The sequence below is a fragment of the Brachyistius frenatus genome, unplaced genomic scaffold (genome assembly GCF_029030835.1).
Source record: "Brachyistius frenatus isolate BFR_SWC_R1_liver_20210118 unplaced genomic scaffold, ASM2903083v1 Contig_70, whole genome shotgun sequence".
NCBI classification, from domain to species: Eukaryota; Metazoa; Chordata; class Actinopteri; family Embiotocidae; genus Brachyistius; species Brachyistius frenatus.
In genome coordinates, this window is record NW_027210669.1 from 652,501 (window position 1) to 857,500 (window position 205,000).

General features: G+C 42.3%; 10 protein-coding genes across 19 annotated transcripts in view; 5 read left to right on the top strand and 5 right to left on the bottom strand.

The window, feature by feature from the left end:
- sox1a (SRY-box transcription factor 1a) overlaps positions 1-25,556 on the top strand; it is a 74,967-nt gene extending 49,411 nt beyond the window's left edge. For 2 of the 4 annotated variants that reach the window (XR_011311273.1, XR_011311272.1), the window contains exons 2-4: positions 6,348-6,465; positions 18,850-18,899; positions 24,274-25,556. Coding sequence is in view for 1 of the 4 variants with exons in the window: in XM_069707611.1 (XP_069563712.1) it covers positions 14,106-14,948; positions 18,850-18,870 (864 nt within the window). In the remaining 3 variants the exon portion in view is untranslated. Of the gene's footprint in view, positions 1-6,347; positions 6,466-12,789; positions 14,949-18,849; positions 18,900-24,273 lie in introns of those variants that run through there. The other 2 variants (XM_069707611.1, XR_011311275.1) reach the window with 2 other exon arrangements.
- Positions 25,557-41,914: 16,358 nt separating this feature from the next.
- Positions 41,915-76,411, top strand: LOC138626153 (phospholipid-transporting ATPase IH-like). 3 transcript variants are annotated; one of them, XM_069707618.1, is made up of 31 exons: positions 41,915-42,376; positions 51,002-51,124; positions 51,381-51,470; positions 52,860-52,940; positions 53,562-53,669; positions 55,746-55,874; positions 57,995-58,098; positions 58,199-58,246; positions 58,334-58,398; positions 58,515-58,596; positions 58,677-58,827; positions 58,935-59,132; positions 59,234-59,407; positions 59,941-60,107; positions 61,363-61,434; positions 62,451-62,524; positions 62,647-62,750; positions 63,728-63,909; positions 64,357-64,590; positions 64,730-64,907; positions 65,008-65,110; positions 65,458-65,603; positions 66,015-66,074; positions 67,058-67,185; positions 68,047-68,182; positions 68,678-68,701; positions 69,621-69,686; positions 69,961-70,064; positions 70,163-70,328; positions 71,040-71,154; positions 73,642-73,730. In XM_069707618.1, the coding sequence occupies exons 1-30, from the start codon at positions 42,338-42,340 to the stop codon at positions 71,115-71,117; spliced, it is 3,414 nt and encodes a 1,137-aa protein (XP_069563719.1). In that variant the 5' UTR covers positions 41,915-42,337; the 3' UTR covers positions 71,118-71,154; positions 73,642-73,730. The 3 variants fall into 3 exon arrangements, with proteins under 3 accessions (XP_069563719.1, XP_069563720.1, XP_069563718.1); XM_069707619.1 differs by lacking the exon at positions 71,040-71,154 and adding an exon at positions 72,445-72,510; XM_069707617.1 differs by lacking the exon at positions 71,040-71,154 and having other exon boundaries at positions 73,642-76,411.
- Positions 76,412-85,545: 9,134 nt separating this feature from the next.
- LOC138626152 (guanine nucleotide exchange factor DBS-like) lies at positions 85,546-115,792 on the top strand. 4 transcript variants are annotated; one of them, XM_069707616.1, is made up of 33 exons: positions 85,553-86,105; positions 95,855-95,938; positions 97,489-97,603; positions 100,837-100,927; positions 104,321-104,440; positions 104,606-104,722; positions 105,110-105,259; positions 105,380-105,504; positions 106,467-106,581; positions 106,662-106,781; positions 107,236-107,427; positions 107,533-107,724; positions 107,971-108,130; positions 108,444-108,505; positions 108,589-108,674; positions 108,858-108,924; positions 109,013-109,128; positions 109,270-109,339; positions 109,434-109,526; positions 109,617-109,709; positions 109,817-109,942; positions 110,326-110,547; positions 110,654-110,746; positions 110,875-110,953; positions 111,045-111,117; positions 111,291-111,397; positions 111,671-111,763; positions 112,824-112,889; positions 113,040-113,117; positions 113,505-113,614; positions 114,350-114,462; positions 114,543-114,646; positions 114,742-115,792. In XM_069707616.1, exons 1-33 carry the CDS (start codon positions 85,949-85,951, stop codon positions 114,819-114,821), a joined length of 3,669 nt encoding a protein of 1,222 aa, XP_069563717.1. In that variant the 5' UTR covers positions 85,553-85,948; the 3' UTR covers positions 114,822-115,792. The 4 variants fall into 4 exon arrangements, with proteins under 4 accessions (XP_069563715.1, XP_069563717.1, XP_069563713.1 ...); XM_069707615.1 differs by lacking the exons at positions 85,553-86,105; positions 113,040-113,117 and adding exons at positions 88,942-89,408; positions 112,285-112,344; XM_069707612.1 differs by lacking the exon at positions 113,040-113,117 and having other exon boundaries at positions 85,556-86,105.
- An 867-nt stretch (positions 115,793-116,659) lies between these two features.
- Positions 116,660-126,193, top strand: phf11 (PHD finger protein 11). The gene is given in 18 exon segments (XM_069707621.1): positions 116,660-116,901; positions 118,182-118,286; positions 118,374-118,501; positions 118,624-118,655; positions 118,738-118,823; positions 119,523-119,593; positions 119,691-119,740; positions 119,814-119,893; positions 119,983-120,005; positions 120,807-120,874; positions 121,428-121,525; positions 121,528-121,643; positions 121,867-121,898; positions 121,995-122,059; positions 122,325-122,451; positions 124,656-125,030; positions 125,115-125,186; positions 125,640-126,193. Coding segments are annotated over 18 exon segments (1,716 nt in total). The 5' UTR covers positions 116,660-116,790; the 3' UTR covers positions 125,717-126,193.
- Positions 126,194-127,778: 1,585 nt separating this feature from the next.
- LOC138626154 (RCC1 and BTB domain-containing protein 1-like) lies at positions 127,779-135,129 on the bottom strand. Its single transcript, XM_069707620.1, has 12 exons — positions 135,018-135,129; positions 133,245-133,510; positions 132,189-132,339; positions 131,936-132,102; positions 130,860-131,018; positions 130,664-130,771; positions 129,915-130,057; positions 129,554-129,744; positions 129,199-129,325; positions 128,949-129,100; positions 128,662-128,792; positions 127,779-128,213 (listed from the first exon to the last, which is right to left on the bottom strand). The coding sequence occupies exons 2-12, from the start codon at positions 133,368-133,370 to the stop codon at positions 128,073-128,075; spliced, it is 1,596 nt and encodes a 531-aa protein (XP_069563721.1). The 5' UTR covers positions 133,371-133,510; positions 135,018-135,129; the 3' UTR covers positions 127,779-128,072.
- Positions 135,130-136,886: 1,757 nt separating this feature from the next.
- kpna3 (karyopherin alpha 3 (importin alpha 4)) lies at positions 136,887-154,046 on the bottom strand. The gene is made up of 17 exons (XM_069707622.1): positions 153,808-154,046; positions 151,158-151,202; positions 148,201-148,290; positions 146,524-146,553; positions 146,380-146,432; positions 146,188-146,283; positions 144,809-144,894; positions 143,629-143,715; positions 143,377-143,546; positions 142,810-142,854; positions 142,533-142,664; positions 142,301-142,429; positions 141,600-141,704; positions 141,250-141,321; positions 140,764-140,926; positions 140,000-140,094; positions 136,887-139,914 (listed from the first exon to the last, which is right to left on the bottom strand). Exons 1-17 carry the CDS (start codon positions 153,874-153,876, stop codon positions 139,816-139,818), a joined length of 1,566 nt encoding a protein of 521 aa, XP_069563723.1. The 5' UTR covers positions 153,877-154,046; the 3' UTR covers positions 136,887-139,815.
- A 273-nt stretch (positions 154,047-154,319) lies between these two features.
- On the bottom strand, positions 154,320-162,918 carry spryd7b (SPRY domain containing 7b). The gene is given in 6 exon segments (XM_069707623.1): positions 154,320-155,469; positions 158,115-158,217; positions 160,770-160,936; positions 161,362-161,478; positions 162,797-162,866; positions 162,868-162,918. Coding segments are annotated over 6 exon segments (591 nt in total). The 5' UTR covers positions 162,904-162,918; the 3' UTR covers positions 154,320-155,371.
- Positions 162,919-165,047: 2,129 nt separating this feature from the next.
- hdlbpb (high density lipoprotein binding protein b) lies at positions 165,048-185,170 on the bottom strand. Of its 2 annotated transcripts, XR_011311276.1 has the most exons (29): positions 185,084-185,170; positions 183,239-183,318; positions 182,166-182,267; positions 181,816-181,967; positions 181,353-181,568; positions 179,771-179,977; positions 178,717-178,932; positions 177,583-177,789; positions 176,129-176,236; positions 175,680-175,784; positions 174,846-174,924; positions 174,099-174,238; positions 173,869-173,973; positions 173,652-173,765; positions 173,495-173,581; positions 173,119-173,250; positions 172,298-172,516; positions 171,978-172,199; positions 170,817-171,035; positions 170,419-170,560; positions 170,061-170,188; positions 169,866-169,970; positions 169,579-169,713; positions 168,935-169,078; positions 168,643-168,822; positions 168,434-168,550; positions 167,538-167,696; positions 166,556-167,394; positions 165,048-166,514 (listed from the first exon to the last, which is right to left on the bottom strand). XR_011311276.1 is itself a non-coding variant. In XM_069707624.1 (28 exons), exons 3-28 carry the CDS (start codon positions 182,239-182,241, stop codon positions 167,302-167,304), a joined length of 3,807 nt encoding a protein of 1,268 aa, XP_069563725.1. In that variant the 5' UTR covers positions 182,242-182,267; positions 183,239-183,318; positions 185,084-185,170; the 3' UTR covers positions 165,048-167,301. The 2 variants fall into 2 exon arrangements, 1 of the variants encoding a protein (XP_069563725.1); XM_069707624.1 differs by having other exon boundaries at positions 165,048-167,394.
- A 2,240-nt stretch (positions 185,171-187,410) lies between these two features.
- arhgef15b (Rho guanine nucleotide exchange factor 15b) lies at positions 187,411-203,645 on the top strand. Its single transcript, XM_069707639.1, has 16 exons — positions 187,411-187,772; positions 191,872-192,345; positions 194,374-195,381; positions 195,486-195,537; positions 195,974-196,029; positions 196,434-196,714; positions 197,670-197,830; positions 198,051-198,203; positions 198,315-198,444; positions 199,801-199,875; positions 200,109-200,201; positions 200,297-200,451; positions 201,252-201,419; positions 201,965-202,050; positions 202,557-202,661; positions 203,078-203,645. The coding sequence occupies exons 2-16, from the start codon at positions 191,967-191,969 to the stop codon at positions 203,245-203,247; spliced, it is 3,072 nt and encodes a 1,023-aa protein (XP_069563740.1). The 5' UTR covers positions 187,411-187,772; positions 191,872-191,966; the 3' UTR covers positions 203,248-203,645.
- Positions 203,646-204,255: 610 nt separating this feature from the next.
- zpax4 (zona pellucida protein AX 4) overlaps positions 204,256-205,000 on the bottom strand; it is a 13,181-nt gene continuing 12,436 nt past the window's right edge. The window contains 2 exon segments of the mRNA XM_069707535.1: positions 204,256-204,555; positions 204,728-205,000. The exon segment at positions 204,728-205,000 is cut by the window's right edge and continues 27 nt beyond it. Of these exon segments, the coding sequence (XP_069563636.1) occupies positions 204,256-204,555; positions 204,728-205,000 (573 nt within the window).

The window sequence follows — 205,000 nt, forward strand, 5'->3', positions numbered from 1 at the left end:
AGTAATGCAGCCTTAAACCTGCAAAGATCCTCCACTGTGGTTCACTCCTTGTAGCACTCTCCAGTCCTTTGGCAGACAAACTGCCTTCTATGAGAGACCACATGCTGCCATTTCTTTAAACCACAGCTCTTGTGCTTTTGTGCATAAACGATCCACGTGGTTTTGTTTCCACATCAGAGGATTTTCTTTTTGGCAGCAAGTCTTCTATTAAAAACTGCCTCGGACCAGACGAGTCGGGTGTACCAGGGTCCTACTGGTTTCTGACAGTTTCAAGCTGATGGCACTGCTGGACATCTTCCCATTTCAAAGGGGAGTCAGCTTCATGTGTCTTTTGGTCTGCTGCTCCCATTTTTCTTTGCCGACCGCTCGTTTACAGTCCTCTGCCTTGCACATTTGTTTGTGTCTCTGCAGTAGAGTTTTGCTGCTCTCCCTCCGATGTAAGATTTTCAGATGAAACTCACTTCCTGCTCACTTGTTTGTGTTTGCACTTGTAAAGTTTTTATTTTTTTTATACCTGATGTAAAAGTTGATTATTAATTTCTTTTTTTATTAGGGTAACATCTGGGAATGTGGCAGCAGCACTAGAAAGAGTTCAGACAGTGAAAGAAACAAGATTGTGATTTTTTTTTTTTTTAAGAAGTAATTGTAACAGGAAAAGTAGGAAGTAAGTTGGGAGCAACAAAGTCTGAAATGGAGACGGAGACTTAAGAGAACATGGACTAACAACATTTTTAGTCATACAATTTCAAGGACTTGTTGAAAGAAACACGATCAGGCAGATCATCATACAGGATTTTAAAAGATCCCCAGGTTAGCTGAACTGATTTGTAAGAGAAAACAAATTTCCAGCTTTCTGGCTCCGCTTTGACCCTCTGTACCTGAGGTAGTTGTTCACGCAGTTTTCTGAAGCCCAGAAAATAATTACAGATATTTTTGTGCACTCACTTGTCGTAGTTATACCTCCAAAAAAGAGCTTATATTCTTTGGCTGACCTTGTCTGATTGCTCTTGTTGATTGAACATTGTTGTAGTAACGTCATTGTGTTTTCAGATTGTGGCGTGAACCTGCTCAGAGTTATCACAAAGTTATCACAACTAAAACAAAACCCAACCAACAGATACAAACCCAAGTGCTAAAAGACTTGAATTTATTTTTAAAAAGTGCATGTAAACTCAAAACTGATAGATAAAAAATAAACAACAGCGTAATTCCACACACACTACTGTAAACTTTTTTCGCTGCATAATCCTGTGTTGTTACCTCCTGGTATGAAAGCAAGAACGTGAAAAACATTATCTTCAACCACACTTCGGCACAGAGCATTGATATTTGCCGTGTTTTTCTCACGGAGGTAGCTATTGGTGTAGTATGTCCCATTCCCAGGGTGTCTCTCAGAGTACTGTCTCTGGGAACAAAACCAGGCAAATAACCCTGAAATCTATCATATAATGATCCGGCCCTAATGACTATGGCTTCAGGAATAGGACAGTCCTCGAGTTAATCACTGCTGTCTACCTTAAACTCTGTATCTTGTAATTACCGTGTCCTCCTGGATCCCCCCCTCCCCACTGTTTCTTCTCTGTTCCACCACCACTTCATCTTTCTATCTGCTGTAGAGCAAGAAAGTTGCTTTTCAAAAAATCTATTTCCCTGAAACTGACTTTGTGTGTTGGCAACTTTGCCAATTATTTTGCTAGAAGATGAGAAGATTCAGTGTGACCAATTTTCACTTTTCGATCAGAAACCTGCCTCGTCCTGCCTTGTCCTGCCTCTGCTCCGCCATCCACCTCCTCCTCTGTCCCCGCTGCCTTACCTGTACTCACCTATGTCTGTCTGTGCAGGTGAGGGAGAGCCAAGCCACCTTTGGGACCTGCTGATTAGAGTATTAAAAATAAATGGGCTCAGTTTAGGTGGTGGCGGGGGAGTTGGTGGTGCGGTGGTATAAATTTCTGTTAATTTTTCTTCTCCCCTCCAACCCCGCCCTCCCCCTCTCTCCTATGTAGTGACTGATCTGGCAGAATATGATAGCATGGGCTGTCACGGTCATAATTAGGCCTATTTTCCGTGAGGTCATCTTACAGGGACGCCGGGCGGCTGTGGTTCACACACAGGGTGCTCTATGCTGCTCCTGCCCCAGAGCCCCCAGGATATGATCGTCCACACAGGGCAACAAAGAATCACTCCGCAGCAAATGAGCGAAACATAAAACACCCACAATCTGATATGGACTGTGGTTCCCAACGCTTTATACGCTGGGAGAGTTTACCTCACCGGGTTTTTTACATCTGAAAATCAAATAGCCTTTTTTTTTTTTTATTAAATCGTCTCCAGTCTAAAATATTAAACGAGATCTGTGGGAGGATTAAGCTGTCAAGGGAATTATTTGTGATGGATTTCAAAGGTCGAGCCGCAGTATGCTTGTTTGTACACCGAAATCGAGTAATTAAACGTGAAAACTTTGTGTCTGAGTTTTTAAATACAACCTGAAAAGTGTGAGGTAGACGTGAGAGAATTTGGTAATGGTTTTCTTACCAGAAAGCCAACAGTGCCAAGTCAGAGCGCAACATATTTCAGTTCCATTCAAAACCCTCCTTGGTTGGGTCAACAGCTGCAGGCTAGAATTAGAAATCAATTATTCAGCTTCGACAAGCTCATTAAGTCTCTGAATAGGATTTTCTGTTCTGACTCTGCCTGCTCATTTCTCCTAGCTTGCAGTTTCTAATTAGTATTTCTTTTCTCTTTAAAGTTTGATGGGAGTTTAGTTAAAAAACGCAGGCATTGACTTAACACTCACAGCCCTGCTGGCTCCTCTGAACAGTATCATTATCTGTAGAAGAGGCTGTATCGGTACATTGGAAGACCACTAAGGTTGTTTGCTTTCGGTTTGGGCACTGTCTAATGATTGGTGTCACCAGGCTAAATTAGGCATTAATAATCAAAGGAGTGTAATCTGGGTAAATTAAGCATTAATAATCAAAGGATGAGTGGAAATGATCACACTCGGTAAATGAAGCATCACTAATCAGCAGTAAGAAAGAGGGCACAAGGCCAACAAAGTATTTTGAGACAGAAAATGGAAGGATGTGCACGGGCAAATGCATTTATAATCAGCTCCCGGCTGAAAAGACGACTCTGTGCTAAAATGATTGATGTTGTCATAGAAACATCCATCCACTCCATTCGATGGCATCAGTCGAGTGAAGCCAGACATAAGCTTGCATTTCATAATGTTGCCTACATCACCTGCAGTGCAAGGAGGCATATTTGCAAACCCATTCCCCGTCCATCCCTCGTTCTCTGTCGCCGCGCTGCCTCCTCCCATCCCTCCCTCCCTCTCTCCCTCTCTTCCTCTCTTCCTCTCCTCCCTTCCTCTCCTCTCCACATTGTGTGTGTCTATCTGATCCCGTGGCCTTTTGTTGAGCTATGAAAGGCCTGATGCCACACTCATTATTTTCTCCTTTATCTCTCTCCCCACTGCTCTGATTAGAACAGTCGCCCCTGACAGACGCCCTCAGCCAGCTCCTATCCATTACAGTGTGTGTGTGTGTGTGTGTGTGTGTGTGTGTGTGTGTGTGTGTGTGTGTGTGTGTGTGTGTGTGTGTGTGTGTGTGTGTGTGTGTGTGTGTGTGTGTGTGTGTGTGTGAGAGAGAGAGAGACGTGGAGCTACTTACCTATATAAACCATAAGTGTTTTCTGCAAAGTAAATGCATGTGTTACAAAGAAACATATGAAAACACAGATATTGGATAAAGGGTAAAATACGAGAGGGAAAATGAGGTGTATGCTGATCATTTTCAATTACACTCGCTTCCACACATACACACACTGCACACTCTTTCTCTTGCACTCGTACACACACACACACACACACACACACACACACACACACACACACACACACACACACACACACACACACACACACACACACACACTCACATTCAGTGACTTGTGTAAGCGAATTTTTGTCTTCAGGTTTTTGGTGCTACAAAGTTGTGCTGCTGAAATATTATTCAGGAAAAAATGTCTTGACATCTATTGCTCAGCGTTACGTGTGCATGCATGTGACTGTGCCTGCATTTGTGTGAATCAATAGACCTTTATATCCAAATTCCCTCCCTCTTTTAGTGAAAAATAAACAAAACAGAGACATGGGAAAATAAACTGATGTTCACAGAGGTTCTCTGCAGACGTAAGTGCCCTCAAATGTAAAATCCACACAGTGTCACACCTCACAGCATCAGGTTAACAGTGTAATATGAGGTGTCATATGTACAAAGTGTACAGAAAATCAGCAGGGCACGTTTAATACATCAGTCACTAATCTCCAATAAGCTGTTTACAGTTAAAGATTTAATTTATGCATAAATCAGAAGCACTGACTTATAGGACGCACTTTTAAATATTTTCAGATGGATGTAAAGTAGAACAAAAAGCCTGTTATACATATATTATTTTCTTATAGGTGCTCCTCTTCCCAGAGTAGTCTGAATATGTCATTATCTTTTAAATTGTATTATTATGCAAAATGAAGCAGAAATTTGATGAAACTCGGATGGATTCACCTGAGTTAATGGAATATGGGTTTAAGAGGGAACTAATTATCCCCAGTTTAGCAGGGAGTGAATGTATTGCTTTGCTAGGCCTGATTTTGAATGTAAACATTAATGGCCTCCTTGATTAGCATAAGAATGGCGTGTTATTGTCCTGCTCACTCTGCCTCCTATTGGATATGCATCTGTGCTGCTGCAGACACATACACACAGACCACAAGCATTAATACACATATTATTACCTGTCGTATCTACCAAAGATGCCATTTCTGTTTTTATTGTTTTGCTAATCCATAAAATTCATTTTCTCCAATCAAATTAGTTTTAAGGCCCAATGACATTATTGGAAGCTTTTTTTTTTTTTTTTTTGCAAAAGCCAAGACAAAAACAAACAAAGCTCTAACTTTTGAGGTGAAGGACAATATTTAATACAAACACTACTCAAGAGCCTGAGTCATTGTGACGTTCTTTCGTGTGGAGTTTTTTAAATTTTCTTTGGGAATTTTATCTGCGAGTCATAGCGGAGGAACGGGTCATTACTGTTCTAACAAAGGAGAAGAAGGAGGAAGGACGGGGGAAGAAGGAAACGTGGGACTCAGATGAAGAGTTAAATCAAGAGAAGAAGGCGATGAGGAGAGTTAAAGGGCAGGTGAAGAAGGGAGGCTTTGACTTGGGGCCTCCCGGGGACGGTGACCTTATTTCAAATTCTGGGTGAGGTACTATAGTTAGGCAAGTGAGGAGCCCCCTCCCGCCCCTAAGTCATAGACACACACGCACACACAATCAAACACACTTTAAAGACTGAGTTCAGGAATAGAGAGCCCCCCCCCCCTGAAGTCCTGCAGTTCCCTCAAAGGCCAAGCCGCTGCCCTGTCGTCAGTAAACCTACACAATAGGTTACACATACAATTTTCCTCCAAGGTCCAACTTCATATTCTCAGTGTAAGAGTGGCAACTTAGATACTCGGTTCTTCTTAACTATCACAGGATATTCTGAATATGAGATGTTTGTCTTAGTGTGTTTAAGTTCACTCAATTCCAGTGAGACTGGGCAAACTCCTTCCTTCTATTCTAATCATACAATCAAATTCCTATTTGTTGTTTTCTCAAACAAGTTATTAACGGTGAATGAAATGCAACTGTCATGGCTGTCATGAAAAGGATTGGAATGGTGCCAAAACGAATACACTAATTAAAATGTATTGATTTTGTTGGTCCCTTCTCAAACAGGAAAAAAAAGTCTTTAATGACAATTTTACCTTACACGACATCTACATCAAAAACCCACCTGAAAACAGCGTGTTCAAACGTTAAGTGTCAGCTACCCCTGCAAGGGTCACACTGACCTTTTCTTTGGCAATAAATTGTCTCAGACGTAGCTCTTCTGTATTCCTACACATAAGTGCACGTGCCGTGCACCAGTAAGAATACTAAATATAATGTGCCAACCCAGTATCATGCCAAAGCATGAAATACACTCACCGGTTCACTACCACATGGTCAGGTTTTGGAAAACCAAACTTGTGTTTAAGATTTAGAAAAAGATTTCTACAAAAAAATGGACTTTGCTTTCTCACCGACTCAAACTGTGATCTGCTGAGTGAAAGTCCAAGCTTCATCACCTCCGTCATACGACCCCCTTCTTCAACCCTAGTCATACCAACGTGTTCTTTTCACGCCGAGGCAAAACGCCACCCTGGTAGTATCCTGATGTACTGATGTGTTACATGCTTTGTTGTGATTGTTCTGAGTAAACAGTTAAACTGACAGTTTTTTTTATTTTTATTTTTTAAGGTGGCTGAAATACGTTTTCTTGCTGACCCGTCCACAGCAGTACATTGCTCAGCCTCTGTGCTAAGAAGAGCTGCCTGCTTCTCCAAACCTGGACTGTGTCGACCCTCATCTACCGCAGGTAAACACACAATAACTATGAATAAGCATCTCACACAACCCTGCTTCAAAAAAAACTTCCCCTTTAATGATCTCCAAGAAAGTTGGAAAACATAACTCTTACAATAAACTCATGACATTACTTCAACAACACCAAAGGCAAAGTCATTATGTCATGTAGTTCCTGATCTACAAAAATATGACATGTTAAGAAAAAAAGATTATAATTAATAAAATTATGTAATTCAACACACTAGTTGCTAAAATAATGGTTACCCACTGATCTCACTTCTAAAATTGCCAGCCAGACTCTATTTCCTCCCCTCACACGTGGGCAGAGAGGAGAACTCGCAGCTCTCTTCACAGGACTTGCACTTTTTTTTTCTCTCTTTTTTTTTACTTCTCCCAACGTTGGCTTCCTGTCATCCATCTTCCTTATCTTTACCGCTGTCATTCTGTTTGGCTTCAGCCACTGCAATTCAGTGCTGAAAAGTGTAAAAACATGCATCAATAGCTGAATGGGGCTGCAGAGTGCATCAGTGCTAACAAGGTCTAAGTGACAAAGTGGTTAACTGCAGTATGTGTCTGTCTTACTGGCTTCCTCCCTCACACTCATTCAGGCTCGCTTTCTGCTCGCCCTCTGCCTCCAATCCACCAGCCGGCCGCTCATACATCTCACAATTTTTACCCATTTTTTTTGGTCTTGTCAATCTCTATATCTGGCCACTGTCTAATATGACAGATTTCACTATCACCTAAGAAAGATTTTCCATTAATGGGCCCTGACCTTGTCTGACTGCTGTACTTAAAAAGCCTCTCTGCTGCACTTTCCCTGAATTGCTCCCCTCACTCCTTGACCACGACCCCACACCCCCCACACACACACACACACACACACACACACACACACACACACACACACACACACACACACACACACACACACACACACACACACACACACACACACACACACACACACACACACACACACACACACACACTAACTTTCCATTTCACCTCGTCTCCTCGCTATAATATCCCCCCCCCCCTCTCCCATAAATGTTCTGCTCCTCTCACCTTACAAGAGCCCCCCTCGGTTGTTTGTGGGGGCTTGACTGATAGCCATTAGTGTTACACCCTATTACATCAGTAATGACTGACTGTGAGCTCTAATTAGAGATGTGTTAGGGAGAGCTGACTTACTCCTCCACCCCCTCCTCCTCTTCCTCCTCCTTCTGCTTTTCCGCAAAGCTGTTACTGTGACTCCATCGCCGTGGCGACACCATTAGCACAGCACCTCTAAGAGTTGCAACTCCTGACTGTTAAAACCATTATGTTCATTACAGTCCAATCAGAGGGGAAGGTGTTATGGCTAATTGATAAGCTGAACAATGCATAAAATCTTGTCTCTAATTGCCCTGCGGGAAAAGGAGAAAGCACCCTGGGAGAAAGAGACAGTGAGAGAATGAAAGGGAGAGAGTGGGGAAGCGACCGCCGTGCTAATTTCAAAATCTGATATTTTTCCACTCGAATAATTTAGGTTTACAATATGTCTTCATCCAAACATGCTGTAGAGTTTTTTTCCCCCCCCTTCTTGAATAATGGGATGTTTCTTCTGGGTTTGTCATCTGTGATAAGATGATTATCTGAAAGGTCTGTGGCACATTGTGAAGAGAGTCTCGCCTTCTCTGCTGGAGTAGGTAATCCTGGGTAATAGCATTATGGACACAGTGTTTTCCTAAAGCCCATGATTATCCGCTGCTGTTTGCCGTGGGATTGACATTGGCCTCCCTGGTCTCTCTCTCTCTCTCTCTCTCGCTCTCTCTCTCTGTCTCTCCCCCTCCCTCCCTTTTCCTCACTCTGTTTTTTTTTCCTCGTCACTCTTTTTCTCACTTTTCTCACTTCATGTCATCCTGTGTCTGACTCACCACTCCATCAAGCCCTTATATGCTCTTGCGGTTCTAACAAGAGAAGAAGATGAAAATAGAGCACATGGAGCAACAAAAGAACAAATTGCTCGTAGACAAGAGTGCCCCAGATTTGAATGACATGTTATGCTCTCTTTGTCAAAAAAAAATTGCACTTTCAGTTTTGGCAGTTTGGGGTTACCATCCTGCTCTAAACTCAATAGGACACGATGCGTTATGCTCTCTCCTAAAATATGCTTTGAAGTTCTACATATAAACCAGTTGTACTACTTTGGGTCTGGATCTGCAGCCGTGTAACAGACGACTCCTGTCTTTTCTCTGATGCTTGTGTTGTTGCCTCTTACAGTTTGAGAGGTCTTTGTGGTTCTGAGTGTTGTGTTTTGGAGATCTGTGTGTGTCGTAGAGAGCCCAAGTGGACTGAACTAAGACCTCTGCTTTTTAGCCAATTGGCTCACTCTCCCCTCTATGCTTTTAGGCCTGAACTTGATCTGATCTCCCTCTCTCGCCGTCTTTCTTGCCCTCTCTCACCCAATTTTACTTAGCTCACCACTTTGTGTCAATCTCCTGCTCGTGCGGTTTATGTGCAGTCCGTATTTGATGCTGTACGTCTTGAAAGGTGAATCAGTACAAATGAAAGCATGGAGAAGCTGCTTTAATGTGCAGCGAGGCTGAAAGAAGGTAAATGAAAAGCTTGGTTATACATTAGCTTACAGAGTCTAAGCCCATGAGTTCATCTTCAGATTGTACACCAACTAATATTTGTGGCCATATCTGAAACGTATTCTCTGAATTTCTTGTGAAATAAAGAGGGAAAAATAGGTGCTCGCATGTTGTTTAGCTCGTAAATGTATCATTCAAAAAGGAATGGATCACTTTTAGCATAAATCATCTTCAAGAGTCTGTTTTGTTGCCACCCGTTGTTGCTTAACAATAGAAAGCCATGAAATGACTTTTATAGGAGCCACAAATTTCTCACCTTGGCTCTCCCTGTAAGCAGATGCATGTGTGAAGCAGGTGAAGATACCTGCCAGCCGCAGCAGCTACAAGTCAGGGAGTGTGTCAGCTCTGGCAGACCTGAAGCCGCGGATGCAGCAACAGGCAGAGGAGGGAGTCGGCAGCAGCGTGCCGGATTCATTAACAATGAAGGAGCTGCTCAACCAGGCTCTGCTCCTGTGTTTGCACAACAAACGGGGGACGTGTGAGGGTTGGACTGAGCAGAAATTAATCTGTGAGGTAATCAACACTGTTGAGAGGAGTGAGGAGAGACTGAACAGTGTGTGTGTGTGTGTGTGTGTGTGTGTGTGTGTGTGTGTGTGTGTGTGTGTGTGTGTGTGTGTGTGTGTGTGTGTGTGTGTGTGTGTGTGTGTGTGTGTGTGTGTGTGAGAGAGAGAGAAACGGACGCTCATGCAAAACTATAAACCTGTCTGTCTGTAAGAAACCTTTAATCAGCCCAGCTGTCTCGTGTGTTGTATGAAGTGTGTACGTGTCCCCGCCTAGAAGCTGTCAGAGCCACATGCTTACAAGCTGTGCAGGTTCATATAAACTGAATCTAATTGGTTACTGCGGACTTCACAGTGTGAGGCAATATTTGATGACTCCGGGATCATATTGTTGGAAACTGCATATGTCCTGGGTAAAAAAAAAAAACAGCCTCCCAAAGTCAATACTACTCCCCCCCCCCCCACCACCACCACCACCACCACCAGCCCCCACCCACCTCCCCACCACTCTTCCTCCTCCCCTTCCCCTCCCTTTGCATCCTTTTCTGTTCCAGGATCAGTAATGGGAGTCAGTATCCAGGAGGAGGCGAAAGGGGGTGCGGGGCTCCTCGCCAAGTCCTCGCCCCTCCTCCCCGAATGCGGCACAGCTGCCTTTCAGAACCCCGCCGCTCTAGCCCATTCATCCTGGAGAGCCCAAAAAAAAAAAAAAAGTGGCTATTTATTAGAATACTTGTTTTGTATTGTTCTGTGGCGCACAAAAGACGCTCCATTATGTTAGAAGCAAGCCCCTTTCGCAGAGAGAAACAATAACTTGGAATTGTCTTTTTTAGAGTGTATAATAAATGTCATTTCTTCTTGTCTCTGCCCCTCAGTGTGTGTTGAGTGGTGGGTTTGGGCACCGGGCATGGATGGCCTTGGCACTCGAGCGGCCAGATTGTAGTGGGAGTAGCGGTCTTACATGAAGCTTTGGAGGGGTTTAGGACGGCTTTAGGAGTATGGAGGGAGAAATCTGCCCACTTTGTCTGGAGTAGAGGGAACGAGGGGAACATGCGTAAGTTTGCATATGACAATTCCGTTCGTAAAAAAAAAAAAAGCTATTTATATAAATATTGAACCTGTCTGCTGTGATTGAAATCGTTATTTATTTATTTTTTATTTTTTTGTCTAAACGCGAGGTGGAAGTAATGTTAAAAAAAAAAAAAAAAAAAATAGCAGGATAAAGCGGATTTGAACGCTTTCTGATCTCGGTGTATTGAAGTAAATGTCTTTGTTGACAACCTTTATTTCGGAGCGTCTGCGCTCTGCTGTGCTCAGTTCAGTCCAGATAATGTGTCTCCAGCTGCAGGCTGTCGTTTTTTATTTTGGGACAAGTGAGCTCCACAAGAGCTTTTTGGCTGCACAGAGCGCGCAGCTCTGTGGCTCATGATGCTACCAGTTGCTTTCCAAGCGGCTCTGTAGATTTTCCGGAGTGACATTATCGGCTGCTGATCTGCTCCGGACTGAGGGGGTTATCAGCGGTGCCACCTTTATTTAAGGAATAAAATGTTGCATGCTGTAAAAAAAAAAAAAATATGCAAGCATTTATTATGAAATAATAACCTGTCAGATTTTACATTGCGTGATTGTTTTAGTGTTTTCTACTTTTCAAGAGGCGGGCCGAAAGCAGGTGGGGGCTGAACATTTAAGATGTTCGGGTGTGTAAAATGAAGCTTCAGAAGCACGCGCTTTGTTTCTCCCGCTCAGTTAAATAATTAACCCCGGTTCATGGGCAGGTGATCAGAACTCGGGTTTTTTTTTTCTACTTCAAAATTAACACCACCCAAAAAATATCCCCGCTCAAGTTTACAGGTTTAGGGGTAGATTAAAAAAAAAAAAAAAAGATTAAAGGGGGTAACACTGATACAGTGTGGAGGTTTTGAGGGTTGCTCTGCGAGTTGACAAACCTAATTGGCACAATGACACCCACTGGCCGCTGCGCGTGAGTCTTGTACTTGTATGTATTTAGAGCCTTTCACTTATTTATACTACATGTATATGCTGCAAAGGTGTGGCGTGTAAGGAGGGGGACGGGGGGCGGCGTTGGATAACTGCTTTGACCCTTGGCCCCAGTCGTGCACCATCATCACAGTGAACGCACATCCTGTTAGTGAGGCCGCGCGCACAAAGCAGCGACGGGGTTTGAAAAGAGGTTGGTTAAAAGAGGAGTGACTGATGGGGGATGACAGAGAAAAGTAAACAGGGGGCACCGGGGTCCCAGGGTCACTGTAAGGGCTAATCCGCAACGTACAACCCTAAATCCACTCAACAGAGAGAAGAACGAGCAATAATAATGATGATTACAGTAATACTAATATAGTTTTATGATTATTCCCGGTCGATTCTTAGAAATTCACAATGAACAGGTCGTTTTCACATTTTGAATTATACAATTGTTTGATACTATTACGAATGAATTCATGCTTTAAGAAAACTGAAAATGTCGTTAAAATATGAAATAACAAATCTGACAAAATCCTGTTTATTTATAGTCTGTTATTGGAGTTATGTCTGCGTATTTTGATGAAAAAAATAATTGTCTTTATATTTGGGAAATATAGGCAAATAAATGTGACTGCCCTGAGTATATTGTTAATTCCAAGTCTTGATCACTAGAAAACTGTGCATCAGCGGTATTGTTTTTCTTAATTTCTCTGTTTGTTTGTTGTGTGATCGCTGTCCTGGCACTCACCTCCTTGGAGCGCTGCGCCATGTCATCATTATATTGTCAACTTCCCCGGCCCTTGTCAGCCACATGGCCCTGGACCACTGGAAACGTTTATTGACCACTGTGACATCCCGTTAACCCCATTACCAAAGACGCGTGGATCCGTCCGAGTGATCCCGCTCCCTCAGGCCCTAAACAGAGAGCCATATCAAGCTAAGCTCTAATTAAAATAAAAACCAGCAAAAGAACGATAGAATGATTAAATCGTTAGTCTCGCCGCAGGAAGGGGTATTTCGTTTTCCCTTTCAATTAGAGGTTGATTGGGCTTTTCATGGGGGGTCAACTGTGAAATCTGGATTATATATGCGCGGACTTGAAGACACATACACCGCTTCCCTCTCCTGGTTTCTAAACGGGCTACTTGACTGGATATTAAATAATAGACATAAAACGTAACAACCACATACAAAAAAAAAAAAAAAAAAAAAAAAAAAAAGTCCACAAAAAAAAAACGACAGCAGTGGAACAGTTCACATGTTTCTTTTCATGTGGAGCTGCACACATGAGGGATGGCCAGGACTCTTCCACCATCACCAGCAGACGGCGGTAACGGCGCTTTGCCCCGACAGTTTCACGTCATTATATGCCTCCTATCCATCCTTACGGGCTTCTCCTCAGACCAACAGTTTTTTTTTTAGTTTTTTTTTTACCAAATCTCTTTTACATCATTTTCAACGTTGAGTGTGCGTAATTTCTCTCTCCGACACCTACTATTACTACATACCTTAATTACATACCTGGAAGGAGAGAGGGGGACAGAGACAGAGGAAGAGAGAGAGAGAGAGAGAGAGAGAGAGAGAGAGAGAGAGAGAGAGAGAGAGAGAGAGAGAGAGAGAGAGAGATGGTCTGAGAATTGATTTTAAGGCGCGGGCTCAGCATCAAGTCGTTTGAGATTGGTTTGGTTTGGGTGGACTGAAGTGTAATTGTAGTGCATAAAAATTGGGCCAGAGCTTCTCGGACGCGCAGTGATTGTGAGAGTAACTTGTTTGCAGGAACTGTCTTTAAAGCTCAAATATTAAGAGAAAGAAAGTAGCTGTTAAAAATAATTTCACCCACAGTTTTATTAAAACCTCTGAATTTATAAGATGCCCGATATGGAAGCTGTGTGTTAAGGTGATTAATAACATTCAGCAGCCATTTCAATTTTTTTGTAATTATGCTGAGATGTTTGACTCATCGTAATCACAGACTGCACCCACCGTTTGGCCGCTACATCACTGCGAACAAATCTTAGTTATTTTTGTGGTTGAAGTCTCTGAGAGCGTGTTTGGAAATTTCAATCGTGCTATTTGTGGGATTGACCCTCCTTTCTGCCTCCTCCTCCTCCTCCTTCTCCTCCTCCTCCGGTGTGTTCTTCCTCTATGGTCCTCTAGTCACCTGACCAAACGCCATGCAAATCACTCTGCTGCTAGAGCCTCATTGGCCGCTTGTGGCTCATTTAACCGCTGTCAGTGCGCATCATATGGCCGCCGCTTTAACCAACTTCTCAACTCCGACAGCGAAAGTGGCTCAAAGGCGCATTCTGTCACAGTGGATGTGAACCAGTCCAGGCGAAGTGGTGAAAAACTGGTTGGAGAACATTTCATATGCCTTTTCGGATTAATTTTGATCTCGTATTTGTTTCATTTGGGGTTAGAATATAAATTTTGTAAGCCAGTCGTCCCGAGCGCACCCGTACTCGTGCGCACCTGACCTATCTTGAAATAGACTTTTTTCTCTGTTGGTGGCGAAGTTTAAAACCAGGTGAATGTATAGCATGATGATGGAAACTGACCTTCATTCCCCCGGCCCCCAAACGAACACGACCACGGGGCAAACGGGGCCGAATAGCGGGTCCAAAGCGAATCAGGAACGGGTGAAGAGACCGATGAACGCATTCATGGTGTGGTCCCGAGGGCAGCGGAGAAAGATGGCACAGGAGAACCCCAAAATGCACAACTCTGAGATCAGCAAGCGGCTGGGCGCCGAGTGGAAGGTGATGTCCGAGGCTGAAAAGCGCCCTTTCATCGACGAGGCGAAACGGTTGCGAGCCATGCACATGAAGGAGCATCCGGATTACAAGTATCGGCCAAGACGGAAGACCAAGACGTTGCTGAAAAAGGACAAATACTCTCTTGCCGGTGGACTGCTTTCTGGGCCCAGTGGTGGCGGTGGAGTTGGTTTAGGGGTCGGCATGAGTTCATCCGGGGTCGGGCAGAGGTTAGAGAGCCCCGGGGGTCACGGAGGCTCCGCCGGCTCCGGCTACGCGCACATGAACGGCTGGGCGAACGGTGCGTACTCGGGGCAGGTGGCTGCAGCCGCGGCTGCCGCAGCGATGATGCAGGAGGCTCAGCTAGCCTACAGCCAGCACCCGGGGAGCGGAGCGCACCACCACCACCACTCACACCACCATCACTCACACAACCCCCAGCCCATGCACCGCTATGACATGACAGCCCTGCAGTACAGCCCCATCTCGAACTCTCAGAGCTACATGAACGCTTCTCCATCCGGCTACGGCGGGATCACCTACACACAGCACCAGGGCTCCGGCGTCTCCTCCTCAGCTGCCATGGGGACGTTAGGGTCGCTGGTGAAGTCGGAGCCGAGTGTAAGCCCTCCCGTCAGCAGCACACACTCACGGGGTCCTTGCCCCGGAGACTTGAGAGAGATGATAAGCATGTATTTACCGACCGGAGAGCCGGGGGACCCGTCAATGCAAAGTAGACTCCATGCCTTGCCGCAGCATTACCAGAGCGCCACGGCTGGAGTGAACGGGACGGTCCCTCTAACACACATTTAGAACTCACAGAATAATTGAAAACTGCAAACGAACACATAACCAAATATTTACCTCTTTTCTAAATAACCCCGGTCCCGAGAACTACCTGCATTTTGTACAGAATGTTTATGATATTGTAAATGAAGGGTAAATAGCATATTCATCTCGGCTTTTTTTGAATAGCCACCAGTGGAATTATATAACGAATATGATGCTGAAATATTGGTTATTGTGCTATCATCTTTTTGTCCATTACTTCACAGTCTTAGTTGAGGGTTGCGCCAGGTTCACATATTTGCTTCAATTGTCTCATAATTTTGGGGGTTCTTGTAAGTTATTTGAAAATGAGATAACGTGTCATAATCATAAGTAAGTGCTTTAAAAAGATATGGGAAAATCACATTCTTTAAACATTTGTGTTCATTTGCAGAAGCCTATGTCTTAATTCTTGGAAATCATCTCTTTTTATTGTAACACTCTAATTATTGTAAATTGTGAATAATTTTAATATTTCAAAGGATGACGGGCAACTGCTGTTGTAATTTAAGTGCTTTTCTGCCAGTGAAAAGCCCTGATATTGCAATGAAGAATAATTGAATAAATTTCCCAAGATGTTGCTTTGATTCTTAAGAGAACGGTCTTAGATTGATTATTTCTCACAATGTTCTTGCAGAAGTTTTTTTTTTTTTTTTTTTTTTACGTTTTAGGACACAAGTCTATCATCAAGACATCTTCTCGAGAAAATATAGCCTCCTCTTAAGCAATTTTTGACGTCGCTGCTGGACACAAATCCCACGAGCATTTAAATAGCCTAATTGTTTGCGCGCAATTATGCGTAAAAGCTACAGTGTGCAAGGCTATGAGGGAACCATTTTAGTGGGTGGACGTTGTTTCATGAGCTGAAGTTTTACGTGGGTAACACGTGTATTCAGAAATTGTAAAAATATTTTCTTCTGTATCTCAGTAGCATAAAGGCCAAAATGTAATAATTTTCTAATATTCGATGCAGGCCCAGATGATGGCCCACGTTCTCCTTTCGTATTTAATATAATCCCCTGATACGTTTGTTTTTGAACATGTTCTAAAAATGATATAATCTACAAGAAGGCCTCACATGACAACCACCTGTTAGTGGTATTAATGACACATTCCCATTTTTATTGAATTATGTTTAAAACAATTTTCATTTATCCCTTTAAAAGGTGATGAGATGTGACTGTTATCATTGTCAATTTCGACTTAAAAATTCTTTTTTTTTTTAGATTTCCTTCTTATTTAAATCAAATCATAGTATATTTTTAGCTTTATGTTAATAATCAATTATATTCTATTTTACTGATGAATTGCAAAGTTGTGCCAGACTTTCCTTTCTTGATCAGATCACATACGATTTTTAACTCATGGCATTTTTAAAAATAATTTTATACGAGACTATTTTGTAAATTAAAATGGGTATCAGTTAAATTATACATCATTAAATTAGATTGATACCTTATTGGGAACTGTGTAGATTTCGTGAACTGCAGTGTGAAGTTTTGATGTGATTTCATTGCTTCTGTTTTAAACATTTTACACAAAACTCAGACGGAAATATTTTAGAACAGTAATACATAAATAACAGTTCAGAGATAAAATGGTTCATTTTTGCAAAATAAGTGAAAGATTATTTTTCTCTACCTGAACTGGAGGACTAGTTTGTTACACATCCAATGGAGACATGGATTAAAATTTTAAAAAAAAATCATCCTCTTGATCTCCGTATTACTGTTTAATTGTTTGTAATTGAGAGAAATATATTTTAACATTCGATAATTGGCTGTAGCATAATTTATATATCGATTGCTGCTTGGTGAGCCACATACAGACCTCAGAAGAACAGCCTTCTCCAAATCACACAAACTTTAATTTCTCTACGTTTTGCTAATTAAATAAAATGTGTACAAAGATGACAATTCAAGGCCTAACAAATCATTATAATAACTTTCATTCTGCTTTTAACCTTACTGCATGGTCTCATACTGTGACAATCAGTTCTTGTGTCTTGCTCTTGACACTTGATAGAGTCGTAAAGAAAGGTAACAAAACTGCCTGAGGCACAAACTGGGATTTAAACAATAAATACACGAGCTCTGCAAGAAACCTGTCTGAGTGAATAATCAGTCCGAATCAACCAGAAAATCTGAAGGCCCCTTTGTTCAGATAGAAAACAAAAGTTAAATTCACTGAACAAAACCACCACCACCACATACAGACTAAGTGTTGCACACACTGGACTTCCCAGTGACCATCACACTGTGACAAGTAGCGTGTGGCGTTAGTGATGACTCATCCCAATTTTCATATATTGATTTTAGAGAAGTGGGAGTTTTAGTACTTTTTGGGCAGAAACAAAAAAACTGCATTGTGGATCAGTTTAGGAAAAATAAAAAGATACCGGCGTCATTTTGAAATTATTAATCCTTTCAAAACAATTGAAATCAATCTGAAGATGACTTCATTTTTTGACAGGCCGCAGCTGGTTTCGACGTGAACAGTTTCTATAGCCTGTAGGCCTCATATGAAGATACAGACTAATAGCCATACACATGCAAATGAGGGGAATTTATGTCTACTTAGGCATTTTGAAAAATCAATTAATCTCAAATACGTAGTTAAAGGGCCTATTTCACACTGATGAAGACTTGCATGGCATGTCAATTAAACCTTTTAGGCCTTATAGTAAAGCGTGTAACGTCTGGCTGCGCGTTAATCTGTTGAAATAAATAAGAGGAACAATGTCTGGAAAGTAGTGGAAATTTCAAAACCCCAAAGAAACCGCATCTATGGAGACATCTCCGCACTCCGGCGCGCACCGTATGGCATGGGATGGCCTCCTCGTGTGTTTTGCATCTGCTTCTATCTTATCTGTTGATGTGAAGAGATGCGGATTAACACTGAAAGCCCGGGGAGGCGGAGCGCGTCACGGCGCATCGCCAGGCTAAAAGAGGAGCGTTCTGGCAAATTTAACCCGAATAAATTACACCTTAAGGTGGAAGAGGGGTAAGTGCGGGGTGCAACGTATACAGTGGCAGCGACGGTCGCTGCGGCGCGTGTGTGTGTGTGTGTGTGTGTGAGAGGAAGAGAGTCCGTGTGTGTGTGCGCGCACGTGTGTTTAGCTGACCGGCCAATAAATCTCTCCACCGTGCGATACTCTTATCTTGTAGCCACCGATATATTCCGTGCTAGGAGGCCATCAGCTCTAGCGCACACTCGGTTGTTCGTAAAGCCCCGATCCCTTGCACTCCCTGTCCTAAATGGGGATAATTAGCGTCACTTTATCACGCCTCTGCATATTTTCTCCGCGTCTCCCCCCCTTTCCTAAAAAAATTACCAAGCAGCCTGCTCTCGTCGCCCGCTCTGTCACAGAAGATTATGGAGACAGATTGCACAGAGCGAATGTGCCGGGCGAGATTAGCGCGGAATAGAGAAAGCAACTGGGCCAATGAATTCCTCGGAAGGGCCTTATCGTGCAATTACACGTTGACATGTTTAACAATCTTGCTGCCTCTTAATCCTGCAGTGCTGCTCTATCTACCCACAGCTACCACGCTATATGCCGGCACACAGACCTAATGCACCGAAACGCAGCACAAATGTACTGAAAGTTATGAGAAATTGCTTTATTTCCAAACTTTGTCCAGCATCCTCCAAACTACTTTTTTATTTCCTATTTTTTTTTTTTTTTTTTCAGATTTCTCCGTTGCTGGAATAGCATCTGCACTGGAACTTTTTTGAAAAGAGGTGAGATTTTAAAATACATCTTAAAATGGTTTATTGTTGACCTAAATCACTGTTTGACTTTAACAGCTAATTAAAAAGTGACAAAAAGAAATAAATATATGTTTTCGCTATTGTCCATCCAGAGTGTCGATGTGACATTGTTTGGAGTTAAATGTAGACTTTTCCATCTCTGCCCAACATTCACGCTCACCACCACCGCCACATTCCCCCTCCCCCTCCTCCCTGTCCCTCCTGCCTGGCGGTATATCGGGGCCTGTGTGGGAGTGATTGTGGAGCGCCACTGTAGGAATTTGGCAGCGTCCGTGGTTTGGAGAGCCGCCCCACGCTGAGCCCCATTCAGCGGCCAGCGCGCTGTGAGGTTGGGAAGTTTCAGTCAGCCGTACAACTCAATGGCCCCCACAAAGGCGATTACAAGCCCCAGCGCATTCCTGTAGGGACCTGGGAGCGGCGCAGGTGCGAGGGGGACCGGGGTAACCCGTCAGAGGAGTGATAAAAACGGGACAGTGCTGGGACCACACAAAACCAGACACTCCACAGGAACCGGGGATTTTTTTTGGAGGAAGGAGGAGAAAGGGAAGAATAAGCCTGTAGAAGATGCAAGTTTGTGGGGGTGGGGTGGGATGGGATGGGGTGCAGCATACTGAGTGGCCTCACTGTCCATCACTGAATGAAAGTGCCAGAGGACTGCAGTCCGGGCTGTAGTCAGGATTTCACTAAGGTCATGTGTCCAAAATCCTCCAGAACGAACCTGTCCACCTCAGAAATTGGACTTGCTCATTCAAAAATTAATTTTATTTTAATTTAACTGTTCACTGACAGTCACAGTAACTTTCATAGTCTAAACATCTCTTCTTTCTTTTTTTTTTTACATTCGGTCCAGAAGGAGTTAGAGTCCCCTAAACTAAACATGTTAAATATATGTCTGATTGTGAACTGTAAACCCTCCATATTCCTATAAACTGTTCCACAAGAAATGATCTCAGTCCAAAGTCCAGTTTGGTGCAGGAAGATGCACTGGTGGACAAATCTGCTTGAAATATTGTATGGCTTTGCTTTGAAACTTATATGATAATATGTTTATATATATTTATATACAACTAAATACGATTTTTATCAGTCTAAAATCCCAGCACCTGGCAGCAGACAAAATTAGAAATCAGGGAATTTATTATTGAGAGTAGCAGCTAAAGAGCTAAATGTTCTCCTCAGGCGATAGGGAACAGTATTTGTATGGTCTACCAATAATATATGTTGAAATTATGTTCATGTTTTCAGCTTGTTCCATCACTTCCAAGTGGCCGGAAACATATTCATGCTGATTTACATATAGGAAACCGAAACATTTTGGCTAAGATAAAGGTTGTGTTCTTCGGTAAAAGAAACCCGTGCTGACAGTTGGAGACGCGTTCTGAGGAGCCGTCTCTCATATCAGTCACACGCTTTGTATGGGATTTAGTGTCAAAGTTGTTTGTACTGTATGCCAAAGCATCCACCCCAGTGTACCTGTGACTTCTCTGCAAGATGAAACTTAGATTTAAATTTTTTTTTTTTTTTTTAAAAACCCGAAAACGCAAGTCAGTGACATTCAGCAGCTAAATATATTTAGCAAAGTAAATTATAGCGGCCTATACAGAGTTACTGTGTCGGAGACAGGGTTGGAGCCAAGGACACAGGTGGCAGTTATGTTTTACTGACGTTGCACAGGTATTGAAGTGGGCTTCATTTTAATAGCAGTGCTACAGCTAGTGCTAGCTGTCTCTCCCACCTGTTTGGTATGTTGGTGTTCAGTGCAGAGATGGCACAGAGCACACAGGTGGGAGGTGGTGCGAACAAGTGGGCGATTTATTCAAATCAAGCAAAGCAAGTTGCTGGTGTTTTGGAGGAAACTGAGTCTCTGCTGGAAATTTGGGGATCCTGTCAAAAAGGGCGAGCAAAACACTGAGAGGGAAAGCACCACAAGGTACCGAAAAGAGCCCAAAAATACATCTAAACAAGGAACAAATATTTAAAAAGGCAATTTTGAATAAACACTCTGAATCCAGTAGATACATTTAGCATCACATTTAAATGTGTATCATACAGGATGTCAGCTGTGATCTGTGAAAACCTTCTTTAGTTCCTTAAATTACGTGAGAAATGATCTGTCCTACTGCCCTGAGATGGCAGCAGGGATTCATCATATACGATAAACACAGCCTCCAGTTTGAGAAGTGTCATCACTCACGATGATCGACTGTGTTTACCTTGATGGAAATGACATCGGGCTGCACCTCTTCACAAACTGTTGGGTTTATGACTCAGTATTCTGCCAGTTTGTGTAGGAGATGCCAAACTCATTAATCCTGTGTGTTCACGGCCTTATTTTCAACCTTTCTGGCAAAAGTAGGTTTCTTGTTTTTTTCTTAAAATTCATTTGAATTTATGTGATTTATATATATGACATTATTAAATTTTTCTCCACAAACTCCATCTTTGGCTGCAGATATGTTCCAGCGTGCACTCAGGCCTTGAAGCTCTGCACCGTCCACACAACAATGCTTTCTCGAAAAGAGGCCTTCCTATTGGGTCAGCCACTGTGACTGGCAAAACTGTTCTAGTGGTATACGTTTAAGTTTATTTATCGTAGCTGCCATGTACAAAAAACATTCATCTCAAAAAGAGAGGAGATGCGCTGTACCAAAGTTAGCTACTAGCTAATTTCCATCTGCAGTCCCTAGTCAGTCCCCAGTATGAGACCAGTAATGTGACTGGCTAAGAGGTGAATGGCTAATCACCATGTCCTTCAATTCATATTGCAATTTACCACCCCTGGTGCATTCGTAGCTGCTTTGCATCCTCCAAAGTGTTGTGCTGAGATCTCAGAATGTGGCAACATCGCTAACAATACGTCCAACAAGGCCAAAAAAACACAAGCAGCCAGATAAAAAAAACGTTATAGAACGGTTATAGTTAAGACATGTTGACTCTCAGTTTAAAACAGAAAAACTAACAGCTGTAGCCAAGTCCAATGTTTTGTCGACCTCTTCCCTGTGTGGACTTATGCTACCTCCTTTGCTCCTGTTATATTTACTATGGCCACTAGAGGCTGCTGTCACAATAAAATGCAAATATATAAAATGTAAAGCGGATGTAGCTTCCTGGTCTGAAAAGAGAAGCCAGTACAGAAGCGCCTTAATGTGCAGTACCACTGAGGGCCAGTGGGGGCTGAGTCCAAAAAGCCTCCGGCTTCAATAAACTCCCATTACACCTTTTTCTTGAAATACAAAGCTAATAACGTTTGTTATCATACCGTCGCTGGCTTCTCAGTTAGATCCGCCCCTCACTCCTCCCCCATTCGTCCAAATATGGCAACGTCTGGCTCCGAGACACCACATCAGAAATGCAAAACTCCAGGCTTCAAAACGGCAGTTCACAAACCAATGGATTACATCACAGGGGGACCCCCCCCCAAAAAACCAAATTTTTCTTTAAAATTGGGCCTCAAAATGCAAGTAATCAGTGTGCCCGCATTAAACATACATCTTATTTCCCACCAGAGAATTACAAAGAAAGTGTAATTGATAACCTGAAAATGAGGCGGACTTGTGAAACGCAGATGTATTGAAGAGAAAACAAACACTCACATGGAGACTGCCTTGCTGGGCCGAGATAAATCCATGTTCCCTCAGTTGATGTGTGGACGTGCAATCCAGCATCGAGTTTGTAAGACTCTGAAATGAAGAAATGGAACTTAAAAATGATCAATCCTGAGTAAAATGATTTATTTATTGTTCAAAATAAACAAGCTCAATATTTTGATCAAAAGAAGAATCACTGGAGCTTCATCAACCCCATTTTTTTCAGCGTCTCCATGTGCCTCGTTCAGAACGGACAAACACTTCAGTACTTGTGTCCCAAACAGCAACGAGGAGTTTTAAGCTCTACAATCTTCCTGTTTGTGCTCTTGAGGGAAGAATCTTTAGCCCAGAATTTACCCCGAGTGTTTTTCTTTTTTCTCCTGAAGTTTCTTTCATGGAGTCTTGGAGACAAACTTTTGGTTGTTTGGCTGCTTGAGTCGGACTATTACAGGTGCTCAAGAGCAAAAAAGGGGGACTTTAGAATAAAAATGGTAATTTCAGTGTGGTAAGTGGCATCCTGTTCTTCACTTAATATATGCAATTACCCTGAGTCATAACTGTATTGCTTATTAGAGTTTTTCATTTCCATTAGCAAGAGCATTAAAAAAAAAAAAGATAACGTATGTCATTGGAAAAAGGACTTTTTAAAACAACAACTTATGACATTTCCATCAGCCACACTAAAGATGGTGAACACGGTAAATATTATACCTGCTTAACATTATGCTACACTCACGGCATATCACAAATTACATGTTTCAAACTTGAATGTAAATATCCAAGTTTTAGTTATGACTGGGAAACAGATTTTTGTGAAAACTCAATTATACCCGAGTTCCCACTTACTAATATGAAAGTGCCTGAAAATGTTTCACATCAGTCAAAGACTGTTTTCATAAACAAGGTTTAGTATTGTCATTGCATTGTATTTTAATCCTCCCTCAACCCAGAACCATTTTCAAGTTGAAGACTCTTGTTCCTGTAAACGTTCCGACTACGTCCCTGTTTGTCTCGCTGTCAAACTCTCACTGACCGTCAGTTACTCGACAGTTCACTCCATAAAGTGTGCTCTACACCTCACCTGCCGTGTTTCTCTATCACCTGCCCGCACACACACACCAACCCACCAGATGCTGTAGAGGATTTCTGCTCCTCTGTGGCAGATGATAATTCTCCAAGCAGCAGAGAGGGGTTAATGAGGGGTCAAAGAGTTCAGATAAGAAACAGCAGTTTTACGGTGCCCACCGCAACCTGCAGCGCACTGATAGCTGTTTGAAGTGGCTGACCTTTGAACCCTGCTGGGTCAAGTGATCAACAAACCGAGTCGTTTAGATAGGTCAGATTGGAACATGTGAGGGATGTGTATGTCACGGCAAGATGTCGCGGAGGCCCAAATAAATTGTTCTTAATGATTATAACCCTCCTCAATTTGTTTTCAGAGCCATTAGATGGTTGTCAGTTATCAGACTGTTTAATGTGTGGGATACATTTAATTCACTTGTCAATGCATTGCGATTAAACATTTAGCTGATTGGATTCTTTACATGTGCATGCATATGTTTGTATTTATTAATTTGTGCATGTTTTCCCCGAAGACTGTATTTGTTTCATGACAACCATATCTTTAAAACCACAGAGTTCCATACATTCTGCTTCACTATTCTTTATTTATTGACTTTTGACATTTGATATCCCCACAAATCAATATCCTCTTGTTTGTCCATCTCCCTCTCTCTCTCTCTGTCTTTCTCTTCCAGCAAAGTGATCATCGTGGCTATCACCAGTGGACGTGGATCGCTGTGGAGGGACTGTGATTAACGGATAGCACCTCGTCTGTTCTACTGGCAGGGCATCATTATGTGGAGCACTGGGAGATGGGTGCTGTGGGCAAAAAGACCTTTTAGAAAATGTCAGTGACAGTCAGAGCCCTAAATTTCCTCCATTAACTCTTTCCCCTGTGATGCTACCTTCTCTAAACCCCTTAATTACACAAACCCTTTCTCCTCTAGCCCAGTGTTTTGTATCTAGTGATTTCAGCGCATGTGGATTTTGTTTTTTATTTTTATGTGGCTTACCTGAAGATTGGACATAACAAAAAATAACAACCACAGCCCCATATTTCACCCACAAAAAAAGAAAAAAAACTGCAGTGCCTGCATCAGCTCTCCTTCCCCGGTCTCTTTCATTGGAGCCAGCTTAACTGTCTTAATACTCTTAGTCCCTCAGTTGGCATGTTTTCCAAGAACCCGCTGCATTTTCAGATTTGTAAAATCCGTTGAAATGCCTGTAATGAATATTTCTACAGCCTTGAGTGTGTTTAATGTGCTGTTTGACCGGCCCAACAGAAAACGTGTAAAGATCTGGCGCTAGGTCCAGAGAAATCAGTCGGAGCTTTATTGTCTGTCCCTGTTCGGCCACAGCTCTCCATCAGTGTGGTAACAGTGTGAAATTTCCATTTGAACACAAACCTCTGGCAGACTGTCTCTTATCAAGAGAAGCAGAGAGGATATAAACATTTCTTGTTTGGATATGCTTCTAGGTTCTAATTAACATCTTTCCTGTGCATGAGTGTACATGTCATGTAAATTTCTATTTAATTTCTTTTCAAAAAAAAAAAAAAAAAAAAAAAAAAAACAAGAAACAACTGTCTTTAGAGTTTTTTGATGGATTAAATGTCATTTTGTGAGACAGGTCTTTGTTATGCACTCACATCTTAAAGTTTGTTGTTTTGTTTTACAGCTTTCGCTGAAAAAAAAAAAAGGCACATTAAATAAACTCTTGCATCTTACTGCCTAAGAATAAAATATTGTCATTTATTTTCACATTCAATTATAAAGGTAAATTATTATTTTAAAGTGAGAAGTTACAGAAAAGTTTTAACATTTAAACAATGTATTAATTTCAAGGCCTAAACGCGCCCTCAATTATTTTACCATTGCCCCTAAGTAATTGATTTTGTGTAGAGAAAAAGCGAGAGGTGCAGGGGTGATGTGTGTTGATGTGTGAAAATCACAAAGCCAATAAATGAAAAATAACTGACGTTGTAATTGCGTAATTGAGTTTTGTAACCTTGCTTTATTGATTTTTTTTTTTTTTTTTCATCAAGGCATTTGGTTAACATCAAAGTTGAGCCCGTAATAACATAAATTGTTTCACTGCTTTCTGGAATAATTTATATATTTCTTTCTCTCACTTTAGCCTCTCGTTCAGGTGTGTGCCACCTGCCACACAATGACAAACACTTGAGACTCGTCCAGCGGTGTGTGCCGAGGTGCGGACTCTGTGAGCAGACAAAGACAGAACATGTACAGAGACTAGATAATGAGCATCTCAGGTGACTACATGCAGTGATTACCAGGTTGCTGGTGTTATATAGGACCTATATCACATAAACATACACTCCCACTCGCTGCACACGCGTTCAGACGCACACGTACTGTATACACACACACACACACACACACACACACACACACACACACACACACACACACACACACACACACACACACACACACACACACACACACACACACACACACACACACACACTCCTGAGAGATCCTTGGTTATCACACCCTTCCAGATTGTTCTGAACTACTTATGGAAAACACACACACGTCTCAAGATGTGGCCACTCTTGCCAATATGAGCCCAGTGTTAAGAACAGTTGTTGTCGTTGTCGTTGTGTGTTTTTTTTTAGCATCTCTAAATTCCTAGCGTTGCTAAGGTGCTTTGGGAGGGGATTAACAGAGGCTGGCGCCGATGAGCAAGCCTTGCAGATTTCCAACCAGCAGGAAAAAGACAAAGAAAGAGGGGAAAGACGGAGGGAAAAAAACAGCAGAGGGTTAGACAACAGGGAAATGGCAGTAACAGCTTGTGTAAACATGATGACTTGAGAGAGGTAAAGAGGTAGAAACGATTCAGGGTAGACTAACAGAAAGTGAGACTAAATAATAAGTATCCTAAAGAGGAGGCCTAAACTTTCAAGTGGGAAGACGCTCTCCCTTTTCTTTTATTTTCTCCTCTGTCCTCTTTACCTCTGCACATCTACTGAATTTTTCTTTACCCCTGCTTGCATCTCTACACGCCGTGTTCACTCCTCTCTATTTCTTCCCGTCTCTTTATTCCCCCAAGGGCAACAGTCTCAGATCCAGACGCTTTTGTCTCTCTCTCTCTCTCCCTCTGTCACAACTTCAAACAGTGCCGGCGTTCAGGTCATACTGATGTGCCCGGAGCATCAGTGACTGTGCTGTCTCAGGTGAACGTCTCCCAGTGTGTCCTTGATGACACTCTCTCCCTTTCTCCCATCTCGCCGCTTTTAATTAGTGTAGTGAGCAGTGGCGGCAGCAAAGACAGCTGAGCCACATTTACCAATTATCGACCTGCTCGTTGGTACTTCTGCTTTTAATGATTCTACAGCTGAAAAAGAAGGACACTTGTGCATGAACAGACCTTCATTTTCACTAAATCTCTGGATGCATGCTCAGAGAAGAAATCCAAATGTGTTTTCTAAGAGTGAAATCTCCATTAGCCAAAGAAGGTGCACCAAAGGGAGGGAGGTCCACAAGCTTTTCTTTGAATCCTCTCCTCAGGCTCAGCTTCTCGGGTAAAGTGTAACTGGATGCGGCCTGTTTGTGGAATACAAGGCACTTGACCAAGGGCCAGCACTGCTCCTCCCTCGCCTCCCATCCCCTCCCTCCGCTATCCTTCCCCTACCTGGGTCAGGTTACCCCTCAGCCCCAACCCCACCCCCTTCCTCCTCTCCTTTCCTTTCCTTGAGTGGTGGCAGGTAGTGTGTTTTGCAGCAGTGTCTGTGGATGTTGAAAAGCATGTGTCTGTCCGTTTGTACTCTGCCCAGACAGGTGTTTGTGACCGTGTTTGGGCTCGGCAGCTGGGCTCCTGTAACTGTGCCCGTCTCGGCCGCACTGGCTAATGTGACTGGGTTGGCTGAGGTGCGCAGGCGGCTGTCTTTCAACCACTGATCCCTCAGAACTACTCATCTGATCAGGCTGGATCTGCGCTTCACGGCTGCCGGGGTCACACAACCCAACCCCGGGGCCAACCAGCTAATTACAGACCCCTGTGTCCCCCCGTCTCTGTCACCACCGGGGATATGGGGAAGGTGGGGCGAGAAGAAGGCTGAGTGGGGAAGAAAAGAAGAGAGAATATTGACATTTTTTGATCAAAAGGTCAACAGTGAGGATAACCAGGCTGTATGTTTCTCCCTCCTCTGAGAAAAGATGAGTGTGAGGCTCTGGTTTGCAGCATCTTGGTCACACCCTTCCCAGCCCTCAGGCAGAGACGGAAGCTTAGACCCATGAGACCAGAGCTGCGTCATTGTATTTATGTAACAGGCTCATAACTTTACATTCTCAGCTTGTGCCAGATTCTCTCTGTCTGTTTTCCTGTCTTTGTTTTCCAGATTTACCGTCGTGGCCCAGTATATTGCCCCTATCACAACTCCATGCCAAGAAAGACTCTATTGCTAAGGGGAGTCCATGTGTTGTGCGTGATTTCCTCTCACCTGACCTTTAGCTGTGACCATTGACTGAGCTGGGATTTAAAGGATGCTTTACACTGGTACCAAATGCGAACACACATGCACACACATGCACGTGCACATTAAAAAAAAGAAAAGAAAGTATCAAACCACTATTATTTTATATTATATTAGGCTGCGGGTTCATTAATCACAAAAGCGAGGACTTCTCAGCCAACGTAGGAAATTAATCAAAAAAGAGGACATTAATCACATGCATGAACAGCAGTACTTACACCTGTGACAATGCCATCTGATTTAAACGTGTTACTCCAGCCTGTGTTAATGATGCCACCCAGGGCCAGGCAAGGCAACCTCTCTGCCATCACTGAAACAATAATGCACTAACTGTGAGGCAATTTTCCCACATGTAGTGAAGAGGTATGCTGATGCACATTGCACAGGGGTCAGTGGGTGTTGCAGCAATTACCAGGTGCAGTGTTTTCCTCACAGCTTGACCACTGGGTTTTTCACTCTGACTGTTGAAATGTCTGTTGAAATGATATTAGTCATACTTATTTCTTTCTTTTTTTGGCCTTTTTTGGGGGGGGGGGGGCCTGACAAACAGATTGTTTATTTGAAATTTTAAAAAAAGTTTCTAAAAGGTTTGATGAGCAAAGATTCAAAGTTGACTCAAAATATGTGTACATGATGTAGACATTGTAATATTGTTTATTTGAGAAAAAAAAGGCTGAAGAAATAATGGAAAGCATCCAGCAAACCCTGCATGTGTGGTTAGACTGCCCTCTTTTGAATGCACTGCAGTGTATCCCAGTAATCTGCTGCAGGGGTGGAAAATATAGAAAGTAGAAGTAGCGATGTAAAATTTATATTTTCTAAATCTCCCACAACTAAAGGTGATTTTAAAGACACAGAGCAAATGAACCCTTAAATGATCAAGTAAAAGCAAATATAGCTTGAATATTGCACCAAAACTATTACATGTTCACATACAAACATTTTTTTCAGGACAAAAAGGTTCCAAGGAAAATAAATCATCATCAATCACTAGTTTCTTCTCTCTTTCTGGAAGGAACAAATGTAACTTCATGGATAACTTACTCTAGTTCTGAGTTCATTGCAGTAATATTCAGACTCTTCAGTCAATACTCCATACATTTAAAATAGGAAATTGAAGATGCAGTAGCTACTCCTAAACAAACACATAGATTCTACAAACACTGACATTATGTTAAGTGTGAATTTTGTAATTTTCTTTTAACTGTCGGAAATTTTCATTGTATGTAAAACAGTGGAGATAAGAAAACCTCAGGACTTTCCTTCATTCAACCTTTATTTACATTTTCGGGAATAGATTTCAGGGTATAGCCCTCATTTACAATGATGACAAGATTAAATCAAACAAAAATAAAATATTACATCAATAAAATATGTAGTAAGCACAATAGAACTTGACACTAAAACAAATTAGGCAGAATTAAAACTGTAATGAAAAAGTTTGGATTAGGGAAGTTTGTGATCATGGATTTTAATTGTCCATAAGGTGTGTAGAAGATTGTTCCAGGAAGAGGTGCATTAAAACAAAAGGTTTGTTTTGCCTATAGTTCAGACCGCTCGGGGGACTTGAAGCATGAGCGAGTCAACTGAGCAAGTTTGATGAGTTCCAAAGTTAAAATTTTGCAAGGATGTGATACAAGGTGGCGTTTTACCAAAAATGGCCTTATTATTTAACAGAGACCAACACTTGCTGTGCCTCTCTTCCAGGGATTTAATAATAAATATTTAATTCATTTTAATAACGTGTATTTAATACACACATCCCTCATTTGATTTACCTAATTCATTTAGCAATCTGCTAAAATAAAGAGACTTTAGACTGCACATTTCTTAGAGTGTGTAATGGTATCAATGATTAGAATGACATCAACTCCAGCCATTAATAATGTATTAGGCTATAGATGTTTAAGTACATTACATTAATAAATGAAACGTGTAAAAGATGCACCAAGAAAAAAGAAAATAGTTAAGAAGACCTGTACTTTGACTTTCGTAAGAGAGGCCAACCTTTCAAGTATCTCTTTATTTATCATGTATCATTCAGAGGCTGCAGAATTAAAACGACCAATTAAACGAGAAGGAAAGTGTGGCTGAAGTGTTGATCAGATTATCATCTTTGCTTTATCTTACTGATCACACTGGAGGAGGTCATATGAAGACAGACATTATACTGTGTTGAGTGTCATGTGTCACGTTCAAATAGCACATGCTTCGAAAAGAAATGATGCAGATCAGTTGAGAGGTACAAGATAATAAAGTTCACAGGGAGCCTCCTTCTTCTAAAGACATGTCGTCAACAGAAAATGCTCAGCACAAGGCTTTGCTTTGAAAATCTGTGGAAGCGTTTTTATTTTGTGTCACATTAAGCAAAGCATGAGATGACCTTTAACTTCCTTTAGTCAATTTCTGAGTTAAGTAAAAGGTCTAGTGGTGTTAATTTGCTGTTGTAATGGTGATAATAATTAAACTGCTGTAATATAATTTAGTTGTCCCATAAAGAATGTCTGTCTCCTGCTGAGGCCTTTGGAAAATATCTCTGAACTAGAAAACAAAGTGCCTCAGATAGGATCTCTTTTAGTTCTGATCGGTTAGCTAAAGACATGCTTCTCTCTTATGGCTGCGTCTGCACCGAGGCTCAGGCTGCAAGTCTGGTCCACCGACACCGTTCTCTGACCCCTGCAGCCTGACAGGCAGCTCTGATAAACTCATATCACACATGGCAGGGAAACCGAAGACCTGGCCTAATTAGCAGGCGGGACAAGAAAAATGGAGCGAGAAGGGGGAGAGTGGGGAGGGAGGAGAAGATTGAAAATCAAAACGAGGAAGACTTTATTAACAGAGCTGGTGACCCCTGGTTATTTATTCATGGGATTACTAAAGAGGACTTTGGAACAGAGCGCCCTGCCAAGTCCCCAACAACCATGTTGTGCCTGCGTACTGTTGTGCTCCTGATCGGTTGCTAAGCATTACAAACTGCCCTCTCTATATTTCTATCTTTCTCTCCTTCTCTGCCTCTCATACAAACACATACATGCACTTGACACCTTGCTCAGTAGACTTACCTGTCCAGGTATTCCAGTAATCCAGGCCAAGCCTTGTCAGGTGGAAGAAAGTCTATCCCAGGGCGGAGACGGGAGGGAGGAGGAGGAGGAGGAGGAGGAGGGGGAGGTGGAGGAGGAGGAGGAGGGGGAGTTGCAGTAAGTCTAGCCGGTGATGGGGTGGAGGAGGGAGGGTGAGGACCAGAGACAGGGGGCAGGTAAAGCGGATCATATTCAGGCTCCTGGGGACAGGAGGCTTGGCGTGGCACCGCACTGCCCACCCAACATCAACACTCTCAGGTTCCCTGGCTCAGATGGGCCAGATAATCACCCTCTCTCCACAGGGACCATCTGGAGGCAGGGAGGGAGGTGAGGGCCATATTTTATTTCCATAAAACATAAATTCACTCATCTGCTGGTGAGATTAATAATAAAAAAAAAAAAAAAAATTAAAAACACGAACTCCTTTTTTTTTTTATATATATACGCTCCCTGTACCTGACATCTGATTCACACAAAACATCCACACACGAGCGCAACGTGTAACACCCGGTCCGGAGAAAAACATCCCGCACGTGTTCACGCTCAAAGCAGTGCTCCCTCTCATCCCCGAGCGTCCCCAGTTTGATTGACGCTCCTATCCCTGTAGAGATCAGAGGACGGCCACTGTGATTATCATCTCACCGTGGTAACCGAGACACCCCTAATCCCATAATAATCCTTCACAGTCAGTCAACACAGGAGTATCCTGACCTCCTGCAAGGAACGCACATGCACACACACACACACACACACACACACACACACACACACACACACACACACACACACACACACACACACACACACACACACACACACACACACACACACACACACACACACACACACTTACACGTTTCTAAAGAAAGCAAATACTAGACAACGCACACTGTTTCCAGTTCCACTTTAACTGGAGCTGCTGAAAAGTACAGACACAAACCAACACCTCCCGAGTACTTTATCATTTACTGCATCATTTTGTCCCATACTTTTCTGATATCTGCAGACACATTAGTAAGAGGAACAAACTTTACTGAGACACACCTCCAAACAAGAAGTACAGCCTACCTCTGAAACAGACACTTGCCTGCTGCCTCTCATTTTCAGCGGCAGCGGCTGGTGTAGGTGTATTAGCTGGAAGGTTTGAAAACGTGTCAGAGATAATGTTGCACAGTTTGCAGAGAATTTAGCCACAGCCTGGAAATAACTTTACATTCTTGCAGACAAACATGAAGTTGTTAGTTTTAGCATAGTGCTGCTTTACCATTATTGGACTCAGTATTGACAGAATGTTTTAAGAATTATCAAAGTCAGTGTTACAAAACCAGAATATAATCTGTCTATATTCCGTACATTCCTCTTCCTGATCAAAATCTGGCATCTACAGTACATTACCCACAATACAACTGAACCGCTGCGAGTTCAGTAAGAGATTCTCACGTTGTGCTCACAACGGCTAAAGTAACCTGAAGCTGCTGGCCAAGTCGAGGTAAACTCACTTAACTGCACCCTCCCAGACCTCTTCCATGTATAAATGTCCTCAGCCCTGACTCAAGTGACATCACTTGAGGCATTTCATTGGATTTTGAAAAGCTCCCTCTGGATTTCCCCTTTAAAACTTCTCCAATGTACAAATGGTATTTTGAAATTTCCTCTTGAATTGGGCTCGACACTGTAAGAAAATTGGAGAAAACTCATTTCTAAGATATTTATTTCTGGACAAAAAATTTTTTTTAAATAAATTAAAAAAAAAAAAATTGGCAGAGTAATTAATCAATATATAAACACCCACCGGACATATTGGTAGCTGTTGATAACAGTCAATAAACTGAAAGCTTGAAATTGCAGCAGTATCTCTCATCCTGTGAAAAGAGAGCTGACGTTGACGGGCATTTTTAAACGGCATGATAAACACCGATTACCCGATAAACTGATGCATATGAATTCTTGGTGATTCAGTTATTTGTGCAGGCATTTTAGGCTGCCACGGACATAGTAGGTTGCCATCTATCCAACTCCAACATCCTCCCTCACAGACTTTATCACACTTTACTTTTCAGGACCAGATGAGGCAAAGCACGACTGAAGTTTGTATTTTCTCCCTGTGCCTGCATATGTTTCCTCCAGGTGCTCTGGCCTCCTCCCGCAGTTCGACAACATGCATGTTAGGTGAATCAGTGACTTGTTTAGGATGAAGTAGATGGATGGATATTCACAGGGTACACGCATACTCTGTGAGGCAGTTCAAGTCAGTCACTGTGCAGGAACTGCAGCCTTCCTGAGGACGTGGGGTGATAGCTGGTTTGTGCTCATGAAGCCCTGACTGCCGTTAGATGTGCTCAGCAGGGGGTCTGTGAGTCAGAAGATGTCACTGCTGCTGCTACAGCACTGTCATATAGACGAGAAAAACTGCAGATAGGACAAAGAAAGATTCAGACATGTGTTCCCCTTGAAGTTGCCAATATGGTTAGCAAGCTGAACAGGCACACACCCAATGCACACAGTAGAGAGTCCCGATTGTTCATTCTTACTCCTCACGGGAGGAAATTGGTTGCCCTCTTTAAATTTGTCTTTTTTTGTCAGCAAAGTGACAAAACAATGACATCTTCTGACTCACAGACCCCCTGCTGAGCACATTTGACTCAATGGACATCCAGATATACAAAATATCCTCCAATTACATCTGACCATTTGAATTTTACAATAGTTGAGAATCCTTTTTTTTTTTTCTTCTTCTTCTTTTTTTTATCCCTCATAAACATGGGGAACAATTAACATAAGATTTTGTAATATTTTATAATTTCCTGTACGAGGTTTATCTTATAGGTTAGAAAATGTTACTAAGATTAAAATGACTGAAGTGATCAACAATTTGTGAAATTTTCATCTATTCTTTTTCTTTTTCTAATTTTCAAGTTGCAATTCAAGTGCTACAGTGACTGAAATGGGCCAACAGTGCTAAATAATACCCTGGAGTAGTGACTTGAGGCGTAAATGTAGAAACACGACCAACTCGCCAAGCATTAAAGATGTCTCTAATAACAAACATTGAATTAATGTTCAGACCCAGTTGGCAGTCAGCTGGTTTTGATCACCCACCCAACCCAGTCGATAAAAACCAGTCCTATCCAAAACCCCGGGCGAGCCAAGCAGAAACACACGCGGATCACAGATTACATAGCGCATGTTGTCACATGACAGATTGTTTTGCAAAGCAAAACTTTTTTTGAGGCTTTGGAGAGATTTGTACCGACAATAACTGTTTGTGTGAGTTGCCTTTTAAAGGAGCAGTGTGTAGGATTTAGTGGCATCTCGCGGTGAGGCTGCAGGTTGCAACGAACTAACCCTCCCCTCACCCTCCTCTTCCAGTAGCGTAGGAGAACCAATGGTGGCCGCCAATCTCGCAAAACAAAATTGGAGTGCCAATGTTTGGTTTGTCTGTTCTGAGCTTCTGCAGAAACACGGCGGTGTAATGTGGCGTGCTCTGTAGAAGACGACCCGGTTTATGTAGATATGAAGAGCTCATTCTAAGGTGACGAAAAGACATCGCCTTTTAGTTTCAGGTGATTATACACTAATTAAAACATAATTCTGAATATTATATTCAATTTCTGCCAACAACTCCCTCTAAATCCTGAACCTTTAAGTTTTAAACCAAACTTAGCTACAAATTAGATCAAACATTTTTTTTTTTTTTTTGCTCCAAATGTTTTGAACTAAATGATAAATAAATAATTAATTCAGATTTATGAATGCATAAAGCATGAGGATCTATCAAAATCACTATATCCTTTTATTAATGGCAGAAATCCTATTTGATTTAATGGACAGTTAGAAACCGTATCTTACCTTCACACTGTGAAACACCCACTTAAGATGAGGTTGTTGTCGTTTTTCATGTTTGGTTGAAATTCATGCCAGAATCGGCAATTCTTTAACGCTTTGAGTTGCTATTGACATTTTGAGACAGGTTTTTAAATGTTTTTGTTGGAACTGTATTGACGACTTTTCATCATTTTCCCTTCGTTGAATGGATGTTAAAGCACGTCCGTAATGTGTTCAGCGCTCCCTTTATTCTTCTTATTTTCTCTAAAATACTGAAGAAATGTCTGCAGCTCTATTGGTCTGGCCCAAGTGGCTTTTATCGGGCAATTTTCATCACATGCCGGCGTGTTCAGTTTTTTGGTCAGATAATTTCACACTGTGGTGAGGCAATGCGAAACCTGTAGCTGTTCTGAAAACAGTAGCCCAAAATACGAACGTATGTGACAGACAAGTGAAATGATGTACTGTCTGTCTGCTAGTTTAAAGGTGCTCAGTTAGCACACATTTATTTAGGCATTCTTCACATTTACTACACAAAGGAACATGTTTCAGAGTGACCCGGGACTCTACCAAAGACTAGACGTGTCATATTTGACAAATGCAACTGTCCACTGATAAATACTCTTCCAACCATTGTCTCTATATGAACAGACTGCTGACTCCCCTTTCTTCTTTCTGCGTCTCGGGTCCACACCGACACGCACATTTTGGGAAAAGAGTGCAAGAGGCTCACTGACACCACGGGATATCACATTTTTCTGACTGGTCTCAGTGGTGTAACTACAGCACACATCCATCTCTTCGGCATTAGCGTGATAGATGTATTTTTCATGCTGCCATTAAGGCTGAAGCAGTATGCTGTGCAAGGCTTGTGTATGCTAATGTGCCCTCTCACACCTGCAGTTTGCAATTACCCCTGAGGAATGGAGCCAAGACTCGGTTTGCAGCCACCAGCAATAATATGAGTAATGGCAAAATTGCAGAAGTCCTTTTGTAGAAAATTGAGGTGAAAAAAAAGGAGAGAGGGAAATCATTCAAGAAGGGGTTGGAGAGGGCATGGAACAAGAGGTGGGAAGAGGAAAGACGGGTGAAGGCAGGGAGAGAAACTTTGTTTTTTATCCTGCCTTGAAATTTTAGTCACTATTGATTCCCCCACTTTAAACAACAGCTCAAGAGTGCTTTCAACTTCCAATGCTTCCCTCAGATCAGAATTGATCACTGTGTGAGATATAAACAAATGTGTGAGATGAGGTGGGAAAGGCCTTGAAGCGCTCTCTTAGATTTCATCTATCTTGCTCTCCTCAGTCATCTCAGCTCCTCAATCTTCATGTGCTCGGGTTCAAAACTGATTTTTGTTTCCTCCTTCTTGTTGGAGACAAACCCAGCCGACTCTGTTCTCCCCTGCTCTCCTGCTCTCTCTGCTCCATGCGCACAGCCAATTATGCTGATTAGATATTTGTTATGACCACGTGAGAGAAGGAGAGACAGAGAGAGACAGACAGATGATACTTGATAGGCCTATTTTCAGCGCATTTGAGCTGCTGATAGCGTGTGTGTGCGCGTGTGTTAGATAGGGTCCTTGTGGCTGCTGGCCTCGATAACAGGGGGCGGAAAATCAATCACCTTCTTTGACAGCCATGTGAGAAGCCCCGCCCCTTTACCCCCACCCCCATCCCTCCCTCCTGTTTTTCCCTGCTTGTTGTCAGCCTCTGTCCTGTAACTTGTTGGAGTGAGCGCCACAGTGTGCATGCAGGAGAACCAAAGCGCAGACAGCCGTGTCATACTCCATGTAGGCTTGAACACACACACACACACACACACACACACACACACACACGGACTGACAGGCAGGAGGCACCTGGTAAAGCCCTGGCAGGATTAGAGAGTTGTATGAGTTGGTTATGGTGAGGAACACATGTTCAGGTCACTGTCTCTCTGACTGTACTCTGTTATTGCTCCAAACACTGTTCGTCTTATTATACTCCCCTCTCCGCTTCCCTTTTTTCTCCTCTTTGTATCCCCCCCTTCCCCTCTTACTCTCCCTCGCGTGTGTGTGTGTGTGTGCGTGCGCGCGCGCGCACAAACTGAATATGTTTAAAGGGTGAGGAGGGGGCCACCAAATCCGTAGAGAGGACTTGGCAGTTGCTTTTCTCCCTCTCGCTTCATTGCTTCGGTCCTTCCCAAATCCTATTTCACGGTGCCAAGCATCCGCTCCCTGGGATCTCACAGCTCCCATCTCCAGACGCAGGTTTAAGCCCCTCTCTTGGCACCCGGACTGGGCATGGAGAGAAGGCATGTGACGCACATCGGCACCGCCAGAGACACAAACACACCTATTATCTTTACTCGGAGAGGGACCGGCGTCCTGCAGTGTGTGCAGTGCTCACTCGCATCCTTAAGTCTCCCTAACACGTATTAGCCACGTTTACTAACCTCTGACACGAGTCAACAGGTCACACATGCACCCTGTAAACTGACGCTCTCAAACGCATTCACTCCTTCATCCACTAAATCACTCAAGCAATCACTCGCACACGAAACATACTCAAAAACTCATTCAGTCAAGTAACAACAAATCAGCCTAATGTAGCTGACACTGTTGAAGCGTTATGAATTAATAAACAGCAGACAAAGGACTATAATTGTCACCTTCTGTTAATTTCTTCTCCCATGATACAGGGTAAACTCGGGCTTTAACGGCTTAAAATTACAGCTAATCAAAGCAATTAATTAGCCACCAAATTACCTGAATCTGCACCAACAGCCATGGGGCAGATATGAGCATGTTGCATTTCGGGGACAGACAATGTGTTTTTGTACAACGACCACTAGATGGCACCACATACCTGTGTTTGCTGCACGATGAGTCTGTCTCTTTTCCCTTCCACATGATCAGTCATCAAAGCCTCTAGATTCTCCCAAATAACATATCATTTACCTTTCAGTGGATTTGTGACAAACTTATTGATTGACTGTCAAATTTCAGTTTGCTGAAATCAACTGACTGTACTGCAGCCATCAGTCTCTTTTCATAACTAGATTTAAACCCTCCTAGATGTCTTCACAGTGACATCAGCCATGTTAAGTAGATCCCGAGACACTGTTGAGATACAAAGCACCAAAAAGTATCAGCAGGGTCATAAAAGAAAATCTAATTTATCATTTGCAAAAAAAGGAATCTATGGAAAACGAGTACTGATATTTACCGAACAAATTTCCACTGAAGTCCATTTATATTTTTGAGTCAGGCCTGACAAAAAGTATCAGCTCTCCTTAAATTTCATAACACCAATGATAACTGTTGTCATCTCTGTACTTAAAGGCTTACATATTTCAATAATTATATCTGTATTTATTGATTGACAGCCTCTTCACTCCTCTGTGCAACATCTACAGATCTAGTAGCTCTTCAGGATCACTGCATGTCCAAAATAGAGGCAGCTGTTTCTCACATATGTCAGCCCATTCCCCACCATATTCTTCATTTTCCACTGGTAGTGAGTTGATACATGGATAATTCATATCTACAGCATAATAGGAACCGGTGGTTCTACTGACAGCAGTGCAGTGTCAGCAGCTCGCAGCGCAAAACGAGCTGAAACAATACATGGACAAATGAGACTAAAAATCTTTGACATAAATGTTTGAGTAGTTTAGCTAATAAAGAACATATCAGCATATGGACATTGGTTGATTTACCCTATATTGTCTTCTAGTGTTTTTTTTCACAATATCACAACGGCCCCAACAGCTAGAATCCAACCAGTACTGTGATGCTGGATTTATATAAAGCGGCCTGTGTGTCACATAGTTTGGGATAACTATTTAATTGAAGCATATATACTATGTGAGTGCTGTGTAAGCTAAGTTAATAAAGGTTTGAAAACCTACATGGAAATACAGGAACTGTTTATAAGATAGTCGCAAGATTAGCAAATAATGCCGGTCCCACAATTGTTGATATTTTACTTCAGTGGTGCAAATTTCCTAGCAGACTTGTTGTTAATCAAATTACTAATTACAAAAAAAAAACCAAAAAACAGAAGAAAACCCAGAAAAAAAAGGGAAAAAAAAGACAGACAGTAAAGCTGGGACTTGTGAAGCCCTTGGGACTAAATCCATGTGCTGCAGTTCATGCCTGACTGCACCATTAATGAGCAGTAAATTATGACTAAACATGCAGACATGACAACTATTAGAGTATTATTGTATAAATATTAGAGAAGAATGCTGGCATGCCTCATATTTTCCATACTCCACCATAATCTGCAGTCACGAGTTTGCTCTTGAGCCTGTAGTGAATGTGATTTTCAAGAGGAATTTGACACATCTTAATTAATTATCTTATTGATGTGAAAAAAGGTAGCGTCCACATAAGTTTAAAGATTCTGCCCACAGTGACATGATGGCAACATGAGGAAATTAAACCCATTACCCCGCATGTAGCTCTGTCTCTATCCCCCGTACACAAGACAGAAAGAAAGAAATGAACAATGACCCTGTTCCTCCGCTCAGATGGAACCGTAAACGTCAGTCAGCTATGTGATCATCTCAGCAACAGCAGTGGAAACATCAACCAATGCTGCAATTGAGCAGCAATTTTGTCCCAGTTTATCCGGAAATTAAGGCCAGCTACCCACAGAGGGGAAAATAATCACATGCAGTCAGATTTGTTGACCGGTACAAGGTCAGATTTATTAGAAATTGAAATAGTCACAAGCTGGATGGTTAATTTCCAGGTTGCACTGTAGTCTGTGTACATGAACAAAGTCTTTTTATCAGACAGGATTTTAAAGAGTCCTCTGTTGGTCTTATTGTAGTATACTTTACAGTATATAATGTCCTAAACGTTTCATTACTACTGTAATTTTGTTGTAGGAAAAATTGATAAAAGAGACCTTATCTCCACAATATGACAATGACATGAAAATGTCTATATAATTGTCGCAGCCCATAAACAAAGAACATGTTGTAATCTGCTCACTGAGGCAGACTCATCATTAGACTTAAGTGCCCTGGGATCTTGAGGGAGGTAAACAGCCGCATCAAGCATTAGCAGGTCAGAGCTGAAAGCATTGGATCCCTATGCATTATTAATAGCGTATGTGCTAATTGAAAGTCATAACTCTGCAAATGAAACGTCTGGGGCAGACATCACGCCTTGCTGCCCTGCTGCCAGAGGATCTCCCTAGATGGAGATAAGGCTAAGTTTAGATTTTCTCTTGATCACAAATGCAGTGGTTTTTTTTTTTTTTTAAGTTACACTGTGGGTCCAACAATGGCAGGACTGCTGTTGTGTAGCTGCAGTAAGAGGTTGTTATATAACAAAGACACTGAGCTGGGACTTCAGATTTTCTTTACTAATTTATTATTGTCTGTAAACCTGTAATTTTGTGTCGTTTAGCATTTTTAGGTTTCAAGATTTGAGTATTTTTTTTAATTTTTTATTGTTTTCTAGGTGCCATCAAGTCACCTGAACTCCTGCATCTCGGCTCTCTTTACATCTCAGTATCCTGCCTCAATAGAAATAACTGTTAGAAAAATAACAGTTAGACTGTATAGACCTTTTTCGCAGCCGACATTTTGAACTGTAATTAAATCACAGGTGTATTAATGGTGGCGGCATTCCAGGGAGGTTCTGCTTCTGTGCATGTTGGTTCCCTGCCTTTGATTCCTGGGACGCCTAATGGACCTGAGCCACCATTAATACGCCTGTGAAACTATCAAATTTTATAAGTCAAAATATCTGCTATGAAAAAGATTTGATGTGTCATTCTTAACGTTTTGTATTTGTGTGTGATGAAATTTAGCTAAACCAAACTTCTGATCAGTGCATTAACAGCCTGTATGTAAAAGTTTTTCTTATGATTTTAATGGACGAAATAATTAATATATGATTATTTCTTTACAGATCAAAATGAACAAGAACAACATTCATGAATACTCCTTTTGACTGGTTGAGCACTTATTTAAAAAAAAAAATTCAAACTCTAACCTCTAATTAATACTTAGCTGAAGACTTGATTATCAAAAGCTTAAATTAATGACTCCAACATGTAAAACAATACATGTGATCATTAGAAACATTACGGTCACTTCTTAAAAGCGTGAGTGTCCATGAAAATGTGTGTCTACATGTTCTGTCAGTGGTATGTTGTGGAAACAGGCGGCTGGCATTTAGAGGCCATGTGAAATGCCTCTGCCTAAAAATACTTAGAGGTTAAATATACACTGAATTCAGTTAAAGAGGAACTTTTGCAATACAATTGGGCACAAAGTTATTGAGAACATGTCTTAAACAAACTCAGTCACAAATCTGAGATAGCCTACTTGGTCTCTATTTGAGTATTTTATTTGTTACCACTATATTTATCTGGTCGCTAGTTGCACTACAAATTCAGATTTTAAAAACCTATTAATATATGAAATTTGACATTTCTATACAGTAAATGCAACTACTGCTTGTATGTCAACACATTAGCAATAACAATCTAGAAATGGTACCCGCATGTGCCTGCATATGGCTTTGATGACTTTGCTTAATGCATACACTTTGCTGATGATTTTGCTGTAATGTAATGTAATTTTCCACACATTGCTATTGCTTTTTCACTTAAGTAAAGAATCCGAGCAGTTCTTCCACTACTAGTTAGGCAGATATTTCAAACTGCCTGGCCTACAGTTGCCCAAACGTCCCATAACCTCCTCATAACAGAGGCACATCACCTCACGGTGACCTTTATTTGGTATCCTTGTGTTTTCAGTGTAATTTCTGGACATGAGCATGATTGTGGACTACTGTCGGTGTTCCTCTGCTCTGGATACGATCACTTCTTCTCGTGCAGTGTTCAGATGTACTCCAGGAGATGAGATAAATATCAGTGCGCATGCGCAGCGTAGTCATCTGACGAGTGAGCGCTACATCGAGGGCCACCGCTGTTCACACAGAGCGGGACACAGACAGCCTCCATGAGGGACCAGCTCCTGCAAGACTAAAAAAAAATAAAAAAAAAAAAAAAAATTAAAAAAAAAGGATTCATCAAACGGAGAGTACCCAGCAAGACGACCCGCAGGTTTGGCGGTGCTTTGCAGGGCGGTGAAATTTCTCCTGAAATGTAGCGAGCAGCGTGAGAGTGTGGCTCGTTGTGATCGCTCGGTGGCTGCATGGCTCTTCCCAGGGATGCCATGAAAATCAGAGCAGCCGAGTGACTGAGAGACCGCCGATCCTCGCTATCACAGACACGGCGGCGGTGGTGAGCGATGGATACTGGTGGAAAGCTGCACATTAGGTAGCGTTTACGAAGATCCAGGGAGAGCCGAACGTCTTCTTTGGTCGCTGCCGGAGCTGTCTAAAGGATGGATTTCAGCCGGCTCCGGAATATCATCAGCAGATACGTAAGCCCCCCCCCCCCCCCCACGTCTGTCAACACTGTCACAACTGTAGCTCTGTGTCTGCAAGTGCAACAATATATAATGCATGTTTCTCTTTCTGCACCTAAACCTTTAGTGCACGTTGACTTTCCTGCCTTGCTCAGAGAAGGTCTGAGCGTGACCGTGCAGAATGATGATAAACACTTTGCTCGTCTGCAATGATAAACACTTCAGTCAGGCTGCTTTGGCAGGCCGTTGGCTGTGGGCTTTACAATTTTTGTGTGGAGCTGAATGGAGAAAGTGCCAGTGGCTACAGATGCAGCAATGGCCGGTGAATGTGTAGAATAGAAATGAACTTGGCTGGCCTATTTAAGCGAGCCACAACAAGCGTGCATACTAAACTACCTCATGGCTTCCAGTTGCCCTGTTCTGCAGAGGAAATAAATCCCAATTATGTCTGAACTGAGAGGCCTCGTAGGCACTCATCACACTTTGCAGCAGTTGTGAATTTGTACCAGATACACAGACTTCTACTCACTTCCAGCTTGATAGTTGTCCATGTTGAATTTGAGAGGTTGACACTAGCAGAACAACAGGAGAGAGGCCAGCGAGTCCGCATCATGATCTGTAATCAGTGATCAGATTTGCCTGTGTGCAGGAAACGTCCACATAATAATAATGACGATGGTGGGCTGTAACCATATTACTGCTCGGTCTGGTGTGAATGGGCCGGTGCCACCAGCAGCCTCTGATTATCTGGCAGGACAGGAAGCAGCTGCTTGGTGGGCGGCTGATTAAGAGAAAGTGTCTTCGAGGAGCCAACTCTGACAGGCTCTGTGATGTTCATCAGACTGAGCACCTGACACATCTGCTACAGTCTGCGACCCTTACACCTGACCTTAAAGCTGGCTCAGGTGTTGCGAAGATAACCAGCCATGCGTGCGGTTTGATTGGGTGTTTTTGTACGCTTCTCCTTCTCAGGCTTGTTTTTATCCACACCGGTGTGTATGTGTGCGTGCAGCAGGCGAGTGACAGTGTGTACGGAGCATGACTGATGCTCCAGCAGGGCTAATATCAGGGGAAATCAGATCCACCAGTGAGGCGGGGGGGGGACGGGGGACGGGGGGGACGGGTCACTGGACACGCCCATCACCTCTCACCCTTTTCTCTTTGCATCCTCATTCTGCAGCATCAGGAAGTAGGAAAGGAATGAATCACTAATTCAATTATCCACATATTGATTTAGAATTGGAGGGATGGATGAAGGGTATATCTGAGCCTCTATTACTTGTGCATCACCTTCTGCTAACCCTGCCGTATTCTGAGCAGCTGCTCCAGTAATTAGGCTATACAATGGAGCAAACGTTACATCATGCAAGGTGATGAACATGTGACACGTCCAGAGCCTTTTCTTTGAACTGAGAGAACAGCACTCTCCCATCAAGGTCACTAGCCCCCAATCCTTTCATAATTTAGTTTAAAAAAGAAACATAACACTAACACCGAATTAGTACATTTTCTGCAGCCATTAAAAGATGCGGCTTCGTTTTACTCCACTGGGCAAGTTTATGAGCCTTTCACTTTTTATCTTGTTTCCTTATTATCACCCTGTCATTGACATATGACTTGTCCTTGATGCTTTTTTGGGTGAAGGAAAGAGAGAGTATTTTTGCAGGCCAGACCCGCTCTGCCTTGCTTGCTTTTGCTCGTGTTTTAGGCAATATTGTAAAAATAATAAGAAGAAATGATCAAGTCTTGGGACTTATTGCCACTGTTGTTCCTGGTGCTTATGCTGTCCAGCGACATCTAATAACACGGAGACGGTTATTCAATGTCTGACATTAAAAAGCAGGAAGTATAAAACTAGAAGATTAAATCACCAAAAAAAATATTATTAAGAAAGCAGACGACTTAAACAGTTTTATAGAAATCAAAAAAGGGCAGCTGTATGACAAAGTTCATGATTCTTTGCTGTGTTCAAACATGGATTTTGTTCCTTATATAATTTCAAGAGTTGAATGATTCCTAATCCTTCCCCTTGATCAGTAGTATGCAAACCGCCTGATATGCTTTAAAAGTTTACTATATACAGCGACTGTATTCACATCTATCCAGTAAAGTACTTTGTAATCAAATGGAAATTAAATTCTCTGAAGGCAGTGCACTCTGTCCTGCTTATAAGCCTGTTTTCTGACTGAAAAATTGCGGGTGAATTGAGGGTGTTCAGTAGAGCGGAGAGTTTTCGCAAAGAAAAATAAGGTGTCATGGTGTTTTGCAGTGCGTGAAGTTTAAATGGGACATTTGGTTGTGTAATAAGTCTGTTAAACGTTTTTCATCATGCTGGCATAAAAGAATGGCTCAGCGCAATAAGATATACGGTAAAATAGGTGTGTGTGTGTGTGTGTGTGTGTGTGTGTGTGTGTGTGTGTGTGTGTGTGTGTGTGTGTGTGTGTGTGTGTGTGTGTGTGTCTCTCCTCAGTGCCTTTTTCTCATTTAGTAATAATAGCGATGGCGTGATGCCTCAGACTGGCGCAAACTGTGAGAACTGCATGAGGTCATGATCTAGATGACTAAGGGTGCTGGCATGTGTGGTATGTGTGGATGATGGTCATACTCGATACTAACACTTGATGCAATGTAAGAGCAGAAATATGTCCTCATATTTGTAAATGATACCTTTCAGATAACAGCCTCTTGTGGTCACAACATTTTGATGTATATCTGCATTACTGCCGCTGCTTTCTCCTGTATTCAGCGGTATTTACCCTCGTCCCCCTCTCTCCTGACCCTCTTCTATCTTATCTATGAATGTATAACTGTTACTCTCGTGAAGACCTCTCACAATCAGCAGATAAAAGAGAAAGGCCAGCGCTGTCTCCCTTTGATCAAATTGGTGCCAGCAGGTTCCAGCTTGCTGAAGGGCTTAGGAAAGGTCTCTCGCAACTTTACAGCTCTTTGAGTCCCCTGGCTGGTGTTGAAAGGCAGAACACAGCCTGCTAGATCACTGTTTGCCACATTAGTTCTCACCACTACAAACGGTTAAGGGCAGTCTATTCCTGTCCGCTGCCCCCCCTTGGAGATGAGGCCCGAGCGGAGAGACAGCGGCTGTAGGTGACAAAACACACACAAGATTTGTGTTTGGGCTGAGCTTTGCCCGCTGGCCTGAGTGTAGATATCAGAGAAAGCAGCAGTGCATCTGCATTCTGGCTCCCGAGAAAGATTTTTGGATTCCCACAGCATTGCCCGAAGACCCAAGTTTTCATTATCTAGACGCAGTTACAAGCCTGTATTCGCATGTCGGCATTAAATGCAGGCAAAACGAGTGTTTTTCAGGATGCAGACTGCGGTGGCAGGAGGAAAAGGAGAGGAGTGAGGGAGGGGAGAGGAGAAGTAGCACAGCTGGATTAAAGACTTATGTAACTGTTGGATCACAGCGAGTCAAGAGGGAGAGGAAGCTGGGACAACAACAGAATACAAATTATGTTATTTTAAAGTAATCTTCTCATATCTATCATTTGATTGTGTTGCAGGTATATAGTTATTTACGTCATCAGGCTTCTGGTGTTTTTTTTTCACGAGCGGGTGATGCATCATGAGCAGGCTGAAGGTCAAACATAGATATTGTTAAATCTGTATTTGGGTTTGTACCTGTGTAATTTACCCCCAGTATTTTTCTCTACTAAATAATTATGGCAGTCAAAGAAACTTCGTTTTTCTATTAGCGACGTTCCCTCTCCTTATTTCATCAGCTTCTTCTTCGCTGCTGCTTTTGATGTTTTCTCTTTCATTCTGCTTTGCTCCAAAAAAAAGGGATTTTCCACAGAGAACAGAGTCTAAGAAGTCTCATTTGAACCATATAAAAGCATCAAGACGATCTTGAGGATATTGTTCTTTGAGCCTCATCATGTCTTGTCAAATCCAGTTGCAGAGCATGGAGCTAAGGAGAAAATCGTACCCATTCGATCTTCAGTCTATGTATAATAAAGCCCTCGTGTGGTGCTGTATCTTCCCTGATGAACCTGCAGACAAAGCGAAGCAGTCTGTTGCTGCATACCATGTTCCTATGGTGATTAATGACTAATGAGTAGCAGTGGGGTGCATCTTGAACAAGCCTCCTTCCCTTTTTTGCTGATCAAGGTCTTAAGACTCCTTTGATCTCTGTTCAATGCTACGACAAACTGCACAGCTTCAGTTTAATAAATTGTAGCATTTCTTTTAATATTCTCACCCCAAATTTAAGCAGAGAAGTTTTATTGAGTAGCTGTGCTTATTTTTTTGTAGTGTAAAACAAATAGTGTCCGTAGGAGCAGTAAAGCCTTGCTCATAACATGGCTGCGTCATCAAAATACAATAAAACCAGACTTAAATTAACTAGACTACTTTATTGAAATCAATTGCACCAATAAGATTTAAGAAATGACATAGACATTATGGATTTTTGCAATGTGTAAATGAAAAGCAGTCGGTTATGTAAACAGGAAGTCACTGTTGCGTCACAAACGGTAACAAAACTCTAAAAAAATAAAAGTTTGAAAGGGGTTTAGTGATATATTCAATTTAACTGACAATACTTTATGGATATAGGTAAAACATTGTTTCATTTATATGTACATAGAGAAGTATGTGTTAAAGAGTTAGTAGTATAAAGCAGTTTAAAATGAGCTGGAAATACATATCCAATGCTATATAATCGTATAACACTCATCTGACTGTATTAGCATAATGTTTTATTTTTGTGAAATGTAATTTGAAATATGTCTTCACTCTAAATGGGTTATACGTTAGCTTTTTAAGTTAGTGGAGTTAGCTAAGCAACAGATACTGCTGGAAGTTAGTGGGTGTAAATATTTAGTCATGATCAGTTTTTATGCTCTACTAGTTGTTTGTGCAGTGAAACACATTTTGATTTAATGATGTGTCTCTCTTTTTTTTTTAAATGCTTTGGAGAATTTTTCTTTCCAATTACTGTTTTTAAATGGGCTAAATTCTGTCACCTTTATATTCTATATTGGCTAAACTGCCACATTGACTGCTAAATGAGTGAGCTAACCTCAGCCTACGCCTATAGGCCTACTGCCTATGGATGTTGCGTGACCATGCTTGTATGTTTCCACGTCCCGTGTTAACATGGGGAGTTCATTAAGGTAGCGCTCTTGTAGGAGGAATTTGATCGGATGGGGTTAATGAGCGATCGCTGCTCAACATGCCGTGTGCTTCTGCTGCGCAACATAGGAGGACGGTGCAGGAAGTAAAAGACATGACCGTTTTAATCAGGCCAGTTAATGGTGTATATCTTATATTTTACCTGTGTGGTTGAAAGGAGCTGCATCGTGGAGACGGTATTGATAAATCACTGCTAGGGTCAGGGGTTGCGATTCCATAATGAAAATATATACGTCTTGTTAAGTGCTATGGAGCGAAGCATCTGCAAAAGGTAAGCACTAAAATAGAGAATGCCAAAACTCGAAATACTTGTGGCTTCTTAAAGCGGCGCTTCAAATTTAAGAAACAGCAGACCCGCATCTGTTCTCTTGTGAATCCAGAGTTCAAACAGAAAACTATCTACCCAAGAGAGTACACCACAGTGCAGTGAGAAACATAAAAGGAGAAGTTGCAGTGGTGGGATGTTTTGCTGTTATCAAATCCATCCTGTCATTGTGGATGATTGATGGTGATGTAAGACCAGCCTCTCTGCTCGGAGGCTGTTGTTAATAGAGACAAAGCCTCGGTGTCCTGCAACCGACCAGCAAGCCACTTTGTCTGATGGAGCAGTAGAGTGTAGAGGGAACTGAGGGACGAGGGTTGATACGGATCAGTGAGGATTAATGATCAGATAACTACAAACCACAATGCAATCTCTCTGTGTCTTTCTCCATCGCTCTCCCACACACACACACACTGTCATAGTGTGACACTCGCTGCCGGGAGATGGAGGGAACAAAAGGAGAAAACAGTGCAGAAATATGATGGGATGAGTGGTGAATTTAGAGGGAAAATGTTTGAAGAGAGGCAGAAGTAAGAATTGATAGATAGTAGATATGCTGATATTAAATGATTGGCCAGCCCAAATGTAAATATGTTTTTTTTTTTCCTGTGAGAGCGTTTGTTTCAAGTTCATCTTTGATTTTTTAATTTCAGTTTTTTTTTAATTTAACCAAGCTCCATAATATGACGTGGCATTTGTTATTGACTTACAGTGCACAGTAAAAAAAAAAAAAAGGTAGGTGTGCATGCGCCTGTCTGTGTGTGTGTGTGTGTCTGTGTGTGTGTGTGTGTGTGTGTGTGTGTGTGTGTGTGTGTGTGTGTGTGTGTGTGTGTGTGTGTGTGTGTGTGTGTGTGTGTGTGTGTGTGTGTGTGTGTGTGTGTGTGTCTTTCCAGTTAATCAAACCTGTCTTATCTGGAGCTGTTGTCAGAGTAATAAATGGCCCGAACATCAAACCTTCAGAGGTCTGTTCAGTTAGCCGGACTATGACGAACATGCTTTAAGGTCATGAAGTCGTGTAAAGATAGTAATGGCTCCTTTCATTAGAGACACCATTAGAGAGAGGATCATTATTATGATTTTATATGAGGATATTTAAATTCCTTAACAAATATTTATTTGTCAGATTTTTTACAATAAAATTAAAGACTCAGATTAACTTGCTAGATTGGTTAATATTATCAGGGTAACTGTTTGATTAGATTCCATTATAACCTATATATATATCCTTTTTCTTCTACACACATTTTCTGCTTCCTCCTTGTTGGCTTTTTTCCTGTGTAATTATGTCACACTGTGTTCATTTCACTCTGGTGTACCCCTCCGTCTCCTGCCTCTTGGCTCTCCACCTCACTTTCCATCTCTCCCTCTCTTTCCATTTCACAGTATCTCTCTGGGTCAAGTTGCCCCCTAATGTTTTGGAGGGGTCTCAAGTCGACTGACACTGTTGGCTCCATGTCTATTTTTATCTCAGTGCCAAGCGCCTGTTGATTGCAGTGGATGAGTTTAGATCTGTGACGGTGCATTTTGTTATTGCGTTGTGCTATTTTGACCCAGATGTTGCAGTTTGCTGATTTCAGCAACAACGTTGCCTGAGGCTTTATTTGATCTTGTGTCCAAACTTATACTTATTGAAACTTGTCAAAATGTGTTAACTAAAAAAACATTTAACAGGATCGTAGTGGTAAGTTTACATCATATGGACCGAGCACAAATGTATTAAAAGTTTTGTCACTGGCAGTAATGTGCTACACCTCTGCCAAACTGTGGAGGACATTTAAAGCAGTGAAGCGCTGCTTCCACTGAAGTGCTTGTTCCAGAACTTTTCTGTTAATGGTCACCACTTCTGCTTTGAGCTGTGTCAGGCGGGCTGCTTTGCCAAAGGCTAAGCTCACACTGCCCACTCAGGCCAAAGCTTTAGGAGCCACGTAGGAAGCCGGGAGGAAACAAACAGCAGAATGCTGTGGTCTCGGGACTCTTGTTTTTTCATGGAGAGCTCTCCACCCACAGTACTGTTTAATGAAGGACACCTTGGAGAAATATGTGCTGTGCTTAACTCCCAGAATGCACTCTGTCAGTCTCTGGAGAGCTACTTTGATACGATATACCGTAGATGAGAAATGAACTTACATGCACAGGATCAAATCTATATTTGATTTTTTTTCAGTCAAGGCATTGAATCGATTGTAAATCGTAAAACCACCAAAATACCTCTTGTTTTGGAGCTGAAGTATCAAAGGATGGAGCTGAGTGAGAAGAAGTGAGAAGATAAATGACAAATCCACACCAGTGTGACTCAGAGCAGATCCTTCCTACACACATCACCAAACATATACTCATCCTTCAGTCGGGCCTGTCTTGTCTGCAAAGTTGTTTGTTAAAATAAGTCTGTTTGCTGATTGCACTGTTTATTCCAGGACAGTTCGGCCGGAGTTTTCTTGGGGCAGATAAAAATAAAAAAGATGTACCATTTCCTTTTTTATTATAATTTAGATAAAGTTTCCTGCATACACAATTCGGTTTTGTTCAGTGATGCAACTTACTGTTATTAAAAGTATAGGTTCATCTGTTGATTATTTTGTCAAAAAATTGTTCAGTGTGTATTTATTAATATATTGTGTATTAAAAAAAAGTGACAAGGCCATCCCAAGTTTCATTTGAAAATTACATTTGAGAAGGTAAAACTATGGTGAGTCTTTGGTATATTTACCCCATAAGTGAGTTAAAGTTGATTGCTTCTCAAACTTATTGACAATTCATTTTCTGCCAAATCCATTAATTATTCTTTAAGTGTGTCAGCATGAGTGTTGTTGGTATAAAATAGCAAACCATACATCTGGTCAGATTTGGCATAGGCCCGTGGTGGAAAAGCAGCAGCAGCAGCATAATAAGCAGTTAATAACTGCTAAGCCATAGCTGTAAATACCAACAGTGGAACATGTGTAACCCACATAGTGTGCGTTACAGATGCGTGCACTATGCACGTAGTAAAAATGACAGTTTTCAGGAGATTTTGGACTGAAAGAAAGGTGTTGGTGGCTGTTAATGACCAAATTTGGCCATCAGTTGTGAGGGACACCAGGTGAACAGTGTGATTTAACCCCATTTTTCTCCTCTGCCTGTATTGCCTTTTATTTTGTTGTGTATATTATCTCGTTCTTCATCAGTGTGTGGGGGAGGAGAACTGGGTGGACAGTCGGACGGTGTATATCGGGCATAAAGAACCCCCTCCGGGAGCTGAGGCCTACATCCCTCAGCGTTACCCCGACAACCGCATTGTCTCCTCCAAGGTGAGCGAGCCTGCAGCCCATGAGTCAGTGCCGTAACGCTGTTTATCATCCCGCTACTCTTTTGTTTCATATTCAGACAACCATGTAATCTCCTTTGTGGTCATGTTTTTAAGGATGACACACTTCACTTTTCTTGTGTTCGTCAAGCCGTGCATCACCGTTTCTCTTGCCAGGAGGACTGTTATGATGCGCCATTGTCTCCCTTTCTGTTGTTTATACGTCTCGGTAGTAATTTTGCTGTCACTCTGTCCCACAGTACACCTTCTGGAACTTCATCCCCAAGAACCTGTTTGAGCAGTTCAGACGAATCGCTAACTTCTACTTCTTGGTCATATTTTTGGTTCAGGTGAGATTTTCATGGAATTTATAAGCCGCAACTGTTTCTCTGTGTTTACAATGCAAATGTAGCGTGGTTTTGCATCTCAATATATTTACGGACCAGTTGTGAGGTTTTACAGCTCAACTGACTTATTTTTCATACATAAGTAACAATATTGTGTAAATTAGGTGCTTGGTGATAATTCAAAAATCAGGGTTTTTCAGTGTTTTGAAGCAAGTTTAACATTTATGTGGGACTGTTGTCAAAGTCCTTAAACTCACAATCATGTCAGGTTATCCAATGTTAGAGGGTCTGACTCCTAACTAAATCTGTATCGCCACGGAAACTTGATTAAAAACAAATTAACACAACAAATGATTTTGTGAAATTGTTCCACTTGACTTTACATAGAACAAAGGCTGTCTGTATGTTTCAGAAGTCAGTGTGTTTACCTTGATTAACTTATTTTATGGTTTCCCATTGAATGTAGGTGTATGAACCTGTAAAAAAACAAAAAACAAAATTTTTTTTTTGAAGGTTTTGAAAGTTCATTGATTCAATCTGAGCATTCGATCACATTTAACCTGCCATACTTTAAATGTTTTTCTTTACATTTTGGCATTTATTAGGGGCATTAAATTAACTCATATTAACTCTTGGCAAAGAGGGGCTGTCTCTTTAAGCGGTCGTGTGTGCTTGTCAGTCATGTGTGTGCTGATTGCTGTGAAGCCTCAGCTCTCATTGTTCCCTTATTTCAAAATAAAAGCAATTATCCAAAGATTAACAGTTAAATCCTCTACCCGCATCCTGTTTGAAGCTACCTGGACGAGAGTCACCAACATGATATGAATTTACTAACAACATATTATCCTGAACAAATGAGTATTTATGACTGCTCAGTGACTCCCTAAATGATAAGCTTTTTTTTTTTTTTTTTTCCACAATATTGCATCAAACGTTGAATAATCGTACAAGGACAAACTCCTCATAGGAGAGGAGAAGCTGCTTCCTGGTCTGTTGAGGACATTTCTTTAGTCGCAGTTGTCTTAATGTAATTAATACTCTACAGCCACAGCTTAGGTGTTTGTGTGCTGTATGCTTTATCAGTAACATGTGAAATACAACATCCTCTTAATGGCACTAAGTGGACATGCCCCACCACACCAGTGTTTGTACTCCCTTAGCCAAAAAGAACCTTCCTATGCTGCATGTACATATCTCTAAAAATGCAGGGATATTAAGATTTAAAAAAATAAACCCATCTGTGGATCATAACTACCCCAGTTTACTAGACCGGTGGTTTATTTCTTATTTTTAAAAGCTTGTCCCTGCCGCACTTCCAAACTCAGCGTTGCATTACTCGACATCCTCACTCCCCCCTCCCCTCTTACTCTGCGCTGTTCCTTTCCCTTGCAGCTTATCATCGACACCCCCACCAGCCCGGTCACCAGCGGCCTGCCCCTCTTCTTTGTTATCACTGTCACCGCCATAAAACAGGTAGGACACACACAAACATGCTCACGTTTCCTGGAAAATATTGCCCACAACGAGCCTCCGCACACACACACCAGCTCCCGGCCCTCAAATACACACACTCTCTTCCAATCGGGCGCTCTATTATCTGTATATACACATTCCTCTCCAAGCGAAAAGGACATGCCATTGAATATGTCTGGTGATGTGAGAAATATGATAATGAATGGTGTCCTCTGTTAATCACTCTCGCCGAGGATCCCATGCCCCTGGGAGATGCATCCTCTCCACGGTGTCCCGCCACTGAGAGATGGGGTACTATCAGTGATAGATGGAGCTGTTCTAGCTAAGGAACCTAAGCTTCACTGGGACATAAATCTAAAACATGACACGTTAGTTAGAAATCCAGGAAACAGGTCACTAAGCTTAGGGAGCACAATGCTAATTAATTACAGACTATGACTTTCACCTCTACCCCTCTCTCTCTCTCTCTCTCTCTCTCTCGCTCATGCTATGCTCTGGCCCCACTTCTCTTTGCACAATAATCTATATTCTCTTTTTTAGCCAACAAACACATCCACTTTCTACGCCTCTTCCCTCACAATCTTGTTTTTCACTGCAACCCTCTCGCTGCATCTCTCTCAGGGCTACGAGGACTGGCTCAGACACAAAGCTGACTGCTCTATAAACGAGTGTCCGGTGGACGTGGTGCAGCAGGGGAAGGGGGTGAGGACGCAGAGTCACAAGCTACGGGTAAGAATGGCCTCATTAGAGCAGTGTAGCACCTGAGGCCACAAAGCAACACTGCTGTGCTGCTGCATAGCTCACCTTTTCTATAACTCCCCCTTTCCTTCCCTCTGTGCAGTCCTCTCCAACTTTGTTTCCTGGCTCTCTTGCTCTTTCTTGACTTTCACAACAATTAATTGCCCCAAAACTGTAGTAAACTGTCCCCTGGTGCAGCACACAAGTGTCCCTCGGAGGATGAGCAGGATTGATGTATTTCATAAATTAAGATATTCCTGGCGTCTTCTGCTAATCGTCACTCTGAAGCAACAGTGAATCACTGTTAGGTAGTGAGGCTCAGTCTGTCTTTCTGATGTCCAGTTCAAAAACACAGGATTTCATGTATCGCTGACGTTTAATCATGAGGTTTACCAGTTTTACCATTTCAGATAAACCTGCTGACTGCTCTCTTAAGTCTTATCTATTGAAATATGACTTGTGGAAAAATCTCAGCCCCTAATTTGTCTTTCTTTACTGAAACCCAATTCAATAATTAAGTTGTTCTTCTTTTTACCCTTACAGAAAAAACACATCAATTTCACACGTGCAAAAACTCACATACACACGTGACTGTGCACATGTAGAACATGTGGTTTTGGAACATTTTCATGGTGTAATGTGTGAAGCCCATGTAGATTCCCATATGAAAACTTTTCCACATATGTTCCCCATGTTATCATATGTTGCAACATGTGGTAAACATTTAATACATGTGATCACATGGTTCCCATGTGGAAAACATGGGAAGCTGTTTTTTTCTGTAAGAGTAATTTCTTTGCACAAAATAATAATGTAAATCAGGCTCTGGGCTAATACTTGTTAGCAGAAGTGAACATTATTGGTCTATTTATATATAAAACTATACAGTACAATCACCACACTCATCCTATACAAATTTTAATATTTAATGTTTTCATGTTAATGTTTATGCTTCATGTTGCTCAAAATTTAATACCAAAACAAGACAACACAAACAGTAATTGTTCTAAATGTTAACCAATCAGAAGTTGGAGATGTTTAAAGTCACGACTGGTTTATATAAATGATTCTTCAATGAAAATAAACGACTCCAGCAGTGTAAAGTGCTCAGCGCAACACAACGGTCAGAATGGTAAAGAGGTGATAAAGTAGAGAAAATCAGACTCTCGTGAAGTTTGTTTTGTTTTGGATGCAGTCCTTCAGGTGGCAGATGCATGCAGGAGTGAATGTCAACATTTCTGTGGAAAAACATGGAGTAGTTCTACTAATGGCATGCTGCTCTGCAGAAACCTCTCATATATCACCTGTTCATAAGAGTGAATGAAAACAGTGTCCTACTGCATAATGTTTGTGTCCCGCTCATCGCCACCTATATAGATCCGTAGATACTGGATACTGTAGCGCAGTCTTGTTTCATTATTGTGCCGGGAGGTTTGTAATGGGTGCCGGTACATCAAGTTTCTGCTGTGTCTGCTGCTCTGGTTGAGTTTGCAGAGACTGTGTGGGATGTTAAGGGTCAGCTCAGAATATAGTTTCAGTACAGCTGCCAAACCTTAAAGGCTGCAGAGCACTGTAGTTTGTGCTACCGTAGCAGCAGCCTTCCCTGAAATTCATTGGATGAGAAGAGACGTTTTACATCCACGTGTCTCCGTCTCTTTCCCGTCCTCTCTCTCTTTGTCCCTTCTCTCCGCCTCTTCTCTCGCCGTCTGTCTCTGTTGTCATGCGGTGTTTTTTTGTACCAAGGTTTCTCACTACTGCAGATCAAACAGCAAGGATTACAGTGTGAATCGGGAGCAGGAATAATGATGAATACATTAATCATGCAAAATCAGAGAGCGTGTGTCATGTGTATGGTCACCGTAGAGATGGGATTTATCAGAGTTTAAGCTGCTCTGCTCGCATAATCCGTTATGCAACTTCTCAATCCCTTGAATAAAAAAAAGGAATGGTAAAGGATGAGCATACGATTACCCGCAGGTCTGTCTTATGTTAAAAAAAAAAAAAAAATCTTCTCATCTATTATTGATATGAACGCCACTATGGGATGTCTCTGTTCTCCTCTGTCAGGTGGGGGATATCGTCATGGTGAGGGAGGACGAGACGTTCCCCTGTGACCTCATCCTCCTCTCCTCCAGCCGCCATGATGGGACCTGCTACGTTACCACCGCCAGCCTGGATGGGGAGTCCAGTCACAAGGTGCCAGAACTTTTAATCTTACTTCTTTTTAGCTTGGTTTTAAATTTACTGTCTTTGATCACAAAATAAGGCGAAGTTTACATGGGTCATTAAGAGTCTGGGAAATTAATCAGCTAGATTCAAGGCCTCCAATAGCACTAAAATAGCGCATAATCCCTTTTTGAAACCAAACAATGCATGCTGCTCACACAGAACAACACTGGTTATGTAATAATATAATAGTATTACAAGCTGGTTTTTTTTTTTTTTAACACAGATTTTATTCGAAACATCTGTTTACTCAGTAACAACAAAAGAAAACCACAACACTGTTTCCAGCCATTATAATCACAAACATGATGTGTTGTTGACAGAAAATCTTCATGTGTGTGATCGTCTGTGGTCAGTAAAGGATATAAAATATGAAAAGATAAGTAAGCTGTGTTCTTGATTCCAAAAAATTGGAATGTGAGAAAAAAAAAATGTCTTTATGAGATAAAGAAAAAAAATTTTTTTGTGACAATTACCAAATTTTAGTAACTCACATTATGATCATTTAAAAACAGATTGTCCTTGAGGTTGTGTAACAGTTTTCAAAATAATTTTAAATAAAGTTATACACAATAATTAAAAAGGCAGAAAAATGTATTCATCAATTAATAGATAATTAATTTGCGACTATTTTGACATTTGATCAATCATTTGGCTCCTCTTTTAAGCAAAAATACAACATATTTTTGTTCCAGCTGCTAAAATTAGGAGTATTTGATGCTTATCTTTTTCAAATGTGGTAGTAAACCACATTTCTTTACAATTCTGACTTAATCAGACAAATCAAACGATTTGAAAAATTAATCTTACGATAAGGAGACAGCAATGCTTTTTTTTCTCTATTTTCTAACAACAATTAATCAAGAAAAACAGCTGATCAATTAAATAACTAAAATAGTCATCTGCTGCAGCCCAACACACACACACACACACACACACACACACACACACACACACACACACACACACACACACACACACACACACACACACACACTTGCTTCCTATTGAATAATAATATAGGTTTTATATATATACATATATATACGCATGGCTGAGCAGACACACTGTGACAACTACGACCCACACCATTATTCTATCTACTTCTTTTATAGCCAGTGTTGCCAACGTAGTGACTTTGTTACTAAGTTTAGCGACTTCTTAGACCCCTGTTGCAATATTTTTTTCAAAAAGCATGTAATTTTTTTGGACAAACCTGAGCTACTTTCCATAGAAGAGAATCCTCAGACCACCTCTGTTCAGTGAGTGGCAGCAAGGCTGTGTGCTGTGTGAAGAAAAAAAAGAAAAAGACTTCCGTTTAACTGTCTTCCTGAGTGACCATTTTACATGTAGATATCACAAACAACTTTACTGGCAATTCAGCTGCATTAAAATTCAGTTCTGTAGATATGAGCACAGACTGTAGCAGAGAAGCAACCAGATGTTAAGGGCTGACACCATTTGACACTCGGCAGAGGGAAAATACAATAAGATGATGTCATGAATGTGCTAATTAACACATGATGTCATTTAGCAACATTCAGCTACTTTTCGCAAAGGCTTTTGGTCATTTCCATTAAAAGTAAGCAACACTGGATTTCCCTGGATTCTTCGACTTTGATCTGGGAGTAAAAACCATTAAGACACAAGTCTGTTTGTATTTAAGAGGGAAAAAAGCCTTTCCAAAGTCAGGCTTCTCTCAAGGACGAAGATGTGGGAGAACTATAGAGTACCCGTTTGACTGATACGTCAGAACAGAACTGGGCTGTGCCTTTATTGAAGGGAAAACACAAAATGAAATGTTGACTTGGGAGTGTCTTCTGTGTATTTTTGAGACTGTGGTTTGAGTTTAAATATACATGGTTGTTGACCCCTCCCCCCTCCTCCCCCGATGTGCTCACCATCCCCTGCTGACCCAGGCATCACCAGCAGCCTCATCTCCCTCCCTCCACATTTCTCCCAGTCATTTAGAAGACCTGCTGAGGCTAAAGGTGTCAAATGAACCCTGTTCTCATTAGTGACTGTGGGGGACATTTTTCTCTGTTGTCCTCCTCCTCTTCTTCTTCCCCCGTCCTTCACCTTTCTATCAGACCTATTATGCTGTACCAGATACCATGGCCTTTAGAACAGAGCGGGAGGTGGATTCGCTACACGCCACTATTGAATGTGAACAACCGCAGCCTGACCTCTACAAGTGAGCGTGACACTGATGCATCTGTATACACTGAGCTGTTACAAGATCTAACCTTACTGCTGTGTGCATCTTGATTTAATTTTGCTGTGACTTTTTCCAGATTTGTGGGACGCATTAATACTTACAAGGACAAAGAGCCTGTGGCAAGGTGGGTGTACTTTCTACATGTGCACGTGCTTCCTTACATACATTTTGTCTATTTTCCTCAGATTAATGATCTGTTTTATTCTTGCAGACCACTGGGGGCGGAGAACCTGCTCCTTAGAGGAGCCACACTGAAGAACACACAACATATTTATGGTGGTACAATTTTTAGTCTGTTTAATGTCTCCTGAATGTTGTAATGTTTAACATTAGGTTGAGGAAAGGCTGCTATCATTTTTCTCACTGTAGCTCTGTGTCTTCTCTCCTTCCAGCTGTTGCAGTCTACACTGGCATGGAGACTAAGATGGCACTTAACTACCAGTCTAAATCTCAGAAGCGCTCTGCTGTGGAAAAGTAAGACTAACTTCTGTGATTTAGTGTTGATTTTTAGAGATGGGTTCATTTCCTGACCCATCTCTCCCCTCTCTCTGCAGGTCGATGAATGCCTTCCTGATAGTGTATCTGTGCATCTTGATCAGTAAAGCGGTGATCAACACTGTTCTGAAATACGCTTGGCAGTGGTACCCCGACCGAGACGAACCCTGGTACAATCACAGGACCGAGAACGAGCGCCAGCGCCACGTGGTCCGTTCACGATTCTCTACGTTCAAAACAAAATCTTAACGCCCACCTCTTAATATAATTTTCCTTAAAAACGTCTTCGTTGTTGTTTGTCTATCTCCCTGCTTCAGGTGATCCGAGCATTCACAGACTTCTTGGCCTTTATGGTCTTGTTTAATTACATCATCCCGGTGTCTATGTATGTAACGGTGGAGATGCAGAAGTTTCTCGGCTCCTATTTCATCACCTGGGATGAGGAGATGTTTGACGAAGAGCTGGGAGAGGGAGCTCAGGTGAACACCTCCGACCTGAACGAAGAGCTGGGACAGGTACATCAGCACACACACACACACACATTTGCATACACTATCTGAATGTAAACTTTGTGCAGACATGCCCTTACTGTACCCTTCCCCTTCCTCCCTCCCAGGTGGAGTATGTGTTTACTGATAAGACAGGAACTCTGACAGAGAACAACATGGAGTTTATCGAATGCTGCGTTGACGGGAACGTCTACATCCCGCATGCGATCTGCAATGGCCAAATCCTCAGCGCTGCCTCCAGCATAGACATGATAGACTCCTCACCTGGAGGATACAGGAGAGTAAGTGCTTTTATATCCAGCTTCAGTACAGAGTTAGCTTTGCTGACTCTGCTACCAAAAAAGGTGGCGATAAAAGGAAAACTTATAACCACAGCAGGGATGCAGACCAGGTCATGAAGACTCCACTGTTTTCTTTTTTTAAAGTGTTTGCTTTGTCTTAAATGGGAAAAAGGTCCTTTGGTACGCAGAAAAGTGATGAGCCTTGCATTTATGGCTGTGGCAACCAAGATTAGTTTAGATTTAATAAAAGAAAAACACCGTAGTCAGCAGGAGCAGCAGAAGCCACCACAGATGACTAGAGAGAGAGAGGAGTGTTCACTGCCAAAACTCAAATGTGCGGAAAAAATGTTCTGCTTTATTGCTGTTTTTTTTTTTTTTAGCAGAGTAGTAAAAAAAATACATCAGCAACGACTACACAGAATCAATCATGTCCAAAAAATTCGCTTGAGGTTTAGTTTTTCACTTTTATTGTTTTGAACTGAACTTACCTGTTACCTGCATTAAATAAATAGAGTCATTTCATGTGTCTGTAGGAACACGAGGATCTATTTTTCCGGGCGCTTTGTCTGTGCCACACGGTGCAGGTGAAGGAGGAGGAGACAGTGGATGGCATTAAGAGGGGCATCCACCAGGGCAGGCCCACCTCCTTCTACATCTCCTCCTCACCGGATGAGGTGGCTTTGGTGGAGGGAATGAAAAGGTACACACACTAAAACACATAATTAGTTAACTTACTTTGGAGTCTCAAAGTAATAAGGCAGGGAATGGCTTTCTTTGTGTTGGTGCTGCACTCTGTCACATTGGATCTGGGAAGTAAAAGGTTCTGACTTTGTGCATCAGCTTGAGGCCATTAACATTCACATCAGATGGACCGTGTATGAATTGTAGCTCTTTATATTCATTGGCCCAATTTTTTAAAGGACTGGATTAAATTATACTTCATTGGCGTCATATTTAATAATTGTTTGTAAACATAAATAGTAAGTAGTAATATGTTGTGCTGCCGGAGCACGTTGGTACAATGCATCTTTTTTCTCCAAGTAAGGAAATAAATTGTTGACAGTTCTATTGATTCTCATTAAATTCATTGACATTTTTTAAGTAACTGTAGGTCCAATCATCTCTAAAACATATGTCATGCAAGAAAGACAATAAAGACTAATGGAATTGTCAAAGTTGTCATATTGACATTTAAGATGTATTAAGCGTCCTAATATTAGGGAAGTTTGTTTAACAAGAGAAACTAGTCTTACTGTGTTCATCCAGTATGGATACGAAAACCCTCAAATCCATTGTGATGGAAAGTCAGCAGTACACTGATGGTGGGTTCAGACTCCCATTAGTTCTGTGTTAGAAAAAACAGCCCTCCTCATGGATTCCAATCAGACCACCACGCTGGCGCAACAGCGGATGCCGGCAAAAAAAGGCAAGGTCATCGAACAAAATAGTTGGTCCTGACTCAACTTTGGCTGAGGTGCAATCCAGCAAAGCAAATTTGTTGGCCAGTCAAAGCGGCACATTCTTGGTAGAAAGAATTTAAAACATCAGCGCCACAGGCTGACTTGATTACTGCTGTGAAAATTTCAGAGTTGTATAATCCTTCCCGAATCATAGCTGGACTTCCCGCATTATGTTTAATCTTTTTTACTTGTGCTTGAAGCAACATATTGGTAACAAAACAGAGCCTTTCTTCTTGTTTTAACAGTGTGATATTTTCAGTCTCAACGTTACCTTAGACACACATAACAAACATCAAACATGCAGCGTCACAGTATGTTGCCCTCATATATTGCTTTCACAGATACAAGTACAAGTACTGTCTGTGAGCTCAGGTTACGTTAAATGCGTCAGAAGAAACTGCAGCCTTTCCAAGTGTGACATAACCGAGTAATAGTATTTGTGGACATTTCCTGTCTGTGAGTTTAAATCTTTTTTCCGTTCCCTCTGGTTGCCAGGCTGGGTTACACCTATCTGAGGTTGAAAGACAATTACATGGAGATCCTCAACAAAGATGACGAGATTGAAAGGTTAGTCTACTAAGTGTCTAAGTAAGTGCCTGTTGTGATTACTGCACAGGAGATAAAGTGGGAGTAGTTGATGGAGGTGTGGTCATACCGCAGCTGACTGGAGGGAAACAGCTCCCAGCTTGTGTTTCAAGTTCAGCAGAGGTTACAAAAAACAACAACCACAAAAGAGTGGGCTGAGCACGGCCTGTTTTTAGAAGCAAACTGCTCCAGCTGATCAGTGACAATGGAGGCAGCAAGACTCCATTAGAGAGTGGTTTTGTGGAAAGGGACTAATGTTTTGATCCGTAGGATGTGTTCGTGTAACCCTCTCTCTCTCTCTCTCCATCGCTCACCGCAGTGGCCTGTCAATAGTGAGCTATTTTAAGGAAGCAGGGTAGCTTGAGAGGAGGGGCGGGGGATGTGGGAGGGCAGCCTGCAGTTGTGGAGAGTTTGGAGGAAAAAGGATCTAGTGGATTCTTACACTGTTTTTACCCATCATAAGGAATCACATTTTTATGGCCCTCAGCACAAACTACCAAACAATTTAATCAAAAATGCTATTACTTTATTTATCTTCTGAGAACAAGTAATCAAAAAGAGAGACATTCAATTAAAAGACACAGTAAGAGTCAGTAGATGCAAGTTACTAATCTTAAAAATTATACAAAGTATAAAGTTAAATGAAACTGTGAATAAAACACTTTCAAAGTCGTTGTGCCGCAGATGAATAATCAGGATGTCATTTGAAGTCATTATTTGTCAAACGGGCACCTTTGAAAAGCCTGATCAAAAACCATGTAATACCTGTTTTGCTTTTTGGTCACCTCACTCACTCCAACACAAATGAGACTTTTAAACAGATAGAAACAGAAGATAAAGTGTGTACTTACCTAAATTAATTTGTTATGGTCCACTTATAAAACAACAATGTTGTACAAATGATCCTTCATTTGCGAGACTTTGGAAAAACCCACAAAGGATGATTAATGTATTTACGAATTGAAAAGTTAACTACCCCTTTTATGTCTCTCCTTCAGATTTGAGCTGCTCCATGTCCTGAACTTTGACTCTGTCAGGAGGAGAATGAGTGTCATCGTCAAGTCCAGCTCAGGTAAGACATTCTCACACGCAGGGCTATGTTAATACTTTTTTATAGATTCATGATCAGATACCAGCATGTTCTTGCAGTTTGCTTTAAGTGTGTTTGGTTTGTGTGTGTTTGGGACCTCTCAGGAGAGTACCTGCTGTTCTGTAAGGGTGCAGACTCGTCCATTTTCCCGCGGGTGGTGTCTGGAAAGGTGGAACAAGTGAAAGCCCGGGTGGAACAGAATGCTGTAGTAAGTGGACAGTTTGACCAGCACAGATACTTTGCACTGTAAAATGGGTGTGATGACACATTGCATTAAGCCAGTTTTGGTATAACTATTGTTCAGTGCTATCTTTCATAGGGCCATGATATATCCTTAGCTACTAATTCATAAAAAAGAATTTCATAAATATAAAAAATAAAAGGTTCAAACAAGAGGTTCAGTCAACCATAATGACTTAAATACTACTGGCAAGAAAGAGACCATTTTTAGGGGGAATTTATATAAAATTTGCTCTATCTGCAACTTAAAGATAATCAATAATTTGATGTTAGCAATTAATACAATTTCTTTTGTTTTTATGTGAAAGCATTAACGGTATTTTTAACACAGAGAATTATCGGACAAATCTGCCTGAGCACTATGGACTATTTTAGTATCTTTCACCTTATTGTTTTGTTTTTTACCAACTGCTACGTTACTGTCTTGTCCACCTAGTTCCCAACTAATGCAGACCACTATTTCAGCAGAAAATCTCTGGAAACCCCACTACAGGCTCCACCACACCAAAAGAACTGGCAGGAAACGTTAACATCGAATTGATGAAGTGGAGCATGTTGCAGTTAAAGAAGCAGATATTTCCTTCAGGAGTTTTGGGTCCAAAACAGCTAAACAGAAAGTGAATATTGGACTTATATTGATCTGATGGGCACAAACGTGACGACAAATAAATGCTAATGCTGCTCTTTCTTTGCTGGATGTGGTTAGAAAACTATTTTTGTTTGTGACAACCTTATCATGTGATAATATACCAGTGTTGTAGGCTTGTTTTATTGAACTAAAGTAGCAACATATAAAGGTATTGGTACTGTCCTTCCGAAGCCCATATTGATCTAACTTGAACAAACCCCCTCAGGGTCCCATGATAGTGGATAGCATCTACAGTGGCTGCATATTAAGTCACAAATTGAATAACCTCTCTCCATCTCTCTTCACTTTAACACCAGGAGGGGCTGCGGACGCTGTGCGTCGCCTATCGAAGGTTGTCAGAGTCCGAATACGTGGAAGCGTGTCATCACCTGACTGAAGCCAAGCTGGCCCTGCAGGACAGGGAGCAGAGGCTGGCGCAGGCCTATGACATCATCGAGAAGGACTTTGTCCTTTTGGGCGCCACAGCAGTGGAGGACAGGTTGGTCGATGGAGAGGTAGACCTAGAGAGAGAGGAACAGAGAGATTTAAAAACAGCACAGCAGCATGGGGACAAGAGGGGAAGAATAATACATTATTATGTGGTCTTCAAAGTATTTTCATGACTCAAGAGTGCAAAAAAGATTCCGCCTAAGTTTAATATGTGACTTACTATTAATACTGGCGTGCCTTCTGTTTCTTTTTCTCTCCTTTTTTCTTCTACTGTGTGATAATATGAGATGTTTTTGTGGTCTGCTAAAGTCCTAACTGATTGATCAATTGAGTGACGGTTTCATTTCGTAATAGATAAACTGCTAATGGACAGGGACAGGGGTGGTCATGCATTGATAAGTTATCACCAGTTGGTACTGGATTGATTGAATCTTTGATGGATGCTTCAACCTACCCCGATGGAGGCTGAAACACTTATTGACTTATTGATGTGCAGGCTCCAAGAGAAAGCTGCAGACACCATTGAGTCACTGCACAAGGCTGGGATGAAAGTTTGGGTCCTGACAGGGGACAAGATGGAGACGGCGGCGGCCACCTGCTACGCCAGCAAGTTGTTCCGTCGCAGCACCCAGATCCTGGAGCTGACCAAGAAACGCACAGAGGAGCAGAGTCTGCACGACGTGCTGTTCGAACTAAACAGGACCGTTCTCAGACAACGCTCGATATCTGGGTATGAGATAATGCACTTGTATATCCATAGCATGTACTGCACAACCTAGTGAATGCTCTCCATCCACATACAACATATCTGGTCCTTTGGTTGTGTAGATAAATCTCCCTGTCGATCGATCTGTGATATGTTGTTTCAGGTTGTCAGTGGACTGCCTAGACTTTGGTCTGATCATCGACGGAGCCACTCTTTCTGCAGTATTAAAGCCCAACCAGGAGTGTGCTGGCCACGGCAACTACAGAGAGATCTTTCTAGAGATTTGTCGTAACTGTAGCGCTGTGCTCTGCTGTCGCATGGCACCACTGCAGAAAGCACAGGTGACAGAGCTGCACTTCCTCTTGCAGATACACTCTTGATGCCTTCTTAAATGAGACAGTCACGGTGGTACTGATTGTAATGTGTTGTCTGTTTCTGCAGATTGTGAAGCTAATTAAAGCTTCCAAGGAGCACCCCATAACCCTTGCAATTGGCGATGGAGCCAACGATGTCAGCATGATCTTGGAGGCACATGTGGGCATTGGTGAGTTCATTTTACGACCATAATTAGTGGCTAATTTGCTAAATCATCCATACACTGTTGGTGTTAGTGCCCAAGTTGCTTTATAAAGCCCATACTGACAGTTATATTTGCGAGTATTACAAATCTGATCAAGCTGCCCTTATCAAATTCATTGAAAATGTTTTTTTTACCTCAAATTTCTAACATTTGGTGCTGACTTGGGATAGCTCTTTACTGAGGATGTTTGTGTGTAAAATTTTAGATAAATTCAAAGAAGATCATTGATTCTCTAAATATAATAGTCATTTTTGAGTTGTTGTGGTTACATCCCTGCTCAGATAGTAATTAACCCTCTTCTGTTTCCTCAGGCATCATGGGTAAAGAAGGCCGACAGGCAGCAAGAAACAGTGACTATGCCATCCCAAAATTCAAACACCTGAAGAAGATGCTACTTGTTCACGGCCACTATTACTACATCCGAATCGCTGAGCTTGTTCAGTACTTCTTCTACAAGGTACTAGACGAATGCCTGCCGCGCTCCAGTGGCTCACACATTTTAATCACTTTATCGTCATTCCCAGTGAAGCACTGAGTTACAAAGAACCAGATTTTGCAGCTACTCTGACAGATTACTGGATTCATGAATCCCTGGTGCAACATTCTCCTGGATTCATGGCCACGAATGATCAGTGTGGGCGGCTTCCACATCGAGCAGTGCCTTGCCAACTGATTCATTTTTTTTTTCTTTCTTTTTGGCAGGCCACCTCTTGCGGCCCACTCAGAGAGCTTATAGCACACAATCTCTGCATAAACAGAAATGTGTAGATAGTAGCATTTTTAGATTCTTCAAATCTCTTCACTTGTACTTGTCACAAGCTTATCACTTTCTCCGCTTGTTGTTTTTTTCTCTCTTAAATCTTTCCAGAATGTATGCTTCATCTTTCCTCAGTTCCTGTATCAGTTCTTCTGTGGGTTCTCCCAGCAGGTGGGTACTTTGTACTTTGTACTCTGTCAGAGTCACAGTATTCAAGCACACAGCGTACTATATACATTCATTACTTATTCTCACAGTAGCTTTATATAGTAAATAATTAATATCTATCTGTCTAATATTGGATATATTTTGTTAGGAAAAGCACACAGCTCAAAATTAATGTTAGAGGTCCCACATTGTATAAATCTTAATTACCTTTTAGATGATAAAGCAGGTCTAGGTGCTGTATAAATACTGTGAAAGTGTCAAAATGCTCAGTCCACAGAGAAATGCACACAGCCCGTATCCAGCCACTGTGCTGTTTGGACCTCCGTAGGTTTGTTATGTCACTCACGCTCATGTCTTATGTATACCCTCAGCTCGGTCCACTGTTGTAATAATAATAATAATAATAATAATAATAATAATAATAATAACCTCTGTTGAGATTTGGTGCTATATAAATGAAACTGAATTGAATTGAATTGAAACTGTCCAACATTTTATGTGAAAGAAAATACAGAACTGTCATCCTGTTGCAGATCCAGAAAGCTACAAAACGGAAAAAAAACCTATGAAGTGCATCACTCAGAAAAGAGTCAGCCGATTAAAACGGAGGGTCATTTATATCAATGTGCTTTAAAAACAAAGACACAAAACAGGCTGTTCTTGGTAGAGCTCTAGAAAGAAACTTAAAACAAGATGTAAAATGATATTTTTTGGTACTGTAAAAAAAAATTACTTAAAAAATTAAGACTGCAAATAAAACTATTTATTAACAATTAATTTATTTGTGCTAGATGTGTAAATAGGCAACTTTTTGCAAACACATTTTCAACTTTGCAAGGTGGCAATTTTTTAAGATATTTTCTTACCTCATTCTGCTTATTTCCCAAGTGGCCACATTTTTTTCTTTTTATCAACACAGCTTTAAATTTTAAGATTTCTTTCAGTTCAGGATGTCTAATGTCGTCTGTATTGCGTTCCCTCTGCAGCCTCTGTACGACACCGCATATTTGACACTGTACAACATCAGCTTCACCTCACTCCCCATCCTCCTGTACAGCCTGGTTGAGCAGCACGTCACCATGGAGACCCTGAAGAGGGAGCCCTCCTTATACAGGTGAGGTCAGATGTAACTGTCTGATCCCTAAATGTTGTCTGTGTATAAATATAATTTCTACGTTGTTTATGACTGTTGTGATTGAAGCTGTCACGATCCTGAAATTTTTGAAAACAAACAATTTTTCATACAACCAATTGTAATTCATGTTTTGTCTTTTTTGGTTCATTTGAAACAATTGTTATAGCTTAAGCTTAATCATAGTTTGATAATGCACTTTTGTAAGTTATTGCCACTGAACATCAGAACATGTAAATCAAAATTGTTTGTGTGCTTTCTGAACAGGAATTCCACATACAAAGACTTATACTAAAATATTTAAAGAAATGTGTGCCAATGAGGGTACAAACAGTCGACTGCATCTGTCTTTCCAAGTTGGGCGAATTGGGTGGGAAATCGCTTCCTCTCCTTTTTCATTTGGCCCAAAATCAAAATGTGCCCACAGCAGTGCTGTCGTGTTTGGCTTTCCAACTAATGCCATGATGTTAATGTCAATAGATGCTCATCAAAATGCGGTCAGTCGAAAATGAGAAGTTAAGGGCCTCGAGATAACAACAACCGGTCGTGCTAATTCTCCACTTGTGCTTTTAAGCCACGGCAGAAGAGGAAGTGAAATGGCCCGATGTCATGAAAAGAAGAGTCAAAACTCAAATTTTTGAGAAGATATCGTGGAAATAGTGACGTAAATCTGACATCTCTTAGTTTCATGCAGCTGCTTTTATGCAAATGAAGAGAAACAATTCTAACGATTATGCAAAATGATTTGTGATCATTTCAAATAATTGTGTGTTAATTGTAACAGGCTCAGTTGTGATGAAATCTTTCACTCAGCTGTTCCTTTTTTCTGCCCGTTTCTCTCAGGGACATTGCAAAGAACTCCCTCCTCCGCTGGCCTGTCTTCCTGTACTGGACGTGCCTGGGTGTCTTTGACGCTGTTATCTTCTTCTTTGGTGCCTACTTCCTGTTCGACAACACCACCTTCACCAGCAATGGCCAGGTGAGCCTCTGTCTCTGTGTACATAGAAGCAGAGAGAACTGTTGAGTAGAAACAGAGCAGTTAAGTCATTTAGTGTGGTGTTCGGGTGTCATTTAGCGAATTGAAGAGGATATCAAGTCTTTTCTGTCTTTAGGAACACTCGCTCATCTCCATTGGATTCTCATTAGAGAGGAGTTAAGTGCAGTGGCTTGACTTTCTGGTCCTGTTTTTGTTATTATGGATCTGTAACAGTGATGTTTCTGGGCCCCCCATAGGTCAGCAACATTGGATCTCCATTCATATCGACAACGCAATAGCATCTTTCTCTGTATTGTTAATTTGTATCATGTCAACTGTTTTTGATTGCCTTTGGTCCTGTTTTTTTAAGTTGAAACATCCTGAAATTCATTTTACCCTTTGTCCTGATTCTTTTCTCTTTTTCTTCCCCCCTCCTTCTCTCTGCTTCCTCTCTCTTTATTTTGCTCCTCTTTTCTTCTTCCCCTTCTTCTTCTTCAGCTTATGACCACCAACACACAGATGGTAAGCCTGTCTCCCTCCCTGTCAGCTCTCTCTGTCTTTCACGCTCTTTTAGTTCCTGTCGTACCGTTTACGCTTTCAGTTTGACCGTTTCATCCGGTTTCATCCTTTCTCACTTCACGTCATCCATGCACTTTCATTTGAATGTGTAGTTTTTCTAGTCCTCCATTATTTCCCTAATCTCTGTAAAGCCCTGAATCCTGCACAGTACCTGATATTAACAACTCCACCGACTCCCTAGAAACCTCAGATGCTTCCCTACATTATCCTTGTGTTTCCTTGTTGTAGTAAATAGATTAATACTAATATGTGCTCCAGATTGAAGAGCCAACATCTGTTTGTTTTTTCTGTCTACTGTGTTTGTGCATTTGTGTGTGTATTGTGTGTCCATGTATTTGTGCCAGAAGCTCTTGTGGTTGGTTTGTGGTTTCACTGCTCCAGAAGGTTTAAAATGGAAAGGAATAATGGATGAGGGAATTCTAGTAAAGCTAGGTGTACTGGCACCAACAACCAGCTGTTGTTATTACATAAGTTCTCCACTGTCTGTGCCTTGATCTCCCTATCCCTTCACCCTCCTCCCTCTCCATTCTCTCATTCCATCTGCACTGTCATGATGTCTGCTCAAACCTTTTTAGGATTTCAGCAGGTAGAAAAATGTGGATGCTGAGACAGGAAGTGAAAATATCTCCAGTTTATTAGCCACAAACCTTTATAAGAAAGTCAAGGGATTGCTCTTTTTTTTTTTTTAAACAGATGATCTCTTACTACAGCAGATAGGATGTGAGGGCTGCTCTTCTCTCCTTTTTTTCGTGCTCTCAGATGTACTGTAAAACCACAGGATGTTCACTAATCCATGAGCAGGGGGATCGAGGTGTGCGACTGATGCCGCCACTAACCTTTGTCTTCTTCTCTTCCCTCACAGATGTTTGGGAACTGGACGTTTGGGACCCTCGTCTTTACTGTGCTGGTGTTCACCGTTACGCTCAAGGTGTGTGAGCACGTGTCTTTATAAATGAAATGAGGGAAAGCCACTCGTCACTATTGTGTTACATAATCCAGCCATTTCAATAAGGTTACTAACAGTGTGCGTGTTCCTCATCGTATACGTGAACGCGCTTGCGGCACACATGTTAACTATTATGTTACATAAATGATTGACTACACTGGCTGCTTAGTTTGCACAGCACTGAGGCCTAAAGACAAAGCCATCAACTTCATTGACTAGTTTAGTGTTTACTATGTATTTATTCTGTTTGTTCCAGCTTGCCTTGGACACACACCACTGGACCTGGATCAATCACTTTGTCATCTGGGGCTCACTGCTTTTCTATGTTATTTTCTCTCTTCTCTGGGGCGGTATCATTTGGTATGATATGCTTTGATTTAACTTGTATCTGTAAAGTGTATGTTAATCAGTGGATTTGGGGAAATTTATTCCTTTTCATCCTCTCCTGTGCTGCTCAGGCCCTTCCTGAACTACCAGAGGATGTACTACGTGTTTATGCAGATGCTGTCCAGTGGTCCGGCCTGGCTCAGCATCATCCTTCTTATTACCGTCAGCTTGCTGCCAGATGTCATCAAGAAAGTCCTCTGCAGGGCCATGTGTCCCACAGCCACCGAACGTGCACAGGTAGGAGGATGTTGGCACCAACTGCACAATGAAACTGGATCTTTAAATAGTCTTGATCCCAAATTAGGTGGTAGTTTTTCCCCCATAGTTATTTCTTATTGTATTAACTAAATGCTTCGCTAAAGCCATTAACCAATGACTAATTAATGCTTTTCCTTTTTCTAAAAAAAAAAAAGAAAAACAACTGTTAAATGGTACCTTTTGGCAGTTCACAAACTAAAATGACCTCATATACTAAATAGAATTTCCATAGGAATAAGCTGCGAATCTATTCCACTCTATTAATCATCCAGGAAGACCATTAGGATCCCTAATAGCTTTGAGCATCAGCGGGATTTACTATGACTTCCTGTTCCCCGTGGCTTAGCTTTACCTTCCTGTGAAGCAAGCTTCACCATGAATGGAAAAATGAGTGAAAGGTCTGACAGATTTTTTTTCCTCCTGTGCTTTTTCTCCTCTTTTCTCCTTTCTCACTGCACCCTAATGGATCACCGTAATAAACATTCACACCGTACCCCGTTGCTCCTTTCTCCCTTTTCCCATTTCATTCACCGTGTTATGCTTTATCCTTACCACTGTCATGCTCCCTCTTTTCCTCTCTCTTCCTCCCTCTTCATTACTGTCTCCTCTCTTTTACCATCTCTTGTTTCCTGCTCCTGTGTGGTTGTGACTCTGCCCTTGAACTCGCACGCTCTTTCGTGGTAACTGCAGTCCACCCGTCGATGCCTTACTGTGGAGCCGTCCACCATCTTCATGCTTTCTCAGTCCTCCAGCAGAATGAGTTTCTGATTGGCCCAGAGAGACGAGAGAGGAGCAGGAAGAGGAGGTGACTCTCTCTTTTAAGCCCTCATCTCTGTATGCATGGTGGCATGTTGTCCCAGTGTGAACCACTTAGCACTGTCTCCACACCTTGCCTAATGTGAAACTAACTGCTATTGAAAATGCCTCAAGGTCTGGTTTGTAAACCAGGTTATATTTGTAGTATCCTTTTCCTCCCATTGAAGTCATCTTTTCATTGTTTATTTCACGTGTTTTGTGTCCTTATTTTGTGTTTAAGAAACGTAGGTTGCATGCACAATACCGTGTATTTCATGTTGTCATTTTGTTGTGTTTTTTTTTTTTTTTTTTTTAAATGATGGTCATGGATGGTACAAAGTTATCATGTCAGGTTTTCCTGGAGCTGTTTGACAGGAATAGTTTAGGCCTACAGCTGGGTTTGCAGATCGTCTTCCATACAAAACACCAGCATATTGTTTGTTTTATTTATTGGAGTTAAAATAATCAATAAGTCAATCCGCAAAAAAATTATTATCAATGGTTGAGAAAGTAAAAATGCAAAATATTCTCTGGCTCTAGCTCATTTTAAACTAAATACATGGTTTTTAGAATAACAGTTGTCCAAAACATATCTGATAATGTCACCTTAGGCTCAGGGAAATTATACAGAACATTTCTGCTATTTTTTGACATTTTACGATGAATAGATTCTGATCATGAAAATAATTATTAGCTCCAACCCAAATTTATTGTCTTTGTTAAACCACCGCAGCCTACATAGAAACTATCTGTCAACCTAAATATGATTTAGCGGAAAGATTTGCAAACTGTGGTGTAACGACCTAGTTTTGTGAAGGTCCATGGCTTTCACAGCTTTTCATTTTTGTCTCTTAAATAATGTGTGTTGTCTGGTCAAATCACAACTGAACTCTGTTAAATACACAGAAAACACACCGGGATCATTCAATGACTAGATGTAGTACAGTAAACATATTCTAAATATGTCCTCGTTGCACTGAAAGGCTGCTCTGAGTGTGAAGAGAAGCTCTAATGCAAAATTTGCTCCAGCTTATTGGATTAGGCAAAAGAAAGAAAAAAAAAACAGGACAATGTTTTGAATGTTTTGATCCATAACCAAAGTAAAATACCAAAGAGGCACAGAAGTCCTCCTCTGTTGCTGATTGGATGAGTCCAAGTGTATAATGTGCACTCATCCGTGCAATCATTTTAACAGGGCTTACACTTTTCCCACAAAGTGAAGAACTGATCATGTGTCGGCACTCAAAACTCAACACTGCTTGAAGTAAATCTCGACTCTATCTGGATATTACTACTCTAGATACAAGACATAAAGTGTGATCAGATTCCATTATCACCTCCTCTACTTTGACGTCATCCACAGAAGGTAAGGACAGTGGGGGCCCTGGAGGGCTGTATGGCTCCTGGCACTGCTTATGAAGGCTCTACTCTGCTAGGACCTATGACTCCATGATGTCACACAGCCACAGCACCCCGCTCAGCAAACCCTAAAGCCCCCCACGCCCTCCTTTCCCTTCTCCTAGGAAGGGCTAGGGTCACCATGGTAACAGCACACAGAGGGTGTTGACAGTGAGGTGTCGGGTTCTTAATGCTGCTGCCATGATGCTTCCTGCTGCTCTGCACTGCATGCGGCCTGGAGTCCTGCTGGGCCTCAGGCTGAGGCGGGCTCAGCCAATATAAGTGGGCTTCCTTCTGTCAAACCTTCTTTCAGGAAGCACAACCCCCAATTAACAGTGCATTGCTGGTTTCAAAGCGTGCCGTGCTTCTCACTGCATGTGGGTTGGGAATTAACTTGATCTGGGTTGCAACCAAATTAGAAATTTCATCCTGTCTTTATTAGACCCAGGCTACTTAAAATTCATTGCTACTTGTCATGTGGGCTTCAACTAGTAGTAGGCTTTTTTTTTTTTGGTCCAGGACTGTAACTCAAGAGGTCCTCGAACTGAAGGTTACGAGGTTATGTTGTGGCTTATGAGAGGATGCTTTAGAAGTTAATACAGGTTAGATAAATATTTAGTTTGTAACTCAACCAAAGCCACTTGAAAGTTACCTAGTGTGACACTGATGTCACAGACTAAACTAATGTGGACAAATATTTACCCAGTTGTAGTTTGGCAAACCATAGAGTGTATCTAAAATTTACCAGGAACTTTGGTGACATCTGGTGTTGGAAGATGGGATTGCGTGTGAATTTTGTCTTCATTTCATGAGCATGCTGAATTTAACATGACTGTCAATCGGAATAGGGATTTTCAGAGGGTTTCTCGTTATTGATCAGTCCAGTTTGTTTTGTACGTTTGATTCAAGGTTCCGTGACATGTTGTCATTCGTCTTTGAAACTAAACGGGGGGATATCTCAAGAAAAGTGTTAAACCCTCTGAAAATCTGCTGTTTGTCTCTATGTGTCAAATCTTCTCATGTATGTTGTCATTCACAAGTTATGTTGTTTGATCCTCTTCTCTGTTTTGAATTTCCTCATGATGGTGCCTCTCTGTAGGATCATGAGAAGCTGTTGCCGGGTGGCGTGGCTGAGTTGACGCCACTGTCCTTCCGTCGACCCTACAAAGGCATGAGCGCGGACTCCTCTCACCTCCACCTCGGCGCTGCGGAGACTCTGTCGCTCTGCAGGTCCGATCCTCTTCCCCAGAAACTCCTGGCCCACTTGGCAGAAGGGGCGGGGGCAGACTTGTGCTCTCTCAGCCCCTACATGCTCCGTCTCTCAGGGGCAGGATTTGCCTACTGCGCTCCAGGGCCGGAGACCTCCGTGTGAACACAAAGGCAGTCTCTGAAACTATGTGTATCTCATGGGCTAAAACATACAGCTCGTCCCAAGATGTAGGACCAAGATCTGCATCTCAAGGATCAAGGAATCACAGAACAAAAAATGTTCACACACATCAGAAGCATGGGCATACCATGCTGACCTCACCATGTGCATTCTCTGGGCTACACCTGAGTGGACAACCCTTCAGATAGTATTGTTCCTCATTCTCATACCTTTTTCATACTTTTTCGTTTCAGTGTAGCCTCTGTCTATGTCTCATCTAAGTTCCTGTTCAAACTCTTACTTGAAAAAGTCTAAGAAGAAAAGGGGAACCATTTGCGAAGGTGTTTCTTGCACTGTGGAACTGTCCTGTTTGAACATGTCTACAGTCCAGCCTTTTTTTTTTTTTTTTGTACTCTTTGTTTAACATTCTTGCCTGTTCCTCCACTCCCGTGTCCTTTTTGCTTCTTTGTAAATGTTTGTCGAGAAAACATTTATGTACAGTACGTGGTCTGGCCAAGTAAGGGGTAGCCGTGAAGCTCAGCCCTTTAGGTGTGCGTGCGTGTGCATGTGCGCGAGAGTACGCATGTATTTGCCTGTTATTGTATGTTTGTACTGTATGTGACACACCTTTGCCTTACAGGTAACCACACAGCAGCAGCAGGCTAGGAGCCAAAGGAGAAAGGTGTAAAGAAAAGAAAAAAGACAAAAAAACAAAAAGAAGAAGTGGTTTATTACAAAGCCTTACACACACACACACACACCCATCAGCTATAAAGGAGAGAGATGGAGGAAATCTAAAAAAAAAAAAGGGGATGTGCAGTATTTTAGCCACCCTGCCTTAATTCATAAATACCCATTTTCAGTGTATTATATTTCGAGGTCATTTCAAACATGGTTGTGAGAGTACAAGGAGGTGCAGAGGGCATATATGTCTGGTACAGTGTGTCTGCTATTCCTCTTCCTACTTTCTTTTACCCTCACGATCGTGTCGAGCTTTGTTTCCCTTCTTATCTGTCAGTGTAGCATGTCGGATCTCTCTCTGCATGCTGATCTATTCTTCTCTCAGTTGTTCCTTATCCTCCTTTGTCCCAGAACATCATTCATCACCAAACATAGCATGGCACTTTTTTTTGTCTTTCTCAGTGAACAATGGACCCTCTGCTGCCACCATGTGGCCGTGTCGGGTCACAGCAGCAACCTGGGAATGACGAGGGTTTTTTTTTTTATTTATGGCTGTCCTAAAGTGACTTGCTATTTCTCACTGTTGCATTGTGCTTGTGTGTTTGCTGCCATGCTCTGTGTTATGCAAGCGTTTAATGTCAGAATGCTAATGTCATGCTGTCATGTTATACGGGGATGTCTCTGTTGCATTAATCCATGAGTTTTTTCTGTATTGTTCTAAAATTATTGATGTCAGTCACTGTTTGTGTATGGATGTAACTTAAAAACTGTTTGCTATATATTGTAGTGAGAAAGGGTGTTAAAGTTATATAAGTATAGTTTGTTGTGAGTAGGCGGGAGACTTGAATCGGCGATGTCACAATCAAATCAATGAGAATGTTGAACTGATTTGTCCATCATGTCCTCCAGCTGAAGATTGTAGCTCATTATGGATGAACCTCTTTTCTGCATTTCTAACATCTAAAAGTCCTCTTTTTTTTCCAAAGCATAGCTGTCGGGTTACATAGCAAGTGACTGACTCTGGAAGTCTTGAATGTGAGATTCTGAAGCATTTTTGTATGTTTATACAGTTTATTTTCATACACATCACCATCTGCCAACATGTATAGATTTAATAACAGGTGTTCAGTATTTTTTTACCGGGACACAGATGATTTATCTGTCTGCTGGGAGGTCTGGATTTGTCCCTTTCAGTTTTCAAAGCCCTCAAAGCCTCCACAAAGTGTTTTTAACACAGGGGCTCCAACATCCTGACCTCAATTTGTTTTAAAGGAAAGACCTTGGTGCTTGTAGCGCAGTGTCCCACCTCACTGTGCCATTGTCATAATCTATCCAGACATATTCTACATGTCACACACAAATCCTATTACAATAATGCTGTAAAGGTCTATTTAACTTCCATGATGTGATGGGGATTTTTTTTTTGTAGTCATTCTTCAAACATTATTTTAATAGCTGAGTCCTCCACAGCTCACATTTTCACAACTTTTATTTTTTGTGGTCATTTTTCTGTTTTTCATTGTGAATATTTCTTTTGCTACTTTTGTATCTCAGAGAAGACTATATTTTAACTCTGTTAGAATGTGTGTTCAAGTTTGTAACCAAAATGAGAGCAAAATATACATTATATGATTCATTAGAGATTTACCAATAGTTGTACACACTGCACTTTGTTTTACAACAGATCCGTTTTACTCTAAAAACAAGGTCTATTGTCTGTCAACTGGGGGTTTATAGTTCACTCTTCCTCACAAGTTATTTTTCTAAGAAGATTGTGGTGGCTGAGATTTAAAAAAAAAAAAAAAAAAAAAAAAAAGAAGTGACCAAATAACTTGACTAGGAATGAACTGTCTGTAAAGTGTCAGCCTCTGTCTCAATGGGTTTATCACACCAGCCTTCTTCTGCTGATCAGAATGTCAAACTGCTTTTTCGAAGTCCATCAGCACAACAGCAGGTGCTCATCCTGTCACTCCTGAGCTTGGCAAAGGTCTGAAATGTTGACTTCTGTGCTCTGAGCAGCACGCCTCATATCATAACTTTAGTATGGCACTGTTTGTATTACTAAACAGGTTTTGAGAAATTACTTTATTTCCTTTTTGGATTACAATTTTCAAAAAGTTCACTTGTTGACTTTTTGCCAGCCTGTCTGTAGCAAATGAGGGCAAAGCACTGTATTGTCATTCTGCTTGTAATAAAGAAAGTGAAAACACTTGTTCTCTGTTAGTGCTACATATTATCAATCAATCAGACTTTATTTGTATAGCACTTTTCATACAAATAAAAGGCTTACAGTAAAAGCAATAATACAATTTATTTATTTTTTAAACATACCCCCACACACACCTCAAACCATCCACACTCAATGCAATTAATAAATATATTGTTGAGCACAAACTCAGTAAAATCTGTAGCAAAGGAACTCGGGGAAACCTGAAAATCGGTCACAGATATGCAATGAGGAAACACCAGAGGAGTTCAATATAATATGAAAATAAAGTACCTATACAACTATGTCAACTAATAAAACAAACTAAAATAATTAATTAATCAACACAATTCACTGAAAAAGTTAAATAAAATACTGAAATAGAGTTAACAACTCTTTATAAAATAAATTTAAATCAAATAAAAAAAATCTAATATAATAACAGGTAAAATGTTTAAATAGATAATTTAATAAACACATTAAATAGACCTAAATGATATTCAAGTAAAGGCCAGACTAAAAAGGTAGGTCTCGATTTTACGCTTCAGAGTATCCACACTTTTTACGATCCTCAGAAAGTTTTATTATCAGTTATTATTATCACAATGACGGCTTCATCAAATCATACAACATTTTTCCTGCCACATCCTGCGCCTGTCCTGTCATTTCAGAACCTGTCATTCCCTGCCTGTCCAGCAGAGGTCCTCAGTCCACCATCCACCAGGTGAACCCCGCCGACCAGTTAGCACACCTGCCCCTTAATCAGTAAGCAACCTCTCCATCTCTTTACCGAGCCGACAAAAACTCCAATTCGGCCATAATTTCCTGTCTTCACACGTTTATCATTCCAGTCTTATACATAGACTATAACACTGTCGGGACTCATGTTGGACAGTTAATGCAGCAGAACCAGATATATATCACGTTTTTATTTCACGTCCTATTCTCCCTGTCAAACGCCTATATTACCCACAATGCAACACCACCACAGGCGATTCCTCTGGAGATAGATAGGCAAGCAGCAAGACCACAACAGTAAAGGAGGAGCCTCTAAATCATTTAAGACCAAATGAGGAGCGGGCCTCAAAGGCCAGGTAAGCTCACTTCTTTACAGCTGCTCATCTCCAAGGTTTTTGTTTTATACTTTGAGTATTTCAAGTGACATCACTTTAAACAATTTACCAGAGTTTCTACAGCTTCATCAGACCTGTAAAGAGTCTTAATGTGTAAAAGAAAAAAAAAGGGGGGAGCTTTTTTGTTGTTGTTGATACGTCACAGTAGGAAAAACACAGGTGTAAGACTGCTGAATTTCATTCAGCTACTTCAGTTTCAGGGTCGTGGTCCTGATATTGCGCATGCTGCCTCAGTATCACAATGGCATGGCTCACTGCTGCAACACTTTAACACAGCAGAGCCATTTCGATACTAGTTGCTAACACCTGTGCTTTTTGAGCTGTGACAATTCAAAATGCTTTTTTTTTTTTTTTTTTTTTTCTCCAAGGCTGACCTTGCAAAGGTTGTTGGATGTAGTCTGAAAAATTGGGTTGGATTTTTAGCCTGCAGTAGAAGGTAGACGGAGGCTCTGCTGTCCTGACTTTATTGGGATCTGACGAACAGCCACCGTGTTATCTGAGTGATGAGACAGACGGGGCCTAAACATTTGAAGGCAGGGCACCTGGTTGAGCTCCTGAATCACTCCCGCGTTCCTCACCATCTGAACTGGCATCACTAATTTTGTCCTTTTTGCCACAGACTGGACTTAATTGGGGGACCCTTCACTGGTGGCGTCAACATCCATTCATTAATCAAGCAGCAATGCATTCCTCCACCTAAGTGTCAGACAGGTGTAGTGAAAAGAAAAGTTTGTTGTCGTCAGCATTTCAGCCCGATAAATGAAGCACCACGAGGCTCAGTCTTCAGCCATCTCCGATTCTCCCTGTGGCTCAAGCTGCTGATTTTCTTTGAGGCCTTGTCGGAGTGACCCATCGGGAAGAGGCAGACAAAGGGAGTGCAGGGCCTGAGACACCCAATCCTTTAGGTGTGGAGAGGACCTCCCTGCCCTACAGCTCTATCAGTGTTAGAGATTAAGTGCACATCTGACAGAGGAGCATAGGTGTCTGGATATGGAGGAGAGCATGGAAACATAAGCTTAGATAAATCACCTGTTCTGTGGGACTGGAAATAGTTTGAAAGGTGAGGTTGCTGGAGTCCGGCTCCCTAGGTGAGCTGCAATGTCTCCCAAGCAGAGTACACCACAGGGTTAAGCAACAGGCACATTGTACTCACAGGAACTAAAGCAACCATCTTCTAAGTATCTGTCCTGTCTGCACTGCTTTTTGCTGACCTCAGCTCTGAGTACTGACTCGGTAAACTTTACTTTTTTTTTTTTTACTTCTGCCCATAAATGCCAAAATTGACGTAGTCTCGGGGTCTGAAAAAAGAAGCTTATGCGACAGCTCCGTAAAGTACAATACCACCGACGGCCACAAGGGGCTGGCTCCAATAGACACTATTCAAAAAGGATTGTGAAATACAAAGTCAATAAAACAATTTTTTTACAGGCCATTGTAGTGCCATTTGCTAAATTCACTCCTTCTAATCAATGTTCTGGTGGTCCCTCAGAAAATATTTTCCATAATTAATTCAATATTAATTGTCAAAAAAAGACACCCAGTGAGCAGTCAGGTTTCTGCTATAGATGGGCGGGGCATAGTGTTTTCAAGCTAAAGGCTTCAAAGCAGCAGTTCACATACATAGCAAAAAAACACGACAACTGATGCAGTATAACCTTTTTAGACCATTTTAAATACATAAAAAAGTCAATAACAACTTAAGTGTTGAAAATGTTTTATCCAGATTTCAGATAGAGTTAACATTAAAAAAAATAATAATAATAATAATTTGAACTTTGAGCTCTTGAAAAAGTGCAAGACATAACATCAGACAACTCTAGTTCATGTTTTTTCTGTCAAGATTGAAAGGCAGAGCTTCCTGGCATCCTCCTTTCCTGTTCTGGAAAAGAAATGTAGTTTGTCGAACTGTATACAAGTGCTGCTCTGATATGTTTAGTAATGCCCGTTTAGTTTACAGTTTAAATTTTATGCAGGGATATATATTTACCAATAGGACTGTAAAACCAGCATCTGTTTGATGTCGGTGTATTGCTGCAACTTGAATGTACCCTACCCAACATATTTGTGTCATAACCACGTGTCGTCACATGGTGGCAATGCAGCATGATCAACGATGCATGACCAGCAGCAGTGCTGTGTGTCTGCTGAGCAGAGGCTTTCATGACACAGCTGTTATACCCTTCCTTCACACTGGATGTCACTATTGGATCAGCTGTTTGTGTGAAACTGCTCTGTTGACCTTCACTTCCCCTCCCCCCATCTGTGTGCCAGGTCTGCACAGGTTTGCACCATCATGTGTTCTGACACCGAGGCATGCATGTGTGATTGAGGCTGCTACACCACCTCCTCCCTATCGCCGCTGCTGTCGTCATTCGCTCTGCATCCCTCTGTGGAGGACTCGTTGCTGTAGCCGGGGCTTTCACAACCGTAGCAGCTTCAGCATCATTTCCTCATCCTTCTCTGCAGCATCCTCTCTATCCTCATTTTTAACAAGCATCCTTGCGCACACCCCCTTTTGTCTCGGATCTCCTTCCTCCAGAATTTGTGAGCCGAATGAAACAGCTAGGCAGTCACATCCTGAGCTAGTTCACCCCGCTGCATCTCCCTCTTCCCTTCTGCTCGGCTGGGCTTGTCACCGCTACAGTCCCCCTCTCCCGTCCTCTTCACCATCATCCCCTCTCTCCGAAGCATCGTTCAGCAAAAAGCAGGCAAGCTGTCTCGCCTTCCCGTGAGAGTGTCTTTTGCCTGGGCAGCTGGTCTTCCACTGTCCCTCTGGAAGATGATCCTGTGGATGAAGACAGAGGAGATGGCCATCGGGGAGTTGCTGGAGAGACTAAGGACCGTCACCAGAAGCATTGGTAGGTGACAACAACACAGTCAAAACCAACCATAGCCCCTGGTCATTGTATTCTTGATTGTTGACGAGCGTGCATGTTTGTCTTAAACATGGATACACAGCTGATGAAATACTCTGCTAATCTGTATATGGTCACAATAAGAGACAATATTGTTCCTCTGGCTTGGTTAGATATAGACCATATGAAAGGCTAAACAAATTGGTTTATGAAGAAAAAGGTCAGATCAGTGTCGGCTACAAACCTTTTGTTTCTGTATGAAACGACACTGCATTTAATGTGATAGTGTTCGTGATGTTTCTGCCTCAAGCTAAGCTGGTATTTGGCCAGCAAGCTTTGCTTTTGTTTTACGAGACCACATATACTTTACAGTTTATGCTTGCTGTGGAAGAATATGATATTGACCCACATTATTTGATCCTGTAAGATACGTGCTGTTGTGAAACAAGACCTGAAACTATTTATCACACAATTATGTTGAACAGTTTTCATACGCAACACTCTCTTTATATATATATATATATATATATATATATATATATATATATATATATATATATATATATATACACACACACACACACACACACACCAGGTTTCACGTTAAACAGCCTGTAATCTGTACAACGATGTCTGTGAAATATGAAGAAATACAGGCTGTATTATGACACAGTAGCCCACTGGCCTACTCTTTTTCAGTTAATTACCCTCTATCTGGTGTCCTGATGCGGCTCCTCTAGTCTCTTGATTTGTTGCCACTGATTAAAGGACGTATGTTTCTCCTTGGCCAAGCTAATGCCACTAATAAGATTTTTCGTGTTTGTTTCTGTTTGATTTTGATCCATTTATAGAGATCTCCGTTAATCCACTCACAGCCAGCACACACTCACTCTCACAAACATAAATGAGCACACGCGCATACCTCACACTTGGACAGCAAACATTTCGTTTCACGTTGATATCGTTTCATTTGGCGTCTGTGAAACCTCATTTAGAGAAATGTGTAACATCTCAGCTGTTGGTACATTATTTGTTTTTAGAGCTGTGGATGTAAAACTATGGGAGCTAAGTGAGGAGAAACAAGGTTTAGTGGTTGATTTTCTAGTAATTTTTCCCTTTGTGTGACTGATTTTTATGTCTTCTAAGGTGATGAGGTTCTTATTGGATTTAAAAAAAAAATTTTTTTTAATACAGCACAGTAGGCTGTAGTTGCCTCCTCTTCTCCTTAGCACCAGAGATGGTGAAAGCATGGCAGTAGTGAGTGAGTGAGTGGGTGGACTTGGAAGGAGGAGGAGGAGGGGAACATGGCTCTGTCCGAGCTAGAGGAATGAAAATGCACAAATTTGAGCTCTGAAGATGAATTACAATGTGCGTTATTACTATGCTGAAATAAAAGTGAAAAATAGGTCATACTGTCACAATTTTCTGTTTTCATGTGCAGCTATTGAGTGTGAAACGTCAAACTTAAACAGTTGCAGAAACCCCGTCAGTGGCAGCACTCTGTTATGAGGAAATGTGACAGGAATGTGCTCTGGCAGGAGGACGGGAGTGGTAATCGGCTCAGAGAGGAGAGTCTAACACTGATCACAGAAGACAGCAGACAGGAAGGGAGAGTGAGGAAAAGAGAGATCCAGGGAAATGAAGTCAATTGAGGATGAAAAGGATTTAGCATTGTATAATCTGGCAAACTGTTCTCTTCCCCTGCACTGAAAAGGAAGCGTTGTGTTGTATCATTCCTTTTCCCCGGAGACGAAGTTACAAACAAACTGCTTGTGTCTCTTTTAGCTTGTCGTTTCTGACTGTCTGTGCTGTTAACATGAGTGCATATAAAATGTGCGTCCCAACCTGTGGCTCGCGTTCATTTTCTGTTGCACTGACGCAGTCCGTCCTTCAGTGCAGTCAGTGAGTGGGCAGAGCTATTTTTGAACAGCTTTTTGGAGACAGAAATAATTCATGGAGAAATAAGTCTAGCAAAAAAAAAAGTATAATGTCAACCCTGCTCACCTTGCTAATTAACATTTAAAACATAAGGATTTTGGGAATTACACTTTTACAGATGTTTGATTTTAACATAAACTAAAGTATTAAATATATTAAAATATTCTTTCTGGATGAGAAAGGATTACCGAAGTGAAGTGAAGTGAGTGTCTTTCTGCAGTTGTGATCAATTTTTTTTATAAAAAAACAAAAACAAAACATTTATGTGGACAAACGCACATTGTGAGGCCATTTAGGACATTTAGGGTGGTCCTGACAACTTAAAATTGCAATTAGAGAGTTAAGACTTGTTTTTTTGATTACGGTTGGGGTTAGACACTAAATTGTGATTGTTTAAGTTAGGGTAAGAGACTAAGGAATACAATATGGCAATGAGAGTCCTCACAAAGTGAGTTTGTACAAACCTTCATGACAATCCATCCAATAGTTGAGACATTTCACTCAAAACCTCACAAGGTCACACTTGTTATGGTGCTTGAGGAAAGCGAGAGAATCTAAATATTCTTTTAAATATAAAATACACTTTATATAGGATTATTGAAAGATAAACATAGTTGATTACATCAGTTATGAATACCATTGTTAATTGTAGCCTCTCCTGGACTCTCTAACTGGGCGTTTGACCTACTTCCAGTTGATTTAAAGGGACTCGTACAGTTCAGTGAGTCACAGGTTTTCCAGCAGGAAAGTGTTCATCTGCAGCTGATGATGCCGGCGGCCTGTTGTTATTTATTGTGCGGTAAAAGAGATATATTATTGTTTGGGTTGTGGAGGTTTTTTTTTCAGCTGATATGGCGAGTATGTGTTCACGCCTCTCTGCTCATGTGAGACTGTTTAGTTAATTCTTGCAGTTTAGCTGAGCCAAGAAGTCATTTGTATTGATTAAATGCCCCTCTGTTGTTATGTTTGAACAGAAAGCTCAACAAGGAGGCTGATGGATCAGATATGAATGTCAGACTTTTTTGTTAACACATTGCGAGTGTAAGGTTTCTTTTTACTAAGAGGTCAAAGGTTAATTTAACCTAGATGAGCTGTGCTGTTCATCCCTAAAGCCAGATGGATCAAGAAGGCCACTATTGGTGTCCGGCTTGTCAGTCATGGCCAGAAAGATTCAAGTAGCCACAGCCGAGGAGAGTGCTGCAGTAATATATAGCATTCTCCGTTTGTTTGTTTACTAGTCACTATGTATTTGACTTTTCTGTCAAACAAAATCTAACTTCTGTATCTTTTAAGAGGAATTTGAAAACTTAATGTCAAATGTTTTGTTTATCTACTCTATCTTTATATTTGTTTTTATCATATTTGTAAAGACAAATTCATGTATTTATACATAATAGTGATACTGATAAATGAATAACATCAGGCTTCTAGCCATACTAATGGCATGGCTGTATGGATGGCTGTATTTGTTTGTCTGCCATTGAATCCTAATGCCTTTTCCTCTGTACAATATCACCCATACAAGGTAGACATCTGTGGTTTTTAGTAAAATGTTCTGACAGCTTTTGGACGCGCTGCGATGATTAGTAATTCATTTTCCTGGCTTTTCCTCTCGCTCAGACATTGGATCAAATTGTCTAATACTTCGGTTTATAACCAAATACCTGCCAACTCATGACATTTCCATCAACCTTAGTTTAGTGCTGATTAGCAAATTTTAGTATCCTGAATTTAGCATGGCCTCTATTTTACGTAACCATGGTGATATTTGTGATGATCACATAAACCAGTAAATTTTGCACTATTACTTTGTAGTAAACATGTTAGCATTATCACTGTGAACATGATAACATGCTGACATTAGCCTATAGCTTAAAGCCCCGTTATGAACGAGTACAACCTCACAGAGCATCTCGCACTGCTGAAGACTCTCGTTATTTCATGTTTTTTTGTTGGTCTTTGTGGATTTTAGTGGCCTCTGTCATTGTGGGGAACAGAGGAAAGGCTGGTTGTATGACCCTTTGTGCACTTGTTTATTTTTGTGTTCCCCACATGCAGTATATGCAAGTGTGATGTCAATGAGGGGGCAAACATGGATGAGGGGCCACAGACAAGGTAGCACACAGGAGGTGAGAGATGCCTTAAAGGAGGGATCAGACCTCATTGTTAATAAGATAGAGGAAAGATGGAGAGCTGGCAGAAAAGAGTGGATGTCACTGAATAGGGAGCCGGTGTTGTGGGTCCTGTCCCCTGCAGTCCCCTCATCAGTATGTGAGAGAGTGCAGCTCCTCTCTCATCTCTATTCTAAGCCTATAAACTGCAAACTGTTTTTTGCTTGCCAACTCTAACTGCACAACACAGCCAAACACTCACACAAAACACGCATATAAACTTAAAAGCCTGCCAGAAAATAGTCCCCTCTTCTCTCCCATCAAAGGGGACCCACTGTGTTTGCTTCTCATTTAGTGGCTACATATGACAAGCAACAGACCCTAAGCTGTTTGTGTCCACCATAAAGTTTTATGTGCTGGCCTGTTTTTTTTGTTTTTTTTCTGCAGCTGATTGGTTTCGGTGCAATTGTCATGCTTCTCTCCTGGTTCACCAGGAATTTAAATGCATGGAAGAATCTGAGGAGATAGAAAGAGGGAAAGAAAAGGCAGATTAGTAAAGGAGTGGCGGAATATAATTAGATTGAGCAGCAGAAGGGGATTTGTGCTCCACCGGCTGCCCTCTGCTTCTGCTCCACTCCACCCTCCTCCCCTCTCGCCCTGCCTTGGAGACCTATGCTACTCTGAGCTGTCAATAGATGCACCGGCGGCGAAGTTAGTGTGTGCATCCGACTGTGAGTGTGCGTTTGTGAGGCCAGACGTGGGCCCGTTCTCACCTCCGTTTGTTTCAGAGGTTGTGCAGACAGTGACTCAGCTCTTTCCGATTCTGCAGTGTGCTATTTCCTTGAGTCCCCAATGTGGCTCTGCAGAGGACAGTGAGCTTACCCTGTTTGTAGCCACTGCAGACGTCTCATCACAGGATGCACGCGAGAGCATGTCATTGTGGTCCTGAGTGACCCGGCACAGTACCACAAAGAAGGATCTTTCCCATGTCTGCTTTTGGGGGGCTGCACTTTGGGGTCTATTGGAGTGAGCAGCAGAGGTTTGACAGTGCAGCGAGAGGTCTCACTGGATGACAGAGTTCGTTTGAGTGTGTGAGACCAGCAGCCGGCTCTCATGTCTCTGCACGAGTTTCTGCGGGAGGGCGGTGAGACGTCGCACCGCATCATGAACCGGCTCAGTCATCTGATCCAGAACTTGGACATCTCTGGACTGGGCTCTCCTTTCCCTTTCAACCCTGCCAGCCGCAAGAACTCCTGGAGAGACTGGGATGGTAAGATTGACCGAGGAAGAGAGACTGTATTGCGTGTGTCTGTGAGTGTTCATGTTTGCTTTCATACTTTATTTCCAACTTTCTTGCAGTGGAAAGTTGCACATGAGATGACTCATCTCTGCGCATGTACATACACACACGTGTGTGTTCATAATATATTGCTCTCTGATGCTCTGGCCAGAGTTGTGGAGGGCATCACGCCCAGAGCCTCACACAGAGTTTCCTGTGGGCTTCCCTTGCTCCCCACTGCACGGTTTCTGGGTCCTTGTGTGTGCAACATTTCGTGTATGTGTGTGAGTACGTGACTACGCAGCTCAAACAACCCCTCCAGTTTCCAACATACAGATCTGGGCAGCTGCACTGACACTTTTCCGTAGCGGTAGCAGATTCTTCAGCAAATGCAGAAATTGCATTGCGCAGCACCTTACCACCAGATGCGCTGGTGCAAAGGAATGGGAACTGCTGATTAAAGCTGCTGAGTTTTCAGTTTGCTGTGCTGTCAGCCAGGTTGTGGTCACTTTGAGACTTCGGTTTCTGGTGCTTGTTTCAAAAAGGACTACTAACACGCAGTGAGAGAAGGATGGTGAGGACAACCAGGAGGAACACTTCTCAATGGGATAGTGGGATGCCAATGGTCCCGCTTAAGCCACGTGAGTCAGGTGACATATGGATGCTATTTTTGTGCGTCTTTGTGCATTTTTTTTTTCATCTAGGAAAAACTATTTTTCTGTTTTTATAGGGGTTTTTTGTAAGCTATTTTTTTTTTTTACAGCATGCTGACACAGTGCATATCTTAAAACCTTACATATTCTTCAAACGTTCACATCTTTGTTCCCGATGTAACCTTAGTTTTTGTGAGGCAGCCTCACCTCTCACCAAGGTTGTACTCAGATATTTCTGTATGCGCCGTTCCTTGATCAATGTCACTGAGTGTTCGAAGCTCTTATTTACTTACCTGGCACTTAAAGATTGTACGGTATGTGTTTGCAGATACAGGATGTGCATATATTTTGGTGTGCATGAACTAGATATATAATGCGCACATCTTGTCAGCTTTGTTTATCTGTACCTGAAGCTGCGAGGTCTCAGAGGAAGATTTTCGTTTCCTTTCCTCTCTCTTCTGGTAGAGTCATTAGCCATGAATAGAATTCAAGAGAGGGATTGCTGATTTCTTTAGTTGTTTGGTTTTGTAGACTGAGGCCATTAACGACCAGATCCTATAGTCTATAGTGTTTTGTGTGATTACTTGCATTTGTATGGTTCTCTCCCAAGAAATGAATCACAACCTCCTGGTTAACCAAAATGCAAGTGAAAAGGTGACCTGAAATGTAGGTGCTTTAAAGAAAAGAACTCCTTCCTCTAAACCGCCAACTCTTCACAGCATTTCGGACAGTGGCTTTACATTCAACTGTATGCCTGTTTGTCCTGGAAGATGTTTTCAGGAAAACACTTGAACAATTAAAACAAACATTTTGGACAGTGTATTTGGATGGGGACCCAGTAAGAGATGATGTCCTTGCTGTGGTTGTTTTTTTGGAGTTGTTATTGGCAAGGACTGCAGTGCTGAGGGAATTTTGCCATACCGCAATGGGAGAAAAAGATATATCCATTTCTTGCATCTTCTTAGTGTTCATCCATCTTTTACTTGCATTTTGTGCAGACAGCAGCCAAATTCCTGATGGATACATCTGAGACAGAGAAAGTCTGTTTAATAGACTAGCTGCTTCAGGGTCACTCTTCACTTACTGGTTTTATGTGAATTGATGTCTCTAAATTATATTGTGAGTTTATGTATTAGTCAGTCCCTTTGTTTGATCGTCATGCTCACCTTAAGTTGTGTAATTCTCTAGTCTAATGGCTTCGGCTTTTATCGCTGAAGGTTTATGACACTGATGACCTCATGCATGCCTTTGGTCGTAGAGCAAACACACGGGAAACACCCCGCAAACACTTGCAACTCACCCACACTCATGCACACACATGCAGATGCAGGCGTTCACACATTTTACATAAACACGTCTTGCTCAACCCTTCTAGCACCACTGGATGTCTTGACTGAAAGTGTATCTTTCACACAGCTCATTGAAATGGAATCTAAATTGCCACATTCTGTTAAGAAACAGTGTCTCTCTTTGAGAGGTCTCGTTAGAATAAAGTCTTTCAGTAAGTTTGTAAGAATGGGGTCTTTTGAGTGGAGTAAACAAGAAAAGAGGCTTTCAATAGATACAGTCAGTGAATGGTTAAATGGGGATGCAGGCAGTGTTTGAATGGCTGGTCAGAATGGAGGCTTTGTACTTTGGGTCCACATCTCCTGAGATAAGGCAGACGAGGATCCCGGTTTTGTTGGCCCAGGTAAATGAGTGCTGGGACCTGCAGTACCTACATGACACAACATACTGCAGCATAACATCACGTATCCTGCACAACTTTTTCCTCTTCCTCATTTACGACTGGATTCTTTTTAGAGTTCAGACTCATTTATCAGCCAGGTGGAGGCATTGTTTCTGAGCTGGTGGCACTCGGGTAATTGCCCTTTTAGGGGAGTTGGTCAAGGAGGGAGGGTGGGGTCGAGCACTACACTGTGGCTTTTGTACACAGGGAAGGTAACCTGAGTTTGCAATGGGAAGTCCTCTCAGTTACTGACTGATGTCCGCAGGCTGTGGAGCACCTGCAGCCTGACAGGGAGCGAGGAGGCTGAATGTAGAGTTCGCAGGAAAGGTGGAGTCAGAATGAGAGGGAAATTGTTTCTGCGATACCTTTTGCAAAGCTACATGGAACAAATGTTGCAGAAGAGGAGTGAAAGAGATGACTGGGACAGGAGGGTGGGAGGAGAGGAGATGGCAGATTCAGGCTCCTTGATGGAGGAGGATGTTGAGGTTGAGCTCGGATCTGGGTTTTGCATGAAAACGGACTCAGAGGTGACTCTGGCAGGACAGCTGGTTGTACATTCAGACAAATGCCCCGACAGAGAGGAGTTGGACAGGTTTGTGATTACAGGACACACAGATATTCTGCTTGATAGTAAGGAGCAAAGAGAAGAGAGCAAAGGAGGAGATCGAGGGAGTCAAACTCAAGAGGAAGGTGAGATAGAGGCTAATTCAGGGCCAGTAGAGAATGACGAGGATGAATCGGAGATGAAAGTAGAGATGGCTGATCAGACTGAGGAGAGTGAGGACGAAGAGATGGAGGGAGCATTGGAAATGTGTTTGGGGCCAGGAGGGGAGAGAGGGGTTCATGTACGGATTGCTCTTGAGGAGGTGGAAAGTTACTACAGATTTTCCCGCCGCTGCCACTGGCTGTGTGGTAGGTGTCAGATGTTCTTTCTTTGATGTTTTTTTTTTTTTTTTTTTTACAGCTTATTCCTGTATCACATTAATTCAAGCAGAGGTTCTGTTATCTTGCCACCACACCTTCCACTTTTCAACATCCGTTTCAGTTCACCTTTCACAGTTTCGCACAATGAATATGTTTGTTATTTTAAAATCTATTATGAGTAGAGAAAGAAAAGATAAACTTGGTAAATCACAGAGGAATCAGATGCTATATGTCCATTTGTGTCCTGTGTTGTGCATACATGTGGGATGTGGCAATAACATCAGCAGTGATGCATTACTTAACCGTGGATAAATGAATTTGGAGCAGAAAAGCCTGTAAACTGTTTTTGATGGACTGTTTTAGAGGCATTATAATATTTTGCACGTGTTGTTTTTTTTTTATTCATTTCTACAGAAGGATTACATATTTTCTACTTCTATCCAGTTGTGTTCAGGCTGCATCTTAGTTGTTTAATTATTTGTTCAATCAGCACAATTGCCAATCACCACCCTCACCCTGTTCATCTGAAACCTCTGACCTTTTGGCTTCCTTCATATTACACAGACTTATCTGTCACTGGTCAGACATTTGCTTTATCTCTGCTTCTCTCACTATAAGCCCCTTATTCCCCTTTGGTGCCCTCCCCCACCTCTGTGCCCTGCCCATTCCCCCCCAAATCTGGACGGTTTATTTAGATATTTTTATAGTAATTTTACATTCGTTTTAAGAGAAACAAAGAAGGGCAGGAAGCACACAGAGAAAAGACTTAAATATTAGATGTGAAAAAACAAAAATAATTGACTGTTTTGTTGTTTATAGTTTTGTTTTTGGGGGGTTTTGTTTACCTTTGTGGTGAACAAGGATTTCAGTCCTCTGGTCTAGTCCTGTTTAATCCGTGTCAGTAGTGATAGGTGGTTCAGGTGTGTGACTGTGACCCACTAACATTTGACTCGTCACACACGAGCGTGAGTGGACACTAATCTCAGCCGTTAAGCCTTTTAAAGAACATTACTGCCTCAACCAGCATACGCGGGTGTGTGTTTACGAGGGAGTAATGTTTGTTTAGGTTGTGTATTTTCTAAATAATAAGAGTTTATCTATCACAAAATAGCAGAAAAAGTTTTTTAATAATGTCAAAGTCCAATTGTCGTTTTCAGTACAAGATTTCAGCAGCAACTATTTCAGTATTTTCTATTTATCTATCACGTCGTGCAATGTCAAAATAAACATCAAAAATAGTTTGAACTTTCATCGTCGGTGAGCTTCATCATTTTTGTTTTCATGTTGCGGGGATGTGTAAGACATTTCTGGTCTGTTACTTTCACAGTACTTTTACACGGTTTCACAGTCTTTTGTGAGAAATACAGTAGTATATGATACTGGCCTACATTCAGGTGGCCCGGAGGGCTTTTACAGTTGTATTATTGGAAACACTGAGTGTAAGTATGAAAGGGAATGAAGAAGTGAAGAATACTAAGAATATCTTGTGGATATTATGTATACAGTCAAGCCAAGTCTTATTTATATCTCTAATTTAAACACATCATACGTGCTGCCCAAACGAATTAAAACAAATTACATCATCAAATAAGAAAATAGTTATTCCTAACAAAATCAAATACATTTAAAGACAAACATTTTAAGAAATTTGATGAAACCCAAAGAACACAAGTAAGTATACACAAGCAGTCATTAATACTGTGAAAAATTAAAATTGGGGCTACTTTGGAAAGGCCAGTGAGAAGAGGTTAAGAGTATAAAAACAAAAAAAGTTACAGTAAAAGAGGGTTGAAGCTCAAATGGGGCTTTCAGGAGGGGATTTTTCAGTAACAGAATAGCCTCACTCTGGAAACAAAGTGGAGCTATTGCTGGGCTAGGTGGGGGGTTGGTTTTGATTTGATATGTGTGGGAGTTTCAGAGGGCAGGGTGTGGCTGGCAGAGTGAGTGAGGCCGGGTCGGAAAAGTGGAAACTGTCAAAGGTTTCTGTGTGAACTTGAGTACATAAGGAGCGTGTGAGCAGCTGGGAGCGCTTTGCAGTTGGCTAGACAGCCACGTTGCTTTGTGTCCAAACACCTCAGGGCAGCGCTGGCCATTATCAACTCACCAGCTCGGCTTTACCAAGTTACAAACATCACAGATGCTCATTTACCTGGTCTCATTTCCTCTTGCCTGCCTTCTGTTGAGGAGACTTTGGGGCACAAACACCCTTGCCTGAGGTTCATTTGAGCGAAAACAGGAAAAGGAAGTTGTGTCTCAATTGAATCTGGAGATATCCGTCAGTAGTTCCTAATCAATAGCTGTTAACTACAAATGTCTTTTGAAATTGTGTCAAATTAGTGGTGAAGAAGGCCAACAATGATCCTTTTTTTTTCTTGTAATAAGTGAAGAGTTAAAACACTGATGCTTTTTCAGGTGAGATGATTTTCCTGAAAACTAAAACAGACACAGTCCCTGAGAGAGATCAGTAATATTTTTCCAGCCATAGATCAGGTTTTTAATCTATAACAAAATAATTAGTGCAACCTCTAACGTATCGCAAACAGACGTATTTCTACTAGAGAAGAAGAAACAGACTGCTGTAAATGTTAAATGTGATTGATTAACATCCCAGGTCATGATGGATTAGATGACATTTTAATCCCAGGTTTGTTGCCAATTTGATTATCTGTTTCTGTATAATATTAACAATTTACTAAACACAGTGTGCATGTGTGTCTGTCCCTGTACATGGTAGATTAGTGTAATCTATGTGTCATCCTTAGAGGTCCCCTGCCGTCATAGAAGATTTAAAACCACCTGCTTCAGTAACCGGAGGCTGTTTAGGACTGTTAGTAATAAACTTAACAAAGGGTCTGCAAGGTCACCAAGATCTCTATCATTATGACTATTAATGTTTCTTCCTCTCACAGTGATATCATAAACAACCCTGAAAACCTGTTTTTGTCAATCAGCTTCGTAGAGGTTCTATGAGTGCAAAATTGTGTCGGACAGTTGTGGTTGTTTTACATGAAGGATTTCTGTTATTGCTGCTTTCTCAGAGCTCTTTTTTACTGGTTTGAAGTCCTCTGGTCTTCATTTTGAAAAAGGGTAATCTCATTTATTTTCATGCACCACTCAGGATTCAGCATTGTTTTAATTTGAGTCGGATGACAGTTTGCTTGTGCCGCCAGCACTGTAGGTGACAATGCTTTCAAATATAAAGCTACAAATCATTTTTATTTATCAGTTAAGGCATAAAAACTGCAATAGTATCAAAAAACTAATAATTTGGCCATATCTCTTTTACAGAAGGGCTCACTCTTCATGTACCTGAAAATAGACTCTGGTTGGACATTTGTGGTCGTTGTTTATTGCTGCAGTAGGAAAGTAAAAGAATCTCAACATCTAAAAAGCTTAAAACGTAAATATTTAGTGGTCGTTGCTGGTTCAGAGTTAAACAGGAGCTGCTTGATCCTCTTTAACAAAAACTTTAAAAAGCAATGAGCATGTCAAATCATGAATATTCATAAGCTGATTATCATCTAATGATTCACCAACTTCTCTTGAAGAACCTCCCAGTCTTTTCTTTTGTAACTCAGTTATAAATCCTCTAATTATCATTATTTAGGAACTACCTATTAATGATTCAATTATCAGGTCGTCCCTCACTCATTCGCCACTTGACACACTTAACGTTTTTTGTTTGTCTGAGATTAATTTATTGTTTTGCATGACATTAAGCTCTTGTTACAACAGATGCACTTATTAGTCAATTTGGACAAAGGAATCTGCAAAATTATTTTATAAAGTTTTTCAAATATTCACTGGCAGGTAGAAAAGCTGTCAAAAGCTCAATAAAATGAATAATAATGTCTTGGATAGTAATGTGAAGAGACTTGTGGTGTACAGTAGTCAATGGGCTCGTGCATACAAAGACTCCACTGTGTTCCCTGAAGTCTCCCAATCAGCTAAAACCTTTGATTGATGAAAGGACAAAGTTTAAAGGTGGCAGGAGACTGTAAATGTCAGACTAAAAGGACACACCTGAGAGAGTGCTGTCAACAAATGGTTTAAGAGTGTGTGTAAGAGAGAGAGAGAGAGAGAGAGAGAGAGAGAGAGAGATGGCAAGCAAGCAATGTATGTCAGTGTAGTGACACCCTACAGTGAAGTCACCTGATACCTGGATGTTTCACTGCCAAACAAAGAGGAACAGTAAGACTTTTTGGTTTGTTTAAGGAGGGCTCAAAGTAAAGGGAGTGAACCTGTGAAGAGACGCAGACACTCATCTTAACGTACACGACACAGAAGGGAACAGTGTAGGATATTTTCTAATGGACCGACTGCTCCAGTTAGTATGAAGACCGACTAGGTGGACATGTTTGGGGCCAGTGTCACCGCCTCGGTGGATGTCACAGGACAGGTACTTTGCCATACAAGGAAAGGTCTTGGGACGGACCGTATTCTCATGCGTTTTGTCTGTTTAGTTCTTGATATCCTTCCTCTAACTCTCGTCAACTGTTTTTTTTTGTGTATTTATTTTAGACGGTCTTGTGTTCTTCAGTTGACCTCATTGTCACGTGTGTCGCAAATAATAAACTACTACTTTTGCAGTGTGACATTGACGGGGTGAGTCAGAGTGGATTGCTTTGAGAAAATGAAGTAAACAAAGTCAATATTGCTCTTGAATGTTACTTCAACATGCGTATTTGTGTTTGCATCCACATTTACAGTAAACTCCCTACCTGTAATCTTTGGGCTTTTCTGTTCCCTCGTCATCATTTTTCTCATCATTTTCACCTGCAGTAACAGACATTTGGCCCATTTTACCTGAAGTACAGCGTCATCATGCAGTCTGTGCTTAGTCATTGGTGCTTTTACAAATAAGAAGCCAATGCTTCTTAATATTTTATGTTCTTCTGTGTTCATGTACTGTCTCTTAGCTTTGATGACATACACCCAGCGGTGGGAGGTAGATATAAAATATGCGGGCATCTATAGACATACTCTTGTGGCCAGTAACTGAGGAAATGTTATTCAGGGTTGAATTACCTACTTTATATATATGCCACAGCTGTAAACAGACAGTAAAGTGAATTCGGAGTTGTATTCACCTTGAATATTGTGAAATTATACATTTAGCTAGACGACGTAAAGGATAGATTTTGTAAGAGACATACAGTAGAGTGCTAGCTGTAGTAAAGCAGTGCTTCATCATGTTTATTGTATTGATCTGTTTTGCCCTTTGCTGTCTCTGTTTCAAGTTGAACTGTGGCCAGTTTTTCTTTTTCTTTTTTTTACCACAAAGCCTCTGAAAACCTGGTTTCAAAACTTATGTATTTCTCTTCAACATTAATTCAGTATTTCTGACTAGCTAAGTGTTAATTAATTAAAGGGAAATTTTAGGAAGATAAACCTAATGTTTAAATATTAAAATTAACGATTTAAAAGTACAATCTGTTTCATAAAGATTGTGTGGATTTGCTTTGCTCAGATTTCATTACGGGTGACCATGGTGTCTTCAGCATCAACCCCACAACTGCCATCAGATTCTTATTTGGTTATTGCTAAATCCTTATGGGTGCCTTTTCCCTCACTGAGCTCTGCCCACTTCAAACCACAGAGAGGAACTGAGAAAAAGAAAAACACAGAAACTCTCGTGAAATCATCAAAACTGTTCAAAGTTCAGCAGAAACTGGTTTGTTAATGTATACACTACTCGTACTGTATTGAGAGGATGATTAAGGACTTTTTTTTTCAGTGACTTTCATGCATATTCATGAGGGCTAACAACTGACGGACTCAGATGTTTGTATGCATTTGCCATATTTATTTCATCTGTATCTCCCTGCTTTAATGAGACCATAATATAAATTGACCTGCTGTATAACTGTATGTCATTATAGTATCATTTACATTTCTCTACAGTCTGCAACCGTTCCACGTAGTCTCTGGCTAGCCAACTCCCCAACCTCCCATTTGATCTCTGGTATAAACAGTCTCTCCAACTGGGGGATTGAACCTTTTAATCAGATTATCTTAATCCGTATAAAGGGAGTGCATGTGGGGTTGAGAGCTGTTAATAAAGCTTATCAATTTATCAAAACTGTGTAATCTACAGTAGAACAGACTTGTGAAATGACTTTTCTTTGATCATAAAGTACTGTAGATATTACTGTATTGGTGTTTTTTTTGTGGGAAATGTCAGATTGAAGTTTAATTCAGCCCTTAAAAATAATTTGACAATGGATCTCTATATATATATATATATATATATATATATATATATATTGTATGTATAACTTGGTTATGTGTGAAAATGGCAGATTGATTATTATAAAGTGACAGTTTAAAAATTATACTTAAAGTGAAAGGACTGTGAGTGTGTCAGGCTTAATGTTAAACTCTACATCTTCAGCTCAGATGCTTTACTGATATTTGACTTTTTTTTTTCCCAGATGAGATCATGCAGCTGGACAGCTGTCCCCTACATGCTGCTGACATCACCCCCGACCTTAAGAAGCAGTTTGCCTTTCTATCAGGTGATGTTTTATGTGGTTTTTTTTTTTATCCTGTCGTTTTGCTTGGGTTAAGGGGAATGTGTGGTTCTATTTTTCGAATGTTGTTTTTGCTTATTACCTAATACCTGGAATCAGTATTTATTTATATTCGATCTTTTCCACTTTGTATTTGCATTGTTCAGCCGAACGGTTTTCCCAGAGCAGTTATGATTTGCTATTCAAATGTCACCGTCATCCTCTTCCTCTTCACTGTTTGCCAGTTTTGGGCGTGGATACCAGCTGCCTTATCGCCACTGTTACCTGATCTATATTTCATTCACAGATGAAGCCAGTACTGTGTTTATGGCACCTATTCTGTCCAATCCCTGCAGTCATATAAAAAAAACTGTCCTCTCCACATGTGGCAGAGATGACCTTGTGGCAGCAGTGTCGGAAACCATTTTGCAGACAAAGATCTGAGCAGACGTTGAAACCATGACTGTGCACTTGCTGTTGCTATAGTGATTAGAGAAGAAAAAGCAGACAGATTGATATTCCAGGCACATGCGCTGACAGAGCAGCTGTTTCCCACAGGGAGGGAGATTGTGTGTGTGTGTGTGTGTGTGTGTGTGTGTGTGTGTGTGTGTGTGTGTGTGTGTGTGTGTGTGTGTGTGTGTGTGTGTGTGTGTGTGTGTGTGTGGTGAGAGAGAGAGGTGAGGTTGTCGATGTCAACATCAATCATTGTGTGCAAACACAGCAGCATCTCTCCATCTCACACTTCACTTTCTAATTCCATCCTGAATCATTGTGTAAACATGTTGAATCTTATAACATATGTCCTCAGTCGCCGTATTAATGTCAGTGAGGAACACAGGACTTTCTGATGTTTGATCCGCAGTGGGAGGGGCCTCTGCTGAGAAAAATTATGACATATACTTCTGTGCATTAATCAGGATTTACCAATATTTTAATCAGAATCTTTTTAGAATGGACTAGACCAGACTCTTCTAATTAATTACTAAAATGTTTTTGTGTTGTCATGAATTACTGTAGTAAAGTGGTAACATAATGATATAATGTTTTGTTTTTTTACTAATAACCATTTCATTTTGACTTTTTTTTTTTATATCAACTATCGACACTAGCGAGGAGCCTTATAATCAATTCACTGTGTTGGAAAAAAGATACACGTGTGTCAAACCAGTGGCATTTTCAGTGTTGTTGTTCTAAAAGGGAGAGTCTGAGACTGTATCATTTGTCATGATGGATATTGTAATTCTGTCTCTACAGCTTCCACTCATCTTAATACAGCTGTAACATCAGTGCCGCCATCTGGCCAGAGTTTCTTCTGTACTCTCTTTTTTTAAATTTTTTTTATCCTAACTGTAATACATGAACATGAACGATCCTTCAGACTGAGTGCATAAAAGCTATGACAAAGTCTGGTGGTATCAATTTCTCTGTCTCGCATACTATACTATCTTATATTTTGAAAGCTCCGCTGATATCTGAAGATTACAAAGTAATTCTTCTCAAATCGATTTACATTAATGTGGAAAGTTAAAATGTTTCTCTTTTTTTCTTTTTCTTAGGAGGTAGAGGAGATAATGGCAGCCCCATCATTGTGTTCCCAGAATTCCCTGCGTTTGGGGAGATCACGGACTGCGAGTTTCACAACGTGCTGACCTACCTGACGAGTGTGCCCAGGTAACGTCCACCGCTGACATGCAAACTCAAACGCATGAATCTTCACACATACCCTCACCTCTTGTATCGCCACCTGTATCTTATTTCATACCCTACCGTACCTACACCCCCTTTTCTGGACATGTTCCCATTTCTTCCTGGTGTCACCATCACCTTGTTTTCCTCTGCAGCTGCTCCTGAACCTTAAAATGGTGTGTGTATGAAGTCTGCCAGCAGGTGGCAGTTTCTACTTTAATCACAGCCTCACTTTGGATTTACTCAGTGAGTGGGTTTCCTGTAGTAATAAAATGGCCAATAAATATTAAGGGTCTTAATTAGTCTTTTGTAGATCATCCTTGTTCCATATGGGCAAAACAGATGAGACAAGGGGGGGAAAGGAATACGTCCCTCCTTTCCTTCAAATATCCCCTCAAACAATCATCACATCCATGTTTTCTTAGTTGCTTTTTTTCTTTTTCTTTATTTGATGTTGTCATCACACTTTATTCTTTCAGTGTCTTGATTTAGTTCTCCCTCCTGTCTGTACCCTTCCTTCATCTTGCCCGGATGTCAAAGTGAGTAAAAATAGCTGCCGCAGTCATTCGGACTGGCTGAATCTGAATAATGCATACAGCTGAGCAGAGCTGTGTTTGCATCTGTATTATGTGTTTGCAGGCCTTTACATAAGCTATCAGTATATAACATGTTTTGTTTTGTTTCCAGCCTACATTTTGTTTTGATTTTTTTTTTTTACGGGCTCTACATCTGTTGTAAATTCACCTCCTTTTTGGTCTGTCGGTCTGATTATTATCGGTTAACTGAGGGTCACCTACAAGGGTGAGATGTTGTTGAGCCTCAAGCTGTTGTAATCACGCAGACAGATGGCTGGAGCTACCTGAGGGACTCACACCCCCGACAGAGCGCTCTAAATCCAGGGGCAAATGTCCTACATGTGTGTATCATGACCTCGAACAGCAGCTTGTTTGAAACGAATACCTTTGAATCAATAGTAACAGCAGACAAAATTCCTAATGTTGATTTTCTCATACCATACATGTTCATGCTTTTTATGTTTTAAGTACTGAACTAGTTTCAGTCTTGTCATCTGAGTTTTAGGATCCTAATTTATAAAATTTTGACTTTGCATAGACAGACACTAAATTGGTAAATTAAATGAGTAAATGATTTGATAGGTGTGTTTCCTTTAATCTGCCCTTGGCTTTGCATGTGGATGCACACATGGATCTAGTTTTGCTGATTGGTTTTATGTTAAATAAATCCAGTTGACACAAAGATATTTAACCAGAAATTAAATACATCCTGCCCTCATGGTTACTTGATCCTACTTTAATTTAATATATCATCGCTCTTATAGTCCGACTAATTCCTCTGCTGTGCTCAGTACCATAGAGGAAGGAGAGGGTGCAGCAGGATGTGTGTTGCTATGTCTGCATATGCTGCCAGCATATTTCCCTCATCACTGCATTACCATTAGGCAAAGCTTTTTCACAGCTCAACACACAGCTCGCGGTGCTTCTACACACTTTGTCCGGAGAAATCCAATTATTATTAGGACACTCAAGCATGTGCAGCTGCAGCCTCACCAGCCAGTATACGAATATTTCAATTAAACAGTTTATACGCGTGTCTATTTGAAGTACAATATGATAACTATTCAAAACATGGTATGATTTACAATGACAGTTTGTCCAGTTAAATCATTTTAAAAATTCAAAATCATCTTCAGCTCCAAAACCTAAATTAGAAATTATTGCTTATACTGTATTTATATATAATGTAAATACTGAATTGGTCTCAGAATTGAATCCGCAAATGTGCCAGCCCTACATAACCTACAACAGTTTGGGTCATTGCCGTTATGTGGAAGCTGCAGAGCACCATTTCATTCTTTCTCAACCTCTGGCACTGTATGTTCAGCATAAACCACCCTCTCATCTCAGCAGTCGTAAATGTCTTCCTGGCAAAAAAAGCTTGTGTCCCACTCCTCCACCCTTTCCCCCTCCTCCTCGTCCTCGGCAGCTGAGATGTAAAGCTGTTTGTGTTTTGAAAGCCCCAGTGGCTGAGAGAGTGCAGATGATTGGGTGCAGGGCTGAGAAGTGAGGAGGGCTGAAGAAGAGAAAAGTGACAGAAAATATAAACCAAAACTGGATGAGAAGTGCAACTGTAAATGCAAATGTTGCAGTGAGAGAGAGAGAGAGAGAGTGAGAGAGAGAGAGCGAGAGAGAGCAAATAGGAGAGGCAGACAGGATAAACATGCAAGTATTTACCTAATAACTGAAACCTCATAGTCCATGCTGACAGTAACATCCTCTTTGGGCCTGTTCCCCCTCCCACATCTATTAAGATCTACTGATTGGCCACCAGAGTTGCCCATTACTTTGCACCCCTTTTGTGATTGGCTCGTGTCCCAGCAGCTCCCCTGTCTCATTGGACAGTTTACAGATGCAGTGTGGGGGGGTGCAGAGGCTGGATTTTGTGATGGTCTTGAAGCATTTGGCTTCTTTTGCTTCAAACCACACAGCACACTGGGATCTGCCTCATCCACTGTGTCCTTTTGTTTTGCCTTCAATGTTGCAAGGATGGCTCTTTTTTTACTCCTGCCACCCTGTCTGTGCAGTTAATAGTTGCAAAATGGCGGATATGAAAACAAATACTTGAGGATTACTGGGATATTTCTGCATAAAAGGTAATGACAGCTACTCATGTACACCTATGCTGCGGATGCATCATGTTTTCAGGTATACATACGGGGGTTCTGCTGGTGAGCTGCACTTGTGGTTGCCGGTGTGTAAAGCCTGTAGCCCTCCTCTCTCCTGGGACCACAGAGGACAGCAGGGGAAGAGGGGGAGCAGGGAGAGAACTGAGTGCTGGAGGATGATGGCCAAGAAATCTGGAGGTGCTTCACAGCATCTCATTTTATGGGCTGCACCAGCTGTCTAAGAAGATAAAGGGCAGCATAACATAACCGCAAAGCTGTGAACGAGCACTTGGATTTTCTACTGTCACATAGGAAACCATTTCTATGTAGTTTTTTTCTTTGAGCTCCTGTTTTAACTGAGGATTCCCTACTTTTCGGTTCTGTGTGGAGTAATTACGTTGTAGTAGAGACTTTCTCTTTGTAAAAATCACTGGGATCACCTCATTGTTCACAGTGCTGTTCAATTCCAAAACATCAAACTGCGAGGATCTCTGTTTAGTTTGTGTTAAATGGGTTGCCTCATTTTGTTTTCCAGCTTGTCGTCTACAGGCGTGGGTTTCATCCTGGTCATTGATCGCCGGCAAGACCGATGGGCGGCTGTCAAGGGGACCCTGCTTCGTATTGCAGTAAGTTTGTTTTTGCGTCTTAGCATGCACTTACTTTCTGTCTGGGTTGTCTGGGATTCTCTGTGGGAGAGAAACTGCCTTTTTTTAATTTTTTTTTATCAGATATTGGAGTGAGAGGACCAGGGATTTAGAGGCATTGGAGGAATCCCATCTCCCTTTCACAGCTTCACCACAAACATAACTCCCACCTCTCACCCTGGGGGGCTGATATGAGCCAACACCATCCTTAAAGTCTCTCATATCACCATCGCAGCGCGCCATGTGTTTCCATAGCTACAGGGGAAAATAAATAGTCACAGGCCAAAAAGACAGAAGGAGATTATGTTTCTTTTGTTCACACATTCATTTAAATATCTCACTCATCATCACACTTGAAATTGATTTTATGTTACAGTCTCTCTTTTAAATCATAAATAAATCAGTTTAAATAATGACTCACTTACATGAATGGATACTTTTTTCTGTACTACAAACAGCTGCTGCACACTATCTCCCTCTTTCTATCACCTCTTTCATCACTTCAGCACCTTCTTCTGAGATGGAGAACTCGCACGAGTCTTGTCATTCAGATTGCTGAATGAGGGAAATGCAGGTTTGGAGCATCAGAAATAATCAGGGTTCTGCGTTTTATTGCTTTTCTCAGTGGTTCCAGGCTTTTCTTGATGACAATGAGCCAGACTGTCTCTATGTTCATCTGTTTTTTTTGTGTGATTTCTATAGGGAGGTGATGAAGAACTGGCAGCCCTCAGTAGTGTGTCTGCGGGGGGTTTGGAGTGGGGGTGGTGGTACAGGGATCACCCTCTCATACGATCTCCTTCTGCAAATTGCTTTTTGGGCCTAAAACAATGGGCTGTTGACGAACACCTAGATTCATACATTTGGAGCTTATTTATATCGACATTGGACTTCTATTACCTGCCAGTGTGCTACAGAAATGTCTATTTTTTTTCTGCTATACTGAAAGCAAAAGAATATTTACATCGTTAAGATATTTTTTGAGGGCAAAAATGTTAAAGTAGCCTCTAAATATAATAGCCCTGCTCAGGGTTGAACAGATCCTCACATGTCTCTCAATAATATAACAACAAAAAGACACCGATATGAAAAGATGAAATGTCTGACAGAGGGAACGATAGATGAATATCACCACCCACTGTCTCCAGAGACATGGGAGACCCACTCAGTCATTTCAAATTAAATCAAGCTTTATTAATCCCAGAAGGGGGACTTTTACAGGTTGACAGGCCAGTAATAGGGGGCATTCTGTCAGCCCTGCAATAATGTCCTGTTTGGAGTGAATCAGTCAGGCTGCTAAATACATGATGATGAAAACTGGTAGTATCTGTCTGTAGTATAGAGGATGTTTAGTCAGCGTGTGCGAGGACGAGTAGACCTGTCTGAGCAAGCAAATGAGCCTGTTTATCTTGTCGAATGATGCTCTTTGTCTTTTTGTGTGTATGTACATGAGCACATTTGTGTACATATGGGGTTGTGGTGTGTGAATGGGGGTCAGTGTGTTTTCAGGGAAAGCTACACATTGCAGTGCTGAGTTAGATCTGATGACAGACAGAGTGTTTATAGACTGGTCCTGATTAAATCTATGGTCAGACTGTCAGTCACTAAAGCTTGTCATTTATCTGGCTCCTCTGTGAGGCCTGTGTGTGTGTGTGTGTATTTGCCATTGACAAAGAACAAAGAACAACTAGACCATGACTCTGACTGCCAGTGACCACAGATCTGAGCAGCATGGTTGAATGGTTAGAAGCCACATTATAAAAGAGTAACACTGGAGGTATTAAAACCCCTAGAAAGACAAAAAACATAACTCCGTAGCTCTTAGCCCATAAGCCTGTTAATTCCTACAGAAGATGTCAATATTTAGTTTAGTCATTAAAACAGTTTCATCTTTTAAAAAAGGCAAAATGTTGTAAAAAAAGCTGGATGCTGTAGTTTTAGTTGTTGTTTTATTTCCGTGCATTGCTCAAGCAGGAATAAAATGTGCATCAGTTGGACTATTTCAGCTGTATATCTGATGCATTAGTGAGGATTTACAACAGCAGAAACTTGTACAAAAGAAACTACAGTGCCCATGTTCACTGCTTCATTGTTGTCTTTGGATAAGATCAATTAGGATCAGATATTAATTTGGATTATTTTTTTTTTCCTTTGGATTTGGTGATGGTAAAAAAAATATCGAATCTAGCCAGACTTATTTTTTAAAAGGTCTGTTTCTGACTTCGCTACACAACGTTGACATATCCATTAATCATAAAGACACACACAATAATAGCTCTGTCTTTGTTGAATAGTACCATCTACTACTCGCATGCTTAAAAAAAAACGTGCATGTTCCACAGATTGTGGATTGTTTAGCCCCTCGAAACAGTTATCTCCCTTCTTCCAGCAGGTCAGCGAGGACAAACACTGATTTGATTTATTAATTCCATTAGCAGCTCCTTTCCCAAGAGATTTTTATTAACAATGTACCCACTGTCTCTTCTGCTTAGACCAGCATTCCCCAACTCACTCGGGGACGACGACCAATCAGGCGAACCGTCCATTTAGGTCATTAGCTAATTAAAGCTGTATTAACAATAGTATTTCCTCAGGAGGAGAGATCAGTGTCTACCCTCGACCATCACCCGACTGCTTTCACAGCAGTCCGCAGTCTGTCAATGGGTGTCAATCATGACATTTTAATTGGCATTTTATTCTCTCTGTTGGCTGAGCTGAATATGTGATGGATATGAAGAGGATGCATGTGGATGCTCTGAGCGAGATGTGCTTCCAGAGTTTGTTCTTCCTTTTCATGTACAAAAAAAATGGTCAAGTCATTTTTATTCATAATATATATGGCACAAACTGATAAATTATAAGTTTCTCTGAAATGGTTTTACAGTCTGTATATCACGTAGCCCTGAGTCGAACAGGAAATGCCCATTAAATCAGGAAAATAAAGGGAAGATCTGAAGGAGGAATTACATGTAAAGATGTCAACTAGATGTCGTGTGTAAAGAGCTGGCAGAAATTAGTAAATGTGTAAAGACAGAACCTGAATTCATGTGCTTGCACACATGTATGCAGATTCCTTCTCCCCCATTATTGATGCAGAGGCATCTCAGGGACATCAAGATTAATGTCCCTGTCACAATGGTGCCCACCAACCCCCCCTCTTTCTCTCGTGCTCCACAAGCTTCTTCACATGCTTGTATGTGTTTGAGTAAGATTTTTCACATGGGAGATAAAAGGAGATACAAAAGGAAAGAATAATGCAGGCTGTCAGCAGACAGAACATGTCCTGCTGAGCGGTGATGTATAATTGACTCGGGGTGGAGGAGGATCCTGTCTGCTCTCTTATGTAAGTGACGGTCTGCGCCTCATTTCTGATTTTAGGGCTCCTTCCCAGGGAACCTCCAGCTGGTTCTGGTTCTGAGGCCCACCACCCTCCTGCAGCGCACGCTCTCCGACATCCTCTTCAAGTTCAACAAGGATGAATTCAAGATGAAGGTCCCGGTGCGTAGAAACACTGTATTTTCATAAGTGACTTATGCTCCGCCCTCTGTGGCTCTGAGTTCAGGCCGCTGGTAACGAGGTCAACAAACAAAAACATTTTGAAGAAATGTGATTTCTAGAGGAAGACAGTAAATATATGTATGTAATAGTATGTTTGTCTCTCAGGTGATCATGCTGAGCTCTATAACTGAGCTGCACTCCTATATCGACCGCACCCAGCTGACCCACGAACTGGGGGGAACGCAGGATTACTGCCATGAGAAGTGGATCTCACACCGCACTGTATGTACACAATACCTTTTACTCACCATGACACTTTTCCAAACGGCCACTAGTTACCTTATAAATAAGACAAATTAATACTTACAGACATTAAATGAGTGTGCGTAAATTATACCAAAAATGAATCCGATGAAAATAAAAAGGAGACAGAATTGTTACGTGGAAGGGGCGTATTTAATAGTGATTACCTTGTTTAAACGTCTTCTATGTCTCTATTGCTACTTGAAACCCTCCATAAAAATGTTGCAACACAAAGTACTGGGCAGAGTAGGGTATTACATGGTACACTGTATCAGCATCAGCTGAATCTAAAGAATGGAGCAGCTGCAAATGTGTCACTTTCTTGTTTCTCATCAAGCATGCTGGAAATCTTTGTTTTGCATGCAGGCTATTGAAGGTTTTGCGTTGATGGTAAAGAAAACTGCTCAGACCCTGCAGTCATTTGGGACCGAGCTGGCAGAAACTGAACTCCCAAATGAAATCCAGGCCACAACCATCCTGCTGAGCACACACACCAACAAGAAAGACAAAATGAAGGTAACCCCAGTTACATACACCGGCATTCTACCTTTATTTCTTTGTATACGTCTTTATACAGCATATAAGTTGTCTATTTGGATTCTACATGTTGTCCTATCTGTCTCTGTATATCTATAGGAGGACATACTGGTGGCTCTGGGTCAGGGCAGCAGGCTGCTGGAGAGCATCAATGAGCCCGTAGTGCGAGACGCCGACCACAACATGAACCAGGATGAACTGGAGAACCTGGCTACAGTGCAAAGGTTGGAACCATGAGTTGGAATCAAGAGTTTACATGTTCTCCTTTTTCCTGTGAGGGTTTTCTCCATGTTGTCCAGCTTCCTCCCACCTTACAAAGACAAACATGTTAGATTAATTTGTGATTCTAAATTGGCCTTCACCCAAAGTCAGCTAGGATTGTCTCCACCCCCTCCACCCCCCCCGTGACCCTGTAAAGGACAAAACGTGCATAGATTATGAATGGATTTATCTTCATATAGATAAAGAAACTAGACTGGTAAAAGTGATGTGAATTCAAATGCTTTACCTTTCTAGTTTCATCATTTAACACAAAAAAATTCAGGTTTCAGCTATTATACAGGAGCAGAAATCATTAAATATAAACCCTTTGTCAGGGTAACTGTTAACACTGAATAATAAGGTGTCAAAACTACAACTTCAGAGACCGAATACAAAGCAGGCTTTTTCAGAGATGAGTGAATTATTCAAGTATAAAGTCCAAAGAAAATGGTCCTAAATTTGTATTTGTTGGAATTGACTGTTTTATTTCATAATTGTTAATCATTTGAACTATTTATTGAGCAAAAAGCAAAAAATGTTAGTGCCACCATTGTCATATAAATGAATTTCACAGCCTCCCATTGTTGATGTACCAAAGAGTAAAGCCAGTAGGTGTTTTTTTTTTTTGTTTTTATGTCAGTTATTTTTTTGTCATGGCTTTGTCATCCCCCATCTCTACATTAGGAATAATAGTTGTCAAGGCAGCCCTGATAAGCTCTGATTATCATTTCAACAAGAATTAGCCCTGCACAACAGGCACACATACAAACACAGGAAAACAAGGAGATTCAAATGCCAGTCAGCATCTCCCTCTGCAGTTTTGACTTGATTCATTTCTCAGCTTCATGTATTTTTTTTTTTTTTTTTTTAACAGTCCACCTCACATCTCTTTCTGTCTCCGTGTCTTTCTCTCTTCCCCTGACAGACTGCTGTCTCAGCTGGACGAGACAGAAAGGGCTTTCGATGAGTTCTGGGTGAGGCATCACACCAAATTGGAGCAGTGTCTCCAACTGCGGCACTTTGAGCATAACTACAGAGAGGTGAGCTGGAGTCTGTTCACTCCTCTGTCAACTTGACTCTTTTTAAAGTTGAAAAACTGACTGCGGTGTTTTTGCTGCAGGTGAGGGCTCTGCTGGATCAGGTGTCTGAGAAACTGGCAACCTTCTCTGAGGTTGGGATCAGCCCAGCCCACGCTGACCATATCTTCTGTGAACTCACCAGCTATGAGGAGAGAGTCTGTGTAAGTCACACCCGACCCTTCGCCATTGTAGCTTTGTCGAACCATATAATATCTTCAAAATGGGGCTTTGTGGTTTTCTCAATTCCGATCACTGTAATGGACATGTGCTGTCAATATCACTCAGAAAATACTGACAGTTTGACTTTTTTTTTAGCAGATGATAATATAACAAATGTAATTTTCATCATAATAATATGAATTTTAATCTGCTTCAAAAGATTAATATGTTTGTGATGTCGTGTAATCAGTGAGATTAAATCGACCACAGTGATCCATTAGAAAATAAGCCGTTACAGTTTGTATTGCATACGTTCTGGCTAGAAAAATCACAACCAACATAAGAAAACTTCATGTAATATGTTTAAAAATCAGGTTTCAGAATATAAAATGATCCAGATGAATAGTTTGGAAGACCTGTGAAAAATCAGAACTCTCGCTGCACATTGGTCCACAGGAGGTTCTGGACCGAGCCTTGGCCTTGTCTCGTGAGGGGGATGAACTGATCCAGAACTCTCACTATGCTGAGGACTCCATTCGTCCCAAATGCAGCGAGCTCAGAGCAATCGGTGAGAATGTGAGCAGCAGTCTGAGGGCCAAGAAGGACCACCTCCTCAAAGCCATTGAGCTGCACCAGCGGCTGGAGAAGGTGAGAAGACAACACACGGATGTAGTAGTTGTTTTTTCTTGTTGTTGTGTTTTTTTGTTGTTGTTGTTTTTTTTAACATTCTTGCTCCTCTGCTCTCCTTTTCAGGCATCGAAATGGGTTGATGATGGTATATACCTACTAGCATCTCAGCCAGTAGACAAGTGTCAATCACACGAAGGGGCGGAGTTGGCCCTGCAGGAGCTGGAGCGTTACCTGGACAACGCAAGCCAGAGTCAGCTGACAGACCTCGACATCATCTGGGCAGAGTACGATGCAGTGTTGAACCAGCAGTTCAGGGTGAGAGGACCAGCATGTGAGAAGAAAACGTGTTTAAACATCACTCTGTCACTCTCAAAGGGAGTGAAACAACTGGATGCAGTTAGTAAACAAAAAAAAAAACAATTATCGTGAACATCTGTTGAGTGTCAGTAGGTGTCAAATTACTGTGATATTATACTAGAAACAACACATTTAATTAGAACAAATGTACTTAAAAAGCATCAAATGTTGATGACACTTCTCTGATGGCTTCCTTTGTGTCAGGACCAAGTGGAGAAAGTTTTCCAGAAGCAGATGTCCATGCAGGAAATGTTTGACAAGAGGAGGGTCAGCCTGAAGAAGCTAGCAGCCAAACAAACCCGGCCTGTGCAGACTGTAGCCCCGAGACCTGAAGCCTTCATCAAATCCCCTCTCAGCTCACCAGGTCAGTCCTCACGCAGCCACACATGGACCTTGTATGTGTAAAAAAAAAAATGTAAGGCTTTTATCTCGAAATGCTTTATTCTGTGCATGACTTGAAAGCAACTTACAATATAAAGAGTTCAAATTCAGTTTCTAGTGGCACATGTTTCTTCTTATTGTGGTGCCTCAGATATTATGTTTGAATGAGGACCAGCTAAAATGCCCACAGATGGTTTCGTCCTACTGATGTCAGCAGATGGATGCAACAGGTTGAAATGGTCCTCCTTTACATTTTGAATAACTTAAAAATGATGAGCGTCTTTCCTCATTCATAGCACACAGAGCACAGCAGGAGAAAAACGGCTCACAGACCGGCTCCAGAAACAACTGTGAAAAAGTGAGTGTCGTCCAGTTGTTCTCTGAAGTTTTATTGTCTGTTGCTTATCACAGTGATCTGAGGTGGGGTTTTTTCTTTCCCAGGAAAATGGCCAACTGCAGAACGGAGACAGTAACAGCCGACATGCCTCTCTGTCCGAGGAGGAGGAGAACCTGGCAGTGCTCAGGCGGTGAGGGATCAGCCGTAACTCTTTCATCTTTAATCAAATTAGACGCAGCAGATGGGTTGTGTGAAAACCAGTTATCTTATTATCTATAGCGCTGTGCATCTTTCTTTCCCGAGTACACTGAACGCTTCTTTTGATCTCATTTTGCTTTTGTGTCTGTCTCCACTTTCTTCTGTCTGCCTGCAGGCACGTCATGAACGAGCTGCTGGACACTGAGAGAGCCTATGTGGAGGAGCTGCTCTGTGTGATGCAGGTGTGTTTATTCACTCCAAAAGTGTTCATTCAGTCCTCTGTCTTTTACTTTTGCATGAAATGTAAGGTTTTGGTTTTGTGTGTTGTAGGGATACGCCTCTGAAATGGACAATCCAGCAATGTCTCACCTCATTCCTGCACCTTTGCAGAACAAAAAGGAGGTTCTGTTTGGCAACATGCCAGAAATTTACCACTTCCACAAAAGGTAACACAGCGCCATCTGGCTGTCACTGATGATACCTGCACTGTGACTTGACATTTTGTTGGCAAATTAAGTCCATTTTAATCAACCTCTTCTCATATTCTTTCTCTACTTGTTTTTTTTAATGAATTTGTTTTCTACCAGAACTTTTCTGAGGGAGTTGGAGCAGTACACAGACTGCCCAGAGCTGGTTGGAAGATGTTTTCTAGAGAGGGTGAGTGATTTATGAGATGCGTATATAAAGATAAATCTAACTGTACTGAGGAAGAAGTTTCTTAATTGCAGATTATTTTGACTGCCTTTCTCAGATGACAGACCTGCAGATTTATGAGAAGTACTGTCACAACAAGCCTCGCTCCGAGAGCCTGTGGAGACAGTGCTCTGATTGTGCTTTCTTCCAGGTGAACAAACCTTCTTTCAAGTGAACAAATCCTCAGCACAGCTTTTGAATTCATGTTTTATTTAACATAATTATTATTTTTATGCTTCAGGAGTGCCAGAAAAATCTGGAGCATAAACTGGGGTTAGATTCGTATCTGCTGAAGCCAGTTCAGAGGATTACCAAATATCAGCTGCTACTGAAGGTATCATACTGTCTGTTAGCCACAGATCATCTGGTCTTTTCAAAATGGTTTCTGTTTTCCTGTTGTTGCTATGAGCTGCTGGTTTATGGCTCGTTTTCTGACTGCAGGAAATGTTGAAGTACAGTAAGGGCTGTGAGGGGACTGATGACCTGCAGGAGGCGTTGACCTCCATATTAGGCATCCTCAAGGCTGTTAATGACTCCATGCACCTCATTGCCATCACGGGATATGAGGTGAGACATTAAACAGGCCCAAGGCTTATTAATCACACAATAGATGCTTGAGACGGACTCATGCCGAGGCTAGTATTTGAATATGATATTGTTTAAAAGCTGCACGGATTTGCGATGACATGAAATTAATGTTTGGATTGTTATTGGGAAAAATTCCAACAAAAACAGAGAGGGAATGTTATTACAGTAAGATGGAAGGAGAAACGTATTTCCAAAAACGTTGGGATGCTGTGTAAGATGTAAATAAAAATGAATGTGAGGATTTGCAAATTATATAAATCCATATTCAAATGAAAATTGACCAAAGACAACAAATGTTTAAACTGTGAAATTTGATTGATTCCAGGTTCTGCATCTTTCCCTCTAACTCTTTCCTCTTTCAGGGTAATCTGAGTGAGCTGGGTAAGCTGCTGATGCAGGGGTCATTCAGCGTGTGGACAGAGCACAAGAAAGGTCACGCCAAGGTTAAGGATCTGGCACGTTTCAAGCCCATGCAAAGACACCTGTTCCTTCACGAGAAGGCCCTGCTCTTCTGCAAGAGGAGGGAGGAGAACGGGGAGGGCTACGAGAAAGCGCCGTCATACAGCTTCAAACAGTCTCTGAGTGTGAGCGCCTCTACTGTTGCTGCAATGTTGCATTTGTCTCTCATGTCTTTGTTTTTATTTATTAAGCGATGAAGGTTTATATTTTCCTCCACCATTTATTGAACAGATGAGTGCTGTGGGCATTACTGAGAATGCAAAGGGAGACAACAAAAAGTTTGAAGTCTGGTGCAATTCCAGAGAGGAGGTCTACATTGTCCAGGTAAATAAATACATGGAGGTGCATGTGAGCGACTTGCTGTGCAGGTGAATGTTTGCCTACTGGTTCAGGTGATAAACAATTTACAGTTTTTACAGCGCTCTTGAATATATTTCATTGTTGCATTTCAGGCACCAACAGCTGAAGTAAAAACCACTTGGGTGAAAGAAATCAGGAAGGTTCTGACGACCCAGTTAGAGGCATGCAGAGGTACATTAATGCAATGTAAAACCCATTTACAAATTGAATTAATTTAGAATGATCCATTTTTTACCAGAAGCTAAAACACTGTGTGTTTCAGAAGCCAGCCAGCAGAGGGCACCAGACCAGGTTTTCCCGTTTCCACCTGTGCCCAGTGGAACAGTAAGCCTCAGGTAAGTCTTTGTTCTCCGTCCAGTTTATTCTTTCTCACAATTTTAATGAACAGTTTGATCTGTGGTGGCCTTTTTTTCTTTTTTTTTTTTAACTTTTGAACTGTGGATAATCAGGTCCACTTCTTTCAGAGGTTGTTGAAGCTGCTTGTGTTCTCCCTTTTGTCCAACTACAGCCCATTCAAGACCGGTCAGAAGAGCTTTAAAAGGGGAGAGGAGAAGAAAACTGAGCCCTGCAGCCCCGATGTCAATTCCTCCTCTTCACCAAAGCCCACAGGAAAAGGTTAATCAGGAGAGATAGAGTTAGAAAGATATAAGTCTTGTTTTTCGACAAATCTGCCTTTAAAATTTGTAGTGCATGTAGTGTACAAATTATATATTACAGTACGTCTCTGCTTTCCCCTCCTGTAATGACCCCTGTTTTCATTTCTTATTGTCCAATGAATCAAATAACTTTTTCCCTCTGTCAATCTCCCTTAATCCCTGTCTAATTTACCATCTTCCTTCCTTCTTTTTTGTCTGTCTGTCCCGTCTTCTCTCTTTTCCTCTGGGTCAGATGAGGCTGTGACAAGCCCGACCTCAGACAGAGCTGCTGTGGCTAAAAAGCGTTTTACTTTACAGGGCTTCAGTAACCTCAAAGCTCAGAAAGGTAACTGGAGGCCATTGTTAATTTTATATCCAGTGAGTCATATCATTGTGAAATGAAAAAGTCTTATTTCCATTTAGTGAAATTTTAAGAATTGAGTATGAGTATTCCTTTTATTGCCACGAGTTTGATGAAGTTTCATGTCTGTGTGGTGTCAACAACAACTTGAGAAAGTTGCTGCTTTTGACTCATAACTTCCTGTGAATCCACTTTAGCTTTTGCACGGATTAAACAAACCAAATATTACGTGTTTGCTATCCAGCTTTAGATTTGTCACTTTTGGTCTGAACAAAGCTAATTGTTTACCCATTTCCAATCCTGTGCCCAGATAAATTAAGCTAAGTGGCTTTTGGCAGAGTTCTGTCTTTTCATTTAAGTCTAGACAAGAAGGTGACTAAGCTATTTCCAAAAATGTTGAAGTATTCCTCAATCTAAATCTCTGGAGGACAAAATGACTACAGAAACAATAAATATATACTATTTTTTAAAGACATGCTATTTTAAAGACATGCTTCATTCCACAGAGTCCTCAACTACAGATGACAAAAGTTGTACATTACCCATGACAGCCTTCATATCACCAGGTATCACGCAGCTCTAGACCCCAGTTTTATTCAATCCAGAGAAAAGCCTTTTTCACAGCAGACATTTTGACTTGTTAGGAAAAGCACAGATGCACAGGTCATGACAGACCCCGGAACTGAAGCAGCCTTGATTCATTTGATTATTTACACCTGAGCTTTTTTAAAATGTCTTCTGTGAAATGTTGTGTTGGTTTCCCTTTCATTCAAAAAAAAAAAAACATCACGACACTGAGCTGTTTTGTGTGCCCTCGTTATTACTAATAGGTGTCTACCTCTGTATTAGTCATCTTTCCTCAACCTTTCTGTTTGTTTACTGTGAATCTGTCATTTTAGTCGGCGTTGAAAATCTGGTGTTTTCCATTGTAACCTTTGTACATTTCTCATCAAAATTGGCCTTTTAAATGTTCATATTTTTATTGGTGATGTCTTTTCTTGTCTTAACCACTACCCTCATCTCTCCCGTTCTTGCTCGATGGTAGGATCTCCCACAAGCCCAGATCACAAGACGAAACGCCAGAGTGATCCCACGCCGTTCGGCTTCAAAGGTTAGTTACTCTGCTCGGCAACGACCGCACACTCTCCCTGTCCGGTTGGCCGATGGTCCGTAATGCTAAAGTACAGCCAGGGTCTTCAACATTGATCAGTTTGATTGGCTGTGGCTGCTGCAGGGTGTGTGACTAGCTGTGTTTCCACAGATGCAGGTCCTCCTCCGCTCCACCTGAGCAGGGCCAGGTGGTTCAGCACCTCTAGTCTCATTCAGACAAAGTGGAGAGGTATACTGGCACAAGCTCGCTCACTGGCTGGCTGTTGGGCCATTTCACCACTCTCCGTTTTTACTTTGCGTGTTTCCACATTCCTTTCAAGCTTAGAGGAAATCCTAGAAATACTCACTGACACGGAGTAATGGTTGCCTGCCACTTTACACCTTTTGTTTGTGAGTTTCAAATATGAAGTTGCATGCCAGAGTGCACAATCTTCTTTCCTGTAGCAGTCGTTGAACTGATCGTGTCACGCTGGGATTCCTGGGTTTAGACGTTTTTCCTTTCTTTCATCACATGGAACTTGTTGTGGTTCTTCCTCTCACTTCAGGTCACGCACATGTTTGACTGAAGCTGAATGCTGCCGTCAACTAAACACCTGTGTTTGCCTCTTCTCTTCAGGCTGGAACAAGGCCTCCCTCTCACTGGACGCCTCAGGGGAGCAAGACGGCTATTCCAGTGCTGAGGATCCTCTTAACTCTGATCCAGAGGAAGAGAACGTCAAGAAGCTGGTGAGTCGCTGTGTGACAAACGGATGTCAGCCTTGTTGTCGCATTGTGGGTTTAATTTTTAATCATGTGACGCAAAAGGTCTGTTGAAGTCACTGTAAATGGAATGAGTAGCAGCCATTTTGACATAACTCCTTCTATATTTAAATTCATATGTATTTCTTTCCACGGTCCCTTCTGTGCATTTCTGTAGATTTTTAAACCGCTAATGCATCACTCGTACAACTACCAGTGAACCCCTATGGGTCCAACTGTCCTGCCAAGACTGTGCATTATGTAGCATATATTATTACTAAACTTTTTCATCCTGTACGTTCTTATAAATGGTTATTCATTTCTGTTTTCTTGTCACTCTATGCTTCATCACCAAATGTACACAGGAATTTTAACTTGGTTAAGAAAGCAATTTAGAGTTTAGCTCTGATAAGCTCTTCGGTAAGGTATTTGCCCGTTTAGCTGCTAAAAGCTAAGTTATGACCAACAGTTCGTCACTAACTGTGTGCTGTTTAGTGCCAGTAAATACTCACAGCAGTGTACGGTGAGTCTATCTGGACTTTTCCGCTTAAAAAAAAAGCATAATTTGAACCATTATTATTATTATTGCAGTATTCATAAGTGCATCTTGAGACAGGTCTTGAATTGCTTGTTCATTCGTGGCACAGAATTGTTCTCATTTGTTACGGTCACTCGTGATTTTCTACTTTCACTGTGTTTTCCTCTTATCTTGACTCTGAGCAGTGTGCTGGGAAGTACACGGTGATGGTGGACTACGAGAAGGGCGGCGCTCAAGAGCTCTCGGTGAAGAGCGGAGACACGGTGCGGCTGGTCAAGGAGGGGGACGACGGACAGTGGTGAGGACACGACCTTATCTGTGGAAAATTAACAACATATTATATTTACTTTATACTCCTAACGGTATTTTTGTGTCCAGGTTTGTGCGTAACCTGAACACGTCGAAGGAAGGCTGGATCGCTGCTGCTAATCTGATCACCCTCATGGAAAAGTCCAAGTCTTGCCAGTCTCTCACCAGCTCCGGTAGTCAAACAAACAATCCCAAGTTAAGTGTCTCAGACATCCATGCGTCATTTGTTACATCTGAAAATAATCTCTGATGTGTGTGTTTCCGTCAGAGGGCAGCGGCTCTGGAAACCTCAGCACATCCTCCAGCTGCAGTGAGACCTACACAAACTTCTCTGACGTCAAACCCTGAACTCGGCACTTTCTCTGTCATCACGCTGCCCTCCTGAATGCTAGCATCCTGTGGCTGTCTGTGCTGTATTGCCAACATCATAGAACTTCTGTCAGTTTTCCACAGAGAGCTGTATTTTTTCATTACTTTTCTCATGCACATGCACCGCACGTCGAGGATATGGCACATGTTAAAGAGTTGACACTGTGGTGCCATGGATCAGTGAAGATGCACAACAGATGTACACGTTGCATAGAGTCATTTCACCCGACGGTAAAGTGATCTTCCTCTTGTCACAAACTTGTCTGTTTATTTTTATGAAGATGGACAACACGCGCGATTACAATGTAATGGATGTATGAATAGACCAGCAGGACTGATCTCGGTTGATGCATCTATTTACTTTCACATTAAAAGCAAGGAAAGATGAGTGATCATATGTGAACAATAGTTTTCTTTTGTCTTCGTCTGCACTAACTCGCGCAGGAGTTTATTTGTTTATATTTCAACCGTTACTGTAAATAAAGAGGGGATGGGATTGACGGCTCGTTTAGCTCGATTGAATGTTTCCTGAGGGTCGCCTCTGCTTCTTCCCCTTCACAGGTTTATTTATTTGTAAGAAACACCCACATACAGTATACTCGGCCATCGTTTCATTTCCTTGTGGTCTTCCCTCCCGTGTCTTTTGCCAGCCTGTCATTAGGAACCTGTTCTCCCACCAGCTGGCCAGACTTTGTATGTGAGCCTTCGTCAAACTCTTTGTGGGTTTTCACCAAGTACTACAGTTTAAAAATGTTTGTGAATAATCAGAGATCACTGTATAGCGCTAACTTATTCCCAGTGGAGGGATCATGTTCTGAATGTAGATATTGTTCATTAATTTCTGTGTCATGAAATGTTTGTTAATGGAGATGCTATATTGTACATGAAGTATGGTGACGTCACTACTTTGTGACTTGTCTAATTTTTTTACATAAACAACTTGTGATAATTCAGCCGCTGACTCTGTTTTGTGTGTCTGATTTTGCAGGTTTGATACCACCCGTTTGCACTTAAAGGTCTTGTGACGTGCTGTCTTTGTTTAAAGTCCTCTACCGCATTTCTGTGGGCAGATTTTGCAGTCACCCTATGAAGTCTCTGCACCAGACAGGATTTCAGTGGAAACGAAAGTGAAACTGTCCAACTGGGTTGCCAGGTTTGTAACAACCGCTCCTTTACACTTTCCTCTGATAATTGTGTACTCCGGTGGCCTTTATCTCTCAAACAGTATGGGCAAATATTTGCTCTATAAAACAAAAAATCTCAATCTCAGCAGCAGGCCTAATGAAGCACATGAGAACTGTATCAGAATAGCATTTATATGTAAAATCATTTTAGGAGAAAAAAAAAAACAGATATTAGATTAAAAACAAAACTCCAAAATGTGCATTTAGGTCATTTACCAACATTAGAACGGGTACCAAAATACTGACATGTTTTCATTGGGTGACCGGTCTGGACTGCAGACACAACTTATTTGTTTATTTTTAATGCAGTGATACCTGAACCGTTTTCCTGATCATTTTAAACAGACTATATTTTTGGAACAGCAAGTAAATGTGATTGTTTTGTGCTTGTGGATCCCAGGACATCCTCAGTAGTCTATTTCAGAAATTATTAACAACAACCCCGATTATTTTATCGAAGAAAACATGATAATGATATCCAAAGAAGATCTGTAAGGACATGATTTCTAAATTTAAGTACACGTGGGTTTTTTTTTTCTTCCTCTCTCCCGACACTGAACTAACCTTTGGGATAAGGCTGAGTTCGATTGGGGGGATATTTCGGGCAGAACCTGGCAACCTCCGTCCAAAGGAATGGGCGGTGAAGTTTATACGAGCAATACAGCGAATTTAGCGTAATGTGACTCTACATAACTTGTTTACAACCTTGACACAATCACAACCAAAACACGTTTTTGAAGACGGAAGTTTATTCGTCCGTAAAAATGAGCCCCGGTCTCAAAGTGTCCTGCGCACTTTGTCGTCGGTCCACAGAGACGGAGACAACCGGAGCTTTACTGGATAAAGATGAACTCAGAGCTCACCAGAACTGTTTGGTAAATATTAGTACGTTTTTTTTGTTTTTTTTTGTTTTTTTGCATGTTTGTTTTTCATTTATTTCTAACAAGCACATAGTGAGCTAACGTTGAAGTCTGCAAGCCACGTTATAGGTTAAAAGACTGGCGCTAAAGCTTTTCTGAAAGTAGACCCGAGCACGAATTCAAAGATACAGTACCTCCATTTTATCAACGCATTTAATAAACCGAATGAAACGTAGTTGTGACTAAAAATGCAAAGTGTGCAGCTCCTGCACTCGTTGAGAGATCACATCTATTGGGCGTGAATGAGACTTTGTTTTTATTCAGAGCCGAGTTCCTTTTAAATATCCAATAGTTACAGTAGGTTTTAGAATAACCCACATGCATGGGAGTATTTCAGGTTTCTACTACTTCATATCTACCTTGTATTTTGTTTACAATGACAATAAACTGCCTTGTGCCTTCATACTCGAGAAGATTTCATAGAGAAATAGTCCACTTTTAATTCACTACATTTATTTGACCAGTGAATTTGCAGTTTACGATTTTGCCAACGAAATCTCTTATTTTATTTGAAAATGTACTTGAAAGATATGATTAATGGTTGTAGATGAATCTATACCCAACAGTAAATATTCTTTGCATAAGGTTTTCCCTACCATTATAAGCCTTTCGCTGTTTCTTACAGCACTTAAGCCATTGTAGCTTCACTACAGGGTTAGTTGCTGATTTTTAAATCAATAGTGTGATGATAGTCTGCCAAATTTATGTGAAAATGCACAGTCAGATAACTGGCCACTCCTACCACAGCACCTAAGCCCTACAGAAACCAGGGAAACACTGTGCAAATGACTACTCAAGTTCTCCGAATGAAATAAGATATATGAAATAATCACACTGGCATTCAAGAGATATATTATGTGCTGAACGCAACATTTTACAGTTGAAAAATAAACTTGTCATTGCTCCGTATCAGACAAACTTTTGAATGGAGACCAACGGCGAAACAATTGGATGATTCATTTTCTGTTAATTGACTAATCGATAAATCAGCGACTTTGCTAATGATAATTAATTGGTATTTTTTAAATCATAAATATCAGCAACACTCAGTGGTAGATTTTTTTTTGTTGTATTTTTATTTAGTCTACTAGTATAATAAATGGAATATCTCCGGGTTTTGGATTGTTGGCTCGACAAAACAAGTTCCTACAGTGAAACACTTGAACGTGCATCTGTGAATTAGTTCGATCGTCCGTTTTGTCCTCCTCACCCGTGTTTTTGTTTTTGCTTTTCAGTTATTCTCCTCTGGGATCTTTTGCCAAGACTCGCCAGAGCTTGACGACCTGTATGGTTTCTCCGTGGAGGATGTGCTGAACGAGGTGAAACGAGGAAAAAAACTGGTAAAGATTGCTGAAATGGTCAGAATGTCAATCGACTTAACTGTGTGCTCGTCTCCCAGCTGAGTGTCATTCATTTGTTTTCATTAGACGTGTAACTTCTGTAAAAAAAAGGGTGCCACCGCTGGTTGTGAAGTCAAACGCTGCAAGAAGTCCTACCATTACCCATGTGCAGTCCTGGAGGGAGCCAAGACTGTTGAAGACAAAGGGAAATACGAGTCAGTTCAACCCAGTTTTGGTTTTTTTGGCATGTGTGTCTCAAAAAAATCCTCCTGTATCCTAAAAAAAAAAAGGTCCTGCACTCCAATATGTTAATTTGTTATGTGTTTTCATACAACAGGTTATACTGCTTAAAGCACCAGCAGCCTAAAAGTGAGTGGAAATCTCAGAATTTTTTTTACCCTCGTATCACCATGATATTTTTTATGTGTTGAACTTTTTCATTCATGACCAGAAAACGACGGTCCCGCGAATGGACATGGATCTCCCCTCGCCAAGCCCGGAACCTCCAAATCGGCCAGTGAAGCTGGACCATCCAAGGTTTGAATGATGGACTCATTTATCATATTAATTTAAGGCACATCTTTTTTCAAATGACATACTTTAAAAAAAAAAAAAAAAAAAAAAAGGCTTGACTTTCCTAAAATAGACGGTTACTGTAGCTTTCACCAAATTAATCTTCTTGAAGTAGATGGTTATTTTAATGCAATTTTCACACCACACGAAATGTTTAACGTTTAAATAACCGGCGCAGTCCTCAAAACCGTGATGGAGAACTGTGGCTCCATTAAGGGAAAAAAAAAAAAAAAAGGGAGGCAGATTTTTTTTTATTTTTAATGAAAATGTATTGGGAATATAGTCGAGATCAAGCGTAAAGGAGCAGGCTTTATAAACAGTTGCACCTTCACACTGAAAAGCTGTACAGACTCGGTCAGTCGCTCTCCTAACTTGATTTGACAGACCAGAGGAGTTGACTTTATCCTTGATATATATATAAACTCATTTCTCAACATTTAGACTTTATTCTGAAAATTCAAAAAGAATTTACAAAAAAATCTTTATCCTCTGATTCATATTTTTTTATGCCAGCATGCAAAATAAATATTCCTTCCTCCATTTTTTTTTTTTTTTTTCCTTTATGTGGCTCTGATATTCTGTCACAGAAAACTCATTGAAAGGCTTTAGTGTGTTTATGAAAATCAAACACGGATATCAATTCAATTCACTGATTCAATGAAGGGCCACTGCCTCACCTGCGAGAGTGCAGAAGGAAATACCAGCTTGGAATGTTCGTCACACACCGCTCGCAGGTGAGTATTTCCCAAACTTCTTTCCTTTTGAATTTATAGTCTTAATTTTTCTCTTTCACGTTGTAACGGCCGGACGTGTTTTTTTTGTTTTTTTTAGGCTATATTGTGACAGACGCGCTCCTTCGTCACACAAGAACGCCACCAATGGTGAGTTGCGCGCCGAGAGTCTCGGAGTTCTTCTTTTTCCCGTCGTCGCATTAAGAGTTGTTCTTGCTGACAGGTGATTCCACTGCAGCCGGATCGTCTGCAAACAACAGTGACTCCAACTCGTCCAGCTGCACGAGGGTTGGCTCTTCCAGGGTACATCGTTCATAGTCACTTAAATGACTTGGAATTACAACCCTTCCACGTTTGTGATTTTAATCATTCTGCCTTTTCTTTTCAAACAGAGACAGTTGAGTTTCCCTGACAGGTAAGTGTGGGGTTATAATTTGCCGGACTTGCCTACTCTTTGAAACTAACCTCTTTTGACATGTTTCTAGACTTTAGTGTAGAATCTCAAGCTAGCAGCCTTTATTAAAACTCCAATGAAATTTTGTTTAATAAATATGCGATCAGAAAGAGAGTCTACCTTTTATAAACCATGAACTATAAACCTTTTGAAGTCGTCCCCTTGTGCAGCGCTCCAACGACCACAGTGTTCCTGCCACGACTGGAACGCTCCCTGGAAGTCCCGTTTTGTAAACACCTTGAGAAGCATTTCCGATTTGCAGCAGATCTCCTCCACAGTAATAAAATAAAAAACCATAAGCTTGAATTTTTGGAAACGATAAGCTGTGGCAGGTAGTCATATCCGGTGAGTGGGCGTGCTGGGGAGCTACGATTGTGTTGTTTCACACTAGAAAGTGCTGTTTCAGGTCCATGGTGAAATCACAAATGTGCACCTGCCAGTTGTCACAAAAACACCTGTAACTCAGGTGATGATGTTGATCAAGAGACGGAATTTGGAATACTTACTCACAAAAGTTATTGCTTCTTCCTGCTCCGTGCACATTATTCTACTGCGGCCCGTTCTTGTGTCAAAATAAGAGTCTTCGAACACTTAGATCGAACCTCGTGTTATATTTCTATACAGTTTTTATGGTTTGCCAATCATCTACTTTTCTTTACACTTTCACCCTTGCTTTTGTTTCACTAACCCCCTTCACTTGTTTTCTCTCCATAAATTGTTGATGAAGAGTAACAGTGAGTTTGTCTGATGTCTTTGTCAAAGGCAGGAAGAGCCTCCCTCTAAACATAAACGCTGCAACAACACAATAGATGATGATTCTTCAAATCCAGGTTAGATTGACCTCCCTTATAAAAAAAATAAATTAAAAAAATGTTTTAACTGCGAGCAGTGATATGCGGCCCTCGCATGTTGCACGTAGGGGCGTACTTCAAAAAATGAAAAAAAAAACATCCGAATTATAGAACAAATACGACAAAATGACTTTTTTCATGTTAAATTTAGGTCTTCGTGCCAAGAGAGTTTTTCTTAGATGTAGGTATGAGCTACATGTCCACCGAATTTCGTGCATGTAGGTGAAACTGGGTGCCAGGGCTGCAGTTTAGGGGGCGCTAGTGAGCCATTAGGCCACGCAAAACCACTAAAATACGTCAATTTTCGCCACCGCAGTTCAGTTTTTTTTTTTAGCATTTTAAAGCCGCCAAAAAGGCGATTAAGCTTAATGAAGAAGAATAATAGGGAAGAAGATTTCTTTGAAGAACAATAGCACTATCGCACCATTCGGTACTCGGGCCCTAAAAAGTAATTTACAGTCTGAGAGTTTGGCACTCTTCAGGTAACGTACTGATGCATGTTAATGCCCCCTTTTTTTTTTTTTTCCTGCAGATGAAGATGAATACAACACAGAAATGGAAATATTCGCCCCTTTAGAGTCCGATTTAGATGAAAATGCAAACTCTTTTCAAGACCATGAAGTAGGTGAAGTCTTTGATTATTACTCAGTAACATGAGTATTAAAGGCTCAACATGTTTAATTGATATACATTTTTTCTTGTCTTTGATTTTCTACACTCGTCTGTCGGCTCTGCCTCAGATAATCAGGTATGATCGCTGTTTTGGTTTTTGTTTTTTTTTAAATGATGTGATTGTAAATGTAGGTTGTTGTTTTTTTGTCGTGATTTTTTTTTACATTTAATTGATTATCCTGATTATTTATAGACCAATCTATGTTTTATTGGATGGTTTTGTGTAGTTTCTCTGTTGTTTGGTCGTCCAAATGATAGTCGAGTCGTCGGTTCATGTTTTGATGATGTTCTCCCCTCAGAGAGTTTGAGAATCCTGCTGGATCTCCTTCAGGTGAGCAGTCCCAACACTGTGTATACAGAGTATGTAACTAAGATACAACACACACACCTTTTTTTTTTTTGCAAACTCCTCCTTTTTTCCTTTCAGGAAATCAGCTGGAGGATGAGAGCGAAGAGGAAAATGAAGATGAAGACGAAACAATCCTACATTCAGTGAGTTCTCCGATGTTACTTGTTCTCTATTCAGAGATCTCTTTCCTCTGCAGCTGTAAATTCTCAACTTTTGGTTTTACTTTATAAACATACGAGCAGGTTACCTGATATTTCATTTAGTTTTGAAATTGATTTTAAAATATTTTCTGTTCTATTTTTTTTTGGGGGGGGGGAGGGATGGGGGAGACAGATTGGTATTTTCTCACTATTGTCATCATCACCTATAGCAGAACACAGTGTATGAGATGTGTTGGCTTTTTGTCAGGATGCTGAGTCGGAGAGTCTACTGCTTCCTGTGGAGATCTGCATGGGGTCCGAGTCACTGGTAGAGACCACTACTGAAGTCTTTACTCAGACTGCATCACCAGTGATGGTCAAGAAAGAAGATGAAGGTAAGGTTTCCTCTTACTGCGGCAGAGCACCACCGATCGTAAACCCTGGTTTTATAGTATAGTACGTCGTAGTATCGCTGACTGAAACAACTGAACAGTCGGCGATAGTTGTTTTCAGTATTTTCCTCATTGAAACACAGGCTGGAAACCAGGTTTCTTCATTTAAGTTGCAGGTTTTTTTGTATTTTATTTATTTTTTTTGACGTGAAAACAACTAAATACAAACCCTGCAGCAAACACTAAAAATGAGTCTTTAATTAAGACTTAATACTCTGGGACCCCCCCCCCCCTTCTCCTCCAGCTGATCACGGAGTGGGAGTGTCGGACCGAAGTCACCCACAGTTGAAGTCACCCACACCCATTTACACTGAAAATGGTCCGAAATGCATTCTGGGATACTTGGGGTTCCCCCCCCCCCCTCCCCTTCTCTCCTCTCCCTCCCCCACGAGTACACGCAAGTCAAGCATCCTCGTTGAAATGAGCGGAGCAAGAACACATCCGGGCATTTGGACCGCACTCAGCTGGACGCGAACTTTTAAACTGAACACGAGCTGCGACTGGTGACGTCCGATAAAGGAGGCAAGTACCGAGAAGTACGCAGATGAAGAAAGGGCCAAAATAAATAAATTCGCTGGCTAGCGAGCACGCAATGGATTTGTCAAAGACCGCGGACAGTAGCCAGGCCAATAAAAAGCGAAAAGTCTACTATTTTCACGAAGAATGGGAAACGGGAGGTTTTTTTTCACGAGCGTAAACGACAAGTGCGTGTGTCTGATTTGCGGCGCGAGCGTGTCGGTCGGTAAAAGATCAAACGTGCAGCGCCACTTCACCAAAGTCCACAGCGGTTATTCAAGGGGCTTTCCAGCCGGCGGTGTCCTTATCTTGTGACCTACAACCAAAGCAGATACAAAAAAAGAGTGTCCGAGGGGGGGGGGGTAACTGTCACACTGTCTAAAAGCTGCCCTAAGGAAAGCCCTGCAAAAGAGGACAGCGGAGGAGAGGACTGCTGGACACCTCTCTTCGAGGGTGGCATAAAATGTCCCGATGTGTTTGATTTTTGAACCAAGCCTCTTGAGTCATTTTTCCGACATAATTGGTCCTCCGAGCCGGATCCCAACATCTCCTCCTCTCTCCGGACCTTTTGCCTGAACCAATTATGTTGGAAAAATGACTCAAGAGGCTTGGTTCAAAAATCAAACACATCGGGACATTTTATTCTCGCAAGAAGGAGCAAATACATGCCACCCTCGAAGAGAGGTGTCCAGCAGTCCTCTCCCCCGCTGTCCTCTTTTGCAGGGCTTTCCTTAGGGCAGCTTTTAGACAGTGTGACAGTCACCCCCCCCCCCCCCCCCCAAAAAAAGGAATCGCTTGCAAATAAGACAGAAAACAAAGGAAACTTTTCGGAGCCTTCTTGACAAAGAGACTTTGGGGAGCCACGATGCAAAACAAGAGGAAGAGACAACATTTATTTTTTTTTTTTTCCCATCGAGCGCCTTAACAGCACTGCTCACATGTCATTTTTACATCCAGCAAGTGGAAAAACAAAGTTTCAGCAACTTCCCCTCAGTCTCAAAGATGTTGGACGGCCGTGCAGAGGCAGCAGACGATCATTGTGACCTACTGTCCAAGCACGAGTTTGCAGATATATTCACCGACTTTCAATTGATCCCCGTCGGGACATTTAATGCCAACTCCTCCACAGAGGTGGGAAGAAGAAAAAAAAAAGCAAGCACATGCTGTTGAATTGAAGCTTATGTGATATAAGGCCATGAAATAGTGTCGTGATATTTCAGGGTATTTCTGCACTAACAATATTTTGCATGACAAAATACTGACAAATACGTTATTAATTTCAGGAACAGACAATTGCAACGAACAAGTGCTTTATATTTCTATAAATTCCTCTGGGTTTGGTTCTTTAGTTTGTAAAGCACAACGGTAACTTGGGATTCTGTGTATCAGTCAGACACGTTCAGCCCCGCTTGCTGTTGCCGCGTGTTGAGTTACAGCTTTAACGTACGAGTCAGAACATTTGCCGTTTCCACGATAGGCACATTTTTTTCTCAATCATATTATAAATGATGCTCATAATACTGTGAATGATACAATACGGCACACTCCTATTGGCCGGTCGAGCTTCGTAAAATTGAGTGAGGGGGAAACCCGGTATTGGTGACGACGTGTGGATTTGTCTCTATTCGTAGGGTCCGATCCTGAGCGTTGTCCCGGCAACCGTCTCGGTCAACCCGCCGCCGAGCCCCACGTCCCACGGCGGAGCTCCGCTGCCCCCTCCCTCTCCGTCGAAAAGTCGAAGCCGCGCAGAGTCAGTGGCTCACCGCCGCGCACCACCTCCGCCGTCTCCCCGGCTCCGCCCGAAAGCACCCGCGCGCCCTCTCTCTCCTCCCCGTCCCCGTCCCCGGCCGCGGCGCTTCCCTCCGACGCGGAACCCAACGTGGACTCGACCGGCTTCTGGAGAAGCTGCAACGTGGCCGGGTGCACGCAGGCCATCTTCGCCGACTTCATTAATGGGATGACCAACATCTCCAGCAGGATCCAGTCAGATCAGGCCACACGGGAGGGTGAGAGAGAGAGAGGACGCAAGATACACCGTTACCGCGACGACGTCTCGGTCCTTATTTTGTGCTTTAATCTTCTTTCCCCAGAATACGATCTCGCGCTATCTGTGATGGCAGCTTCGGGGAAACTGGCAGAGTTTGTGGCCAAGCAGCAGGAAGGTGACATAAACCGTGACGCTCAATTACACTTCAGTCTACCGGGATAAAACTGCCATGATGACACGTAATGCTGATTTTAGCATTCAGCGAAGGGTGATAAAGACATTTTCTCTCGGTTTAAACTGGATAAATGAGATGAAGCTCTGGCGAAGTGCCTTTCGCTGCTACTGTATCAGCAACGATTTGAGTGCTGTGCTTCTGTGTGGAGTCGTGCAGCAAAATGAAAACGATGTCAGGACTAAAACATTTTTTATTTATTTTTTTATATGGAAATATTTTCTCCATAACTGCTAATAAACCAGGAGGTGCTGATTTAGCTCTTCGTCAGGGTAAACTGGTTTATCTCTCTGTGTTCGGCCTGCGAGCGCTGGACGAGAGCTGCTCGGTTCAACGCTAATGTTTATTTTTTTGATATCATTACATCGTCTAATTGACAACTCGCTGTCATTACAGAGTTACAAAGAAAACAAGTGGAACTGCAGAAGGCGGCGGCAGCGATGAACGAGGTCGTCTCGGCACTGAGGAAATGAGTCCGTGAGCGGCTGAAACACGGACGTTACTCGATAATCTGTAGAAACTTGTTTTCATTGATTGGCCTTCATACCTGTGAAGGGGTCGGACGGGGCAATGCAAAATCCAGATAGTTGAGTTAAACATTTCATAACGCAACCCTAAAAAAATGTCTGCATGAATGTTTGGGTTGCTAAAATATTGAAGAATTGTTTACTTTTTAGGATTGAAGTTCTTTTTACCATTCAAACTTAGTAGTGATGTTTTATAGAAATAAATATGTATTTGTTAATGTCCCACAATTGCACTGAGCTGAATTAATGCAGTTTATAGTGAAGTCTCTATAAGGAACGTGTATCCAGAAGGACCAGCGGTCAGTTTTGTTTACATTATTGATCAAAGAGGACATCATGTTTAGTCTTCTCCTTCAGGAAAACATTTTGTATAAGTCTTCTAGATTCAAACTGTTCATTTGCAGATAAACTTTTTTTTTTTTTTTCTTCAAGTTAGAATTTTAATAACTAATCCTGAATTTAATATACAGCGAGCGGCACCGATCTCATCACCACTAAAGGAGCTGTGTGTAGGATTTAGTGGCATCTAGTGGTGAGGTTGCAGATTGCAACCAACTGAGCAACCCTCACCAGAGCCTTCCCTTCCGTGCGGGTCGGAGAACGTACACGGGGAAGCAGGTCCTGCTCCACGCAGCGGGCCGTGGCGCACTATCACGTTTTTAACAGAAGCCCAGACGGGACACACCGAACACCGACTCTCAGGAGGGTGGTTCACGTTCCCGCGGCCACTTCAGTTTCTCCTGCACGTTTAAAACGAGAGGGTGAGGGCGAGAAGTATTCATTTGGTTGCAGTCTGCACCATCACCACTAGATGCCACTAAATCCTGCACGCTGCTCCTTTAAAGCGGCGTGAAAACGCAGAATATTTTGCCGAGCTGCTCCGTGCCCGTTTGGTGGTTGAAAACATTCCTGACAAAATCCATAACGCACTGAGAAAGGAAACATTGGAACGCGTCAGGAAAGTCATGTTGGAATAATGAGAACGATTTGAAGGACTGATGCCAGGCAGAGAGAACAAGCTGTGGTTACCGTTTAAAAAAAATAAATAAGTGGGAGTTACTTACGCTGTTGGTTTACGATGAAACAAAATACTCACTTTATAATCTCTTGTCTGTATTTGTGCTAAAGATCTGCTGAAGCACAAAAGAGATGTTATGCTGATGTTATTGAGCTGTCAAACCCAATAGTTGAAAAAAAACAACTTGTGACATGACAATCTTTGAAAACTCAAAAACATTTGCATACCGAAAACAAGCAGTCTTTTTATTGATTTGCTTACAGAGGTCACAAAATGTAACTGGCACTTCATAATACTCAGTATCAATAGACACGGTTAATGATTTTGACTGTCCTGCATAGAAATGATCAAATATATTCTTCAAAATCCTCACAGCAGTAGGTAAGATGTCACTGAACACCTTTAGAAATGTTAATTCTGTAAAATGTTATATTTCCTGTAGCGCTGATACGTCATGCAGAGCCACTCCAGCTTCTACAAGGCCACATGCCTCAAACTGGTTTTTTTTTTTTTTAAAGTAATAAAAATAGACAAACTAAAAAAAATTCTTGTGTTTTTAACATTATGGAGCTGGAGCTGCCTACAATACCACAATCTGCCCAATGGGATGCACCGTTTAAGACTGAAGCTGACTCTGTTCTGGATCTCATTTGTCACCTGAGATTCCTACCTGTGGATCATCTTCCAACCTAAACCTGAAGAGTTACAGCTGTGGAAGCCACCGGCGCCAACGGTCAGACAACGGGTGCAAAGGGTCTCGGACCTCGACCTGAAAACCATGAATCCAGATGGCACGTCCAAACTCCGGAGGGATTCTCTCGTGAAGAGGAGAAAAGTCAAACTACAAGTGCAAACCCTTCAAGCAACTTGGTCACTTTCAGAAAAATAAAAAAAAATTAAAAAAGTAAAGTGATATCACGCAACGGGCAAGAGTCTTTCAAGTTCAACAGAAATAGCTTGGTAAAGCAACGGCATGCCTCTCGATGCACAATATGTGTAAATGAGTAGTTCAGGCACTGTGGGAAACGGTTACTGCTACTGCGACCTTGTAATCACGCTGCTTCGTCAGCTTGTCATTTCCTTATTTACATCTTCTGTACATTGTAGTCTGGAATAAGATGAGTTACAGCTTTTGACAGTGGTTGTGATAATCTATCGAGTCCCACCTGTCAGTGAACGCCTGTGCAGTCGACTGGAGGCGATGACGCCCACGCAGAAATCACCCCGGGAACTCCAGCTGCGTCCTCTTCATCGGTTATCATCATCATCCTCCTCAGGTTAAGGTCAGTTTTTGAAGGCCCCGCAGCGACTGGCTCGACATATGAAATCTTTGAGCAGATTGCCGTCGATCTGCCAGAAAGCTGCCGTCTGGGTCACCTCGGTCAGGTGGTTCACACAGAACTTGAAGCAGAAGTCTTCCAGGTCCTGAGTGACAAAGGGAAGAAACACAAGTAGGCACATGTTCTTCATTTTGGTCAAATGTTCTCTAGGAAATGAATGAGACACTTTGAGGAACTCGGTGTCGGCCCAGATGCTTGTGTCCGGGGGGGGATTTTCACGTGACTTGATTCTTCCTCCCCAGCCTGTTCAATTAAGGTCACTACTTCTGGCTAAAAAGCTAACAAACTGCTGGTTGTAGCTTCATATTAACTGAACACACCTGAGAGAGCAATGAATCTCATCCAATTCTTAGCAGGAGAATGAATACGTTTGTTTTGCCGAATGTCAAACTACTTGATTAATAAAAAAATAAAAAGTTTTTTTCTTTCTTACTCATTCCATAAGACTCTTTTTGTCCTCAATCAACCGTACAATAGTCGTTTCAGCTTTCTATTTGACGTCCGTACGAACAGATGATAGCTGGTCGACTGACCTCGGCATCGTAGCGCACAGCCGCAGACAGCAGAGAGAAGGCGTTTTCAACCGTGATTCCTCTCTTGATGATGTGTTGACACAGACGTTTCAGACGGTTCTCACAATACGACGTGGCCAAATCGAGCAGCCCTGAGAGAGCGCACGCACACACACACACACACACACACACACACACACACACACACACACACACACACACACACACACGGGAACAGTGTTAGTATGACACAAACACACAGAAACGTGAGCAGAGGCGAGGCAGCGAAGTGTGTGAGTGCGTCTGACCGATGGCATCTTCAGGAGGCAACTCCACGTTGTCTGTGTAGAGGAACTCCAGGAAGGAGCGGTACACTGGGTAGGAGAACTGGTCGATTTCAATCACCTCCTTCATGTCTTCATTCCAGTGGGACTGGAACATCGATCTGAAGTGTTCACACCTGCACAACAATAGATTCAAAGAGCAGATGCAGCTGCTGAACAAGCCGGTTGCTTCCTCGGATCAACGAAACCGGCAACTGGGAGGTGAGATCCTGACCTGATTTTGAGCACCGCTTTGTGGACGTAGATGTATTTGCCATCGACGCAGAACTTCAGGTCAGCTGTCTCTGGGTTATCAAACTCTTTCTTCAGAGACTGAGCCACGGTCAAGAAGTCATCGTGCTCTGGAGGGAGAAATCGAGCCCACACACACACGTCCACAAATATCAAGCTGTGGCAACACGGATAAAAAACCTCAGTTGCTTTAACAACTTGTCTTATTGATGTTGTGTAACGTTCTCCTTCGCAACAAACCTAAAAAATACAAACCAGAAACTGGCTCCGGATGATTTTTGAACTGTTACTAAATAATTCCTGCCATCATTTGGCCACCCACGCGCCTCTTGTCTTACCCATTGAAAGAAGCCTCCACATGACCGAGGGGGTAGCAAAGCATGCGAAGACGTCGTCGGTGCAGGAGAAGTGGGTGAGGTGAGGCAGCACGATGGACTGGCCCCTGCACTGGCCCCACATGTACACCTGCCCGCTCTGGGTCTTAGCAGCTGACGTATGCGTGGAGTGACAGGCAGCGACCTCGACAATCCTGTCCGGGAAGCCAGAGGAGAGAAGTCAGTCGACGGCGGTGCAGTAAGAGGAGGGTTTATGGTGTGTGTGTGTGTGTGTGTGTGTGTGTGTGTGTGTGTGTGTGTGTGTGTGTGTGTGTGTGTGTGTGTGTGTGTGTGTGTGTGTGTGCGCGGTGACGGTCTACCTCACCTCTCCTTCTCGGACATGACCTGAACTGGACTCAGCTGGTTGCTTCTGTTGCCGGTGCCCAGTTGTCCGTACGTGTTGGCACCCCAAGAATAAAGCAACCCCTCGTCTGTAAGCGCCAGGCAGTGAGCGTAGCCCGAGACAATCTGGAGAGGAAAGAACAAAATGAAAGCTTTCGTTAGGGGACCCAATATTGTAACAAGCAAACCAAGCCAAGTCTGCTTCATACAGAATTAAATGGAAAAAGACATGTCATTTTGCTTTGGTTGATAAATGGATTAGTCTGTTTATGTCAATAAGATTCATTTTGGTCGTTGGTGTACTGCATGTTTGCGGGTCGGAGCGCCTCAAATGTGGAAAAATTGCTGTGACCTTTGAAGATGTACCTGAAGCTGAATGTGACGCCTCGTGTCGTCAAACACCCGCAAACTAATCTGTCAGTGATTTGAAACTTAAAAGCGTAATTTTGTCTCGATCTTGATGAATGCAGACTCAGCGAACGAATAAGTGACCCAAACTCAACTAGATGTATTTAGAGTTGCAAGGTGGCCAGAGGTAACTCGGGTACGGTGTTCGGTCTCCGACATATTTTAGCTGATGTTTTGACTTGGAATCTTTCGCATTTTGGACAACACGAAGCTGACAGGGCAGAAATGTAAATCTACAGATTCATTCAAACATGTGTTTTACACGCATCGTACTCATGACGGGTTCACGCAAGTGTGATGTGTTTCGAGTGTGTAATCTCACACCTGTTGCACACATAAACCCTGCAGAGCTGCAAGTCGACAGGGAGTGAGCTGGTTCCCGTTGTTTCCGAGTCCGAGTTGCCCGTTCCCGTTGTAGCCCCAACCGTACGCCTGCGGGGGCACAAAGAGAAACACGAGTGTCGTGGCGGTCCGAGCAGGGCGCGTTCTCGTCGAGCTCCCGCAGGAGTCAAACAATCACCTCGCCGTTGTCCATCACTGCCAGAGAGGAGGTCTGACCGCAGACGATACCGACGGCCACCTTGTTCTGCAGGCAGCTGGAAACTCTGCGTGGCGTGGGCTGGTTGGCTGTGGAGCCTGAGCCGACCTGGCCGCAGTTGTTGTAGCCCCACGCATACACCTGGGAGAAAAGACGGGAGAGTTTGGAGAGTTAAATATCACCTTCCCTCCTGTTAATATAAGAACAGATTGTTTAAAAAAAAAAAGAAAAAAAGTCAGAAAATATTCTCAGACATCACTTCTGCTCCAATCTCCAGCTTTTAAGGCTCTTTAGCAGAAGTTTTATGCTTCAAACGTTCCTTCAGCTAAGAGGCTGCCGTGTTTAGACAGAGGGACACGAGTGGATGTAGTTCATACTGATGATTTTTTATTATGCTCTAGCTATAATTATAGAGGATCAGCTGTACTGAGAGTCCTCGACAATTTCTACCAGAAGACAATAAAGATGTATTGTAGTTTATCACAATTTTTCATAACACGGCGCGGCTTAATGGAAAAGTTTGACACATGAAAAAAAAAAAAAAAAAAAAAGACTTGTCAGCCAGTTGTGTCCTCGGTGTTACAAAATTCACCAACCTGGAACTAAACCTCACTCATTGACTGGGTGTGAAGCAGTCTGAAGTACAATAGATTGCTTATGACTGAGCTTAGTTTTCTAAGTTTTCAGCTCAGGGGTATAAACTGCCGCTGTGATTGGACTCCTGTAAGGCTCTGTGTGATTAAGCACCGCCTTCAACCAAAGCCGAGTCACCTGTGGCATTGGAAAGGTTTTAAACAGGCTTTTACTGTAAAAGTAAAGTGGTGCTTGAAAGTTTATGGCAGGACTTCAAGTTCACCTTCAAATTAACTGCTGACCATCGAGGAGTCACACATTTTTGCCACAGATGTGTCATACGAGATAAAAAAAAAAAATTAAAAATTGTATCTGCTGTTAGGACTTGTGAGGTTTAAGATCATATTTATTCAGAGATATAGAAAATTCAAAACCTTCGAGCACCACTGTAACTTGTCTTTTTTTTTTGCCCACGAGACACTCACTTCTCCCGAGTCAGTCAGGGCCATAGAGTGGTGCGAGCCACAGGCCACCTCCGTGACCTTCTTATTGAGCAGGTTGGCAGACACGAGCACCGGAGCTACTCCTTGGTTGGTCGTCCCGTTTCCCAGCTGGCTGTAGCCGTTGTGGCCCCAGGCGAACAGCTCTCCATCTGAAACACAGAAGACCGCCGTCATTCCGCGGCACCTTTTAATCCAACTGTGAAAAAGGAGGATTGCGCCCGTTCCGCGAAGCTACCCTGTGTGGTCAGCAGGATGTGCGGTCCGCTGCCGTAGCTCAGGCTGACCACCTTCCTGCCGCTCAGGAAGTCCAGCTTCTTGGGGACGATGCTGCTCTGGCTGTCTCCCGTTCCCAGACAGTTACTGCAGTTCAGCCCGAACACAAACACCTGAATGCGGAGGGACGAGAGAGAAAACGTGCGGCTCAGCGATAAGGAGGGCTGAACACCAGACCGCACCAGTCAGCTGAGGAGGTAACAGGTCACCTTCCAGACACAAAAACATCCACGGACAGGCCGAGCTGATAAAAGAGCTGCAGGTGTGGCTCTGGTGCCACCAGCTAGACACAACTCGGTAAATATCAGCAGCTCGGACCCAAAGACGGGACACGAGCAAATGAAAAGACTAATTGTCTTTGATAAAATACTTAAAAAATTTTTTTTTTAAAGTGTCATTCACTAAACAGATCACATGAATAAATTACTGAAAATATACAACTATATTGAAAACTATTGAAAGTTGTATTAAAACACCTAACATTATTACGTTATGTCTTGGCTACTTTCATAATAATTTATGTTTATTGCATTAATAGATTTATTGGCCATTTGAAGGAGCTAAAAACACGTTGACACGTGTTCACGTTACAAAAGTTGTTTATTGTGCCGCCGTTTTTAACTACCCAAGAAATATAAGACCGATATTCTCTTTCCTTTTAGTTCAATTTTGGTCTCTGCAGGTCCAAGTAAAAAAAAAAAAAAAAAAAATCTGTCTGTTTCACTGTATAAAATCTCAGTTGATGCGGATTTAAACACACCACCAATGTGAGGTGCAGGTCTGGTTCACCACTACATCACCGAGCTACAATAATACAAAAAAAAACAACCCACAGTAGAGTTCTGTAATATAAACAATACGATCACACGGCTGAAACGTGCTAAACCCACAGGTCTTCCAACGATCAGTTATGCACCACTGAAGTTCTTGAAACAACACTCGAAGCCTTACGTCACCCCTCGCATGATTAACACCCGACCCTGCTCTTCCCTCTGACCCCTGACCCCTGACCTCTCACCTCGTCATCATCGGTAATGTAGATGGCCTCGTTAGCGGACGTTCCAAACACGCATGCTTTCCGTATGGAGGAAAGCTCCTGAGGCCCCATCAGGCTGAAAAGGGGCCATTTGGTTACATCCACCATGATGCGCTCGCTGGGAGTCGGTGGGGAGGACGACCGGTCGGGGGGGGGACAGACCTCGGTCCAACGGCGGGGACGGGGGGGACAGTCCGGGTGGGACGGGGGGACAGTCCAGGTGGGACAGGGGGACAGTGGTGCTGCCACTGTTAATAGCGGGTGTAAAAAAAAAAAAAAACAGACAAGTCAAGACATTTGTCAACTTATATAAACATTCATATTTACAATAACAAGAATCTGAGCTGGGGGAAAAAAAGAACGACATATTTTCATGCTGTCACAAGTTTTAAAAGTATTTTATGGACAAGACTCCAAATACTGACTTGTTTAAATACAAAGGGGTCAAACACAAGTCACACACACACACACACACACACACACACACTACGCTGTGATGTTTAGCCCAATAAGAAATTAAGCTAAACCCACACGTGATCTCACCGAGGAGATTAGAGAGAAGTCGGGTCATGAGGTTTCATATTAGCTCTAAAAGATTAGGGTCGGTATGTAGAAAGCTCCTCGGAGAAAGGTTTTAAGTGGGTGAAAATCCTGAACTTAAAAGCTGATATCAAAACAATTGGTGCCACAGTAAACGTTTCTAAAAGTTCACACGAGGTGGATTTTAAATCAAGAAATTTTTTTTAAAAATCGGCCTCATTTTCAGCTGTGGTGATGATGTCATGCAGAAGCACTCCTGAAGCAACCCCGGTTGCCGTGGGTTACATATTTACTATCAGCTAACACGGGCTTAGGTCAGATATTTGTTTTTATTTCTCCTACTTTTTGATTTGTGATTGTTGTGCTCAAAAATCATGTTTCAAATGATAGTTCAGAAAATACACAGGGATACTGCTGCCAGAGTAAAAATCCTTTTTCTAAATATTGTTCATTGGTATGAACGTAAATAAATACACACACACATATATACACATATATATATATATACACACACATATATATACACACACATATATATATATATATATACACACACACATATATATATACACACATATATATATATATATATATACACACACACACACATATATATATACACACATATATATATATATATATACACACATATATATATATACTGTATATTCATACACACACACATATATATATATATATATATACACACACACACACACACATATATATACACACACACATATATATATATACACACACATATATATGTATATATACACATATATGTATATATACACACACATATATATATATATACACACACACACACATATATATACACACATATATATATGTATATATAGTATAGGTCTGCCAAGGATTCAAATAAAAGTTACTGAACATCAAACAGAAGCTGAAACTTGTCACGACGTCATCGACGTCACTGACGTCATTGACCATCACCGGTAACTCGGGTCCGTTTACGTCTTGGTGCCCCCCACGTGACACAGCGGGGGGGGGGGGGGGGTCCTTGAACACTACTCTTTTAACTGGTTCATTGTCGGCCATTGTTACAAAAACGCATTATTCGGCAAACTGTCCCGCTGACTCGGCGCGTCACGGTGAGAGCGGAGCCGCTACTAGACGGATCCGTGCCCAGTTAGCCAAATGTAGCCGGGAAGACGGCGTCGTTTAACGTGTCCGGTTCAGGCTCACCCGTTAAAGCCTGGTCCGTTTGTGGAGTCGTTACCGGTCCCAGCCGACGGTTTCACCCATGGCTCGTGGGGTGGTCGTCGTCGTCGGTGCTGTCCCGTCTGTGTTTTCACTTTTCTGCTGAAGCTGCCCCCCTCCCCCCACGACACCTTTTGACGTTTATTTGCGGAAGTGGGGGAAGAACGGAACCGTGTCACGTGACGGCGAGACCAAAATAATCGATTGCAGACGCGGTTGCGGCTGGAACGATGAGTCGGGGATCAGAATCGACTCCAGCTCGGGAGACTTTGCACATAAAAGCTGCATAGGAAGGAGCAATTATACCGATTTTCAAAACCTCTGCACCAGATACCACAGGTTTTCTTTTAAACTCCACCGTGACTCACTAAAAATGTCTTTTTTTTTTTTTTTTTCTTATTCTTACTTCACTTGGACGTTTTTACTTTAATGTGCAGAGTTTCACACCCAGGTGACTGTTTTCACATTAATCTGCTGAGGAGTAAAAGTTTTCTATTTGCTCCCAAGTTTTAGACAAGATTTTGTGACATCACAAGTCATGGCTGCCAATCACAGGCCGGAATAGCAGAATCGAAAAATGGGATGCAGAAACGTGAACCACTTGTGAACAAAATACCAATAGAAATAAGTTGGCATCTAATTGGTTTGTGGGGAAAAACAACATCAGACAAGCTGCTATTTAAAGCAGTGTATCCATCACATGCCAACATTATTAATTTTACCCAGAGCTGCAGAAACCAGCTGAGAAAACAAAAAAGAAAACTCTTGTTGTAGCTGTTGCCACACCGCATACTTATGATTCTCCTCAGCTGTCACGGACCGAGCTTCTCCATTTGCAGAGGAAGCTTGTGTGAAACAACCAAAACCTCCAGAAGAGCTACACAGTGGACATGGTGTTTGGTCAGCTGACATTTCCGGGGTCCCGAAATAATTTCAGATCTCAGCTCAAATGTTGGAAAAAGAAAAATTGTCCTCTCTCAGGTTTGCAGTGTGACAGTTTTGGTGTTATTTGAGAATGCGTGTATTTAATAATATGCCCCGTGCGAGTGTAAAAATCAACAGGGAAAAAGTCCGGGTATCAAAACTGGATTTTGACACAGGCCTACGACGCAACAGTGAAATACAGTAGCTGCTTTAAGGACTTTACCATTTCAGTTCACATCTCGTTTTGGAGGTCCCTCATCCCCCAATATTGCAGTAAAATAACCACTAAACAGTTGACACAATAAACTTGGGGCATCTGGATCCGAGTCGAGCAGGATTAATGTTCCACTTTGGAGGCCTGTTATCTTATTTTGCCCTCGACAGGAATCCCAAATTCAGCATCTGCAGGGAAAGTTAATCAGTGCCTGCGAGCCAGCGTGTTCACCGACGCACATACACGCTTCAGTTACTGCAAACGAACATTTTCAGAACACAATGAGCTTTCCTGAGTGTCCACTGTAGCCGGATTTTGAGCAGGGGAAATGCGCCGGCTGCCAGACACCAACCTGGAGTCACCGGTGCAGCAAATGAGTCTCCTGTATCTGGCTGGTCGGAGAACTTCCAGCATCATCACCTGCAGGAGGAGAAGAATGGAAATCCGTGAACAGCCTGCCGGATCCTTCATGTGAAGGGCGATCCAGAGAGAACTTCACATTGCTGTTTGATAAGACACGCTGGCTGAACAAACTTCTTACTCTTACAGAGGGAGTGAGGCAATTCTTCAAAAACATTAAAAAAAAAAAAAAAAACTGACCTCGGGGAGGGGGGGTTCCTCACAAACACTGCAAATCCATCCCTGCTAAAAGCTACTCACACTCATACAACTTGAATCAGCTACTGTGTGTGCGAATCACAACACTTGCAAGCACGAAGGATCCAACGGCTAAACAGCAAGTTTATTTTGGTTAGGATCAGAAACACAGATCATGTCCTGAGGGCGAGATGAGAGGAGATATCCAAAAATCCCCCCCGGCTGAAGTATGGCAATGATGGTTTGTGGTGTTCAGGGAGGGGAGCAATGAGTGGGAGAAATGGTGTGTTACAATGTTCAGTGAATCAGATCGGAGGGGAGCAGTTACTCTCAACAGCAGAGAGCAGCATTGACCAATCCCATGGCAAACTCCAACAACAGGGAGACGACACATCCTACTGTAGCACATCTCCCATTTAAAGATTCTCCAGTTGCTCAAAGAGTTTTTTTTTCTATTCAATAAAACTTAAGTTTTAGTTGAAATGAAAAACAAAAGGCACAATGATTTTCAACTCATTCTTGTCTTTAATATGCACAAGAGTTGAAAGCATCAATGAGCCACCTTAAAGAGAAGAATTCAATCTAAAATTTATAAAAAGATATAAACAATCAGAGGCCAAAACGCTGTCTGTTGCTTTTCTCCTATTATTTTATTTAAAACAACTTTTTATTAGCAAGTAAAAATCTTGCAACAAACATAAGCTTGTATCCAATTCGGATACAAGGCAACGAAATTGTAAATCTTTAAAGTGGCTCGGTCTAGTCTGCTAGTTCATGACTGTACACCCTCTCTATAGTTTTTGTTCAGTAATAAACAGCTAGTCCCAAAAAACAAGCCTGGGCTGCTCGTATCAACCCCACCCATTATTCAAAACCCCAGTGTGACCCTGCCCCCGCTCTGACCCCCCCCTCTAAAGTAGTTAGCAGCCAACCGGGAGCTCTTAAAAGTCTTCGAGACCAGGGCTGGGGGTCGGGAATAAGGTTTGACACCTTAAACCCGAAACCCGGCTCACCAACTGGGACACGGGACGGTACATTTCAAAACAGCCCCGTCACCACTACGAAGAGAGAGAGAAAAAAAACAGAAAAAAAACAGCCTGTTCCAATTTATCAGCATATCATCACAATACATATGCAAGTCAAAATAAAAACAATAAAGAAATATTGCTTCAAAAATAAAGGGAAAAAAAAACAAAAAACCTCCCCAGCCATCTTTGACAGTTATCGTCCATCCAATGACCGTCAGCTGCAGCAGCTTTGTACAGGCTTTACGTAAATATATTCATTAGACGGCAAGGAGAGATACACATCAAGGTTTTTTTTGTACAGTTAGTCAAATTGAGTGATGACATGTGACCTTTTCATTGAAAGTAGTTAAGAACTGTAAAGATCAGGACCTGTACTCCTCCTATAAGTCTAGTCTTCAGCGAGTATAGGTCCCTTTCTGCAGGCAGACATCGTTATGCCTCTCAGACGTGTGCATAAGACTGAAGAAAAGAAAACGTAAAAACAGACGTGAGGAAGCTCCACAGACTTAACCAGAAGAAACGTGAAACTAATATTTGTTTGAAGAGACAATTTAAAACAAAAAAAAAACAAAAAAAAATAACCTTAAGGTCAGATGAGCAATTCAGGACGATTTGTTTGTTTGTTTTTTAGTTAACCCCCCCTCCCCCCCTCTTCCGAGTTTCACATTACAGGGGAGTCCCGAGCAAACAGTTCGCTGGATTACAGGACATGACTGAGCTCACGCTGCAGAAATGGATGTCCTGTGGGGGGGATGAACGCTACAGCTGACATGTTCCTCTTCTCTTAAGTCTCTGCGCCTTCAAAAAGGTGCTTCCTCCCCGTGACAGGTATTCACAGCCCCTAAAACAAAAACGTTGTCGCTCTGCTGACTCAGGAGCAGGCAGTTAGCAGGTCTAGTATGTCTCGAAAAAGAAAAAAGAATTATGGCATTTTCTTCACATTTTTGATGATTTTTTTTTTTCTTTTTTAACATTTAAGTTTGATAATTCAACAGAGGTCACGTTAAAAAAAGTGACGTCATTGAGTCAGAATTCCCGTCAGTCAGTTCGCCACGGAGTCCTCTTTTTGCCTTGGAGCCCTTTCACCCCTCCACCTGCCCAAGGACTCTCTTGGGAGAGCAGTGGGGAGGGAGGGGGGGTCCGTGGTTAATCATGGTTTAGCTCTGGGATTAACTCTTTAAACTGGGTGAGAGAGAGAGAGAGAGAGAGAGAGAGAGAGAGAGAGAGAGAGAGAGAGAGAGAGAGAGAGAGAGAGGGGTATTGAGTGCGCCTGGCCGTCGGGGAATCCGTGTGACTTGAGTGTGTCGATGTGTGCACTTGTGTATGTGAGTGTGCGTGTGCGTGCGCATGGGTGAAGTAACACCAGAGGACAATCCAGGGGAGGGAAAGCACAAAAAGAAACCACAAAAAAACAGCAGTATTTCTTCCCCCTAAGTGATGTGATGGCTTCTAACAGAAGTATGCACACAAATTCTAAGTGTCAAAAAGTGTGTATATATGTGTGTGTGTGTGTGTGTGTGTGTGTGTGTGTGTGTGTGTGTGTGTGTGTGTGTGTGTGTGTGTGTGTGTGTGTGTGTGTGTGTGTGTGTGTGTTTTTGTCTGAAAATGTGCTTGCGTTTTTTTTGTCTTTGTTAAGACTTGACATTTGGCAATTAAATCTTGCCACGAAGGCTTTTCCTTCCTTCTGGTTTTATTTTTGGGTGATATTTAGAAGCACTGGCAGAGAGTACTGACAATCCTCCTGATGCATGGTTGCCAGATGGTGATGGTGCCTGTCGAATAACCAGGACTCCTGTGAAGGGTTGCAGTGTTCGGTGAAGGATGACCATTTAAAAAGAAAAATCACCCCGCAGTGCAGAGGTGGGGGTGGGCAAAACCCTTCAGTGGTGAAGTTTCCATGTTGAAGTGATGCTAAGTAAATCCTTCTGTACCAGGTTGCCAGATTGGAGGAGAGATGGATGAATGTCTGGGGTGATTACAGAGTACCCGTGCAACTGGTTGAACCAAACATCCCTGGCTTTTAGAAATTAAACTCCTTCGTTTGCATGTTGGAAGCGGGATCAAAGTTGAAGGTTCCTCCTTGAGTGGTTTCAGGGATCAAGCTCGGATCCTCATCGATCTAAAAAGAACAGATATTGTGAGTTCACAGAGTAGGTTGATGAGTGAAAAGGAGAGAAAAAAAAAATCACTAGTGGCGAACTTACATCATCTCCTGAAAAGTACTGATCAATAATCTCAAAGGCTAGTTTGTAGATGTCCTCATTCTCATGCTGCTGCAAATTTTCTATCTTCTCCAAACCTGAAAAAAAACAAAACACATCAGGACAAAGACAAACAACAGTTCCTCTGTTAGTAACACTGACAACATGAACAAGCTGTAGTAAATTACCAGAGCTGCAACAATTACTTCATTTATCATTTATAAACCGGAAATTAATCTGCAAGTATTTTTTCTTAAAAACCTAATTGTTTTGTCTTTTTTTCTTTCTTTTTTTAATGAAAAACTGTAAAAATTTTCTGCTTCCTGCTTGAATAATGTGAATATTTTCTGGTTCCTTTAGTCCCCCATGATAAAAATAAAAAAAAAACTAAATATGTTTAATAATTGTTGATTGGGACAAAACAAGAGATTTTTGAAACTTTTCACCATTTTAAAAACCAAACTGCTAATTGATGAATAAAGAAAATAATTGACAGATTAATCGTTAATAAAAATGACTATCATTTAAAACAAAGTATATTAACTTCCACAGTTGAATTATACAACCTGAAAAATGAAGAAGGCCCTCTAAACATGCCCTTCTATGCCATTTAAGAAATGGAAAATTCTAAACCAACAACCCTGCAACACCAAGCACTAATTTTCTGAATAAAACATTAAATTCATGAGAGGATTCACCAAAATAACTAGAGGACGTGGAAGCGTTAATGTAAAGGAACCAACAGCCTTAATCAGACGAACACAGACCTCCAGACTCCTCTATGATCTCAGCGATGGTGCTGGCTTCGTCTCCGGCCATGATGAGGATGTTCTTGAGGCCGTCCAGGACAACTTGCACCACCTGGGAGTCCTTCACCGACAGCAGGTTACAGAACGGAGGGATGACGTTCTGCTCCACCAAGAACTCCACCTACACAAACCCACACATACACACCACATCCATACTTGATTACAACGTAAGCGCACGGTTACAAATGTGGAACTGTCCTTCATAACTTAACAAATCAATGTTGCGTAGCATCACCCTTTAATGATGAGTTCTGCTTCTTTAAAAAAGTGTGAAATGGTGAGGTAGAAATTTAATATTGAAGTTATGGAATATTAGATGTCTGACATGCTAAATTAGAGGTTCTATTTTAAAATAAATTACTTAAAATATACACATCCTTCATGGCAGCAAACATATTTCAACACAAGCAATACATTTCTACATCCCTGGTCCCAATAGCTCACCTGGTCTTTCCTTCCACTGATGGTGAGGTTGCTGATGGCCCATGCTGCCTCCTTCTGAGTGCCAAAGTCACCCTGCAGAGAGCCAGGCTGTCACTAAGATGTACAACAACAGCAGACTGCCAGAGCACACAAAATCCAGGCAACGTTTACATTCAGTGTTCGTTTCATTTTTCAAGAGGCATTATCTGGCCACGAAACATAAAAAGTGCAACTGAATGCACGCAATTAATGCCAACATTATGCTTCTCCAAATGTAAGTCTGGTACCATCTGTGGAGGAAAAATGAATAGCGAGGAGCAGTAGAGAATATAAAGCTTCATGTTCCTCCTGCTCCTCCACCGTGCACAAACCTTAGCCAGTTGGTGAATGATCATAGGAATCAGCCCCGCATCGATCACAGCCTGGACCTGCTGCTGGTTCCCAGCTGTAATGTTGGACAGGAACCAGACTGCTTCCTGCAAAACAGGCCGACCACAAATGCTCAAAACCAGCACCACAGCTTCCCCACACACAAATAATCTCTGAAAACATGAGTCATTTCTGGATTTAGCACAAAAAAAACTCTGGTACAAGCGGCACTCTAGTCGTCGACACTTCATTTATCGATCTAGCTGAATCACTTTAATGTGGGTATTTCTTAAACAAAATTGTATCACTCAAGGCTGAGGTGAAATATGTGGTTGTACTTTGATTTAAATGAATCCACACTCACTACAAGGATGAAAACATCAAAGGAAAAGTTAACATCTTTGAATGGGGTTTGATTTTAGTGTACGATGTACAAGTAATCTGCACTGCAAACGGTTTGGTTAACATCTGCTCATTATTAAACATAGGTTAGTAGTTATTCAACTGTAAATTCAACTGTAATCGAATACGTAGTTTGATACAGGCAACAACAATCCAGCTGGTGTCATACTACCCATCCCGACATTGAACCGGATAGCTTTCATAAACGCCATGAAGTACGCTGCAGTTTGTGAGGCCTGCTTCCATGCAAAGCCACCAGACTTGCAGAACAAAAACAACATGGAGGCTGAGGTGGTGGTACCTTGTTGATCTTTTCTTTAGGGTGTGTGAGCAGGTTGGGGAAGTGCGAGAGGACGTCACAGTTGAGAACCACCTGCGTCTGCTCGTCCGTCCCCGTCACAATGTTCCCGACCGCCCTCAGAGCTGCCGTCTGCAGTTTATGGACAAAGGAGACGTCAAACAACTTGCAATTACTTTACTGTTTGAGTCGTGGTCTTCCTCACTGTGGACACAGAACAATGAATAAGTCTTACCTGAACTTTCACCTCCTGATGGCTCAGCAGAGGCACAAGAAAGGGAACGACTCCGGAGTCGATGACCATCTGGATCTGCTCGTTGCCGCCGTCCGTCAGATATGACAGAGCCCACACTGTGTCTACTAGGATCTAAACAGACACACACAAACTCATGAGAGTACATCCAACAATTAAGATTAATTTTGAACAATTTTAGCACAAACTAAGGAAACAATCTATAAGAATTTCTAATTAATTCATTTCAGGGGCGATCACATGTCAGTCTGATACTTACATTTATATCAGTGTGATATATTAGCACACAGAGGGCGGGCAAAATCTGCAGGGAAAGAAAAGTAGGTTGTGAGTGGGTTGGACGTACACAGAGGATTAGATGGATATGATGAAGGTATAACAGGGCAGACCAAAAAACGAGAAGGAAAAAAAAAAAAATCATGAAGAGGAATAGCTATCAAAACCAGACTTCAAATGTTGCAAAAATAATAAAAAATAATTTAAAAAAAAGAGCTTTGTAGTGAGAATTTCCCCGGAGTGATGAAGCTCACTTGGCGCGCTGAAAAAGCTCTTTGTGACTCAGCCTGCAGTGACACAGTCAACTGCAAAGAAACACATCCATCTGTCTGGCACATGAAAGTCTGCACGCACACACTCTCTCTCACACACACACACACACACACACACACACACACACACACACACACACACACACACACACACACACACACACACACACACACACACACACACACACACACACACACACACACACACACACACAGACAGACAGACAGACAGACAGACAGACAGACAGACAGACAGACAGACAGACCCACCCACCCACCTCTTGCACAGTCTCCATAGGCGGTGGGGGATCCTTGTTGCGGCAGAGGTTAACGATGACCCAGGTAACATTGCGGAGGAAGGTGATGGGGATTGATGGGTTGATGAAAGAAAGAAGGGGCTTGACCACACCCAGGGAGATGACGTAATCCCTGCACTGTGGACCATCACCTGGGCACGCAGGTGGGGGCAAAGGTCAGCACAACTCTGGATAGCTACTCCACACACACCTCTATCAGAGGGGGATACTTACCTATAATGTTTCCTAAAGCCCATACAGCCTGTTCACATACATTCTGGTGAGGAGAGTGTAGCAGTCGCAGGAACAAGGGCACCGCACCTGGACAAACATCAACCAGTCAAACACTGTCCCAAAAGTGACAGTTTGTGCAGCTCCAGCTGACTAAAACAAACATCCACGACTCCGTCACAGCTAATGACCATTATACACACACAGTTGGTGCTCCTTTGGCTCCTTTAGCTAAAAACCAACACTGTGCCGTTTGCACTTCTGTACGTTTGTGATGCCACAAACACACGCTCACGTGCTCCCTCGGCACAGCCTACTGTCTGACGTTTTAAGATGAAGAAAACACCGAGCAGTCACTCTGTCACGGACGTGGCAATGTACAAGACCAAAGACAACCTGTGATTGGCCTGGATGTGAATCCCTCAGAAAACAGGCCCGCCAATCAGAAGATCGGAAGATCTCCGATATCAATGTGCCTAAAGACACAGACACATAACAGCCTGTTCTTGGTGGAGCTTCAGAGAGAAGCTGGAAGAGGAGATATAAATCTAGAGAGATGTTTTGGGTACGTAAAAGCACAAAAATAAATATATTAAATAAAATACCAGAACTTGGACAAAATTAAGATTCAGGATCGAGATTAATTAAACCATAAGAAAACCTTATTAAACTCATTTTAGGTACAAATGTCTTTTCTTTTGCAACAAATCACCAAAATTAATGTTATAATGATTAGGAAATGAAATGTTCCAAATTTAAATATCAATGCTGAAGTTGAGCTCGGTCTCACGCTAAATCCTAAAATCAAAAGGTAGACCGCAGCTTTATTATCGTCATGGTGATGCTAGTAAGAATGAATTGTTCCATGTAGATTTGTTAAATATAAATCATACCTGGATTTTAAGCAAACAACTTTAAATTTAGGTTGTGCTTTAGATAAGCGACTTTCCTTAGTATTAAGTTGTACTTTATAACGGCCGGCTTATCGTATAAATACCGACCGTGGTGTCCGCTCATGTTCTTCTTGTTAGATAACACTCTTATTTTGAAATGAAGCCTTCATCCAAAAAAAAATAAATAAATAACTGGGTGAAAAAAAACATAAATATGCTTGCTTGGCAGATTGCAGACAGTATATAAACACAGACTGAAGCGAGGAAGACAGACTGTGGGGTCAACATACTGGATTTAACCACCGCCTGAGTCTGTGCCGACGTCCCAGAGGCGATGTTGGTCAGAGCCCAAGCTGCCTCAAACTGAAGAGACGGGCTGGAAGAAAACAAAAACAGTTACAGGCATGAAACGGGCGTTTTTAATGTTACACTGTAGACGGGACACATTGAATGATGAGAAATATCGGCGTGCACATTTACTAAATTTCCAGCTGCCAATACATGTTATCGAGGCGGCTTCTTGTGTTTAATCTTCGTACTTCTTACTCGTGTCTGTTCTTGGCCTCGCAGTAATAAATGGACTTTTTAGATCAATGTACCTCAAACCTGTTTAATCCGAAGCATGTTGCTACAGTTTCCCATAATGGTTTCTTTACAAAAAAAAAGATCAATAACTGACAGTTTCACGTGTGTGTGTGCGTGTGGCGGATAACATATCTGACGCCAGATACACGGTCTGGATATCCTGCTGTTGGAGCTGTGCTCAAAATGGGGGACTGTCACCAAATAATACTCGGAAATAATTTCATGCAACATAAAACATTAGAAATCACACACTCGCAAGTGGTCCTCACACCACCCACCAGCCAAATGCTCAGAAATTGTTTGCGAAGGGTTGCAAGTCTGTCTCCCTCACTACCAACCATCATCCCTACTGGTTAGTAAAGCTCTATCTTATTTATCCGTAATGTTAAACAAACAACAGGGTGTGGTGCTCGTTGTGACGTCACCGGCAGCTGAAGCTCTCCGTGGACTGAATAAGTTTACACATTTCATTTGGAGGATGTTTTGTTAGTTCTTCTTCATTTGAAGTGGTAACAGTATTCATGCTGTACATTTTCGTTGTGAAACCGCATGTCGAGCATCGCCGGCTTGGCCTTCTGCCAACGAAAGCTCTGCCAACATAGCAGACAAGTATTCCTCTTGAGGAATGCAACATTGGTTGTACTGCATGAACTCAAAAATAACAAAAATGTACAACGTAAGCTTTCATTTCACGTTAACGTGATTGCTGTCTGTTGTGTGTTGCCATGGCAAAACCTTTACAACTTCTCCCTCACAAGTTACAAGTCCACCCCGACTATTCACTCTTCCCACTCGGCGAACACAAGGTCCTGGGAATTGGGGAACTCTTGAGAGACAGGAATGTTGATATATTTAGCTTGGCCTGCACTGAGAGGACCAGCCAGCTGCCCTGCGTGTCTCCACACACTCTCACGTGTGGACACAGCGGGAAACAGTCTCATGTACACAAAGCCTCTGTTGCCGCAAAAGACCTGATCCAGCAGCGGCATCAGAGATCTATAAAAAAAAAAATCTTACCAAACAGACACTGAAATATTCCCGTAAAAAGACTGATAACACAAACTGATTTGGAAGCAGGACTTACTTGTCGTCTCTTTCCAGGCATTTGACTAAAATGGGCAGGATCCCAGACTTTATCAAGTCGTCGATCGGAGGGTTTCTGTCACTCGAGAGCAGTTTTCTGACAAAAAGAAAAAAGAAACAGAACATTTTTTTCAAGAACTTCGTACACAAAGACGGCTGCTGTCTGCATGTACGTCGCCTGTCAGTCACTCACCTGGCTGCCTGTACAGCGCTGAGCTGTATAACTGCATTATCACTGGTAGCGTTCTGCAGCGACAAAAAGCCACAGTGGATGTTAAGCACAGCATGTGAAAAACGCTCGGGCGTAATAGAAAGCTCAAATAATGTAAACGCTCACCTGTAAAATGGCATCAAGTGTAACATTTTGCTGCACAAAGAGAAATGGAGAAGAATATTTGCACCGTCAAAATCTGTCACGCAGAGTCCATCTTTAATATTAAATAAAAAGCCAGCTGCAGACAAACACTCCATACGTATAGAAAATTGTTTTACTTCTACTTGTATTTAGGATTGATAGTTCATATTTTGTATTTCATCCCCATCACATTTAAGGATGCAGCTATGCCTGTGACCACGGCTGTAATAAGCAGCAACAACAGCAGAAAAATCAGACAATGACGGATCTCAGAGGATTTCTGAAAGTGGGAATTTGAAAAACAGGAGCAGATGTGACATTGACCTGCGGATGTTTGAAATACTTTTGCAGCATAACAAACTAATAATCTATTCAAAAAAAATTATCTCTGTTGGAAAATGAATACACTTGTGCCTTTGGATTTACACACCTTTAAATCCTGTGATATTTATGTAAATCTAGAAGTCGAGCTGGAAAAGTCTATATGGAGACTTTTCCAGCTGCAGATTAGTCGAGATGATCGGTGGCTTTTTAGCTTTAAACTTGGAAACCGGAAGTTCCCCTCTTTACGATCCCTTTAACAACCCTCTCATCCTTTGAACTTTAGGTTCCATGTATAGTTTCTCCCCGAGTTTCATTTAAAGATGCCGGTGTTGCTTCCCACAGCTGCTGTTTGAGGTATGACGTCCACCCTCGTAGAGCTTCCTTTTAAGCATGCTCACTTCAGGGAACGACGGTGGCCACAGCATGATATTATTTCATTATATTCCCATGGCAACCAGTAAGTCAGTGGTGTTTTGAACATCATGGGATGTTTTATTGTCCCTAGATGAAAAATTGTATTCCAGAAGGAACTCTTCTTTTCATACCGGGGAAGGAAAAGGTCGGTCCTACAATCTCCTGTCCTAATATCATCCCAGAGCATCACCCCTTATTCAGGTCACAGTCACCAGCCACGCCGACCTCCATCCACCTGGACTATTCGGTCCAGCATGGCATTCATTGGGGATTAAAACGGCTTGAAAATTTGTTTTCATGCATTCTTGAGCTCACTGCTAACGTTTCTCTTCATGAGCTTTAGTTGCGTCTGGCTGAAAATGCAGCTTTATACACAACTGCCAGACTCTGGAGGGTCCTGCATCGAGACGCTCTTCAGACCCCAGAAACACCGGCACTTTCAAATAACCAACCAGCCTCGTCCATCTTTTCTATAGCTGCCAACTTAATACTAATAATTTGTGTGACAGAAACTTTTCCTAATAATTTTGTATCTGACCAAATTTGTGTGCTTTTAAATCACTCTAAACTTGTCCACAGTTTGAGGATATCTCGCCAGTTTTCACAAAATATCAGTGCTTTTAAGGTCTCTTGCAAGACATTACACATTTTAAAGCTAGCTATGAAACAACCTATTGAAGTAGAATTTCTTTCATTAATTAACTATTTAACAACCCAGTCTGAGATTTCTGGGGCCTATAAGAAATACAACAATTTGACTAAAATCCTTAATTATTTAAACACAGAGTTAATACAGTATATGTACATACAGAAACACACAGTGCCTTATCGATTTTAACCCTCCTGACCCGTTATCCAGATAGTTCAATCTCATTACATCTCTCCCAGTCCAGCACAAACCCACCACACACCCACACTTACTCCTTTGAAGTCTGAGTCGACATCAGAGTCCTCCAGACTCTCCTCCTGCGGGACGTTTCTCTTCTTCAGTAAATGTTCGTCTCGTTTGTTCTGACGAGCGGATAAAAGACAGAAGAGCAATGAGACGAGGAGATGAAAGTATTCATTAATGCATTCATGGATTCTTCCAAGCAGCAGTGAATCTAGGCCTATCTCAAAAAAAAAACAAAAAAAAAAGTCCTCTCTTTCCCAAACTTTTACTCTCTGGAGCGCAGCCTACATGTTAGAAATCCCGTTTCTAAGCGGTTAATCCACACAACGCTGCCTGCCTGCTAATCCGCAAAGCAAACACGCGGTGTTTTTGAAGGACACTAAACATTAACCCTTCAACGCACTCTGCAAACCCCATCCAGCACATATTCACTGAGCACCAATCTACAGGGCATGCGAGTCAGCGGTAGGAGGAGATTCCCTTGCCCTACATTCCTGTGCATCACGCCGATGTGCGTCACTGATGACTAATCAGCCGCCGGCGCACGGCCTCTTGTTGCTCTGATCCAGCTAAAAGGAATGTGCTAGACTTGAGACCACCTCAGCAGTGACGTTGTAACACCCCTGGCGGTGCCGGTGTTCTCCAGACATCTGCTGACAGCCGTGCTGCTTTACTTGTTTGTTTACTCTCAGACTACCTCTGAAAGCACAATACTACAGTGCAACTACATGTCGCTGTTTGACGCTTGGCTGCCTATTTCTGTATATAGTTGCATTTTTCATATTTGGTTTCCAGGCGTGTTTATTTTTTTTTCTACTCTGAAGTTCAGACGGCCCTATACAAAGCTACGCCTCTGCTTATCAACCGGTCTGTCATCTAAATATTCATTTTTATTTCTTATCGTGGTCATTTCCTGCCAAGCTCTGATGTCAGTGACACCTTCTTACAGAGACTACTTGGAAATGTAGGAAAGAAAACCTTTAAGATCCACAACTTCAGTTCGAGTCATCCCCGTGATCACACAGACGACTACAAACATTTCATTTGGCTGCTAAATCGGACCTTACCGAGCAGCTTCTCGAGGATCTGCTTTTAATAATTTGACTACTGTATCTACTATCTTAAGAATTTGTTTCCTAGCGAGTTTGCCCACACAGTTCAAACAACAACAACAAAAAATGCATTTGCATCGGCAAGAAATATCCAATCAGGCAGTGTTAGTGTCCACAAAGGCCGTCTCAAAGTGGGTGTCAGTGAAGCAGCTCTGAAGTGTCACATCACATGCTGAAGTCGAGAACCAATTTCTTCTGATTGGCGCTTTGAACTCAAAAAAAAAAACAACATTATAATATCAAAACTGACTTGTATCTTCTTCAAATATCCAAACATTGACAGAAAACGTCAGCGTCTTAAACATCCAATGAAAACCTGATCTAAAGGAGCACCACGTCACGTGTGCTGGTAATGTTCAGGCCGACCAGTGAAACCAGCTGACTTGCGTTCACTGATGAAGTTCGGTGCTGACGGCAGAGAGCAAAATCTGTCTGTTCAGATCAAACTGAATCAAATCTCTTTGGACAATGTCTCAGCATAAAGATGCAGCAGTGCAATCACTCAAAATGGCAAATGCTTAGAAATCTCATGAACTAACATTGATCTAATTAGTTTAATCTACTGAAAGCGAATATACCCTGCAACCAAGAGGACACCTGTCTTTTGTGATGTATAGAAGTAATAGACAGGCAACTAAAATACTGCCAATGGATATACTAATCAGTTAATGTAGGTTAAAACAACCAAATTAATGTTGGCATTTAAGTTGGCAGTGTCTTGTTAACGTTTTAGGCCAACAATCACTAAAAAAACAATAATGTTAAATTAAGAAACTGAGATTCCTTTTTCTTTTCAGTGCCATCACTTTTGTAGCAAATAGACAACTAACGTTTATCCGAGTCCAACTGTTGTTGCTGTGCAACGTCAATCGACAACTTACTGGGTTGAATGCATGCTGGGTAAAAAAAAGAAATAGCTTTGACTCCGCTGCATTGTACTAATTCTGTTTCAACAAATATCCAATTTTCTTGCAAAAATCCACAAACAGATTTACAAATGGCATCACAATTTTGTGTGTCCTTTTGTGTCCGTATATCTATGGGATGTTGGTGGAACTGCCTGACACAGACCTACAAGGTTTAGACCATTGTGTGGTGACTGTGGTCTAAAAATACAAGCATGTTTTGTAAGCTGTACTTACACAGAAAGTGCCCCCCCCCACTCCCCCTCAATCACATGTCTCATGTGTGTCTGATGGACCACAATCACTCCTACTTTGATCAGTCCAGCTTTCTACACCGACGATGTCACGGCGTGTATTTTACTCGCCGTATACATTCAGAAACACGTGCCAAAGCAGATCATAACGCTTCAAGTGTATTTTCCTACATCTTGTGACTCTAACTACAGCAATTAGATATCGGACTTTGAGTACTGCCACAACATTGGTGTCCTACAACTCAACACTTTGCCTGAAAGTACTCTGTAGACACAGACGGAGGTCCGGAGCTGCTCAGGCTCCGCCTCCTGTAGAGATACAGTGTTACTCCATTTGACCTACAATACAACAACATCGTTTCACTTTAAAACATGACTGTTGTCTTGGTATTGTGTTGCCATGGTATTGTGTCGTGTGTAAGGCGATGCCCGTGGATTTAATGTTAAACCCATGCCAGCCTCCTGGACAATGAAAACAGCTTAAACGATTGGATATGCTACTTCAAACGCTGCAATGTTTTAGCCGTCACATAGCAGCTAAAAACTTAGTAAATAAAATTCACATCACTTATAGACAGAAACACATCTAGATCCACTGGTGTGTGTGTGTGTGTGTGTGTGTGTGTGTGTGTGTGTGTGTGTGTGTGTGTGTGTGTGTGTGTGTGTGTGTGTGTGTGTGTGTGTGTGTGTTTACAGATGGTGCATCTTTTCTCACCTTTCTCAATTCAACTGTCACCTCATTTCGATGTCTTCGCATAGTCTGGAGGAAAAAAACAAAGAAAATTAGAAGAGAGAAAAAAAACATTTTTCAGAAATTTTATTATTTACTGCAGTGGGAAAAAAAACACAGCCTATTAAATTGATAAATACAGAAGTGATTAAATGTGATGAGCAAAAGATATCAAATTCTGTTTTTCATTAGATGATCATGACTCATCAATAAAAAATTATAACCATTTAAAATGACTAAACTGGAACAACGTGGGGCAAGAACATTTTTATTTTTTTGTATTTGGGCATTAATCTGTGACTGAAGCCCACAAACATCAACCAACAAGAACACAGCGAGAGAGACGGCTAATAACAGCTTAAAAAAAAAAAAAAAAAAAACACAGCACATACGAGGGAAAGCAGGTTAACTGATTGCTGTATTTGTGTGTCTGTTGGGTTTCCAGTTCATCCAGAACAGTTTGAGATGGTCCAAGATCTTGTGACTGTTGGAAGAGGTTCATGTTGCCTTCCTAAATAGCCTCTTATGTAATCTGGGGCAGTCATAACTCAGGGTGGCTGCGGAGCAGAGGTGTCTCCCAACCGCGGCAAAACAACAATAATGCCACTACACTGCCCAGGACAAAAATGTCCCTTTACAAAGAAGAAACCATCAAAACAGTCCAGCCCGAGTGACCAGAGAAATGACTGTAGCCCAGCACACCTCCGTTGATTTAATCTTGATAATTCGGGTGTCGGGTGAACCAAAACTACAAACTGCTCCTAAAATAAAATGGTACAATGAATGGAACTCATTCAGGTACCAGGAGATACTCTTCCATGGCAGGAAAGATGTGTCATTTTGGGATTACTCCCCCCCCCCCTATCCCCCCTCCATCCTACCCTCCCTGACCAAACTAAACTATAAACACATTCATGATATCCAGGGAAACAAAGAGGGAGATTATGGCCTGCAGCATGTGAGGCTTTTCTGCTTTGCAATTCAATGCTGTTCCTAATGGTGTCAGAAATAAAGAGCAATCTGTTATGTCTGACCTAAATAAATAAAACGCAAACTGGCATTTATTTATTTATTTTTTTTACCCGTGGAGTCTGAGTCATCCATTTACAAAAACCTCAAATTCATGCAGGGGCCCTTAAAGAGGACCCAGGTCAGAAATCCAGGAGGCCAGAAATAGCATCAGGAATGCACTTGGCAAAGTCTGTCTGTCATAGTAGCCACGTGCTCCTCAGACTGACTCCAGATTTCAAAACAACCACCTAAACGGGGGCACCGGTTTGTGTTTTTAAAGCAACCGGGAGGTTAAACTCCAATCAGGGACCCCGGTGGATTTTTTTTTTTTTTTTGAAAAGAGGGCCATTTCCAGACATACCTCTGTTTGAGGATTAATCTCGGGATTATCCGCAGATCAGAACAACACAGCACAAGCGTGTCTTTGTTGGTAAACCCCAACGGCCGGGGAAGAGATGCTTTCCGACAAGACGCCCAAACATCATTCAGGCAAAAGTCTGCAAGATTTCTGTTGCGTCATTTCCCACATTTTGGTCCCCAACACTGTGAACTTTGCCTAATCTTCTGACCACAGCCATTTACCAAACGGTTTGGTCATCATGTCAATGAGCATCGCAGTCACACATATTATATATATATATATATATATCATTAGACTGAATGATGCTGCAGTACCCGGCGTTTTTACATATTTGCCACTAGAAGATCTGATTATCCTTAACATGCATCTTATCATGGCACTGGATAATTAAGAAAACAACAACAACAACAACAACACAAACAACGTCTAAGTCTATGAAGGAACATTAGGATGACATTACTACGTTGTACAAAGTTATAATTAAGAGTCCTGTGCTTCTTCACAGTGATGGGAGCCCCAAAACAAAACAAAAAAACATTAAAAAAAAAAAATCGTGGGCTTGTTTAGTTTGTTTGTTTTGTTTACAACAACATGAAGATGATAAAACTAAAGGTCATCATCATCATCATCATCATCAGCTAGCAGTTAGCACGCTAACAAGGCGGGGCGATATATTTTAGTTAGTTTAAATGTTTCGAGGCTCACCTGCGTTTGTTGTTGTTGTTGTTTTTTACTAATAACGACAACCGCACGTGACGTTAACGGTCAGCAGGATGTATAAACATTTCAAATATGAAGATTTTAAAGACGCCGGTGGGCAGGCGAGGCCCCGGAGGAGGGAGGGAGGGAGGAAGGAGGAGGAGGGCCCCGTCCAAGAAGCTAAATTAGCCGGCAGTGACAGCTACACCGACCTGCCCTTAAAATGCTCTTAATCCCAGTCCGACTAAGAAGAATCTCACCGTCCACAAACATTACCGACTAAAATATCAGTAAATCCGGAGGTGTTAACCGGATAACTCCCAAAGCCGGCACTTTACGTTAGCTTTTTTTTTAATTTTTTTAATAGCTACATAGCTTAGCTTTGGTCGGTAAGCAGCTGCAGCCGCGGCCGGGCTCCTCCTCCGACGAGGCCCGCAAACACTGACGGCTTTTTTTTTTTTCTTCCTACATTAAAATTAAAACAAAAAAACAAACCAAAAAACAAAAACCCGTAATCCCACTCGTGTTATCTACTATTTCCGCGTGTGTCTGTTTTCGGCTCACCTCAACATCGCGCCCCTTGTTCTTAAAGCTCTTGATGCGGTGGTTTTCCAAGCCGGCGTTTTCTGCCATGGCTGTGCTATAGGGGGGTGGAGGAGGAGGAGGAGGAGGAGGGGAAGGAGGAGAGGAGGGAGGGTGGTGGTGGTGGTGGTGGCGGTGTGTTCACGGCTCTCGGGATCTCCTGTGCGGCGGCGGCGGCGGCGGCGTCGTCCTCGGCGGCGGCGGCTGCTGCTGCTGACTCCGCGGACAGGAGGAGGAAGGAGGAGGAGAAAGGAGGCGGGCGGAGGACGTAAAAAAAAAAAAAAACGCAGAGCGAAGAGGAGGAGTTAACTAACGTCCCCCTGGTTGTCCACTTTCCAAAACCTCGACGCAGTAATAATCGCAAATTCACTTTGTGCACAAAAAACATCCAAATCTCAACGCTGTTGAAAAAAATAAAATAATAATAACCACGTGACCTGAACACGTAACACGACTCTCTCTACCAAAAAAATAAAAAAAATAATGCGTTTGCCTCCAGACACACAAAAGTTTAATGAATCAACGATATTTGGATTTGTACAATAACATCATCAGTGCAAACAAAGACAAGCGTTTGAAATATTTGACTGTCACACTTTCAGCAGCGGTTACGCATTGCCAATACAACACAACAGATTGACTTTTATGGTTTGTTTTTTTTGTTTTTTTTGTATTTTTATTTAACATATATCTCTAATCAGAGACAACCAGCACCTGCAGCTCTGGTAATATTCTGATAATTAGAATGAATACGCTGCAAGATTTCAGGATGACGAAAGCGGGGGCTGATCAGAGAAGTGATTTGGGAATCAATCTTAATATTTGACAGCGAAGTGTGGCTTTGTCAAACATTTTCCAGCAACATATCCTCAGGGAAAATTAACCTCAAACACTAGGCTGCACCGATTTATCCGTGTTCATATTTTCAACCACCTCTGTATCAATTCAAGTCAATATCCCCACTGCTGTTGGCTGACATTGGCAGTACTGACAGCTGACCCATCTTCAGTCCACAAACTCTTGCTGGTCAAAATATACATGTTTGTTTTGTTTTTGTTTTTTAAACCAAAAAGAAATATCACTTTAATCTGGAACGCAAATAAATACAAATAAATATAAGGTGTATGCTGAGATGGAAGTTATGGCATTTAGGAGGCTATTTCAAAGTTTAAAGGAATGTCAATAAAACATGGCTTCTGATCCTGAAAAACGGGGAACATTTTACATCGGTTGTTTGGTATCTGTAAACACTCTGTGGACGTGAGCAGCAACTGAAAGTTGTTCAGTTAATACAGTTTGATTACATCTGACACAAGGTTAGGATTGATGATCAGAAATCTTCTTCTTCTTCTTCTTCTTCTTCGAGGAGACACAGCAGAGAGAAGAGAGAGAGACAGAGTAATCAGGAGGAAAAACAAAACAAGACGCGTTCAAGCCACACGCAATGATAAGAGCCGATCAAGGTCAAACTGTAGTGTGACAGAGGTCGCTGTGAGATATAGAGGAGGGCGACAACATAAAGAGAGGCCGAGGCTGAGGTGCTCCTTCAGAAGATTTGCTGCTCGAAGAGGATCTTCTCAAATCCTTGCGGAGGTGTGTGGTAGAAGTCACTAAACTGGCAGTCTAAGATGGCGCTGTCATCCACTGGAAGAGCAGAAAGGAACAGACACAAAGAACACGTTCAGACATTATGTGAGCCTCTTACATCCTCATTTAGATTTGTATCGTCCTTTAAGGACCCTGAATAACGATTTGTATCATTAAATATGAACTATGACTAAAACAAAAACAAAACAACAACAAAAAAATCAACACTAAAAAGTGTCATTCAGAAGAAAAAAAAACTTTACTTTGTCTTCATTATGAGATGAGCTCTCGAAACCTCATCAGGACACACGGACACCTCTCATAACCGCTGTTAGCAGCACAAGTTGAATGAAATGTGGAACGACTGTCCTAACACCGGCAGAAAATTGTGCGTTTATAACGGATCAGCACAAAAGCTCACTGAGGAAGCAGAATTTCAGGTCACAAGCTTTCCCCGGTTTTGACATCGCGTTCGTTTGTTTCACCGTCGTCAATGTAATCACACGGGAGTGTTTCTCTGAAGACACTGTGACACAACAGATTTGCGTGTAACTGGTGTAACTAATTAATAATTAACGATGATTAAAATACCACGCAGCTGCTTTGGTGTCAGGCTGGCTCATTGTGACAGTCAGAGCCGTGTTGTTAAGTACAACCTATGAATTTACAACTACGGTTGGCGCTAGATTGGATCAGCTGGAGGGATGCACGCTCTGCGCTGTTCTCCTGTGATTGATTGCTTCACTGTCAGGTAACTGGTCATGACAACCAATCACAGGCAGAGCGTTCCTCCCGCTGATCCAATCTAGCAACCGCCACACCAAATGACCGTTTTCACACAAGTGTAGTCGAAGGTTCGAACTTCCCGTGTGTCTAATTGCAGCTATACTATTACTTCAAATTGATCATGCTCGGCAACATCTGGCGTCTCCAGTGACATGGTGTATATATACGGCGCATTATATTAGAGCCCAAATGATATATCCGACAGCTGATTTTGGCACATCATGGATAAACCAGTATCGGCATATATGTTGGCCGATTCGCACCGATGTGAAAACTTTTTTTCTTTTTACAGAATGTAATCCAGAAAATGATGTTTGGGGGGAAATTAGAAATAGTTGTCTTGTTGTGCTTTTTTTTTTCCTTTTTTTTTTTTTTTTGATAGTTATTTATAATTATTGAATTGTTCATTGTTTCATTGCACTGATGTTAGTTTGGACAATAAACTGTAAAAATATCCTACTTCCATTACATCTCCGTGTCACAAGTGTCAAAAGTGTTTGATAACCACCAGGAATATCAGCTGATATATTAATATTGGAATTTTTTTTCTCCCAAATATTGGTATTGGCATTGGTCCAAAAAACAACGTGGTATCAGTCAGGCTCTATAATTTACTGTATATACACCCTCATATTATTATGTTGTGTCTCACTTCTGTAACATAAAGCAAATTTTCCAAGTTTTTTATGGTTTTCCTGCCATCGGTCATTCTTCAGAAATGAGTCAGGTGATATACCTTGAAAAAGCAATAAATCTTATTCACAGCAAAACTTTGGAGCTATTGATGCAGCAAAAAGCGCAGGTGAAACAAATTTAGTTAATTATTAATAAACGGGGCACTTTCATACAATGCCCCATTTTACCACGGCAGACTGTCAGTATGCACAAGACCAGGAACCAGCTCATTTAATAATAACTGTACTTACAGCACTTTTCAAAACAGGTTAAAAAAAAAAAAAAAGAGCTCTAAACAGACGTATTTGAAATGTGGTCATTTCTAATGTCAATGTCTAATCAATTATACCTGTGCTTTACAAACATATATGGTGAAAACTTTAGTTTTTGGGGTTGAGTAACACATTTTTTATTTAGTAATAGAGGTAGTCGAGTTAATGTAGTTTTAGCTTTTTGTGTGTATTTTAAAACAGATTATATATTACATATATATTTGCTTTATTAATGCAAATTTGCTTATTTAGGTTTGTTTGTTTTTGAATGTATTTTAACAAAAATTGGCGACGTGTATGTTGAATGTTGGTGTGTCCAATGTTACTCTTTGATCACATGGATATATTTTCAACCTCAGAAAATCTAGCAGTGCTTTAAAATCAGTAAGTTTTCACTAAAACAGTTTCGGTAGCTGAGAAATTCATTAGCTAGTCACTATTTTTCTTCATTGTTGGTACTGTAGGACATGAATAGAAACAGTTGCCATGAGAGGCCAACACCCTGCAAGTTTTCTTTTCAACATAAAATCGCCAGTAGATTTCACTGACAAGCTCAAGTTCAAATGAAGAGAAGCCGGTCTATAAAACCAGAAGAAAACCTGCATGTCTTGATCCTCGGTGGCAAAACGGCCCCGTCCTGCTAAAGTTTATGTTTTGATTAGTTCACATGACTCACTGTTGGAATTTTGGAATGTGTTTGCGGTGAAATATTCAAATAAAAACTATTTTAAGTACAAGAGCCCAACCTGAGCACAGTTATGTAAAGCTGTACAAATACAGCCCTCTAGTGGAATACAACTGTAACTGCCATAATGGCATTTGTTTAAAAAAAAAAAAAAAAAACCTGTTCTATACTCTATAACTTTCACATACATTTGTTTCACTCATTAGTAAATTAGGCAAATATTATCTACAGATTATCAACCCCCGACACACTCCCCAGTATAAGGAACCAATGAGTAAACTTACCATAAACGACAGGGTAAACAGTTCCTCGGATCCCTGAGGCAGGACAATGCATGTTCTTTCCATTCAGATATAAATTCAGCTCCACGTGATCATATGTGATGCCCTGAGGGACACAAATACACAAGTAAACACACTGTGAAACGCGTACAAACATGGTTGAGTTATTAAAAAGAAACCTCGTCACAGTTTGCATCTGTAACATTTTTCAAGACAGAAATTGAAAATGTTTACTATTTAGCAGGAAACGTTTGGGCAAGATTCTAGTCCAATAATAGAGAAACAAAACAAAGGTACATGTAGGCTTCCATCTAGGATTGTTTGCTTTCTTTTTCCAGAAGATTCACTTTCCCCTACTGCATCGTGACGGCTTGAGCTTTGATTATCACTGCATAATCATGGTCAACGACACTTTGATTCGAGCTGAAAATGTGTCTGACACAAAATGGGACACAAAAACAGGACAAAACATTCTCTGGTGGATCAAAAATGTTTCTATTCGTTCTGGATATCGAGGTTTTTGTAATTAGTTATCTGCACATGAGCATGTAGGTTTAAGTACTGTAGATGCACGAATGAACAGGAAATCAGTCGAACTTTGTCCTTCTTGTTGGCAAGTGGCCCGAATCAGTCAATAAAGGCCGAAGTCTGGAAAATAATTCGTACTTTGTTCTCCTGAATACTGTTGGAGGAAGAAGTGATGAAGTGAAGACACGACACATGTGGCTTTTGCGCACGGCTACATGACCCTGCAGGCTATTAGTCATGAACTCTGGTCGACTTCAATTTATTTATGGCGCAACATCCACTAAAGAGTCTCCGCACAATAATACTATTATTTAGAAAAAGGTTCGACTGAACAGAACAACAGATCGAAGTATGTTTAAGAACAAACACACACAGTCTCACAGGTGAAAATAATCTTGTCACATCTCACTCATTGACAGTAAGTGTTAACTATTGTAACTGCAACTATTAAGGATACCAGATAATATTAGCAGATAGGCGGTATCTGCCGGTGAACGCTTTGAAGTTATGAATCTGCATTGATAATTATACCTAAATGCTCAATGCTTAATTAAATCAGAGCAGCCAGTACAGGGGCCCACGGGTCAAGTTTGGCCTTCGCTTTCTTTGTTTTCACACGTGCTGTAAAATCCTAATCATAATGACTACGAACCGTAAATTTTGTGCAACTAAAAGTACATAAAATAAGTTTTACGGCAACATACAGCACGGTGCTGTTAAGCTCCCCTATTAAATTACATCGGCCTCCATCTTATCTACGAAGAATGATGTTATTCTCTCTCCTGCTAACGCTCATGTGCTGCTCACGTGTTATACGCCACTGAGTTTGAGCTACTATTGAAGATGAGAGATTGAAACAGTTGCACACTGACAAGAGAACACTTTGGAAAAAATTGGCAAGATGACAATGATCTGCAGTGATAATACAATTACTTTTACGCAGATTAAAGAGTAGAGCTTTAAGCCGTAAATCAGAGCGTCATCCAGGCTTTTTAAAGAGGCCTCAATCTGAAGAAAATGTTTCATAAAAATAAATATGGCATTTTTTTTTACAAACTGAGTTGAACTAGTTTTCCTATTTTAAATGCGTACATGTTGAAAAGCATTTCCTTTCATGTTTGCATCTGTCAATGAGTCATCACAATAAGAGTCGGCTAGATAATGTGTTAATTCCACTGCAGGAATGACTTCTGTTCAATGAGGTGGAAAAATATATTAGTATATTATTTATATATATATATATTAGTATAGGCAATCTGCCAAAAGAGTGGGGAAAATATTGGCAAAAAAAAAAAACAATATTAGTAATAGAAAGATTTGTCATGTTAAATCAGGTACAATGTGTTAAATGTTACGTTAGCCAGATGACGAGACGCGTGCTGACCACAGTGACAGAGAGTGCTGCGTTTTGCGCTACGACCGCCTGCACACCGGCTCCACTCCCACAATGCATTTGATCTGCCCCCCCCTCCCGAGCTACTGCTCATTAAAATCATATTCAGAAAATTATTTCTGAGTCATGAGCAATAGCCTTGTAAACAATTCCAATGAATGCAGTTTCAAAATAACATGAAACCAGTGATGATTTACAATCTGATGCCAAAGAGGAATTTGGGAAACTCTGATAAAAAACAGAAGCCAATTCAGCCCACATTAGATCACGCATTGGACTGTGACTTTCACTGTCAGGAAAATTAAAAGTCAATTTCTGCTGTGGGTCTCGTGATATGATAATAATATCATAGAAATATTAATAAACAAAGGTCTCAAAACCATGAATGCAGCTCCGTTGCTCTGCAAGAAAACTATGTCAGACAACATCTTTTATATATATAATATATATATATACTTTCTTGATTGTTGTTGTTCTGAATTTGTACCCTCATGGTTGAAATGCACTTATTGTAAGTCGCTTTGGATAAAAGCATCAGCTAAATGAAATGAAATGTAATGTAACATCTTTATCTTTAAAATAGCAACTAACTGTTAATCACATCGCTTTATTCTCTCCGGTTTCCACTTATTTAAACAGAAAAACATATTTCATTTTCTGCCAAACAGACCAAATCCTTCAAACATGAGCTCATCAAACTCAAAGATAGGATAACTTTCAACAGTCTTTGCACTTACCACAATATCCCCCTCCTGAGGAAGGCTGTTCGCAGGGAGACGACTCTTCTCTTCATTGTTGTGGTAGACGGAGCCGTCGTGCCTCAGGACCAGGCTGTTTGTGTCTCTGCCCATAGGCACTTGGTTAAGATTGACCTTCTGCGTGGCCACACCGAGGCCCCACACACCTAAACACAGAATAATATACTTTACAGTACAATCACATCACATTAAACTCACTAACACCCAAGGAGTTCAAGCTGCTCTCTCAGCCACGAAAACTAACTTGCATTTAGATTTATGACATGTCAGCTGTAGTGATAAATTGGTGAGATTCGCATTGACAACATAATGCAACACAGTAAAACCAGTCTGAGACCAGCGTGGAGCTTCTTAGATGTAGATGCTACTTTGTGCTTTCAAATACTGTCCTTTTAAGTGAGCAGAATCAGTGAGCATGCAGTCACAAGACAGGGTTACAACTAAAAACCGTAATGTGTGTCACAGTCAATAACTCCCACGAAGAATGCACCAGAAAATTTCCATCTGGCAGGGCACTAAGGCAGGAGAGAGACATGGAAACATGGTGGGGAAAAAAAAGTTGAGTGCTTACCAGTGGACTGGATCTTAAACTCAAAATAACTTTTGTTCTGGTGCAAAGGAGCGTTGGCCAGACAGCCTCCGGTGCCACATATCCTCCGGCCGCTCTTTACAATGACAACATCTGTGCCTGCAAAACAGAGGCAGGAATATACTTCACAGAACAATCACTTCACATGAAACTCACTAATGACTATTTAAGCTGCTGACTGTCAGGTTGTTGTTTTTTTCCCCCATTTATTAAGGAATGGTTTAGTCTATTAAATGCCTACTACAGTTTCTAGAGAACGACATGCCTAGTAAATTATTTAAATAAATGTATACATTTTCTAATTTGTTGATAAAATTTCTGTTAGTTGGTTCACTACAAATTATTTGAGCATCACACCAAACTGCTGTTGGCCACATGATTTGTCTACATGTGCAGATGTTCCTGCTGGTAAAAAAAAAAAAAAAAAAAAAAATCAGGTCAGTTCTTCAAGAGGAGTTTATTAAATTAAATTAATAAATACAATTGATGTAAATCACATCCGTCCACCCTGAAACACGTTTTGCTTATTGTTGCTTCGCTCGGGTGTTTTAAGGTCGCAGCGGACAACGAAGCCGACATACACTGAGATTTTTCAGTGAAGCGGGATGGTGTCCAACAATTCTTGAAAAATATTTCTACGTTCACAGTTGCAGGATTTATCAATGAGGGAGATTATTGCGTGGAAAATACACGTCAAAACTTTGCCTTCACCACAGTGGAAAGTAATAAATACATTTACTCAAGTACTTTACTTCAGTACAACTTTAAGGTACGTGTACTTGAGTATTTCCATCCTTAAGTAAAGGATCTCAATACTTCTTCCACCTCCGTTTATATGACGTGCCTGGAGAAGATCTTTAAAGTATACAGAGGGGGAAGACAAATTCTGACAGCATCCCTGGTGCACATTAAGACAACGTCCCGAGTTTTGATTGGCTTTAGTTTTTTTTTTTTTAAGTATCAACACTGCAGGACAGATGCTTTTCGTTAATCTGCATTTTTTTTTTTTTTTTTTTGCCACCAAAAAAAGGAAATGCATCTATAACAAATATTGGGAAACTACTTATAATCGGGTGAAACCAGTAAGAGGATTCTTGGAGGAAAAAAAAACAACAACATGTTTTTGTTGTTGCCAGAGTTACGTCTCAAATTGGTCGGAGAACCTCACGAGTCCCATTTACTGTGAAACCTCAGCTGCCTTTCACGCTTTACCGGATTTACCGAGTGTGAAAGGTCATCAAATTGCATTCAGATAAATATATTTGTTTAGTTCTTCACAAACCAAGTAGCCGGTTGAAACACCACCGGAAGCTCGTAGCTTGGTGAGCTAAACGGAAGTAGCAAATCGAGCTGGACGTTGTAAGACGCGAACTGTTTTTTTGTTTTTTTTGTAAGAATTAAAGACAAACTTAATTACCCATGTGATGAGTGTCTAACTGAACAGTGGGCATTTCTTTCAGAGGAATATGCCCCGATCCGCCTTCCCCCGCAGCAGCCTAGACAACACGTAAACATCGCAGCCATTCTTGCCTCCTTCTGATCTTAACCAAACATCCGGAAACAAACTCTGCCCGTCAAAACCAAAGAGCGCTCGGCGTCACGACGTCAAGAGGCGCCTCTGACGCAACAGCGACACCCCGCGGTAGAGGTCGGAACAACGTAAGCCCCCCGCTTACTGTATCCAATCACAGTGGCTAAGATAGGCAGTTGCTCCTGATGGCATGGAAACATGTTGGCTACCATAACTTTAACAAAAGTCAAACTTATAGCATGTCGTCAGAAATAGCACATATATCATATTTCTTTAATGTCGTCCAAAATGTGATAAAAAGTCAGACTATAGCATGTCACCCAAAGTATGACATCATATTTTGAACGACATGCTATAGTCTGACTTTTTTATCATATTATAGACGACATACTATAGTATGACTTCCGTTCAAATAGTTCAACACAATAGTGCAGTTGTCAGTGTTGTCGTCTCAGTCTAAAGGTCCTTGGTTCGATCCCCTCCTGGGACTTTCTATGTGGGATTTGCATGTTCCTGCATAGGTAATAATGTAAAAGTAAAACATGTCGTATAAATCGCATGTGGTTCAAAATATGATAAAAACTTACCAAAAAAAAAAGTTCTATGAAATTATGAACAACATAAAATAAGGTGAGTAGACTCTTACCTTTTGTCATCTGTTCAGCCTTCTCTTTGCTGCATGTGTGTCAACAAGTTTATCGTATTCATCCAGGATCAAGCCCCACTGTGAGGTTTCTAATGCACTGAAGAAGAGGCACATTGGACCACAGTCAGCTGCTGCCCGGTACCAGAACCACTCTATGTTTTTATATAGAAACACGCTACACGTAATGAAAACGGTTTCTTTTCTTCTTCACGGAGCACTCTCTCACGTACGAGCTAATTCTTTTTCTGACGTAATCGCTGCAGGGACGTCGTCCATCTTCTCCGTGTCTCCGGTGAAGGCCGAGGGCCCGGAGGAGAACAGCGCCCCCGACAGGGAGGTTCCCAGAGTGCGCCTCTCCCCCACCATGCTTTATACATTTTCACTTGTAGTTTTTGTTTTCTGTATTTTGCATTGCACAGGCTGTTACATAACAAATCTTCTTGAATGAAAAGATGCTACGAATAAAACACCAAACCTGCTGCTTCTGGTTCTCTTTTTTTTTTTTTTTTTTCTTCACATTTTTATTTAGAGTAGGAAAAAAAAGAAGTCCGTTCACTGACATGTTATTGCAGTGTTGCATCAGTCACACCTCTTCCAAAAATGCTGTAGACTAAATTACTCATTAAGGCCAATAGTGGGATTTTTCAAAGCTTCTTACAGAAGTAGCGGCTGCGTCGGGGCGGGGAGGGGGGGTGGGGGGGGGGGAGGCAGGTCTGTCCTGCCATTGAACAACAATGGAGTGATTTAAAAATGCAGACTCGGCAGCTAAAAATAGACAAATGGCCTGTTCGCTGTCCCACAAACATAATGACGCCATAACTGGAGTCTTAAGTACGTAAAACGCGTCCCTGACAGTCATCTGCTCTGTGGTCCTGGTGGCTTGCATAGTCGACTTGGATTATTTATTCACGTGTCGTCATTTCTGCTCCAGCTTTGACTTTTGAGGTGGACCCTGAGGGTTTGTTGTTTTTCTTTCTGCTGACCTCTCTGGTCCCGAGCTTTCCTCGGCCCTCTCGCCTCATTTAAAGGAAATAGATTCGGCTTTTTGGATGAGAAGATCTAAAGTGGAAAAGATACACCTACCAACACCTTTAAATCTCAAATAATCGATATCTCATTAACGATTGATGAACTGGAAAGGAGAAAAACATTTCTTCTACCCAATATAATATTCATCTTTTTGTCAAATCTCTTGCTAATTTATTCTTGGATAGTTTTTCCCTTTCTGGCTTTCAGATGTAAATCAAGTTAAAGCAAAATTAATGACCTAATTTATTATTAGACATTAATGTGACAAGCCAAAAAGTTTTACATGGAACTAACTACAGCAGTGGAGCCGAAGTTATTTCCCAAGAAGGGCCAAACTAGAAATACATGTTCATGTTATGTAAAATTATATTTCACAAAAATCTAATGTATTTTACAGAAATTTTAAATCTAAATTAAAATACTACTCTTTAATCTGCGCAGTATTTTTAATTCTTTTCCAGAAATTATTGTCCAAAACCTGTTGTCTGTCCTAAATGTTGTCTTATCAGGGTGCCACTTCCTCAATCTGTCGCTCTGCTGAACATTGCAGCGAAACTCACGATGTGCTTTGTAGCTGCACAAAATGTACAGTTCATAGTCAGCGCTGTTGGGATTTTACAGCATTTAAGAATAAGGAGAATCAGCACGAGCGTTTTAAATGCCACGTTGGACCAAAACAAAGAAGTTTGGCCCAAAGGCCCCAAAGCGGGCCGCTCCGGATCACAGCTTTCCAAAATCACCCCGTTCACTACACGGTGCAATACATTCACTGTCCACCAGTTTATTTAAGCATCTGAGCAAGTTATGGGACACGACGGCAGCAGAATTATTCCTGCTCATGACAGTAATCTTTTAACCATAATAACTATTTACTAATAAAAACGTTACAGCTATTTATGTATAACTTCCTGTAAAACCGAAAATTGTTTCTCCATTTCCGTTTTTGAACAGCTGGTGACCTTCAGGTGTTGGTTGGAGTATTTCCCCCTTTTCTTTTTTTTTCTCCTCTTTGTGCTCTTTATCATATTCAAGTCTTTATGCTAAGCTAGGCTAATGGCCTCCTTTGATTTCCTCAGCAGAGGCAGATACGAACTATTCCTTTAACTCTCCGTTAAACTGGTTAAAATAAAAAATCCGGGCCAGTCGAATAATTTAGGATCAGGACGTGTTTTAAGTCTCAGAACCGGATAAAAGGGGCACCGAACATTTCTGCTACGAAATATCATGAAATCCGCGTGAAGCACTCGTACGAAAGAAAACCGAAGTGTTGACAGTGAGTTTCTTTTTGGGGAGGGGGAGGTCCCATTTCACGCAGCGAGTGTTGGCGACGGTAAAAACCTCTAAATGAAGAGAGACAAACGGACAAAGACCATGTAAAAGTTTGGTTCAGCTTCATTCAAATATACATCTTAACTTACACACACACACACACACACACACACACACACACACACACACACACATAGTCTTTCAAATATGCCGGAAACCAACGACAAAAAAATCCCACACAGTTTAAAAAAATAGCGAAAAGTTCTTTGTACACTTAGACATGACAACCGTTGACATGATCCCAAACCCTGACGCACAACATTCACTCCCAAACAGAAGGTTTGCAAGCTACAGTGAGTGCTTTTATAAAAACACATGATCACAGTAGTTCAAATAATTTTTTTTGAATAAATTAAACAGTCGTGACAAAAAAAAACAACAAAAAAAAAACAACCAACAACCTTCGTTACAAACAATTCTCGCAGGACTTCCACGTCTTTCGACTACAGCAGCTGTTTTTGCTCCCAGCTCATGAAATAAATAAAAACAACAACAACAACAACAACAACAACAAAAAAGGGATCTAGAAAAAAACCAAAAACTAAAATAAGCCTCTCCTGAACCCACCGACACGCACACACTTGAAACACGCAACGCAAGCTCATTGGCTCACCAGCTGGAGAGGCGAGCCAATGAGAAACCTCCTTGTGAAAACCACAGGAAAAGAACCTTGAAAGATGTCACGGTTTACAAACTCTTCTTGCACTATAAAACAGACGTCCCTCTCCGTCTCTGTTTTTTTTTTTTTTTCTTTTTTTTTTTTATAAGCTTAAAAATCCAAGACGTAGCCGTCGGATACACGACGCCACCGTGTTTGTCTGAGGCTATCCCTCCCGCTGCTCTCTCGCTCAACTCCCGTGATTCAGCAGAGTCAGCAGACTCTGAAACATTTCTAGTGTACTGCAGCGAGGTGATAGTTTGGCAGTCGGAGGAGGACGGGGAACAAAAAAAAAAGAAAGAAAGGAGAGGTTTTTTTTTTTAAATGTTACGGCGAGACCAGCCGGGGGGAGTGGAGGGGGGAGGGGTGCAACCGAAGGGCTGAGCGGGACAGCAAAACTATGAAGAGAGCACTCGACGTTCATGGTTTTTTTTCTCTCAGGAGGAGGAGGAGGAGGAGGAAGGGGAGGAGGAGGTACTTAGAAGAGAGACGGATCAGGGGGAAAAAAAAGACAGGATAGTTCTCCCAGAATTCTTTGTGGCTGGTTGTGGGAGAACTGTAAGGGTTTACAGAGAAAGAGAGACGAAAGGAAGGTCACTAAAGAGAGGAGGAGGAGGAGGAGGAGGAGGAGGAGGAGGAAGGCGAGCAGCAATTTGATCCGAGATTTGTTTTGTCTCTCGTCATCTACTTTACAGAAGTTTGTTTTTGTTTCTCTCCAGGCGAGCAGCTTCAGAACTTCTTGGGTCCCCAGGCCGACGCCTGCTTTGGGGCCACGCCCGTCCCGAACGTGGGGAAGTCCTCCGCACTGCTCATGTCAGGAGCCTGGAACAAAAAAAACAAAGACTTTGATTTAATCTGCCTCTCCTCCTTTCAACAGATTTTAGGAGCTAAATCAATAAAAGGGATCATTTTATTCACCACCTGACGTTCATATAAAATCCCCCCGCCCTCCATCCTCCCCCCACCTTGTTCCCTGCTGCGTTCCAGGGGGCGTCCCGCACCACGAAGCCCTTCGCAGGACCTCCGCTGCTGTCGTCCATCCCTCCCGCTCCCCCTCCTCCCCCGTAGCGAGACGGGGGCTTCATGTACGCCGCCAAGGTCTCCGTCTCCGTCACGCTGAGCATCTGAGAGAGAAGCGAAGGAAAAAAAAAACAACAAAAAACGCTCATCAACTCCCGATCCCGCCACGGAGCCGTTTCACCGTCTGCACACGAGTCCGGTTTCCATTTTTTGTTCCGAGAGTGTACTTATAACCTCCCAGACCGAAGACCTATAATCAACCCTGAAGGTGCAGAGTATCTTATCCTGTTCTAACAGTAATAATCAGGCCTCGCCCCACATTCATAAGGCCATTTTGGGCATCACCTGAGCTGGATGAATGTAAAAACTAAACTAATTCAATTATTTTGATCCTGTCCTACGTTGTAGTTGTTCACCACAACGCTCTTTTTTTTTATTATTATTTTTTTTTTTTACCAAGTCTGGTCTTTAAGCTTTTTTGAGTGTTATTTATCAGCTGCTTTTGCTTTTCCAATCTCTGGAAACAGATCCAGTAACAACAAGGGTAAGAAATGATGCAAAATAGAGGGTTTTTTAGAAGACAACCTTAAAAAAAATTAACTCCCGCAGTGAATGTGCCAAAATATATCATAAACAGCCTCAATTAGGAGGTTATGATGACTAAATCATGCCTGTAATTTCATTAAAACAAAATATAATGAAAAGGAAAAAAGAAAGATATAAAACACTGAGTGATTATATGTTGTTTTTGTTTTATATTTTCAAACATTTTCTCTTTCTGGTTTTGAAGCTTTTAATGTACTATGTAGTCCTCAGTCTGTGTTCATCTGCTCCAACTCACATATTCCTCCTCCAAGTTGAGCAGGTGGTCGATGGCGTTGTCGACGGTCTCAGGAAGGCCCGTCACCGTCACTTTGTCTGGCTCGTCGGAGCCCGGCTGAGGGAACCGGATGTCCACCTGAGGAACAAGGAGAGAACTTATTAGAGCGCGTGGAAGGACAAACTGAATACATTTTTCGAGTTCAACTATGAACCGGCGTCACGTCCGACCTTGAACTCCTCCATCAGCTTGCGGATGGCTTTGCCGCGGGCGCCGATGATGCGAGCGTGAGTCCTCGGGTCCAGGTGGACGTCCAGGCTCACCATCTCCTGCAGCTCGGCCACCAGCTGCTGGATGGCCTGACGGCCTTCTTCCACGTTGCGCTCGTACCCGGAGATCACGATCAGATCCTGGGAGCGGAGGCGGAGAACGGAGAGACGGAACGACGGGTTCGATGATCCGACAGAAGTTGAACGTGAAGTCAGTTACACAAGAGAGCGAACGTCCATTTAAAACACGCACCTGCTGCTCGTCTCCTTTGTCGGGGAACTGGATGCTGACGTCGTGGTCTTTCCTGATCTGAGAGATGACCGCTCCTTTGCGGCCGATAATCTTGGGATGAAACTTTGGATCGACAGACATGGTGACCTTGAAACTGCGCAGAGCCTGAGAGGAGACGCAAAGCACATCCTACATGAGATGTTCATTCATGATTGTTATTGTGGTTAGTATTTAAAAATAAGAAAAAAAGAAATACATGCTAAAGTTTTACTAGTTCGATGTTTCTAAACTATTTATTTAGCATTTTAATCCTTAACTTTATAATAATCTGTCGCCAGTGTGACCGTTTTGTCATTCAGATTTTTCATAATGTAAATCCACTGTGTCTTTATTCTTTCTGAGGCTTTGTCCATTTTTTCCCCTATTTAGATTTTTTTTTAGGAAGTTTATCCTTCTCTGAATCAAGTGTCTAAGGGGAGAGGATGTCGAATGATGTGTAGATTTTAAAGCCAAATGTGTCATATTTGTCTTTACGAATGAAACTCGATTGACACCCGACAAATGCGACAGTAAAAGCCAGCAGGAATTGCGTCACTCCCGCCGGGACAAGCGGGTAAAACGTGTCCACATTGTGAGGACAACTGGACGTGGTTGAGTTTCCGTACCCGGTCCTCCTGCTCGGCCTGCAGCTCTTTGACCCTCTCCAGCAGACCGTGCTTGGCTCGCTCCACGTTGGCAACCAAGCCCGTCACCTTGATCACGTCCAGCTGCTTCTCCGGCTGCGGCACCCAGATGTTCACCTGCACGCGCAAAACCCCCCCCCCAAAAAAAAAATCGTCTCAAATCACTGATATAACAGAAGAAGAAAAAAAATCGGATCAGCATTGTTCATGTGCTGAATGTCAGTTTGACCAGAAGATGGCACCAGAGAGCTGCAGAGTGTCGCGCTCACCTCGTACTCCTCCATCATCTTCCTGATTCCGGTGCCCTTCTGGCCGATGATGTAGCGATGCAGCTCGTAAGACACCTCGACGTCCTCTATTATGGGCACCAACGCCTGACGGAGGAGGCAGTGACGGCGAGAGATCAGATGAAAAGAAGAAGTAGGAATAAACGCCATACAGCTGAATGTAGAAATGGTGCCTACCAGCAGGGCAGCTTTCGCCATTTCACACTTCTCCGCCCGCCCAGAGATGGTGATGAGGTCACATTTGCGGGGGACAAACTCCGCCTCCGGACTGACCTCCCCGTTCTCATGCGGCGACGCCTCCTGACCTGCGGGTTCACCACGGAAAAACAGATTAAAAAAACCGACGAGCGCGCTCTCTCTCTCTCCTTCCCCGCGTCCGCAGACTAAAACAAGCAGCTGAGATTACAGCAGCAGGTCGGAGGACAAACGCCGAGTCAGCTTTGAAAGTAAAACCTCCTTTTGTAGCGTCCACATATTAACAACGGCGCTGTTATTCTGGCTGCAGGTTCACATGGTGCGAGGTTGTGTTTCTCACCTGCAGTGTTGTCTTCTCTCTCGGGGAACTTGATTTGGACCTCGTGCTCCCTGGTGATGTGCTGGATGCGGCAGCCTTTGGGCCCCATGATGGCGCGGTGGTAGCGCTGAGGGATGGCCACCTCCATGCTCACCTGGGACTCCTGAGAGGAGACAACACAAATCCTGCTCAGTTCTGGATGTAAAATAACTGAGCACAACAGATCATGTTTGCAGCTCTCTTGCTCTCAAATGACTGACGGTTAGTTTGACCCCCCCCCCCCCCAAAAAAAATGATGTGTTTTGGTGTTGCGTCCTGAAAAAACCCACAAAAAAAACCCACTAAATGCCCTCATCGGATTCCTGTTCCTGTCTTCAGTTGAAATTGTTGCAGGTTAAAATCAGTTTTCCGTGTCTCACCAGGTCCTCGATGATCTCCTGGATGCGTTTCTTCGCGGCCTCCACGCAGTCCTTCGCTCCCTTCAGAGTGACCCGCTGGCTGTTGACCCCGGTGCGAGGGAAGCTCACCGCCACGCCGCCGTACTCCTCGGCCAGCTCCCGCAGCACCTGGCCTCGCCGGCACACGAAGTGGCGGTGGTGGCGAACGTCTACCACCATGCTGTCCTCCACCACGTCATCCTGGGGAGGGAACGGAGGCAGAGAGGGAGCGTTTCAGTCGATTCATCCAGTGTTTGGGGCCTCGATAGAAGATGAATTGGTTAGTTAATGAAACAGGTTCTATGATCTGAAGATTCCCATCAGACATCTGAGAAATATATCAAATTAGGGAAGAAGTTGTTGTTTAACATTTCAGTCACGAGCAGCATTAATAACGTCGAATCTTTTATGATGATGACACGCAATATTATTGCACAGTTAAACTTTAGCACAGAAAACCGCTCCACACTGCCAAGAAAATGAATATGTTTTAAGCATTTTATGAAATTTGCTGATATTAACCTAACGTATGAATGCCTTGATAACAATGTTGCTGAGGTGCTCAGTGACCTGGTGGTTCCTCTCAGAGTTTCTGGCTCAGAAACATCAGCTGCATCGACTGAGAATTAAAAAAAACAACAACAATTTGTTTTTCAAGACATGCGTGTTTTTCTATTCGGGGATCGACGTGTGGAAAACCTTACCGATAAAACTAGAGATGGATCTGACTGGGATCATTTTAAACTCACCGTTTTAAAAAACGAAAACAGACATCATTGTATTGTTGATGATTTAAATGCAATTTATCGTTGAGTTTCATGTATTTTAAAGACCAACCTTTGGACATATTAGCACAGGCTGTAAATACAGCGGTATATGACAGTGGTTCATCTTCTGCTTACATAAATACAATAAAAGGTTCTTGGAATTTGCATCTGTCCAACCTGTTTTAATACACACATTAAGTTATCAATGTGATTTTGGTGGATTAATGTCCAATTGAATAAAAAATGTAAACTAAATCGACCATATAAAGCAACAAACGGCCAACTGGGTGATAAAAGTAAGAAAATAATCACTATTGAAGTTACATTTTTGTGTTCTACCGTCGAAGACAAATCGGATCAGTGCGGAGGTACTGACCAGGTTTTTCACCAGACCCTCCAGCTCTTTCTGGGCCTGACGCACGGCTTCCTCTTTCCCCACGATGGTGATCAGCTCCTGCTCCGTGTCGTCGGGCGAGGGGAAGATGATGCGGGCCCCCGTCCTGTCCCGCACGCGGCGAATGTTGGCCCCGCCCCGCCCGATCAAGAATTTGTGGTACTCTGGTTTGGCCTGCAACTCCGCTGTGAAGTTGTTGACTTGCTGAAAAGGAAAACAAGGATGGCAGGAGAGGAAAAGGATGTAGATATTTTCTCTCGGTGTTTGAATTCACACTTTTATTTCCTCCCTCTCCCACCCACCTTCTCTTCGGCCAGCTGCAGCAGCTGCTTCTTGGCCTTCTCCACCTCACCGGCGGGCCCTCTGATGGTGACCTTGTCCGAGCCGGAGCCCTCGGAGGGGAAATGGATGTGGACGCCGCCGCAGTCCTCCATGATGGAGCGCACGAGGCAGCCTTTGGAGCCGATCAGAGAGTTGTGCAGCTTGGCTGGGATGGCGACCTCCGTCTCTTTAATGTTGGCCTGAAGAGATGACGCGAGACAGACGGAGAGTTTGAAACAGAATATTTCCGTGGCTGAAACAGCATTTGTCTCTTTCCTAACAACTCCCAGATATGTCAAAGAACATAATGAATATTCTGTCCTGAAGTTTTATTCTACTGAAATCAAATCTAAGATCTTAAATTTGACCGCTTGTAATGCTTTTAATAAGAGATGACGGGTAGTGAGGGAGACAGAGATGAAATCTAGACACACGGTTGTTGCTTTAAACCACATCTCATGGTCTTCCTCAGCAGATGTAGTTGTGATCGTGTGATTAAACCAGAATGTGATGACAACTGAGTCGCTTCCGTCTTTTGACGCAAGATGTGATTGAAAAACTGGGGGGGAAAAATTATTTTGTTTTTCTAGTCATTCATCACTGAATAGGACCATCAAGTAAATGAAGCATAAATACAGGTAATAAACATTAATTTTATGTCTCAATATTTTCATTAAAATGTGTTGTCTTAATAAGTCATGAAAAGTGAATGAGTCATTTTTGAGGGAATCATGAGGGAAGGTGAAAAAAAAAATATCTGTGAGCAGCAACAAATGATAAAAAATGGCGTCCGTGGTCTCACCAGTTCTCTCTGGATGGAGAGGATTCGCTCTCTGGCTGCCTCACAGTTGCTCTTCTTCCCCGTGATGACGATCATCTCGGAGTTACTGTTCTCTGTCGGCAGGTCGATCTTCGTGTTGGTCTCTTCACGGATCTGGTGGCGTGAAAATCCACTTTTAATTTTCTGTCCAAAGCGTAAGATAACAATCGACTGATGACAGCAGCAGAAGTTATAAAGGTTGTTTGTTGGATTCATTCATAAGCTTACACATGCTAAATCCTACACTAAAATTATTGCATGGACGATACAATAACAAATAATAAATGTTAAAGCCATCTCGTAACATTAAGTGACTGCTGTCAGATGTTAAAAAAAAAAGAAACGTTTAAAGTCTCACTTTTTTGATGTTGGCGCCGCCCTTCCCAATAATGTTCTTGTGGAACTGCTTGAAGATGGGAACGGAGAGCGAGAAGCTGTTCTCGATCTGCAAAAAGAAAAAGAAAGTGTTGGAGAGACAGATAGACAGACGAGGGACAGAAAGCGGTGGTTCGTACCAGGTCTGCGATGATTTTCTGGAGGAACTTGGCGCATTTCTCCACCTCGTTCTTCGGCCCTCTCAGCTGGACGATATCACTCTTCTGTGACGGGTCGGGGAAATTGATGATGACCTAGAAAGCGGCGGGATAACGATCGTCAAATTGAATCGGAGACGAGTCGCAACAGATGATTCACAGCGACGACGGGTGGAGATGAAGCCGAGAGAACACCCACCTCAGGAAACTTGTCTCGGACCTCTTTGATCTTCTCTCCTTTCTGCCCGATGATCGTCCGATGGAGCTTCTGCTCAACGATCAGGTCTTTGGTGCGCTCGTTTTCCTGGAAACGAGAGGAGGAGGGGGGGGTGCGTAAACATAAGCGCTGAAGAGCTTCCTTTAAATTTATACGGACCTGTACGAGGAAACGAAGGAAGGAATCGACCTAAACTTTGACCCCATTCTCACCATTCTCTGGACCATCTCGATGAGCTCCCTGCGCGCCAGCTGCACTCCTTTCGGGTCTCCCTCGATCCGGACGAGGCCACTTCGCTCCGAGTCCTGGGGGATCCGCACCGACACTTTGTACTGCTCCTTGATCCGATTGACTGCAGGGAAGCAGGAAGTGAAGCATTGGTGAGGCAGAGCAGGGAAAAATTAGCAGGATTTTTTTTTTTTTTTTTTTTTTTTTTATACCTAAAGTTGTTGGAGGACCAAACAGTGGCTGCAACAAGTTCATCTTAAATTTAGCACAGCAGCTGAGAGAAGAATCCAATTCTGTACAAATATGTGTTACAGCTCTTTCCCTTTTTTAAATGTTTTTTTTTGGAGCCCTTACTTCATTTCTCTCAACATTTATCACTCAGTTACAGCAAGGTTACTTGTCACACTTTTGAGTGAAACTGAGGTTAAATCAGAGAGTTTATATGAAGCTTCAATAAAACCATCTGAGGAAATATGTGTGATTCACTCACGGCTTTTCTTTGATAAAGTTTGCACTGAATCAAAAGCTGTTTTAAAAAGTTTTTATGGCATGATTGCCTTCATTTAACAGGATAAAAGTACAAACAGGTTGGCACCATCTGCAGAGAGACTGATGACCTGTGATAAAGGTCACATGTTTTAAACCGTCCAATCACTTTGAAGTGTTTTCAGTGTCCCACTGAGATTCCAACTTTTAAAACCCCGGCGGCTTTCTTTCGTCCGTGTACTCACTGTTGGCTCCGTTCTTTCCGATGAGGTGTCTGTGGAAACGCTGATCTATGATGACTTCAGTGTAGTCCATCCTCACCAGCTGCACACAGAAGGAGGTTTAAGGTTTGTCAGTGAGTACGTACATGTTTCACAGTGATATCTCTTGTTGTTTCTTCAGAGTCTCTCGGTGTCTTTATTCAGTGGTCAGACAGGAGTGAACTTAGAGCTCCTCCAGAGCTTCTCATACAAACAAAGAACACAAGGAAATATTTATCTTCCAATTATAATTTTATTCATGCAGGTCCTCATATTGTATTAAATTTCCCATGTCAGGCTGCAACTAGTGATTATTTGTATAACTGAATTATCTGCTAATTATTGTCTTTATTTATTGATTCATGGTTTGGAAAAAGTACCCAATCACATTTAAAATTTGCTTCTTTTGTTTGACACACAAAAACACATTAAGTTTACAATGAGTTAAAACATAGAAAATCAGTAATCCCTCACATTTAAACAGCTGGAACCATCAGACGTTTGAGATTTTGACATGAAATGTAGATTGACTCAAAATACAATAATCTACTTGAAAAATAGATCACTACTCTTCTATATGGTAGTTACTTTTTTGATTTGTGAAAAGGTTTTGAACCCTTGTAATGTACTAATATATAAGTAACTGGAACAAACATTGAGATGATCACTGATGTCTTGTATGAAGAAATATTGTTCTAAGAATTAGAATCGTTAACACAGAAACTTAGATTTAAGTGCATTCAAGTATATCTTTAAAATTGGTTGTATCGTAGCTGGTTTGTTGAATTCAGCTGTGTGCGTGCGTGTCTGCATGCTGACCAGGTCCTTGATGATCTCCTGTATCTGGGCCTGCGCCTGCTCCACCTCCTCCGTCGGCCCCTCGAGACTGATGCGCTCCTCACCGTCCGTAAACTCTATGTGAACCTGCACACACCAAACGGAGACGACCCAGTTAAAGAGCCTCCTCTCTTGCCCCCCCCCCTCCCCCCTCCCCTGTGCGGAGTCTCCACGGTATCACAGTTCATTAAACGCAGCTCAGGTTTCCCACTGAAAGTATCCTCTGCAGTCACTTTTTGCTCCGTCAAGATTTTACAAGACGAACAATCCAACAGTATTTCGTCCTATTACAGGAGCAGGATGAGGGATTTGTGTGTTATCCCCGGCTTCTAAGCCAGATCATCCTCTCCTCTCCTCTCCTCTCCTCTCCTCTCCTCTCCTCTCCTCTCCTCTCCTCTCCTCTCCTCTCCTCTCCTCTCCTCTCCTCTCACCCGAGGCAGCTGCTGTGTGATCCTGCCGATGTTCTGTCCTTTCTTGCCGATGATGAAGCGGTGCAGCCAGGCAGGAGCGGTCACCTCCACCACCATCACACTCTTGGCCTGCGCAGGGCGGAAAATGTTTCACAGTTCAAACCAGGTTAACAAACTCAGAGAAGCCCAAACTGTCTCAGCAATCACTCATTGACAGTTTACATTAACGGCATGTAATGCGGGTGCTCGTAGGGACGGCCGACAGATGATCCCCCCCCCCCCCTTCGGCTCTGCAAGTTTTGATTCGCTCTCAGACTCAGGCCATACACACACACACACACACTGATTCCATCCACACCGGCCTCTTTAGCACCGTTTCATAACTAACATGCCTAAAAAAAACAACCTCAAATCACACGAGCGTTCACACACACCAACATCCCACTCAAAACGACTGATACACCGTATGTGGCGACTCTTCAGATTGTGTGACCTGCAGTGTTGATTAGCCGGAGGCGAGAGGAGCGAGATGGTTTGGGTAAGTGGACCACACAATCTGATGGATACGATGAAGGGCTGATAACTGGCCACGGGACATCTTGCATAAAAACACAAAGCTTGTGTCCCGCTCATGTAAGACAGTAGTAGCGTCACAAAATGCAAAAATGTAACTGCACAACACCTACTAGCAGACAGAAGAAGATCAGCAACATCTGGAATTTGCTATCCATGTTAATTTACTGGTAGTCAAGGCACATGTTGTTTGTGAGTCATGTGACCAATCACGAGAGGACAGCGAAGCGTCTGCTTCTAAAATTCAAGCTTTCAAACAAAAATGTGTTGGCAAGGTTTTCTAAAAAAATCTCCGTTTTAGGGTCCTAAAACGCCGGAGTAGTGTGGATGCCAAACGTAGCAAGAATTATTAATACGAGAAGATATTAGTGCAGATTACAGCAGGAGCTGTTTTCAGGAAACAAACCACTCTGATGCACCTTCTTTTTTTTTTTACGCTACCTGCGCAGCACCAAACAGTGGACAGACAAAGGTACTAGTGACGAGCTGGTGAAACCAGCCGAGTGTTTAGCACGAGTCCGGGGAGACAAAAACCAAAGCTAAAAGAAAAAGAGAGTGAAAATGGGATTAACAATCACCACTTAACCAGAAAAAAAATAAGTCAGGAGCAATTTTTCTACAAATATTTAGAGATGATGTGTGCATTAATCACAGGCCTGCCATAGTGAACAGCTCTAAACTCATTATGTAGATGATGATGGGTGTTTTGATCCATACATTAAATATCTAATAAATCTAAATCACATAAAGTATGAAAAAAAAAAAGAAGAAATTCTGTTGATGCACCATGTAAATGCAACACCATCAGGGGCCTTTGCTGCACGTTATTCCCCACAGCTCCGCCTTAACTGATCTAATGCAGGCAAAACCGATGACATCAGTCCTTTATTCCTCCTCCTCACCTTGGCGTAGACCTGCGTGAGCGCCGGCCCCAGTTTGTCCGGCTCCCCCCTCAGGATGATGGTTTCCGAGCCGGAGTCCAGAGGAGGCATCTCCACCGACACCCCCGTGGCCTCCAGGATCTCCTGCAGGGTGTTGCCCTTCGGACCGATGATGTACTTATGCTGAGACTTCTTCACCTCCACGGAGATGGTCGTGGTCTTCCTCTTCTGCAGGGCGAAACGAGGACAAAACAATAATACATGAATAGAGGTAAAAGGAGGCGAGCACAGAGGGAGAGTAGAGGGACTGTGAGCGGTTGGAAAAGAGAAAATGTATTTGTTTTCTACACTCATAAATATGCACTAAATGACATTAGCATTCTCATCCGGTTGTTCTCCGGTGAAATCCAATTTTCTCTCCGTATTATCTCCGGCTTGTCTATCACCGGAGCTCATCTGGTGCACACACACACTTCCTCTCCATTTTTCTCTCATCCATCTTATACACTTTCTTTTGAAAGAGGATGGGCATCAGTGTGGGGTACAAAATAAAGTAACACATCCGGTTTTAGATTCAGGCGGCGGAGCGAACGAGAGACAACAACAAAGTTCCTCTCTGCGGTGAAGCCCTGACCTGAAACCTCGGCCTGCTTTCTCTCAGCGGGTCCAACGGCAACGCCTGAAACGTCTAAAACGTCAGCGCACATCAAGCACAGACTGAAAACGGGCACAAACGAACCGAAAAACATCTGAATGAACAAAGCAGGAAAGTAAACACGCGAGACGCTTTTATCAACTGTCCTCCATCCAATTTTCATGGTTTGTTTTGTTTCCTTGTTTTTTTTTTATCTTGTGTTTTCTTCGCTCACACTGATATTTTTGTGAATTCTCAATTTAGAATGCTTCAGAGATTTTGATGAAAAACACAAAAGCTGAAATGTTTTTTTCGCCCATTGAAATAAATAGGAAGACAAGAAATAGAACGAAAGGAAGATAACAAACGACAGTCAACCCCGTACGATGACATGTATTTTGACATTTTGGACCACATATGATACACGTGAGCTCAAAGGGCAGAGAAATAATAATTCAAATAGTAAGTTTAAAAGGCCTGAACTGGCCACGACTCGACGGCTTCCTCCTGAACAGACTCACCTTGTCGTCGTAGATGGCTCGGATGCGGCTGAGCGCCAGCGCGACGGCCTCCTTCTCCCCGGTGATGACGATCTCGTCCTTCGGCAGGCTGGGCGGCGGGATGCTGATGCGGGCGCCCGTCTCCTGGCTCAGCTCCTGCACCAGCCTGTTGTGGGCGCCGGCGATGAACGGGTGGAAGGCCTTCTCCAGGGACAGACGCTCCACCGCCCGCTTGTCCTGGTGATTCGGGGAGTTTGGGAGTAGTCGTCGGCAAACAGGAGAGACGTTGAAACGGTAGAATGTGTGATTATTGGTTTTCCTGATGAGGTCATGCAGTGTCAAGAAATCCAATACTCCGCTGTCGATGAACAGACAGTTTTAGTCTTCAAGTCAAGGTTGATTAATAAAGGAAAGCTTCGGACGAGCAAGGTGAAAGCAAGTCCAGTTCCCTTCAGATGACACTCAGACGGACTGAGAATCTTCACCGACAAATAAAATCTGTATTTAATAGGTTGCAAATTTCAAAGCCAATTGAAGCTCTGGCTAGAGTTGAGCTTCGACAGCATTTCACTGAATCAGACTCGAGTATCAGCTCCAGTTATTAAATCCCTCATCGAATCCCATGAAGTTTAGTTTTCAGTAAGTCATAAATAACTCCAGATCAAAAGATGCTGTAATTAGCTGTCGGGCGAGAAACCAGAAATATTACAGTTATATTTGTAGCCACTAAATTAATCAACATTAACATTAATTAATCCGGCCTAATTAACTGTGACAACTTTGTTGCTACGGCGTTAAAATGAGACGAGAAGTACAAGATGAGAAATACTGACTGCTAATTAATATTGATTGTTTTGCCACATTCAAATGAAACAGCTGCAACTTTTACTGACTTTAACGGGTGATGACATATACTGGATTAAAATAAGGACGTCTCCACAAAAACACAGCTCACTAATTCTCTGGTCTTTTCTAATAATAATAAAAAAAAAATATATATATATATATATAAAACTTGCCACTCTTAAAGGTTTCATAATAGATTAGCTGAGCGGTAACGGGACCGCCGACTGACCTGCTCAGCAGAGATCAGCAGGATTTCGTGGCGAGCCTTCTCGATGCCCTCCTTGGTGCCGGTGATGCGGATGTTGGCGCTCGGGTCGTCGGGTCGTGGAATAGCGATCTTGGTGGCCGTCTTCAGCTCCAGCTCCTGCAGCTTCTCGCCGTTCTTACCGATCACGAAGCGGTGGTGCTCCTTCGGGATGGCGACCGTAGCCGACGCCTGGCGGAGCAGAAAGAAAGGGAGTTAAAGGGGAAACAGAAAGTAGAAACACTCGATCGGGACACATCGCCTTGACTGAACAGATTTGATTGAAATCTCCAGAAAATTCTTGCTTGTTGATGGTGAAGCTTCATTTTCCACAGTCTGATGCTAAATACTTGTTTTTTTCTCATTTCTCACATCTCCAGTTCACCAAGGACAGTACTTCAATAACACTTATTCAAATCAATAAAAATGTGACTTTTCAGTGAAGGAAAGAAATAAATTCAAAAGCATTCGACCTTGCGGCAAGAACAAAGTGTTCTTCCTGCATTTCTGTATCAATGCAGCTCAGCTAAACAGGTGAACCTCAGAGCACCAACTGAAGTAGAAATCAGCATGTTTTGCTGCTGGAGCCCAGAAATGCCCCCCTCACCTTCCCCCTGGGAGCTGACGGTCATTTTTCAGCCCAACTCTTTGTCCTGAACCGACCTGCCGGCTCCGATAGGATTATTCAAGCTGCAGCGAGTATCAACTACGTCTCCGGGATCTTTGGATTGACGAAAATGTGTGAGGAGTGACGTAACGCTGCCGCTGTGATGCCGTCACTGGAAGGTGTTTCTAAGTTCTCCCGCTGAGAGTGAAAAGTTTCTCTGCACTCGAATTAAATCCGAGTTTAGGAAATTAACGAGGAGACTTCCAGAGAGTCCCCGGTTTGACTCCCGGCCAGCTGGACTTTTACTGCTCTCTCTCCTCTCCTGCTGCCTGTCAACACAGCACTATCTGACCAAACCTCCGCAAGAGAAACAACTGACACCCGAGTGATGTGGAAACCTGAAGCCTGCACTGCACATTCAGAAATTAAGCCATTTTAACAATTTCTAAGCAGGTCATTGAACCTTTAAAAAAAAAAAAAAAAAAAAGAAGCATATCAGAAACAAAGTATTATTCAAAGCAGAGTATTTTTTTGTATGTTTTTGAAAATGCCGCAGCAGATCTTTAAACTTGTCTCATTCAGCAGTTTATGGTGAAATAAAATAAATAAATAGTAAAAATACAAATAGTTCAACACCACCACACACTGCATCTGGACCAATACGCTGTCGGACGATGTATTAAGATACGAAGAGTACACTAGTAGTGACAATTTCATGACTGCCTCCAGTAAAATAAGCTTTTACAAGTAATATTACGGTTTAAGTAGTTTAAGGTTTGCCAAACCAGTGCATTATTATTGATAATATTTTAATTGCATTATTTTCATTACACTGTACTTCATTTTTTCTGTTTACGCTTTATTTAGCAAAAAGAGTTTTTCAATAGAAACTAACCAAACGCTGAGTATTCAACAACCCCCGACTTTTAATACACCTGTGAGAGGCCGCGGTGAACTGACCTGCGTCTGCAGCCGAGCTACGATTTCCTTGCGAGCCTTCATGACGGAGTCCAGTTTGCCGGTGACCATGATGGACAGGCCCTGGTCTTTGGCCAGGGACAGCTCGATGTGCGCTCCGGTTCGGTGCATGATGTCCAAGCACACTTTGGCCTCCTCGCCCTCCCCGAACTGGCTGTTGTCCTTGTAGCGACGCTCCTCCAGGGGCACATGGAACACCTGAGCACAGAGGAGGTTCAGGGAGGGAGGAGGTTACACTTTCAGCCTCTTTTTTTGTGTGTGTGTGTGCTTTTAAAACAGGGGCCTCATCGACTTGCAGTTAGTCAAAAATATCTAAAGAGCAGAAAAAAATGCACAACAGTTAAACTATTTCTTACAGTTTCACATCTTTGTGTGAGCCGAGAGTTGATAATTCAGACCTTCTTTATGAACATTTTGCATGTGTGCACTACAGTGGCTCCCTGACCTGGGTGATGATAGACGCTTTAATGGGCCTGATCTTGCTCCCCCATGCCGAAACCGGCTCCCCGGCCTTCTCCCCCGGTGCCCCCTTCTCCGGCAGCGGAGGGAAGGCCTCCAGATAGGTAGGGATGTAGGCCTCATCCTCCGGGACGCAGCCTGGCCCGGAGAGGCCAAGATAAAAAAAAAAAAGAAAAAAAAAAAAAAGACAACATCAGGCAGTCAATAAGTATACTGAGAGAAAAAAAGGCTGTGACTAAAACGTAATACCTGCCTCTGAAAAAACCCTAAAAAGATTCGTTTTATTTCTCTTGGGTAAAAGGTAAAACAAGTAAAGAGAAGATAGCCGGACGTTACCTGAGATCTCCTGGTCCTTGAGGCCACTGCGATGCTCTGCAAAGCTCTCCGGGGTCAACACTGCCACTGAGCTCATGGTTCAAGACTTATTCCACTATTCCACTATGACATGGGGGAAAAAAAAAATTGTGTGCAGAAAACGACAATAAATCACAACCCAGAGTCTGCATGTAATTTCCTCTGGATAAAATACTAACTGGAAGATCCGTCTGCAAAAAAGCCCCCAAAAACACAAAAGCCTGTTTCGTAGTAAGTTCCTTGCATTGTTCTTCTGCCCTCCCTCGTACGTGCACCTCTCTAAGAAGCCCCAGAAGAACCACAGCGCCTCTGCGGTTTTGCTACGGTGCACCGATGCGGCACGCTACTCCTGCGATGCTCCAATTAACACTTTACAAGCCTCAGACAAACAAACCGTGCCGCAAAGCCTCGGGGAACGAGCTATCACAAGTCAAACACTCAGAGCTGCCCGAGACTCAAAAAAACCAACCGCCGTTTCCTTGTGATGTGCAATCACAATCACAGGACCTTGTCAGCTCACGATGTAACAGCGGGTCAACCACGTCTTCCCCAACACCCCTCTATTAAAAAAAGAAGCTTGAACTCCACCACTGTGTGCGAAAAAGCAATTCTATGAACACAGACAGTCTTGTGATTTAATAATATTTGTATTTATGGCTATTAACTATTGGCATAGTACCTGTTTTCTAGTTCCAGAATAATGTTTGCACTGGTTTTTCTTGTTTTTTTTCCATGATATTTTTTGCTTTTTGATGTCTAAGATGTTTTTTTTCCCCCTCTCTTAAACAGGCATGTAAATCCATCCCCGTGCTGTGTGATGATTCTGGCTGAAATGTTACGATGTGCTCTCAGCACGTGTTAAAATCAGAACCGCCGCATAAACTCTGCTCCTGCTGGTAAAGACATCACCTCATCCCCCCTCTCAGCAGCTTAGAAAATGTACCTTGCACTAAAAGAGCTGCGGCTCAAGGAAGTATGAGGGGAAAAAAAAGGATACAGAAACATTCAATTAAAGCTGTGGAAGAACTGATCGTACAAACAGAGCCCGGGCTTACCTGCAAAAGGTCGATTGCCAGAGAGTCCGTCCAGTTAGCGGCTACCGTAGGCGCTTCAGTGTGAGTGTTTGTTTCAGCTCCTGGATGCACAGGAGAAAAATAAAAGAGGCTGAAAGTGAACGACTGTAAATAAAACAAAAAAGGCTCTCCAGCACGGAGGCTGGGTTAATACTGCAAACACCCACACTGCACTGTAGCTTATACTGTCTGCATGTGATTCAATCTCCTCCCCCCCGCCACCCTCCTCCCTCCCTTCTCCTCTGCGATTTTACAAATTCAACAGGAAATTTGAGCGCAAATGCTCCGAAATACCGCAACCTGGTAAACAAAACAAAAGTATGATGCCTCTTGCTTTGTTCGTTGAGCCGTGGCATCTTGTGCCCGGTCTGTCACACATTAAGAACGAGCTGCCAAACGTTGCTTTAAATTTCAACGGAGGTCTCAAAAGTTTCTTAAGATACGGTCGGCAAACATTTTGGGGGGGGAAACGCGTCCAAAGCGAAGCGCAAGATGTGGACATAAAGCGTTTATTTAATACCATACAGCTTCAGCGAGGAGCCACAACATCAGAGTTTTCCCTTCTATTAGGGACAGCACGTAAGCTGTATTCTTAAATAGATTTTGCAATAATAATTGTCCAAATTATGTGGTTTTAAGTAAAAAAAAAAAAAAACAACTGTTACCACAGCACCTGAGCCTTTCAGGAACTGAGGGGGAAAAAACCCTGTTCCTACAAAACAGCATGGAAGATGGTTTTAATGGTTTTAACATGAAGCGGAGATGAGAAGGAAACTTAAAGCGAAGTGGCGGGATGTATTTTAAAATTCTTCGTGGTCTGACATTTGCAGCATTTCAGGAACAAATCAGGTCCTTTTTTTTTTTTTTTTTTTAAATTTATTTATCCATTTTCATTTATTTGCCTTGCCTTAAGTCTTATGCACACAAATCCTATAATAAGCTTCATAAGATGTATGCCATTGTTAAAAGATGAAAACAACAAGAACAGCTGATATTTCATCCAACAAAGAAGATTAAAACAGGCTGTTTCACACTTTAATGAATGCAGCCGATTATCTTACTTTTGATGCTTAAAGTACATTTTGAGGAATAATGGTGACGTTTAAAAAATAATAATAATAATAATAAAAACGGGGCCTTTTATTTGTGAGTCTTTACATCGAGGTCCTCCAATGCATTTGTTAGGAGGACCGTTGTAAAGCGAGGACACTAGACCGAAACAAAGAGCACCTGTCTCTGTTATTACTACCAGCTGCTCTCTGCAGAGATATAAATATATATATATAACAATAAATAATAATAAGAAGAAATACAGACAGCTGCATTAATCTCGCCGTGCACGATGCAAAGCCACCGCCAAACGCACCACCCCCCGGTCTCTCCCGGCCGACCCGGTGTCCCGGAGGGACGGCTGGACCCGCTAGCCGACCCGTGCTACCGTTAACCTCTGCTAACACTTAAAGCTAAAGGGTGAAGCTAAGCTAACGCACGTCGCCCCGCGCGCCCGTCCGACCTCGAGCCGGAGACGATTAAAAGGACTTTCTGATAATAACCGGCTAAAAAACAACAACAAAAACACACAAACAAAAACAAGCCCCGAGCTCTGCTCGCTCCCGGGGCGCTAACCTCTACTGTCCCCCCCCCCCACCACCTCCTCCACCCTCCTCCACCACCACCTTCCTTCGGTGTAACAGGCGAAACCGGCTTTTATCGCCGACGCTGCCAAGACTCTTTGACTCCTTCTCCCAAACTGCTGCTTATACTTGGATAGGTAAATAAAAACGTAAAATAAAAAAAGTGAGGGTAAATTAAATACAGAAATCCTACCTTTCAGAGAGAAAATGTAGCAGAGGGTGTGTGTTTGACAGGTGATGGTGTAAACACAGATGTGATTGGTCGACGAGCATTTCCTCCGCCGGCGGAGTGATACAAAGCCCCGCTCGCGCTGCGGACTCACCGAGTATAAAGCAAATGCCGCAGTATCATTGCGCAGCGGGAGCATCCGAGCGAAATAGATCCGCGCGGGGTGAACGTCGCTCCGCTCACTCGACAGACACGTGAAGGAGTGAAATACTTAAAACCAGCTGTTCGGACTGATCTTAGATAAGTGGTCTTATCTGCTCCTCGCCGCGTCTCACGTCCGTTAAACTAACCGGGTCTACTTCTCATTCATAATGGCCTGCGTGCTCTTTCAGGCTTCGGCGCGTCATACTTTTACAGAAGTTATACGCAGCTTGCAAATAGAGAAAAATTAAATTAATAATAAAAAATAATAACACCAGCTGGGTGATGATTATATGTATAATAAAGCAAAAAAAAATACTCCGAGTTAGAAAACAGAATGAGGGTTAACGAGTAGAAATGATGAAATTTCACTCTTTTTATTAATGGTAAATTAATTGATGGGATGTTGACAAAAGTTGTCAAATAGTCCCAAGTCAATGAGATATCATTTTAAGGTAAGTTATGAGCAAGTTACAGTAACTTCAAGTCAGTGTACTAGAAATAATAATAACAACTAATTCTTCCCCTGGCGAGGGGACGTTTGCGGTTGGGACCCCAGACCACAGATTTCCCACCATACCCCTTCTACTCACAATATTTTCCAGGTCGTCCCTAAACATCTGCTCCTGGCAAATTTGGGAGACTCATTCATCCATGTGTCCTGCCTTCCTGGATCAGTATCCATACCAATCCTGCAGCAATTAACCCAAATAGTTGCCATTGCAGTAGCCTGTCACCAATAACAACATCAGTGCACATTTTTGGTGTCACAATTGTAATAAATCCAAAATAAATATAATACAAACTACAAAAGGTGAACCAAATGTAATAAAATATTGTTGAAAAAACAATGGGAACTAAGTATAAATGTCCAAATTAACCAGTCGAGCGTATCTGAGAGTGTAATTGTGATTAATTTGTTTCACAAAACATTATAATACAGCACCGTGCAACGATATCCTAAACAGGTCTAAAACAGTTTATACTCATATTGTCACTCAAAACAGATGCCAAGAAATACTCAAGAAATGTGCATTGAAGTTTATTGAACACTTGAATTTGAGTTAGGCTGGCAAAATAGTTATTTTTAGAAGTAGTACTGGTCTTGATAATTATAGTGATTAAAACGTTTTCAACATAAATCCATAAATCTAAATGTTAAATAGGAAAGATTTACAGTTGGTCATATGAGTTCTTCTTATAAAATATTGATATGCAGAACTATTACAACCTACAACTAACAAAATATATATATATCATTTTTACTTCTTGCATTGTGTAAACCAAACATTTCAGAGTGATCCGAGAAGAATATAGTTTCTCCTGTTTCAAATGCACTTCACGTCTGTTCCAAACTATACCGCTAGGTGGGAGCAAAGACTTGTGGGAGTCGGATGCCAGTGCAACACAGAGGTGTGTGTGTGTGTGTGTGTGTGTGTGTGTGTGTGTGTGTGTGTGTGTGTGTGTGTGTGTGTGTGTGTGTGTGTGTGTGTGTGTGTGTGTGAGGAGGAGGAGGGGGCGTGGCCTATACAGCAGCCAAAGCACCTGCTTCTCCACCGGTTGAGGAATAACACCGATACTAACCATTAAATAAATACATCTAGAGGTTAATGATAGTTTTTTTTTTTGGGGTGTACAATAGATTAAAATACCAAATAGCTATTACATTCAAAATTAAACACCCAGAAAGTGCCGGAAGTATGACAAAATAAGAGTCCCTGAGATAAGAGCTAAAGCACGTTTTGAGAATAAACCAAATACATGCATTATCATGCAAGAGAAAAGCACACATATTTAAAAAGTAACACATATTGACATATACTTTAATAGCTTCGATTAAAAGGTGTTTTTGCTAATGTTGTATATCGTGCATGTTTTCCACAGTTATGCCTTTAGTCATGCCTCTGATAAAGATAAGAAGATAAACAAACTGCCAATGTTGTTAAAGTGACATTTAAAAAAAAAAATAAATAATAATAATACTTGGTTTCTAGAGTAGTTTACACAGCCTTTATATAGCTATGGTTTTATTTTGAAATTCTTTACCGGAACCGTTACACGTCAGTGTTTGTAACTTACCAACCGGCCCAGTGGGGGGGGGGGGGTTGGGAGGGGAGGGGAGGGGGGTGCTGCTGCGTTTCTTCCTCCCGTCCTCACTTCTCATATGCTGCTGGTAACAAAGACGAGACAACAACAGAGGGGTGATGGGTGCTCACACAACGAACATGTCAGAGAAACAACGATGAACTGACCACGTTTGCTTTTTTTTTATTTTTATTTTTTTTACGGGATGATTTTTTTTTTTTTAACGGACGTTTTATTTCGACTCGGGACGAGTTAAGTTTTAAAGTGCGCTTGTGTCGCTGCGCCCCTGACCGGTTTTTTTTTTGTTGGTTTTTTTTATCCTGAGGCTTTTATTCCTTCTTGCCAAAGCCAGGAGCAGTATGTTGGACTGCCGACTCTAGAGCCGAATGACAGAGGAGAAAAATCCAAGCATGTCTGGATTACACGGGTAAATCTTTTGTCTCTGTAATTTATGTTTTAACCCAGATTAGGACGTTATAGTTAGTTTAGCAGGTGCACTTTGGTTCAGCCTGCGAGCACCAGTTTTCCAATGGAAAACCGCTGAAACACTTGTAAAGTGCTTTACAAGATTATTGCGGCGTTGTTTTGACTGAAAAAGTAATTATTATTTACTGCAGTGGTGTCACTGCATTATCTTCTCAGGTAGAATCATTTTGACGGGATATTTTCTCAGTTAAGAAAAGTGTGAAAACAGTATGAATTAAACAATACAGTACAGATGAAGAGCTACAGTCCGGCTTTGGTTGTGTAATGTAATAATAACACATGTTTTGTTTATAAACCGCTTTTCATAATTCTGAAAGCCCATTGAACTGTTTTGAACAGTTTATGAACATTACATTAATTTTTCTTTGTTATTGACCACCTACGGAAGCTTTCTGATTTCTTAAAATTGTGACTTTCCTCTTGGCAACTTCTAATAAGACCTAAACAACACACATAGGCTACTGTGTAATATATATATCTATATGTATCTCTCTCTATATATAAATATGTACATCTATCTGTATATATATATATATATATATATATATAGAGAGAGATATCTATCGATCCATCCGTCCATCTATCTATCATTTCACCATATATCCTTCTATGCTTCTTCCTCCATGCTTCCTAGCCTCCGTGTGTGTTTCTGTTTTCCTTCCTGACACACCTTTTCCGTCTCGTCTTCCTGGCCAACGTGGAGCTTGCATCCACATCGCATGTATTACACTGCTTGATGCCGGTCAGGCAGCAGAGTAGCTCTCTTAAAGCCCCCCACCACCCTAACCCATTTCATACACTCGCACTAACCCATTAGTCTCTAGAGCAGATGGCATACTGTACACACACACACACACACACACACACACACACACACACACACACACACACACACACACACACACACACACACACACACACACACACACACACACACACACACACACACAGAGTATTGTGTTAATGGGCCGCTTTTTTATTTAAGGGATCACACCCTGTCTGATATGCATTGGGTTAACCAGGACAAAATACACTGACTGGAATGAATGACTGGCCCACTGACCCGGCCCGAGTGTGTGTCGGGTCCAGTCGGCTGGAGGACGCAGCTATTGAACTAACTGGGTCAATAGAGCGGAGGGAAACAAAAGAGGTGAGGTCTGATGGGTGCTGCTTGAAAGGAAGTGAGGGGAAGATGTAACCTCAAGTGTCTCATTTTAGCTATAAGTGCATTAACACACAGTCCGAATGTGCTGCTGCCTCTGTCTACAGAGTGCTTCGGGGGGGAACGCACCCTCCTATTAGAGGTTTGTTTGTCACCGTGTGGACAATGATAATTACCGGAGGGCTCGAAATTGAAACCTGGAAGACCTACTTTCCACCCACGCACGTCCAACGCTGCTATTGTTGTGTTCCCTGATGTCTGAGAGTTGTTTTTATTCTGGAAAAAAATGTCTCAGTATATTTTGGAAAACTGTGGATGTGAACACTTTAAATCTCAAAGGAATAACGTTAAGGAGAGCATCAGAAAAGGAGCAGTACGTGTACTAAAGAAGGACATTTTGTGCTGTTTTAATTTTTTTCATACGTGGCTGTTCGTCAGCCCAGAAAGGTGTTCCTCTCAGCCTGACACATGAAACTCTGCGTGTCTCTTTATTATATGCTAACTCGATCCCAACCCAACCAGTCTGACTTGCTGGATGTACTCTTTCGATCATAAATAGCAACCGGTTTGTGTTATTGGCTCGAGTTGACTTTCAAGTTCAGAAACCATTACAGTGGGCTGGTGTCTGTGGTGGGTCCACTGTGATAATAAACTGGGAGTCGTTTGCTGGTAGACCGTCGGTCGAGACATCTTCGGCTGCACCGTCAGCTTTGTCAAACGCTGGTCGGCATTTTGTGACACTTTAAAGACCAAACGGCAAACTGATTAATCAAGAAAATAATCGACAAATGAATCAACAGCAAAGTGACTTGTTATTTGATAAGTGTTTTTAATGAGACCATCAATGCCTGGCAAATGTCTTCATTTTTCAAAAGATCTCCAGTTTCAAACATAGACCAGATAATAGACGATGAATATTTGTAAATCCTGTGGCGATAAATACTCTTTTTATACTCTTTAAAACCTCCTCCTGTATTACTGCGATGAGTTCACTCACTTTCATTTATAAAAGTGTCGCAGTGCCCCTTTAAGAATCTGGTAGAACATGTGTTGATAATAAATAATAATTTCATATGTATATACCTCATCAGCAGTGCTAAATAGGACTCTTAACTAGTAATTATGTCAAATAGAACCAGCGTCCATTTACTCCAGTTGACTATTACTTTCATATCATTTAAACAGAATATTTCCACTAATCAACAAGTCATTTTCAAGCCAAATTATGTCGGAGGTATCTCAGTCCGGAGCAGCTGACAGACCCACATGGATGTGGATTTTAAATACTAAATGATTAATCAGTGCGACTCACTGCTGCGTTACAGCTGCTCAGTGACGTGTGTGATGCTAAATGCTTGCAGCTACACGCTAAATTAACTCATCAAGGAATCAGACAAAGCAGCGCCGGCACGTTTTACCGTAGAGCTCCTGCTCTTGTTTCTGAGTGACTCAGAGGATGACTAACCCTTGTTTGGTATGACATCAGCTGTCGCACACACACACACACACACACACACACACACACACACACACACACACACACACACACACACACACACACACACACATGGAAGAAAATAAAATAAAATAAATAAAGGACAAGTAAGGGTGCTGATACATGTGCATGAGAACACACACGGTTGCTCAATGCTACTCCACCTGTCGGGGCAGCAGTTGACGGGGTGGAGTTTATTAATAGACATTTCTATTCATACTGCTAACTGTTAACTGTTAAAACTTACTGAACCTGTGTGTCATGAATCACATGAAACTGTATTCTTATGCCAGAAAATGAAGGAAGAAAATGTCATTTCACCATATCAAATGTGGAAAAAAAAAAAAAAAAAAAAGATCTCGGCTCTGCTGCAGACTTTCCACAGTCTGAAATGGAAATCTGACTGTTCTGCTGACACATCCAGGGCTTTCAAACGGTAAATAAATAAATAGGGTTGTACTTTTGAGCAGGGGCTCATTAATAAATAACAATGTAAGAAGTTGGACTAACATGTGAGGGATCGTCACATTCAAACCACGGACAGACTTTAAGTGTAATACGGCAGCTCTTTCATGAGGTTTATAATGGTCAGTTGTCATTCAGTACGATTGAGAGATGTGTTGATTGATTTAAATGGACGGACTAATTTGTGGCTCTGTTGAACAGAGAGGTTCAAAAAATGTTTTTTTTTTTTTTTGGACTGCTGTCGTTGCATTTTCTCTTCGTGAACGTTAACATCAGACGATGTGAGAGAAGCCTGCAGTGACAACGCGCCTCACTGAGTAACAATGGTTATAAATAACCTCGATATCTTTTCGTCTGAGCTCCTCTGAATTCTCCTTTTGTACGTGACGATACACTTCAACAAACATGCTGTTGACGCTCAGACTTCACGCCCATATTCACACTGACTTCAAATTAATCAGCTGCAGATCGTGGAGGTTCACATATTTTTACCACTCAAACATATATAACATAGTTTTCCTCAATTTATAAATGTCCAAGTATAATATTTTGGTCTCTTTTGTTTAATTAGGTTCTCTTCATCTACTTTTAGGACTCGGAAAGGACTCTTAGGAATCATAAAATTGCAAACAAACTTTCAAACGCCGCTGTAGGTATGACTGATGTCACAATAAAGGAGTGTTTTCCTTACGGCACAAAGTCCTTTTGTGCCTGAGATGTGTGTGTGTGTGTGTGTGTGTGTGTGTGTGTGTGTGTGTGTGTGTGTGTGTGTGTGTGTGTGTGTGAGAGAGAGAGCTCAAAGTCTCACTGTGGATTATACTGTAATAGAACTGCTGTATTATCTAATGCTCATTTCCTCGCTGCAAATGTTTAATATAAATCTCTTATATTCTTTCGTCCTCTCTGTTTACTCACCAGGTGGTGATGATGATGTGCCCACGTTGACCTTTGCCCTCACAGCCTGACCGCCGTTTGGTCAGGTCAGCCGTAAGAGAAGACACGCTCCAGCCGCCATGTCTGTCCAGGACCGGACCGCGTCTCCTTCACCAATGAAGGCCGAAGCCAAGGCGAGACCGGAGATCCCTCCGAAACCGGCTGCGCAAACCAGCTCCTCTCCTCAGGGGGACATGTCCAGCCTCTCCAGTGGGAAGGTGAAGAGAATTGTGAACAAGTTCAGCAAACAGGCGTCCAATGAACAGGGGGAACAACCCACCAACGGTACTGCAGAAACCACAGCGAATAAGCGGTTCAAAAGGCCGCCCACGATCAAGCCCAAACCGGGCCGCAGCGGTCTCCGGCTGCAGGTCAGGACGGAGCAGGCGCCGCCGCTGCCCATGAAGAGGAGCCGCATCCTGCAGAAACAGATGGAGAGCGTGGGAGGAGGTCGATCAGGTAGGGTGGTCTTCACCTCACCGATGTTCCCAAAGATGCTCGAGAGTAACGTGTCACACGATTTACACTTTTACCTTCCAGCAAAATGACTCATTGCAACTTTTTAGGCCAAAGATCAGGTGACATTTAGTTCATTCTCTTTAAGTCCTCATGTCGTCTGACAGGCTCACACTCAGCCAGTTCCACACGTTTGAGACTAAAAAGGCAAAAACTCTTGAATAAACTCGAAGGCGGAACAGGATTTTACATTTTGGGACACTTGATGCAAAGAGTTAAAGATAAAGATATTTGCGTGCGAGTCGGGATTGATTTGGTGTTAGATGTACAGGTTAGTGAACTCTCAGACAGAGAGGTGTGGTGCCGCCACAAACTAGTCAGTCAGCTCAATGTGTGTGTGCGTGTGTGTGTGTGTGTGTGTGTGTGTGTGTGTGTGTGTGTGTGTGTGTGTGTGTGTGTGTGTGTGTGTGTGTGTGTGTGTGTGTGTGTGTGTGTGTGTGTGTGAGAATGCTCCTAAGAATCAAGTAATGTGGAAGTTAAGCTCGCCGTGTTTACTTGCAGTTTTGATATCTGTCTTATCGTGCTTTCAGTTTTAATCTGAAGTTTATTGATCAATGTTCTTTGCTGTGTCATGACGATCCACTTTATTGTGAAGGGAAACCGGAATAAGTGACATTAAATTGTTCCTCTGATTCATTGGAGACTTTTGTGTTCCCTCTTCTGTTATACTTCATTATTATCACTTCCCTTGTTTTGGTTCCCTGTTGGAAAGAAAAACCTTTCAATCAGACCTCAGGTACTCTCAGTTATGACATCAGCTTTAAAAGAAAATAATCTCTTCGTGGTTGCAACTGATTGGTTATTTTCACATCAGTTACTCTGATAAATGTTTTTAAATTCATCATTTAAACTTTAAAAATGTAAAAACATATTTTCCCAAAACTCAATGCTAAATGATATTTTACATTTTGTCTTTCATTATCAAAAAATATTGTCCGTGGACTAATCGATTAAAAAGATGACATTAGATATTTTAGCAATTATTAAAAAAAACTTTCCTTTGTATGTCATTTAAATTCATGTAACTGTTAAATGAGCAATAAAAGAAAAGAAGATTAATATGGTTCCCCGCTCTGTGAGGCTGTACCAAGCTCAGCAGTGCAATGAGCAACATGCTGATGTCAGCATTATGCCAACAAATGGTAGTGTTAACTGTTAGCACACAGATGTGGAGCAGCGATACTGTTGTGATGTTTGGCAGCGTGTGAACACAAAGTAGAGCTGAGGTTACGAGGCAACTAGAATTTAGACCTGGTGTTGACCCGAGATGAAAAGTTATTATTATTATTATTATTATTATTACTATGACAACCCTTCTGATAGTTGTTGAGACATTTCACTCAGAATCACAAATATTCACCTCTTCTGAGTCTCAGCATTCCCGTCGCTGGCGTCACGAGCACGGCGACGGCTAATTTGTAAAATAAGTGGAATTGTTTCACTGCTTTGTTTTTCTGCCTTTTATTCCCTCGCCATTCCTTCCACCTCCTCCCTCTCTGACCTGTTTGACCTTCATCCTCATCCCCCCCGACCCCCACCGTCCCCCCCCCTCACACACACACTCTCTTTCATCCATTTCCTTTCGTCAATATTGGATTTTTCCGCTTGCTGTGCTCCAAACTTTCCATTAATATTTGAAGACACCACTTCCAAACGCGCTGCATTTGCATAATGACGAACTGCTGACTCGGCAGTCCAGTGTGAAAACGTGCAGCTGTGATGAGAAGAGCAGATGGAGGGGGGGGGGGCAAACCAAAAAAAGCTCTTAATGAAAGTGAGCCGCCCTATCAGGGGACACACATGGAGGAAAGAAGCAGAGCGGAAACGGCTCGTCCACACCCGTCAGCTTTGTGTTCGAGAAAAATTACAGCATTTGGAAAAAATACAGAATGTCAGACAAGTTTACGCTGATTTACCTCCTTTGTGTTTTCTGAAAACAGTTTGTGTTTTTTGTGTTTTTTTTTTATGCAGCGCCTGATGGAAAAGAAGTGGATGTTCAGCTGATTGGCGGAGGTGACGTGGAGGCGGAGCTAAGTCCGGACACGCCCCACAGCCCCTGCTGCGACTCTGGCTGCAGCTGCGTGTGCCACCTCCATCGGCCCGGCATGAAACTGATATGGGTGCCTGTGGACCTGGAGGACGGCGGAGGGCAGGAAGGAGAGGAGGAAGAGGAGGAGGAGGAGGAGGAGGGCACCGATGTGGACGAGCAGCGGGCGGAGGACGGGGAGGACTGGGAGGAGGACGAGGAGGTAGAGGAGCGAGGAGGGGAAGGGGACAGTGAGGCCGGGGACGAGTTGGACAGGACTTTTGTGCCCGATGAGAACCAGGTGTTAAAACAAGAAAAAACTAAGTTCCATCAGTCTTTGGACATTCTGATCGCCGAGAACAGGAGGCGTTCGGACCCGGGTCCCCACGCCGTCCTCGCCTCCCTTGCGGTCACCCGCTCCCAGTCTCCCCCCGTTCCCCCAAAATGTTCTCAGTCCCCTCCAGTCCAGCACAGACCCGTCCAAAATGAAGAAGAAAACATTTACGAGGTCACGCTGCCTGTGGTCGACCCCACTCTGAAGAAGGAGCCGGATGTTCCTGTCATCAAAGTGCGCAAACCGGTCCGTCGGTGCAAACTGTCCTACAGCACCTCCGACCCCACGTCCGACTTCCAGACAGACACGGAACCCGTCTCCAGCCCGGAGGACGTTCCGCCGGCCATCCCGCCGAGGATGCCCGTGCCTCAGGAGAGCCGCAGCCTGACGCCGGTGCACCGGGCCGGCATCCCTCTCCCCCAGCCCACGTTGGAGGAGTGGCGGACTCTCCGACCCTCCTCCCCCAGCAGCTCCACCGGCAGCGGGCTGAGCCCTCAGCGAGCCATCACCCCGCCTCCCACCAGCCCCCTCCTGCCTCACAGACTCCCACCTCCAACTCCGAAGACGGATCCCAGGAGGCTCAGCAGTGCCTCGCTGCAGTCCCTCACACAGAGAAAAGGTTGAACAAATAATATTATCTCTGCTGAAATGAGTCATGAATGATGCACACATTCATTATCTGCAAAAGCAATGACCCCATTTGTCTTTTTTTGTTTTTGCTAGGAGAGGAGAATGGAGGCAGTGAGGGAGAGAAGGACGACACAGTGGAAGACCTGTGAGTTGTCAATCACTTTAGCCTCGTATTCCTCTGCGACGTGACATCCGTTGTCGACTCAAATTCACTAAGAACACATCGGTTCGTCACATTGCTGCTCTAAGTGACACACATCTGTGTTACCACGAAATCTGGCCGCTTTCTTCTATCTTCAATCAGTCCAACATTCACCATCCTGCTGCCGTGAATGCTCCGAACGAGTATGAATCCACACAGAAAATAGTCCCTAACAAGTGGACCATTTACTCCTGTTTAAGTAACATTCACTAAAAACTACACAGAGAACGGAGGGCGAACAGTATGTAGGAACGGTTTGATTCCTCGTGTGGTATTTTGTTGACATTAAGAGAAAACTGAAGAGTTAACAGGTGTTTCTATAAATATTGTGACTGATTCTTGTCTCCTCTGTACATGCTTGCTTCCCGTGCCCACTCAGAGGGGAGTCTCTCAGGAGGGAGATTTCGTTCATCTTTGAGTCTCGCCTGCAGGACGGTAAGACTGAACCACGAAGGACAAAGATAAATCAGATCCGCTGAGGTATCATAGTGATACTTTTAACAGGAGAAATGATCAGTATGTCAACCAAACACCAACTGACCCTTTCCCTGAAAAAGTGCTGAGTTGGTCGTGTCCGCTAATTTAACTTGAAAGTATCAGTACAAATAAAGTTGTAATGAAATGAAAGTTAAGTTAAAAAGTTCAAGTTAAAAAATGAATATCAAAAAGAGTTGATTCAATGGATAAAATGTCACAAAGAATAAAAAGTAAACAATGTCCAAATATGACAAGGCTGTTGTAATATATTGGGTTTGATTCTGCAGGTAATAAACAGGCGATAAAGTGTATAATTATATCGTCTGGTGGGAACAACATCTTCTCTACTCGTTTCCCCTCAGAGCCTCTGTACCAGACCTACCGCGCCACCGTCATCACCAAGGAGATCCGTCGGCAGACAGTTTGCCGAAACATCAGTAAAACGAGTGCGGACTATGCGATGGACTGGACCGCCCGTCGCTCCGGGGCCGGGACCGGGACCGGGACCGGGACCGGGAATGGAGCACTCACAAGCAGCCCCGTGCCCACCCCGGGTCAGAGCACCCTGTGGCAGGACCTCCCAGCTGTACGGGACAGTGGAGTGCTGGAGCAGCTCACGCCTGAACAGTGCAAGTACCAGGAGGTGAGGAGGAGGAGGAGAGGAGAGGAGAGGAGAGGAGAGGAGAGGAGAGGAGAGGAGAGGAGAGGAGAGGAGAGGAGAGGAGAGGAGAGGAGAGGAGAGGAGAGGAGAGGAGAGGAGAGGAGAGGAGAGAGGGGAGAAAGGGGAGAAAGGGGAGAAAGGGGAGGGGAAGGGAAAAAGAGGCTAATGCATGGAGGGGAGTTTCCATAAAGAGAAATCGATAAGGCTGAGAGGAGAAAGGAGAGATGCAGCATCACATTTGAAATCCCATTTTAAAGTAATAATGTGACGCTTATATATAAATTATATATAAATTAGAGTCCATTCTGCGTCACCGTATAACTCCCAGATATCGATCCAGCCGGTGTGCAGTTCTTGAAAGCTTTTCCAGTCACAGTTTCAACTTCACAACACGAGGCAGAACAGGAGGACAAAATAATCCATGAAAGTACCGGAAGTGATTTTTGTTCTCAGCAGTTTTTTTTTGGTCAGGTAGTTTAGTTGTGGAAACGCTGCGAACACACAGAGTCACGGTGGGATTTAACCGAGATACAATTCTGAATTTAATAAATTAAAAAAAACAATGAGGATGACAATCATCTGTTTCTCTGCTTTACTCCATCAGATAAAGGCAAAATGTGTAAAAAAAAAATTATATTTCTAATTAAAAAAAAATCCACATATCAAGTAACAACTACAGCAGATGGATTTTATACATAGATGTTATTTTAATTTGTGAATCAATTTGTGTGTATAGATTTAAAAATAGATTAGTTTACAAAAAATACAATCGAAACAAAAACATTTACAAGTAACATATTAGACTTTTTCTCGCTCTATTATAATGACATCTTCTTAATTACGTCTTTTGGATAAATTTTTTAAAAAAAATGGCCTGTTTTCCTGCCTCCTTGATTCCCTTTTTAATTCCGAACATCTCTCCCGTTGTTCCCGGCAGAGCATGTTCGAGGTTCTGACATCGGAGGCCTCTTACCTTCGATCCCTCCGCGTTCTGACCGAACACTTCCTGGACAGCCGGGACCTGGAAGTGACAATGATCATCAGAGACAGAAAAACCCTCTTCTCTAACATCCTGCGGGTCCGAGAGGTCAGCGAGAGGTGAGAAGAAGGATGTCGGGAGATGAAGGGAAATTGGAGGGCGATTTATGACTTCTGGATGAAAGATGATGAGAGAAAAACGTGATTTCTTGACTTTTGAAGCCACGTGGAGCACAAAGAAAACAAAGTCTTTATCTGGTTGTTCTTCGTGGTTCTTCGAACTTTCACTACGAGGTCGCCCGCAGCTTTATAATGAAACCTTTACCGTCTGATTCCACAGGTTCTTGAAAGACCTGGAGGACCGCATATTTAAGGAGCTGGTCTTCCCTGACATCTGTGACATCATCCACTACCACGCCCAGCACAACTTCCCCGCCTACATCGACTACGTCCGCAACCAGATCTACCAGGAGAAGACCTACACGGCGATCATGTAAGGAATCGGTTCATATTGACCTTGGAGATAGAGCTGGAAGGAACGCAGGCGGTTTGTTTGGGTCTCTATCGCGTTGACTCGTACATAAAGTGATATTTTTATCTGCAGGAAGAACAACGCGCAGTTTGCGGCCGTCATCTCCCGTCTTCAGGAGTCGCCTCAGTGCCAGCGGCTGCCCTTCATGTCCTTCCTGCTGCTGCCCTTCCAGCGAATAACGCGCATCAAAATGCTCATTGAGGTGAGACGCATTGACGAAGTAGGAAAACATACAGCCGGGAGGCGATGAGCTTAAAGACAGTAAACCCCGTCTCAGCTCTGCGTGCGATCCAGCCCCAGTTTGTGCTCCTCATGTAGCGCCATGCATTCAGGCTGCCCAGTGAACCAGTGCGTCTTCTACCAGCAGACCAACAGACCTCGGCAGGTCTTTCAAAAGCACTAATCGTTGGGATTCAAACCATGAACTCTCTGCTCAGCGTAGCGCTCACGTGGTCGGCACCCTAACCACTCAGCCGTTGGGTCGCCTCTCATTTTTCCCCGGCACCTCGTACTACCTCCTTTTCTACCCGAGTAGAAAACAAAAGTCAGCCCGTTGATATTTCAGTTTGCATATCAACACACAAGCAAACAGCATCTTGTAGTAAATCACGTTAGTGCATCATTACCGAGCTCGATAAGACATTTTTCAAGGCCGAATCCGGCGAACGTTCTGCTCTCTCTGTTTCTAAGATAAGCTAATTGCTGTCGCTTAATACTTAATGAAGGAGGATTGAAAGTGGTGTCAGTCTTCTCATGTGTCCAAAATGTCCAACTACTCCTTCAAGCAGAACAACAGTAACATAACTACACTGCCCATCAGTCCGTTTTCTGCCACATGTCTGAGGTCAGGTCGCCGTGGCGGCAGAATTTAGCTTGTCGTCCCTCTCAAAGGCAACGATTTCCAGCTCCTCCAGTGGGATCCATGAGGCGTTCCCGGCCCAGATGAGATATATCATCTCTCCAGGGCGTTCTGTGTTTGTAACCACAGTCTACACACATAATTAGTGGACGCGAGGCTAAAACAGCATCTGTGACTCCAAACTACAGATTAATTAGAAAAGACAAACGGTTCGGTCCCTTTGGGATCTTCCTGTAAAGCCAAGATGGTTTAATAATCCCATTGGGAAATAAATGTGTCGTATTAAAATATGTTCTATTTATTTGAGAAAGTAGAAATGTGCTTCTGGTTTTCTTCTCCCGTGAGAGAAAAGCTCAGCAGGTCAGTGACGTAACAACGTCGGTGGAGCATGACAGCAATGAAGTTCGCTTAAATATTTTGCATAACTGACCCTTCTGTCTCCGCCAGACGCTGAAAGGCAGCGGCCTCGAGTTCATCACGGTGTTTTGCCGCAGGAATGTTCTCATTCCGCTGCAATCTTCTCCTCTCTGGCTCCTCGCCGCCTTGAGACCTATCAGCAAACACACGGACTCACCTCGCCTCACACGCCCCGGCCTTGTTTGTTTGCGCTGGGACGGGGGGGGGGGGGGGGGGGGGAATGCGTCCTGCCGACGATGTGTGTCCGTTGCAGAAATAGAAAGTTGTTGTTTGTCGTTGCAGAACATCCTGAGGAGAACAAAGGAGGGGACGAAAGAGGAGCAGACGGCCTCCAAGGCTTTGGCTTTTGTGTCGAAGGTAAACACCCGTCACTCTTCAGACGCATAATTTGACCTTTAAACGTCTCACATGCTTCTGGAAATGAGATGTCAGCTATTGTCTGAATGAAGGATTTCCTTGAGTGTCGTGGCAGTGAGTCAGAAGTGCCTCTGAGGCCAGAGGAAGGAACCCGATATGGGTTCTTTTAAGTGTGAAAGGAAAAAGGATTTCTCTCGACTCGACTGAATAATTTCCCCCTTTTTCACTCTCAGATTATTGCCGAGTGCAACACTCAGGTGGGAAAGATGAGACAGATGGAGGAGTTGATTCACGTCTCTAAAACGCTGGAGTTCGACAAGCTGAAGGTAAAAACACCAGTTTGGTTTTTTTCCGCGTACGTCGCTCCTTTATTTTGAAAGGAGGTAAAAGCTTCCTCCTCCTCGCCGTCTGTCGTCGTCAGGCCATCCCGATCGTCTCTCAGACTCGATACCTGGAGAAGAAGGGAGAGCTCCAGGAGATGTCCAAAGGAGGAACGCTCTTCAACATGAGGGCGAAGTTCACTCCCATCTACCTCTTCCTCTTCAACGACCTGCTCATCATCGCCACCAAGAAGGGGTGAGGCACAACTCGCTGATTGATTGAACAAACAGAAAAACGTTGCCGTAGTTTAAAAAAAAAAAGAAGTGTTAAACAGTAGAGCTGAGCGATGTCGACATTTTCAGCCTTTGATTTTGCAGATAAATTACAATCCTTGCTTAAAAAAAATCTATATAAAGAAGACAGTCACTATTTTGGGTGCACAAGTGCGTTCACACTCAAGTACGGAAACATGCAGAGTTATTGCAAAGTAGCCAGATGACGCATTCAAGACGGTCCAAAAAGGACACAATCACACACTCAGCGGTTCCTGAACACCACACAAGTGTTTCTTCTTCAGTAGCACTACCCTGATAAACAGGGTAAAATAATTAAAGCTGCAGATACGTGAGGAGGTGATGCATTGAAATGTTGCGGTAATTTCTGGGAAGTATAAAACAACATTGTGCGGTTTGAGGCAAAACTACCAAATTCAAGTAGTACACAAGTCCGTGTACTAACATGTCAGAGTACTATATCCTAATGTACTAAGGGAAGTACGCCATTTTGAACACAGCCTATGAAATGACTTAACATATATTTGCTACAGCTACATAAAACATAAATTGTTCTTTGTTTTTGTGTCTTTTTAATGATGTAATACGTTATGTGTATGTATGGCATCACGAGCGAAGTGACTCCAAACGTTCTCAAATGTAGCAGGAAGTGGTGCCAAAAGAAAAGAGAGGAAGAGAAGAGATGCAAAAAGTACGACTTGGCCGTCAGTCCTACTTTGCCGTTAATGTACATCCTGCTCTCCCGTTCGATGTCTTGAACAGCGCGGAGCGTTTCGTGGTGGTCGACCACGCCCATCGCTCCCTGGTTCAGGTGCAGCCGGTGGATGAAGGTGGGAGCGGCGCCGTCCCCCACGAGCACTGCTTCAGCCTCACGCTGCTGGAAAACCACCAGGGACGCATGATGGAGCGGCTCTTCAAAGCTCCCTCCCAGTGAGTACTGACTGTGAAAAGTACGCACTCGACTCTTAAATCGACTGACAACAGCCTCTATGACGGTTCAGCATTTTTACGAACACGTTACAAAGAAAAACAATAGTCTTCATATTTGGAAACCCGACTCGAAGCTGCTCTGATTGGCTGTTTTACTGTAAATCATCTGCTTCACAACCTAAGAACCAATCACAGGCAGCACATCCCTCCCGCTGATCCAATCTAAAAAGTAAATCATAAAAAGGAAAATTGTAGATAAATTAAATAAGTTATCTAAAGTCGGTGTATGTGTCAGATATGAAAAATTATAATTTTGGAAACTCCTCATGGTAGTATCTACGATAAATTAATAAAACAACGCCCTGCTCCTCTCATAGATCCAACCTGTGCCGACTTTCACCGAGAAAATCAAACATTTGGCCTTTTTACCTGATTACTTCTGGGCCGACTGTGTGCACTTAACAACGTCCTGTTATTACACACATCAGGCAGGATGTGTCCCGAGCGCGAGACCCTTTTAAAGTTGGAGCCGTTTGTATCAACAGGTCCGACATGCACAGGTGGATGGCGGCCTTCCCAAACCCCACCAACCCCGACAGAGAAGACGATGAAGTGATTTATGAAGACTGGGGTGAGGAGAGAGAGACACACACACACACACACACACACACACACACACACACACACACACACACACACACACACACACACACACACACACCGCGAACGACAACCACTTTTTTTTTTCCCCTTTAAGTGAGGAAATAACATGTTCATGGTTCTCCCGTTTGTCTTATTAAAGTTACAAACGCAACACTTCCTGTGTCCATTTCAAATTAAAAGCCTGCAAGTATTTCCGGAGACAAAAGTCATTTCTTAAGAAAGCTTTTATTCTGAAACATTTGCAGGAATGTGTTGTGACTGAATTCAGACAATAACAGTTTAGATGAATAATCCTGAACCATCTTTTAAAATAGCAGGAGGTGTGTTTCAGTACGTAAACAAAGAGCATTGCACCCCTGCTCAAAGATCCTGTGTGTGTGTGTGTGTGTGTGTGTGTGTGTGTGTGTGTGTGTGTGTGTGTGTGTGTGTGTGTGTGTGTGTGTGTGTGTGTGTGTGTGTGTGTGTGTGTGTCAGACTGTCCTCAGGTGCAGTGTGTGGAGCAGTACGCTGCCCAGCAGGCCGACGAGCTCACCCTGGAGCCCACCGAGATCATCAACGTCATCCGCAAGACCAACGAGGGTAAGAACGCCTGATGATCGGACACAAACTGACCACCGCACATTCAAATGAGCTCACGTACAGGCCTGTAAGCTTTTCCTCTTTTAGCAAACAATACCCCCGCACCTGAAACTGCTCAGTCGAGATAGCAATGTGTGCTCATTATGTCATTTTTTTTTTCCCCATCCTTTCTATATTTGGCATCATCAGTGGAACAAACAGGTTTCCTGTGAAAAGTCCGGTGTACTAATATGACTCTGTGTCACCGACATGCTCCCTCCCTCCCGCCTCCATCCTCAACCCTCCGCTTTAGCAGTTTATTGATTTGTTTTTGACTTTTCTTGCATGAACGATACAGAAACCTCCAATATTCCCTTGTTTGTCCTCCTTCCTTCCTCCTTCCTCCTCCTCCTCCTCTTCTTCTTTTCTTTCCCCAGGCTGGTATGAAGGGAACCGACTCTCTGACGGGCAGAAGGGCTGGTTCCCCGTCGCGAACGTCGTAGAGATCACCAACGAGCACGTGAAGAGGAGAAATCTCCGCGAGCGCTACCGGGTCATTCAAGCCGCCACCTTGGTCACCACCAGCAAGAGCCGTGCGCTCCAGTAGGAACGAGGGAGAAATAGAGGGAGACCAGCTTCTTAGGAAGTGGACTTTTTCAGGGACTCGTTTTGTGTTGAAATGTGGGTTTTCTAATAACTGGGAAATGAAAGCTAAAAGGAGAAGGGCGACTGTTATGAAACGTCAAATCAGACCTGGCGATCGTCGCCTTATTTATATCACAGGGGGTTCGGGCGCGTTGAGGCGGATGATTACGTAAATGAGGCTGAAAGAAACTACGTGGTACGAGCGTGTTTGCGTTCAACAGCATCTTCACAACATCACGGGCCTCCTCGGGGACGGCCGGGAAAACTGGCGAGTTCACATGCCGATCGTGCACGTCGTCGCTCGACTGGATTGTACAAAAAAAAAAAAAAAAGAAGAAGCTGGGCGTTGCCGTAAAACGGCACTCATCCTCTCTCGTTACTGCCTCGCACAGCAACCCTATCGGGTGTCGCTCGGGCGGCACAAACGTCCAGAACATTTTAAAAGTCTGAAGAGGAAGTGCCTTGGATTGAATTCAAAGCACAGAACTACACGACGACACTTCTGACGTCAACACACGAAGCTTTGAAAATGCATGTAAATGTGCTGCTGGTGGTGTTTCAGTAGCTGGAGTCTGGTGTAGTTGTACTGTAGCGCCCCCTGCAGCTCGTGGTTGGAGAACACTGGGTATTATTTGTGGATACGTTGCAAATGTGCAATATGTTGTAAATTATGAGGGGAGAAGGGGGGGGGGGGCATTTCGCCTTCAAAACAGTAGTCGTGCTTTTAATAAAAACGTTACGTCTTTTTAGCGAGGTGTGTGTTTCTCAGTCACAAAGGCGCAACATTTTAAAGACAGGTTTTTTATTTGGTTTTCAAGAGGGAAATAAATACTTGGCTCAATGGTTTTTTTCCCAAGTTAAAGGTTTTTCCAGAGCAACTGTTGTGTAAAAAAAAAAAAAAAAAAAAAGAAGAAAGAAATCTTTAAAAACACAACTAGGAGGCAGAATGAGAGTCTGGTGTTTGAGACGATCACAGCCTTTTGTCCACGTCTCCCAGGCTGAGGAGCGCCTCCACGGCGATCAGCTCCGACTCGGAGAGCTCCCTCCACAGCACCTGTAACGACTCTCCAGAGACTCTCGACGTGCCCCTCGTCTTCGAGGGCAGCGAAGGCGGCGAAGATGACGCCGAGTTGCCTCCGAGACCCGGCGGAGAAGGATCGTCCGCAGGCCGAAGGTTCGAACGGGTGGAGCCGGCGACGTTTTCGGCGACATCGTCAGCGCGGTCGCCCGTTTCTGGGGAAGTCTTCGATTTTTGTCGTCTGTCGGGTCTCTGGCACGGCACAGGATCCTGTTTTATTTGGGCTCTGGCTCCTCAATGAGGTGTCCCGCCTCTGGTTACAGAAACTCATGAGAGTGTTGGCCGCTTCCAGCTCTATATCCGACCAGCGTCCTCCCTCATTCCCAGAACAGGTCTCCCTCGCACGCGGCGAGTCCACGGATACAAGCCGAGGCGAAGCGGACGGACCGAACGGTCCGAGGACGGAGTCGAGCGGCGGCCGAACGACTCGGGACGGGTCCGCTCGTGCAGCTCCATCGAGGTGGTGCAGCTTCAGCAGATTAGTGACCGCCTGGTCCTCCTCCTGGGTGAGGTTGACGACGACTCTTCGCGGCGGCGGCGGCGGGGCGGGTGTTCTCCAGGTGGGGCAGCCCAGCGGTCTGGTGGGGTACGGCCCGTATCTGAAGGGGTCCGGGTGGATCGGCGGGGCCACGCAGGC

Excerpts from the sequence above, each read along its gene's own strand:
- LOC138626154 (XM_069707620.1), bottom strand. The coding sequence starts at position 133,370 with ATGGTGGATGTAACCAAATGGCCCCTTTTCAGCCTGATGGGGCCTCAG. Across the intron at positions 130,772-130,859 it reads CAGTGATGGACAACGGCGAG|GCGTACGGTTGGGGCTACAA; the intron begins GTGATTGTTTGA and ends GTGCCCCCGCAG. Across the intron at positions 128,214-128,661 it reads CTGTGCGCTACGATGCCGAG|GACCTGGAAGACTTCTGCTT; the intron begins GTCAGTCGACCA and ends TTTGTCACTCAG.
- LOC138626153 (XM_069707617.1), top strand. The coding sequence starts at position 42,338 with ATGGATTTCAGCCGGCTCCGGAATATCATCAGCAGATAC. Across the intron at positions 59,133-59,233 it reads TGAACGAAGAGCTGGGACAG|GTGGAGTATGTGTTTACTGA; the intron begins GTACATCAGCAC and ends CCTCCCTCCCAG. Across the intron at positions 61,435-62,450 it reads AAAGATGACGAGATTGAAAG|ATTTGAGCTGCTCCATGTCC; the intron begins GTTAGTCTACTA and ends TCTCTCCTTCAG.
- kpna3 (XM_069707622.1), bottom strand. The coding sequence starts at position 153,876 with ATGGCAGAAAACGCCGGCTTGGAAAACCACCGCATCAAGAGCTTTAAG. Across the intron at positions 141,705-142,300 it reads CTAAAGAAAAGATCAACAAG|GAAGCAGTCTGGTTCCTGTC; the intron begins GTACCACCACCT and ends CCTGTTTTGCAG. Across the intron at positions 139,915-139,999 it reads AGTACTTTTCAGGAGATGAT|ATCGATGAGGATCCGAGCTT; the intron begins GTAAGTTCGCCA and ends TGTTCTTTTTAG.
- LOC138626152 (XM_069707615.1), top strand. The coding sequence starts at position 88,943 with ATGGCAGATTCAGGCTCCTTGATGGAGGAGGATGTTGAGGTTGAGCTC. Across the intron at positions 104,441-104,605 it reads AATTCAAGATGAAGGTCCCG|GTGATCATGCTGAGCTCTAT; the intron begins GTGCGTAGAAAC and ends TTTGTCTCTCAG. Across the intron at positions 107,428-107,532 it reads TGCACCAGCGGCTGGAGAAG|GCATCGAAATGGGTTGATGA; the intron begins GTGAGAAGACAA and ends TCTCCTTTTCAG.
- hdlbpb (XM_069707624.1), bottom strand. The coding sequence starts at position 182,241 with ATGAGCTCAGTGGCAGTGTTGACCCCGGAGAGCTTTGCAGAGCATCGC. Across the intron at positions 174,925-175,679 it reads AGGAGATCATCAAGGACCTG|CTGGTGAGGATGGACTACAC; the intron begins GTCAGCATGCAG and ends TTCTGTGTGCAG. Across the intron at positions 174,239-174,845 it reads CGGAAAGAACGGAGCCAACA|TCAATCGGATCAAGGAGCAG; the intron begins GTGAGTACACGG and ends GCTTCCCTGCAG.
- arhgef15b (XM_069707639.1), top strand. The coding sequence starts at position 191,967 with ATGTCTGTCCAGGACCGGACCGCGTCTCCTTCACCAATGAAGGCCGAA. Across the intron at positions 198,445-199,800 it reads GCATCAAAATGCTCATTGAG|AACATCCTGAGGAGAACAAA; the intron begins GTGAGACGCATT and ends TTGTCGTTGCAG. Across the intron at positions 200,452-201,251 it reads ATCATCGCCACCAAGAAGGG|CGCGGAGCGTTTCGTGGTGG; the intron begins GTGAGGCACAAC and ends TGTCTTGAACAG.